Source organism: Budorcas taxicolor, chromosome 8 (genome assembly GCF_023091745.1).
Source record: "Budorcas taxicolor isolate Tak-1 chromosome 8, Takin1.1, whole genome shotgun sequence".
NCBI classification, from domain to species: domain Eukaryota; kingdom Metazoa; phylum Chordata; class Mammalia; order Artiodactyla; family Bovidae; genus Budorcas; species Budorcas taxicolor.
The window spans coordinates 78,463,274-78,743,759 of NC_068917.1; the positions used below are offsets into that span (position 1 = coordinate 78,463,274).

General features: G+C 50.4%; 12 protein-coding genes across 26 annotated transcripts in view; 3 read left to right on the top strand and 9 right to left on the bottom strand.

Annotated features, from left to right (window-relative positions):
* Positions 1-934: 934 nt before the first annotated feature.
* Positions 935-8,740, bottom strand: MYORG (myogenesis regulating glycosidase (putative)). Its single transcript, XM_052644652.1, has 2 exons — positions 8,626-8,740; positions 935-5,063 (listed from the first exon to the last, which is right to left on the bottom strand). The coding sequence occupies exon 2, from the start codon at positions 4,994-4,996 to the stop codon at positions 2,852-2,854; it is 2,145 nt and encodes a 714-aa protein (XP_052500612.1). The 5' UTR covers positions 4,997-5,063; positions 8,626-8,740; the 3' UTR covers positions 935-2,851.
* Positions 8,741-10,352: 1,612 nt separating this feature from the next.
* On the bottom strand, positions 10,353-24,729 carry C8H9orf24 (chromosome 8 C9orf24 homolog). Its single transcript, XM_052645349.1, has 7 exons — positions 24,502-24,729; positions 16,218-16,362; positions 14,003-14,130; positions 12,939-13,014; positions 12,494-12,728; positions 11,257-11,343; positions 10,353-10,458 (listed from the first exon to the last, which is right to left on the bottom strand). The coding sequence occupies exons 1-7, from the start codon at positions 24,634-24,636 to the stop codon at positions 10,353-10,355; spliced, it is 912 nt and encodes a 303-aa protein (XP_052501309.1). The 5' UTR covers positions 24,637-24,729.
* A 376-nt stretch (positions 24,730-25,105) lies between these two features.
* Positions 25,106-85,708, bottom strand: FAM219A (family with sequence similarity 219 member A). 4 transcript variants are annotated; one of them, XM_052644890.1, is made up of 6 exons: positions 85,376-85,708; positions 34,451-34,499; positions 31,226-31,328; positions 30,885-30,965; positions 30,211-30,265; positions 25,106-28,005 (listed from the first exon to the last, which is right to left on the bottom strand). In XM_052644890.1, exons 1-6 carry the CDS (start codon positions 85,433-85,435, stop codon positions 27,850-27,852), a joined length of 504 nt encoding a protein of 167 aa, XP_052500850.1. In that variant the 5' UTR covers positions 85,436-85,708; the 3' UTR covers positions 25,106-27,849. The 4 variants fall into 4 exon arrangements, with proteins under 4 accessions (XP_052500850.1, XP_052500849.1, XP_052500848.1 ...); XM_052644889.1 differs by having other exon boundaries at positions 25,106-28,008; XM_052644888.1 differs by having other exon boundaries at positions 34,400-34,499.
* Positions 85,709-86,166: 458 nt separating this feature from the next.
* DNAI1 (dynein axonemal intermediate chain 1) lies at positions 86,167-154,929 on the top strand. Its single transcript, XM_052645228.1, has 21 exons — positions 86,167-86,220; positions 108,482-108,514; positions 110,267-110,365; positions 110,528-110,608; positions 116,105-116,231; positions 116,481-116,590; positions 116,974-117,093; positions 118,828-118,887; positions 120,170-120,304; positions 125,149-125,233; positions 128,501-128,618; positions 128,897-128,940; positions 138,751-138,998; positions 144,523-144,612; positions 144,740-144,827; positions 145,358-145,437; positions 145,706-145,841; positions 147,362-147,510; positions 147,593-147,715; positions 151,427-151,612; positions 154,685-154,929. Exons 1-21 carry the CDS (start codon positions 86,167-86,169, stop codon positions 154,781-154,783), a joined length of 2,265 nt encoding a protein of 754 aa, XP_052501188.1. The 3' UTR covers positions 154,784-154,929.
* A 143-nt stretch (positions 154,930-155,072) lies between these two features.
* On the bottom strand, positions 155,073-156,950 carry ENHO (energy homeostasis associated). Its single transcript, XM_052645276.1, has 2 exons — positions 156,768-156,950; positions 155,073-155,839 (listed from the first exon to the last, which is right to left on the bottom strand). Exon 2 carries the CDS (start codon positions 155,707-155,709, stop codon positions 155,479-155,481), a length of 231 nt encoding a protein of 76 aa, XP_052501236.1. The 5' UTR covers positions 155,710-155,839; positions 156,768-156,950; the 3' UTR covers positions 155,073-155,478.
* A 24,046-nt stretch (positions 156,951-180,996) lies between these two features.
* Positions 180,997-218,830, bottom strand: CNTFR (ciliary neurotrophic factor receptor). Of its 7 annotated transcripts, none has more exons than XM_052644637.1 (11): positions 218,695-218,830; positions 210,720-210,833; positions 198,940-199,024; positions 194,081-194,314; positions 187,744-187,902; positions 187,272-187,389; positions 186,939-187,105; positions 185,734-185,897; positions 182,187-182,367; positions 181,664-181,832; positions 180,997-181,569 (listed from the first exon to the last, which is right to left on the bottom strand). In XM_052644637.1, coding segments are annotated over exons 3-11 (1,278 nt in total). In that variant the 5' UTR covers positions 210,720-210,833; positions 218,695-218,830; the 3' UTR covers positions 180,997-181,568. The 7 variants fall into 7 exon arrangements, with proteins under 7 accessions (XP_052500597.1, XP_052500598.1, XP_052500600.1 ...); XM_052644638.1 differs by having other exon boundaries at positions 210,720-210,793; positions 218,695-218,763; XM_052644640.1 differs by having other exon boundaries at positions 198,940-199,027; positions 210,720-210,793; positions 218,695-218,763.
* Positions 218,831-237,956: 19,126 nt separating this feature from the next.
* On the bottom strand, positions 237,957-239,657 carry RPP25L (ribonuclease P/MRP subunit p25 like). Of its 2 annotated transcripts, none has more exons than XM_052644984.1 (2): positions 239,568-239,657; positions 237,957-238,863 (listed from the first exon to the last, which is right to left on the bottom strand). In XM_052644984.1, the coding sequence occupies exon 2, from the start codon at positions 238,828-238,830 to the stop codon at positions 238,339-238,341; it is 492 nt and encodes a 163-aa protein (XP_052500944.1). In that variant the 5' UTR covers positions 238,831-238,863; positions 239,568-239,657; the 3' UTR covers positions 237,957-238,338. The 2 variants fall into 2 exon arrangements, with proteins under 2 accessions (XP_052500944.1, XP_052500945.1); XM_052644985.1 differs by having other exon boundaries at positions 237,957-238,860; positions 239,568-239,636.
* Positions 239,658-241,101: 1,444 nt separating this feature from the next.
* Positions 241,102-248,942, bottom strand: DCTN3 (dynactin subunit 3). Its single transcript, XM_052644978.1, has 7 exons — positions 248,834-248,942; positions 245,858-245,942; positions 244,940-245,026; positions 243,265-243,348; positions 242,258-242,316; positions 241,609-241,668; positions 241,102-241,422 (listed from the first exon to the last, which is right to left on the bottom strand). The coding sequence occupies exons 1-7, from the start codon at positions 248,927-248,929 to the stop codon at positions 241,333-241,335; spliced, it is 561 nt and encodes a 186-aa protein (XP_052500938.1). The 5' UTR covers positions 248,930-248,942; the 3' UTR covers positions 241,102-241,332.
* Positions 248,943-250,546: 1,604 nt separating this feature from the next.
* ARID3C (AT-rich interaction domain 3C) lies at positions 250,547-257,231 on the bottom strand. The gene is made up of 7 exons (XM_052645406.1): positions 256,908-257,231; positions 254,993-255,065; positions 252,756-252,939; positions 252,323-252,606; positions 251,422-251,604; positions 251,104-251,193; positions 250,547-250,647 (listed from the first exon to the last, which is right to left on the bottom strand). The coding sequence occupies exons 1-7, from the start codon at positions 257,229-257,231 to the stop codon at positions 250,547-250,549; spliced, it is 1,239 nt and encodes a 412-aa protein (XP_052501366.1).
* A 7,111-nt stretch (positions 257,232-264,342) lies between these two features.
* Positions 264,343-267,097, bottom strand: SIGMAR1 (sigma non-opioid intracellular receptor 1). The gene is made up of 4 exons (XM_052645031.1): positions 266,858-267,097; positions 266,525-266,725; positions 266,299-266,391; positions 264,343-265,369 (listed from the first exon to the last, which is right to left on the bottom strand). The coding sequence occupies exons 1-4, from the start codon at positions 267,006-267,008 to the stop codon at positions 265,143-265,145; spliced, it is 672 nt and encodes a 223-aa protein (XP_052500991.1). The 5' UTR covers positions 267,009-267,097; the 3' UTR covers positions 264,343-265,142.
* Positions 267,098-274,027: 6,930 nt separating this feature from the next.
* GALT (galactose-1-phosphate uridylyltransferase) lies at positions 274,028-277,330 on the top strand. Of its 4 annotated transcripts, none has more exons than XM_052645037.1 (11): positions 274,028-274,286; positions 274,437-274,606; positions 274,879-274,954; positions 275,045-275,093; positions 275,218-275,347; positions 275,499-275,555; positions 275,714-275,836; positions 276,117-276,249; positions 276,352-276,435; positions 276,748-276,902; positions 277,183-277,330. In XM_052645037.1, exons 2-11 carry the CDS (start codon positions 274,499-274,501, stop codon positions 277,261-277,263), a joined length of 996 nt encoding a protein of 331 aa, XP_052500997.1. In that variant the 5' UTR covers positions 274,028-274,286; positions 274,437-274,498; the 3' UTR covers positions 277,264-277,330. The 4 variants fall into 4 exon arrangements, with proteins under 4 accessions (XP_052500997.1, XP_052500996.1, XP_052500994.1 ...); XM_052645036.1 differs by having other exon boundaries at positions 274,028-274,239; XM_052645034.1 differs by having other exon boundaries at positions 274,028-274,157.
* Positions 277,331-279,332: 2,002 nt separating this feature from the next.
* The window catches only part of IL11RA (interleukin 11 receptor subunit alpha), a 9,775-nt gene continuing 8,621 nt past the window's right edge, over positions 279,333-280,486 (top strand). Inside the window, exon 1 of one of the 2 annotated variants that reach the window (XM_052644850.1) lies at positions 279,333-279,424. The gene's annotated coding sequence lies outside the window, so the exon portion shown is untranslated. Of the gene's footprint in view, positions 279,425-280,473 lie in introns of those variants that run through there. The other variant, XM_052644851.1, reaches the window with a different exon arrangement.

Here is a 280,486-nt window from a genome sequence, read left to right on the forward strand (position 1 = left end):
CTCCTCCAGGCCAGATGACTTAGGCCCTCCAGATTACTTTACCTACCCCCACCCTCCCATGCCATCTCAGCACACACTTGCTTGGTCCTGGGCTATAGAACTTTATGCTACATGTTCTGTAATCTGAACTGTCCAACATGTGAGCCACTAGTCACACATGGCTTTTGAACACTTGAAATGTGGCTAGCATGCCTGAAGAACTGGATTTTTAATTACATTTATTTAAAAATTAAATTTAAGAAGTGATATGTGACTAGAGGCTACCCAGTAGGATATAGCACAAGTTTTAGGCAGTTTTTCTTCAGTCTTTGTTTACAATCAAGAGTTAACAGGAGTTACCATTTACTAAACACTTACTTCTTGCCAATTTTTGCATAAGTACTTTACAGACACATCTCAATGAGTCCTAGAAATTTTATATTAAAGATAAAGAGGCTGATGCTTGAAAGGTTAGGTCAACTGCTTCAGACTGCATAGTCTGAAGTGGAGGGCCATTTAAATGTGAGTCATGCTCTCCAGCCATTCAGGGAACTTCCCAGGACCCAGCTTAGGTGTCTTCCTTCTACAGTCACTCCACACATATCCCACCGCTGTGCACCAGGACCTAGGAAGGCTCATCACTGAATACTGACTGGTAAATGCTCTTGACCAAAAAGAGAGGGAAGCTAATTCCATGTACTCCCCATCTCCTGCGGACTCCTGGCTCCTGACATTCCACTTCAGATGTCTCTTTTCCTGCCTTTCTCCTGAACCACAGTGTCCCCCAGGTCACAAACTCAGAGCTCAACTGAGTGCTGTGTGTAGAGGTTTGGGAAGAGGGTATCACATGCAGGCTCAGAGCAAGCCAGCTGGGCTGGGACCTGGAGCCTGGAAAAAGTCCATATTGTTTTTAAGCAAGAAAACAAAAAACAAAAAACTATTATAATAGCTTTTATTGAGCACCTACTTGTGCCAGGCACTTTACATACATCTGTGCTTATAATTCCCACAACAACCTGGGAGGTAGGCATTATTATCACCATTTTATAGATGAAGAAACTGAGGCTCAGAGAGGTTAAGCAGCTTACTCAAGGCCACACAGTTTGTAGATGAGTGGTAGAATCAGGGGTGAGTGCTCCTAAAGTTTCACTAGCATTCTTCACAAAGAAAATCGAGGGGGTGGAGGAGTGGGCAAAGAGACGCATTCTCTAGGGGGTGAGGGGCTGATTCTGCTGTCAGAGCTGTTAAGGGAAGCCGGTGCTGCTGCTGCTGCTGCTAAGTCGCTTCAGTGGTGTCTGACTCTGTGCGACCCCATAGAGGGCAGCCCACCAGGCTCCCCGTCCCTGCTGAACTCTGCCCTATTTCCCACCTCCCCACTGCTGGCAAGCCACTCCTTCCCCAGACTCAGCTGCAAAGGCAGAAAAAACTCTCTGGCTGCTCTTCTTAGCAAAGAAAAGTAACTAAAATGAAAAATCTTACCCTGTGTGTATATTTGTGGGTGTCGTTGTGTGCGGTAGTTTGTGTGCTGAAGCACACCACTACCAAAATAAAAACATCCTTTCCCCACTTCCCTGTTTTTTTTTTTGGTCTTTTTTCCCCCCTATTTTCCCACCCAGCTTGTGGGATTCCTGGCCTGGGGATCAAACCTGCGCCCACTGTGGTAGAAGCATGCAGTCCTAACCAATGGACCACCAGGGAATTCCCTAACGTGCCTCCCTTTTAAGCCACACCTCTGCCATGTGTATAGGGAGTGAGGCAGCTGAGAAATCTAGACAGGGCTGTTTATTTTCTACTAGAGTCCCAGGGACATCACCTAGGAAGGGACCAGGTTGAAAGTCAAAACCTCAAGTTTGCTCCCTGCCCCCTCCCTCCAGGCTTATGCAGCCTCAGAGGTATTGTGTTAATTCCATAGATCCAGGGAACCGTGGTGCCTCTCCCTCTCTCTCACACACACACACACACATACACACAGAACACACACACACAGGTTCTTGAGTTAAGGCACCAAGTCTGGCCTGCATGGCCTTGTGAGTCTTTGCCCATCAGGCAGTGGCCCTGGCCCAGGGCTGAACCATGTGTGTACACAGATGTCTAAGGAGTCTCTTCACAAATGAGGGACGATGACGATGGCTCTGTCCTCCCAGCCTTTGGGAGGGGACCACTTGCCTCCTTGTCAGTTGGGTAAGTACCTCCATCCCTTGTCACCAGCTGGGTGGGACCAGGTCAGCCACAGTTCAGGCGAGTGCTGAGAACTCAGGGCCTGGCACTTTCCAACACCAAGAATGTGCCCTTTCTAAGTGTGGCAGGAGGCTATTTTGGGACCTTCAAGAGGACCAAGCCACCACTTCAGAAAGACAAAGATGGAAGGTAAGGCTTCTTTCTGTGCTTTTCTGTTTTTGTTTTGGCCATGCCACTGTGGTATGCAGGATCTTAATTCCCCTACTAGGGATTGAACTCCAGCCCCCTGCAGTGGAAGGATGGAGTCCTAACCACCTGACCACCACGGGAAGTCCCCCTCTCTGTGCATTTAAAACCCAACTGTGTTTTACAGGAAAAGGGCTGATTTTTTTCCTCTGAGCTCTCTTGCCCCCATCCAAGGGAAGGAGTTTCTGTAGACTGGAGTGCCTGTGGAGAGGAGGGATCTAACAATTGTGCGGTTGGGTTGGGGGGGTGCCGGGTGTTGCTCCAGTGTCTTCTCCCCCCGCCCCTACAGGAGCCGGTTTCAGCACATTTAGGTCAATTACCCACTTAGTGGGTGGTATAAAGTTGGGGACTTCCGGGGGGGATAGACGGTACGGTTGTGATTTTGAGGGTTAAAGGCCTACATGAAGACTAGGGTTAGGGATGCCAGGCTTCTGGGCCCTGGGCTGGGTCAGGATACCCAGATGAAATAAGCGATCTCGTCCAGGTCAACGGGGTAATCCGTGAGCAGCACTGGTGTCTTGTCAAAAAGCTCACCTTTATAGCTGCGCCACTTGCCTGCGGGCAGGTAGACGTCCCGCTCCTGCTTGCCCGGCTCCAGTACGGGTGCCACGAGCAGCGTGTCTCCGATAAGAAACTGTGAGTCGATGCGGTGCGCCGTCTCATCGCCCGGCGCGATCCACCAGAGGGGGCGCACGATGGGGTCGCCCGTGTCAGTGACCTCACCCGCCAGCTCCAACAACAGTGGCGCCACGAGCGAGGCCCTCAGCGCCGTGAACTTGTGCGCGATGGCCACCACTTCAGCGTCGTACCGCCAGGGTGGAACAGAGAACTGCATAGCTGGCATGAAGGCGGCCACTTCCAGCCAGCGCACGTACAGCTCGCGCTCGGGCACATCGCCGCCGCTGGTTGAGCGCTCAGATACAGCGTTGCCACCCACCATATCGGGCAGGATGAAGGGGTAGCCCAGCATGCTGACAGTGAGCACCGCGGGGATGAGCGAGCGCAGCCCCAGATCGTAGCCCCACACCGAGTCGCGGTCCACCAGGCGGAAAAAGCACGATATGTTCTGGGACTGGTAGCCCACGCGGACCTCGGCCAGCGAGAAGAAGGGCAGCGCCATCTCCGTGTAGCGCCGGCTCCAGATGTTGGGATCAGACAGCGGCCTGTAGGTACTGAAGTCCCGGGGCAAATAGCTGACTTCGCCAGCGTCAAACTTGAAGGAGGCCACGGAGTAGCGCGAGCGCAGTCGCCTTAGGTGTCCTTGGAACCAGTCGCGGGCCTCGGGGCGGGTGAAGTCGAGCACTGCGCCTATGCCATTCCACCAGCGCACGAGAGCCGGCAGCCGGCCGGTGGGTTCGCGCACAAACAGCTCCCGCTCCACGCCCTCGCCAAAGCGGGAAGAGTTGTAGTTGACAAACGGGTGCACCCAAAGCGTGACGCGAAAGCCGGCGTCGCGCAGGCGGCGGAACATGTCACTGGCGTTGGGAAACTTGGCCTCGTCGAAGTCGAAGTCGCCGTAGGCAGGAGTGTACATGTCGTCGATTTCCAGGTGGCTGCTGTTGAAGCGGTGCTGACGGATCTGTTGGGCGAAACGCTGCACCTTGTCCTGGTCCACCGCGCGCCCGTACAGCACCCATGTGGACCAGATGGGGTCCCGGAAGGCTTCGGGTGCTGGGACCCTCGACGGCTTGTTGAAATAGCGCCGCACCATGTACTTGTGGATGGAGGTGACATCCGAGCCGACGCACACGCGGTAACTGAGCTCGGGTGCAGCGGCTCGGCCGGCTGGCGGCTTGTAGGGCGTGTCATGGTAGCGCGCCTGCAGTCGCAGGGAGCGCTCCGTGCTGTTCCAGCCCAGGTGGAAGGGCACCGAGTCATTGACCTTGATGGCGGCCGCACGCGACGACAGCCAGTAGCGCTCGAGGATGCCGCCAAAGGCGGCATCGGAGGAGTAGACGTCGCTGGTGACGAAGGGCTGCGGCTCCTGCTGGCCGTCCAGGCGGATGGGCCAGTGCTGGGTCTTCATCTCGGCGCCGCCGTACCAGTGCGCCCCAGCATCGCCCAGGAACATGGCGTGCTCCACCGCGCGCGCCGGAGCCGCCTCCTCCCAGCGCACGCGGTAGCACATGACTGTGTCCTTGGGTCGCACGGTCTGGATGAAGAAGTGCAGCGGGCGCCCATCCGCTGTGCGAGAGCAGCCAAGCAGGGCGCCGTCGCGGCTGCAGGAATCCAGGTCCAGGACGCCCGAGCGGAAGGCCAGGCGGAACACCTGCTCGCCCTTCTGGTTGCGAATCGAGAAGCCACCGCGGTTGAGGTCCAGCAGCTCCGCGCGCAGGCGTTCCGCCTTTCGTAGAGAGGCGCTGTAGTAGCACCAGGCCACCACTGCGGCCAACACCAGCAGCAGCCCCAGCACCGCGGAGCCCAGCAGCGGCTTCAGCTCTTTGGACGGCTTGGGCTTGGTAGGGGAAAAGTTGTCAGGCAAGAAGGTGTACATGGTTGCGGCTGCGACGGTCTCAGGAGTCTTACGATCTGTGTGGCTCCCAGAGCGGCGGCGGGGGTAGGCCTGGGAATTCTCCTGAGAATTCTGGGGCATCAGCCCCCGCTTAAGGAAGGAGCGGGCAGGGGGGCCACCCGACAAAGCCAATCTGAACCTGGCCGGCCTGATTCAGGAAGGGGAAGAGAGAGGTGAAACTGAGCCTTCTCATTCCATAGTATTTACATTTGCTTCTGTAAGACAAGTGTGTATTTTGGGCAGTTGTATACTGGGACGTCAGGACTTTACTCTTACCAGGATGTTCTGTCTGCACCTTACCTTTCTCATGGGCACCCTGCTTGCCAAAATTAGTCAGGACTCTGAAAGGGGAGGTAGCTCAGAAGGTGAAGAATCTGCCTGCAGTGCAGGAGACTGGGGCTTGATCCCTGGGTTGGGAAAGTCCCCTGGAGAAGGGAATGGCAACCCACTCCAGTATTCTTGCCTGGAAAATTCCACGGACAGAAGAGCCTGGCCAGCTACAGTCCATGGGGTCTCAAAGAGTAGGACATGACTGACTGACTAACACTTTCAGTTTCTGAAAGGGGTGGGGCAGATGACATGCATCTCCATTTTCCTGGTGGAGGAACAAATCCAGACAGAGTCAGGGAGCTGTCCAGGATCACAGAATTAATCAGGCCTCCCTGGATCACACATGGGGGCGGTTCAGGATGATGAGAAGGGGAAGGATCTGGAGAAGGCCTAGTTTCCCAGAGTGGTGGCCTGATGTGAGAAGGGAGATAAGCCTGTGAGCTTCTTGAGACCTCTAACACAGTGGTAGGCTGGTTTTCCTATGCAGGAGGGGAAGAGGAGAAAGGAAGGGGAACAGCTCAGACATGGAATTTAATCTTGAGTCATAAGCCATATTAAATCTGGAGATTAGACAAGATACTTGAAGCCAGACTCAGTCCTAGGGCCTGGTTTGGGGCGGGGGGTGGGGCAGGGTGAGTTTTGGACATTAGGAAAGGTTCAGGAGCCTAGTATGAGGGCTTGGTGGCTTCTCACATCTCCCTCTCTTTGCTCTCAAACTCCCCTCTGCTCTCAGCCATCAGGACCACTGAGTCCCTGTCCCTGCCTGCCTTCCTGCTCTGCTCCCAGCACCCACATCTGTGGGCCGGTTACCTCCTGGCTTTGTCTCCAGCACTCTCCCACTGACCTGTTTGCTCCTCTCCTAGAGAGAGCACTGTTATTTCTCTCCTGTACCACTGCAACACTTCCTCAATAGGCCTCCCTGACTTCAACTTCTTTTCCCCCCAAGGCCTTCTGCTCCCAGATACTAACCTGATCTTTCTAAAGCAGTTATCAGATTACATCTCTCCCTAGTTCAGAGAGCTGCTCAAGACCCCCATGATGTTCAGAAGACTAAGCTTTGCAAATTGAGGCTCAGGGCATACATGGTCTCACTGTCCTTCTGATTCCATTTCCACCCAGGCCTATCCTGTGACTACCAACCTCATTCCTCCCTTAACCTAAATCCTTCAGGCCACCTGCTTTAGGAAACTTCACCCACCCATCTTGGGTCAATTTCTTTTCCCCACCCCCAACTCTCTGGCAGTCAGACACCCACTACTACACACATACACTTATGCATACTGTATGCTAAAGACTCAGATATGACTGCAGAGAAACACAAACTTGGGTGGAGGTGTGTCCCAACCTGCTGTTCAAGCCTACTGACCCTTTCTGTCCCAGCCCTCAGGGCAGAGTCCAACAAAGAAATAGCACCAACCAGGTGCATACACAGATATATATACACTGCCAGCCCGCCAGCTGCCCACCTGCTCCAGCTGGAGGTTGAGGGGGTGGTGGGGAGGAAAGAGGAGACTGACAAACAGTAATTAGACTCCTCCCAGATGCCAGTGTCTGTTTCCAAGTCCCCAGAGACTTCCAAGGACTTTCCAGAACTGCTCAGGGTTCTCACCTCCCCCCACCCCCCAAAGACATTATCAAGAATGCCAGATGCAGATCAAAAGTTTGATCCCAGATGTCAATATACAGCTCCCAACAATATCCTCCCCCACCCCCAGTGAGGTTCAATCTTGGGGCCTTATTCTCTGAGCTCCTTCCCCTAACTCTCGAAATTGGTTAGTTCCAGCTGGTCTAGAACAGCCTTTTACTCCCTTCCTCTCATCCTATACGATTTAGCCTTCAAAATTCCCCCACCCCACTATGGACTCCCTTCCTGTAGGCATAGGTTAGAAAAGTCCTGGAAAGTGTAGGTAGTAGCCTTTAGCTGATGCCCTTAAGCTAGTGTTAGTCACTCAGTCATGTCTGACTCTGTAATCCCATGGACTGAAGCCCACCAGGCTCCTCTGTCCATGGAATTCTCCAGGCAAGAATACTGGAGTGGGTTGCCATGCCCATCTCCAGGGGATCTTTCTAACCCAGGGATCGAACCCTGGGTTCATTGCAGGCAGATTCTTTACCATCTGAGCCACCATGGACACCCTTAAGCCCTTAAGCTAAGCAAGACCCAAAGCAGGCTTTGGCGGACCAGGCTGCCAAAATTCATTCAAGATAACCAAGGTCCCTTCTGGTCACCTAGGGAGAAAGGGTCTGTATCTAATATAAGAAGGACAGCTCATCCTCAAAACATTCATATTATGCCGACCCATCTACTGACCCCTGGAGGCATGGAGAGGCCACCAAGGTGTCCACAAAAGCCTTTTGAAACACTTAGGTTCTAAGAATCTTTACTTACTACAGTTCTCAGGTTCTTTGGTGAAGGACAGAAACCCACAGGCCCTGTGCTGGTCTCCTTAATGCCACCATGGCATCCAACCCTAACAATAATGCTGAACAGGGGCACAGCAGCAGTGCCACTTTACAGATGAGGAAATAGTGGCCCAAAGAGAAAAAGGAGCTTGTTTGAAGTCACTCAGGTAGCAAGCTTTCTTGAGTCCAAAATCCCAGTTTAACCCCCACAGGGTAAGTTTTAGTAATGGGAAATAATGATTGGCTATCTGAATGCAGTAGAGCAAAGGATTTTTGTGGCCAAAGGGGTGGGACAGGCTTCCATTGGGTGGATGTGGGCAGGGTGAGGCCTGTCCTCCCAAGGGCTGGTGCTGCTGCTGGCTCCAGAAAGGCTTCTTGGGGTTGGGAAGTGGCAATTTTAACGGCATCTGGTACAGGGACTGTGGTTCCGGTGTTAACGGTGGCCCTGGAGACCCCTGTAATGTGCCGCCTCCGCCATATGGCCAACCACAGGCTACGGCTGGTAGGTGGAGGTTTGCCCTAGCCAAGCCTCTCCCCACTTGATGGTCAACCTCAGTCTTGGCTTCCAGCCTCTAGCTGGTTCTAACCGGGAGGGTCAGGCCCAACACAACTGAGGGGAGGCCATTCCACGTTGAGTTGCTTGTCCAACACAATTCCCAGGGGTAGGGTGGGGGTGGAAATGTCAAAGGCAACTCGATCCGGGCCCCTCTTCCCGTCCTGCGCAGCGAAGGGATCCGGGGATATCGAGTGACTGAGCCTACAGCCTGGAATACCCTACACCCCCTGCCAATGCTGCAGCTATAATGTCCGAAGGGACAGACTGAGGTCAAGGGGCCGGTCGCCAGCTGGTGACCGCGGCCCAAAAAGGAGCTCAGGTGTCCAGGTTCACCCCACCTACTCGTCTGTAGGAGAGAAAGTGCAGGAAATACTTTCCCCCAGCACCCTCCACCCAAGGTTTTCCCGCGGGGCTCACTCACGGCAGTGACCCCAGAAGTGGGGGTGAAGGGAAGCTACCGCAGATCCCCTCCAAGCTCGCAGAAGTTGAGCTGCTACGGTGCGACCCCGGGCGCTGCCTCGCTGGGGACTGCCGTGGCCGTCCTCAGGCCCCGCCCCCTGGCTGCTCGGCCACGCCCCGGTCATTCGGACTCGCCTAGTCTTGAAGTCCAGCTCCGCAGCTGGCGTCGGACCATCCTCCCACATTGTCACGCGGACTAGAGGCCACGCCTCTTAGACCCTACCTTCCCCCACCTCTGCTCTTTGCCCAGCTCGGGGCAGCTCAGGCCAGCCGCCTGCCTGGTGCTCCCCGGCTCACCCTCCGCTTCACCGCCTCCCCTCAGTCCCCGCCCCACTCGCCGGCAGGCCCGCCCCTGGTGGACTGTTGCTCACCCACACGCGGGCGGGGCTCTGCCCCAGGCCTGCTGGGAAGTGTAGTTCTGGAGGAAAGTGCAGCTGCCGAACGTTATGGCACCCCACTCCAGTACTCTCGCCTGGAAAATCCCATGGATGGAGGAGCCTGGTGGGGTGCCGTCTATGGGGTCGCACAGAGTCGGACACGACTGAAGCGACTTAGCAGAAACAGCTGCAGCAGCAAGGCTAAATTTGGGATGTGTATGAGAAGGCGCGAGCCTCAGGGTAATGGGGCAGAGCTGGCTCTCAGGATTCCTTTTCCTCCAGGTTTGGGCAGGTTGAGGCCGTCTTGGTATAACGCTCTCATCAGCTCTTTTCCCATGTGTGAAAAGGGAAGGGGAATTCTGGGAAGATCCCAGCGGTTCAATGCAGGTTGGATCCAATCAAGGACCCCACGGAGTGTAGCTTTGTTCCATCATCCGGGAGGCCCGATCTGTCAGTTCCCACAGGATCAGACCAGCAGTGTCTGAGGTTAGGGACTGGGAAGACCAGATTCTGCTCGGTATTTTGCAAAGTCTTCCCCCACCCACTTCCCTTGGTGACAGCCCTTATAAGTGCCTGTGCTGTGAGGAGGTGGGTGTGCCCCAGCATACACCTGCACCCAGGAGGAATGGGGTGAAAAAATACCAAAGACCCTAGAGACTCCAGAACACCCCAAACCTTGCTTCTTGAGGGACAGAGAAACAGGGCTTTGTTGTGTGACTTGAAATGAAAGACTTTTTGGTCATGAAATCTTCCAAAATTGTTCTGGAACCCACCCCTTGGACTTGGGTCGGGGAGGGCAGTAAGGGGTTCTGTATAGACTTTAGGGTGGCTGTGACAGAGACTCTGGGGACAGAGATCAAGAGATTGGGTAAGGGGCATGGCTTTGACTGCAGGATGGAGGATTCTGGTCCACTGAGATATGGGGGTGATGGGACATCTAGGTTGGAGGATATTGGGGAAATGTCAGTTGTGCCCTCCTGGGATGGGAGGTGAATGGGACCTCCTGAGTGGCTAGGTGGGCCCGTTGGTTTGGGCTCTGGAATGGAAAGGAGGAGGACATGCCCCTCATAGAGCTACTGTTATGTGTCAGGGGGGCACTCAGTGCCACCCATGGGAAATACTGAGATGATGGGGTGGGGAGGGCTCAGTGCAGGATGACTTTGAGAAACTGCATCTCCGCTGACGAGGCGTGGCAGAGGCCTGAGTGACTGACTCCTCATGCCAGCCCTGCTGGGTGAGGACACTGCAGGCAGCCTTTAGGGTGAAGAATTAATTTATTGTTCAGCCCCCTTGGCCCGGCCAGCCCGGGCTTCTACCAGCAGTGGTAGTCAGGATAGGTCTCGGACACAAACTCAGGGTGGACAACATAGTTGTTTCTCTGCGAGCCACCAGTCTTCTTGAAGTGACTTGTGTCCCATCTGTGGGGAGAGATGGGTCAGCCCTTTTGGACCCTCATACATCTGACTCCAATTCTCAATGACCTCAGGTACTACTGTTAAATTTTTGATTCCCAATACCGACTCCCTAACATTGATTTCCTACCCTTTAATTCAAAAGCATCAATTGATGCTTTTGAACTGTGGTGTTGGAGAAGACTCTTGAGAGTCCCTTGACTGCAAGGAGATCAAACCAGTCAATCCTAAAGGAAATCAGTCCTGAAAATTCACTGGAAGGACTGATGCTGAAGCTGAAACCCTAATACTTTGGCCACCTGATGGGAAGAACTGACTCATTGGAAAAGACCCTGAGGCCGGGCGAGATTAAAAGCAGAAGGGGATGACAGAGGATAAGATGGTTGGCTGGCATCACCAGATTGATGGACATGAGTTTTGAGCAAACTCTGGGAGTTGGTGATGGACAGGGAAGCCTGATATGCAGCAGTCCATGGTGTCGCAGAGTCAGACACAACTGAGCGACTGAACTGAACCCTTTAAGTCAAGCCCTGAACCTAACACCCTGATCTCTTGACTCTAAGCCCCACTGAAGCCCCACTGCCAACCTGTAACTCTTCAATGCCAATCTCCATGCCGTCTCCTGGGGCTCTCATTTAGTTGCCCATTTGACTTCCCCATGGCACTAGCGCCCCCTTGTGTCATCTTCCCATCGGTGCATTACAGCGAACAGTTCTCACTCCAGCTAGTTCCTGGGTCCCCCGCCACTCAAGGTTACAGCTTCTTTTGTGGGTGCGATTTTGCATGTGTGTGCGCCAGACTTACCTAAGGTTCGGACAGGGGTAGTACGACGGCTGGGGAGTTATAACAGCACATTGCATTCCGGGTCGGTGCTCGCAGGGAGACACACTCCTGAAGGAAGAAACGGTGGGCAGGAAGGAGTTGGGCCTTTTGATTTCTCTCCACACCCCAGCCCAGACCAAGACCCTGAGCAGCGTGTCTTGGTCTGTTCAGGTATCTGTCCTACGGCTCGGAGATCCTCCCCTCCAGCCTCCTGACCCTTCAAGATCTCCTCGAAGTATTGCCTCCGGGAAGACACCTGAAAGTCCCTCTCCCCACAAGGCCTGGTTTCTGCTGCCCAGGCTGGCCACGGAGAACGCTGTACTCTGGGGAGGGTTGGGGGTCCAGTCATTGAGGATCCTGGACCCTCGCTTATGGACGAGGCGATTTTCTGAGGCTTAAGCACTTTCTCCCTTCTCCATACCCTTGTGAATGATAAGACCCAGTTTCGCTCAATACATCAGGCTCTCTCAGCCTGGGGAGGGACGGGGTGTCCCCACAGGGTTAGGGACAATGTTCAGGACCCCCTCCCCCTTTCGCAGTTCTCTAGGCAGACGGGGATGTTGGAGTTCTCGCAGGCTCAGCCCGCCTTGTCTAACGCCAGGTGCAGGGAGATAGATGGCAATCTGAGCTTCTGCTGAGCGCCCGAGCCTCAGTTTCCTCCACAATAACACGCGAGGCTGTCTATCTCCAGAGGTGGTACGGGGCTCCGAGGAGGCCAGGACCCTTCTGTTACCCACGCGGTCACCATTTCCTTGCCCTCTCAGAACCCAACGATAACCCTGCCGATGTACCAACCACGAGGCCCAGGAATAGGGGACACTATTCTGAGGACACATGGCGCTCCGCAAGCCTGCGTCTCCAGGGCCTGGTGGCCAGGTTGGGGGCAGGGCCGGCGAGAGAGGGAACGGGATGAAATTGGTACGCGGAATTTGTTCCTCCAAGAAGCTCTCCAGCAGAGCCTCCAGAAGACAAACAAGAGCCAGGTGGACCTTGAGCCTAGCTGGTTCAGGTCTCTAGCCTCAGCACTCTGCTCAGGCCATGAGGCCCGAGGAAGGGACAGGGAGGCGCCCAGTAAGGGGACCGCGCGGGCTGGAGGCGGAGTGGGGTCTGGCACAGAGGCCGGGCAGAGCTAGAAGTGGCGCGGGATGCCAAGCCCGCAGGGGAGGCGGGGCGGGGCTTGTTTGGGGGCGGGGCCCGGCGACAGCGCGGCCCTGCGAACCTTACAGTAGGCAGCTCTGTGCATAAAGGCCGCAGGCGGCGTTCCGTGCAGGGTGGCCCGGAGACGGAGTAGTCCATCCCACGCAGACAATAGTGGCGGCCCGAGCAAGCGCTCTCATATCCCTGAAAGGGCAGGCGGCCCGGCAGCGGGTCCACACACCCGCAGCGGGGCGTGATCTGCGGCAGCGGCTGGTTTCGTGACAGCGAGTTCAGCATGTTCACCACTACCTCGCGCTCTGAGCCCGCGAGCCCCGAGCCCAGAAGACGCAGACACAAAGTCATAGGAACGGCCAGAGAGGAGGTCAGAGACAGGAAGAGATGGAGACACAAACCGAAACAGGGTTACAACCTCTTCAAGGCCCTCAACATTTGTTCTATACCTCGAGGCTCCATCCCTCCGGCCTTCTGGTCTACCCATTTCCCACCGCTTTCCCTCCATCTGTTACCGTAGGCATTGAGTCGCTCCGGCTTAGGAGGATACACCAAGGGCATTCCTCGAACCACTGTCTCCATCCCGGCCTCCTGGAAGTGGCACAAACGCTACCTCAAGTTCTGACCCGGAAGAATTCCTCCCTTGGTGGGTTCTCCCAGAACACCCAGACTAATCCCAGGCCGCGCCTTCTACTCTTCTGCGCTCTGAGTGTTTGGGGTTGTCTCCGGGCAACGCAGTTTATTCCGCCTCCCTTGGGGGGTGGGCATGGGGGTGGGGGAAGTGGAGCTGTAGGTGGACCCGGTCTGGACCTGGGTCCCTGCCATCCCTGTCTCCGCGTTTGCCTTTGATTTGATCCCTCCTTATCTAGCCGACTCTGTGTCACCGTGTCTCTCTAAAAGGAGTTTTAAAATATTGCATTGTTGCCTGTCCATCAGAATCATTTAAGGATCTTGTGAAAAATTCTGATTCTTGAGTAAGTTCTAATTCAGAAGGGTTCAGTTACCTGAGGTCAGCCATCAACCTACAGCTAAGAGCCCCTATTCTAGCCTGCAATCCTCTCATATTCCTTCTTTCTTGATGCCTGAGGTCATGTCCGGACTCTTTCCTATGTCCTTGGAAGGCTGTCCTGAATCTCTCTGCTCTGCTGGATGGCCTTGTTCTGCCTCCTTTTGTCCTTGTTATGATCACAAAGGAGGGAAGAGAGGAGCAGGTAGACTCAGCTTATCACTGACTCCTTGGCCAGACCACTAGAGAGGGGCCAGGTGGCAAGCTTCAGGAAGGTAGCATGTCAAGGAGTTTGCACCAGCCTCTGTCTCCACACAGCCTAGCCAGAGACTGGGACCCTGGAGACCCAGTTCCTAGAGATTGGGACGCAAGGGCCCAGCACAGCTTCACTCCTGAGCTCCCTTGTTTCCTAGGAAATATAAACCCTAGTGTCACAAGTGGGAAAAGGCCTTGGAACCTTGGTGGGAAAGGGATGAGAAACTAATGGTGAAATGTCAGACCCTGTGATTTGGGAGGCAGATGATGGGGGTGCCATCCCAGGCCCCAGGCATCTTTGCTGGGCACAGTAGGTACCTTAGGCAGCCGGGGAAGGTATGTGGTACATTTGTTCCAGCAGTTGTAAGGTCCCATCCTCCATGTGTTATACCGGTTACTGCACAGGTAGTTTGGGTTGCCACACAGGTAGTTTGGGTTGCATTTGTCTGTTTGATCACAGGGGTGGAGATATATAAGACAGGATTACTCCTTTTTTTTTTTTTCTAGGATTACTTCTTATTCTATCCCAGGATCTGGGGAACCCCTAAATGTCTCTCCTCTGATCCCTACCACAAAGCTGGACTTCCACTAATCTCCCTTAGACCAGAAAAGCCCATCCTGGCCCCACATTTGTCTTAGATACTGAGATGCAGCCTGAATCCCACCTAAAGCAAGCTTCTGAGTGCGGTCTGTGTCCTTTGAGCTGGTTACTTATCATCCTAGCACCACCCTCTCTGAATCAGCCAACGTGGAAACCCTGGAAATGGGCCTCCTTCCAAATCTTCCCTTCATCTTCCACATGCAGGCTCAAAGTCTGCTTATTCTGCCTCCTTAAAATCACTTGAGTCTATTCCTTCCTCCAATCCCCCATGATCTTACTCCTGTATTTCCGCAGTGCCTAAGCCGGGAGACAATCATGTCATGGTTAATAGAATGGACTCTGCAGACAGACTCCTGTGGTTCTAATTTCAGCTCTGCCAGATATTAACTGTTTGTGACCTTGATCTAGTCAATTTCATCTTGTCTCTGTTTCCTTACTTTTGATATGGGGCTAATAATACTATCTACCCCATAGGGTTGTTGTGAGATTTAAATAAGTTATCATATGTAAAACACTGAGAACAATGCCTGGCACACAGAAGACTATCATCATCATTATTATTGTGATTATTATTGCTATTAGTCTAATGGTCTTCCTACCTCATTTTGAAATCCTACAATCGAATCTCTACATAGAAACTTTGGCACTTATCATGAATGAAAATCCCCATGTAAAAACCTCCAAAGCTGCACCCACCCAGTCACCTAAGTCTGTCCTGTAAGTTCCTCTGTGATCCACTCCACTAACAGTGTGAAGGAACACACCTCAGAGATTAGGAAAGCAGGTCTAGGGGCCACAGAGAAAGAGCAGGTGTGTGTACATGTGGGGTAGTGTGTTGGGAGTGAGGGGTCCAGGTTGGACGGTTGGACATACTGAGTTTGAAGTGTTTGGGGCCAGTTAGGTAAATCTGATCATTATCAGCTAAAGGAGAGTGGAATTCTGGTGAGAGGTCAAGGCTAGAAATAAAGACTTGGATTTGTCAGTAATTAAAGTTGTGGGTTAAATTAAATGGTCTCAGGAAAGAAATGAGGGAAGAAGGCTCAGATCAGCACCCCGAGAAACCCTATGTTTCCAGAATGATTAGACAAGAGACCCAGGAAATTGAGGCATCAGAGAAGCTCGTGGGGTTTCACATCTTTCATAAAGTAGAGAGTTGTCAGAGTGAAATGCACAAGGTAGGTCTCATAAGGAAAAGACTGAAGAGTCCCATGGATGAGGTAACTAGTACCATACAAGACCAATTTTAATAACATTAAGTATAAGTGTAGGAGATGCAGATTCCCAATTTCAATTGAACATTAATCAATTCATTCAACAAATACTTAGGAAGCCTGATGCTATTCTGGATGGAAGGGGCCCAGTTCTAAATAAAACAAGACTTTCTTCTCTTTTGGAATGTATAGGGAGACAAATAATAAACACCTAACCAAATAAGAAAAATGATTTCTCATAAGGCATAAGGAGTGACTCTTATTTTCAAGAATTTTGGCTGTTAGGGGGAGGAGCAAGAGATAATTTTTAGGCAGAGGAAAATTAGAAAAGTCTTCCAGGTTGAGGAGAGAGAGGTGTGGTGGGGCAGGGCCACCCAGAAGATGGGAGAAGATGGCACCCAGAATACACATGATGGAATTTGTTCGGAGGAGGCTAATGCTCCCTCCCTTACTCTAGGGATAAGACCAAGGCCTCTTCCAGTTCTTTGGCACAGACTGGGAGCTCCCAAAAGGTAGAGCCTGGATCTCCTTCTCCAGGGTCAGGGGTCAGGGTCAGGGTCAGGCCAGATGGTTGGGACTCAAGTTAGAATGGGGGAGATAAGAATAGAAGGCCAGGTTGTGGTTGGGGATAAGGACCAGGGTGGAGGTCAGGATTCAAGTTGGGTTCCCAGGTGTAGGGTCTTTGTTGGGGTCACTGAATGGGTGAGCAGTAAGGCCCTACCTTCCTCTGGACAGAGCCAATATTTCTCAGGGAAGTAGGGGTGGCTTGCTATGGAACCCTTGCAGCTGTAGTCCTGCACAGCACACTTGAGCATCTTCTGCAGGGCGTCAGGATCCACATGGCGCTGTGCAGTCTGAGTCAGGCCCTGGGCAAGGGGAGAGGGGAAGAGATGGCTAGGTGCATGGAGACCCCAGCCTTGGTATCCTGCTGGACCTAGATTTAGCTCTTGAGGTCAGCCCAGGTGGGTGTTCCACCCCTCCCTCTAAGCTGGAGGGATATCCAAGCCAGCTTTGCTTGAGTCACCCTTTCTTCCATCTAAGGACTCGGAACCTGATGTTTGCCCTCAGTCAGAATGACTTCCTGATGTTCTCATTCCTGTCCTTTCCCTGACTAGGACTTCTAAGGGCAGAGCTAGGTGTCTTGTCTTCTTTCTTCCAGACTGTGTGCTGCCTGGGCTCAGGGTCTGGGTCTCCCCCGACAGATCAGTAGACCTGTGGTGGAACCTGGAGCCTCAGGACAGGCTGGCTGCCCTGGGAGCTGGCTGCCTTAGGCAGGTGTTTAGGACAGGGAGGACTCTCGAAGAATCTGGCACCCTAAAGGAGATGAAGAATGGGGCCAGAGGGGCACCTACTTTAAAAATCGAATTCTCTGACTCCAGCCTGAGCTGAATTCTGCTGTGGCTCTCATCTTGACACCAGTATTACACTTGACCCTGACATTCACGTTGTGCTATTTTTCATCCTAGCCTGGCTTTTCCCCTGATCTTGGTTCAGACTCTAGGTCCTTCTGCTTCTTGGGGTTCACCTCATCTTATCCTATCACCCCAAATTCCAGATCAAGGTCTCCCTTTGGAGGCTCCCTTCTCTTCAGCTAAATGTAGATTGCCAGGTTAGTTGTGGGCCCATGTCTCTGTAGGCATCCAGGATGAAAGGCAGCTGGGTTACAGAGGTGGGCCACCCAGCAAAGTCAAATACCAGAAAGGACTTCCTCATCATGGTGGGCAGCAAGGTGCTGGGCTGGTGACATTGCTACCACACTTCCCTCATGTGATCTAAAAAGCAGAGGCTTCTCTTGGCCAGGGGTGAGACCTTGCTGCTCCTAATGCTCCTGCTGCTGCTGCTGCTGCTGCTAAGTCACTTCAGGCCTGTCTGACTCTGTGCGACCCCATAGACGGCAGCCCACCAGGCTCTGCCATCCCTGGGATTCTCCAGGCAAGAACGCTGGAGTGGGTTTCTGTTTCCTTCTCCAATGCGTGAAAGTGAAAAGTGAAAGTGAAGTCACTCAATTATGTCCGACTCTTCGCGACCCCATGGACTGTAGCCTACCAGGCTCCTCCGTCCATGGGATTTTCCAGGCAAGAGTACTGGAGTGGGTTGCCATTGCCTTCTCCCCTAGGGAGAGAAGGCAGGGGCTCCTAGGCCCCTGAAAATCCCTTAGCTGAGGGGCTTCTTGGGTCCTGCATGCCAGCTGAGGTTTTGTTCTGTGGGCAGATCCTGCACAGTCATACTCCATATGGGTGAAGGGGCCCCAAGACTTAGTACTTTCCTAAGTTTTACACACACAAACACATGCAAGTCCAGACACATAGATCTGTGCACCCAGATACAGTCATAGCACACGTACAGATGTACATCTATGCAAACACAGTCAGACATGCTCACAAACCCACAGACGTGTGTGCTTGTGTGTACGTGTGCGCTCGTGCGTGCGCGCGCGCATACACATGTAGTCATTTAAAAGAACCCACAGATATCTTCAGTGTTTCCCTTTAGGGCTTTCCTCAGATATTTATTATCTTTGTTTGTCTATTCATGAATAGGAGACTATAAAGACTAACTGAAGGCTTCGAGCTGTGGGTGGGCATCATTGTAGGCTGATCTGGCTAGACTATTTGTTGCAAACTCTGTTAGTATTTGTCTTTTCTCTTGGGTTGATCAGATCTCTCCGAAGAGACTCTTTCAATCTTTGGCTTGAGAGTTGTACCTGGCTGCCAGTGTTTTGAGAACCTAGTGGAGAATAGGGCTGGTGGGGGGTTTTAGCATTCAGCATATGGAGGTTCACCTGTTTTCAATATGGTACCCTGACCTTAGCTGGGCCTGGAATTCCCAGTCCTGAGATCCTTGCCAGAAAATAAGCCTTCTGACTTTTGTACAAAATGAGCAAGTAGTCACCCTATGGCATGGAGTAGAGGAGGGAGTTAGTGGTTTTAATTGTTTCTTTTTATTTTGTTAAAGCCAAGCATTATGCAGGATCCTAGTTCCCAAATTCCACCAGCCAGGGATCAAACCTGTACACTCTGCATTGGCAGCATGGAGTCTTAACCACTGGACCACCAGAGGAGCCCCTTTAATTGCTTTTTAACAGCGTTCAAATCATTGTTTCAGCCTTGGTCCTGTCCCGTCTTAGTTTCGAAGAAGCCTAATATTACTAATTTCTGAACCTTTTGAAAATTCCATAGTTTTAACCTGAATTATGCCTTGTGTTTCCCACTATTCGCTTTGGATTCAGCTTTCTCAGAACTGTGGACAGTTGCTTAACTATCACACTTTCCAGCTTCTGAAATTTTGTTGTCATTGTCCCACTTTTCACTATTTTTGTGAACTGATGTCTTAAATGTCCACTTATTGTAGTTTTAGAGGAGTTTTAGGAAGGCGTCAAAACATGTGCTCAATCTTAACCCAGAGAATCCTTTATACATTCTACATATTCTTTTGTCAGTTACATGTTGCAAATATCATCTCTCAGTTTATGGGTTATATCTTCATTTTCTTTTGGTGACTTTTGATGAACATAAGTACTTAATTTTAATATAACTGAATTTATTAATCTCTTAGGTAGTGCTTTTGTGACTTAGGAAATCTACCCATAATCTAAAATAATGGAGATAATATATAATTTCTTCTAAAAGCGATACAGTTTTACTTGCTATATTTAAGTCTTAATTTGTCAGGAATTGGATCTTGTGCTTGGGGTGAATTAGGGATCAATTTTATTTTTAATCTACATGGGTAATCAGTTGTCTCATTGAGTAATCTACCTTCTCCCACAAATTTTTAAAAGTATTTATTTACTTGGCTGTGTTGCGTTTTAGTTGTGGCACATGGGATCTTTTGTTGTGGGGTGGGGGCTTCTCTAGTTGCAGCATGTAGGCGCCAATGAGGGCACCAGCTGGGTAGTTGCAATGTGCAGGCTTATTTGCCCTGCAGCACGCGGGATCTTAGTTCCTCAACCAGGGATCAAACCTGCATTCCCTGCATTGGAAGGTAGATTCTTAACCACTGGACCAGCAGGGAAGTCCCTCCCACATATTTGCAAAGCTACCTCATCCTGATACATCTTTTCCCATAGCTTTACTTTCTTTAAAAAAAAATTTTTTTTAATGTATGTACAATTTTTAATATTTATATTTATTTATTTATTTGGCTGTGCTGGTCTTAGTTGTGACATGTGGGATCTTTAGTTGCAGCATGTGGGATCTAGTTTCCTGACCAGGGATCAAACCCAGACCTCCTGTATTGGGAGCACAGAGTCTTAGCCACTGGACCACCAGGTAAGTCCCTCCATAGCTTTACTTTCAATCATCTCTGTTGCATATTGTTTCTATTTATGTGTGGCTCCATTTCTGGTCTATTTTATTCCATTAATCAGTTTGTATATCCCTTCAGTAATACTATGCTTTATGAATTTCTGTAGATTGGTAATAAATATTATTATCTGATAGAGCAAGTCCTCATTTTCTTCAGGTGTGTTTTAGCTAGTCTTGGGCCTTGGCTCTTCTCTATAAATTTCAGAAACAGATTGATAAATTCTTTGAAGAATCTTATTCAGATTTTAATCAGAATTGTATTGAATCTCTATGTTAGTGACTTTTCCTCTCCAAGAGCATGCTATGCCTCTTCATTTAAGTATTTTCTTAAAGTATTCAAAGTTTTATAATATTACCCATACAGTTTTGCATAGACTGTTATTTATTTCTACTAAGCTTTACTCTTTGATGCTCAATTGATATATACTTTAAGATTATGCTTCCTAAACACTTGTTTTTGATGTAAAGAAATGTGGTTGACTTATCTGATATTCATCTGACTTTCTAAATTCTCTTATTTGAATAATTTTCAGATTCTATATGTACAACTGTATCATCTGTGAATAATTGAATAATGACAGTTTTTATAAAAATTCCTTTCCTATCCTTGTATCTTACATGATATTTTTTTCCAATATACAATTTACACGGTATTGTTTTCCAATATTTTGGTTCTTTCTTTAAATTTTACAAGCTAAAATCATTATAATGATTTTCTGTAGACAATTTTGCTTAAATTTATCTTATTTACCAATTTCTTAGCTCATCCTTCCTTCTTGTATCTCAAATTTTCCTTTTGTGATTAGTTCCCTTTCCTCAAAGTATATCCTTTAGAAATTCTTTTATAGTAGGTCTTATGGTAGTAAATGTTTTAATTTTTATTTGCCTGTAAGTGTCATCTTATTTATTTATTGGTGTTGAAAGGAAGATGCATTGAAAATAATTTCTCTCTGCATGTTTCTAAGGTCATCTCTTATGCTGGTGTTGTGCAGCTTTGAATGAGTTACCTAAGAATCCGTGGATTCATTTCTCGTTAGTTGTGGAAAATTCAGAGCCTTTTCCTCTTCGGATAATTCTCCTTTCTGCTCTTTTATCCTAGGACTCTGAGTAGTTGTGTGAGATCTTCCCCTTCTTTCATGTTGCTTAATGTTTCTTCCATATTTTCTGTCTGTCTCTCTGTGCTGCATTCTGGAAAATTTATTTCATTCTTTCACTTTGCTGACACTCAATTTTTTCTTTTTTTAAATTTTGGCTGTGCCTGGTCTTTGTTGTGGCATGTGGACTCGTCATTGTGGCACATGGGCTCCTCTCTAGCTGCTGTGTGCAGACTTAGCTGCTCCACTGGCATGTGAGATCTTAGTTCCCTGACCAGGGATTGAACCTGAGTCCCCTGCATTGGAAGGCAGAGTCTTAACCACTGGACCACCAGGGAAGACCCTCACTGACACTCTTAAGCTGTGTCTAATTAGCTCTTTAACTCACCCATTGAGTTTTTGGTTTTAACATATATATCTTTTATTTCTAAAATTTCTATTCATTTAAAAATTTGTCTGTCCTTTTAAGAACATAACCTCTTATTTCTTGCTCTTTTTGATGATTTCACACTTCATTTTTAAAGACTCATAATTATTTTGTATTCTTTGTTAATTCCAATATCTTATGTCCTTGGAGGTTTAAGGCTGTTGCTTATTGTTTTTACTGCCTCTGTCATATGGTGGTTTGTTTCCTTTTATCTCTTATTATGAGCTCAGATTTGAATGACTGTACTTTGAAGGGTACCTAGAGACCTACATTGAAGATATTTTCCAACACAGAATATATATACATGTGTGTGGGGGTGGGGTGGGGGCAGGGAGCCAGGGATCATTGGATTTTCTGGTTCAGTTTGAGAATTACAGGTTTAGGTTGCTCCATTAAGGCTTAAACTCCTGCTTGTAGTACTGATAGTGGCATTTGTTCTCAGGGCAATCCTGTCATCTTAGTATACTATACTTATCACACATCTCCACTGACAGTCCAAAACAAAATAAAAATTAATTTTTATGCAAGACCTAGTTGTTTCGAACCAGGAGTGTCCTTCAGTTTTAGACCACCATACTGTCAGAAGCAGAAGCCTTTTCTTTCATTATTAATCCTACTGTTATCTAACTTTCATTCCTTTCCACTCAACGAAGCTGTATAGTCAGGCGGCTAAGGGTTACTACAGCCAAGAGATCCCTTTCTGTGCTGACAACATTTGATACTGAGCTTTGTCTAATAATACTGTCTTTGTTGGTTTCTCTTGGATTTTTCCTCCTATCACTCTGTCTCCTTTCATGGCTCTTCTTCCTTTACCTACCCCCTGAATATTGATGTTCTCCACAGTTCTCCCCATTTTCTTACTCTTTTTCGGCAATCTGAATTACTCCTATGATTTAGGCTACCACCTATGTGTTAATTTCAAAATCTATGTCTGTAGCCCGGACCTCTTTTCTTTGCTTCGGATAAGTATATCCAGCTACCTATCAGCCATCTTTACCTGGAAGTCCTTGAATATTTTTGCCCCCAGAAGAACCCCAAACCTCTCTCTAATGTGCATTCCAAATCTCAGTTGGTAGCACTGCCATTCTTCTAGTTTTCCAGAGCCCTAAACCCAGGAGTCATCCTAATCTCTCTCATCTTCATATCCAGATGGTGACCAAGATGTGTTGACCTACTTCCTAAAAATTCTCTCCTAATGAGTTTGGAAAAGCAGGCAGGCATTTTCATATCTTGCTGGTGGGCATGTTGATTATTATGACCTCATCACAGCAATCTGAAGAATATATCCAAAGTTTCTTAGATGTGGCCTTTCTCCCAACAGTTTCATATCTATGAATTTATCCTAAGAGAACAGTTGATGTACACGAAGAATGTACAAGAATGACTATACTAGCAAACTTTTATAAGCAATCTAAGTTTCCAGTAGTATAAAATTCCTGAACTATATTTTGGTACATTCATAAAGTAACACACCATACAGTTATTAAAATTACATTATTGAATATTTTTGACACAGGAAACTGTACTTGATAGATGGTTTTGCAGAAAAAGCAAGATTCAAAACATGGTATACAACATGACACCAACTTCATAAAATTTTTTTGCTTCCTGAAAGGGCACAGGGTAATAAATTACCAGTGGTTATTCTAGGTAGTGAGAATTATAGGACTTTTCCTTTGTGCTTCTCTTAGTTGTCCCCATTTTCTGCAATGAGCATATATTTATTTTGTAATTACAAAAATAATTTTTAAAATGTCCTCCTATTCAACAAATTCCCCTTTTCACTGCTACAGACTCTCCTTATCTCCCACCTACATCCTCTCCCCTTATCCTTCACCATCTCATGGGGCTTCCTGCCCTCAGTCCCAGTGCCTTCAATCTCCTGCCTCTGTGGCCAGAGTTGCTTACAATCCAAGCATGACACTCCCAGGATCAAAAACCTGGAGCATTATGACCACATTTCGCAACACAACCTGTGGCTCTTCATGGTTTGCAGGCTCCTCTCTTACCGTAGGGCTGGTTTCTCTCTCTGCTCTAGTCCTTAGTACCTGGTGGGTCCCCGCCCCGGTGTGGCCCTTTTTTATATCTCTTCTGCTCGAAGCGTCCTCCTCCTGGCTCTCTTTTTTTAAATCAATTAATTTATTTTTTTGACTGCGCTGTGTCTTTGTTGCTATGCACAAGCTTTCTCTCGTTGCAGGCTTAGTAGTTGTGGAGCACAAGCTTAATTTCTCCGTAGCATGTGGAATCTTCCTGGACCAGGGATTTAAACTGTGTCTCCTGCACTGGCAGGTTCGTACTTAATGACTAGCCCACCAGGGAAGTCCCTCCTGGATCTCTCAGTAGACCTGCCCTTCAGGTCCCTGGAGTGAGCTCTTCTTTCTGATTCTTCTACCAGCACAAGCCTCTGCTGTTGCACGTTTCACACTGGGCACTTTGTTCCTTTCTTGCTGAGAGCTCCTCAGAGGCAGGGCCTGGCCCTTCATGGTTGTAACTATACCATACCTGGCACACGTAAGTACTCAGCAAAGTTGTGTTGGATGGTACACACAGATTATCTTCCGTGGGCAGAGTCACAATTAGACTCACACATCTCCTCTCCATTTTGTGAAGCTGCACACCTCCACTTGGCCGCCTGTCTTCCACCACAGGAGACTGTGACATGCATGCATAAAAACATGCCTGTAGGCACAGCCCACAGGCAGCCTCAGGGCCTTTGCACTTTCTGATCACTCTGCCTGGAATCCTGTTCTTTCAGTTCCTCACATAGCTCAAAGGTGAGCTAGTTGTTGCTCACTTTTCCAGTCTCAACTTAATGTCACCTTGAAAGAGAGAGAGACCTCTTCCATCACTCTCAATATAAGTAGCTCTCTCTTACTTTTCATTTCCAGTACCATGTTTATTTCCTTTACAGAATTTTGGACAATCTTGTTTATTTCTTATCATCTGTCTCTCTCCATTCCCTATCCTGGTGGAGTAGCAAGGTACCATGAGGGCAGGATCTTGTACTACTTTATATATATTAGAAGTTCTATGCCTAAGCAAATGAATCATATACACACAAAACTACAAATAATTACAAACACACAATGACAGCCACACCATCAGTCATCCAGACACCTACAGCCATACATTCTGGACTGCACTCCCCCAAACCTCCCACACCAGCTTCCCACTTACCCGGGTCACAAACTTGTTGGCTTCCCAGGCCCACAGAGGTGGGTCCTTGTAGACCTCCTTGATGGAGGTAGGGGCCCTGTAGGAGTCACTGTAGGTGCTGATGGGGGTCTTGGTCTTTCGGGAAAAGAGGAACATAGTGGGGTCTGGGGGACGCCGTCGTGGGTTTTACCTACCAAGGGCTCCTGCAAGACATCAGTGACCACCCCTTCTTTCCCAGACAGCCCGGCAGGTACCCCTAGCTGCTGTGACCCCCTCCTGTGGAGGGTCTCTCAGCTTCCCTCCCTCACAGCCTTCTTGCTCCTACCCCACCCTGATTCCCTCTCTACGATGGGCACTGCCCATTATGATATCATCTGGCTCAGCCCCATCTCCGGGGAGGTGAAGATTGACTCCCCACCCCAGTCTCTTCCTGCCTTCAGCCTCTCAAAAGGGCCCAGTTTCCAAGAGTTCACAAGGTCCCCGGAGACCTTCTAGGCCAAGCTTCTCACTGTGGTGAAGAGGAATGGAGATTCCGAGGGGTCAAGTTCAGAGGGTCAGTTCTCTGCCCTCCCCGGCCCATCTGCCCCTGGCCCCGACCCCAGGTAGGGAGCTGAGGCTAGCTTGTTTGATGCTTTTAATATCATTATTTGTGTTACACGATACACAACCAAGGATGATGGTCAATACTGCGATGGAAATGTTAAAAAAAATATTATACACGGCTCATGTCTTCCACACACCTTCCTGGAAATAAATTAGTGAGCACGGAGAAACCTGGCTGGGTGGCAGCCAGTGCTGAGGGCAGGGAGTGTTAAGGCAGTATCTACAAGGGGGAGGGCGGCAGGGGCAAGCCAAGGCTTCCGTTCTCCCCTCCAACCTCCTGGGTAGGAAGGTGGGAACTGCGCACTCTCCCTACACCCAGAGGGTGCTAGCCACCAGCTTCCTACTTCTCTCCACCACATGGCCTCAGCGAGAAGCCCCTGTCTGCCAGAGGATTAGGTATATCTTGTGGGGAGGGAGCCTTTCCCTTGTTCCTCAGGGCCAGAGAGGTTGAGCAGTGGGCCAGATTCACACGGCATGTCAGCAGCAAAGGCAGCAGTCTAAGTGAGCCCTGGTGGGGGCCCTCCCTGGAAAAGAGGAGGTACCCGTGTTCTTGAAGGGTGAGTCAAGGAGCCCGGGGTGGTGGTAGTAGGAAGCACGGCTCTGGTGCCCAGATGACAGGGGGTGGGTCTGCTGAGCCTGGTGGGAGCAATGGGCTCAGATGGGGGCCAGTCTGGGCCATATGAGTCCTGTAGCTGACTTCTCTGTCCTTTGCCTCCACTTGGCATTTCCTCATCATCTAACCAGGGTCCCTGAACTAAGAGGAGGTGGGGTTGGGTTGGAGAAGTTGAGGGGAGCTGGCAGCCCCTGGGTGTGGTGCAGGGAGAGGTGATACCCTCCTAAGCCAGCAGCCTTGCTCTCTCTTCTCTCTTTCCAGCCTCCCAGGACGGCAGCCAGGGACTGGGCTGTGGGTTTGGCCTGCGCACACTTGCAGCATGTGAGTGGTATGTATTAGGGTGGACTGGCCAGCATGTGTGGGATGGGGTCAGCCTGAGGAATGGCCCTGGGATATGGGGTTCAAGGAGCAGAGACCTGAGCGGGTGTAGGCCATCTGTGCTTTCATTTTTCTTCACTTGGGGGCAGGTCTGCATTGCCCAGGCCCAGGAGAGGGCCTTGGTCCCCTCCTCCCTCTTGATTTTCCTATCCTCAGCTTTTGTGGCCACCATCCCTGCCCCTCCACCAGTCAGTAACAGTGGCAGAAGCAGCAGTAGACACATACATTCTGACTCTCACACACCCCATAGATACAGCTATACACTGTATGCAGCTACACACATAAGTACAGTTACACACACAGGTACAGCTACACACACAATAGATATCCACATATACATATACATTCACAGACACACACTCACATCCCCCCAAAGACCCACATGTATTCAGACATACACAGGTCCCATAGGAACTTCCCCCTCTTTTCTCCACACAGACATGCAGCTCAGGAAGACCCCAGGTATACTTGAAGACTCCCAGAGACCTCCCTATTCACCTCCAAGGAAATTCCTATGAAGAAATTTCTTCAGGTTTGAAATAACCTTCCAAATAATTTCAGATGCTGCTCACTATGCCGTGGAGGAAACAGAAGGCCAGAGAATGTAACTGACTTGTTGGAGGTAAGAGGAAGCGTGCCTGAGCGAGGACCAGAACTCAGACTTCTGACCCCCAGCCCAGGGCTGTCAGTCCACTGAACTGCTGAGCAGCCTCTCACGCTGTTAACAGGTCACACAGTCATTTCCCCACCATGGTCACCACAGTCATCTAGAGAGACAGGCCCAACCCAGAGATGCAGACACACACTCTGACAGCTCCAGGTGCGCACACACTCTGCCAAGCCATCCCTACCATACACCTGCTGCCACTGTATTCTCCCAGGCTTGCTTTCTTGAAGATTGTTCCTGGGAAGCAGCCTCTAGGACCTTGTGCTAGAGTAAGACCACAATGGGGCTTTTGAGGCCAGTCTTACCTCCTGCTTCCAGCCCAGGACAGATGAACAGAACAGAAATGTTGGGGGGCAGGGGAAGGGGTGCAGAGAGATAGATGTTAGTTAGGGGCAGCTGAGGACGGATCATACCACCAAAACTCTGGCTGTCTCTAAGGCCCACCTCACCCGCCACGCAATCCAGACAGCAAGGAAGGAGGTGAATGGGGCAAAGAGGAGGAAGATGGCAGTGATCCGATGGATGGGGGACAATATCCCACTGGGCAGCTTTGCCAGACTTCCCATCTGGAGATGAGGGGAGAAACGCAAATGGTATATGGGCCAGCAAGGGAGCATGTGGAGGCGGCTCTGTGGGGCTGGGCCCTGACCCTGTTGGCCTGGACCTTTCTCCCTCCCAGCCCCTTTCCTTGGCTGGTGCTGGGGGTTCCTGGCTTCACTGGGGTGGAGCCAAACCCTGGCTTTGTGATCCTGCCCCTTACTCATTACTGTTAGCCTCCACGAAGTCCAGTCACCCCTTTCCTCCACCAGACAGGCTTCGGGGAGGGGGCAGGATGCTGGGCAAGGTCCCCCAGGTAACTGAACAAACAGCCCTCCCCTCCTCAGCCCCCCTGGGTGGAGAGAGACCCGGTTTTGGTTTCTCCGGCTCCATGAACACACAGAGGTACACGTCCTACCATAGGAGGAAGCAATGACTGTTACGAGGTTGGCGGCTGTAGGGGGCACAGGGCCCCGGGGGGCAGGTGGACGAGCAGGGGAGGGGTTGGCCCCTGCCCGGTCCAAGCTGGCCCCTGGCGGCCCCACCCCGGCGGCCGCAGCGGCCCCGCCCGCTACTGGATGTGGCAGGCGGTGGAGGACGTGGCCTGGCAGCACATGCAGGTGGGGTTCACGGACTTGGGGGGGATGAGGTCCAGGTCCTCATCGTCGGGGATCTCATCTAACCGGTAGCCATCCTTCAGCAGCTGGATGTTCAAATCTTGGTTGATCTGCTGCAGACAAAGGGGAGGGAGGTCAGGCTCGGGGCCATCCGGAGGCACCAGCCGTCCACATCCAGCCCTGTCCCATCCCTGGCTCTCCAGAAATCCCAGGCTTTGCACCTCCTTTAGGCCCCAGCCTCAGTTCTGGCCTCCCTTACAGGCACATCCTCTTGGGGCTCCACCTGGCTCTGCTACTCACCCCACCCCTTTCTAAGGGCAACTTCCCACCTCGGGTCCTGGTTCTGTTCGCCCCGTCCCTATTTCAGGCCCTCGCCCATAAGGTGTCGCCCCTGTCACATCCCGTTGTAGTTCAGGGCCCTGTTCCAACCTGGGTCAGAACCCCGCTCCTAACCCTGTGCTCCCAGCACTGTAGGCGGAATCAGATCTTAGCCCCATCCAGCACCGGCTCCACCTCAGTTCAGTCGCTCAGTCCTGTCTGACTCTTTATGACCCATGGACTGCAACACACCGGGCTTCTCTGTCCATCACCAACTCCTGGAGCTTGCTCAAACTCATGTCCATCGAGTTGGTGATGTCATCCAACCATCTCATCCTCTGTCATCCCCTTCTCCTGCCTTCAATCTTGCCCAGCATCAGGGTCTTTTCCAATGAGTCAGTTCTTTGCATCAGGTAGCCAAAGTATAGGAGTTTCAGCTTCAGCTTCAATCCTTACAATGAACATTCAGGACTGATTTCCTTCAGGATTGACTGGTTTAATCTCCTTGCAGTCAAGGGACTCTCAAGAGTCTTCTCCAACACCACAGTTCAAAAGCATCAATTCTTTGGTGTTCAGCCTTCTTTATGGTCCAGTTCTCACATCCATACATGACTACTGGAAAAACCATAGCTTTGACTAGACAGACCTTTGTTGGCAAAGTAACGTCTCTGCATTTTAATATGCTGTCGAGGTTAGTCATTGCTTTTCTTCCAAGGAGTAAGTGTCTTTTAATTTCATGGCTGCGATCACCATCTGCAGTGATTTTGGAGCCTCAAAAATTAAAGTCTGTCACTATTTCCATTGTTTCCCCATCTATTTGCCATGAAGTGATGGGACTGGATACCGTGATCTTAGTTTTCTGAATGTTGAGCTTTTAGCCAACTTTTTCACTCCCCTCTTTCACTTTCATCAAGAGGCTCTTTGGTTCTTCTTCACTTTCTGCCATAAGGGTGATGTCATCTGCATATCTGAGGTTATTGATATTTCTCCCGGCCATCTTCATTCCAGCTTGTGTTTCTTCCAGTCCAGTGTTTCTCATGATGTACTCTGCATATAAGTTAAATAAGCAGGGTGACAATATACATACTCCTTTCCTGATGGGTACCAGTCTGTTGTTCCATGCCCAGTTCTAACTGTTGCTTTTCGACTTGCATACAGATTTCTCAGGAGGCAGGAAAGGTGGTCTGGTATTCCTATCTCTTGAAGAATTTTCCACAGTTTATTGTGATCCACACAGTCAAAGGCTTTGGCATAGTCAATAAAGCAGAAGTAGATGTTTTTCTGGAACTCTCTTGCTTTTTCTATGATCCAGCAGTTGTTGGCAATTTGATCTCTGGTTCCTCTGCCTTTTCTAAATCCAGCTTGAACATCTGGAAGTTCATGGTTCATGTACTGTTGAAGCCTGCCTTGGAGAATTTTTACTTTACTAGTGTGTGAGATGAGTGCAATTGTGCAGTAGTTTGAACATTCTTTGGCATTGCCTTTCTTTGGGATTGGAATGAACACTGACCTTTTCCAGTCCTGTGGGAACTGCTGAGTCTTCCAAATTTGCTGGCATATTGAGTGAAGCCCTTTCGCAACATCATCTTTTAGGATTTGAAATAGCTCAACTGGAATTCCATCACCTCCACTAGCTTTGTGCATAGTGATGCTTCCTAAGGCCCGCTTGACTTTGCATTCTAGCACTCTAGGTGAGTGATCACATCATCGTGGTTATCTGGATCATAAAGATCTTTTTTGTATAGTTCTTCTGTGTATTCTTGCCACTGCTTCTTAATATCTTCTGCTTCTGTTAGGTCCATACCATTTTTGTCTTTTATTGTGTCCATCTTTGCATGAAATGTTCCCTTGGTATCTCTAATTTTCTTGAAGAGATCTCTAGTCTTTCCCATTCTATTGCCCACTGCTCTGCTCAGGGTGTTTTGGTTTTAGCCCCACCCTTTCCCCTAGAGTGGTCCTACTAAGGTGCTTTAGGGTAGGAAGCAGTGGGGCCTCACCTCAGCAGAGGAGTAGCCAGAGGAGGAGTATCTGGACATGTCAAAGTCATCATCACTGGCCGCAGAGGAGAGAAGGCAGAGAGGAAGTGATTTCCAGACATTAAATAGAAAACTCTCTTTACCCTCCCCCACATCAGTCAGTACCTCGCCCTCCCCCCACACTTCTAAATAAACAGCACAATCTTAGCAGAAACCATGCTTGCTGTGGGAATGCAGTTTCAAGACAGGTTCCTTAGCTCCACCCTTCCAAATACATGACTACCTTTAACCTCCTTCTAAATCAAGCTGCTACTACCCCACAGCCTTGCCCCTCTTTTTCCTAGGCTCAAATCACCTGGGTTTGTTGGGTTTTCCCAAAGTCTAGGTCTAGCCAGGTCTGTGCCCCGCAGTAGGGCTCCCCCCTCAGGGTGGGCAGGGCACTACAGCATCAGGGCCCATTCTAGGGGCAGCTGCCGGGTCAGCTGTCCCGGGACAGCAGCAGATTGCACTGATCCCCTTTCCTGTCTCTGCTCCCCCTATTTCCATTCTTTGGGGTAATCACCCTCAGAGAGCTCCTGGCTGAGGGACACCCTCATTCTGACAGTAGAGCAGGTGTGGCCTGTTCAGCCCACTTGTTTATTCCCACTCCCACGCAGCTCTGGCTTGCCTGGCTGCCCCGATGTCTCCATACACACCTGTCCGTGTCAAGGGCTACCAGTGGCTTCTCATCCGGGCTCTGGTCAAGCGAGGAGTAGCCTTTATTTGGGACGACCAGCCTGGGTGGAGAATTTGGGGGACTGGATTGGTGATTGAAGCACACCAACCTGGCAAGGAACTGGGCTGGGCCACACCCCACAATCTCCCTCCCCGCCCCCACCCCACCCTACCCCATCCCACCCCGCCACCTTGATCCAATGAGACTCTCTCCTCTCAGAGAGGAGCTGGGCCTGAGGAGGGAGGGAAGAGGGGAGGCTCAGAGCCAGCAGAGACAGGACCCGGCTGGCAGGGTCCTGGTGGGGGTGGGGCGGGGCCCTACCTTGTCCGGGCCATGACATTGTTCTTCTTGGGTTGCTGGTTAACAGGGCTACCCATGCTGCCATTCTTCAGGGAGCCCTTCCGGGCCAGCTCCCGCTGCTTCTCTGCAGGGGAACATGGGAAAGAAGCTGTGTCTTGCCTCCAGGGCCACCCTGCCTTACCACTCAGGACAGCCTGGGCTGGCCTCCATGGTGAAACTCCTTGCTTCTCTAAGAACTGAGGCAAGGATCCAACTCTAGGCCCTGCTGCTTGAAAGAGACAGTGCTTTCCTCTGCCCAACCTGAGTCAGATAGTGAAGGGCAACAGGAGGAGGCTGACCCCCATCTTCCAGGAACTGTACTCCCAAGTGGGGCAGCTAGCATGTGCTCGATCCAGAGAAAGGCTGGAGAGGGAGAGATGGAATAGAAGGATGGCAGGGCTTCCTGCAGGTGACACCTTGAGGTGGAGTGTGAAAATGTTAGTCGCTCAGTTGTGTCTAACTCTGTGATTCCATAGACTGTAGCCCACCAGGCTCCTTTGTCCACTAGGTTCTGCTAGGCAAGAACACTGGAGTGAGTGGCCATTCCTTTCTCCAGGGGGTCTTCCCGACCTAGGGATTGAACCCGGGTCTCCTGCACTGCAGGCAGATGGTCTACCTTCTGAACCACCAGGGAAGCCCACTTGAGGTAGAGAGGAGGGCATTTGAGGAAGGAAGGGTAGTATATAGAAAAGTGCATTTAGAAGTGAGTGTAATAAGTGTGGATCTGGACGGGATGGAGGGATGAAGATGGAGGAAGGTCGGGTTAGAAAAGTTAGATACATTTATTCAGTCATTTATTTATTCAGCAAACATCTGTGTCACCAGTCATGTATCAGGTCCTGTGCACCAGGGACTGGGGGCCCCCTCTGATTACAGACTTGGAGCATGAAGGCCTGAATGCCAAGCAGAAGAGTCTGGGCTTAATGGAAAAGGAAAGAAGCCACTGAAGGTTATGGAGCAGGAGGGGCAGCATGGGGCAGGCAGGGTAAAGGCAGCAGGCTGGAGGACCCCTCTGCCGAGACTACTTCTGACTCCTTGGTTAGCATATGGATTCTCCGAGGCTCTAGAACCTACCAGATTCATGGGACTGGTAACCAAGGGACCCATTGCCTGGTGTGTGGCTCTCCCAGGAGTCAGTTTCTGCCTGGGCCCTACAGGAGGCCTGTCTACCCATTCCTCCTCCTCACAGCAGCTCTGATACTGGCAAAAGGACTACCAGGGGAAAGCTCTCACAAAACAACAAGTTCCAGAGAGTAAGGATGGGATGCGCATTTATAGATACTGTGACTCTGGAATTTTCTTGACCTCCATGTCTCTCATCTCCCATTCTATCCCTCATTCTTTGCCACTGCTCATCTATCTCACGCCCACAAACCCACCTCCACCTCCTTTCCTGCAAGGCAGCAGCTGCCATTACCACCCCAAGCCTCTAGGGGGTGCAATTTGCCTTATAAGTTCCCGGTGGGGATTCTCCTCAGTGCACCTGGAATAAGGCTGTGAATTTTTCTAGAGGAGCTGTGGTGGTAATACAATGGTCAGGGGGGAAGGTATTGTTTTTAAAAGCATGTTGGAACTGTTGGAAACAGTGAAAAAATGCTAATAAACTGCAAAAGCAAAACGCAGACTACTGTGCAACCATTAAAAGAAGTCATTCTCTATATACTGATATTAGAAGGGGCTCTAAGACATTAATCAGAAAACAAAAAACAAAAAAATTTCAGAAAATGTGGACAGTATGATACCACTTGTGTTTAAATACAATATAAAACTAGAAAAAACTAAAAACCAAAACCAAAATGCTTGGAATGATTATCTCTGGGGAGGAGAAAATGATGGGGAAGAGTAAAGAAGTTATACTTGTTAAATACTTATGTTGTTAAATTAAACAATAATAAGAAAATAAAACTGGCTGCAGTTTGAGTCTGGTGTCCTGTCCTGGGAAGATGAACAAATTCCACTGAGAAGACTGTTCTCTTGTTTAGAAAAACAGCCTGAGGGGCTCCCTGGATTTGGTCTGGAAGGAGAAAAGCAAGTTAAAAGGAAAAAAGAAAAGCTGAATAATATAACAGGACTCTGAAAAGGTGTCCTGGCAGCTGCTGAGCATGGTTTTGAAACAGATTTCTCAGGACTAAGGAGAGGGCCCAGTATTTGATGGGCAGTTGGAGCCTGGGTAGAAAGATGAGCAAGAGGGCAGCCGGGATGGCAGAGAAGCTCTGAAGGATGATCATGGCCTGCATTTAATTGTTAACTGTTTTCTGGATGCACTGTGTTAGCTATATTTTCACTTGTGAAAACAAATTTTTTATTTATTTATTGATGGCTGCACCTCATGGCCTGTGGGATCTTAGTTCCCTGACCAGGGATTGGACCTAGGCCCTCGGCAGTGGAAATGAAGTGTACTAACTACTGGACTGCCAGGGAATTCCTGAAACCATTTTTTAAAATTAGAAGTCTGTTATGTATGGCAGCCTTGGGTGAGTGAGATGGTCCCTGAGGGAGAGAGGTGGTGTTGGCGGGAGGTGAAGCGAGCGCAGCAGCTGCAGGAGCTCTGGGCAGTGACTGGGAGAGAGGCGGCTCAAAGGAGTGAGCGGCAGCATAAACTGACTTTGGAGTGGACGTGAGATAAACCCCCAAGGGCAGGGTGACCCTGGGAAGCCAGGAGAGGTTTGGGTTTATTAAGAAACTAAGGGAAAGTTTCTCCGAACAGGAGCCAACAAGATCTGGAGATATCCAGACAGGCTGACTAGGAAGGGGGAGAGGGGCTCAGCTTCTAGGGGAGAGGAGCCAGGTTCCAGGCTTTGGGAGCCTCACTCCTTTCTGCCCTCAGACACAGGAACTGATGCCTACATCTAAGGCAGCTAGCTTCCTCTCAACCTGGTCCAGTGTTTGATGGGGCTTCCGACCCTCTCTCTGGGGTTCCTGCAGCTATGCCCCAGAACACTTGGAGCCTTCTGGACCCCAGAGATGCCTCTAGAGCTCTGGGCGCCTGTAGAGAATTATCACCTCCCTCTTGGCCTTGCAGGAGAGACGGTACCTGTGATTTGGTGGCTAGAGTCTTGGAATTGTCTAGCCTGAGCTGTACCTCTTTGCAGACCCAGCCCAGCGCACCTTGCCTGTCCACGCCCAACATCTCCCTCACCCCCCAGACACACTCACCCAGCTTCACTTGGAGCGGGGATGGTTTGTAATTCATGGCTACTGACTCACCCTCCCGGGCGTCACAGTCTCCGTCTGAGATGGAGGCGGCGGCTGGGTCCTGGAGGAGAAAGCAGGGGGACAGGGAGCTGTTAGGTGGTAAACACAGGGGGCTGTTCTCACCTGTCCTCTGTGGGTATTTCTCCCTGGCAGCGGATGGGGTTCAGGAAGGGAGGGATAGACCCGTCTACCACGGAAGGAAGATCGGGAGTTGGGTGGAAGAGCCCAGGATCTCGGCTCTATTTACACCCATCTGGGTGTCTGTCCTTTAAGTCCTGTGTCATCTGCCACCCCCAGGAAGTCTACTGTGATTCTTTAAACCCACAGGACCACCTTCTCTTGCCTCCCATACTTGTCGCCATGCTCCTTAGGGCCCTGCCTTGTTTAGAAAGATCTTTCTAGGTTCCTGTGAGTTTAAGTCTGGAATAAGGTCTGAGCAGGTGCTCCCTGAGACGGTCCTTCGCCGTTTCCCCAGCTCTGGCTGATCCCTTCCGAGGATCCAGAGAACTGACTGGCTGAGCCAGGCTAGACTTTCAGGCTGTAGCCACGCAGTTCTAGTGAGAACTTCTCCATTTCACAGATGGATCCTAAAGAGTGTCTCCCAAGAGAACCTGAATGGTTGGCTTGGAATGGCAGGTGAGAAGACAAACAATGGCAAGTCAGCCGGTGGCCAGCTCGTCCTGTGTTGCCCAGACAGGGCTGGACACTACAGATAACAAGACAGCATGCATTCTGTGCATTGTCCAGGGTCTGGAACCATTTTGGTCTCTCTCACTGCCCTCTTTACCAACTTCTTCCCATTGCTATGGGTGTTATGCTGTCCCAAGTCCTACTTTAGCTTCACTATTCTCTCCAGAACACCCCCAAATCTCTGCTACAAGATCCAGGGCCTTATCCTACTCTGCCTCAGTCAGTTGGAAGGCGCTGGCGTCATTCACCCTCTCCCTGAGAAATTGATAACCAGCCATGGACGAAGGATGAGGCCATCCTACCATCCACCTAGGGTCATAGACTGGTAAGCCTAAGGTCAGAGGATCGCAGAGGCTCCAGGGCTGTGCCTATTCTGCCTCTGGGGACATGGAGAGCAGACAGAGAGGCAGGGAGAATGCTGGAGGATGGGCCCTGTGGGGCCAGGCCCAGGGATCTGAGTGGCTTCTGGTGACCATTAAAGGAAGGCTATGCAGCCATTATGGTGGTTTAGTTTCCCTTTAGAATGAAGCAGGGGGGATGAAAACATGCTTGCCACTAAAGGAAAAGGGAAAAGTCTAGAATGTTTTGGAGGGAAATCCTGGCCTTGTCTGTGTTTCTTTAGGCCATCCAGAGTGCAAGGCCTGGGTGGGCTGTGTTGCCACAGTGGTTTGTGAGTTCCTGAGGGCAGAACCCAGGCCTGTGTCCTCTTCTCTGATTCCCAGCCTTAGCTGTCACTGAGGGCAATGGGACAGAAGGGTAGAACAGGTGGGGGGTACTGGGGGCTCAGTGCATGCATCCCAGGCAATCTCCCAAGCCACTGGTCTTTGCAAGTCCTTCATCCTCTGCCTCCCTGGATTGGCTCCTCCTTGGGAGGCTGATCTCTGGCAGCACCTGTCCCCTGCTGCCCTGGAGAAGGAGGCCTCTAGTGACCCATCCATGTCTCTCTGGTCAAAACAGTGCTGCCTGCAGGGGACATGGAGACCAGCCGGTGAGCACTAGGCTGCAGGGACGCTCACTGCCAAGGCTGCCTGAGCGAGGGCTTCTCAAAGGCAGAACCCACAAATGTGCCCGTGGGGCCCTCCCAGGGAAGCACTGGCAGATTTCCAATTTCCCTTCCTCTCTCTGTGGTGTTTGTCACATGTCACACACACCATGTCCATTTGGAAAGGGTTTCTCCCCTGGATTCCAGGACACCGTGCCTCCTGGCTCATCTTGCCTCTTTGACCATCACCTCTGCCTTCTCCCACAGTTAACTTCAAGAACTCAAGTCCTTGGGCATTTGTGGCTAACTTTTCCCTCCTTGATGCAGATGAGTCCATCAGAGTGTCTTCTCTCAGGCTGGAGGTCCTGGGTGGCAACACTGGAGGGGGCCAGTGCAGGAAGGTTGGGGCCTGAGTGGGAAGCTGTTGAGTGACTCTGGTCACAGGACCCACATGTATTCCTTAAGGCCACTGGGATTCCTGAGTGACACTGCCAGTCCCTTTAGGTCAAGAGCCAGCATGTAAAGCCCTAGACTGTGAGGCCCCATTCAGCATCTCCCCATCACTGTCCTTGATGGAAGGCCATCTTTGAGGCAGGAACAAAGATTCTGGCACTGTGCCTGCAAACTCAAGCCTTCACTGTGGGCTTCCTGTATGTCTTTCCTGGGAAGTGCAGCCAATGCCCCATGACCACCACATGGAAATGTAATCAGGGAGATTAGATGTGAAATATTCACGAATACAAGTATCAGAGAGGAATCCAGGCAGAAGGAAGCATCTGGCTCAAAGAAATCAGGGAAAATTTAAAATGCCCCCCAAGGACATCTGACAGGAGTTAGCTAGATCCAGAAACTAGAGTGGTGATTAGCAAGGTTATTAATAAACACTCAGCAGAGACAGACATTGAAATGCATCTCTAACAGCAGCCCATGTTTCTACAACCCTGCACGCAAATTCTCCAAAGACTATGGAGATGATTAATAGCTCAATCTCACTGTTTCTGGGATGGAATAAATCAGCTAATGACCAGAGCAAAACCAATATAACTAGAGGAAGGCAGAAGTACCAGAAGAATCTTAAGAGTTAGTCTGTCCAGTGATTTTCATTCAACCGTGTTTCCTTAACCCTGTGCCTTGGGCAGGGCTGAGTGCGAGAGGAGAGCAACAAGAGGGAGTCTGGCTTCTCTGAAACCAGAATAGATCTGATTTTATGTATTTATTTGGCTGTGTCAGGTCTTAGCTGTGGCACATGGGATTTCCACTGTGTCATGTGGGATCTTGCGATGCGGTGTGTGTGCTCTCTGGTTGTGGTGCGTAGGCACGTTGCGGCACACGGGGCTTAGCTACTCTGCAACATAAGGGATCCTAATTCCCAGACCAGGTATCAAACCCACGTCCCCTGCATTCCAAGGTGGATTCCCAACTACTGGACCACCAGGGAAATCCCCAGAATAGATCCATTTTGATTTCACTTACATAGGAGCCTTTCTGCAAGATTTTGGTTGAAGAAAGGGTTTTATTGCTTTAAAAGAAAGGTGAGGGAGGGAGTTTAAAACACATTGATTTAGCCCAATCTTTTAAAAATGCTTTACTATAGAACTTGTTAAATTTACATGAAAACAGAGAAAACAGTATAGTGAGATCCTGGGTACCTACCAAACAAATTACTAGCTTCAACAAATTACCACTTAGACTATTCTTTAAAAAAAAAATCTTGGATCCTTCATTTATAACACTAGCTATGTGATCTGGGCTTTAGTTTCTACATCTGTAAAGTGGGGCTTACACTAATACCTATGTCAAAGGTTTCTGTGAGGATAAAGTGAGACTATGTAATCTGGTGCTTAATATGCAAGCATTTAGAGTAGTATTGAGTATATATACTACATCCAGCACACTCTATGTGTGGTATAGCTATGAGGCTTTTATTAGCACAGGCTCTGTGGGACACACAGCCATGAACAGTGTACCCTGGCAGTGACCAATCCACAGCACCAGCCCTGTCACCACCCGGGTTGGGGCCTGGCTTATGTGGGGAGATATCTGTGGAAGAGATGCTCGCTCAACAGGGTGAGGAGGGGCCTGATCAGGGAGCATTCTGTCTCCTCTCTCTCCTCACTTCCTTACACTGCATTTCCCTCACTTAGTTATCAGTGGTCAGCCTGGGGCTCATCAAGATATATAGAAATAGACCCATCCTTAAGGAGCTCCCAGTAATTATTAGTAAATGTAACAAGAGCCATAAAAGTAGAGGGAAAGGGACAAAGGGAGGGTGGTCAGAGAAAATGTCCCAGAAGAAGACTCTTGAAAAGATCTCCAAACATCAGTTTCCCAGTTATCTTAAGAGGAAGGATGTTCAGGGAACATCTGCAGAGGCTCAGAAGCCTGAAACTAGCATTGCATATTCAAGAAACAGTCAATATTTTGCTACAGTTGAAACCTAGAAGGTATGATGATGAAGAGTGACAGGAAATAGAGTTGCGGGGCCAGCAGGGCTCAGTGGAAGATGGGCCTTGATTTTGTTCTTTGCTCAGAAGATGATGTCAGAGGAGCCAGTGAAGCCTTGAGTAGGGGAGTAACATGATCAGATTCGAGATGGAGAAGGACACTCTAAAAGTCATGTAGAAGATTGGTGGGAAGGAAATGAGACTGGGATTTAGGGAACTGTTGCAACAGTGCCAGCAAGAGATGACAGAGGCCTGAACTAAGCAGAAGATAAAAAGTCATAAAGGAGGATGTTAAAGAGAGTAAAGTGGCAGACCTTAGGGATAAAATGTAGAAGGAGTCCAGACACTCCTAGTTTTCTGTGTGGGGTTACTGGGAAAGGGATGTTTGAAGTAATTATTAAAACAGACAGTGCAGGAGAAGGCATAACTATGGTCAGGGAAAACCAGAGGAGCTCAGTTTGGGACAGGTTGAGCTCTGAAGTGTCTTTCGGACACTAAATGACATCATTAGTAGGAACTGAGGTTCAGGATCTCAAGAAAGAGCTGTGGACTGATAGTAATTGAAGCCCACAGAGGAGAATAAACCTTTCAGGGAGAACAAGCACAGTGAAACAGACAGGAACCAAAAGTAGTGTCCTGGAGAGCATCCAACCTTAGGAAATGAGTGGAAGAAGAAGGCTGAGTAGGAGCAGAAAGGCAAGATGTAGAAAAAGATCCAGGAAGATATCAAGCAGTTTCCAGGTGAAACAAATCAATAATGTCAAACTAATACATGAGTCCATAAGATAAAGATAATATTTAGAAATGAGGAAGTCGTAGGTGACCTCAGCAAACAGAGGTTTGGTTGAATGGTAAGGACAGAGCCCAGATTACAAGGGATGTAGGAGGGGATAGGAGATGAGGAAGTAGAAACAGTGAACACAGGCTGTTCTCTCAAGGAGCTACGCTGAGAAGAGAGAGAGAGAATGAATGACAGTCAGAGGGAGTTTTGGAGTTGAAGGATTCTTTGGAGGGAGGGAACACATGACCACTGTTTCACACGGAGGGGAAGAAAATTGAGTAGAAAGGGAGATGTTCGATGGACTATGGTCTTTGAGGAGTCAAGAGAAGATAGAACCAGAATCAGATGAGAGGAGGAATGCTCCTTACTGAGATGGAAGGGAGGTGAAGATGGGTGGAGGATGCAGATAACATAGACAGGAAGGTGGGTGGAAAGTTAAGGGAGTTCATTCCTAAAAGTCTAGTTAAGTAAAAGAAGGGGGCAGATGCTAAGGGGGTGAGGAAAAGAGGGACTCTTGGTGGCTGGACAGGAGTGGAAGGAGATCAGACTGGCAGGGGTTTCAGCTACAAATTCTCAACTTTCACCCGCTCTTGATCTTGCCTTCAGGATGAAAGGCACTCTCCGTGGTGCTGAACAATTTTGCCTTTGTCTTATGGACTATACACGGATGATTCAAGGTAACAACATGATTCAATTTTCGCTTTCCCACAGGAAAGGTAACCTCTGTCCTCACCTTCAAGCGCTAATTTTCAGGAAGATGGAAAATGAAATGGATTTAGAATGAGGTATGAAGAGGCAAAGTGCTTGTATCAACATTATCTAACCTCTCTTTGCCTAACACACATGAATTTCCCTCTAGTTTTAGGAGGGAGCTGGTGGAAGCAGTTCTGAGTTATGAAATGCTGAAAGGCTACCTCTGGAATAGTCATGTCTGTACCCTGTTCAGTTCCCCTGGGAGAAAGCAGAACAGACTTAGAGCAGGAACAGGAACAGGGCCAGGAGGACAGGTAGTACTGAGAAGGAAAGGAAAACGGGGTGATCTGGAGCTCAGGCCACTCTCTGATGGGCAGAGAGACAGCAAGATAGGGTATCAAAGAACAACTCTGTTTCTGTCACAAGTGGTTCAGCTCAGAAACTTCCTGAGGCTGTGGCTCCCTGAAGAGTTATGCTACTCCCCCAAAACATCCCTTGGGGGTGGGTGGTAATAAGCATGTTTAGATGTCAATATTTTAGAGGGAGATCCAAAAGAATGCAATTCTATGCCTTTCTGTCCAATGCCCATGGTTTGGCAGAAACCTAACGTCCAGTCCAAGAATATTCAGTAGCAGTTTAGGCACTGGTTAGACCTCTTGGCTTCCTTGCAGATGGCTGTCCATTCAGCCTCTAAGGCATTCCCATCCCTCTCTGGCTCAACATGAGAATCATTTGGCCAGTGACAGTTCCTACTCCAGAGAAGGATCTGAGGTCCTGTGAGTACCATGGTTGGGGAGCTCCCACTTTATCCCCTTTCTCCCTCTTTGCTAGCATTTCTGCCAGGCAACTGGCCAGGACTTATATCCTTTCAGGACATATTAAGACCCTTAGGGGCCCCACTTATAGGGAAGGACAAAGACCTCTGTTAGGTGTAAGGTCTTTTGGGGGATATCTGGAAGGCGAGGTGGTGAAGAACAGAAAAGCGAGGGAAGTCTATGAAGCCTGAATTCGGGAAAGGGGTCAGAGGACCCTGCCTAGTTCAGGGAGGCCTCTCTTATCAGTCTAAATCTCTTCACTCTTTAGGTTTTTCTCTATGGGAAGACTCAGTTCAAAAAAAGTCAATACTGAGTGGCACTCCTTTCCAGCTCTGGACTGGGTGCTGGTAGTAGGGAAGAAAACACACCTTCTCCACACACACCACAATTCTTCAGAGCATTATGGGATGAAGCAAAGCTCCCTAGAAGGAGGCAGAAAGGATTCTCGTGGCTGGGCTAGAGTTCAAGCACTCAAGGGGGTCTTGTGTATAGCTGAAGACTTTCTGTTTCCTTAAACAGCTCCTAGGATGGAATTCATCCCCCAAAAGAAGCACCACCCACCAAGCTTTAGTAGCTTTGTGGTGACTGTCATTGGGGAATCAAAATGCAGAAACCCATGGCTAGAAACAACTTTAGCCATGGCGAGTTTAATAGATTTTTCTATTATAAAGTGATACATGCTAAAATTAAAAAAATCACATTTAGTTTTACCACTTTGAGGCGATCTTTGTTAATGTTCTAGTGTATCTGAGTCTTTTATGTATACTACAGTAGCAACACTAGGGGCTTTCCCTCTCTGGAAGCTGGTGTTTCGCCTGTCCTCATGGTCACAGGCGTGGGCCTCTACGTAGGTACATTGGTGGGTCTATGTGGTCCCGTCCTTGCTTAGACCAGGTGGAGCCCATCAGAGCATCCCCCAGAATTGGAAAGTGGGGCTTCTACGAGGAAACGTGAAGTGGTAGCAGAGAAGGTCACTGGCAGAGAGACAAGAATAAAGCTGATGTTCAGAAAGAAGAAACACAAGAGCTAGAAAGTCTTCCCTAGGTTTCAGGTTCTGGTTCTAGAACTTGTCCTGTCCCTCTAAGGTTTGCTTACATGTCTGTCCTCTTGTATTGGACTTCCCTGGTGGCTCAGACGGTAAAACATCTGCCTACAATGCGGGAGACCCAGGTTCAATCCCTGGGTCGGGAAGATCTCCTGGAGAAGGAAATGGCAACCCACTCCGGTATTCTTGCCTGGAAAATCCCATGGACAGAGAAGCCTGGTAGGGCTACAGTCCATGGGGTCACAAAGAGTCGGACATGACTGAGTGACTTCACTTTTCCTTTCCTCTTGTATTAGGAGAAAATCTAGTGTCCTTACAGTCTAGTCACCTTTTTAGCTTAAACTAGCTTGAGTTGGATTTTGTTACTATAACCAGAAAGTATCTGCTAATAATTATTCACAGAACAACATTTAAAGAAAAACATACTGTATCTTATATTCTATATTTAAAAAGTTAGTATTAGGGCATATTCAATTCTCCATATTTTTACATAGTTTTCTTAACCATCAGCTTAATGGCTACATGATATCCATAAAGGGGACATACAATAACTTTTTAACCCTTCACTTATTTTGGACATTTAGGTGGTTTGCAATATTACACTATTATAAATCAAAAAGTGCGAACGCTTTTAAGATTCTTGATACATACCGCCAAACTGCTTTCCCAGAAGATTCTTCCAATTTACAGTGCCTCTAGTCACAACCAATAGCTATAGCTGTTTTTTTAGTATTTTATTTTTTACTGTGTACCAGGGTATTTTAGGTCATCACATCTATCTACTGGTTTCCAAGAGAGCTCTTCTCCAGTCCTATTTGCTTGGTTCCCCCTGGGGAATCTTCTTTCAAAGAATAGAATTTCCTCTGGGCATCATCTGCCAGACAAAATATTCCTGACTTGAAGCCACTGATTAAGAACAAAAGGCAAGAAGACTGTTGCACTGCAGCTTGGGCAAGGCTCTGGTAGCGCATGGAGCACTAGCACTGTCAGGTAGCGGGCTGCCATGCTCCAGCTGGCCCCTGGCCTGTGCACATCAGCTGCAAGCACTGGGACTGAAGCTGCAGATCCAGGAGGCAAACCTCACCGAAGAGGTCTCCCTTGCTTTCAGATTTAGGGTGAGACAATGAACCAAAATGGCTCTGGAGTTATTCCAGAAAGACAGGCAGCTCCCACTCCCTTACCTATTATTTAGTTTTCAAAAATAGCTGCTAAGAAACAGGGAGAGAAAAGGATGGTGAAACATACGAAGCTAGCACTGGGATGGCAAAGAACTGGATTCATTTAAAAAGAAAATTGCATTTATTTATCTTTGGCAAGGCTGGGTCTTGATTGCTGCGGAGGCTTTTCTCTAGCTATGGTGAGCAAGGGCTGCTCTCTGGCTGCAGTGCACAGGCTTCCTATTACAATGACTTCTCTTGTTGCTGAGCACATGGTTCCCTGGTATTTGGGCCTCGGTAGTCACAGCAAGAGGGCTCAGTAGCTGTGGTTCGCAGGCTCTACAGTATGGCCTCGGTAGTTGTGGTGCATGGGCTTAGTTGCTCTGAGGCATGTGGGATCTCCCTGGACCAGGGATTAAACTGTGTCTCCTGCATTGGCAGGTGGGTTCTTTACTACTGAGCCACCAGGGAAGCCCCAGATTCATCTGGGGGAGACAAGGGATGTGTGAATTTTTAAAATGATTTAGAATCCTGCTTTGCCTTCTCTGTGGTTAGGGCTGCTTATCCTACATTGATGTTCTGTCATTCCTATTCACCTGGAAATCCTATGAACAAAAAGCCTTTGTTTGGGAGATAGGGCAAATGCCTAACTCAGGGACAACTAGATAGCAATAGTGGCTTGGGGGAAGCCTCTGCGAAAAGGTCTAGGGGATGAGCCTCCTGACCCAGGAGACAGGGGCAGGGCCAGAAATTGAGAAACCTTGGTTCCTCCGGGAGGCTTGACTTGGCCTAGTCCTTGGACTTCATCCCTATCCCCAAGCTCATCCTCTGAGCCAGATGTTAAGCAGCCTCCTGTCTTACCTTGGACCGGGCAGAGACACAGGTCTTAGCCTCTACAGTCTGGTGAACCAAAATGTTTTTGAGTCCCACATCCTGCTCCTCCGTCACCTGCTCCTATTTCAACCTCTTTAGGGAGAGGCCATCTCACTTAATGGAGAAAGGAGTAAAGGTGTAAAATTCTTTTAAAAAGTAGATCAACAATGGTTGAAGTGATAAATTTTACGTTATATTTATTTTACCAAATGTGAAAAAATGGGGGGAAAAAGAGATTAACTGGTAGGGCCTGAGGCAGAAGAAGATGGTATGAGGGTGGACAGTGGAGAGGAGGTAGTCCCTTCTCTTATTTAATTCAGTTTTGGCCAACACAGACTTTGGAGACGAGACTTTGCATAGAAATGATTCCAAAATCAAGGGAGTTAAAGGGGACAAGGGATCTGCAGTTCTAAGGGCCTTCTACTTGGACAGGGTCGAAAGGAGGCAAAGAAAGGGGTTGGATACTCAGGGATAATGGAGCTTTAAGGAGTGTGGTCCAGAGGACCCTTTGGTTTCTTTCCAGGATATGGATCCTAGTTCCCCAGTGTAAAGAAGGTGGCACAGAACACCAAGCAGAGATGCTGCCAAAGAACTGAAAGACGGTGTTTGCTTGGGAGAGTCCTTGAGACTGGTCCCTTATCCCTGCACATGGTAGGGAGCCGAAGCAAGAGAAATGTCAACAAACATTGACATTTGGCCTACGCCAGACTACTTGTGGATGGATCTTCATCTGGATCTTGGCTCCAAATCTCACTTGAGGATGTTTGATAAGCTTCAGTTACTCAGAGACTTACCCAAGCCTGCACTGCCTCATGACTCTTCTGGACTCCTGGATTTCCCAAGAAGGCAGTTATCTGAAAGTCTATGGGATGTCTTCCCAGGGCTGCCATCTCTGACCCCTTTTCTCTGGCCTTGGAAGAGTAAAGAGCTGCTTGTCTGTGGTGGACAATGGACTTGGAGGGCTGGTATGAAGTAGCTTCTCCCCTCTGTGGCATTTCCTGCCTCTGCCTTTCCTCTCCCTTACAGACTCATCTAACTCACCAGTCTCCATTTTGCCTGGCAAGCACCACTTTTCGCCCATAAAGACAACTGGCATTTCTCTGGCCAGAGCAGTCCCCTGTTCTTTCCTTTTTTTGGTCATCCCAATAGTTAAGCATTGGTGAGCTTGAGAGTGAAGTGTTAGTCACTCTGTAATGTCCAGCTCTTTGAGACTCCATGGACTGTAGCCCACCAGGCTCTTCTGTCCCTGGGATTCTCTAGGCAAGAGTACTGGAGTGGGTCGCCATTTCCTTCTCCAGGGGCTCTTGCAGACCTAGGGATCGAATTTACATTGTAGGCAGATTCTTTACTGTCTGAGCCACCAGGGAAGCTTAATGCTTGCAACTTGTTTAAAAACAAAAACAAAAACAAAAAACTTGACGTTCACTGAACAACAACAAGGCGGCAGGCAGGACAAAATGCATTTTGAGGAGGGAAAAAGACCCAGACCTTGTTCTTGCCAAGAAGTGAAAGTGAAGTGAAGTGAAGTGAAGTTGCTCAGTGGTGTCCGACTCTTTGCGACCCCATGGACTGTAGCCTACCAAGCTCCTCAGTGCACGGAATTTTCCGGGCAAGAGTACTGGAGTGGGTTGCCATTTCCTTCTCCAGGGGATCTTCCCAACCCAGGGGTCGAACCCGGGTCTCCCGCATTGCAGACAGACGCTTTACGGTCTGAGCCACCAGGGAAGCCAAGAAGACTTTAGTCTAAAGATGGGGAATTGACAGGCACACAAATTAGCCTGTTCAAGGCAGAGAGAGGAACATGAGAGGCAGGAATGCATGAAGAGTGGGGGGAGCACAGAGAAGGTGATGGCAGTGGAGGTTGTTTATCCTCCCAGACAAAGAGGGTCAGGCTTTTCTTTGATCAGAGGGCTTCCCTTGTGACTCAGCTGGTAAAGAATCTGTCTGAAATGGAGGAGACCTGGGTTCGATCCCTAGGTTGGGAAGATCCCCTGGGGAAGGGAAAGGCTACCCACTCCAGTAGTCTGGCCTAGAGCATTCCATGGACTATATAGTCCACGGGGTGGCAAAGAGTCAGACACGACTGAGCAATGTGTGCTTTTACTTTGATCAAAGCAGAGGATCAGCTCTTAGGTCAATGGGTACTTTGGCAAGAAGACTCAAAGCAATGATTGGTGAGGTTTAGCCCTAGGGCTAGGACTTTATTCTCACTACTTTTTAGTGCTGCTGCTACTACAACCCCTACTCTGTCACGGGGCACCCAGTCCACCCTGTTTCTGTGGGTCAAGTACAGAGATAGAAGGGGCTCAGTACATCAGGGTCCTTTCCTTTACCACGAGATACACAGACAACTCTCCCATAAGGAAGGGTCAAGAGGCTGTAGGTGGGTGGCAGGAAAGTGTTTCCTTTGGGAAGGCAAATATGAATTCACAGTCCTAAGATAGGGATACAGTAGCTCTGGTGAAACAAACCCTTACTGGCCCCAGCAGTCACTCTCACCAGGCCTGTTTTGTGCCGCAGGGAGGTCGATGTTAAGGTCACTTGGGGGCTCAGGGCCCAGCCCAGGAGAGGAGGAGGTCAGAGAAGGGAGGGAGAGACTCGTGAACCCTATCTGAGTTTCCCTAGGGAAGTCAGATGGTGGTGGAAGAGTAGGGGGAGGGGAGGTTCTACACTAGCCCAAGCTCAAGGCAAGATCTCAGCTGTGAAGACAGCCATTTGCTGGTTATGCGTCTCTAGAGGGAAACAATACTCCTCCGCAAAGCTAGATGATCATGGAGTCCCTGCTGGAAGGGCTTCCCGGGCCGTCCTGTCACTCCCTGGCTGGTGCAGTAATGCTGAATGGATAACTCAAGGCTACCACCTCAATCCTGAGGCATCCACAGGTAGGGAGCCTGAAACAACAAATAATCAACACTTACTTAAGGAACTCCCTAGAGCTCTGCAGCCCATCTCTCTGAGGAATGTCTTCTTTGCTCTGATTACATCTGAGCAGGCTTCATCTCCTCTAGACCATTCTGACACACCTCTACAGCTTATATCCTTCCACACCACTGAGCATATCTATGTACCTTTAGGGTGGTACTTTTTAAACAGTAATGGGCATACAAATCACCTGGGAATATTGTTTAAATGTAGATTCTGATTCAATAGGTCTGGAAAGAGAAAGTGTCAGAGTCTCAGTTGTGTCCAACACTTTGCAATCCTATGGACTGTGGCCTGCCAGGCTCCTCTGTCCATGGGATTCTCCAGGCTAGAATACTAGAGTGGGTTGCTCTGCCCTCTTCCAAGGGATCTTCCCAACCCAGGGACCAAACCCAGGTCTCCAGCATTGCAGGTGGATTCTTTACCATTTGAGCTACTAAGGGGGGTCTCAGTAGGTTGGGAGTGGAACATGATTATGAATATCCACATTTCACAGAAGCTCCAAGGTGATATCAGTGTTCTCAGTTCAGGGACCACACTTTGAAGAGCAGGGCTCTAGGCCAGCCCCTCTACACTGACACCATGCCAGGGCAGCCCCTCAGAGTGCTCTCTGCCCCAGGCTTAATCTGGTTAATTCTTAGTGTGAAGAGAGGATGATGATTTGGTGCGGGAGGGGATTAGGGACTTATAGCAGCAGAGCTGCTGCTGTTGGAGGCAGCTCTGATAAGACCTCTGGCTGGGACCAGGCAGGGAGCTGCTCAGAACAGCTTAGCCCAGGTGTGGTTCTTCTGGAATTTATCAAATTTTTTAGCTACTACCTCTTGAACATCTGCTGTATGAATAGTTATGGTGCTAGGTGCTTTATGTATGTTGTCTCATTTAATCCTCCTAAAAGACCAAGTAAAGTAAATATTCCCATTTTAGAAATGAAGAGCCAGGTTGTATGAAGCAATATGTTCAAATTCACACTTAGAAGGTGGAAGCACTAGGATTGGAATCTAATTTGCTCATTTTAAAATATCCCAGCCCCTCCTCAGAGACATCAGATGAAGTCATGAGATTAACAATACATTAGAACTTAGCTGAGGGACGGTTGTCTTGTAAAGCAGGCACTTCAAAGGCTGGCACTAGTTTAATCACATCTCTAGTGCTCTGCACACTTTCAGAGCTCCTCTTGAGAAAATCACGCATGCTTTCTGATCATTGGCCTCCTGCTCAATGAGTTCTCCATAGGAAGAAAGTATTAGAGCCAGGAAGCTGTCAATAACTCAAGATGGAGAGAGAAACAGAGACTGGCAGGAAGCAGCAAGCAGGAAAAATCCCTGGGAGCTGAGAGTGCTAAGCCCATGAGAGGAACGCAGAGGGCAGTACAAGAAAGGGAGACAAAAAGGTCTCAGTCGCGCATTCAGTTCAGGTCCCGCACTTTATATTACATTCTAGGCACTGTGCTGGGTGCTGCTGATACAAAGACGATATGGCTTTTGCCCATGAAGAGCTCATAGGCCAGTAAGCGAGGTAAATGAATACGCAGATAATTTTAATATTAATAATATGAGAAGGGCTAGAACCAAAAGAAGTTTGTGTTGAGTGTTTTAGGGACATAAGACAGAAGCATCTATCCCACTCTTGGGAATTAGGGAAGACTTCTTCAAAGAAAGCTGAGGCATGAAGGATGAGTAGGAGGTAGATGCGAACCAGATGAAGAAAGGAACAGGAGAGGAGGGGAGTGGGATGAATTAGGAGATTGGGATTGACACACATACACTACTATGTACAAATCACTAATAGATCACTAATGAGAACAGGAAACTCTACTCAGTGCTCTGCGGTGACCTAAATGGGAAGGAAATCCAAAAAGAGGGGATATATGGACACACATGATTGATCTGCTTTGCTGTATAGCAGAAACTAATACAATATTGTAAAGCAACTATATTCCAATAAAAATTAATTTAAAAAGGAAAGGAATAGACAACAAAAAAAAAGGAGTGGGAAGAAGACACGCATGACTATATGGCAGGCAGAAGGAACGGCTCAATCTTGCTGGGATATTACATGTAGGGGTGAAGTGGGAGATGATGGGACTAGAATGGGACGAATGCTTAAAATCACGAAGGGCTTTGTATGTCCTGTTCAGGGCTTTGGACTTTAACTGGAAATAATGGGGAGCAATTGAAGGATTTTAAGCCCATTGTCAGATTTATAGAAATAGATCACTCTGGGAGTGGTGTGGGAGAATAGAAAGGAATGAGCAAACTAGAGGCAGGGCACCAGATAACAGGCATTGCAAGAGGTGATAAAAGCTGGCAAAAGGCAGTCAGTGGGGTTGGAGCAAAGGGGATGCAGAAGAAAAACACATCGTGGTCAAACTGTCAGGACTCAGTGGCTGATTGCATCTGAGTTTGAGGGAAAGACCTTGGCTAGGATGACTCCCAAGCTTTATCCTGACTCAGGTGCCTGAGTGAATTGTGATACCACCAAATAACAGAGAAATAGAAATAAGAGTAAGTTTAATGATTTTGTTTTGTGCAGGGGTGTGTGTATGTGTGACTGTAAATATGAAGGTGGGAAGAAAGAACTTGGCCAACACCAAAGCTGAAGGGGGTGGAGTAGAAGAAGACTGACAGCTGTGGTCAGACAGACAGGGGGCCAAGGGGAGGCTGATGTCATGGACGTCAGGGAAGGACAAGGTCTTGAGAAGGACAATGAGACTAAGGGATGGTTAAGACTGAGGGAAAGAGCCAACAGAGAAGGGTGAGCTATTCAAAGACATCCAGAAAAAGAGCTTAAGACATAGTGTTTGTTCTCTGGTTTGCTGACACTTTGGCAAAAACTTAACTTTGTTCTCAACAGTTATGGGTCTGATCTTTGGGAAGCTTGAGGCTCCCCACAGAGAGAAAACCTTCAGTAGAGAAGTGCAGCCATGGTCCGGAGATCAAGGCAGATGTGCTGTTTCTTGGAAGTGTAGGCGAGAGTGGGCTGAAGGCAAGGTGTTCTAACTGGGGTCTGACCAACCTCAAAATAACAGCAAGCAGAGGGGTGTGTAGTCACCCCAAGCCCTGGGATGCCCCCCATGAGACGGCAAAAACAGCCAGGATCCTTGGGTTTCTAGTCCTTTGGCAGGAAGCCTGCACAGACCTCAGCCTAGGAATCTGGGGCAGAGGGATTCAAGGGGGACAGCTTGCATTGAGATTTTTCTAGAACCTGAATACCCGCTCCATCAACTATGAACATCCAGTGGAAGCTCAGTCTCAGAACCTATACTCTGAGTGACTGGGATTATTTAGTGATCAGGATTTCATACCCTGAATACCTTCAATAATACGTTTTGGCAAAAGTAAGGTAAAACTAAAGAACTGCTTGACTTTATTTTCTTAATAGTTTTATTTCTAACATCCTATGCTGCTGCTGCTGCTGCTAAGTCGCTTCAATCGTGTCCGACTCTGTGCGAACCCATAGACGGCAGGCTCCTCTGTCCATGGGATTTTCCAGGCAAGAACACTGGAGTGGGGTGGCATTGCCTTCTCTGCTAACATACTATAGCTTCTTTTTATTTCTTAAAAAAAAAAAAATTCTTTTTTTTTTTTTTGCCACACTAAGTGGCTTGCAGGATTTTAGCTCCCCAACAAGGGATGGAATCCGGGTCATGGCAGTGAAAGCATCCAGTCCCAACCACTGGAACACCAGGGAACTCCTTGACTTATTAATAATTGCTAATCAGACACCCTTCTTATGCAGATAACATCACCCTTATGGCAGAAAGCAAAGAAGAGCTAAAGAGCCTCTTGATGAAACTGAAAGAGGAGAGTGAAAAAGTTGGCTTAAAGCTCAACATTCAGAAAACTAAGAAAATGGCATCCAGTCCCATCACTTCATGACAAACAGATGGGGAAACAATGGAAACAGTGACAGACTTTATTTTCTTGAGCTCCAGAATCACTCCAGATGGTGACTGCAGCCACAAAATTAAAAGACGCTTGCTCCTTGGAAGAAAATCTATGACAAACCTAGACAGTATATTAAAAAGCAGAAACATTACTTTGCCTACAAAGTTCCATCTAATCACAGTTATGATTTTTCCAGTAGTCATGTATAGATGTGAGTTGGACCATAAAGAAGGCTGAACACTGAAGAATTGATGCTTTTGAACTGTGGTGTTGGAGAAGACTCTTGAGAGTCCCTTGACTGCAAGGAGATCAAATCAGTCAATCCAAAAGGAAATCAATCCGGAATATTTATTAGAAGGATGGAGCTGAAACCGAAGCTCCAATACTTTGACTACCTGATACAAACAGCCGACCCTAGCAAAGACCCTGATGCTGGAAAAGATTGAAGGCAGAAGGAGAAAGGGATGACAGAGGATGAGATGGTTGGATGGCATCACTGACTCAATGGACAAGAGTTTGAGCAAGCTCCGGGAGATGGTGAAGGACAGGGAAGCTGGGTGTGCTGCAGTCCATGGGGTTGCAAAGAGTTGGACACGACTGAGCGACTGAACTGAACTGAACTGTGAAAAAAGTTAGCGAATAGTACAGAGTGGATGTAATAGACCCTAGTTTCTGTGTCTCCTGCAACTAAACACCAGAATCTGTGAGTGAGTGCCCAGGGCACTGAAGTACAGGAGAGCCATGCTTGTGCTAGGGCAGAGGACTGGCAAATCCAATGAGGTTGGTCTGACTTCTCCCTGAACCTTGACTTTGGGGGCCTACTGTATTTTGAAAAAAAAAAAAGAAAAGTTTGGAAAATGAAGAGACTGTGTTTGGTTATTTACAAAAATAGACCTGTGAATGCTGCTAGAGTTGGAGGAATGTTTTATGCTATTTGATACATTTGAAACAACCCAACAAGCTAAAAATTTTTTGCTGTGAAAGGAATGTTTTTTCTGTAGGGTTAAATTTTGCTTACAATAAGAAAGGAAGCTCCAAATGTTCTTATATTCCCTGTCAGGGGAATAATGCTTTTTTCTTCACTCTACAACCTTATAGCAGTCAGAAAGTTAGTTACAAAGTTAGTCTCATCTGGCTTGTAAGCAGCCCAGAATAACCATTTTTCAGGAGTATTTTGGCTTCCATGTGTGCTGAGTTGTTTCAGTCTCCCCGGACTATTTGCAACCCCATGAGTGTAGCCCACCAGGCTCCTGTGTCCATGGGATTATCCAGGCAGAATACTGGAGGGGTTGCCATGCTCTCCTCCAGGGGATATTCCTGACCCAGGGATAGAACCCTTATCTCTTACATCTCCTGGCAGGCAGGTTCTTTACCACTAGTGCCACCTGGGAAGCCTTTTGGCTTCTATGGTGGTGGTGGTTTAGTCACTAAGTCATGTCCCCATGGACTGTAGCCTGCCAGGCTCCTCTGTCCATAGGATTTCCCAGGCAAGAATACTGGAGTGGGTTGTCATTTCCTTCTCCAGGGAATCTTCCCGACAGAGGGATCAAACCTGGGTCTCCTGCATTGCAGGCCTATTCTTTACCAACTGAGCTACCAGAGCTTCTATATGGACACATAATTTCACAGGCAGTAGGAATCTGCCTTGTCATATTACGGCCTCTACTCTTTCCCTTACTCCCTTCTATCTTTTACTCCATTGAAAACCAAAGCATTGGCTCCCTGGTGATTTTATCCTATTGCGATGTTTAAGAGAGTAATTCTCCACTCCTTGTTACATGTAGCTGGGACTAGGACAAGTTCTTTCTGTATAGGTAGGAAAACTGATGGTCTGTGGGAAGAATTGGAAACTCCTGGGTTGCAGAGCACAGTTGACCCTGGGCTGCTCTGGATTCTGAGATAATTGTGCCACCCACCCCCTTCTGGCCCAGTTCCAGCCAGCTGCAAATTGTCTGGATTGAGCTGCTTCGACTCACTGATGTTATCGGCCTCACAGTGCCTGGAGCACACAGATAGGAACAGGCAATGGCGCCGTCTCACCGGACGTAGTAATGTAATTTAGTTTCTGAAATCCAAGTATAAAATCTTGGGAGATGACTTTTTTGAAAATCTCCGTCCTCAAGAGGGGGGTGATGGTGTGGAATTCCCAGCAGAACCATCTAAATAGGGAAATGGCTTCTGTCATATAGTAATAAATAGTTCAAAGCCGTGCAGAAACACACAGAGAGGATTTGTAGGGAATGTAGGTGTCGAGTCTTTCTTGTTTCCTCTCTCCCACCTTCTCTGGGCTGTGAGGATCACTCTATTCGTGTGAACCCCAGGCGAGAGCCTCTCCTGAGTGTTCTTGTGAGTGCGCCCTGAGCTAGGGAGATGGAACCAGCCTCTCGTGGGGGAATGCCATAGCAGTTTGAGTGGATCTCAACTACCCTTCCCACCTTTTTTGGAAAGGAGTTATTCAGACCAGGATGAAGGCAAAGAAGCAGTTACTTGCCTTCCCTTCTGTTTCCCCAACCTCATCTCAGGCACTTTTCCCCAGGCTTACTACACTTGGCATCACAGGTCTTCTTTATTTCTAACGGAGCTCCAAGATCCCCACCCCCACCCCACCCCATCCTGCTCCTGCCCCCCTTCTGGCTAGATCTTGTCCTTCATGGCTCAGCTGACACATCACCCTTTAAAAGTAGCTCCCTGGGACTTCCTTGGTGGTCCAGTGGTTAAGAATCTCCCTGCCAATGCAGGGGACACAGGTTTGATCCCTGGTCTGGGAAGATCCCACAAGCTGTGGAGCAATTAAGCCTGTGCGCAACAACTATCGAGGCTGTGCTCTAAAGCCTGGGACCTGCAGTTACTGAAGGCTGAATGCCCTAGAGCCTGCCTCCACAACAAGAGAAGCCACTGCAGTGAGAAGCCCAGGTACCCCAACTAGAGAGTAGCCCCCACTTGCTGCAACTAGAGAAAGCTCATGCATAGCAAGGAAAACCCAGTGCAACTAAAAATTATTTTTTTTAAAGTAGCTTCCCATGAACACCAGGTTCCCTGGTGTTCCCTACATTAGGTCCCTCTACAACATACTCTCTTAGTCCCTCCCCCATACATTTCCTTCGTGCAGTTGTCAAATTTTACTCTAATGATTATTTGTATAATTTATTTGCTTAACAAATCTTTAGGAAAGCAGGGACCGTGCCAGCCTCCACCATATCCTCCCAGTGCCTAGCATGCAGAAGGAACAGACATAATCTGATAGCAGACAAACAGGTTGCTTCTATTTGGTTTGAAGCTGCAGCAAGGATATTTCTGTAACAGAAAGGTGGCAAAGGGCTGGTGGCCTGCCAGGTGGTGCCAGGGCCTTGTCTAATAGTGCCTCAGACAGAGGTGGCATTCTGTGCTTTTTGTAGGACCACTTCATCTATGTAGGTGAAAGACCCCCCTTCAGGAAGTTATTTTGGAGAATAGCCAAAGTAGGAATCCCCCAAACCTTCACTCACTTGCTCACTTGAAGGCTTGACCTTGTTAAAAACTCACTTAAGGTTCATGGTTGAAGCAGCAGCTCAACTCTCAGTCACCTTCTCATGGAGACTAATCACTCCCAGCTGAGCAGACACAGCTTTCTACATGACTCAAGGGCCAGGCTCAGATTCTACTTGCAGATAAGCACACCTGTCACCATATGAGTAAGGCCCAACTCTTACTGTCAAGTGTCAGAGGAGTGGGAGGGAACCTGCCTGGCATCCGAACCATCAGAAAGCCCTTTGGAGGGAGGTGGCGGGGGGCGCTGCTCTGCTCCTCCGTCTGTTCAGAGTGCTTTCTGACAACCTGGGGCTTACAGTCATGTGTACCAGGCATGAACCACCCAAGGCAGGGGAGCTCTTGGGAGTCAGACATCAGGGCAAGGAGATGGCAAAGAAAAACATGAGAAATCTCCCTGAACACAAACACAGCCTCTGGCTGCAGAGTAGGGCCTGTGGATTGCACTGACTTTGAGAGTCTAGACAGGTCTGTTTTTATTCAGGCCCTGAGATTCTAGGAAGAGCCTCCAGGGCAGAGAGTAAATGAGCTGTCCCAGGTCGATGCCAGATGGCAGCCCTGGGATCAGAATTCATGAGCCCTTCTTTCCAGCCAGCTGCTCCCTCCCCTGAGTCCTGAACTATTTCTTCTTCTGAATACTCAGGATTGTATTCAATTTAGTAAGGTTTGTGGTCACATAATCACTGCTCCTAAGGAAAACAATGACTACAGAGCATCAAATGTAAGGAAGGCAAACATGGGGCGCCTTTGCCCCTGAGAGAACAGCCAAAAGCAAGCCCTGGCTGAGGTTAGACCTGTTCTACTTGAACAAAACCCAACACAAACAACTCTCTTGGGATCTGGCAGAGTCCTCATCTGCTCTCATTTCTTCTCCAGGCTTCCTTGTGTGTCAAAGGCCGGTGTTTAGCTCCATAGTAAGGGTCTCTCCTGGAAGCAGAATACACGGTTTCCAGGCAGAAGAGAGGGGCCAGGCTGGGGGACAGTCTGGATCCAGATCCTCTTTTTATCCATAAATCAGTTGCTTCATTGTTAATGCTCCCATCTCCAGGAGGACTAGCCCTGGTCCTTCCAGCCCAAACTCTGCCAGGTCCACCCAGGCCTCAGCGAACACTGGATGTTCCTTCCCCGTCCCGGCCTCTCCCTGGTCCATTATGACTATCTGGTGCTAAGAGAGGGAGCCTGCAGCTCCCTAGTTCTCAGTAAGGTTTCACTACTGCTATAGCACCTGCTTCCGTGACCAGCAAGTTCTCTGAGGATAAGGCATGTAATGGCCTTGGGGCTCAGACACTGCCTTCAGTCAGGGACCCGGGAGCCTATGAGATATAGAGGGAGCAATGGAGGAGAGCCTTGCACAAGGCCCAGAGCAGGGCTGGTGGTAGGGTTTGGATCCCGAGTGTTTTCACTGAGGCTCAGTGCAGGCAGACTGACTTTCCCTCCTGACCTGCCCAGGCAATTAAAGCGCACAGTTACCTCATTTGCCAGTATCTGATTCATTTACCCATAGAAGAGGCCTGGAGGTGGAGGAGGAATTTCAACTAGAAAGTCCAGCCCCTAGTAGATGATTATGATTTCTCTGCCCTTCCAGACACCTCACACACATCCCTCCTTTAAATGACTTGAGGCATAAGGGAGGAGACCTCCCTATAGGGCTGATTTAACTCTCCTCTACCTAGAGGCCATGTGCATGTCTTGAGTTGGGGTGACAGGCTGTTTTGTTTCTGCTTCTACTTGCTACAGCTGCCCCCTCCACCTATGTCAATGCCCTTCCCCTAAAAAGAGATGTCTTTAAATCCAGTGTCTTCCCACTGCCAGGGTGAAGATGCAGTGCCCACTGCCAGGGTGAAGATGCAGTGAGAGCTCATGAAAGGTTCCAGCTTCAGACCTTGAAATCTATTCAGTGCTTCCCCTGTTTCCCCTGCCTCATACCCTCTACTGTCAGACTGAAGAGGGGAGCACAGGACTATTAGAGACAAAAGCTCTTTTAACATTTCTTGTTCTATTAGACTGTTACCACTCCCACACCCCCACTCACTCAGTGTCATACAGCCCAGAGGTAACAGGGTAATATATCCTGATCAAGGACAGCTCAGGATATGACATGCTTGTTTTGAAGGCTTATGTCACTTTCATGGTGATGGAGACCTCAACAGAGAGCTCAGTCTGGCTAGATGTGTATGAGGGTGATGTGGGGTGGGGCAGGGGCTGGAGGAATTAAGGGGGAGTCCCTGGATCCATAGGACTAATATTGGAAAGAGAAGAGGCCAGACTCCTTTCACAGCTAGAGACATGTGCAGGAAAGCTGCTCAGCATCAAATAAGTAAGTGCCTGAAGGACTCAGGCACCTAGACTTTTCAGACCTGGCAGGGACCAGGCTCTTTTAGGAGCTGTCCATGGTCCTGAACTGCCTTCACCTGAAGACCTTGGTGACTTTGAACAAGAGCCCTGCCTGTCAGTTAATGCAAACCTTAAATGCTTCTGGCTGCTCTCTGCTTATCCCTGATACCAACTGCCTGCTTGGACCCATGGCCCACACAGCCTGAAGTAGTTCCAGCATGACTCTAATCAGTCTCTATGGCTGCAGACTGGGCTTCACGCCAGCAGCCTGACTCCCTGGCCAGCTTTGCAACAAGGGGTGAGTTTGAGGATACTGGTGTGTGTGTGAGAAAATATCTCCCAGTCCCTGTGGAAGCTCAGGACCAAATGAGCCTGGCTCAGGGACAAGGTGGCCAGAGGGAAGGGAGAAAGTTCTCCATGTGACACATCCCTAGACAGCTTGGCGGCTCCTCCCTCTGCCTCAGTGGCTGCTGCACACACATGCTGACATACACACGCATATACACAAATCCCAGATTCTCTGTACTGTCACTGCAGAGCCTGTATGCTGCAGCAAAAGTAGTCTCCGTTGTCTGCGCTTGAGCAGAGTGCACCTGCTTTGTTCCCATCCTGGACATTACAGAAATTTGGCAAAAAACATCAAAAGTTAAATAAATAAAGTCCTTCTTTCTTTTCCTGAATTCAAGAGGAATTTGTAGTCATTGTACAAAGTCCAGATAAGCAGAAAAGAAAAAGAAAAAAATCATCACCCTTAATCCAATCATCTGGCGCTATATCCAATGTAAACCTCCTGGCACACAGCCTGGATCCTTGTGTGTGTGTGTGTGCATGTATGTGTGCACACCCATGTGAGTGTCAGTAAGAGGCAGTAGAGTGCAGTGGTTAAAAGCATGAGTAATAGCTCTGCCATTTACTTATCTGTGTGGTCTTAATCAAATTTCTTATATCTCTGGGTCTGTTTTTCATCTTCAACATGGGGAAAGTAATAGTACCCATCTCACAGGGTTGTTGGAAGAATTAAATGGGATAAAGTGCTTAGCACAGGCCCTGACATATGGTAAGCAGTCAATAAAGGATAGCTCTTATCATACATACATACAGCCTCATAGAAATCATTCTGTAATACTATTTAATGCCCAGTTTTAAAACATAGATTCTTTTCCATCTCAGATAAAAGCTGAAGAGAAGATGAGTAAGTTCAGTTTTCTTCATTTCCTGTCTGGCCCAACTTTCTAGGCTCCTGTAGGAATAAGCTGGGTCCTGGGAAAGAGAATGGCCTTCAAGTTCAGGGAGGTAAATAGCAGTCCTTGATCCAGGGCATCTAGCTTTCAGCCTGAGTCCTGCAGCCAGGAGACAGCAGGGGCTTCCTGCCATCAGAGGTCAAGATCCTCTCCTCTTATTGAGCTTTAGGCCTCAGCCCGCTGGCCCACTTGCTCTGGCCAGCACTTTCTACCCCTCTGCCCTGGAGTGTCCCACTCTCCTCTAGGGGCTCCTTCCTCTTGGCACCTACACAAGACTATTTGCCCGGTTGAGCCTGCTCCCTTGATGCCTGAGTCCTGGCTGAGTTCCCCCCACCTCTCCTGTTCTGATACTGACTTCCCAGTTAAAATCCAATCATCTTTTCTCAGGTGATCTTGGGCAGTGCTGACCAGATCTTTCTAGACATTCTGTTTTCTCTTGGCTTGTATAAAAACATTCTATCCCTATTTGTTTTGACCATCCTCCCCATGGCTCCTCCTCTCATGCTCCAGATATATATGACTTTCTCAGTAAGGCCGCTGTCTTTCTTTCCACATGGCCTCTCCTGGCATGTGGAAATACAATAGTAACATAAACTTATTATTTCAAGCAATCTCTCTATGGGTTTTATTCTCAAATTTATATCTCTGACTGCTCTCTTAAGCTCCAGACCCACATTTCCAACTGCCTACTAGATTCACTGATGTCATACCCCTCTCCCTAGGCTAGTTCTTCCTTTTAACTACCCTTATTTTGTTAATACACAACCACTTTCCCAGTTAAATAAGCTCAAAAAATCTTTTAGCTTTGAAATCATTTTGTTTACAGAAAGTTATGAAGACAGTGCCGAGAAAGTCCATATACCTTTCACCCAGGTTTTCCTAATGTTATCGTCTTGTGGAACCATGGCACATTGATTAAATCAATACTGTTCACTAAACTGCAGACTCTGTGCGATCTCTCCAGTTTTTCCATTGATATCCCCTTTTCTGTCCCAGGATCCATGTTGCAATTCATTGACATGTTTCCATGGTCACCTGAGTTTCTCAGTCATTGCTTGACTTTCAGAAGTAGAAATGACTGAAAAGGTCAGGCATTTTCTAGAATGTTCCCTCAATTTCTATTTATCTGTCATTCTCTCATGATTAGACTGAGGCTATGGGGTTTCTTGGAAGAATACTATATAGGTGATGTGTCTTTCTCACCACAGGTTATCAGGGGAACATGACTTCATGCTGGTGATGTTAACTAATCAGTTAGGGTAGTGTTTGCCAGATTTCTCCCCTATCAAGTTATAATTTTTCTCTTATTCTGACTATATTCTATTAGTTAAAAACAAGTCACTAACTTCAGGCCACACTCAAGGGCAGGGGAATTAAGTTTTACTTCTTAGAGGGAGGAGGATCAAAGAATTTATGGACATAAAACTACCATAGTAAACAATACAAATTTTGGGAGAGATTCTGATAGACTACGCAAATATCTTGCTTCTCCTTAAAGTTTCACCCACTAGTTTTTAGCAATCAGTGGATCTTGCCAGCAGCAATATGTATTATGATGTTCTAATGGCTATTTTAAAATTTCCCTCATTCTTTCTATAAATAAATGTAAACTTTAAATTTTAATAAGCTTTTTTTTACATAAAAATTGGAATTCTTAGGAAAGACTTGTCCCTTCTTCTAAGTTTACTTGTTTATATATTAAGTCATTTTTTTTCAGTATGGATTTATGTATATTAATATCCCTGGGGTCGGTTATAATCCAATGCAATTGTTATTTATTTTGTTGCTCAAATTATTCCAGTTTTGGCCACTGGGAGCTCTTTCAAGTAGGCTCCTATCTTTTTGACCTGTCTATGGGATCATTTTGACCCACTTCTTTTTCCTTTATCTTTCTGGCAAGTTAATCATGAACCTATGGTAGCACTTTCTTCAAAATATCTAACACTTATCTTTTTTTAATAAAAGCATTCTCTCAGCCAACATCTTGCTTCAGGTCCTTATCATCTTATTCCAGGCCCACTACACTGGTGACCCACTCATCACCCCAATGTGTCTCTTCTTCTTCCAACTTACCCCGTGCATTGCTCTTAAATTACTCTTCTGGGAATTAAACACTGCTCTGATTACAGCATTTCCTTGTGCAAGACCCTTCAGTGGCTCCCACCACTTAAAAACTCCTTGACCTGACATTCAATAGTTGTAACAACATTTTACCAATCTGGCTGCTTCTCCAATTGCTCATCTTTCCAAATCCTCTGTTCTCTTTGTTCCAGCTGTCAGCCCTATATGCAGATGACTTCCTATTTCTGCCTCTGGTCCTAACTAGTGTATCATTTTAAGCCATTAAAAAAAAACTTTATTGGTTTCTTTAACTTACAAAAGTAATACATGTTGATGGGGGAAATTAAAACAATACAGAAGAGGTTAAGATAGAAAATGAGTCTCTACTCTCCTCTGCCCTCCCCCTTCCTCAGGGTGGTTAAGAATAAAGTGACCTTTTGAGATTGTTCAGTATCTCTCCTACATCTCCCTATCACACTTCTTTTTCCTTTATCTTTCTATCACAGCAAACAGATTTAGAGACATGCTTATGACTTCAGAGTTTATAATACAAATCAGAAAAGGTTAAATTCAGAAAAAAACACATATTTTCATATGTATATTGCACTTATGCTTTCAAAGCCTTTCCATTTAATATTATCTCACTTAATCTCTGATAGTCCTAAGAGATAGAAACAGCATCTTTATATTGTTATTATTAATATTAATTTTTTTAGGTTCACAGTAAAATTGAGGGAAAGGCACAGAGATTTTCTATATACCCCCTCCTTCCACATATACATAGCCTCCCCCATTGTCAATACTCCCACCAGTGTGATACAGGTTTACCACTTTTATTGTGCTTCACAGATACTGCATTTTTTACAAATTGAAGGTTTGTGGTGAACCTGCATCAAGCAAGACTATTGGAACCATTTTTCCAACAGCATTTGCTAACTTCATGTCTCTGGGTCACATTTTAGTAGTTCTTGCAGTATTTCAAACATTTTCATTATTATTATATTTATTATGGTGATCTGTGATCAGTGATCTTTGATCACTGATTGTTTGGGGGCACCAAAAACTATATGCATGTAAGATGATGAACTTAATAAATGTAGTGTGTACTCTGACTGCTCCACCAACTGGCCATTCCCCTGTCTCTCTCTCTTTCCTTGGGCCTCCCTACTCTCTGAGACACAATATTGAAATTAGGCCAATTAATAGCCCTACAACAGCCTCTAAGTGTTCAAGTAGAAGAAAGGATCAGATCTCTCTCAGTTTCAGTGAAAAGCTGGAAAAGGTTAAGCTTAGTGAAGAAGGCTGTCAAAAGCTGAGATAGGCTGGAAACAGCCTCTTGCCCCAAACAGTTAGGCAAGTGAATGCAAAGACAAAGTTCTTGAAGGAAATCAAAAGTACTAGTGAACACAGGAATGATAAGAAAATGAAACAGCCTTATTGATAATATAGAGAACGCTTTAGTGGTATGGATAGAAGATTAAACCAACCACAATATTCCCTTAAGCCAAATCCTAGGCCAGAGCAAGGCTCTAACTCTTTAATTCTGTGAAGTTTGAGAAAGGTAAGGAAACTGCAGAAGAAATATTTGAAGCTAGCAGAGTTTTTGGTTCATGAAGTTTAAGAGAAGCTGTCTCCAGAACATAGAAGTACAAGCTGAAGCAGCAAGTGCTAACATAGAAGCTGCAGCAAGTCACCCAGAAGATATAGCTAAGATAATGAATGAAGGTGGCTACACTAAAGAACAGATGTTCAATGGAGTAGATGTAACAGTCTTATACTGGAAGAAGATGCCATCTAGGACTGTCATAGCTAAAGAGGAAAAGTCAATGCTTGGCTTCGAAACTTGATAGAGGACAGGCTGACTCTCTTGTTAAGAGGTAATGCATCCAGTGACTTTAAGTTGAAGCCAGTGATCACTTACCATTCTAAAAATCCTAGGGTCCTGAAGAATTATGCTAAATCTACTCTGCTTGTGCTCTATAAATGGAACAACAAAGCCTGGGTGACAGCACAACTGTTACAGCCCACTGTTGAGACCTACTACTTAGGAAAAAAGATTCCTTTCAAAATATTCATGTTCATTGACATTGTACCTAGTCACCCAAGAGCTCTGATGGAGATGTACAATGAGGTTAATGTTGTTTTCATGCCTGCTAACACAACATCCATTCTGCAGTCTATGGATCAAGGAGTAATTCTGACTTTCAAGTTTTACTACTTAAATATATTTTGTAAGGCTATTGCTGACATAGAGAGTGATTCCACTGATGAATCTGGACACAGTTAGTTGAAAATCTTTTAGAAAGGATTTTCATTCTAGATACCATTAAGAACATTTGTGATTCATGGGGAAAATATCAATATTAACAGGAATTTGGAAGAAGCTGATTCCAGCTCTCACAGATGACTTTCAGGGGTTCAAGATTTCAGTGAAGAATAACTGCAGATGTGGAAGAAATAATAAGAGAAATAAAATTAGAAGTGGGACTTGAAGATGGGACTGAATTGCTGCAATCTCATCATAAAGCTTTAATGGATGAGGAGTTGCGTCTTATGGATGAACAAAGAAAAGTGGTTTCTTGAGATGAAATCTACTCCTGGTGAAGATGCTGTGAAGATTGTTGACATGATAACAAAGGACTTAGAATATTGCATAAATTTAGTTGATAAAGCAGTGGCAGGACTTGAGAAGCCTGACTCCAGTTTTCAAAGAGGCTTTACTGTGGGTAAAATGTTATCAAATAACATCGAATGCTACAGAAAAATTGTTCACGAAAGGAAGAGCCAAACAACGCGGCAAATTCTTTCTTGTCTTATTTTGAGAAACTTCTACAACCACCCCCCTCAATGCACACATTTTTAAATTAAGGTATATATATTGACTTCCCTGGTCGCTCAGATGGTAAAGTGTCTGGCTACAATGCAGGAGACCCGGGTTCAATCCCTGGGTCAGGAAGATCTCCTGGAGAAGGAAATGGCAACCCACTCCAGTATTCTTGCCTGGAAAATCCCATGGACGGAAGAGCCTGGTAGGCTACAGTCCATGGGGTCGCAAAGAGTTGGACACGACTGAGCGACTTTCTTTCTTTTCTTTTCTTATTGTCTTTTTAGACATAATGCTATTGCACACTTGATAGAGCAGATGCATGTGCTCAGTTGCTCAAATCCACAGTTCACAATAGGGCTTGTTCTTGGTGTTGTACACTCTGTGGGTTTGAACAAATGTAAAATGACATGTATCCATCACTATGGTATCAAACACAGTATTTTCACTGCCCTAAAAATTCAGCATCTATTGTTCATTCCAATTTGATAGAGAAAAAAGCTGACACTCTGTAAAGCTAAGCAGCTTCCCTGAAGTCCTCTAGCTAGGGCTTGGTCCTAAGTCTCCTGACCCTTTCCTACTTTACCACATAAAAGGACCACACTGAGAACCACAACACGATGAGCAGCGGCACTAAGGGGAGAAAGGCCAGGAGCCAAAGAGAACCACTCAGAAAACTGACACATCAGTGATCATATCTTTACCTTGGGGAATGTGAGAATAATTTTGTCTCCATGTTTTTCTTTTATGGTGAAGTGAGAATGCACATATCTAAACAGGAGATAAGAGGAATGTATCTGATCAATATGGATGGCTTTCCATTCTCAGAGAAATGCTCTGCCTCTTGAAATCTTCAGGGTTCTACAAAATTTGAGAAGGAAGTAAGAAGAATTGGGTCAAATGTAGCCAAAAGAAAGCTGGAAGTGCCCAGCAGGGGCTAGATTGGCCAGACAAGTGGCATATAAGTATCTGGCAGCATCTCCATAGTCAATTCATCTCACTGATTTGTTGCATGTCTGCTTGGAAAATGTGGGAATTATGAGGCAAGAGCTAATCTCTGGGTAGGCAATGACACAGTAGAAAGAAAATTATTTTCGCCACTTGTTTCCTAAAATGGGGAAAAATGATTTAGAGAAAACCTAACACTGATTTTCCATCAATTGGTTACAACAAATTCAAATACATAGAAGAATGTGAAAGTTCCCTTGTAAGTCAGAACTGTTAACAGTTTGTTACATATTTTTAGACTTTTAAAATGTATATATAAATTTAAACATAGATTAATCAGATCATCCATATTCCAAATGTATGGGAGAATGTTAACTATTATGTTATATGTATTTTACCAAAATAAGAAATATATATCTTGAACATCTTCCCATGCTAATCTGGATTAGATCTTCAGTTCAGTCACTCAGTTGTGTCCAACTCTTTGTGACCCCATGAACTGCAGCACACCAGGCCTCCCTGTCCATTACCAACTCCTGGAGCTTACCCAAACTCATGTCCATCGAGTCAGTGATGCCATCCAACCATCTCATCCTCTGTCGTCCCCTTCTCCTGCCCTCAATCTTTCCCAACATCAGGGTCCTTTCAAATGAGTCAGCTCTTCACATCAGGTGCCCAAAATATTGGAGTTTCAGCTTCAACATCAGTCCTTCCAATGAACACCCAGGACTGACTTCCTTTAGGATGTACTGATTGGATCTCCTTGCAGTCCAAGGGACTCTCAAGAGTCTTCTCCAACACCACAGTTCAAAAGCATCAATTATTCGGTGCTCAGCTTTCTTTATGGCAACCCACTCCAGCGTTCTTGCCTGGAGAATCCCAGGGACGGGGGAGCCTGGTGGGCTGCCGTCTCTGGGGTCGCACAGAGTCGGACAAGACTGAAGCGACTTAGCAGCAGCTTTCTTTATAGTCCAACTCTCACATCCATACATGACTACTGGAAAAACCATAGCCTTGACTAGACGGACCTTTGTTGACAAAGTAATGTCTCTGTTTTTTAATATGCTGTCTAGGTTGGTCATAACTTTCCTTCCAAGGAATAAGCGTCTTTTAATTTCACAGCTGTAATCACCATCTGCAGTGATTTTGGACCCCCCAAACTAAAGTCAGCCACTGTTTTCACTGTTTCCCCATCTATTTCCCATGAAGTGATGGGACTGGATGCCATGATCTTCGTTTTCTGAATGTTGAGCTTTAAGCCAACTTTTTCACTCTTCTCTTTCACTTTCATCAAGAGGCTCTTTAGTTCTTCTTCACTTTCTGCCCTAAGGGTGTTGTCATCTGCATATCTGAGGTTATTGATGTTTCTCCCAGCAAACTTGAGTCCAGCTTGGGCTTCCTCCAGCCCAGCGTTTCTCATGATGTACTCTGCATATAAGTTAAATAAGCAGGGTGACAATATATAGCCTCGACGTACTCCTTTCTCAATTTGGAACCAGTCTGTTGTTCCATGCCCAATTTTAACTGTTGCTTCCTGGCCTGCATACAGGTTTCTCAAGAGGCAGGTCAGGTGGTCTGGTATTCCCATCTCTTTCAGAATTTTCCACAGTTTATTGTGATCCACACAGTCAAAGGCTTCGGCATAGTCAATAAAGCAGAAATAGATGTTTTTCTGGAACTCTCTTGCTTTTCTGATGATCCAGTGGATGTTGGCAATATAATCTCTGGTTCCTCTGCCTTTTCTAAACCAGCTTGAACATCAGGGAGTTCACGGTTCACATATTGCTGAAGCCTGGCTTGGAGAATTTTGAGCATTACTTTACTAGCGTGTGAGATGAATGCAATTGTGTGGTAGTTTGAGCATTCTTTGGCATTGCCTTTCTTTGGGATTGGAATGAAAACTGATCTTTTCCAGTCCTGTGGCCACTGCTGAGTTTTCCAAATTTGCTGACATATTGAGTGCAGTACTTTCACAGCATCATCTTTTAGGATTTGAAATAACTCAACTGGAATTCCATCACCTCCACTAGCTTTGTTCGTAGAGATGCTTCCTAAGGCCCACTTGACTTCACATTCCAGGATGTCTGGCTCTAGGTGAGTGATCACACCATTGTGATTATCTGGGTTGTGAAGATCTTTTTTGTATAGTTCTGTGTACTCTTGCCACCTCTTCTTAATATCTCCTGCTTCTGTTAGGTCCATACCATTTCTGTCCTTTATTGAGCCCATCTTTGCATGAAATGTTCCCTTGGTATCTCTAATTTTCTTGAAGGGATCTCTAGTCTTCCCCATTCTGTTGTTTTCCTCTATTTCTTTGCATTGGTCACTGAGGAAGGCTTTCTTACCTCTCCTTGCTATTCTTTGGAACCCTGCATTCACATGGGTTAGATCTTCCTTGCTTGTAAAAGGCTGGCCTGCATGTATGCTGTGGGATGCTGTACCATGATTTATTTAATCAACCCCCACTGATGGAGATTTATGTTGTTTGCTTTCTTTTCTTTCCCCCTTCATTATTATAATGTTGCAGCTATTTATAACTACTATACTTTTATAATATTACATATTAGATATATATTTATTGATAACTATTATAATATCTTTATACACTTGTCTATTTCTTCAGTTTAATACATTCTTAGAAGTAGGACTGCTGAGGGGGTCAGTGGGCGTGCACACATTGTATTGCCAGTTTCTTTCCACAGAGGCTGTGATAATGTATGTCCTCATCAAAAGGGGTTTGGGGGGATACTCAGGTTTTGAAATCAGAAGATGTGGATTATATGGGTCTAAGGCCAGCTGGTTGTATGAACTTTGGCAAATTATCTTTCTTAATATCCCTTTAGTTTCCAAGGCCAGTGTTAGAATTAAATGAAATAATGTATATAAAGCGCTTTGCAGCATGCCTGACACCTATAGCAAATGGTAGCCCTTTGTTGCTCTGTCTTCATTTACTTTGTTTCCATCTGGTCTAAAGGATTCATCAGTCCCAATTTCCTTGGCCATAGAAAGGAGCTTGGGATATTAAGTAACTTGAGTTTTTCTAATCAACAGCAAGAGATATTGCCCTCTCACTGAGTCTGAATTTCCCAGGAAAGCTTTGCAGCCATTTTGCAGAGCTCTATCTTTAGTGACTAAATCACAAAAAGACAAACTCTCCGCCTCTCAGTGATCTTTCCTAGGATCTTAATCAGGCCATGCTTGCTCCCTAGGACACTGTGATCAGACCATTTCCACGGCTGACCCCTCAGCTCTTCAAAACAGGTCACTACATTAAGCCCTGGAGGCTACAAAGGGCTCATGGAAAACAGGTAAGAGACAGACCTTAAGACACATGTTCTCCGGGACACTGGGGAGTCCAGCTTGAATCCCCTTCCCTGTGCCCGTCCAGAGTCTGACCCCAAAGCACCAGGTCTGGAACTGGACTTCAGTTTCTTGGGGTTTTTAAGTTCCAAAAGTATGGGTTTAGGGTTGAAATTAACTAGTTACCCTGTGACAGAAGGTGCTCAGTGACAACACTCCAAACTCCCAAAAGGGGGCAGTGTCGTGCTATGGTTAGGAGCATGGGCTTTGACTACACACCTGGGCTTGAAACAGGGCTTTGCCACTCATTACTGTGTGACCTGGTCTCATTTGCCTCCTCTGAAGAGTAAGGGTGTACCTTCTTCACACTGTTGAAAGGATGAAATTAAACTTCTCTCTGGTGGCAGACACACAGTAGTCATAGAAAGCAGGACACACATCTGTAGGGAGTATGGTTGAATATGATAGTCAGATAGGACATGGGGTTACCAAGTAGAGGAGACAAGAAGATTGAATCCATTCAGTTTATTTATTCATTCGTTTGTTCATTCATTCATTCAACAGGTATATAGTGAGTGTTTACTATGTAAGAAAATTGTGAGGCACAGGAGACAAAATGGGAAATAAAAACAGATATGGTCTCTGCCTTCACATAACCTGGTTTTCAGAAGAATCCATGAGAATACAATAATCATACAAATATATGTAAAATTACAAATGTAAAAAGTGAAAAAGTACTTCCTTCATGGTACAGTGGTTAAGAATATGCCTGCCAATGCAAGGGACATGGGTCTGATCCCTGGTCCGGAAGATTCCACATGTCGTGGGGCAACTAAGTCCATGTGCCGCAACTAGTGAAGCCTGTGCACTCTAGAGCCTGTGTTCTGCAAGAAGAGAAGTCACCACAGTGAGAAGCCCCTGTACCGCAACTAGAGAGCAGCCTCCGCTCCTCGCAACCAGAGAAAGCGTGCACGCAGCAATGAAGACCCAGGGCAGCCAAAACTTTAAAAATAAATAAAATTTTTAAAATGAAGCAACGAGAAGGTGACTGACCAAGTCTAGAAGTTCAAGAGGAGCTCCCTGTGATGAAATCATAGCCGAGCTGAGATCTGAAGGCTGTGTCAGAGTAACCAAAACCAGGTAGAAGGTGCACGGAAGGCATTTCAGGCAGAAGGAACAACAGGAACAAAGGCCCGACAGCAGAAGGGAGCCTCGGACGCCAGGGAAATGGAGGAAAAGCCAGTGAGGCTGGGTGTGGTGATGGGGTGAATGTGGTATCAGATTAGCTGGAGACTCTCATGGTCTGTGTGCGGTTTGGAAAAGAATTTCCAGACACGAGGCAGAATGAGAAGAGAATAAAGTTTATTAGAATGGGAGACGCTGTTAGAACAGCAGGCCAGCTCAAGGGAGAACTGGTGTTGAACAGGGGTCCTTAGTTCACTTTTATACTCAGGGTACAAGGAGCAGGATAGGGGTCTTGTGGGTCATTTGCTGATTGGATGAGGCACGTATACTGGGCGAGGGAAGCAAATACCTTCTCCCTGTATGGAGTAGGAGGGGAGAGAGGTTACACCGCTCAGGAGGACCTGAAATCCATCAGTAGTTACAACATGGGGTAGGGAAGGATGATAAGGGTCTGGTTTTCCCGTTCCTGCATTTCAAGACCCTCCTTGGTTTTATCTGCTCTTTTGTCCTTGGGTCTCCACAGAGACCAGACCCCCTAAGGGCCTGTAGGCCACGTTAAGGGTTTGAGTATTTATAGCAAGCACAAGGGGGAAGCCATTGAGCTGTAAGGTGCTGTACTGGGCATCCTTGCTACCTGGCAATGCTTTCCTCTGATATCTCCTTTCATTGGGATGGAAAGGATAGTGCTCCCCACAATTCTTGCTGCAGCTGTCTCTGTCAAGAGAGTGACTGCACCTAGATCCTCACTGCCCAGGGAAGAACTAGACATAGGAAGAATGTGAATAGGGGCATCCAAGGCTGTGAGGCTCATTAGAAATTCTGTACTTGGTAGATGAGCTGTCACTACAAAGCTAATGTTTTCTGGCTACTGTGTAGCCAGCCTCCACTTCTCAGCTTTCCTGCACTATTGGATGTTCCTTTCTTTGTTTGTTTTTAATTTTTTTTTTTTTTTCTTTTGGCTGCACCGTGTGGCATGTGGGATCTTAGTTCCCAGACCAGGGATCCAACCCGGGCCCCATGCATTGGAAGTGAAGAGTCTTAACCACTGGACCACCAGGGAAGTCCCTATCAGATGTTCCTTTGCATTGGACAAAACGACTAAGGGACTAGTAGCTGTTAGGCTTGGGTGGTGGAAGTGCAGCAGCACTCCTGTGGGTGGGAGCAGGGCCCCGGGTGGGTTCAGTTTGCAGGAAGTGGCTCTCAAGCTCTGTGTGCCCTCCTGGTTAGCCGGCTCGCAGTACCCGTGGTGCTTTCACTGCTTGTTTGGGGTGCATGCACACTTGGAAGTGTGTATCTTTACAGTCTCTCCTCTGTGAAGATGGGCACCGGAGAGTGAAGATCCTGGGCCGTGCAGGAACGCTAAAATCCCAGAAGGTGGGGGCTATGTTCTGGCCCTCAGAGGCTTTTGAAGTTGGTTGGAAAGAGAAAGGGGCCTGCCTATCCATCCCCTCCTCCTGTCTCTCCCGGACTCTCTGGGCCCACAGTCCAGCTAAACAGGAAACCAGGCTTGGGTCCCTGCCAGGGCCCAGGCTGGGGCAGGAAGCTCAGGAAACCACTGAGAAAGACCCTCTTTAGCATAAAAGAAGGCTGCTCAGAAATGCTTGGGAAGGTAAAATAAACCCAGCCCCTGCTGATCAGTCTCCCAGAGGAGGAGGGGACTGGAGCTGCTGCTACTCACCAGCACAGTCGAGTGTGGCCCTCACAGGATTCACAGAGGGCACACCTAGGGGCTTCGTGAGGAGAGACAGTGCTCTCTCAGTGAGGACAGACTCCAAGGAAGGGCCCTCCCTCAGAACCCAGGTCCACAATGAAGCGGGCTAGGCACATGTGGTCTAAAGACATCCTGGGGCCATCTTGGGTTGATAAGGAAGGAAATGATGGTATAGGATAAGGGCAGTGGTAGAAAAAGGACCTAAAGAAGAAAGGGCTAGGGAGAGCTGTGATATGTCTGGGGACAAAGGCAGAGAATTGACAGGGGTTCTCTGTTGTTCAAATGTGAAGAAAGCACCTGATGAAATAATGGACTGAGTCACACACAGACAACAGACGTGTGGTGGCCAAGGTGGGGGAAGGGTGGGTGAGGGATGGATTGGGAGTTCAGGACTAGCAGATGCAAACTATGACATATAGGATGGATAAACAACAAGGTCCTACTGCACAGCACAGGAAACTACATTCGTTATCCTGTGATAAACCATAATGGAAAGGAATACGAAAAAGAATGTGTGTGTGTGTATATATATATATGACTGAATCACTTTGCTGTGCAGCAGACCTTAACACAACATTGTAAATCAACCATATGTGCTTAGCTGCTTATTCGTGTCTGACTCTTTGAGACCCTGTGGACTGTAGCTCTCTGTCCATGGGATTCTCCAAGCAAGAATACTGGAGTGGGTTGCCATGTCCTTCTCCAGGGGAATCTTCCCAACCCAGGGATCAAACTGGGGTCCTCTGCATTGCAGGTGGATTCTTTACCATCTGAGGCACAGGAGAAATCAACTATTCTTGAATTAAAATAAATTTTTTTTAAAAAAAGGAAAGAATGGACTGAGGTGATAGCCATCAATGGCTGCTAAAAACATTAGGTGCAAGGCTAAAGAGGAACCTTCGTGATGGAGATATCAGGCTAACTACACCACTAATCAATTCAAACAACACAAAACGTGGGACAGCCATGTGTCCAGTGCCTCCTGATATGATGCAATGGGAAATATGGAGCACCACCTTGGAAGTATCCTTCACAAAAAAGTTGAATTAGAATCTGATCGGACCTTGAGGTTTAGTTACCACTCTGCAGAAATACCGGAGACAGAGGACTACAGATGAAACAATTATTGAAGGTAATCTAGTGGGTGGGTACAGATGAAACAAGACTAGCCCTAGGTTGGTAATGATTTAACTCGAGTGGTTCACTTTACCTTTTTCTCCACTTTATGTTTGAAATTTTCCATGACAAAATGTTTCAACATTTTTGAGAACGTCTGCAGACTAGAAACTGCCTCCTTCTCCAGCCCACTGACCTGTGAGGAGAGTAGTTGCAACGGGGATTTTTTCAAATGTTTCCTGAACCCTGAGAGTTGGCCTTTGAGAACTGAAATGAAAGCAGGATGTCATCCACTAGTGTCAGTAGTGGGGTTCTCCAGGAAGGCCCCCTCCACCAACAGGATTATGCAACAGCCAGGGCTCGGAAGGCCAGGGGCAGAGCCTCCTCCAGCCCAAGCCCACTCAAAAGAACCTGCTCTGGGAACCAATGGGAGCACAGAGCACTTCGATCTCTCAGTTCAGTTCAGTTCAGTCCCTCAGTCGCGTCCGACTCTTTGCGACCCCATGGACTGCAGCACGCCAGGCTTCCCTGTCCATCACCAACTCCCGAAGCTTACTCAAACTTATGTCCATCGAATCTTCCATCTCTAGCCTGGCCTAATCAGGGCCCTACCAAGGAGGCCAAGGACTCTCCTCATTTGGTGGTAAGAATAATAAACCATCTCCTCACCCTCTCCTATAAAAATTCTCTTGGGAAGCACTGGCAAAAAAATGGAAATCACCAGCCTTTTAATCACCATCAACCTTTAGATCAGAAATGATGCAGTAATTTGCAGTTCATTTTCATATACATGATCTTATGTTTATTTTATAAATAGTTTAAAAGATTAGGAGCTTGGCCAAAGGTCATAACAAAAGGGCTAGAGCTGGAATATGCCCAGCCAACTACCTACCAGGGCTGTGCACAGCTCCTGCCCTGAGGCCCATGCCTCTCACTAGCTCTCCCTGATCTCTGTGCACAGCTCCTGTCCTGAGGCCCATGCCCCTCATTGCTGACGGGTTCTTTTTGGTGCCAATGTTTTCTATCTTGAATGTCATCCCCCAGCCTGGTCTCCCTCCCTGACTCCATGTAATAATGTTCGCTCCTCTTCCCAAAACTACTTACCAGCCACCACCACCTTCCTACATCATGATCCCCATTTTCCTCTAAGTTTATGACCTCCTCTGAGCCACGGCTGGAAGCAGCAGACCTGCTGAGATCAGAGAGGACTTTCTGGAAGCTGAAATCCTCAGGGAACCCCTTTGGGATTTTCAGTAGGCCCAGTGCAGGTCCTTCTCACCAGCTGCTGCAATTAACATGTCAATGTGACTGCTGGCTTTCTCACCAGAGGCACACCTGCCCCTGGGCAGAACAGTTTGTAGCATTTGGTTTTTGTGCTAAGGAGAATGTGAACCCCATGCCTGACAGACAAAGAACTGGACAACAAGGTTGACACTCTTCCCTTCCTCTAAGAGCTCATCACCCTCTGATATATACTCCTGATATATACTTTTTCATCTCCAAGAGGATGCATGCAAGTCATCCAATGGTGGAAGACCCAGGTAGGAGTTCTTCATCAGCAGAACTAAGTTTTTTTGCTCACTAAATATTACACATCACAACTCTATTCATAGCTTTTCCAGCCTCACAACAAAGTGGGCAGCACAATCATCAGCTGTGCCACCAACAGGGAAGTGGGTAGCGTGATCATCAGCTGTGCCACCAACAGGGAAGTGGGCAGCGCGATCATCAGCTGTGCCATCAACAGGGGAGCGGCTGGATTGACTCCTCCATGTTTCACTTTTTTTTCAAATAAGTGCCCTTTAAATCTTTTTTTTTTTTTTTTAAGATTTAATTAATTTGTCTTTGGCTGTGCTGGGTCTCTGTTGCTGTGTGGGCATTTTTTCTCTAGTTGTGGAGAGCAGGGGCTACCCTCCAGTTGCAATGCTCGGGCTTCTCATTGTGGGGGCTTCTGTTGTTGCACAGCATGGGCTCCAGGTGCTCCAGGTTCAGTAGCTATGGCTCACGGGTTCTAGAGCATGCACTCAATAGTTGTGGTACATGGGCTAGTTGCTCCAGTGCGTGTGAGATCTTCTCGGACCAGGGATCTTCCCATGTCTCCTTCACTGGTAGGCAGATTCTTTACCACTGAGTCACCAAGGAAGCCCCTAAATCTTTTTTTTTTTTTTAAATTCACTTATTTGGCTGTGGTGGGTCTTAGTCGTGGCATGTGGGCTTCTCTCTAGCTGTGAAGCTGCATGGGCTCAAACGGGCTCAACAGGATGAGCAGCACAGCCCCGTGGCACGTGGGATCTTAAGTTTCTGGACCACGAATCAAACCTGCGGCTCCTGTATTGCAAGGCAGTTTCTTAACCACTGGACCACCAGGGAAGTCCTAGAAGTCACCCTTTGTCAGAGCACTCAAGCTCCTTCTCATCCTGTGGTCTGAGCTCAAACATCACTTTCTCACGGGAGCCTCTCCTGACACCCCCAGTCAAAGGTGGGAAGCTTTATTTTTCTCTCATGCTACCTTGTTCCTATCTGTTCTCTCTCTTGTCATAATTTGTCACTGTAATTTTGTTTGTGCATCTTATTTTGTTTGACATCTCTCTTTCCCACTGGATTGCCAGTTCATAAAGGCAGGGCCCATGATTGCTTTATTTACCATATCATTCCTTGGGTCTGGTATAGTGTTTTGAGGTGCTCAAAAGCTATTTTTTGAATCACAAATGAGTGTCTCAATTCATGTATCCCCCTGAATCTCTCATAATTCCCTACATGTTCCATATACTCTGCTAATGAAGTCCCACCTAGTTATCCCCCTCTGGGTCTCTCCTGCTCCCTTCTTTAGAATCACCTCACAACCTCCTCACTTTTACTCATTTTTAAAGGATGCAGCTATAGTCTTCTATAGTTTTGTTTCATGAGAGCAAGTTTCTTCTTTGCCAAAGTGTGAGCTTTGGGAGGAGAAGCTATCCGTCCAGGAGTTAAAAATGGGCGGCAGGGGCAGGGGGTGGGGGGGGGAGTTGGGTGATGAGACTCACAATGCGTCATAAGTGGACACTGCAAATCAGGATGTTATATGTATCAAGTTACATGGTAGAGGTTAGAAGCTTAGGGGATTGGTTGAGAACTCAGTATAACAGTCAGAGAAGGCTTCCTGGAGAAGAAGAGTTTATATGGATTTCTGAAGCATGGAAAAAAATGGAATAGGCTTAGAAGAAGAGGAGAGAGAATATTTAATAGGAGAGGAGGCCTTAAGATGCCAATAGATGAGAGGAGGTGAAGGGAGGGCCTTGCTGGACCTACTGGGAAGAAAGTTGGCATGAATGGTAGAAAGTATGGCCAGCTGGAAGGAAAAAGATTATAGATGCCTTAAAAACCAGCAGAGAAATTTAAGTTGATACAGAAGAACTTAAGCTCAGATTGTGAGGGAAATAACATGGGCCTGAGAGTCAGGATGCCTGAATTCTATTCTCAGCCATGCCAACCTCTAGCTGGGCAATAGCCAAGTCTGTTTATCTTTGTGGAATTCTGCTGGCATATCTGTAACGTAGGCACAAATTATTTTCCCAATCTATTGTACAAGGTGGGGTTCAGGTGTTTTGGAAACATCTTTGCATCTACCTTAATAAGGAATCCAAGATAAGGATAAGACATTTGTACCCATAATCTTCACACAAAGACAATGGATTAAGGCCACAGGATAGGTAGAATGGAGAATTCATATCTTATTGAAGGAGAAGAAAGAATACATGGAAAACATGGCATTTTTGATTGACCTTGAAAGATAGGAAAGATGAAAAACACTTAATAACAGACAACTAGGAAAGTGCTGCTCATACTAAGCTCCACAGTGAATTTTGGGGGGCATGTTTATATCACACACACTTAATAGAGTCATGTTTAATGCTGGAATGTTGGTCCTAGCTCCTGCTCTACAGAGAGTGTGGCATTTTGCAAAGAGCAATGTGTCTTCTAGGTGCCTGGCTTCTGGCCCCATTTAGGCACTGCTGCCACAGGAAACACGAGGCAATGGAATCCCGAGGCAGAAGCATGTCCATGCTGCCACCCAAAGGCCCTGGTTCCTCCCTGTGAAGCCACAGGTAATATGAAGTCTATCCATCTTTCCTTCCTTAACTCTAGTCCTTTAGGCATTTGAAAACCTTAAAATGCTTTAATGCTTTTTCTGAGACTGTTGTTTTTTCTGCTGTGTTTTTACCGGCTGAACAGCCTCAGTTCTTCCAACTATTCCCACAGGACACGGTTTTGACTCCTTTCATTTCCAGTCCTTTCTTCTTTTGAAGGAGAACATCAGCTGCAGATGCAGCATTTAGACGGCGCTGACCAGGGCAGAGTAGGACTCTCGCCTCCCAGGACCTAAACTCCACAATTCTATAAACACAGCCTAATAGCACACTAGCTTGTCTGGTGGCTGTGTCACACAGTGGACTTCCATTAAGCATCTGTCCACATAGCACTAGCTCTCTTTGAAGGTCTACCCTAGTCTACCCACTCACACACCCTCACCTAGGTTCCTATTTAAATTCCACATGTAAATTCCACGGCGCTGAATTCAACCAGCTCCATCTCTGAGCATGAGTCATGTTACACACAGGCAGCATAGTTTCTACTAAACCACTACCTCACTAGCCCCTGTGGACTTTTATCTATATTAGCAGCAGCCTGGCCTAAGATTTCATTGCAGGTTCTTGCCTTGGTTCTACATTACTAGGCAAAGGGCTACCCTATTTCAGATGTGTCCTAAGCTCAATATAACAATAGGTACAGGGACTTCCCTGGCAGCCCAGTGGTTAAGATACTGCACTTCCACTGCAAGGGGCCCAGGTTTGATCCCTGGTCAGGGAAATAAGATCCCGCATGTCATGTGGTGGGGCCAAAACAAAAAAACAGGTACAGCCGTTAAATATGATCATAAAACTTCCACTGACAATAAAGAGAAGTACAGTACCAGTGTTATGAATGGTGGCAGCCCCACAGTTATCTATACTTGGTCAGATCACATGAAGAGGTCTGTGTCTATGGCCAGGAGTGGGAAACTCAAAAGCGCCCACTGGAGCAGCTAGGATGACTAGAGATTTGGAAACCAGAGTCCAGGAAAATGGTAGAAGGAAGAAACAAAGCCTGTTTAGCTTGGGTAACAGAATGCTAAGGCTGTATAGCCCACAGTAGAGCCTCTCCCCTCCCATAACTGCTGGCTTAAGGATTTCCTCTTGGAGCCTACTTCTTCTTCTTGCTCCTTTGGCTGTGGGCTTATAGTTTCATCTTTAGTGTGGCCAACCGCTTATGAGATATTTATGAGATCTCTCTCTGTATCTGCCTCTCTTCCCCTCTTCTCTGCTCAGCAGAGTCAAGGTTATTCCATCTTACATGGCCTATTTATTTCCAAAGGATTGTTACCTTTATTATCAAGTCAATACTTCAAAAACCCATGCTGAAGATCAGGGTAGGAAAGATCAGTTTTTTCCATTCATCTCTTAAGGAGCCATATCCTAAGACTCCAGCCCTCAGTGAAACAGATTGCTAAGCCTGCTACCATCTCCAGGAGAATTCCTTTCCTGCATTGCTTGCCTAGGATGGCTATGACGATGCAAGGTTATGGCAAGCAGAACACTAGAACTGGCATCCCCTCACTGAAGACTATGGCAGACATGAGAGCTCAACCAGGTCGCTGTTTCTCTTTGAACCAGGACTTAGTCTCAGAATTCACCTTAACACATCCTCCAGGCAGCCGGGACTAATCAGTGGGCACTGGAATAACGGGTGAACAGAACTGAGGCATGCAGCAGCCACACCACAATTAAAAGTAAAATACTAAATGGGTAAAGTGTACAGTACAGGAATTATATCTCAGTGAAGCTGTCAAAAAAAGAAAAGTTAATGGTGAAAATTTGCTGGTTTCACCAAAGCAGCATTTAGTAGAGGGACTTGAAGGAAAGTAACCCCCACCCCCCGCCTTAGCATTAGCTAGAGAAAAAACTAGGCATTTGATATTTGCTTCCAGACCTGACCAAAGTTCACTAAGAACTTCCTACCGATTGCAACCAGTTCCGATCCTCACATAAAGCAGCAACATCCTATTAGAAACTAGCGGGAGGCAGAATGGTATGGCTTATAAAACAGGCTCAGAAGAGCTTGGAAGAATAGAAACCTAGACTCGATCAGAACAGAAACTAATTTCTTTAAAAAAAAAATTATTTATTTGTTCTATGCCAGGTCTTAGCTGTGGTATGTGGGATCTAGTTCCCTGCAGGGATTGAACCTGGGTCCCCTGCATTGAGAGCACAGAGTCTTAGCACAGTCACTTAGCACAGTGACTGCCAGGGAAGTCACAAGACTAATTTCTAAGTCAGAGTTTCCTAAGAGTATTCCACAAAACACAACGGTTCTGTAAGATGTTAATAGATATAACAAGGAAAAAGTTGCAAAGTTACATAAGCTTGAGAAACACTGGGTTAAACAAAGCTGGAAAGATTTCTTTATTGCAGGGCTTCGCAGAGTCTTTAAAATGCTAGCAAACATTGTGATAGGATAGAGTGTATAGGTTCCCAAAGGAATTTGTCTATAGACTCTTTTATCCCCCCATAAAGTATCTCAAAGGACCAATATTCCTAAGAATGTACTATAGGAAATGCTGATCTGAGCCAGGCTTGCCTGAGAGCTTCATTAATTCCTTTGTAAGGATAAAACTGGAAATTAATATGGGAACTATAAATCATTTATAGTTTACACATAATTATGTTTAAGTTAACTACATTGTAAAATATATATGGTTCTCACACCACAGTTTGGTGCAATTAATTCAATCAATCCTCGTTAAAGTACCCCTTCAGGTACTGCTCCAAATAGATAGATGGGGTGGACTCTGGTTATGACAGCCAAGAGTCTGGTGATGAAAACAGGAAAAACCAGGCCAGGAACCACAGTAGCTGGGCTCATTTGAGCCTGGGTGTAGACTCTTGTCATACTTAACACTTCTTAGGGCTAGAAAGGTCATTCAGAGAACACTATAGCCACTGATGTGTGTGTGCTTAGTCACTCAGTCGTGTCTGACTCTTTGTGACCCCAGGGACTGTAGCCCACCAGACTCCTCTGTCCATGGAATTTTCCAGGCAAGAATGCTGGAGTGGGTTGCCATTTCCTCCTCTAGGGGATCTTCCTGACCCAGGGCTGGAACCCATATCTCCTTCATTGGCAAGAGGATTCTTTAACACTGAACCACCTGGGAAGCCCCCTTTATAGCCATTAGTCCCCTCTTACTTGTATACACACTCACATACATTATTATCATTATAGAAACTTAAAATTCACCCTCAAGAGACACAGCCATCTGATCCTTAATTTGACATCTCTGAATAACAACAACAAACACAAGTATATATTTGCTTGAACTGGTTCCTAATAATGTAAAGTGTAGAGGGATCTTCTATGGCCCCCACCTACCCATTCCTCAGGCCAGACCTTCTGGGCCTTCTTCCCAGACAACTTCCCCACTCCAGAGTCCCTCCCTAAAAGCAGGAGCTCACTCTGCTGCTCCAGGGTGAGGCCTCTGGGTCATGTGCCAGTTTCTGAACTGCAGAACCAAGCCAGATCCAGAGCTGCTCCCAGCTCTGCTTCCTTCCTTCCTTCCCTTCTCCCGCCCAGACAGCCAGATTCCCACCAGAGTTTCCTTAGGAAACAATGACTTGAGAGTCTGCTGAGCCACGCCTCTTGCTTCCTTCAACTAGCCTCTCTGGGTATTAGCCCTAAGCCTGATTCTCTGCTTCCTGCCTCCTCTGGGGCTTCCTGCACCAGTTCTTCTGGGTTCTGCTTGAAGACAGGAAGCAGCTAAGCCAAGATGCTGAGTCTCAGGACTTCCCTGGTGGTCCAGTGGCTGAGGCTCTGTGCTCCCAATGCAGGGATTCCGGGTTCTACCCTTGGTCAGGGATCTAGATCCCACATACCACAACTAAGAGTTCACACGCCATAACTAAAGATCCCATGTGCCACATCTAAGACCCAGCACAGCCTAAATAAATGCATATTTTTAAAAAGAAGAAGCAGCTGAATCTCCCATGTCCGCTTTCCAGACAAAGGGCTCCATCTGCCCTCTCAAAGAGGGCGGAGAGTCCCTGAAGCTGATCAGGTTCAAGTGAGGCTCTGCTCACTCTGAGCCATAGTCAGTCGAGGGCAGCAGGCAGCTGGGGGTTGGAGATGACTCAGCTTGTCTCCCAGCCACCATGGAGCCAGGTAACCTCCTGGTACCACATGTCCATCTGCAGAGGCTACACTAGGGTGTTTTGAGAAGCCAGCTCACCCTGGAGCGATCTGAACCCAGAAGCCTGCTACCCTGCCTGGAAGACGGCAGCCTGGGTGCTGCTCCTACACCAGGCGCAGCTTTCCAGGCTGGTCTCAGAGAAGAAAGGTTATGACAGCCAAGGAACATCTGTATATATGTTCCTTTCCATTTTGACTCTTGCAAGTGAAGCAATAACTCATACAACTATTCTAGAAGAAATCAGTGAACCAATCAGTAAGAAAACCAGAGGTTTGACCAGAATGATAGTAGAAGGCAAGGCCAGGCCAGAAACTGCAACATCAAACACTCTCACAACCAACAGAGAATTTTATTTTTCCTATATCAAAGTGCTGCTGGGAAGAAAAAAATCGACCATGGCTCCTCACTGCCACCAATTCACTTGCATCCATCAAAGCAGGTTACAGAGGAAGAGCGTTCACTGGCAGGTGAGTGCATTTCTCCATATCATTTTGAGGCTGTGGGGCCAGTGTCACTCTGCTCTTCAGGTTTTCGGGACTCCTGGGTCCCCCATCACCCCAAGATTGCAGCTTCAGCAGCAAAGCAGAGGAAAAAACAAAGCAGTCTTCCCCCATACAAGTGTTCCTGATGCCAAGAGGTACACAGACCCTTCAAATTTCCCTGGGCAGTGATGGTACCTCTTTGCCATCCAGATATCCATGCCAGAAAGCTGGGAGTCATCCTTGACTCCCCACCTCTCCACTCTACCTCCAAATAGGTACTGTATCTGTATATATGTTCCTTCTTCTCCTGCTTTTCTTGCCTAGATTATTATTGTGTGTGTTAGTCACTCAGTTGTATCTGACTCTTTGCAACCCCATGGACTGCAGCCCACCAGGCTCCTCTGTCCATGGACTTATCCAGGTAAGAATACTGGAGTGGGTAGCCATTCCCTTCTCTAGGGGATCTTCCCAATCCAGGGATTGAACCTCGATCTCCTGCATTGCAGGTAGATTTTTTACTGTCTGAGCCACCAGGAAAGCCCAGATTATTATTGTACCCACCTTCATATTAGTTTCCCAACCTCCAATCTCACCTTTTCCAGTCTCTCAACCACTGCTGGAGTGACAGTCCTAAATTCAAATTTGGTCATGTTATTTCCTTAACTATAAGGCTTCAATTATTCTAATGCATCCTTTTGATCCTTCCTTTATGCTCTTTACCTGGAAGTCTTGTCCTCATCTCCTCACATTGACAAATATGCCAATATTGACAATATTGCCAAGTTTCTGGTCCTCTTCTAAGAGCCCATTCGGCAATGTCTCCTCTGTAAAGCCTTCTTTGACCACTAGATGAGAGGCCTTGGTGGACCTGGTTCTTACTTCTTACAGGGCTCATTACCCCGAGTGCCTCGATCTGTCTTGACTGTGTATATCCATCTCTGGAGCAAGAGGGTGTGCTACTGAGCCCAGCACAACATTTAGCAGAAAGCAGGTTGTTAGTGTTTGTTGCGGAGAAGTCAATGGCAACCCACTCCAGTACTCTTGCCTGGAGAATCCCAGGGACGGAGGAGCCTGGTAGGCTTCTGTCTATGGGGTCGCACAGAGTGGGACACGACTGAAGCGACTTAGCAGCAGCAGCAGCAGCAGCAGCAGTGTTTGTTGACTGAGGAGATGAGCAATAAGGGAGGAGCTGGAGGTCTGAGCAAACCTGATCCTCACTTTGCAATATAGGAAGAGAGAGAAGGGTGTTCCTCTTTCAGAGCCTGAGAAATGCTACTGGGTCATGAACTACGTGGACCACTAGGAGAATCCACTCTTAAACTGAAGAGTCATCTTCCTATGGATATAAGGAGGTGACCTAAGGTGCCCCAACCACAGAATATATGTAGGTCGATTTGCATAGCAGCTTCTTGCTAGCTTTACAATGTTCCCTCTGCCACTTTCAGGAGCTGCTGTGACCCACCCATTAAATTAATGTCCTGACCATCCCCACCCCAGAGTGCCAGGAGTCAGGAGGAGTCTGAAACTCTTTTCCAATCTCACGTGGTCAAAGGGTCAGAACCTCAGCATTCCCCCTGGGAGGTATCCCTCTTTACCAGGAATGCCCTCCATTGATCTCCACCCTTTCCTAACAAGTATCTAAAACCTTCCTGTAGCCATTTGAGCCCAGCCTTCTCCTGGCCACCCCCTAGAGAGATCTCACTTGTCTTTATCTGTAAAGTACCTGGAACTGAGCATATGCTCATGAACTAAACAAATGTGTTCATGGATAACCTGGGTTTCAGTGAGACTAGGCTAGTATTTCTCTCAAGTGCACAGAGACCCCATCTGGTGCCATATGCCACCCTCACCCCACTTTTTTTGCACCAAATCTCTTCCTCTCCAATTACAGTCAAAGAGAAGACATAAACTGTGAGGCTGTACCAACCAGCCCAGCAGACAGACAATAGGGCCGGAGAGCCTATCCCTGCTGCTAATACAAACAATAGCCAAAATTCAACCCACCTGCTCAACAGTGAACTATGGACAGCTGGGAGCCTCTCTAGATCACTGCAGTGTGTGGCTTGGCCACAGAACTGACATACAACGTGTGCCTGTCCCTGGCAGTTTCTCGGGGAAAATCTGTGCTCAGAAACACTCAGGAGTGTCTAGGAGATAGACATAGCAGGAGAGGAACCCAGGGACTAGGTCTCCAAGAGGAGCTCTCATTCCTTTCATAAAGAGACAGAGCTTGCGGAGCTCTCAGGGCTGGGCCCAGGCCTGGTTCAGCTGCAGAGACGCAGCCATACCAGTTTGGTGTGATGAGGAAAGGAGGGAGGGGACTCCCTTCAGGCAAATTCCCACCCGGGACAGGAGGCTCCTGCAGCTGTGGCAACAGCAGCACCAACAACAGAACAGGGACCTCTTCCTCTTCCTCCCACAGGGAACTAAAGCTTAAATTAGCACCTTGGAAACACCCAGATCTGCGGGCTGCGCTTTTTCTCCCAGCTCCTGCCACTCCCCTAGGCCTCCTATTCAAGTGAAATTTTCTCTTTCAAGTAAAATAAAAAAGATGTTTTCCATCTAGAGTTCATCTTTCCAAGTAAGGAATAGCCCCTGGATTCTTCCAGCCACTCCAGGGTGGGATAGGGTTATTTGCTGATCAACCCTATGTGACAGGCTACTGTCAGTAAGTACAGCTTGGTCCTGAAGGGGCAATGATACTGACACCAGTATTGCCCTGTTTCCCTCAGGATTTAAGGAAACAGCCCCCACTCTGCCTTCAGAGGGCCTCATCCTGAGGGGGGTGAGCATGAACAGTAACTTCTGTGGAAATGTGAACTCCAGAAGTCAGGGCTATATCTGTATTGCTAACCACTGTGTCCCTAGTACCTAGCGCAGTACCTGGAATAGAGCTGGTGCTCACCAAGTATTTGGTGAACGAATTTGCTGGAACAATGACATCAGGATGCTATGATATTTGGAAGAGCAAGGAAGTATTATTCAAAGAAACAGTTTGTCTTCACTTCATAAATAGGAAAACTGAGTTCAGAGAAGAGAGATTTCCTAGAGGTCTCAATAAATAATGGCAAAATATGAACTAGGTCACAGCTGAGTCTTAGACCCTGGTTTTCACGGTCTACCCAAACACCCCTAAAGAGCTACTCTGCCCTGCTCTTCTGCAGTATGCCACCTTGATTCCTTATGCCCCAAAATGAAGACTCTTGGGGAAACTCCACACAAGATTTTATTGGTCTCAATAGCACAAAGAGCACTTAAGGAGTTCTCTGAGTGTGTGCACGCGTGCTAAGTTGCTTCAGTTGTGTCCGACTCTTTGCAACCCCATGGACTGTAGCCCATCAGGTTCCTCTGTTCATGGGGGTTCTCCAGGCAAGAACACTGAAGTAGGTTGCCATGCCCTTCTCCAGGGATCAAACCCACGTCTCATGTCTTCTGGATTAGCAGGCAGGTTCTATACCCCTAGCGCCACCTGGGAAGCTCAAGGAGTTCTAGAAATCCTCAACTTTGACGTTGGAACAGAGATGGGGAGGTAGAGACATGCAGGGCAATGGCTATGACCCCTGAATGGGGGATGACTGTATTGCTGTTTCCGTAAGATTCAGCCTCAACAAAGTATCCTCTTGCGGAGAAGTGCTCCTTTAGCCTTAAAGAAAAGAGTCTAAAGTCAGTCAGAGCTTTTCTGATAACTGTCTCCTTGCCAGAAGCACTTCTACTCTGGAGCCACACAGACCAGAAATAGTTCAGAAGTCTTTTGAGGACACTACTCACTCAAACAAACCATTGTTGATAACTTCATTCAATAACAGAGGCATCAGGGATGACTGGGGAGCCTGGTGACCCTCTCCTTCTCCCCGCTCCCTGGAAAACAGCTATTGCCTCCCATCTTAGTAACCCCAGATAGGAGGCAAGAACCAACTCGTGCTCTCTTCTGATGCCTTGGATCTCTTCCTCTGCTCCTTCATCTGCTCTCCTTTTGATTCTTGCTTAGATAAGAACTGGAAGGGCAGTCTAGCTTGATAAGCCAGGTTGGCTGGAAGGATAATCCAGAAAGAAACATTCTCTTAGCCCAGCCTGAAGTTCTTCAGGTTCATGGGACAGACTTCTTACCAGGATTTTCTGGCCCTCAAACAATCTAATAATGGCATCAGGCTAGGAAAAAAGTCCATCAGCATCTCTTTCTCCTGTTTAATACTGTACACTTCTGTAGAACTTCTCTGGGCTCCTAGAACTAAGTCATCAGGAAAGGAGGAAAAAACGACACGTCTCCTGCCAGGTGGCCTCTAATGATTCCCTCTACCATCTCCAAAAGGTGTGGCTTAGAGTAGGTCATGGGTCCCTGTCAAGGTCTGTCTTGGCTGCTGTAATGGACACATTACTTGCTCAGAATGCCACAAAGCACATCTGTCAGCCAGAGCCGGGGTGGGGTTGGGGGGCAAAGGTAGAATCTGTTCCTCACGTTCACTTAACACAGAGGGGAGAAGGTTAGGAACCCCAGAGCTTCAAGACTTGGAGAGCTCTGTTCAGCTCCAGCTGAGCTCAGAGAATACCGCACCCACACCTTCAGATTCTCGGGCTGCCTTGCCTCCTTCCAGCTCCCACCCGGACTCCAAGTGGGAAAGAAGGAAAAGCAAAGCGAACAGAGCCGAGGCACTCCCCGCCTTCTCCCTCTCCCTATATCAGTGGAAGAGACGCCGCCGCTAGGCCTCAGCGTGTCTCCCCGGGCAAACGTACAAGCCAGTCAGGTATACACGGGGAGCCGACCCCAGTGGGAATGGTCTCTCCCAGGCGAGCCTCCGTGCACGGCCCTCCCCCTTCCATCCCCTCCGCGCCGGCAGCGATGACATCATTCTTCCCTGACTCCCGGACCGCGGGCAGGATCGGAGCCCAGCAAGGACTCCCAGCACGCAGGCCTAGGATGCTCTGGGCTCTTCCGAACCGGTGGGCACAGGCGGCTCCTGTGCGGCCCCGCCCCCTCTCCAGCCGGTTCCGAGCTCTCTCATCTGATCCCTGGATTCTCCATCTCGCCGCCGTGCTCTCCTCTTCCCGGCTCCTGCATCCCCAGCCTAGATTGCGTGCACTCTCCTCCGCAGAAGAACCGAATCCCCGGGTCCTGCATGGACACCGTCCCCCTACCGGTCCTCGGCCCGGGCCCCGCGTTCCCACCTATTGCCAGTGAACTGTCGGGCAGGCCCCTCCTCCTCTACAAACCTATTTGCGTCCGTCAGACTGACTGCTCCTGGCCCCCTCCCCCGCTCTGAGCATCATAGGCCTCTAGGTCTAAACGCCTCCCTACCTCCCATCCTCGCCCCCTGGGCCTGCCTCCGGCGGTGCCCCATGACAGTTCCCTTCCTTTCCCCGCTATGGGCCTCCACAAACGTTGTGCACCACTGTGCCCCCGCTCGGTTCCATCCGACGGCGCTCCCCGTAGCTCCCTCGGCCTGCCTCCGCTGACAGTGCTCTCCGCCCTTACAGGCCTCTTTGCTGTCATCCCACATTTTCTCCCACGGTTTTCTCGTCCTACAAGTACCCCTCCCCCGGCGATGCGTTTTCTTGGCTCTCTACCCCATCCGAGGCGTCCGCACAGTCCCCAAGGCTTGACTCCCTCCCTCCCCCTCCGGCAGCGCCCCCTCCCGGCCCTGGCCTGCCCGCCGCCCGCCCCCTCACCAGCGGCTGCATCTCCGAGTGCGCGGTGGGCACCTGGAACCGGTCGATCTCCTCCATCATGGTGCCGGCGGGCGAGCGGGCCGGGGGCCGGGCGCGGCCGGGGACGCCGACGGGGACCGCGCCGGGCGGCGGCCCCAGGTGCCGGGTGGGTGGTGCAGACTAGGCCGCCCCGGACCAGTCGGGCAGATGGAGGGTTGGGCGCGGGGCAGGAGATCTGCAGGCGGGCTGAGGCCGGCGTGGCTCCGTCGGCTTGCCTAGCGCTACAGCGTCAGTGGCCGGGCAAAGCCGCAGGTCTTGCCTCGCCTCCTCCTCCGCCGCCGCCTCCTGTCAGCAGCTCAGCCACTGCGGTGACTCGGCAACTCCACTTCCGGGTCCGGGACACCGCCTGAATCCTGCATTATTCATGAGGAGGCGGTGTCTGGAGACCGAGTCCCTCCCGCATGCAGGAGTTCTAGTGGCGCGGCCGCCGGTCGTCTTGCCTGAGGGGGCGGGGCCTAGTGGAGCCGGTGGTTCCCCGCGCGCCTAGCCCCGCCTTCCCCTCGAGCCGGGAGGGGCATCAGAGGCGCCTGCGCCTTGGCTGCTGGTTAGTTGCTGGGTAACCGCGTCGAGGGAGGAGACGATTCCCTTCTGCAAGGGCGCGGAGGACCCACAACGTCGGCTGTCCCCAAAGAACCTCTGAGACTGGGAATTGAAGTGGAAGAGAATCTGGATTTTCTGTGCATTATTGAGGGGACGGACAAACATCTTGTCCTCAGGCAGAAGAGCATTTTGTAGGCGCTCCAAGTGTTGAGATGCTTCCTGCCTCTTCAAAGATGCCCCACAAACAACCGCCTCCTCGTAAGCAGGTAACACACCTCGACCTGCTCTGTCTTGATGACCTCTGGCCTTCGCTGCCAGTGACCACCGATCATACCTCTGCTACTGACGCTTCATCTTCCTTTCCCTGTTGACTTTCTCCCTGTGACTCCTGGCCTGTGTTCCCAGTGACCTCTGACCGGGTCCTGCTCTCTCCCACTAATCCTAGCCTCCTCTCCCACACTGCCCCAAACTGCTGTTTCCTACCACTCTTTCACTTGTCCTCCTCTCACCATTCCATTCCCTCACTCCATGGCCCACCCTGACCAGCCCATCCTCCTTAAGCCCCCACCCCCTCTCTTACCAATATGTTCCTCATTGCCGTCACAGTCTTGTCCCAAAGAATTTATTTTTCCCGTCTTTTTCTGAGTGCCCAGTGCTGGGCTAGGTGGAGACACAGGCCTTTGGGAGCTCACAGAAGAAGTGCAGGAGAACTGCACAGAGACACAGATTATATGGGGTTGTATGCTTCAGGTCTTCTGTTTTGGGAGACTTGTGAGGAGAGAGCACTCAGACAAAGAGGAAAGAAGCTCTTTTCCCATCTCCTTTCACACACTGGACACTCGAAACTGGCCCATCCAGACTGCCCTTGTTGCCACCTGGACAGATGTCATCTCTTCTCACAGGAAACCTAAGTGTCACCCTTCTTAACCCACCCAGCTCACCCTGGGAGGAGAAGCAAGGCCCAGCTTCTTGAGGAGCTCTCTGTGACAAGGCCACTCAGTTCTTCAAGGATCACTTTTTCCAAACTCTTTACAAATTATTGGGCTTCCCTGATAGCTCAGTCAGTAAAGAATCCACCTGCAATGTGGGAGACCTGGGTTCGATCCCTAGGTTGGGAAGATCCCCTGGAGAAGGGAAAGGCTACCCACTCCAGTATTCTGGCCTGGAGAATTTTATGGACTCTATATATAGTCCATGGAGTTGCAAAGAGTCAGACAGGACTGAGTGACTTTCACTTCACTTTCACTTTATGAATTATCATCTTACAATTAATATGCAGTTTCTTGCTTTGTAAAGCAGGGCTCCTATTTATTTATTCTTAAATAAATAATATCTCAGGCCTAGGTATTTTGAGATTTGGAGACCGTATCTGTGTGCCTGCTGTTTATGACTTTACATATTTGGGTCTGGCTTCCTCTATATTGGGTTTCCCAGGTGGCACAGTGGTAAAGAATCTGCCTGCAAATGCAGGAGATGCAGGAAACTCAGGTTTGATCGCTGGGTCGGGAATATCCCCTGGAGTAGGAAGTGGCAACCTGTTCCAGTATTCTTGCCCAGATAATTCCATGGATGGAGGAACCTGGCAGGCTACAGTCCATGGAGTGGCGTCTAAGCGGCTAAGCACGCACCCCTCCATATTGCTTGCCCGGTCTCCTTTGCTTCTTTCACCTGGCCTTCCATAGCAGGTGCGCCCACCATTCTTAGATCTCTGCAACCATGGAAAGGCTGCTTTTCCCGTATGGCCTTGCCCTAGTTTTATGTCAGGGTTGAACTGTGTTTTGAAACTCGTACTGTCCTTGGGGCTGCTGACTCATAATATACATGCAGTTTATTTTAAATTTGGCATTGCTGAGGACTGGTTCACATACAACAAAATGGACCATTTTAGTTGTATATGTTGACAGATTTTACAAAGTTATACAGTTGTGAACCACTACCACAATAAAGATATAACACACTTCCTCTACTCCCCAGTTTCCTTGTACCTCATCCCAGTCCATTCTCCCCAACTTCCTAGCCCCAAGTAATTACTAGTCTGCTTCTGTCAACTACAGATTGGAGTTTTCTAGGGGTTTGAACAAGCTTGGGAATCAGTTTCTCCAGTCCATTAGGGGAGACATTAGCGGTTTTAGGTAAACTGAGAGTGGAGAGAGGTGACAGCAAACAGAAGATAGAAACGTGGGTCAACTGGCCTTGCATACACCAATGCTGCTGCTTTGGAAGGAAGGGTTGTTTTAGAACAGGGTAAATATACTTGTGTGGGATGTGAGCAGAAGCTGGGTTGTGCTAGGTTATATTCATCACTCTTTTGTCTCCATGAGGCCTATAACCTGGGTCAGTTATGAACTGGGTGTGGGACAACCTAGAGAACCTTGAGAAGTCCCTGTCCTCTGGAAACTCAGGCCTGTGGGGGAGACAGAACAGGGGCATATAAAGATAAGGGAGGATGCAATCCCTGGGGTTAAAAGGGAGAGAGGTATGTAGGTTGGAGCAGCAGAGAAGCTTCAGAAGGAGGCAGCTATGACTTGGAAGCCTGCAGTGGAGAGGGAATGTCAGGATTGAATTTGTCAGGGGACGGAAAAGAATTTAAACTCCATTGTTTGTATCAGTGATCAAGTCTTCTATTGGCTCCCTCTTACTCTCAGAATAAAGTCCCAAAAGTCCAATCAATGTCTTTGTATGGCCTAGAAGGCCTTGGCAGGTCTAACCTTTGCTACCCACCTGATTTCAGATCTCATCATTGCTCTGTGAAGATTCCTCAGTTCCACCACACTGGAACTGCCCTCACTTCCTGGAAAATGACATCCATGCTGTTGTTCTCCTCTGAGCCTTTGACACTGCTATTTCCTCTGACTTCTTGGTATAGTCTTTTTGTCTGCTGCCACCTGCCCCATCCCAACCTGCCCCAAATCTCTCCTTAATCTCCTGTTCATACATCACATCTCAGTTTGCCCAGCATATTCTCCTATCAAGGGTTAAGGTCCCTTTCTGGAGGCAGGATGTAGTGATATCCCCACTAGACTGTAAATGTCAAGACTCTGATGTAAAGGATCATGTCTGTCTCATTCATTGTTGATTCCCCTGAACCTAGCACAATGCCTGGAATATATTAAATCCTGAAAATGGGTGGAATATGAATTCTGAATGCTTCCAATTGTTGTTTGGAAATTTTGATCTGGGTGAGTTTGAAGGATAGAAAAGGGTGAGCCTTGGATGAGGAGACTGGTGGGGAGTGATAACAAGGAATTGTAACTGTAGAAGCACACTTTTCTGGGTTTATATTTATATCTGCTTTGGTAGTAAGGCTGCGAATGGTTCAGATTTGAAATATATGTACCCATGCTTCAAGAGCTGGGCGTTGGAAATTGAGGACAAAAATGCTGATGATATAAATATTCTCATTCAACAATTATTTATTGAGCACCTACTATATGCCAGGTATTGCTCTAGGTATTGATGATATTTGTTGTTGTTGTTTAGTCACTAAATTGTGTTGGATTATTTTGGAACCCCATGGACTATAGTCTATCAGGCTTCTCTGTGCATGGATTTCCCAGCCAAGAATACTGGAATGGGTTGCCATTTCAGGGGGTTCCTTCTTCAGGGGATCTTCACGACCCAGGGATTGAACCTGTGTCTCCTGCATTGGCAAGCAGGTTCTTTACCACTGAGCCACCAGGGAAGCCCATTGGTGATATAGCAACAAATAAAACAAACACAAGACGCTGCTCTCAGGGAGCTGATCTTTTAGTTGGAGATAAATTGTCAATAAACAAATAAGTAAAATATATTGTTTGTCAGATGATGATGGGTGTCCTAAAGAAAAATAAGGCAGGGAAAGGAATAGGAAGTTCAGGGAACCAGAATATTATGGTTTCAACATAGTGGTTTGGCAGGGGAGACGGTGGTGGGGGGCGGGGGGAAGCAGTGGCTCATAGAGGTGACATTTGAGAAAGACCTGAAGGCAGTGAAGGAATTAACTGTGTGATATTCTGGGGGGAAGGCATTCCTGACAGAGGGCATAGTAAGTGTAAAGTTCCTGAGATGGAGCTTGCTCACACATGTTCTGGATCAGCGAGGAAGGGAGGAGGAAAGTGGCAGGAAATATGGTCAGAGACATGTTCCCCTCTATTCCAGAGGGTTAATCAAATAACCATGGCATATTAAATTGATCATGATGAAGCTCCATGAATCATAATTTGTAATTAAAATTCATGAACCTCAGGCACCATAAACCAGGACCAGCTCAAAACATCACTGGTAATACCCCAATAACAGAGTGTCCTTCCTGAAAATTTCGAGAATTCCAACTGGCTGCATGTGTGTATGCAAGAGGAATTTTGCATCGTTGCCAAACATTGCCTGGCAGCCAGACTCCTCAGCAGAGAACTGAATTAGAGTCTTCTGTGAACTCCAGTTAAAGGCTAATTTTAGTTTATGACTAACAAGTTTTAGTACTCTTTTATAACTCAGTTACCATAAAAAAAAAAAATCAAAAGTCTGGAATTTTGCATCATTTGCCTGTAGGAACCAAAGAAAAGTCTTGCCTTTTTGCATCACTTCGTGTGATCTCTTCAAAAGCCCCTCTGGGACAATACTTTTAGAAATACTGATCTTGATGAGGTGTAATGAGGGTAGGGGTAAGTGGGCAAGAGTTGCAAGGCCAGAAGACAGTCTTAGATGATTCAGAGATTTTGAGTCTGATGACTAGGCCTGGGACCCACAGAAGAAAGGACAGGAGGAGGTGAGCAGAATCGAAGACAAGTTGATACACTTCTCTTTGTCCTAAGTTAGATCCTCCCTCTTGTGACCCTTCTCAGTGTCATCCTTGCTTCCTCACATCCTCACACTCTCATCCTCATCTCTTCTTCAAGCCCTCGATCTGAGACTTTGCCCCTTTACTTCCTAAATCTCTTGAATCAGATCACTTTGTTCCTATTCTCTATACCATACCAAGGGATCAACTGTCAATCTGATTATGCCACCCCCCACTCAAAACCCTTCAGTGACTTCCTACTTCTTTTAGGAGAGGAACCAGTTGTTTATCTTATTTATTATTATTATTATTATTTATTTGGCTGCCCTGGGTCTTAGTTGCAGCATGTGGGATCTAGTTCCTTGACCAGGGATTGAACCCTGGCCCCCTGCATTGGGAGCTTGGAGTCTTAGCCACTGGACCATGAGGGAAGTCCCAAAGAGGGACCAATTTTTAAAAAAAACCCTCAGGTAAAACAAACAAAAAAAAACCCTCAGGTGCCCATATGGGCTGAGGTCTGCTTGGATGTCTAAGCCTTCACTTGTACCACTGTTCCCCAGTCATTGCTATACTTCGGTTCTTTGTTGTCCCTTCTTTGTGGAACATTCTCCATGCCCTCTCTCCCTCACCGCTGCACTCACTTACAAGGCTCTGGTCCAAACAGCAGCCCCCACAACCACCTTAATGGCCTGTGTCTTGTTAATGAAGAGAGTGAAGTTTTTTCTATATTTATAGTTTCATTGTCCGTGATCTTCTCTTCTAAAGCATGCATCGCAGGGTGTAATTATTCACTTGTTTGTGTAATTATTTTATTAGTGTATGTCTCTCCCATTAGACTGTGAGGCCTTGAGAGCAGGGCCTGTGGATGTTTTTCCTGTATTCTCAGCTCCTAGCACAGTGGCCATTGCTCTTGATGAATGATTGTTACAAGAACTATGGGAAGCAGCTGAGGAAGTAGCATTGGCACAGTGGAAGCCTGTGGTTGGTGATCCTAACACTGATTCTGAGGGAATCAGGGAAGATTTCTAGAAGGAACACCATGATTCAAGGTTTGGACAAAAGTCCAACATGTAGGATAAGAACTGACCAGAGAGATTAGAAGACTAAGGAAGAATAATGTTCTTCTGGGGAGCAGAGTGCTTATTGGTTATGTGGTCAGTCATGATGCATCTGCTAATGAAGAGAAGAACTAGACACAGCATTGGATTTGATAATTAGGAAGTCATTGAAGATCTTGGAAACAATTTTAGAGATAAAAAGCAGACTGAATTGAGCTAAGAAGGCATAAAGACCATGTAGACAGGATTTCTTTTTTTTTTCAGATGAAATTAAGGCTTGAATATGTTAAATGCTAAGGTGAGGCATTTGCCTGGCAGAAACAGAGAGAAGTTGAAGATGAAAGAGAGAAAATGAAGACTAGAACCAAGTGTCTGAGGATGTGGAAGTGGGTCAGTTGTGGCCAAGGGGTGGAACACTTTATAACAGAAAAGGAGAAAGGAGGAAGGGATGGATGTAGATGAGGATAATTCAGAGGCTTAGTGACAGGAAGTTGAAAGAATTTTCTCTTCTCTTTCCCTAGTAGTGTTACAGAATTCCTTCTGGAAGTGATAACTAGAAAATAAATTTTGCCAGTGGTTGTTCCATTTTGTTATGATTAAAGTCATGCTATTTTCGGAGTTATGGTCTGAGGTTTTTCATGCACAATTATCAGATTACAAAACAGCTGGGAGCATTTGAAGCCAGAGCTTGGTCTCCACCCCCATCCTCTACCCCTCACCTCGTTTACCGCACATTGCTAGTATTCAGTACTTGCCAGGTAGTCGAATAATAATAGTAGAGGTGTCTTGTGCTTATCCCTGGGCTTTGCAGCCTGCAAGCAGATGCTGAAGAATAATTTTGGTTCTCTGGCTCCAGCTGTGAACAAGCCATATGAAATTGTTTTCTGCCAGCTAGAAGCTGGTATGGAGTGTTCAATTTTCCCAATTGCTGAGACTGAGTGGTATGGAAGAAGTGATCAAAGAACACGGCTGTTGACCAAACTGGTTTCCCTGCTTTGTGTCTCACAATACTTTGTCCTGTTCAAAGAGTCTCTGGATTCTGGTAGTGTGTTTATGTCTTCCGTTTAGCTCATTTCCTAGATTTGAGAACCCTTGGAGTGGGACCAACTCAACTTTTATTCTTCTTTAGCTGCCATCCTAGCATCTGGTACATAGTAGATGCTTAATAAATACTGGATGAATCCATAATGACTGAATGAATTACTGGGTGAGTAAATAATGGCTGATGGAAAGGTGTGTGCATACATGCTAAGTTGCTTCAGTCATGTCCGACTCTTTGTGACCGTATGGACTGTAGCCTGCCAGGTTTCTCTGTGGGATTCTCCAGGCAAGAATACTGGAGTGGGTTGCCAAGCCCTCTTCCAGGGGATCTTCCTAACCCAGGGATTGAACCCGCATCTCTTACCTCTCCTGCATTGGCAGGGAGGTTCTTTATCACTAGCGCCACCCTGGAAGTATGATGGAAAGGTATGTACTGCAATACCCTGAACGCTAACTTTTCCTTGTAGGCCTGCAGAAGAAGCAACTCATGCCTCCTTTGTTTTAGTCAAAGCACCCAATTCTGTTAATTTTTTTAGGGACCCCACTCCTGATATTAACCTTCTTTTCCTATTTCTATTCCTATCAGACATCCATTTTCTCAGTTACTTATTTTTTCCATGTGTCATACATTCAGCCTCAAATCTTGCTTTGGAACAAATTGGAATACAAATGGATAAGACAAATCTGCTAATCCCTGGACAGACACTTGGATCCAGGTCCCTGCATCTTTGTTAATGATTCTGTTCCCTCTGCCTGGAATGCCTGAGCCTATCCAACTTCTGCCCTTTATGAGCCTGGAAAACTGTAAGGCACAATATATGTGCCTTTAGCTAAGCTCTGTAAGTGGTGAAGAATAGAGGCTCACTTATGTTACTTCAAATACAAGGTGGGATGGTGAAGAGAAAGGTGTATATTTTAGGGGTTTGTGGGTAGATATTATAAATACATAAATAGCCTAGAATTAGACTCAGAAACCTCTTTGTTCTGAAACAGATGTTGGTACTAATTTCTTTCCCCATGTCTCTCATAGCTTCTCTACTTTTCTTCTTCTTCTTAATATTTATTTATTTGCCTGCACTGGGTCTTAGCTGAGGCACGTGGAATCCTCGTTGTATCATTCAGGATCTTTTGTTGTCACTCAAGGTCTCAGTAGTTGTGGCACATGGGCTTTAGTTGCTCCGTAACATGTGGGATCTTAGTTCCCTGCCCAGGGATTGAACCCACATCCCCTGCATTGCAAGGCAGGTTCTTAACCACTGGACCACCAGGGAAGTCCCCCTCTACTTTTCTTAGCAACTATATTTCATTCCCTATTTTCATTTCTCAAGCAGTCAACTTTTCTATGCTTTCAGCTCCCTCATTACTTACTGTGTTTTCAGCTCATCATGGCTATTCTGGCCTCTCCTGTCTCATAAAACGTCTCCATCAGTATCCACATCCCTCCACCAGTTCTCTCTGTGGTCCCAATTCAAACCCTTGGAGAAAAAAATCTGATTGTCTCCAGCTTACCTGTTCACGCTAGGCTGTATCAAGGAGGGATAAGGTCCTATGACTCTCTAAAGAGTCAAAGCTGTGAAGCAGGGCAATTTCCCTTAGAAGGAGGTATGGTCTTTCCTTGGCTCCTCCTGTGCAGCATATAACCTGCTTTATTGAGAGTAACTTCTACATTGCTTCTGATAAGTCTTTCTCATACATTGTTCGGAAAGGGCCTCAGATATTTTCCAACGTTGCTTCCATTCAGGGCTGATATTTACATTACAAAAGGTTCTGTCCTTTACAAAAGCCTTTTACTTTAAGAGTTTTTTTTTTTTTAATAGCGCATTTCTACAATGAATTTTTAAATGCATCACACTCTATGCATAACTTTTAAAGACCTTGACATAGGAAATATATTGTGGCCATGATGGAGCATTTCATACTGGACTCACTATCTCACTATGAACAGCCCGTGATCCTGGACACAATATGTGAAGCAGCTGGTTTCGGTACTCGCCCAATCCTAAGGGAAGGAGAACACCCAAACATGAGTTACATGTTTATCTTTGCTTTCTGCATTGGGTCAGTTTCTTCTCTTTTTAAACTCTTTTTTCAAATGTATAATTAATTAACTAATACTTATTCATTTTTTTGGCTGCCCTGGGTCTTAGTTGTGGCATATGCCCTCTTTTAGTTGTGGCATGCAGGATCTCTAGTTGTGGCACATGAACTCTGAGTTGCATTGTGCCTGACCAGGGACTGAACCTGGGCCACCTGCACTGGGAACATGGAGCCTTAGCCACTGGATTACCAGGGAAGTTCTTGGGTCAATTTCTTGATCATGGCTCAGGGAGAGAGATCCAAAGGAGAGCACTGTGATACCAGTGATATCCAATGTTGGAATTAGTAGGCAATGGCTTGAAAGCAGTTGTTAAAATACATTTATGGACTAAAAAAAGTATTCACTTAAAGGATGGGGAATCTAAGCCTCCAAAATGGAAACAATAGAAAAATAAATATCAGAAATGAAAAATTTATTGGCTAGTCCTAATAGTAAATGTGAAGATGGACCACTGAAATTATCCAATCTGAAAAACAGAGAAAAACAAGATTAGAAACAATAAAGAGCCTTAGTGACCTGTGGGAATATGTCGTATTTGTATCTGTAACTTGGAAGTAGCTGGAATCCCAGAAGGAAGAAGAGGCGAGGGAAAGTAGTTAAAAAAAAATAATTGTCAAAAATCTCTTAAATTTGGTGGAAAACATATCAGCAGAAGTTCAATGAGCCCAAAGCAGGATAAATCAAGGAAAACCAAAGGTAGGTTGCTCACAATCAAAAAACTGAATGCCAAGGATAAAAATAAAATCTTGAAAGTAACCAGAGAAAAATGACACAATACACAGAATGGAATAATAGGGTCATGACTGACTTCCCACTGTAAACAAAAGCAGTCAGAAGACAATGGAATGTCATAGTTAATGTACTAAAAGAAAATTACCATCAAGCCAGAATTCTGTGTCCAACAAAAATATCCCTCAAAGGAAGACTTTTCTATAAATACATTTTCAGATAAACTATAACTGACAAAATTTGCCATCAGCAGACCTTCACTACAAGAAGTACAGAAAGCAGGACTTCCCTGGTGGTCCAGAGGTTAAGAATTTGAAGGGACATGGGTCTGATCTCTGGTTGGGGAAGAATCCCCTCTTCTCCCACCTCTGCCTGGAAACAACTAAGACCTGACACAACCAAATTAATCTTAAAGAAAAAAAAAAGAAGTATGGAAAGAAGTTCTTTAAGCAGAGGGAAAATGACACCTGATGGAAGCGCTGTCTGTGGGAAGGCCCCAAAAGTCCTAGTAATAGTAATGGGCCGAAAGATAAAATACTAGATATTTGGCTTCTATTAATTTTCTTAAGAGGCATATGACTGTTTAAAACAAAAATAACACCACTGTAAGCTAAAGCTTATAATGTATATAGAAATAAAATATGTGACAACAACCTCAAAGATGAGGTTGTGGTGGTAAATAGAATTAAGGTGTGATGGACTTGGAAGAAACACAAGCTGGAATCAAGATTGCCGGGAGAAATATCAATAACCTCAGATATGCAGATGACACCCCCTTAGGACAGAAAGTGAAGAGAAACTAAAAAGCCTCTTATTGAAAGTGAAAGAGGAGAGTGAAAAAGTTGGCTTAAAGCTCAACATTCAGAAAGTGAAGATCATGGCATCCGGTCCCATCACTTCATGGCAAATAGATGGGGAAACAGTGGAAACAGTGTCAGACTTTATTTTTTTGGGCTCCAAAATCACTGCAGATGGTGACTGCAGCCATGAAATTAAAAGACGCTTCCTCCTTGGAAGAAAAGTTATGACCAACCTAGATAGCATATTCAAAAGCAGAGATATTACTTTGCCGACTAAGGTCCGTCTAGTCAAGGCTATGGTTTCTCCAGTAGTTGTGTATGGATGTGAGAGTTGGACTGTGGAGAAAGCTGAGCGCCGAAGAATTGATGCTTTTGAAGTGTGGTGTTGGAGAAGACTCTTGAGAGTCCCTTGGACTGCAAGGAGATCCAACCAGTCCATTCTGAAGAAGATCAACCCTGGGATTTCTTTGGAAGGAAAAATGCTAAAGCTGAAACTCCAGTGCTTTGGCCACCTCATGCGAAGAGTTGACTCATTGGAAAAGACTCTGATGCTGGGAGGGATTGGGGGCAGGAGGAGAAGGGGACGACAGAGGATGAGACGGCTGGATGGCATCACTGACTCGATGGACGTGAGTCTGAGTGAACTCCGGGAGTTGGTGATGGACAGGGAGGCCTGGCATGCTGCGATTCATGAGGTCGCAAAGAGTCGGACATGACTGAGCGACTGAACTGAACTGAACTGAAGGTTATTAGTTTGTGAAATATGAAGTGGTGTGTTATTTATTCTTAATAGACTATGATTGGTTTAAGGTACATACTATAAACCTTAGAGCAACCACTAGAAAGTAATACAAAAGGGCACAGCTAAAAATCCAACAGAGAAAATAAAATGAAATACTAAAAACCTCAACTAACATAAAAGAAGGGAGAAGATGAACAGAGGAAAAAGTAGATGAAAAATAGAAAACAAAGGGGAGTATGGTAAAGACAACCACACCAATACTTTCAATTGAAAGGCAGAGATTATCAAGCTAGGGGGGGAAATAAGCAAGACCCAACTTTATGCTGCTTGTAGGAAGTATAGTTTAAGTGTAAAGACATAGAAAGTTTGAAAAATAGAAGTGTGGTGAAACATACCATGCAAGTAGCAAGCATAAGAAAGCTGTATGACTATAGTATTATCAGAGCTAAGTAGGCTTCAAGACAAAGAGTATTTCCAAAGAAAAATATGGACATTTCATAATGATAAAAGATCAATTCGAGAGGTGATATGAAATCTCGAATGTGTATGTACCTACTAATAGCACTTCAAAATACATCAACCAAAAATTGACCAGAGCTAAACAGAGAAATATAAAAGGATACAATGATAGCTGGAGATTTTAACACTTTTCGCTCAGTTGAAATGTGTAGATCTGTTAACCAGCGTGACTTAATTAACATTTATAGAACCCAACAATGGCAGAATGTTAAAAAAAAATAGACCATACACTGGGACGTACAGTGAGTCTCAGTATATTTCAAAATATTAATACCTTACAGGTTTTCATTCAATTAAAAATCTACATCAATCCATGACAGAAAGAATCTCAGGATACTAGGAATAGTTTGACCAAAATGAAATTAATCATAAGTAGCAAATCCCCAAATATTTAGGAATTGACAAATGCACTTCTAAATGTAAAAAAAAAAAAAAAAAGGAAATTAAAAAACGCTTTTAATTGGATGGGCTTCCCAGATGGCTCACTGGTAAAGAATCCACCTGCCAATGCAGTAGATGTGGGTTCGATCCTTGGGTTGGGAAGATCCCCTGGAGAAGGAAATGACAACCCACTCCATTTCCCATCTTGCCTGGGAAATCCCATGGACAGAGGAGCATGGCAGGCTACAGTCCATGGTATTGCAAAGAGTCAGACATGACTGAAGCCACTTAGCACACACTGGGCATTTATCTGCACTTAGACTTGGGGCTTCTCAGGTGGCACTAGTGCAAAAGAGTTGGACACGACACAGCGACTAAATAACAACAATGAAAATAAAACATCACACACTGTGGGGTCATGCTGAAGTTGGACTTAATAAAAATGTGTAGTTTTAAATACCTATTTCATAAAAGAAAACAGATTTAAAATCAATATTCTAAGTTTCTACCTTAAGAAAATAGAAAAAGATGAGCAAATTAAATCCAGAATAACAGAAGCAAAATCTATTTCATTGATTCCCTTTCTTTTATTAATTTATTCATTTATCTTATTGTTTCATAGAAACACTGAGAAAAACAATAGAGAAAATTAACAAAGTCAGAAGTTGGTTCATTGAAAAGATTGATAAAATTGATAAAACTTAGCAAGCTTGGCTCATCAAGAAAAAAAGAAAACACAATAGCCAATAACAGGAATGAAAAATGTGATATCACTACAGATTGTACAGACATTAAAAAGGGGAATAAATGGATATTATCCACAACTTTATGGCAATAAATTCAACAGTGTAAATGGAATGGACAAATTTATTGAAAAAAAGTTTGCCTTAACACACAAAAAAATGGAAAATATGAAGACCATATCTACTTAAAGAAATTGAATTCATGATTTAAAATGTTCCCACAAAGAAACTCTAGGCTAAATGGGTTCACTGATGAATAGATATGTCAGGAATAAATATAACACCAATCTTATACAAAGTCTTAGAGGAAACAGAGAAGGGTATAAGTTCCAACTGATTTGATGTGAGTATAATTCTGATATCAAAATCAAAACTATTATAAGAAAAGAGGATAGGCCAACATCCTTCATGAATATAAATGCAAAAAAATCTGACAAAATATTAGCAAATCTGTTCCAGCAATATGTTAAAAAAATAATAGACCAAATGAGGTTTATTTCAATAATACAAAGTTAGCTCAACATTAAAAACCCAATCAATATATTTCTTCACATTAACAGAAAAAAGGGGGGGGGCAACCATATGACAACATCATAATAGATTCAGAAAAGAAATTGACAAGATTCAACTCTTCTCTTTGTTGGTCAGTCATGTCCAACTCTGCGGCCCCATGGACTGCAGCACACGAGGACTCCCTGTCCATCACCAAGCCCTGGAGTTCACTCAAACTCATGGCCATTGAGTAGGTGATGCCATCCAACCATCTCATCCTCTGTTGTCCCCTTCTCCTCCTGCCTTCAATCTTTCCCAGCATCAGGGTCTTTTCTAATGAGTCAACTCTTCGCATGAGGTGGCCAAAGTATTGGAGTTTCAGCTTCAACATCAGTCCTTCCAATGAACATTCAGGACTGATTTCCTTTAGGATGGACTGGTTAGATCTTCTTGCAGTCCAAGGGACTCTCAAGAGTCTTCCCCAACACCACAGTTCACAAGCATCAATTCTTTGGTGCTCAGCTTTCTTTATAGTCCAACTCTCACATCCATACATGACTACTCGAAAAACCAGAGCCTTGACTAGATGGACTTTTGCTGGGAAAGTAATGTCTCTTCTTTTTAATATGCTGTCTAGGTTGGTCATAACTTTACTTCTAGGGAGTAGGTGTCTTTTAATTTCATGGCTGTAGTCACCATCTGCAGTGATTGTGGAGCCCCCCAAAATAAAATCTGTCACTGTTTTCACTGTTTCCCCATCTATTTGCCATGAAGTGATGGGACCAGATGCCATGATCTTCACTTTCTCAATGTTGAGCTTTAAGCCAACTTTTTCACTCTCCTCTTTCACTTTCATCAAGAGGCTCTTTGGCTCCTCTTCACTTTCTGCCCTAAGGGTGGTGTCATCTGCATATCTGAGGTTATTGAGATTTCTCCTGGCAGTCTTGACTCTAGCTTGTGCTTCTTCCAGCCCAGCGTTTCTCATGATGTACTCTGCATATAAGTTAAATAAGCAGGGTGACAATATATAGCCTTGATGTACTCCTTTTCCTATTTGGAACCAGTCTGTTGTTCCATGTCCAGTTCTAACTGTTGCTTCCTGACCTGCATACAGGTTTCTCAGGAGGCAGGTCAGGTGGTCTGATATTCCCATCTCTTTCAGAATTTTCCACAGTTTATTGTGATCCACACAGTCTAAGGCTTTGACATAGTCAATAAAGCAGAAGTAGATGTTTTTCTGGAACTCTCTTGCTTTTCTATGATCCAGCGGATGTTGGCAATATAATCTCTGGTTCCTCTGCCTTTTCTAAAACCAGTTTGAACATCTGGAAGTTCACGGTTCACATATTGTTGAAGCCCAGCTTGGAGAATTTTGAGCATTACTTTACTAGCATGTGAGATAAGTGCAATTGTGCGGTAGTTTGAGCATTCTTTGGCATTGCCTTTCTTTGGGATTGGAATGAACACTGACCTTTTCCAGTCCTGTGGCTACTGCTGAGTTTTCCAAATTTGCTGACATATTGAGTGCAGTACTTTCACAGCATCATCTTTCAGGATTTGAAATAGCTCAGCTGGAATTCCATCACCTCCACTAGCTTTGTTCGTAGTGATGCTTTCTAAGGCCCACTTGACTTCACATTCCAGGATGTCTGGCTCTAGGTGAGTGATCACACCATCGTGATTATCTGGGTCATGAGGACCTTTTCTGTACAGTTCTTTGGTATATTCTTGCCACCTCTTAGTATCTTCTGCTTCTGTTAGGTGCATACCATTTCTGCCCTTAATTGCGCCCATCTTTGCATGAAATGTTCCCTTGGTATCTCTAATTTTCTTGACAAGATTCAACATCCACCCACAAAAGATGAGAATAAGGGCCAAATGAGATGATGCACTCCAAAGTGTTCAGTAAATGGAAAGATGCTGTATAAACGGACAGTTTTTTTAGTTTCATCCCTCTGCTGTACACCCTGAGATTTATAGCTTCCTTTCTGACAAGGATTTCATGGGACCTGGACAACACACTTTTCAACTATTCAGTAAATGCCCTCAGAATGAGAGTCAATCGGCATGCACAGCAGAGCATGGTAGAATAATAAAGTAATAACACTGCCTCTGGTACTCGAGGGCTTACTGAGTGCTGGGCTCTGAGTAAGGTTCTCATCATGTATTGTATTTTATCCTCACAGCAAATCTAAGGAAAGTACTAATGTTTTTCTCTGCCTTATAAGTGAGAGAATGAGGATTAGGACATAAATACCTTGCTCAAGGTTGCACATGTAGTTGGTGACAGAATCAGGAATCCAGCCAGGCTTATACTAGAGCTTCAGGTTTTAAACCCTACCCTGCCTTGCTGTCTCTAGCCTAATTTGGGAAGAGGCCCATAGCTTTGGCTTCTTCCCTCTTGGCCTTCCAGGGAAGTGTGAGTTTGGTCTCATGTTCCTTTTTCTGCATTCTGAGCATTATGCTAACACTGCATTAATCGGAAAAAAAAAAAAAAACGCTACCGTCTTTAACTGTATTAACTTTAAAAATTCTTAATTAGCATTTTAAATTATAAAAGTAATGCACATTTACATTTAAAATATTAAAACCATGAGAATGAGTATAAGGTAAACCACATTTTTTCCCTTCCTTACTACTCCCCAGTCACATTCCCTGGACCAAACCACTCTCAATGGAATCTACATTATTCTTCCAGAAATTTCGTGTGTGCACACATTCTTAAAGTAAGATGATGGGTCATCTGTATATGTAACTTGCTTGTTTAACAATAATAAAAGCTTGGAGGCTTTACATAACAATACATAAAAGTTACCTCATTCTTTTAAAAATATACATAATATCCCATTGAATGGCTATACCTTAATGTATTTCACTAGGCCCCTATGGATGAATATTTAGTTTTTTCCCCCCATTTTTGAAATATTACCAAAAGGCTGCTGTGAGCAATTTTGTACATACATCTTATGCATATGTATTATATTATGCATAAGTATACATATGCATATAGTATGCATATATACACAGTATATATATAAATACTATCGTATTTATATAGGAAAAATTCAAAAAAGCAGAGTTGCTGAGTTGAGAGGTATATGCATTTGAAATTTTGGCAGGTATTGCCAATTAACCCTGCATGAGTTGGCATGCCCACAACAGTGTATGATAGTACCTGTTAGCCTTTATCTTTGTTGTTGTTTAGTCGCTAAGTCATGTCGTATTCTTTGTGACCCCAGTGGAAGCACACCAGGCTTCCCTGTCCTTCACCATCTCCTGGAGTTTGCTCAAACTTGCCCATTGAGTCGGTGATGCCATCCAACCATCTCATCTTCTGTTGCCTCCTTCTCCTCCTGCCCTCCATCTTTCCCAGCATCAGGCTCTTTTTCCAGTGGGTCGGCTTTCTGCATCAGGTGGTCAAAGTATTGGAGCTTCAGCATCAGGATTTCCAATGAATAATTCAGGGTTGATTTCTTTTAGGATTGACTGATTTGATCTCCTTGCTATCCAAGGAACTCTCACCTAGTGTTTCAAAATTTTGAAATCACCTTCAACCATACTTATTGAGCACCTTCTGGGTACTTTAGACACTGCGCTAGGCTCAGGGATTTGAAATGCAGTCAGTGAAGCTGGAGGAAGATTTGTTGGTAAATTACTGTTCCTTTGGGACTAAGAGCTTTTACCCTTTTAGAAACGGAAACTGCAAGCTGGTGAGGTATTTAGTTTCAATTTAGCTTAATGGAAACCTGTTAGGGAGTTTTAAAATAAGGACCAAGACAACTGAAATGGTGAACAAAATCTCCTGGGGCCCCAGGAAGGAGGATGCAGTAGTGTCTGTGGGTTTGCACGCTTCAAACAGCTGCTCTTTCCAGAAAAGAACACATTTCACCAAGGAACTCTTGGGTGGGCATGTGAGCTGCTGAAGACTTGTAGTCATCCCTGGGGCAAGTGCTTCCTAGTAAGCAAAGGGACAGACAGATCCTGCATGGCTAGGCAGAGCAGGATGTATAAGTGGGAATAATAATACTACCAACAGTCCTTTATTGGGCACAGACTCTGGCCAGGCACTGCAATTTGCATTTTATGTCCATTGACTCATTGAATCCTTATAACTATGGGCTATGGTTGCCTTCAGAGGGCATTGGTATGATGCCCATTTAAGAGATAAGGATACTGAGAAGACAAGTAACTTGCCTAGCAGATGGCAGAGAAGGGACTCGAACCAGGTATGGTTGACTTCAAAGGCCATATTTGGGCCCCATGGATATATCTGATCACATGCTTGTTTTTAAAATAATATCTTCATAATAGGGAGCAGTTTAAGAAGTTTTGATCTCCTGACTTACCCCTAAAATATATTCAGGGACAGCTGGATTGCTTACACTGTGCAGTATGTCGTGTATCAAAACAAGTCTGCATGCATGCTAACTTGCTTCAGTCATATGCAATTCTTTGTGATCCTATGCTCCTCTGTCCATAGGATTCTCCAGGCAAGAATACTGGAGTGGGTTGCCATGCCCTCCTCCAGGGGATCTTCCTGACCCAGAGCTAGAATGCCTCTTATGTCTCCTGCATTGGCAGGGGGGTTCTTTACCACTAGTGCCACCTGAGAAGCCCCAAAACAAGTCTAAGTGCAAATAAATGCCCAGTGTGTGCTAAGTGGCTTCAGTCATGTCTGACTCTTTGCAATACCATCGACTGTAGCCTGCCAGGCTCCTCTGTCCATGGGATTCTCCAGGCAAGAATACTGGAGTGGGTTGCCATGCCCTCCTCCAGGAGATCTTCCCTACCCAGGAGAAGAACCCGTGTCTCTTACATCTCCTGCATTGGCAGGCTAGTTACCACTAGCGCCACCTGGGAAGCCCCAAGTGCCCAGTAGGTGGCAATAATAATCATCTGTTACACTGAATTTTCTTTTTCAAAGCACGCTTCCATGGCTGTGGCAGGAAAAGAGTTGGAGATGTGGTGGATGCCATGTTAGGGATTTGGGGATTCCACTCGTGGGTGATGGGGAGCCCATAGAGGCTTTAAAGTAGAAGAGTGATCAAGTTTACATTTTAAGAAGATTACTTATAGTGATTAAGAGTTTGGGAACATGTTCATGTTCAGCTCTGGGTCAGTTGCTTCATCTTGCTACGCCTCAGGGTCCTCATCTGTAAAACTCCTGTTTTACAGATTTTAATGATGTTATAATCCTTCCCCATAGGATGGTTATGAAGATTAAACGAGATCATGTACATAAATTGCTTAGTAAATGGTTGGCTCAGGGTCAGTGCTCAATAGCTGAAAATGGTGATAGATATAATTATGAGAGTGGAGAGAAAGTGGAGTTAGGGTAATCAAATGCAGTTTGGCTAGAGGGAGTAAGGATTTGAATTAAAGGGGGATATGAATGGAGAGGATAATTATAAAAGATATTAAAGTGATAGAATTGTTAGACTTAGAAATAAGATGCCAGTAAAAGGATGAGGGAAAGACAGGTAACTGATGGCTCCCAGTTTCCAACCTGGGTGCTTGAATGGTCGTACACTTGAGTGAGATAGGAAATACTAAAGGAGATGGAAGTTTGGAGTGGAAAAAAAAGATGATGGTTAGGGTGTAAAAAGAACACAATGAGGTTGATTTTTAAGATAATGACTATGAGTACTCTGTCACAAATTTAAAAATCTAAGCTTTGTCATTTGAGCTTCAAGACAAAGAAGAAGATGAATCCGTGGGTGGGCATAAGAGCACCCAGGAGAATGTGTAGAAACAGAAGACTAGGGGGTCAAGCAGCCATTCCCGGAGGGGTCAAGGATATTGTGAAAGAACTATTGGGGGTGGAGAAGTTTCTAGATGGAGCGAGGGAGCCCTCAGCAATGTCAGGTCCTGTAAGAGAACTGAGAACTAGGCAGTGGAGTCATTACCAGTTCCTGCCCTCAGGATGCTCACACTAATATCTCTTAACAGTGAAAATAGAAAAGTGCTTTACTATGAAGGAATTCGCTAGGACATCTGTTATCCCATTGATCATCAGGGTTACTCTGATCGCCCTGGTGGCCTGCGGGGGCACCACTCCCTCATGGGCTCCTCCCTTGACTGCACAGAATGACTGAAATGCCGCATCCAAGAGTAGAGGGTCTTCTTTGGGCAGTGTTTTAGAATGGGGGATCTCCCTTGCTGGAATCTCCTAGCTGCCTCTGGTGTGCACTGCACTATTATGCTTCTTTTCATAATTCTGTCCCCTTTTGCAGAACAAAACCTGGAGACAACAGAGTATCTATTTGAAGTTACATTTCGTCCTTCATCTCTCCACAGCCAACGCTAATGGTGGTGATGTGAGGCAGGGCAGATCCTTGCCCAGAGTGCAGACAGAAAGAATAGAGGGAGGTAGGAGAAAGGTCCAGATTAGATGATGGAACTGGCAGAGGCTAGCTGGGTAGGGTTTTGTTAGGCCAAGATAGTGGGAGCCGAGATAGGGCTTTCTGGGTGGTGCGAGTGGTAAAGAACCCGCCTGTCGATGCCGGAGATGTAACAGACGCAGGTTTGATTCCTGGGTTGGGAAGATCCCCTGAAGAAGGAAATGGCAACCCATTCCAGTATTCTTGCCTGGGAAATCCTGTGGACAAAGGAGCCTAGCAGGCTACAGTCCATGGGGTCGCAGAGTCGGTCACGGTCACGACTTAGCATGCATGCACAGAGCGGGAACAGGGAGGGAGAAGGAGAAGGTGGGATTCTTGGCAGGAGGAATGGTAAAAGCAAAGGTGCAGAAGTGGGAAAGCAGAGGCCAAGCTCAGGAAGTGTGAGTACCTTGCTGGCGTGCATCTCAGAGTGGTGGGAGAGCAGGCTGGACCAGAGATGCACGGTTGCATGATAGAGTTCCGAGGGCCAAACGAGGGACTTTGGGCTGTCTTCTTCTGTGGTTTGACAGCTTCTGGGAGGATCCCTCAAGAACCTTTCAGGAATTCAGGCTTGTCTGCCTCAGACTTCTCCTTCTGGAAGACCAACAGCCCAAGGTGGCGGCCTGACATTCAATCTCCTTTGTCATGGTTGGGAAGTCAGGGCTGTAGCTGATTTCATTGGCCTGTTTTGCATTTATTATAGTGTGGCTTTTACAGTGTGTTAATTGAAATATTTCCAACTGCCAAAAACAATTACACTCAAATTGCCTTGTCAGTTCTTTTATTGCCAGATAAATGTTTTACAGACATATTTACGGGGGGCAATGGTAACTGGATCTCGTTTCCTATTTAGGGCTGGCAGCCTGGGGTGGGGTTGGCTCTCCAGTGCTCTGTTGTGGGCCAGAAAACTGTTGGACATTGTGGCGCTTCCATCTCATTACCTTAGGGATCAGAGGATCTTCAAAGGAAAGCCGCTTTCTGGCTCATGTGGCTTAGCCTCAGAGGAGGGTTCCCATCCCTGGAAACCTAGACGACCTGGCAGAAATCTGAATCCTGCTGCTGCCATCCTAGCAACAATCCCTGCCTAAGCCAGGACATGCCCTTCTCACCCTCTGGAATCCCCTCCCCATCCACCATCAAAGCCTCTCCACAGCCCCTGCCATGGAAGAGTTGCGAGAGTCCTTCCGGTCTAACCCACTCACTTTGCATTAGGGAAACTAGGACCCAGAGACCTCCTGTAAGATCACTCAGGTGGTCAGCGAGAGCTGGGAGCCGAGGTCTCTGCCTGGTCTCTGCCTTCACCAACATGTGCCCTTTGGTTTCTTGACTGCCTTGCCCCCTCCTTCAAGGCCTAGACCTGCTTCTTCCAAGCTTAACACTCCCCAACACACACATCTCCAGTCTCCACCGATCTCCTTTCTTGCTCCATCACCTGAAACAACTATTTGTTCAGTGTCTATACTGCAGGGTTTTGTTTTATTTCTTTGGTGGAGCATTTTATAGTTTCTGTTATTGTTCTGCTCTTGCCATTTCACATGCTGTTTTCCTCTTCTGGACAGCCTTTCTGAAAAACATTTTCTCCACTTGGATAACCCATACTTGTCTTTTGATATTGAGCTGAGATATAGCCACCTCAGTGAGGCTTTCTTGTGCACCCAGGCTGGGTAGGTGTTTCCATGCATGAGCACCCTGGGCATGTGTCTCTACTGCTGGCACAGAGCAGACTTTCAAGAGAACATGCTGAGTGAATGAGTGAGTAGATAATGAGCACTGATCACATGCTTCTGTCCTCCATGGACCCTGAGAAACAGGGATAGGGACCTCATCTCTCTTCATCTTTGTCTCACTGCCTAGGTTAGTCCTTGACACATGAGTAGGTGCTCAACAAATGTTTATCTAGTTGAATCCAGCATGCCACTCTTGGGGCTTCCCTGGTAGTCCAGTGGTTAAGAATCCGCCTGCCAGTGCGGAGGACACAAATTCGATTCCTGGTCTGGGAAGATCCCACATGCCACACGGCAACTAAACCCATGTGCCCCGATTACTGAACCTGTGTGCCACAACTACTGAAGCCTGTGTGCACCAAATCACATGCTCTCCAACTAGAAAAAGCCCACATGCAGCAACGAAGACCCAGCATAGCCAAAAATAAAAAAATAAATAAATAGATAATTTGTTTAAGGAGCATGCTACTCTTGGGAACATAAAATTTTAGCATGCTAGAACTGGAAGGTCATCATATCCAATCTTATGCATCTTACGGTAGATGAGAAAACAGGCTTCAAGAGGAGAAACATTTTCCCGGGGTCATGATTACTAAGGGATTTGATGGCATTTCATTCATATATTCAATACGTGTTTTGAACACCTGCTATATTCTGAGACAGCAGTGTACGAAGCAGAGTACCCAAACCTTCATCATAAACAACTGTTTATAAATATATTCTGCCCTCAGAATCCCCTTAATGCCTGGCACAGAGATGAGCACTTAGTATATGCTTTTAAAAAATGTTTGTTGAGCTAACTGCAGGTAAGAAATACCAGGCAGTAAGTTACCCAGTTGCTCTTCAGGGATCAGTCTCACTGATGCTGGAATCAGGTTGCCTCAGATATAGGGCCTCCTTGGCTGGGCACCTGTTGTCAATGAGAAGACTGTCTGTGAGATTTGAGGAAGCTCAATGTCACTTGTCTTTGAGGTCCTTGGGCAGAAGCCGCCCTGTAATTCTCTTTCTGATATTCCTATGGAGAGTCACTTATGACTTATCTTCTGTTTCTGTTCTTTTTTCAGAGCATCACCATGGGCAGAGGAGCCAGAAAGAGAGTAAGTGCTGAGACCACGCAGCTTCTCAGCAAAAAGCTAATAGCATTTCTTCTGTTGAAATATTAGTTATATCTTTTTAAATAAAAGCAAAAAGAACGTTAAAATCATCCTTAAACCTATCACTCCGGGAAACCTCTAGTTAACATGTAATGCTATATCTTCCCAGATATTTCTATGCACATATAAAAATTACATGTATTTATTTTTAACTGGAGTCAAACTGTATGTTCTTTTACAACCTGGTTTTTACATACTATTTAGAGTAATTTCCATTGTCAATAAATATACTTTCATAGAATCACTTTAAATTAATGCACACTATTTTACCTTATGTTCATTAAGGCCATTCCATAATTTTGTTCAACCATGCCCCATTGTTGGACATTTAAATATTTCCTCTTTTTCACTATTATGAACAACCCTCCAACAAACATTCATGCATTTAAATCTTTAGGCCTATCCTTATTTTTTTCTTAATATAAATTCCTATAACATAGAAATTTGAGTCAAAGAGTACAAATAATATGTTGGCCAAAAAGATAGTTCAAGTTTTTCCTTAACATCTTATGGAAAAGCCCAAACAAACATTTTGGCCAACTCAATACTTATTAGGCTTTTGAAAAATATTTCCAAATTGCTTTTTAGAAAGGTTGTACTAATTTACAAGTGCCCATTTTCCCACAGCCTCGCCAACATTAGATATTGATTTTGTCTGTTTGGCTTTCTTTGGTTTTGGTTTTAGACAGTTTTTTTGGTTTCATTTTGTTTTGTTTGCTTGCTTGCTTGTTTTTTGTGTTCAAAATGTACTGGTTAGGATGGTTTCCCATCCGTCTGGATTTAGGGTGCTTTTAGTGCTGTCTTTGTCTGAGGGCGCATCCTTCTGTAAGCTTTGCAGTTCCTCCTGTAGGCTGGCTGAAGACAGTAGAGCAACACACGAAACTATTGTTTGTGCGTGTTGGCTAAAGACAGAGGTGATTTTGTAGATTCCTGGGCATTTCACGTCCATGAAGTAGGAATTGGGGCTCTACACCAGGCGCTTCTTCTTGTGTCTCCTCTTCTGGACAGGGGTGAAGGAGATCCTCTGTGTGTTCTCATGGGGAAGCGGTCACCGCCCTTCACCAATTTAATAATGAAAAAAATTGCATTGCTTTATTTTGCATGTCTTTGATTGCTAGTGAGGGTGAATATTTTTTAATATGTCATGGGCCACTGTGGCAAGATATTAAACTGTCTATCAGGGAAGGGGAAAACTTCTAGTTATTGATTTTTTCTGCTTCAAGGCTTTGATAAGGACTATGAGGCTTCAAGTTACAAAGTACTGGGAGTACTACTGTAAGAATAACCTTAAGGTGGCAAACTAGAAGGTAAAATGTGAATGAGAGTTGAAATAGCTTAAAGAATGGCTGGGGGCCTTTTCACAGCTCGTCCTGGCTATTAGCTTCCAGGATGCATGGGAAGCGGTAAGAAGGAGCTGGTTCTGGTCTCGCTCCTGGGGCCAAGGACCCAGCACAGTATTCCAGCTAAGCCCAGACCCTCAGGCCTGAGGTGGCCATGATCTTCCAAGCAATGCGAACTCCGGTCTAAGCAGTTCCTCTGGATCCTTGCATGAGTGCTGTCTTGTATCCTTTATGTTCTGTGTCTTGGGGCAGAGCTTGGCTTCTGGGAGGATGGTGAATGAAAGGGCTTCCTACAGTGCTGCTTGCTTGTCTAAGCAGATAAGGCTCTTGTTTCTCATGGGAGGTTTTTGTCCAGGATGAAGACTCAGGGACTGAAGTAGGGGAAGGGACAGATGAATGGGTGCAGTCCAAAGCCACAGTTAAACCCCCTGACCAACTGGACTTGACTGATGCGGTAAGTGAGCAGCATCTTACTCCCACCCCTTCCACCACCTCCAGCCTTGGAGATGGACTCTGCGCAGAACCTAGGTTGCCAGATGTCTGCTTACATCCCAGGGTACCTTCAGAGGGGGTTAGGGCCTCTACATTTGACCCTCTTGGTGTTTCTCTCCCTCAGGAGCTGAAGGAGGAGTTCACCCGGATTCTGACGGCCAACAACCCACATGCACCCCAGAACATTGTAAGGTACAGCTTCAAAGTAAGTCATCCTCTCTGGGGTAGAGGCCTCTGGTGCTCCTTGGCTTGGTGACTTGCTATGTTGCAAAAGCCTCTCAGCTCTTTTTTAAAAAGTTATTTTTGGCTGTGCCGGGTCTTTGTTGCTACCTGCAGGCTTTCTCTAGTTGCAGCAAGGGAGAACTACTCTCGAGTTGCGGTGTGCGGGCTTCTCATTGCAGTGGCTTCTCTTGTTGCAGAGCACGGGATCTAGGGCAAAGGCTTCAGTAATTATGGCGCATGTGCTCAGTAGTTGTGGCTCACTGGCTTAGTTACTCCACAGCATGTGGGATCTTCCTGGACAAGGGATCAAACCCATGTCCCCCTGCATTGGCAGGCACGTTCTTAATCACTGGACCACCAGGGAAGTCCTGCCTCTCAGTTCTTGCAGAGATCACCTTTAAAGTAAATTCGCTGGCTGAAACTCTGAGATTTTACGTGGAGTTTTCTAGAGATTTTTGAAATTTTTTTATGAATCTTTCTTCGGTCTTACTAATTACATTGTCTTAATTGCCCTGCAGAGCCACTCTTTTCAAGAATCCTGAAGTGAATAATTTGGTAGGAAAAGTACTTTTCCAATGTATGTAATGTGTTAGTCACTAACATCAATCATTGGGTCTCCAGAAGCCAGTGTGGCAGTGTCAGGCCCTATATTAGAACTTTTACATAGGATATCTCATTAATCCTGAGGTTTTTTGCTATAGGAACAATTTTTAACTTCATTTTATGGAAACCAAGAGTAAACAGATAAATTATAAAAGTCACATAGCCAGGATTCAAAGCAAAATTTGAACTAGTTTGATTGACTCTAAAGGAGAAGGCAATGGCACCCCACTCCAGTACTCTGGCCTGCAAAATCCCATGGATGGAGTAGCCTGGTAGGCTGCAGTCCATGGAGTTGTGAAGAGTCCGACACGACTGAGTGACTTCTCTTTCACTTTTCACTTTCATGCATTGGAGAAGGAAATGGCAACCCACTCCAGTGTTCTTGCCTGGAGAATCCCAGGGATGGGGGAGCCTGGTGGGCTGCTGACTATGGGGTCGCACAGAGTTGGACACAACTGAAGTAAGTGACTTAGCAGCAGCAGCAGCAGCAAAGCAACATTACACCGCTTCTTTAAAAAAAATGGTATATATACATACACACGTACAGATACAGAGTTTTGACTATATAAAAGAAATCTAGAAACCCATGGTACTAGCTTCAAAAGATTTTTTTGTTGTTGCTTTTTGCTTCAAAAGATTTGAAAGAGCAATGAATATACAATGGAAACTAAACCTCCTTCTCCTGTCCTTTTCCTTGACGGCACACTATGAGCAGTTTCTTTCTCTTTTTTAAAAACAATTTTATTGAGATATAATATTTACATACTATAGAATAACCCCATTTAAAAGTGTACAATTCAATGGCTTTTTGTATACTTACAGATTATGCAACTATCACCACAAGCAACTCTAGAACGTTTTCATTTTCCCCCAAAGAAACCCCATACCTCTTAGTTGCCGCTCCCTAGTTTCCCATTTCTTCCAGCCTTAGGCAACCACTAATCCCTTTTTCAGCTTTAGAGATTTGCCTCTTCTGGACATTTCATACAAGAGAAATCAAATAATATGTCATCTTTTGCGACTGACTTCTTTCATTTAGCGTACTGTTTTCAGGGTTCCTTCATGCTGTAATATGTCCCGGTGCTTTATTTCTTTTTATTGACAAATAATATTCAGTCGTATGACTATATCATATTTCATTTACTCAATTGAATGTCCATCAATTGATGGACTTTTGGATTGTTTCTGCTTCTTGGCTATTATGAACAATGCTGTTATGAACATTCATGTACCAGTTTTTGTGAATTTTTTTGTGAACACACTGCTTTTTATTCAAGATTGAGTAGGCACCCCCTCCACAAAGAGGTGGGACAAATTCAGGTGTATTTCTTGAGAGGTCCCACTCATGAGTTGTGCTCATGGTGTCCCTCAGGCAGCCCGTTAAGAGGCAGGGGGTAGGTGGCAGAGAGAAGCTGCCTCACGTCCCTGAGCTTATGACGGAGTGCAGCGTGCTCTATGAGCTCTTGTTCTTTGGACCTCTGAAAGAGGATCTCTTTGGGACTCAGTGGGAGGCATGCTACAGGCAGAGGGTTGGTGTCAATGTACCTCTCTTGCCCTCTTGGAAGCCCAGTTATTAGAAGAGATTCCTGTGAGTCAGCTGCCAGCTGGGTAGCCGTGGGCTCCCAAGCAGGCTCACCTCCTCCAACTTTCTAACAGCCTCCCAGGCCTGCCTGGCATTCCTCCCACAGAGGTGGCCTCCAAGTCCTTCCCTGAGATCTAAGAGCTTTAGGTCTCCAAAGCTATTACTTTCCCTTGAAGTGCTGGCCGGGGGAGGCAGAGTGTTCAGATCTAAGCATGCCTCTCCTCCTTGCACAGAAGCAATGGAATCTGAATTCCATCCCTAAATTGAAGAGGAAGGTCCTAGTCACTACTGGGGACAGGATGAGGTGACATCTTAAATGACAACTATATGGATAATTTATTCCCATGGACATCTCCATTGTCAAAATAATAGCTAATATTTTTAATGAGCACTTATTATGTGTCAGACACTCTGTTTTGAGTGCCTGATAGAGTGCTTTCATTATTTTCAATACTTAACTATCCTGCAAACTACTCATTCTCATTTTGCAGATGAAGAAATTAAGGCTTAGAGTGGCTAAGCCTAAGATCATGCAGGTAATAGGGAGCAAAATCAAGATTTGGATCCAATTCTGCCCACATCCACAGACCATGCTCTTGAGCACTGCACTGTCCCATCTCCCCATCCATCTGTGTTACTGAGAGAGGAAGAGCTTTATGGTGACTTTTAAAGGCAGAATGTCCCATTCTGTGTGCAGAAATAGTGATTCTTTCTGTTCTCCAGGGATAGGTGGGCCTGGTACCAGCCCATGGGTTGGTTTCCTCTGTGGTGAGTTTCTCTCAGTGTGCCATACAAAGGTAATACTTTTCTGTATGACTTGGAAAGGGCTGGGGACTTCCCTTGTAGGTCCAGTGGTTAAGAATCTGCCTGCCAATGCAAGAGACACGAATTCAGTTCCGGGAGGATCGCATGTACCTCAGAGCAACTAAGCCCGTGTGACATAAGTACTGAGCCCATGCTCTAGAGCCCACGAGCCACAACTGCTAAAGCCCATGATCCCACAGCCCGTGCTCCACAGTAAGAGAAGACATCCACACACCACACGAGAAACCCATGAACCACCACTGGAGAACGCCCCCACGCAGGAATGAAGACCCAGCACAGCCAAAAATCAGTAAGATAAGATACAAAAAGGAATGAACCCCTGCTCTCAAACTTTAGGGCTAGGATGCTGACCACTAGGGAGGTAGCCTAGAGGATCCAGACTATAAGCTTTATAAAAGCAGGGACCATATCTGCTTTTGCTAAGCAGATCTATCTCTAGATCTATTTCTAGGTTCTATCTCTAGAACCTAGAAAATACTTGGCACATTGTGTCTATTCAAAAATTATTTGTTGACAAATGAATGAACAAGGTTGCCTGTGCTTTAATAGTAGCCATGTTTCTCATTTGCCATGTGACTTGACAGGTGCCAAGCAAGCCCCAATCTTTTCTACATTTTTGTGATCCTCTTAAGGGATGGGGGACATGGTGTCTCTGAGGATCTATCCAGCCCTGGCATCCACTAAATAGAGTGGAGAAAAGGCCAGGTCAGGTGTGTTTGTTGACTATGTGTGACCTCTCTGAGTTCTGGTAAGGAAGGCAAGATAGAATCTCTTGACAGGGATGAAGGAATCAGTGACAGGTCAATTCAGAGTTACTCAGAGTTGGAAGAATGTATTTAAAAATATGTCTTTGACAGCACATGTGAAATAATGAAATTAGACCATTCTTGAATACCATGTACAAAAATAAACGTAAAAAGGATTAAACACTTAAATGTAAGACTGGAAACTATAAAACTAGAGGAAAGCATGGGCAGAGCACTCTGACATAAACTGTAGCAACATGTTTTGGATCTGTTTCTTAAAGCAAAGGAAATAAAAGCGAAAAGAAACAAATGGGACCTAATTAAACGGTTACCTAATTAAATGGTTACCTTTGCACAGCAAAGATATCGGTTGATAAAACAAAAAGACAACCTACTAAATGGGAGAAAATACTTGCAAATGATATGACTGATAAGGAGTTAACTTCCAAAATATACAAACAGTTCATATAACTCAACATAAAAAACAAAAACAACAACAACAAACAACCTGATGGGCAGAAGACCTGATTAGACATCTTTCCAAAGAGGACATGCAGATGGCCAGCATGCACATGAAAGGATACTCACCATCACTCAACATCAGGGCAATGCAAATCTAAACCACAATGAGATATCACCTCACACCTGTCAGAAAGGCTATCATCAAAAGACCACAAATAACAAATGTTGGTGAGGATGCATACACTGTTGATGGGAATGTAAACTGATGCAGACACTATGGAAAACAACATAAAGGTTTCTGAAAAAAACTAGAAATAGAACTACTACGTGACCCAGGAGTTCCACTCTGGGTATATATCTGAGAAAAACAGAAACATTACTTCAGAAAGATACATGCGCCCCAGTGTTCATAGCAGCACTGTTTATAATTACCAAGATAGGTAAGTAATCTATGTGTCCATCAACAGATGAATGGATAAAGATGTGGTACATATATATATAATGGAAAACTACTCATAAAAATAAAAATTTGCCATTAGCAGCAACATGGATGGACTTGGAGGGTATTATACTAAATGAAATAACTCAGATAAAGACAAGTACTGTATATCACTTATATGTGGAACCTAAAAAACACAATGAACTAACGAATTAACGAAAAGAAGCAAACTCACAGATACAGGGAACAAACCTAGTAGTTTCTAGTGGGGAGAGGGAAGGTGAGGGGGTAGTATAGGAGCAGGGGTGTAAGAGGTACAAACTATTAGGTACTAAATATAAAATAAGCTACAAGGATATACTGTACAACACAGGAATATAGCCAATATTTTACAATAACTATTATTGGACAACAACAAAAATTGGAATAGAACCTTTAAAATTGTGAATCATTATATTGCACACCTGGAACTTACATAATATTGTATTGGGTTGGCCAAAAGTTTATTGGGATTTTTCTGTGAGGTGTTATGAAAAAATCCAAACAAACTTTTTGGCCAACTCAATACAACAGCTATACTTTAATAAAATTTTAAAAGGAAAGCAAAAAAAGTCTTAACGAGAACTTAAAAACAACCACAACTTCATTTGTTTTCTCTTCTTGAAACTGGAATGCAGTGAAAACTTCAGGTTAACTGAGGATTTAGTAAGTGATAATTCTGTTAACAGGTGGACCATCTCAGGCCTTTCGAGTGAAGGCAGACTGTATTTTGATGCCAGCCCTTTGGGGACCCCTGGTCTGATACAGCCCCTTTCTTCCCAGGAAGGCACATACAAGCTCATTGGCTTTGTGGACCAGCTGGCAGTTCACTTCACCCAGGTCGGGAACCTGATCCCCAAAGACTCGGATGAAGGGCGGCGGCAGCACTACCGTGATGAGTTAGCAGCCGGTAAGCCCCTGGGTCAACCTGAGGCTGCAGCCCAGAGCCCGGTCCCCTTTCTCTGGTCACTGTAGGGAGGAGGTGGCTAAGCCAGAACACTGCAGAGCCTCTTCCTTTCTAACAGCTGGCTCTCCTGGGGAGGTCTGGGAGAACCCTGGGGCAGGTGAGGTCTGAAAGACAGAAACCAAGAAGGCCTTGCCCTGCCAAGGGATAGGGGAGTGTGTGGGACTTTGGGCTCAACAGTAATATCCCACCAAGGTTCTCAGGAGTCCACCAAGGTGGTGATTTCAGAAACAGAAATCCTGGAAGAAGAAGAAGAGCCCAAGGAAGCTGAAGCTGGGAGTCAAACAGATGTGCCTATAGTTGAGGTTCAGTATAACATTGCTGTCCATCCCACCCCTTCCCTGGAGGAGGAAATGGCAACCTACTCTAGTATTCTTGCCTGGAAAATCCCATGGACAGAGGAGCCTGGCAGGCTTCAGTCCATGGGATCACAAAGAGTCAGACACAACTGAGCATGCACTTGCCCACCCCTTACAGCTCCAGCTTTGTCTGGAGCCTTTAAGGACACTCGGGGGGTGGGGACTGAAGGTGAGAAGTGAAGAGGCCACAGGTGCCAAGACCTCTGGCATCATCCTTCCCTCACACTCCCATCCTACCCCCAGACACAACTTCTCCCCACTCCCCACCCCACACCACCTTGTTCTCACAGCTCAGTCCTGGTCCTATGGGCCTTTTCTTTTCCTCTCAGGCATCTGAGAAAGTGGCTGAAGAAGAATTGATGACTCCTAAGCAGCCTAAGGAGCGAAAGCTCACCAACAAGTTCAACTTCAGTGAGAGGGCCTCACAGACCTTCAATAACCCTCTCCGGGTAAAGCAACCCTCCACCCAGCCCCTTTGCCTCGAAGCTCCACACTGTCCATAGTGGGGAAGAAGCAGGCCTGACCCCAACCCCTGCAGCCCTCAGCCTGGCAGGTGACAGGGCAGATGGAACCGTTTCGCTCTCCAAGGAGAGCTGGGAGCATGTGTTCATGTCCCTATGAGTCATCCAGGCAGGAGTTCAGAGGGAGTAACAAGGAAGCTGGATTCCTCTATCAAGAGACTGAAACCTGAATTGGGCCTCAAAGCTGAGGTCAGAGTTTGGGAAAGGTAGAGGAGATGAGAGTGTGCCGGGGAGATAAGACTAGGAGCCAGTTTGACCGAAGCTGATGGTCTCTTTGATACACTGGCTGGTATTTCCCTGGCTCATAAATATGGAGGAACCTGCTGCTACTGCTGCTAAGTCGCTTCAGTCGTGTCCGACTCTGTGTGACCCCATGGGCTGCAGCCTACCAGGCTCCTCCGTCCATGGGATTTTCCAGGCGAGAGTGCTGGAGTGGGTTTCCATTGCCTTCTCCTATAACTGCATAGTGATACACCAATTCAACTTACTGCTATGGGGGAAAAACACCATTTAATGAGACATGAGGACAAAGCACAAACCCGACTAAGGGCACACACTCTGTGGACCACAGCACGGCTATGACCAGAGCGAGTGGGGGGAGGGGGGAGGGGAAATGGATGGGTAAACTACAGCCTCGGGGGCAGAGGAACTTGAGTACGGGCTGAAGGCACCTGTTAGGGTTTCAGGTGATAGACTCACATGTGTAAGGCAGTGTTCTACACAAGTCAGTCTGGGAGGAGGGCAGATATTTACAAAGGAAATAAAACCAAAAAGAAACAAATGGGACCTAGGTAAACTTAAAAGTTTTTGGACAGCAAAGAAAACCACTGATGAAATGAAAAGACAACCTATTGGATGGGAGAAAATATTTGCAGGGTGGGTTTTTGGCAGTTCCTAACCACCCTCTGTAGTAGACAAGTTTATTGGCATTAAGTATATTCACCTTGTTATTCAACCTTCACCACCATCTATTTCTAGAACCTTTTCATTTTCCCAAACTGAAACTGTACTGTTAAAGACTAACTCCTCAACAATCTACCTTCCCCCAACCCCCATCCTCTGGGGCTACTCCCATTCTACTTTCTGTCTGTATTCATGGGGTCGCAAAGAGTCAGACACGACTGAGCGACTGAACTGAACTGAACTGAACTGAACCACCCTCTGTAGTCCCTGTGCTGACACTGAATAATCTGGATGAGACATGATGAGGGGCGGGGGGCAGGGAGGTGCACTCGCCTGGTGAAGCTAGAGACCCCAGCATATGGGAGAAATCATCTTGAGGTGAGGAACCGTGGCCCAATGGCTTGCCAGAGGTTGACTGGAGCATCCGGAGGCTGGCCAGAGGTTGACTGGAGCATCCGGAGGCTGGCCAAGGCCCGACTTCTTGTACATCTGTCCATCCCCTACTTGGAGTTCTTCTTGATTGAAACTGTCACAGTCGGGCTTCAGTGGCCCTACTTTCTAGTTTAGGCTTCTTCTGAAGGAGGCTTGCATGAAAAATCTAGGCTTTCACTGCATCAGTTTGTCCTTTGCCCAGGCCACTCTTTACTTCCCCAGTGCTGTGTCCCACCCCTCCCTCAGTCCAAGCAAAATGCTTCTCATGTGGCTATACCACTGGGGAAAGAGGCTTTCTGTGGGTCACCTGTTGTCATTGTTCTCTAGGACCGAGAATGTCAGATGGAGCCTCCTCCTAGGACAAACTTTTCAGCCACAGCCAACCAGGTGAGGCCCTGAGCCAGTCTAAAAGCCATCACTCCCCACCCCACCCCCATCCCATGTCCTTGTTTTGCTCCTCAACAACAAGGGAGACTGGTGTGGTTATAGATTCCTCTGGAAGTCTGCTCTCCTCATCCACCTACTTGCTGGCTCCTTGTCCAATCTCTGAACTCCAGGCACATGAGACAGTAGGTCTCTACTCAGAGGGCTCAGAAACAGCCCAGGATAAGACTGTCCAATGGGGACACGGGTATGGTTTCTAGAAGTTCCTCCAAGACTGGGGAAAATGTACATTTCCCAGGAGTCTCTGCAGCCTGTGGCATCTCACAGCTGACTCTGCAATGTTAGCACTCTGACCCTGCCCTTCCAGCAGCCTTCAATGTTCCTGCAGACCCTCCTTCCCCCTCAAGTCCCATGAGATAACCACGCTGATTTGGGCAGGATATGGTGCTAGATAACCTGAGCTCAGTCCCCAACTCTGCTGTTCACACTGTAAGATCCTAAACAAACCATGTCACTCTTCATGCCTCAGTTTCTTTATTTATCAAGTGAGGATGACAAACAGCTTCACAGGGTTGCTGGAGGGCTCTGAGTGAGATAACGGAAGTACGGTGCCGTGTGCAGGACCGGCCCCTGGGGAGATTACTAAAGAGAGGATGTGCCTCTCTGGCCTGCAGGTGGCAGTGACTACTCAGCTCTGGGGAGCACACAGAGCTACCTGGGGCATTTGCCCAGCCCCTGATCCACGCGGCTTCCTCTGCTACTATCCTTGGGCTTCTCTTGCTGTCAGATCCAGTTAGCAGGAATTCCCTTACTTTTGTTTATCTCTTAATGCTGAGAAAGTATGATCAGGGCTGTAGACAACAGGCCTGAGCCAATATGTTTATCCCATCTCTATAGTAGGGGGTCATTTTTTAAATTTCCTAGTTCAGAGTCTCATAAATCACCAAGAAAAAGGTGATCTAGCTGATCACTGCCCATTTGTTCTGCCTGGCGGAAGCGGTAGGCTGGAACGATACTGATCTCCAGCTGATAACCAAGCCCCTGGGTTGCAGGGTGAAAAGCCCAGCTTTCAGGGGTGCCCTGAGAGTCCCTTCTTTCCTGTCCTAGAGCTGACCATTAGCAGTGAGTGTCACTGAATGCATAATAGCAGTGGGCCAAGTAGAGGATGCTATGAAAGCATGTGACTGGGTTTAGGATCAACTCCTCAAGCCGTAAAGGCTGAAGAGGAGCTGGCCAGGTGAAGATTTTGCCCTGAGATGATCCTTCTCACCTTGTCTTTGCCTAGTGGGAGATCTATGATGCCTACATGGAAGAGCTCGAGAAGCAGGAAAAGACTAAAGAGAAGGAGAAGACAAAGACCCCAGTGGCTAAAAAGATGGGGAAAATGGCCATGAGGAAGATGACATCTATGGAGTCCCAGGTTTGGTGAGGGCTCCCATGGCTCTGTCACAGAGAATGACTGAGTGGGCTCTTGGCTCCTGGGTAGAAAGAAGCCTGGGTGTCTGGTAGGACTTCACAGGCACTTAAGGGCAGGGGGCATGCTAGTGATACTTATGAACAGCCCTTTCCTTGTAGAAAAGTGTGAGGAGAGCTATAACTGCCTCTGGCATTCCACACATTCCTCCCCCTCCCCCACCCCTCACAATTTCTTATAGGTCTGGAGGCTGGCAGGAATTCAGAATTGTTGGGCTAGGGAACAGCGGGAGACATGGATGTTATTAAAAGCTTGATATGCACCTTGGGAGAGCTGAGGAGGCTTCCCAGGGCAGAGTGGCATGTGAGGATAAGGCTCCACCTCCTTGGGCAAAAGCTCATGAGGTTTGGGAGGGAGATTTGCTTTTTGGGCTTCAGTCCTTGGGTTTACTTGCACTCAAGTCTTCAGGTCCAGGAGGCAAGTCAGAGCTAATCACAGGTACCGGAGAGTCCAGGCCAATGAGTGGCCACCCTGGGCTGGATTTGCAATGAAGAGCTATGCAGGAGTCATAGTAGAGGTCATGGTTGGGAGCTCGCTGTGGAAGTAGCCAGTGTAGGTTGGGGTTCATCATGGAAGTTACAGTGAAAAGTCACTGCAGGGATGGTCACCACAGGGAGATGCTGAGGGGCCATGTGTGTCCCTTCAATAGAGAGAGAGCTGGGTCAGGAGCCAGGGTCCTAATATGGAGATCAGGATGAGTCTGACCTGCAATGGGGCAGGAAGGACAAGGACCACAGAAAGCTAAGGTCACGTTCAGCACCTTGGAGAGCTCCCACCAGCTCTCAGGGAAGTAGTTCTGCTCCACCCTGGAATCGAAACCAGAGCACACTCTCCCTTTCTCTGAAGTATGCCCACTTCCACTCAATTCCATGCCCAGGATAAAGTTACATTTTAGGGGAGGTTTGAGGGTTCCAGGCCCTGACTTAATAGGAGCTGTCCAGTTGAGTTTCATGTAATCAGAGCAAGTACTTGGTGATCATGACTGTGCTGGTATTGGAACCCTGAGGTGAAAGATAAGTCCTGGCCCTGCATTTGCCTTGTCTGGATCCTTAACCTCTCCTGCACCATTCCCTAGAGTTTAGGGGTTTCAGGGGTCAAGATTCACTTGAAGATCCATCAGGGTTTGGCTATGAGCTCTGTACTGGGAGCATGGTTAAAGAAACCTTAACTGCAGTCACCAGGACCCATGAAGTATAAGAAAGATCCCTTTGACTAAGGCTGAAAATTGTCCTTAGGTCTCAACCCAACCAGAATTGGTGTCTAACACCCTCAGAGAGGCAGGACCACACCAGGTTCTTCCAGCTTGGCTAACATGAAAAGGTGTGATGTAGGCAGATTCCAGCCCTCTGGACCAAGAAATGCAGTGAAGCAGGATACTGGGGGTATAACATAGCCAGTTAATACTTTAGTATTCTAGGTTGTCGCAGAGCACCGGTTTGAGTTTCCTGAGTCATACAGCAAATTCCCCCTGGGTATCTATTTTATATATGGTAGTGTATATGCTTCCATGAGTGGGAGGGAGGTTCAAGGAGGGGACATATATATACCTATCAGTTCAGTTGCTCAGTCGTGTCTGACTCTCTGCAACGCCATGAACTGCAACATGCCAGACCTCCTTGTCCATCACCAACTCCCAGAGTTCACTCAAACTCATGTCCATTAAGTCGGTGATGCCATCCAGCCATCTCATCCTCTGTCGTCCCCTTCTCCTCCTGCCCCCAATCCCTCCCAGCATCAGAGTCTTTTCCAATGAGTCAACTCTTCACATGAGGTGGCCAAAGTACTGGAGTTTCAGCTTTAGCATCATTCCTTCCAAAGAACACCCAGGGCTGATCTCCTTTAGGATGGACTGGTTGGATCTCCTTGCAGTCCAAGGGACTCTCAAGAGTCTTCTCCAACACCACAGTTCAAAAGTATCAATTCTTCGGCGCTCAGCTTTCTTCACAGTCCAACTCTCACATCCATACATGACCACTGGAAAAACCATAGCCTTGACTAGACGGACCTTTGTTGGCAAAGTAATGTCTCTGCTTTTGAATATGCTATCTAGGTTGGTCATAACTTTCCTTCCAAGCTGATTCATGTTGATGTATGGCAGAAACTGACACATTATTATAAAGCAATTATCCTTCAAATAAAAATAAATAAATTAAAAACAATACTTTAGTAATCTGTTCGGCCTTCCCCCAAGGGAACTGATCTCTAACCGTGGATCCCAAGTACTAGGACAGGCTGTCTATAGACCAGAGTGGAGGTAAGAGTTGCCTTCACCTTTGCTGAGGCTCAGCATGTGAACAAAGTGATACCCCTTTACAGACCTGGATCTGATTAGGTTGGTATAAAGCTCAAAAGTATGGGAGAGGAGAAAGCAGAATAACTTCATGATACCCTGAGGAAGGTCTGCAGTGTTAGATCTCAGGTTTCTGTCTCATTAATGATTTGGGTGAATGTACAGAAATGAATGCAAGCTTTTCTGATCTGAACAATTAGGACAGGAATGGGGGAAAGGGCTCAGAGGCCACAAGTTCAGTCAGAACCAATAAAGAGCCACGTCTGCTCCAGTAGCATAGTTTCCCGAACCACACTGTCTCCTCAGAGCACACCTGGAGCCCTGAGTCTCCCAGGACCAGGCTGGTCATCTGGGGAGGGATGGCTCTCTGTGTGGGGTTCAGAGCATGGGCCCTGGAGTCCATAGGTTTGAGTTTACATCCTGACTTTGTCACCGAGCTGAAAATTTTAAAAACTTGTTCTCTCATCTGTGGTGGTGGTTTAGTTGCTAAGTCATGTCTGACTCTTTGCAACTCCATGGATTGTAGCCCACCAGGCTCCTCTGTCCATGGAATTTTTCAGGCAAGAGTACTGGAGAGGGTTGTAATTTCCTTCTCCAGGGCATCTTCTTGACTCAGGGGTCAAACCTGTGTCTCCTACATTGGCAGGTGGATTCTTTACCAACTAAGCCACCAGGGAAGCCCAAGGAAACAGCCTAATGATACCTGATTTGCAAGCTTGTCTTGAGAACCCAAGATGATGTATGCACAGCCCCCAAGATAGTCCTTGCTTGATCCTAGGTGTTGACTGTTAAGAGGCCACCAAGGCTGATGGAGCTGGGCGGGGCCACCTGAGGGAGTACTGACTTGAGCTCCCACATCAGAGGAGCTGTCCCCCGACACACACACCTTTCTGTGCCTGGAGGACAGAGTTAGGACCATGGGGATAAGACTCAGGGAAGTAGGTTTCAGTTAACAGGCTGTCTGACCACACAAAATACCACCTGGCATGGGGAGAAACACTTGCCAGGAAGCTGCTGAGGGGGACAGATTCTTGCTTTGGGTCGGGGGTAGGGGGAGTAGCTGGTTCCAGGTGAGCTCTGAGGCTTATGATTATAAGACTCCAATGAATGTCCTTGGTGAGTTTTCTGGAGGCAGTTTTGAAAACTGATGAAAGAGTCTGAAAGGGCAGCCCCCAAGTGTGACTTTGTCAGTCCCCACTACACCAGGCTGCATGTTCCCTCTGACACCACCATCACTGTTACCACTGGGCACTGGGTGAATAACACCACGCTGATTATTACACGTCCTACCTGTATTAGGGTCCTACAATGACCCTATGTTGCAGAAGGCATCATCCATCCCTGCTGTAGCGGGAGTACTCTAAATCATGGAGACCTTCACATACCTAAGGTTGCCATTGGGCTTCTAATCTGTGGGAAGGGATGGGAATGCAGACCTGTGTGGCCCCAGAACCCATTCTGTTAACCTCTGCACAACGCTGGCAGTCCTGGGAAAGCAGGTCCCAGAGAGCTGTGGCCCTTTGGGGCCCCCTTGGAGGCTGTCCACTCCACTGGTTCATTCCTGCCACCCGCCCTAGACATGCTGGACCTGTCTTGCCAGCCCCAAACTCTTCGCTCCTCTTTCAACCTGCTGTAGTGGTGTTCCATTGAGGACGTATGGAGTTTCACATGATAATGAATTTGTTTTTTGTTCAGATCGAGTTGTTTTCCCTGATATGAAGCTTCCTGCTTTGCCTTTGGCCATGCGCAGGGCCTTCAGTTAGAAGCCAGTTCTGTCTCCTACTCCCTATAGTAAAGGCATGTCTCTTTCCCTTCCCTGGACCTTCCCCTCAACTTTTTTTAAAATTTGTTTTTAATTGAAGGATAATTGCTTTACAATATTGATTCCTGCCATACATCAACATGAATTAGCCAAAGGTGTATATATGCCCCCTCCCTCTTGAACTTTCCACCCACTTCCCACCCTTTCCTACCGCTCTAGATTGTTACAGAGCCCCAGTTCGAATTCCCTGGATCATACAGCAAATTTCCACTGGCTATCTATTTTACATACCCCTCAACTTTTGACTGAATAAGTTGGACCACAAGATTTCTGGGACCTTTAATGGGAGTCCTTGTTTTTGCTCAGGCTGCTGAAACCTCTGTCCCCACCAGAGAAGCCTCCTCCCGGCCCTATCTGCTCTCCCCTCCAGTACCCCTTCTGGGCTCTCCTCAGGGCCCTGTCTTGTGCTTAGAGATGAGCCATCTCCAGAATAAACTCAGGATGAAAGAGCAGGAGGCAAGCTCTACCTAGGGGCCAACTATGGCAGTGCAGACTCCTTGTGCCACTTGTCAGCTGGGCATTCCTGGAAGAGGGTGGTGAGGAAAACCTTTACAGAGCTATCTGGGGTGGGTGGCGTCAGAGAGGCTTTGCTAAACCAAGCAAGTCAGGGCTGTAGCTCAGGGAGAGACCTGCCAGAATGGTGGCTTATGAGGACTGGTGGCCCCTGTATCTCCACAGAGTGATGACATCACCAAAGTGACCCAAGCAGCTAAAATTGTGGAGCGGATGGTCAACCAAAACACATATGATGATGTTGCTCAGGGTAAGATTTAAAGTGCCAGCAACTGCTATTATTACTTTATTAAAAATCGCTCATACCAAGTGAGTATTTGAGTGTCCCATGCTGGGTCCTACAGGGGCAAGAGGAGAAAAATAACCCCTCCCTCCTCTGGACGTCACTAGGGAAACAAGACTTACACAATTCAAACAGGAACCATGGCATAAGAAAAAATGGGTGTCGTGATGTGACCTGACAATGGTGCATAAAGACACCTGCACGCTAGTTATTTAATGTCATCTTCCCCGCAATCGTGGGAGGCAGTGGAGCAGAGATTTTATCCCTTCTTCACACATGAGGAAGCCAAGGCCAAGGGCACCCAAACCTGGGTCTTAAGCCTCCTAGTTCCGTGTCCTGTTCTCTGCTCTGCCCAGTTTAGGGACAGTCTAAGTGCTAGACTGCAGACACAGACTGCTCTGGTCTCCTCGAGAACGGAGGAGGAGGAAGTGAGGCACGGCCATGGTCATGGAAGGCTTCAGGGAGGGCTGAGCTGGATGCCAAGGGATAAGTGGTGTCTGAGTGGGAGATTAGCGGAGGGCAGACGTTCGGGCAGGGGACAGCACGAGCAGTGACTCACTCAGTAGTGAAAATGAATGGAAAGGACTCTGGAGACAAGGGACAGCAGGCTCATTGTCCCTGACAGGGGCTCTCTTGGAAAGTGGGGAGAGTTCAGGCTGGAGAGATGGTTGGAGCCAGTTAAAAAAGGGCCTTGGATATCGCGCAGGGAATCTGAGCTTTCTCTGCAGAGTTCAAAGCTTCCTCTGTGTAGGAACAGAGCCTGAGGACAGCAGGGCTGAGGAGGGGGAGGGTATGACGAGGCAGAAGATGGGGCAGAGGCGAGGATGAGGTTCTGCTGTGGGTCCAGTGGGCCTCCCTGCACCTTACTCAGAATATATCTTCAGCAATGGAGAAAAAGGAGCAGTTATAATAGTGAAAAACAAGCACCAGCCCTCCCTGGGAACGGCCTCTGTACCAGGTGTTGTACTGTGCCATTTACACGTATTATTTTATTTCATCCTGACAGCCACCCTGTCAGGTGAATACCACTATGACCTCCATTTTATGGATGAGACATTCAGGCTGGAAGGTTGCCACTTGTTCCAAACCGCAGCTAGCCTGAGGTGTCAGGGACACAGTCGGGACTCGAAGACAGGTCCCCCGGATCCAGAGCCTAAGCACTTCAGCACAAGACCACAGAGTCACTGATCTGGAAGAGATATTTCAAATAAACACTCAATAGGTCTATGCGAGTGATTAATTAGTGATGTGGTGAAGCAAGAGATTGATTCAGAAATGCTTAAATCCTGGGGGCCTGGGAAATTCTGGCGTCTTTGACAGAGCCAGGGAAACGGAATCCTTCCCATGGCATGAACAGCACATTCCCAAGTGGCTTGTATTTCCCTGAGAGGTTGTGCATTTATTTGGAGCGGCTGCCTCCCTGGAGTTGGCAGTTCCCCACTGCTGGCTGATCTCCTCTGCTGACAGCCCAGGGCTCTTCTCCGTGACTTGATGCTCATTGCTCACCCATGGGACAGAGAAACCAGGGCTGCCAAGACCAGCCGCCTAAACAAGCCCCCTTGTTATCATTCAGGCTGGAAAACGACCTTGAGTGCTTTTCAGAGCTGTCAAAAGTACACGGCAGCTGTGAATGAATTTGTCACTCACACAGCTTGGCTTCCTGAAACCCAGTCTCTGCAAGCAGCCCACTGAAGGGCTGCAAACATGATTAATATCCATGGAGAAATTGGCCTTGGTGAACCTTTTTCATTTATAAGAACACAGACACATAAAAATGCATTGAACTTTGATTTTTTTTTTAATTGCATACACTTTTCCCTTTGGGAAAGTGTATTTGTGAAGGAGAAGTGAAAACAGAAGTGTTACCAATTAATCTCTCCGAAATGAAGTCTTTTCAAAGACAGCCCAAGCTCAGGGATTTCTGACGTGATCAAGGCTCATGCCTCTGACCACTCTAATCTTTTTTTGTTCTGAGCCATTTTTGAGGATTTGATGTAAGTCCCCAAACATCAAAGTGTGGGACATTGGGAGAGAGGCTGGGGCTGTACCTGGGCCTATCCTTGACCATGGTGGGTGAGAGGATCATTTTCTACTGGGGCACCCTTGGTTGGAAAGAAGACTGAGAACGATTTCCCTTTTGTTGATATATTTTGTTGCCTTCTTTGAACAATCACCGGGTGCCCGCTCTGCGGCCGGCCCTGTGCTAGGCACTGTGCTTCCTGTTCCCCGAGAGCTGTGGGCTGGGGGAGACAGGCGAAAGGACACCGAGAGGCAGCGCTGTGTGGCCCGCGTTTCAGCAGACCAGAGGCAGGGGTGGGGCGGAGGAGGAGGTGAACTCTGTCTGCTCAGCAACAAAGTGAAGGCCTCGTAGAGGAGGAGGAGCTTGATCTGGATCTAGAGTGAGTGGGAGTTTCCAGGAGGAGCAGAGCATTTTTGGCACTTTGATGTAGAGAGTACGCGAACAGCTGGCTGGAGGTGACATGGTAGTGGCTTGGAGCCTTGGTCCAATCAGGAAGCGCCTGTGCCAGGGGAGCCACCAAGGGGTTTTTCAGGGCAGTGGGGAGCTGGTTTATTTGATCTCCCTCTCACGGCTCTGCGGAATGTGGACTGGAGGAGGAAAGTCTGGAGGTAGGGAGACCAGCTGGGGGGGTGGTGTCGTGGTCTGGGTGGTGGCTGTTGGGGACTGAACCTAGACTGTGGCTATGGAGCTGGAGAGAAGTGAGTGGATTAAAAAGATAATCAGAAGGAAAATATGAGGAATGATGAAAAGAGGTCAGTGAAGGATTACCAAAATTTCTGGTATAGACAAGTAGAAAGATGGGTGCGGCTTCTGCCTAAGTTAAAGGAAATGAGAGGTAGAGAGAGTTTAGGGCAGGAGATGAATCTGAGTTCAGAGCACCCATGAGGGAGCCAGGGGCTTCACTGTGGTGGGCTTGGCAGTGAATATGAAGATGGGGAAACCTGGAATTTTATCCTCAGGGACATAGCCACTTTAGTGTCATTTACCTCCAAAAACAACGATAACAGTAACAACAACATTACAGAGAGCTTACTCTGTGCCAGGTATTTTTCTAAGTACTTTACATGTATTAGCAATGAATCCTCACAGTAGTCCCTTGAGGTAGGTATTTTTATGATTCCCACTCGGACACACAAAGAGGTTAATTGTTTTGGCCAAAGAGGTACAGACAGAAAACGGTAGTCCAGGGCTGACTCAGTTTGTGTGTATTTAAGATTTTAAGTACTATGAGGATGCGGCTGACGAGTATCGGGACCAGGAGGGTACCCTGCTGCCTCTCTGGAAGTTCCAAAATGACAAAGCGAAGCGCCTGGCCGTCACCGCCCTCTGCTGGTGAGTAGAAGCATTGCAGAAAACCTGGAGTGCCTGAGCACCTGCTGGGTACCAAGCCACAAGCAAGCAGCTCCTACCCAAGCTCAACCACCTCGAAGGTGACACATAGCATTATGGGAAAAAGTGAGACTGGGATTCTTATGGAACCACCCTAGGTCTCTAAGGTCAACAGTGTCTGTCTGCAGTGAAGTTAAGGCACCAGTGTACATGGGAGGGCTTGTATCCATGGGCAAACCATGTCCATTTCCTAGGCTGATGGGTTCTTATTTCTTTTGCAGGAATCCAAAGTACAACGATCTGTTTGCAGTGGGGCATGGCTCCTGTAAGTCATCCGGCTATTTGTTCATCTGCTTACTCAACCAACAAACACTAAGTACCTACTCAGTGCAGAACTCTTTGCCAGGTGTGAAAGGTACAGAGATGACTAAGGTCTAGTCACACTGCTCACAGTCTAGGGGAGAAGCCCCACCGTCACACTGGCAATTAGTGCTGCGTGAAGGAATATGCCAAAATGAGCCTCGAAGGAGTTATTACGGTGAAGAAAGAGGGGCAGAGGACTTCCGTCTGAGGCAGCAGCAAAGGTCGGGAGGCAGGAGAGATATGGGAGGAAATGAGGCTGTAGAGGGGGCGAGGCAGCCCCAAAGGGCTTGGTAAGCCGTCCCAAGAAGCTTAGACCTTCTGTCAAAGGGAAACCACTGAAGGAATTTGAGAAGGCCAGGGACACCACCACTACAGGGAGGAACTGCAGGCAGGAAACTGGAGGCAGAGACAGTTGGGAGGGAAGGCATCCCAAAGAGAGAGGGCAGGCTCTGAACCACCAGCGCGTAGTGAAGCTGGAGAAGTGGGCTTGAGAAGCATGAGAAGGTGGACTGGGCCAGACCTGGGAGGGCCTGGATGGTGGGATCTGCAGGAAGAGAGTTTCCAGAGCAGCCCCTGGAGCAGGTGGAGGACAAGGGTTTGATGTTCATCACTGGCCCCTGCCCCCTCGGAGACCACTGCCTTATGGGATGTTCTCTCCCCGGCAGCTTCCCTCACCCCTCAGTGGGAGGCAGCACTGTGGGAACTGTGTGGCTTTCCTTCGTGTTTCCTGGGCCCTGCAGAAGCCCCTGCCTCCCCTCTGGCCTGGACATTCCCCCTTCCTAACAGGAGAGGGCCCCAGACTTCGCGCAAGCCACAGCTCCCCCGGCTGACAGCGCGCTTTCTGGCTGAGAGAATGAGCTTCTGCAAACAGAAAAACCTTCCCATTCTCCAAGCTGCTGCTGGCTGGCAGGCGTACAAGCTCCCGGTCTCTGCCCCTCAGACTGCCTGCCCGCCCAGCCCATTCTTTGCCCGGGGTGGGGGAGGAAGGCGAGGGCCAAGAGGAGTGGGTGTTTGTCATTCCTCTCAGGGAGGAAACCCTTGGAGCTGCTCCCAGTCTCATGGTCTGGGCCGCCTCTGAGGATGCCCTAAATGCCCGCTTTGTGTCCCCACTCCCGAGGGTGGGCTGCTGCCAAGCAGGAGGCACCCACCCCCTCTGGCAGGGAGCTAGCACATTCCTCCCCCTGCTGCAGCTACTGGGCCTGGACGTGGGCCAGGTGCTGAGCGGGCCTCCTAGGAGTGGGTGTGGACCCCTCTCTGGGGCTGCTCTCAGCCCAGGCTCTTTGCCCAGGACTGAGGTGGGGAGAGTGGGGAGGCTCCCCAGCAGGTGGGAGGAGAAACTGCTTCAGCTCTCCCGTCTCCTCCTTTCACCGAGGGCCAGAGTGGAGTGTCAGCTGGCTGGGGTCATATAGAGGTTGTCCTTGGGGCAGTGTTAGCCAGAGGCAGTGGCGCAGAGTGACACCCCCACCAGGAATTGATGGCCCCAATTCCAATGGGCCCAGTGGGCTCTTTTGAGCAGGTGTGCGCCCTGGAAGGGTCTCTTTGTCCTTTGTCGGCCACACCCACATGTCTGGGTAGCACTACTATCAGCTGCAGACCTTCTGGCTGGAGGGTCACTTCCCAGTGATGTGACCTGGAGCTGAAAGCTGCTCTGAGCCTTGGTTTTTCCTCTGGTGACCTGGAGAGGCTGACGCCTGGTACCCTCCGTCATGTTATGAGACACACGTGGAAGAAAAGCAGCAAATGTGCCCCTTGAGCTGTAGGAACCATCTGCACAGAAAGGACGAATGTTGCTGATTTGTCTGTCTGTCCGCTTCCTAGCTTTCTGGCAGGGCTGCAGAGAGAGGGGCTTGTTGGGGACAGGGAGGAGTCAGACGAGGCCCCACCTCTTCTCTTAGACAGCTGGGCCCAGTAGAGGCGGTAGTATTATTCTCCCTGGCACGGGAGCTGTTGACCAGCTTTCCACTGGGCATCTATTCCTCACAGCCTTGCACATCTCAGTACCACCCTGCAGAGGCCTAAGCAGAGCCAGGCTGGGCTGGGACTCAAAGGGCTCCTGCACTCACTCCTGAGGTTGCCCCAGGGAGCCCCATGCTGCAAATACCCGGGTGTCCCCTTGGAAGAAAGTGAGCAAAGCCAAGCCCGGAAAAAAGGCACCTTAATGCCCGCATGGGTTGCTGTGAGGAGCAGCTGCTCACCAACCTCAATTACCCTATCTTTGGAAATTCCCAGATGCCTGCCTCCCATCATCAGGCTTTGCCTCATGTGAACAAACTCTGAAGTGAGAGTTTGGGTTTGTTGTTGGGCTTGACCCTGATGAGTTCAGCCCAGGACTCTTTTTGCCTGGGATACCCCAATGTTGACTCTCTAACCTGATCAAATAAGACTCGGGCAGGGGAAGGCAGGTACCTAGGAAGGACTGGGGCCGAGCCCGCATTTGGGCACAAGGCCAGTTGGCTGGAGCCAGGCTGGGAGCAAGCAGGTGGGGAAGAGAGCTTGGGCAATTGCCTGCAACAGCACAGAGCAGTCACACCTGCCTTCCCTCGTGGCTGCTGGGTACCAGGTGGTGGGCATGTCAGGCTGCATAGAGGGCTGAGACTGGGGCTCCCCCTGGGGCCAGGCTTCGTGTCTCAGCTGAGTGGAGAAAGGCTGTCAGCAGGTGAGAGCAGATGGAGGAACACTGGAGGACAGAGGAAGGTAGTCTAGGAAGAGATGGCCCATGGGGCAAAGCTGGGGTGCAGTTGTGTTGGCCTGCTGCGCAGAGTGGGTGCTTCCCAGCTCATTAGGCCATTCACAGCAGGGAAATGGGGACTCCTCGCGATCTGTCAGGCAGGGATGGTGGATCAGACCGTGTGTGTGTCCTGACTGGCTCTCACACAGGAGACAGGGAGGAAACCTTCCAGCGGGTCATGTCTTAGAAGGGTGGATGAGCCAGCTGACCTTCAGCCCAGCCTCGGAGGGACAGCACCCTCAAAAGTGGCCAAAGTCAGGCCCTGAGCCCCAGTATTACACCCATTCCCACTCGGTCCCACCGCCTCCTGGCCGGTCCCTCAGCCTGCCCAGGCCAGGGATCCACTTGTAAGGGATTTAAATCTTCCCTGGTCATTTATTTGTCAGCTTCACTAATTAAGCAGTGTTAATTTCATTTACTGAAAATGGAAATTCATCCACCTCATTTCTCCCCGTTCATCCTCCACACACAAAATCCATCACTCCTCAGCTGCAGGCTGCGTAAAATTTACAGGACTAATTATGTTGTCAGGTCTCTTTGTAAATACAGTCCATAAAGGCCACTGTGCTCGCCGGGTTGTAGTGCAAGGGCATTCCTGTTGTTAGTTTAATTACTGGTTAGTTATTTAGGTTCTCAAATGTTTGCCTCATTTTCCCTAAATCAAATTAAATGTCCCGCTTGATGTATTCTGTCTCCAAGGCCTTGCTCTTATTTCCCACACTATTTAAATGTCCCAACTCCTAATTGGGTGAGAGCTCTAGGAAAAGCCCAGATGCTGGAAGCCTGGATCCAGCCTGGCACCACAGTCTCAGGGTCACACTGGCAGTTTGGAACCCTGTAACACTGATGCCCCTTCTTGGGGGCTGCCCTGGGCTCGTCCCCTGCCTTTGGAGACTGAAAATCCTAACCCAAGGGACAGTCTGTGCTTGGAGTCCAAGAAGGCAGGGCTGGGATGTGGGAAACTGAAGGAGGGTTTCCTTATTGCCATCAGGAGAGCTGGGGGTCATTAGCTTCCATCCCCCTGATTTCTAGAGGGACTGCTTCCAAATCACCCTAGCAAATGTATCATCTATGGCCTGTTGGGCTGCCCCCCACCACAGACCTGCTAGCCCCACATCGCCCCACTGTGAGACCAGAGAAGGAGAAAGTGATTGAGAAACCCACAACTTAAACGTAACTGGATAGGGAGTGTTGTAAGTCAGAAGCAAAAGGTCCCTACCACATGTGTCAGGCCGCAGACAGGACATGGCAAAAACCTTCACTGCTGGGGGAGGAGGAGCCTACCATTTATAGGGGAATTGACATCAGGTTGGCTCCTCAGTCGCCAGGGAAACCAGCAGCTGGGTGGGGGGCAAGCACTTAGGTAGCTGTTGAGTAAGCCCTGTGATTAAGAGGATTGGAAAGTCATGTGAGCAGGTGGAGGTGAAGCAGGGGCTGGTTGACTGAGGGATGTGCAGGGAGCAAGAGAACAACCATGTTGAGTGACCTCTCCCTCTGATTCCTGAAAGTAGAGTTTGGGTCACACTTCCCCGTGAGCTAGTTAGTTTCCTATATCTGCAGTAGCAAATTACCGCGAACATAAGGGCTTTGTTGTTGTTCAGTCCCTACGTCATGCCCAACTCTTTGTGACCCCGTGGACTGCAGCACACCAGGCTTCCCTGTCCTCACTATCTCCCAGAGTTTGCTCAGACTCATGTCCATTGAGCCAGTGATGCCATCCAACCATCTCATCATCTGTCATCTCCTTCTCCTTCTGTCATCAATCTTTCCCTGCATCAGGGTCTGTTCCTATGAGTCAGCTCTTTGCATCAGGTGACCAAAGTATTGGCCTTCCATAGAAGGCCATTCAGTGGCCTTCCAATGACTATTCAGGGTTAATTCCTTCAGGATTGACTGATTTGAACATAACAGCTCAAAACAACACAAATCTATTGTCTTACAGTTCTGGAGGTCAGCGTATAAAATGGGTTTTGCTGAGCAAAAATCAGGTGACAGCAGGGCTTTGTTCCTTTTGGAGGTTTGGAGGGCCATCCATTTCCTTGTCTCTCTTAGCTTCAAGGCTGCCTGTATTCCATGGCTTGTGGCCTCTTTCCAGCTAGCAAGTGCCTCATTCTGACGTCGGCTTCTGGTGTCAGTGCTCTGACCTGCCTGCCTCCCTCCTTCCCTTATAAGGACCCCTGTGATTACACTGGCTCTACCCAGATAATCCAGGATAATCTCCCCATCTCAAGGCCTTAACTTAATCACATCTACAAAATCCCTTTTGCTGTGCAAAGTAACATATTTATGGGCTCTGGGGATTAGGACACGGACATGGGGGGAGGGCATTATTCTGCCCACCACAGCCCCTCTGAGAGCCTCTTACATGACTTAATAAGGGAATCATCAAACAGCTGCTGCCTTGGGCTCAAGCCCTGGGCCGGATTCACCAGGGAGCTGCAGGAAGAGAGGAGGAGGCCTGCTGGCTGTCACTGGCTTGGCACCCTTGTTTCTGCAGCTTGGCACCTACTTCTCTCTGACCACTGGCCTGGCTTAAGCCGGATGCCCCAACATGCCCTCTGCCTGCTCTGCACTCCCCAAATCCTGAGCAGAATCCCAGGCTTCTCCTGACCGCCAGGACTCTCCAGAGCGGCCCCCTACCATCTAGAGCTCTAGGCAGGGGTGGTGTAGTGGCGCTGCCTGGGCCCCAGGAGAGGGTGCTGAGGGGAGTGAGAGCTTCAGTCGATTGTGGAATGAAGCCATCCTTCCCCTGAGACAATGGCTTTCTGAGAATGGCCAGATCACGCTCTATTAGGGAGTTGACTCTCCTCGCCCAAATCTCCTGAATCATTGAAGGCCAGAGTCAGAGAGGTGGTAGAGATTATCCAGCAAAGCAGGATTAGCAGGAGGCAGCTCTCCCTCTGGGACAGGAAGTCTTCTGGGCCGTGCCAGGCCACGCTCCATCCTTTGGTGGCAGGCTAAGGAAAAATCTGCTTGTAATAGTAATACACCTGTCATAACAGAGTATGGGTAGAGGAATTCCAGGGGGTAGGTGGGCACTCATAGTGGAGAAGCCGAATGGTCTAGAAGGCTTCTTGGAGAAGGCAAAATTACAAAGTGAAGCTAAGGCCAGACCAGTGGCCCTCCCTCTCCCCCTGTCTTGGAGTCACAGGCCAGATGGTTTATCACCTCTCCCTTCTCCCTTCCTCGCTCTCTCCCTTTCCCCCTTCCTCTGTTCCTCTTTCCCTGCCACCCAGCCAACATAGATTCACTGAAATCCCATGGCCCAGAGGAACCTGAAATTCCTTCACTGGCCGCAGACATCAGGGCTCCTGCCTCTTTAAATAATGGAGTGTGGAATTGGGGGCTTCTATCTGTGTCGCTGGACCTTCCAGTCCTGCGCTGGGGAGCCAGGTAGTTTGTGGGATTCAGGATCAAGTACCCCAGAGTCCAGGGCTCTGTGAGCCTTGAACGTGATGGGATTCTACCATTCACTGGGAACTGAGGCACTGGGAGTGACCTTGATGTCAATGTCTTACTGGGACTTCTGGTGACCTGGTTGGTGGCATCATACTGGGAATGATGGCAGGCTGGGCAGTGATGTCACCAGGACTGCTGGTAGCCTCAGCGATGATGTCACATGGAGACCACTGGTGGTCTGAGTGGTGATGTCACGTTAGGACTTTTGGAAGACAGGATGATGCTCTCCTGTAGCACTGTTGCAAGTTGGGGCCCTGACATCACCCTGGGTACACTTATAGGATAGAATAGTGAGGGTTCATAGGGGTCCAGAGTCAGGGACAAGAACATCATAGAATAAGATGGAGAGGAAGCCCTAGCTGAATGAGAGTTTTTCTGTTTTCCTGGTGTGGTTTGGCAGACAAAGCCCTGAATTGGAATTCAGGAAACACATGGTCTAACCATGATTAGAAGCTGTGATCTTTATGTCAGGACGGCTTGTTTGGTTGAAAGTAACAGAGACCACTTGAGCCAGGTTAAGAACGAGAGGCTTACTGTCAGGATGTGTGTGGCCTGGGAGCGCTGGCAGGATCTAAGGCTTTAGTGTGGCCGGTTGCTTGCTCTCTGTGTCCCTGTCTTATGAAATCCATGCTTCTCTCTGCCAGAACTTTCCTCTCGTCACAAGTGGCTGCCCTGGCCTTTACACATCTCCTTGTCCAGATTCTGGAGGGATTATTTGCTTTGCCAGGTACCTCATTGCTCCCAAAAGTCCAGTGCCCCTTTGCTCTCCTTTCTCTACCTTCATGTAAAATTTGGATTCGTGCTGTTACCATGAGCAGGGTAACTAAACAGGATATTGGGTGTGACAAGCATCAAGTGATAGGCCTAATGTACTCGGGCACATCGTTTCTACCCCCTGGGCCTCAGTTTGAAGTGAAAGTGTTAGTCGCTCAGTCGTGTCTGACTCTGCAACCCCATGGACTGTAGCCTGCCAGGCTCCTCTGTCCATGGGATTTCCCAGGCAAGAATACTGGAGTGGGAAGCCATTCCCAGGGGATCTTCCTGACCCAGGGATGGAACCCAGGTCTCCTGCATTGTAGGCAGATTCTTCTTTACTCTCTGAGCCACCAGGGCTTCAGTTTATCCACCTATATAGTCTGGGGGCCATAGTTCAGCACCTGGTGGTTCTGGGAGCAGGTCAGAGATGTTCACACTGCAGAATTACTGAGCCAACCTAGGGTTTCCAACCCTCCTTTCCTGGTCCCACTGGTTGTGAAGGTTCTGTGCACATTTGTGGCAGGGCAGGGGCTGCTGGAAGTGTGTCTAGAAAAAGCGAGTCATCGCTGCTGTCCCTCAAGGGACCAGATCCCTGGGGCATAGTGAGAGCCAGTGTGGGGATCACGCCCGCCTTTGACCCTTGGGGCAGCAAGGAGAGCATCCAAATCCTTAGCCTGAGCATCTGTCACCCAACTGCCCACCTTTTCATTCACCCTCCTGCCTGCCCACTCCTCCCATCAGTCTTGCTTGGCATCCAGGCTACAGGGCATACAGGGCGTCGACAGCTCACCTCTGGCATGGCAGTTCAGAGTCTGATTACCTGGCAAGGGCTTGCCCATTCAGCCTCAGGGGTCTGGCTCCCTGTCACCACACCAGGAGCCGCCGAGGGCAGGCCCATGTCTCCAGAGGGCTGTGTCTGTCCCTGCCAGGCTCAGCCCAGAGGGAGGCCCCAGTCAGGATTTGGGTAATGAACAAAAGGAGCTACGAGGGACTGTTCCACTGCCTAGTTCAGTTCCCTTCATGGTCTGATTGGGAAAGACACTCCCCTCAGCCAGCTGTAGAACTCTCCCCGAATTGAACAGTCAGCTCTCGGGGCTTACCCTGGACCCTGTGAGGTGAGGTACTGCCAGCTGCCATGCCTACCTCGAGGCCAGTCCCCTGCTGGCTCGGCGACATGCCAGGCGCAGGGTGACCAGCCTGGCCTCCTCACTTTCCCCAGAACAGAAGCCTTTTCCTTTCTGAACCACAGTGTGCCTCCCTGTGGTTTAGGCTGGTCCCTGGTACCTTCCACTCCAGGGGCAGCCACTCCTTACATAGGGCTGCCTGTGCCCATGCCGCCTGTGCCACAGCAAGGGAAAATGGGCTTCCCTGCAGGCAGCTGCGCTGGTGGGCATGCCAGCTTGCTCACTGCAGGCCACCCTGGCTCCCAGGAGCCGTCAGCTCTGTCTGCAGCAAGCCTGGGCCAAGGGTACCTGGGACGGTGGTAGTTAGCTCATGCCAGAGCCCGGGGAGCCCAGCCCAGTCACTCGCTCCCCCCCAAAAGGGGCAGCCTTAGGAATAAGACAGAATGACTCAGCAAAACTTACCAAGTTGGGACTGCCTCCCTTTCTTTCTCACCCACGGGCTCCACACCTCAGGACTGGCCGTTTTGTCGGGAGGGCCTGATCTGCAGTTGCGGGGGTCAGAGGAGCTAGCCCTGGGGGCCCAGGAGAGAGCCCTTGTGTCAGCTAAAAGGCTGCCTTAGCATAGGGTCCCCAAGACGGGGGCAGGGGGTTGTTCTAGACATCCACCTCGCCAGTTCTGGCTCCTCTGAGCTTGGGAAGGGTCCTGGGCTGGTGGCAGGAGAGCCAGAACTGAGGGCAGGGGCTGTGTTCTGTTCAGTGACTGCATGATCACGATGGGCACTGGGTGAGCAGAGAATGAAAGACTGGCATCACCCCCTGGCCAGGGGTGGGCAGGGAGAAGGATATCTGCTGAGCGGCCCGCTGTCGACCACCAAACACTGTGCCCAGGCCAGAGGGACAGATAACATGGTGGCCTACCAAAGCCCCGCTGGCTGACCTGGGACTCCTCGAATCTGGGAGCAAGCGTAGAGCTGGGCTTCCCGTGTAGCTCAAACGGTAAAGAATCTGCCTGCAATGCAGGAGACCTCGGTCAGGAAGATCCCCTGGAAGAGGGCATGGCAACCCATTCCAGTATTCTTGCCTGGAGAATCCTATGGACAGAGGAGCCTGGTAGGGCTAAAGGCTACAGTCCATAGCGTCACACAGAGTCAGAGACTGAGCAACTGACAATTTCACTTTAGAACTAGGGCTCCGCTGCAACTGGGGGCTGTGGGGCCAGAGGGTATGGGAAGATGCCCACAGGTGGCTAGTGTGGGACCACACAGACAGTTCCATGTTAGTCCAGACGGAACCCCTGTCCTTGGCTGGGGATTACACAGCCACTATCCCAGCACCTAAGCACAACAGATGGGCTGGGCATCTAGGGATACTGCTCCGTCCCAAGCCCACCCACATCCTTCATGTAACAACTCTTTGAGCTGGCAACCCCCTTTCCTGTACCCCCAGGGAGACTAAGGAGAATGACTGTCCATCCCTCAAGTACACCTGGTCACCTGGTGTGTTGCACCCATTGCTGAACCCCAAGGAGGGGGTGGGCCAAGTATCATGGTTCCGTTTTGCAGACGGAGAAGATGAAGACCAGAGAGGACCCCCCAACCTCCCCATACTCTCTGTGGGAGACAGAGGGGGGCAGGGCTTGTCAGCCCTGTAGGGGAGGGGCTGGGACTTGGACCCTCCAACCACCACTGCCTCTTCCCCGGGACAGATGACTTCATGAAGCAGAGCCGTGGCATGCTGCTCGTATACAGTATGAAGAACCCCAGCTTCCCTGAATACATCTTCAGCAGTGAGAGCGGCATCATGTGCCTGGACATGCACGTGGACCACCCCTACCTGGTGGTGGTGGGCCACTATGATGGCAACGTAGCCATTTACAACCTCAAGAAGCCCCACTCCCAGCCCTCCTTCCGCAGCTCAGCCAAGTCTGGCAAGCACACGGACCCTGTGTGGCAGGTCAGCCTCGGAACCGAGTGGGAGGCAGCGGGTGGGCGTGGGAGCCACGGGAGGAAGGGACCTTGGGGAGGAGGAGGGCCGCAGACCAGGAGTTGGGGACAACAGCTACCGGCTTAGAGGCCAAGGAGCTGGGCGTAAGAAGGGCAGAGACGAGTATCAGGAGGCAAGAGGGTCTGCTGTAAGGGTGGTGGTCTCCTGCCCATCCATCTGCTAAGGACCTTGGATCTCAGGAGTGCTGCTCAGTGACTCAGATTCGGTGACTGGATGGCTCCGGGCCTGATGGGCCTCCGCTGAGTATGTTAAGGGCTCCAGGGATCTACGAAAAGTGAAAGTCTTAGTCGCTCAGTTATGTCCGATTCTTTGTGACCCCCATGGACTATAGCCCGCCAGGCTGCTCTGTTCATGGGATTCTCCAGGCAATGGCCATGCCCTTCTCCAGGGGATCTTCCCGACCCAGGGATCAAACCCAATTCTCCCGCATTGCGAGCTGATTCTTTACCGTCTGAGCTACCCAGCAGGCCAGGGGTCTATGGTCTTCCTCAACTGCCCACAGGGACTCTGTTCTGTCCTCTGGGCTAGATTTGAGGGGTCTCCCAGAGAAGGGTAGGTGCTGCTGGTTCTCTGCCTTCCAGGTGGGGCTGTAAGACCTGGCAGGTGGGGCCTGTGAGTACCCAGCTTTTCCAGATAGGCATGGAATGGGACCATTGTAGTTGCTGGGGCTGGATTTCACCCTGACTTTGCGTCTCCCACGTTACTGTGCTGGGAGTGGGTTTCACAGTTTCGTTCTCAGAGCCTCTTAGCTCTGGCTTCACAGCCCTTCCTCACTGTGTTCCAAAGATGTCCCTTCTTCTGAGCCTGGGCACCCTTACCTCGTGGTCTGGCCTGGGAGAATCTAAGCACACATGTCTGTCTCAAGTTGCCAAGGGGGACTCAGACAGTGCTGGGGTCTGTCTTCTCATTGTCCTCTGCCCCCTGCCCTGACAGGCTCTGCCGGCAGGCCCTGCACCCCTGCCTGTCTGGCCCTGAACTTCCTGAGTCACATGGATGCCCAGGCCCTGGCTTTTGGCCCCCAGACAGGCCTGAGCAGAAGGAGGGTTGCCCGGGCACAGGGGAAGTGGGGACCTCTCAGCTTCATCCTTTACCCGGATCTGGGGCACAGGAAGGAGGCACCTCCTCCCATGAAATACCCTCCCCTCAACCAAGGCCAGAGTCAGAATTGCAGCTTCAGGGGTTCTCTCCTCTGGAAAGCCTACCTCCCGAGTCATCACGTCCAGGCACACAGGGCTCCAGACACAGGGAGGATGTCTGCAGAGACATTGAAGTCTATGGAGAGAAAAGACTTGCTTTGATCAAACTAAGCCAGCATCAGACCTGCCCTTGCTTTGCCAGCTCAAACACACAGCCCAGGGCCAAGCGCAGAGCATCTCAGGGTGGCCTGACTCTCCTCAAGCCCAGGAGAGGGCGAGAGGCCAAGGCCAACCAGCCTTCTCCCTCTCTGCTCTGTTCTCAGAATCAAATAGCAAGTTGGAGAGAGAAGTGGGGCTCGCAGGAGACCGTTCCCCCTTGCCTGGATGGGTGCCAGGGAGACTGGATAGGGTGCCCTTCTGTTCTCCCACAGTCCTTTCAGGAGAACAGGGCTGCTGCCTTTGCAAAACCGAAGACTCTGAGTTCTTGGCTGGAATCAGGGCTTGTGACGTGGGAGGGGCCTGCCTGTCTCTGTCTCCTTTAACGACTTCCTGTTCTCTTCCTTTGCTTGCTCTCATTCCCTCCCTGCTTCCTCATTCGTCTCTTCCTTCATCCATTCATTCAGCAACTCCTTCCTCTTCTCTCCTCTGGAGGCTGATGATGCTCAAGGATTTGGTCTCCGGAGTTCCTGGCGGGGACACACAGCAGCCAAGGTTGAGCAGATAGGACATGTGCTAATTGCCAAGGAGGGCTGAGGATTGTCCAAAGTGCTGGGGGATGAGAAGCAGGGACTGGAAGGCCAAGGAAGTCTCCCTAAAGGAAGAAGCACCTGAGCAGAATTGTGAAGCATGAGGAAGCATGCACTGATGAAGAAGGCTGCAGAGGGGTCACATGCACCAGAAAGACACGGGCCCAAGCAGAGGGGCCTGCTGGGAAATGACGCAGCACAGGGAGCACAGTATGCGGGACAGGGAGGAGCAGCGGGACCTGAGAAGACCTAAGTGCCCAGTCCTGAGTGTGCTTCTCCAGCAAGGAGGAAGCTTGGATTCTACATGTCAGTGGTCTCAAATGAAGTGTTAGTGCATGCGTGCTAAGTTGCTTCAATCGTGTCCAACTCTTCGTAACCCCATGGACTGTAAAGCCTGCCATGCCCCTCTGTTCATGGGATTCTCCATGCAAGAATACTAGAGTGGGTTGCCATTTCCCCCTCCAGGGGATCTCCCTGACCCAGGAATCGAACCCACATCCCATACGTCTCCTGCATTGTCAGGCGAGTTCTTTACCACTAATGCCACCTGGGAAGCCTAGTGTTAGTGAAGTACAGAAGCTCAATGTATTAGAAAGATGAGAGTGGGGCTGCTCTGGTAAGATCAGGGTCCTGATTGCTTGAGGGTCCCCTGTCATCACTCCCCACATCCCCTAAGCAACTTTCCCAAGGCTCTAAGAGCTCCTCCCAGCATAATTTGAAAATCACTCTCCAACCATCAGAGGATTTGGGGGCAAAGAAATCCCACAGTCATGCAGTATCCTGGAGATATCTTCCAGCCGCAGTGTGAGAGACCTTAAGACTGAGCCACAACAGGGGCATTGGAGATGAAAATGAAAATGAGAAAATAGGGTTGAGAGCTGTTAAGGAGTAAAATCAAGAGAAGGAAGTGACTGGCTGGCTATGGGGGAAGGGAAAGTTGGTGATGGCACCTGAAACTCTGGTTTGGGACAACCTGTAGGATGCCACAGAATTCTGGACAGAAGTTAATACAAGAAGCCAGAAGAGGCATCCTACAGGCAGTTGGTTGTATATTCGGGAGCTTGAAAAAGAGCTGGGGCTCGTGAAGGAGGTGTCAGAGACATCAAAGTCTTAGGTCCTTCTTCAAGGGAGAAATGTCTTGGGAGAAATCAGACAGATTGTTTTCGATCTCAAAAGCCAGGCTGGGGGCCGAAGGACTTTGTTCTGTTGGTAACAGGGAGCCATGGAAAGTTTTGGAGCCAGGGTCTCCAAAGGGGACAGGGTTCCGGTCCCACGGCACAGGCTGCCTCCCATCTGGGTAGCGTAGCCCTGTTCAGGCCTGGCTGGGAAGCCCCAACCAGCAGCACTCTGCAGAATGTGTGTGTGTGTGTTTGTGTACCCTCTGCTACACTGGGGTAGGAGGCAGGAAGGATATGAGCAGACCCTGGGGTCAAACACACCTGCCCTGATGAGAGAACGCGAAAGAGAAGGAATCAGTGGTGCAGGCCTCTGTCTCCTCCCTACCGCCTGCTTCCTGGGCATTCGTTCATTCTCTCAATCCCACTTCCACCTGCCCTCTCTGTGCCCTCTTTATTCCTACCTTCCCACCTCCACTCCAGGAGCATGTGTGCAACTTGCACACACACACACATACACGCACACCTGCAGATACATGCACCACCCCCGACTGGGCATCAGGCTGCTAAGTGGGGTGTGAAATACAATTTCCATGCGCGCCAGCGGCCACTCATTAAACACTTCCCTTTGCGGCTCCCCTGTGCCTCTTACTCTCTGGCCTTTGACACCCCCATCTGCTCCCCCCTTTAAAGAGACTACCTTTACGCAGAAGAGGGAGCTGTCTCGGTATCAAGACTGCTCTGGCATGTGCCTCACAGGCTGTGCGGTGTTCTAGGCCTCTTGGCAAAAGCACAAAAGAGCAGCCTGCCCAGACAGGCCCAGGCAGGACGAGGTCCGCCCTCCTGCAGCTCTGACAGCCAGGCCTGGAGGGGGGTCCCCTGGAGAAGAAATCCCCTCCATGCTCCCACCCCACGTACACTGCTCAAGAGCCAGGTTACAACTGTGGTTACAGACAGCACCCGTGGGTTCCCGTCCGCCCTCACTGGGCCTCTCCTTGTGACAGGGGAAGGATGGTGGTCCCAGTGCAGGAGGCCTGGAGGCTGGAAAGCTCTGGGCACCCAGCCCCGCCCCAGCCCTCCCGGACACAGCTCTGCCGGGCCTCCACATCTGGCAACAGAAACTTGAGCCTCAAGCGTGTCATCTTCATAAGACAACAGCTCTGTCTCCAAAACACTTTCCCATATGTTTGCTTCCAGCCCGGAGAAGATGGGTGGGGAAGAATTATTAACCCCAATTTGCAGTTGGAGAAATGTAGCTCATATCTGAGATGCTGGGAGCAAGATTTTAGAAGCAGGAGCTAGTGGTGAAGTGAAGGTGGGAACAGAAGAAAGGCAACCTGGAGAAAAACCAAGCCTGGATGGGGAGGGAAGCAAGCAGGAAAAAAAGAACCTTGGCACCTTGATTCCTACGATGGTGGCTATTACTTACTTATTAAACACTTAATATCTGCAGTGTTCTGACCTAAGAGCTTCACATTCATTATTTCATTTATTCCTTACAACAAACTCATGCTATTATGATTTCTGTTTTAGAAATGAGGAAGCTGGTTGATGGGCTCTCGACATAAGGAGGTCGAACGCAGAGCCACTGCTTTCTAACAACTTGTTACAAAAATAGCTTCCTATTCTGTATTGGGGTTTGGGAGCTCCCCATACCCTTCCCCATCCCATTCCCTTACTCCCCTCCACCTCAGATAGTAAAGATTCTGCCTGCAATACAGGAGACCTGGGTTTGATCCCTGCATTGGGAAGATCCCCTGGAGAAGGGAATGGCAACCCACCCCAGTATTCTTGCACGGAGAAGCCACATGGACAGAGGAGCCTGGTGGGCTACAGATCATGGGGCTGAAAAGAGTCAGACACAACTGATCAACCCACACCACATATGCCCCACCCGCCATTCCCAACCAGAAGAAGGGCTTGTTCTACATCCAAAGGGATTCCCAGGAGTTTTTCTCAAGGAGCAAAAAGGGGTCTGCAGATGGAGGTGTCTGAAAGTTAAGGTTACAATGGACACCCTCTTTCCCTTTGTAAACAGTATTTTTATACTTCATCCTAACCATCTCAGGTTTTATACATGGAATCCCACAAATCGGGGTTTTCTGTTCCTCCCCCCATGTGGGTGAGGGTGGGGAAAAGGTACGTATTTAAAGAAAATAAAATTTAACAACAAGTTTCTCTAAACAAACAAACAAAAAACAGGGCTCCTAGCTGCCAACGCAGAGAGGACCCAGGTACCTCCATTGCTGAGCCCGGAGACCGGGGCAGTGCCCCACTGGCACATTGCCTCAGGATGCTTGGGGTGGGGGGGTGGTGAGTGAGGAGGGAGGGCAGGCCCATCATGGGATCCTAGGAAATGGGCTCCCAGAACTGGCTTCTGGGCCTCAGAAGGGTCCTTGAGTGAGCCCTGCTCAGCTCGCAGCCCTAACCCAACACCCTCGCAGGGCCCCAGAGCTCACAGTGTGGAATGTTGCAGGTCAGGTGGCAGAAGGATGACATGGACCATAACCTCAACTTCTTCTCTGTGTCATCCGACGGCAGGATCGTGTCTTGGACGCTCGTGAAGGTGCGTGTTTCCCAGAAAGGGTCATGCAGGGGTGACGATGGGGAGTGGTGGGAGCCAAATGGCAGGGGACTCCAACCCTGCCAGTCCAGCCCCACCGGTGCGCCTCCCCATCCCTGTGTGACCACAGAGCGAGCTGGTTCACACTGACGTCATCAAGCTGAAGGTGGAGGGCAGCACCACGGAAGGTCTCGAGGGCCTGCAGATACACACAGTGGGTAAGAGCCCCTGCACCTCATCTCCGGCCTGGCCACATCCCCCTGGGCCCAGGAGGTCTGGTCCTCCCTCTTTCTGCACACCCCACTTCCCCTCCTGCTGGGTAGGAGGAGGTAAGGAGAAAGCCTGGTCCTGAGCAGTCTGCAGACCCTCCCTGTTTATGCAGATCAGGCCCCTGTTTACCCAGATCCCATCCCTGTTTACTCAATTCCTCCCCTGTTTATGCAGACCATATCCCTGTTTGCAGACCCTTTCCCTGTTTACCCTGACCCCGACCCTGTTTAACTCAATCCCCACCTTGTTTATCCAGGCCCCATTCCTGTCTGCAGAAGCCCTGGCCCGTTTGCAGAGTTCCAACTGCCGGGCTCTAGCGGCAGCCCAGGGACCCAGTTTCCGTTTGCCTGGCTGGCTCCGGCCCTCATAGTACCCAGACTCAGGCTGTCCCAGGGGAGGGCCTACTGGGTAGAGGTGGATGCTGGGGGCTTCCTTCCCTTCCAGAACTGGCCTAAAGCAGTTCCCTCTTCTCCTAAAGGCTGCGGCACTGCCTTTGACTTCCACAGAGAGATTGACTACCTGTTTCTGGTGGGCACAGAGGAGGGAAAAATCTACAAGGTGAGGTAGCGCTGTGCCGATGCCAGCTTCTTACAGGGCCACTAGACCTGGGAGGTTGTCATTCTCAACAGACCATATTCGGATGGATCTCGGGGCTCATCAGTACTAGAAGGCTTTCTGGGGAAAGAGAATGCACTGCTTTCTTTAAAAAAAAAAAAAAAAGTATTTATTTTTAATTGAAGGATAATTACTTTACAGTATTGTGTTGGTTTCTGCCAAACATCAACATGAATCAGCCATAGGTATACATACATATGTCCCCTCCCAGAATGCATTTGTTGACCTGCTTGGGTGTCAGGAAGAGGGACTGACTGCAGGAAAGGAGATGAAGAATCTAGAGGGTGACTTTAGCCCAGCTCAGCATCTTTCCCTCACGTCCTGCTCCCTGCCTGGGGGTGAAGGAGGTAGAGCTGGGCACAGGGGTTGCGGGGCAAGAGGTGGGGCTTGGAACATCCTGAAAAGACTTCCTAGAGGAGATCTGAACTTGAGCTGAGCTTTGAAGGCTGGGTAACAAGAAAACCTATCTCTGAACAATGGGTTCATCCCAGCTGGTGGTGGGATGGAACTTGGTGGCCCGCTTCTGCCAGGTCTCAGAGTTAGTAGGTGAACATCCTTCTGAACCTTCATCCATCCAGAAATAGCTCCGCTGCAAGCTTTTCTTAGGCTCAGAAACTCAGAATGTTAATTACAGGCAGCCTCCCGGGAGCCCCTGAGGCCCAGGCAGAGCCGATCTGAATGCAAAAGATGTCCCCACCCCCCTTCTCCACCCCTGCTTGTGGCTGTGGGAGACAGGAAGAGACCAGTCAGTCACTCAGTCTCCTGGAGGGAGGAAGTGAAGGGCACAGTGGCCAGGGCAGGAAACCAAATGAGAACTCAGGAGACTGGGACTTGTTCCTGGCTCTGCACTTGCTTTTCTGGGAGCAAATGAAAGTGAAAGTGTTAGTCACTCAGTCATGTCTGACTCTTTGCGACCGACCCCATGGATTGTAGCCCACCAGGCTCCTCTATCCATGGGATTCTCCAGACAAGAATACTGGAGTGGGTTGCCATGCCTTTCTCCAGGGGATCTTCCCAATGCAGGGACTGAACCCAGGTCTCCCACATTGCAGGCAGATTCTTTACCATGTGAGACACCAGGGAAGCCCCTACCTGAGAAAGGTGGGATGTTTACCACCGCTGCAAGGATTCTGTCTGTGGACTGCTGGTGGATCCAGGGCTCTGTCTGCCTGTCCACAGGCCTTGGCGTGGACACAAACTAGACCATACCGCCACCAGAACCCCTAGACCTGCTCTGCCTGGGCTCAGGATTGTACTGTGCTTAGTCGTTCAGTCGTGTCTGACTCTTTGTGACCCCCTGGACTGTAGCCCTGCCAGGCTTCTCTGTCCACGGGATTCTCCAGGCAAGAATACTAGAGTAGGTTGCCATGCCTTTCTCCAGGGGATCTTCCCAACTCAGGGATTGAACCCAGGTCTCCCACATTGTAGGCTGATTCTTTACCATGTGAGACACCAGGGAAGCCCCGAAATACTGGAGTGGTTGGCCTATCCCTTCTGTAGTGGATCTTCCTGACCCAGGAATTGAACCAGGGTTTCCTGCATTGCAGGCAGGTTCTTTATCAGCTGAGCTACCAGGGAAGCCTCAGGGAGGAAAGGCCATTTCTGCCTGGCCTGGAATCCTCTGGGCAGGCTTCCTTCACCCTCCAGGAAGGCTCCCCTGCCCACCCAAACCTCAGTCCCTTAAGCCCCTCCTTTCTCTCTGGTTGCTTTGAGGGTGAGATGAACAGCCAAGAGCTTGGCCCCAGCTCAGCTGGGACAGTGAGGCAGGGCGGGGACAGAAGAGGAATCTCAGGGTCTGACCCTCCAGAGCCCCCTGGGGAAGTGGTGGCTGACCGCGCTCACTCATGCTTCCCCACCCCCACCCCAGTGCTCCAAATCCTACTCCAGCCAGTTCCTCGATACCTACGACGCCCACAACATGGCCGTGGATGCTGTGTCCTGGAACCCCTACCATACCAAGGTCTTCATGTCCTGCAGCTCCGACTGGACAGTGAAGATATGGGACCACACCATCAAGTGAGGGGCCTGCCCTCCCTCAGGCTGCACCCTGGGCGGGGACCGGTAGGGTTCTGGCACCATGAGCCCTCTGTTCTCTCAGCTTTCCGCCCTTCCCCACTGCAGGACCCCGATGTTCATCTATGACCTCAATTCAGCTGTGGGAGACGTGGCCTGGGCACCGTACTCGTCCACTGTGTTCGCAGCAGTCACCACCAACGGGAAGGTAAGTGCCCCTTTCCTGACCCTGCTGACCCCCTACTGACCCCCTACTGAAGACAAGATGAGCCATCTCAGCTGTCCCTCCTGGAGGGCCCACCCCAGGCCCAGGGCAGCTGGGGGAAGGTGGAACATAGGACTCTGTGTGTCCTCAAGGGCCAGGCCACTTGGGGCCCTGTCAAAAGAGGGGTCATTCAGGGACTTGCCTGGTGGTCCAGTGGTTAAGAATCCAAAGTGGGGGGATACAGGTTTGATCCCTGGTCCTGGAAGATTCCACATGCATGGGGCAACCAAGTCCATGGGCCACAACTGTTGAACCCACATGCTGCAACTACTGAAGCCCATGTGCCTAGAGCCTGAGAGCCTCAACGAGAGAAGCCACTGCAATGAGAGGCCCAACTAGAGGACACCCACGTGCCGGTAGAGGCCCCGCACAGCCAAAAGTAGATAAATAAAAGAGGGATCTGTCACCCCATGAGGCCTGGAGGAGAGAGTGGAGCTGTTCACCTTGAAGGAGAGAGCAAGATGGGAAATAAGATCCCATGAGGAGGAGCTGTCTTCTCTGAGGGCCATGGGGAGGGAGCTACAGGGTGGGGTGCCAGCTTGATGTAAAGAGAAACTTATACACCAGAGTCAATCTGTGGTCGAAATAGCATCTGAAAGGTAGTGAGTTCCCCATCCCTGGGAGTGTGCAAGCTGAGTCTGAGCGGGCAGGTGGGAGGGGTCTGTGCAACAATAAGAATCGGTGAAAGCTCAAAAACAGCTTGTGGGGAAATTTTTTTGGGGGGAAAGTTTTTATGCAACATAATTTACTTATGGACTTTGATGTAAGCTGAGAGGCACCTGCCAGGAAAGAATAGGGTGTATTAAGGCATCACCCTTAAGTCAGTCATTTATTTGCTGAACAAATGTCTAACCAAGGGCCAACTGTGGCTCCCAACTCCAGGCCAGGGCCTGGTGATTCAGGTGATTCACAGAGCTTATGTTCCAGTGAAGGGAAAGAAATAGAATGCAACAACCAAACCCCCAGTAGAGTTAAGTGCTGGGCAGAGATCAAAAGAGGATGACATGTGTACACCAGTGTTCACAGCCACATTATTCATAACAGCCAAAAAAGTGGAAACAACCCAAATGTCTGTAATTGATGAATGAGTAAACAATAAGTACTCTATCCATAAGAAGTATTACTCAGCACTAACAAGAGATGTACTACTGATACATGCTATATCATGGATGAACACTGAAAGCATGCTTAGTTTAAGAAGCCAGTCTCAGAGACTTCTCTGGCTGTCCGGTGTTTAAGACTTCGCCTTCCAATGCAGCAGGTATAGGTTTGATCCCTGGTTGGGGAGCTGAGATCCCACATGCCTCTTGGCCAAAAAAACAAAACAGAAAACAGAAGGAATATTGTAACATCTTCAATAAAAACTTTAAACATAGTCCACATCAAAAAAATCTTTTAAAAAATTAAGAAGCCAGTCACAAAAGACCAAACATTTTCTGATTCCATTTATGCAGGTCTAGAATAGACAAGGAGAAGGCAGTGGCACCCCACTCCAGTACTCTTGCCTGGAAAATCCCATGGATGGAGGAACCTGGTGGGCTGCAGTCCATGGAGTCGCTGAGAGTCAGACACAACTGAGCGACTTCACTGTCACTTTTCACTTTCATGCTTTGGAGATGGAAATGGCAACCCACTCCAGTGTTCTTGCCTGGAGAATCCCAGGGACGGGGGAGCCTGGTGGGCTGCCATCCATGGGGTCGCACAGAGTCGTACACGACTGAAGCAACTTAGTAGCAGCAGCAGCAGAATAGGCAAATTTACAGAAATAAAGTAGATTTGTGGTTACCTAGGGAAAGAGGGGAGAAGGCAGTGGCACCCCACTCCAGTACTCATGCCTGGAGAATCCCATGGGCGGAGGAGCCTGGTAGGCTGCAGTCCATGGGGTCACTAAGAGTCAGACATGACTGAGCAACTTCACTTTCTCTTTTCACCTTCACGCATTGGAGAAGGAAATGGCAACCCACTCCAGTTTTCTTGCCTGGAGAATCCCAGGGACGGGGGAGCCTGGTGGGCTGCTGTCTATGGGGTCGCACAGAGTCGGACACGACTGAAGCGACTTAGCAGCAGCAGCAGCAGGGAAAGAGGGGTTGGGAGAAAGTGGGTATGACTGGTAATAGGCATAAGGGTTCTTTTGGGGTGATGAAAATGTTCTATACTTGGTTGTGGTGATAGTTATATAACTGTGAATATACTAAAAAACGGGAATTGTATACTTTAAATGGGTAAATTTTATAGTATATTAATTATATCTCCAGAAAGCTGTTATGGGGCTTCCCTGATAGCTCAGATGGTAAAGAATCCACCTGCAATGCAGGAGACCTGGTTTACATCCCTGGGTCAGAAAGATCCCCTGGAGAGGGGAATGGCTACCCATTTGTGCCAGGAAAATCCCATAGACAGACAGTCTGGCGGGCTACAGTCCATGGGGTTGCAAAGAGTCAGACATGACTGAGTGACTAACACTTTCCTTTTCAAAGCTGTTATATCTTTAAAAATAGAGTGATGCACAAGGAAAGGACTGGGTGGTCTCTTAGATAAAGTGGTCAGGGAAATCTTTAAAGAGGTGACATTCAAGTAGAGAGCTGGGTCACACAAAAGGGTCAGGTGAAGATGAGTGAGGCCTTCCAGACAAAGGAACTGCTAGTGCAAATGCCCTGAGGGAAGAACAAGCTGGAAAGGTTTAAGGAACAGGAAGTTAGGGTGGCCAGGATCTAGTAGGCAAAGGGCTGAGAGCCTGAGATGAGAGCAAATGGTGCAGAATCGAGAGAAAGAATCAGAATTTTTATGTAGCATGCCCAGGGAGACTATTGGAGGATTCCAGATTTTTAAAAGGTAAGCTACACAGAGGATGGATAAGAGAAGGGTGGGGGGAGATGAAGCAGGAAGACCAGTTAGGATGCTGCATAGTCTAGGCAAAACTTGCTAATGGTTTGGACTTACAATGCAGTAAAAATAAGATCCAACATTTGTTCAGCACCTATATGGCAAGCACTGTCCAAGCACCTGACATATATTCATTTGGTAGAAACCCTGGCTCTGCCACTTACTGGCAAGTTAGGCTTAAGAGCCTCCATCTCCTCATTTATAAAATGTGGAAAATAACAGAACCTACCTGATAGAGTGGCTGTGACTGCAGTAATTAGATGAGGCAACCAGGTAACATGCTTGCCCAGAGTCTAGTACATCATACTGTAGAAGTTTCTCAGTTGTGTCCGACGCTTTGCAACCCCATGGACTGTAGAGCACCAGGCTCCTCCGTCCATGGAATTCTGCAGGCAAGAATACTGGAGTGGGTTGCCATTCCCTTCTCCAGGGGATCTTTCCAACCTAGGGATTGAACCCAGGTCTCCTGCACTGCAGGCAGATTCTTTACCATCTGAGCCACCAGGAAAGCTGTAAGTGCTCCATAAATGGCAACTGCTATTACTGTTAATTCTGTAGAGACTTAAATTTTCTCCTAAACATTTTATTGTCATTCCCTCAACCACAGGAAAAACAAACAGAGACACAAATCGCCTCTCCTACTACCTCCAGCTCCAGTGTGCTAGGCTTCTGTCTATTTCCCAAGAAAGTCCAGGGGCAGTTCCTCTGGTTGTGGGGAGCGGGGACAGGGACCCCATTTCCCTGATTGTGCTGACACCTACCTCTTCACAGACCCACGTGTTTGACTTGTCCATCAACAAGTACGAGGCCATCTGCAACCAGCCCGTGGTGGCCAAAAAGAAGAACAAGCTCACCCACGTGCAGTTCAACCCCATCCACCCCATCATCATTGTGGGCGATGACCGAGGGCATGTCACCTGCCTCAAGCTCTCACCCAACTTGCGCAAGATGCCGAAGGTGCAGTCTTGGGGAATTTGGGCTGCCAAGAAAGTCTCCAGGATGGCGGGATGGTGGGGAGGGGAGTGGTTGGTGAGAGAAAGAGGAGGAGCCAGGCGATAGCCCCAGGTTTCTGGCTTTGGAGGCCCAGGGTAAGGGTGATGTCATTGTCCAAGTGAGAAGCATAGAAGTAGGTTTGTAGGGGGACAGATGGGTTCTGACACGCTGAATCTGAGCCCCAGGTGGAAACAACAGGTAAGCAGGTGACTAGAGTCCAAAGTCTGGGGGCAGTACATGGGCATCATTGGCTTGCTTGGTGTTATCCAGGCAGGGGCTCAAGGCTTAGTTTCCAGTCATTTGCTGGGCTTGCACAGAGCTTCAACTCCAATGGTCCCTGAACTGGGAGCTGTGGGTCCACACAGGAAGCAGGAAATGAGCCGTGAGGAGGGTAACTAGGTCAGTAGCTAGGCAGTCCTCCTTTTGAGCTCTGGTTCCTTTCTGGGATCTAGAATGATCCAGAGATCCTGACCAGAGCCCAGGGGCTCTGAATACAGGCCACAGAGCCCAGAGCCATGACCGCAAAGTCTAGATCTCAGAGTCCCGATTCAGACTTAAGAACCCAGACTTTAGAATCCAGAGCCCAAGGTCCAAATTAAAAATCCCAAACCCTAGATCCCAGTCCTGTCCATTTGGGTGCTAGGAGAGAATTTGCTCCCTGCTAGGTTCTGGACCAAGGTCAGAGCTGAGCTGGGGCTGAGCCACGTTGCCCTGATGACTGTACCCCCTGGGTTGCCATTTGATGCCTTTACTTGCAGTTTGAGGAAACAGCAGGGCCCTCTTTCAACTGCTGACACCTGCCCCCATGTGCCACCACCAAGGCAGGCACCACTGCACTAACCCTCTCATGCCAGCCTGGCCTATTCCCCACCATGGCCAGGGAGGCAAGGGCTAGGATTTTGGCTGGGCCTGTAATTGTAGCCAGCTGGGGGAGGGGGTGGACTTGGCTATAAATACTCAGAAGGCTGCTGAGTGCCTGCAGCTGTGGCCCAGAGGCTGTGGGGTGGGCGTGGTCTGAAACTCTGCTAAGCCCTGCTAGTTGGCCTCCAGGAGCTGGAGGAAGGCAGTACAATTTGTGGAACAGATAAAATCTGTTCTTGATTTAGTGAGGAGCGTGACCCAGGCTTAGGCTGGTAGAGTTGGATAGCCCTGTGGGAGGGATGGTGGTGACCCCTCGGGGCTGGGGGACAGCCATCACATGTTGAAGGGAGTAGATGTGGCGGGAGGCCTGCCTTGCCCACTCTGACCCAGGGAGGCAAGGATCTCCCAGTCTCAACTCCTCAGAGCAAGGGTCAGCATCAGTATCTCTGAGGACCTGAGGACATGGGTACCTGGGAGTCAGAGAACCTGAGCAGGTGACAGCTGGGGGCTAGTTCTTGCATGGACTGGCAGTTCCTCTGAAACTGTCACCTGACTCTATCAGCAGCCAAGTGACTCGGGCCAGAGGAAGTCCTGTGGGCATTCCTCCTGCCCCCCTCTGCAGGCTGCAGTCTCCCTAATCTCCCCAAGAGGGCTGGGCCACAGAGGCCTGACTGCCCAGCCCAAGGAGCGTCCCGTGACTGGTGTCAGAGCCCACCAAAGGTCAAGGCCTACTTTCTCCAGCTACTGTCTAGATGGCAACTGTAGCTCAGAAAGGCAAGGAACTTGCCCAGAGTCACATAGGGAGTTAACAACTAAAAGCCGGGCTTCCTGACTCCCAGGAGATGAGGTGAGGGTGAGAAGAGAACATGAGGTTAATCTGGGAGACCGAGAGGGAAGGGAGAAAGAGACATCTTTGTCCTCTGCCTCACGAGTGTCGGGGTGAGCGGGGCAGGGGCAAAGGCGCTGAGCCTCGAGGGGAGGGGGAGACAGATTTGGGAACAGATGCAGGAGTCATGCCAGGAGGAAATCTGAGCTCCACCGGGTGTTGGCAGCCAAGATGGGCCAGAAAAGGGCCTGCGGGCCCCACCTCTCCCCCCACCTCACAGCCATGGCCAGATCCGGGCTGGGTCCCCAGCAGGCAAGGCTGGGGCGGGTGCCAGTGAGCCCTGGGCACAGGTGGCTGAGAGGGCAGGGGGCTTGGGTACAGAGGGAAGGCGAGAAATGGCAGCTCCCCCAGCCCAGCCCACATCACATTGCCTGGACAGAAGGGAGGATGGCACTGGTGCTGGTCTGCTAAGGAGCTCGCAGGCCTGTCACACACACCCAGTGACCCAACACTCTGTGTGTGTGTGTGTGTGTGTGTGTGTGTGTGTGTGTGTGTGTGTGGTGTCTCTTTTGTGACCCACGGACAAGGATGGGATTTGCCATTTCCTACTCCAGTGGATCTTCCCGACCCAGGGGTCGAACCCATGTCCCTTGCATCTTCTACATCTTCAGGCATTCTTTACCACTGCACTACATGCAAAACCCCGTGGCCAGGGGTGGGGGGTGGGGTCATTAATTCAAGACCCGCTGTTCTTGGAGACAGTCCCAGCTGAGGACATCTGGAACCACATGGGACATGCCATCTGCCTTCCTGACACCCTCCCTCACCTGGGGATAACTGACACAGCAGGCCTGGCCCCAAGTGGTACCCCACTCCCTGCCTGAGCTGGAAGTACTGGGTCAGAGTACTAGGTGAGGGCACCTGTGGCTTTGTCCACACTTTCCCTCCACAAACACACACCTCTTAGCTCCTTGTTAGGACTCAGCCAGAGACTTTCCTGTAGGAACGGTGGTCCTGACTGGTAGAGGTCTGGGACTACAGCTCTTCCTGGCTTGCCCCACCCCAGCCCCCCACCCCCACCGCCCCCACCATCAGGATACTATGTCCATCTGAGGTTCAGAAACAAGAGCTAGATGTTTCTTCCAGGCCTTAGCTGGGCCCTGGTCATCGAACCTGAGATGGGGAAGGATCCTGCAGAGGTGGGGGGAGGCAGGGGTCCAGAAGCTAACTGGGCAGGAGAGGGCATGGCAGTGCTGGGGTAAGCTGGGCTGAGGAGGTGATGCTGGGAGGCAGCAAGAGATGGCCCTCCCTCACCAGTCCTCCCTGGTATATACTTCTCTTCTCCCCAGGAGAAGAAGGGCCAGGAAGTACAGAAGGGGCCAGCTGTGGAGATCGCAAAATTGGACAAACTGCTGAACCTGGTGAGGGAAGTGAAAACCAAGACCTGAGGGCCTGGCCTCTGAACCTGGCCCATGTCTTGAACCTAGTACTTGTAGCCCCTGACCCTGATACCCCAGTCCAGCCTTAGTACCCAGTATGTGTCTGACACTACCCCTGATCAGGTCCCAGTGCCCTGCTCTGGCCCTGGTCCCATCACCTCACCCCAGGACTTGGTCCTCAACCCCTGTTACCCTCTCCTACTTTGCACAAATAAACCTGTGTCTGGAAGTCTACCCGCATCTTTAATTTTGCTACAGCAGGGCACCCAGGAAGAGGAGAGAATCTCAGGGTAGAGTCTTAGATCCATTTATTATCCAGCAAACAGTAGGAGGACCAGAGGAGGGGCCCAGCCTGGACACCCTCCCATTATTGCCATGGATTCTAGTTTGCTTCCCCAACCTTGAGGGCCGAGAGGCGCTTGGCCTAGGGGGAGGGTGGACCCCACCCCAGACCGCTGGGATGGAGCAGAGTCCAGATGGCCCTGGCCCTAGCACCAACTCATGAACCCCTGCCCCAGGCCTGTCTACCTAGGGGCAGGGCCCCTCTTGGAGCCAGGCCAACCAGACACTGGGCAGCTAGGTCCAGTTCCACACAGGCTGGACTCTGAGTTCTGGACCCCAGGCCAGCTGGACCCTGGGATCCCGATTCCAGATGCCAGGTGGGGTGGACTTAAGCCCCAGACTCCGGGCTAGGCCAGGGGCCTTCAGGGCTGCAGCAGGTAGCTGCCTTCATGGCTGGGCTTCTGGGGCGGGGGCGCCTTCTCAGGACAGGGGCCAGGGCTGGAGTTGGGACTGGATTCGGAGAGGGAGTCTATGTTGGCAGAGCGCGAGTGGCAGGCCCAGCAGAGGATGACCCAGAGCAGCAGCAGCAAGAAGCCGACGAGGCCGTTGCAGATGATGGCGATGAGGGCCCCCTGGGAGAGGGCTGCCCCCATGACGGGCGCACCCTCAGACGAGCACAGGCTGAGAAGCTGCCTCAATGGCAGGACCCATGCCGAAGCGGGGTGCTGGGACAGCCGGCCTTCCACGCACTCAGCGATCCCTGGGCAGTGGAGATGTCTGAGCCTGTGGGGGGGGTACAGAGCAGAGGCAAAGCATGGTGAGGAGGAAAGGGGAGGGTGAGGCCGAGGAGGAGAGGGTGGAGAAGAGAGCCCCCTCCCATACCTCCAGCCTCCCAACAGGTCTAAACACCTCACAGAGCCAGGACCTGGCTCTGGGCACCTGGATGGGGGTGTGGCTACAGTGGGGAAGCCGGAGTGGGCATGGCCTGGACCTGCCCACTGAACGTCCAGCCCTCAGAAAAACTGTAAGAGTGGGTGGGATTGAGGAAGCCCAAGGCCTTGAAGGATGGGCACTGTGACCAGCTTTGGTGTGGCCTGGGCACCTCCCTGCTCTCAGGACTTCAGCCAACCAGCCCAGAAGACCTCCAGAGGTGCCAGCTCACACAGAGGGAACTTTGTGGAGGCCTGGCAGGCGTGTGTGGGTCTGTGTATCCAAAACTGTGTACCTAGGTGCGCCTCTCAGAGAGACTGTTTCACCAGGTCAGGTGCGTGTGTCTCTGTGTCTGGCTCTTACTCTGTCCCTTGGTTCTTGCCTGGATGTGCACCTCAGCCTCTGTATACCCACCTCCGGTGTGTACCCATCTGTAGCTCTCTTTATATCTGTCTCTCTTATGTGTCCCCATCTCTGAGTCCTGAGTGTCTCTCTTGTGTCTCCTTTCTCTCCTAGTCTATTTCTTTGTGTATCTCTGGATCAGTCTCTGCATGCCTAGGTCTCTTGTGTCTCTCGTCTCTTTCTTCCCCGCTGTGTGTCCATCTGTCCCCGTGGACGTGTCTCACTCCCCTCTCTGTGAGGTCTCTGTAGTTCTGTGCGTCTCTCGCGTGTCTTTGTGTCTGACTCTCTTTCTCCCCGGCTGTGTCTCTGAGTCTTAAGCCTTTTTATCTCCGTCTCTGGTTCTCAACCCCCATGCCCGTGGTGGGTGGGCCCCTCTTACCTGAGTTAAGCCCGGTGCGCGCCCGCGGGAGGATCCGGGGTAGCGGGATGCTGGGCGCCGAATGATGCTCGGGAACCTGCGGGCGGGGGGCAGCGGGAGGCGGGCAGGGGTGACTTCCCCTCCCCAGACCCTCCCCCTCGGCAGCGCAGCCTCCGCCGGCCGCTCCCGCCGCGGCGCGACCGGGGCGGCCTCTGCCGCGGGCGGTCTGCGGCGAGCGGCCACCTCCTCCCCCTGGGGCGGCGCCTCCTCCGCGGCCGCGGCCGCTCGCCTGCTCGCACGGCGGCGCTCGGGCGGCGGCGGCGGTCTGGGCGCGGAGTTCGGCTAGGCTCGGCTGCGTTCGGCTACGTTCGGCTAGGCTCGACTGGTCTCTCGGCTAGGCTCGGCCAGGCTCCGCCGGCCGCAAAAACAGCGAAGGAGCCCCGCCTCCTGGGAGGCTGCGGCCGGCGGCTTGCAGGAGGAGGAGCCATCCCTCGCCGCTGCCGCTATTTAATTGGCTCCCCGTGCCAGGCTCCCTTGCCATTGGTTGTGCCCTGGGGAGAAGACTGTCCCGCCCCTTGTGCGGGCGGGGGCGGGGGTGGGAAGAGGGCTGAAGGGCCTATTCAGTCTGGATCCCTCCCCCGGGGAAAGGGACAGGAGCCGGACCCGCCTACCTGCGGCGATTTCTTGCACCTACCTCACCAGGAAGATCTGCACACCCAAAAGCTGAGAAAGGCCAAAGCCTCTGTATCCCTCTACTTGAGGGGACCACCCCTTCATATCTGCGAGAGGTCTCTGTCCCCTTCATCTGCAGGAAGGCACTGGGATACCACATCCGGGAGGAGACCGAACCTCTCTTGGTGTTGAAGTCCCCTATACCCCCGCACGTCCACTCTCATCTGAATGTAAACCCTGCATCCCCACTTCAGAGGGTCTGTGGTTGGTTCCACATTCCCTCGCCTCAGGAGGTGTGAGCAGCTCTGACAACGTAAGTTGTTTTGACACATGTTGAGTTCCCACCCAGTATCGATCAGGGCTTCGTACTCTGACCTTCTACGGGGGAGCCTAGGACAGAGGGGAATGGGGTATTTTGAGGGATGGGTTAGTCCCGGCTAGAATAGAATCAGGTACGACTGTCCATCCTAGAAGCTCCTGACTCCTCCATCTAGAAGCTCTCCTAAGAGAAAGGTCTGCTTGGGCAGGAGCCATCAGGTAGGGCTTCTTATCCGACTTCATATGCCAGTGATTCCTCAGTGTTCTGAATGGACCCTTTTCTCATTCCACTAGATGTATTCTCCCATGGGTAAGCACAACTCTGAAGCTATACTGTGAAGTCTTCTCAGTGCTCCCAAATCCAATGTTAACTTATCTCTGGACTTCTAGATGCAAATCCAAGTGCCAGCCAGAATCAGAGTGGTGTTGATTTCTGGTTCTGCCACTTAACTAACTTTGTGATCTTGGGCAAGTTACTCAACCTCTTTTAGCCTTGGCTTCCTCATGTGTTAAATAGTTTAGCCTCAGTTTCCTCATCTGTAATAGCTACCTCTGAGGATGGTGTTTATACCAGACACATCTCAGCCAATGCCGCATCTCAACAAATGCCAAGTGACACAACCCCAGGGACCACGTGGGTAAGGGACCCCCTTCCCTCAGTGACATTTCTATAAATCCAAGTGCTGTCTTGAAAATGAGACAAGGAAGGGTAAAACAACCTGAAAGGCTGAGTCATCCAAACCTACTGAGTTACTTAGACCTGTCTAAAATAAAATTTCAGACCCGACTGAATTTACCAGAGAGGATTAATTTTAGTTTCCCCTGCTCCTGTTACCCAGCAGGGTGGGGGCACTGTGAACAAGATCAAATCAGTTCTAGCAAAGAGAGAAGACTAATAATATTGCACATCTGAGTGTAATATGAGTGAATTTGTGACCCAGCTGCAGGAGTTTAGATTTTATCCAGAAGACAGTGGGGAGCCACTGAAGAAATTTTGAACAGAGGAGTAAATGTGATCATATTCAGAAATTAGAAGGATGATTTGGGCTGCTGGGTAGAAGGAGGGATTGAAGGCATTTGAGAGTGTGGGTGAGGGATTGAAATGACGTAGGGAAATAGGAATGGGGAGATCAAGAAAGCATTGAGAATATAATTCTCTAAGTTACAATTGTCAGGACTTAGAGCCCTAGACCTATAGGCTATGGGGAGTAAGAGGGAGGAAAAGTCTGGGATAACCCCCTGGCTGGTGATAGGGATGCATGTGTGCGTGTTCAGATGCTTCAGTTGTGTCTGACTCTTTGTGACCTATGGACTGAAGTCCCCCAGGCTCATCAGTCCATGGGATTCTCTAGGCAAGAGTACTGGAGTGGGTTGCCATGCTCTCCTCCAGGGGATCTTCCCCACCCTGGGATGGAACCTGGGTTTCCTGCATTACAGACATATGCTTTACTGCTGAGCTGCCAGGGAAACCCGACGATGGTGGTACTGTGATGCTATTTGCTAAGAGAACACAGGAAAAGGAGTAAGTTTCAGCAGGGGTTTGAGGTGGGGAGGTGATGAGTTCTGTTTTGGGTATGTTGAATTTCAGGTACCAATTGGACATCCAAGTTGAGATGTTCACTAGATGGTTGGATGAACAGGTCTGAGGTGCAGGAGAGAGGTCCAGGTTGAAGATAACATTTTGTGAGTTTTAGCATAGGAGCAGTAGTCAAACCAGGAGAGTGAAAGAATTCATCCAGGAAAAATAGGAACTGGTTTAAACAAAAAGATACATTTATAATCAGATACCTGAAACCTAAAGACAAGGATGCCTCAAGAACTGAAACTAATAGGAACAAAAGCCATTAACTTCTCTCTCCTCTTTTCATCTCTCTTACTTTCTGCCTGTCTCCTTCATTTCCATCCTCTGCCTTGCCTCAACATTGTCATCCCCACCCCAAGACTGGCTTCCAGTGCTCTTCTGGTCCATGTGCTGAAAAACAAAACTTCATACAACCCCAAAGCTTAAAATCGTACTGTCTAGGCATCCAAAAAGACACTGGCTTGGTTTTCTTGGCTGCAGTTTGCATGTTACTCAGGAAGCACTTTGATTGGCTCAGCTTAGTTAGAGGCTTGGACCAATTAACTGGGTCCAAGGAATGGACGAGGATCAGGTTGCTTAACATGACCCTACTGTCATAACTGCATGGACTTTGGGATGAGTAGAACAGAAGAAGAGAGATTCTGGAAAAGCTGAATGGCATTTGTTCACTATAGTTCATTGTTTGCATAGCACAAACACATTGTTTCCCTATATGTATGATTCCAAAAATGCCCTCACCTATATAATCCAACCATCCCACTATATATATGCCAATAAATTAACTTCCTTTTCAGTGGAGGACAGCTCAATGACACATCCAGCTGCTGCTTCTGGAGGGTAAATCACAAGACCAATATTCTTATCCTTTAAACCATTCCTCCCCACCTGCCCACAAAAAAGCCTCCTGATATTTAGAGATGGAAGAAATAGAGAGTAAAATGGAGTAGAAAGAAAGCATTGTATAGTGACCACTAATTATATAGTGGCCATTATATAGTGGCCATAATAGAATGTATTTTGGCCATGAGTAACAGTGAAAATGATGGGACTAGAAAATCTCTTGGCAGCTATTGGTTGACTCACTTCTTTGACTACAGAGTTCTCCATCAGCCAATCTGGCTGCCCCAGGTTTTGCCCACAAAAATGAGATTCCTTATCCAGTGCTGTGAGAGCACCACTGTGGGAGGGTTTCTCTATGGGACACTGAACTGATTAGCACTCCACTTTCGGGTGGTGTCTTAGGGATTTTTCTGGAATTGAGCAGTCACACATCTCTGCATTTATAAGGATTGGATATGGTTTTATTTTTCCTCCCAGATGACACTATTCTTTTACAACTATTCTTTGAAAATCAGCCATCTGTCAATTTCATCTGGGGTGGGGGTGGGGAGAATTCCGTTGGCTAATATCATATTTCATTGATCTTGAGGCCCATTTTTTTTCCTAATGTAAACAACTCTAAAATCAGAATATATCTTACCATTAATGGCATGTAACAGCCTCTATTTTTTAATTTCAAGCCTCTATTTTTTTTAGTGATTCATATTATTCATTTAGTAATTCAAATAACTTGCCTCTTATAATTGATGGAGCATGCGATTTACTAAATATAGCAATTTTATCAGTCAGAGTTCTTGATCACAAATAATGGAATCCACTCTGAATAGTTGAAGCATGAAAGGGATTTGTTCAAAGATATTGTGTAGCTCAGTGTTGTTAGGAGGGTTAGGGGAACGGGTCTGAGGCTGTTTCTAGGAGTAACACCCAAACCACACCGTGCAACCTGATGAGGAAGTGGCAGTCATCACCGCTCCAGACACTAAGCCCTATGGCACTTAAGTGGCAAGAACTCAGTGGTTTTTTTTTTTTTAATTAGAGGATAATTACAATATTGTGATGGTTTCTGCTGTACGTCAACGTGCATCAAGAACTCAGTATTGTAACCACAAGGAAGCCACTGCTGTTGCGACTACCACTCCCAAAAGCTAGACACTTGTGCTATAGGAAATTGAAGTCCTTTGTCTAACCTGCCTCCTTTCAATATCAGTCAGAATCCGTTAAATAACACAGTAGTTAGAAACAAACCCCAGATCTTACTGGCTTAAAATAGCAAAGATGTATTTCTTGTTCAGCTATGGTTCCAGTATGGGTGAAAGGGAGAGGAAGAATCTTCTCACTGTGGTCACTGAGGGATCTAAGCTATTGGAAGCTCTACCAGCTTATGATGCCACCTTCTTCTTTTTTAAATAATTTTTTAAAGTATTTATTTGGTTGCACTGGATCTTAATTGAGGCACACAGGGTCTTTAGTAGTGGCATGTGACCTCTTCGTTGCAGCATGTGGAATCAAGTTCTCTGACCAGGGACTGAACCTGGGCCCTCTGCATTGGGAGTACAGAGTCTTAGCCACTGGACCACCAGGAAAGTCCTGATGCTACCTTCTTGATATGAACCTTCAGAGTTGGCTGTGGCAGAAGAGAGTGAGGTTGGAAAGCGTATACTGGCTTCTGCTCACACTGCATTGATCAAAACAAATCTCATGACCACAAGCACAGTCCTCCTGGTGCTTAGCAGGAGAGGAGAACCAGAAATACTGCTGAACTTCAGTGATATTTACCTCGCTCAGATTGCTCACTTCCAATCAAAGATTCACGTGGGGGAAGTAGCATGCCTGTAGACAAAATGCAAGGAGTGCCTGGAATTTTAGTTCTGACTTCTGTATTGAGGAGGCTAGGTTTTTAAATGAGAATTTTGCCCAGATAGAAACACTATTTAAAAGTTGAAAACATCCATGAATACCACAAGACTTCCACTTCCATAATCAATGCTAGAATTTTGTAGAACCACACTCTCTGAATCTTCAGGTTTGCCAAGAAGATGCAAGGTTTGTGCCAGCTCTTGGAGCAGTTTCTCCTTTTTAGCACTATGTCTGGAAGCACTTTTAGTCCCTCTGACTGTGGTTTCTGGCTTCCTGGGACATCACAGGCTGGAGTGACAAGGCTGGAAACCTTTCTTCAACCTGTCCTTGAATGATGCCCTTGCCTTTCCTGCATCCTATTCAAGTCACTTTATGGTGAGAGGCATCATCACGTTTGCCTGGCAGGGTGGTAGTGGTGGTGTTGTTTAGTTGTTAAGTTGTGTCCGACTCTGCAGCTCCATAAACTGTAGCCCTCCAAGGCTCCTCCTGGGGTTTTCCAGGCAAGAACACTGGAGTGGGTTTCCATTTCTTTCTCCAGGGGATCTTCCTGATCTAGGGATTGAACCCGGCTCTCCTGCATTGATAGGTGGATTTTTTTTGTTTAAACTGCTAAGTCACCAGGGGAGCCACACCTGGCAGGGTAGAGATATCCCAAATGGCGGTCTGAAAGCAGTTAGAGGACTACAGAACAAGTTTTAACTTATTTAACTCACATATGGAACTGTTTCAGTCTTGACCTCAGACTGCTAGGAGCTAGATCATTTATGCACCTTGCTGAACTGCAGAAGCTTAAGTTATCAGCTGTTCTCTGATATTGATGCCCCGGACCTGAGAGGCCCAGGTCCCAGCAATCAAGATGGAGGTACATTGCAAGAGCCAGATGAACTGAACAAGCCCTGCTTGTCGTCCCCACCCTGCCTTCTCCCTCTCCTTTCTTCTCTCCAGACAAGCATCTTGCACTTCCTCAGTCACCACAATAATAATAACAAACCCAACTTCTGATAATGCTCAAGTTGATAGTTTAAATCCAGGTACCTAACAAAATGTTGGTTCATCTCTTTCAGTTTCAGTTCAGGTTTATGCTTCTCAGTTCCAGCTCCAAAATTTCTAAGGACTTGCTCTCATCAGCCTGGCTTTGGTCAGGTGCCATTCCTTGCACCAGTTATGGAGCCCTATACCAAGGTCACAGATGTGGAGCCCTGCACCAAGGTCATCCGTGAAACTGACTGAACCCCATAGCAACCATTGCCATGAGCCCCCCTGATCTAAACCAGCCAGCCCTCTGACTCCGTATTAAATAAAAATACCCACCCTGTTACCCACCCTATAACACCCTATTGATATTGTTGTTCAGTCACTAAGTCATGTCCAAATCTGCAACCTCATAGACTGCAGCACTCCGGGCTCCTCTGTCCTCCACTATCTCCTGGAGTTTGCTCAAATTCATGTCTTTGAGTTCGTGATTCTATCTAACCATCTCAGCCTCTGCTGCCCTCTTCTCCTTTTGCTTTCAGTCTTTTTCCACATCAGGATCTTTTCCAATGAGCTGGCTCTTCACATCAAGTGGCCAAGTTATTGGAGCTTCAGCTTCAGTATCAGTCCTTTCGATGAATATTTAAGGTTGATTTCCTTTTGGATTGACTGGTTTGATCTCCTTGCAGTCCAAGGGCATCTCAAGAGTCTTCTGCAGCACCTCAATTTGAAAGCATCAATTCTTCAGCGCTCAGCCTTCTTTATGGTCCAACTCTCACATCCATGTATAACTACTGGAAAAACCATAACTTCAACTATATGGACCTTTGTTAACAAAGTGATGTCTCTGCTTTTTAATACATTGTCTAGATTTGTCATAGCACCCTAACCAATCACCTAATGCCACCCTTCCAGCAGGAATTTTCTTTGTCTTGAGGCTATAAAAAGTGGCTACTAGCCCATGAAAGGTGTTGGTTCTCCCTGGTCTGTCAGGGGATGAACCCGCTGTTCTAACTGCATCTTCTGCTCTCATAAACTCTATTCTCCATTCATTCTGCCTCATGTCTGGAAATTGTCTTCCAACCTACGCTTGGACCACACCACCAATGACCTGTGGAGAGGGAAGGGAGGTGGGGTCATAGGATGTGACTCCCATGAAACCATATGAGTGAAAGGCTGTTCTCACCAGAAGGGAAAAGAAACGTGAAGGAGGATACCATACTGATGTTCATGGATACAGGGGAAAAGATACATGTTCCAAGTAAGTAAGGAAGAAGCTCTCAAAGAGGTAGAACATAGTTTTGTGTTCTACTATATTTACAGAAGGGAACATAGTTTTAAGGAAGCCAAGAAAGGACAGAGGTTCAAGAAGGAGGGAGAGATCAGCAATCCAAAATGCCAAAGAGAGGGCCAGGTAGTTCATAGGAAGGGACCACTGGACGTCAGAACAAGGAGGTTATTATCTTGGCAAAAAGCAGCTCACTCTATATTTGCAGTGGGCAGTGGAGATGGGGTATAGTGGTTTCAGGAGTAAGTTCAGTTCAGTTCAGTTGCTCAGTCATGTCCAACTCTTTGCGACCCCATGGACTGCAGCATGCCAGGCATCCCTGTCCCTCGCCAACTCCCGGAGTTTACTCAAGCTCATGTCCATTGAGTCGGTGATGCCATCCAACCATCTCATCCTCTGTCATCCCCTTCTCCTCCTGCCTCAATCTTCCCCAGCATCAGGGTCTTTTTAAATGAGCCAGTTCTTCGCATCAGGTGGCCAAGGTATTGGAGTTTCAGCTTCAACACCAGTCCTTCCAATGAATATTCAGGACTGATTTCCTTTACGATGGACTGGTTGGATCTCCTTGCAGTCCAAGGGACTCTCAAGAGTCTTCTCCAACACCACACTTCAAAATCATCAATCTTCGGCACTCAGCTTTCTTTATAGTCCAACTCTCACATCCATACATGACTACTGGAAAAACCGTAGCTTTGACTAGACAGACATTTGTTGAGAAAGTAATGTCTCTGCTTTTTAATATGCAATCTAGGTTGGTCATAACTTTTCTTCCAAGGAGCAAGTGTCTTTTAATTTCATGGCTGCAGTCACCATCTGCAATGATTTTGGAGCCCAATAAAATAAAGTCTGTCATTGTTTCCATTGTTTCCTCATCTATTTCCTATTAAGTGATGGGGAGGCTCTTTAGTTCTTCTTTGCTTTCTGCCATAAGGGTAGTGTCATCTGCATATCTGAGGTTATTGATATTTCTCCCGGCAATCTTGATTCCAGCTTGTGCTTCCTCCAGCCCAGCGTTTCTCATGATGTACTCTGCATATAAGTTAAATAAGCAAGGTGACAATATACAGCCTTGAAGTACTCCTTTCCCTATTTGGAACCAGTCTGTTCCATGCCCAGTTCTGACTGTTGCTTCCTGACCTGCATACAGATTTCTTAAGAGGCAGGTCAGGTGGTCTGGTATTCCCATCTATTTAAGAATTTTCAAGAGTTTGTTGTGATCCACACAGTCAAAGGCTTTGGCATAGTCAATAAAGCAGAAGTAGATATTTTTCTGGAACTCTCTTGCTTTTTCTTACTTCTGGAACTCTCTTTCCTTTTCTGGAACTCTCTTGCTTTTTCTTACTTCAGGAATAAGAAGTGCATGCAATATAGATTACTGACTGGAAAAATTGGGTGGAAGGAGAATAGATACAGAAGGATGTGGAATTAGAGGAGTTTTTTTCTGAAATGTTTTTGGATTCCCCTGGTGATCCAGTGGTGAAGACTCCGCACTCCCAATGCAAGAGATCTGGGTTCAATCACTGGTCAAGCATACTGTGCTCAGTTGCTTCTATCGTGTCCAGCTCTGTGCGACCCTGTGGACTGCAACCTACCAGGTTCCTCTGTCCATGGGATTCTCCAGGCAAGAATACTGGAGTGGGTTGCCGTGCCCTCCTCCAGAGGATCTTCCCGACCCCGGGATCGAACCCAAGACTCTTATGTCTTTCTATCTGCATTGGCAGGTGGGTTTTTTACCACTAGTGCCATCTGGGAAGCCCCAATCCCTGGTCAGGGAACTAGATCCCACATGCCGCAACTGAGACCAGCACAGCCAAATAAACAAATAATAAAAACAAATTTAAAAAAAGAACCCTGAATTCCAACTCAGGCAAGATGATTCTTTAAATAAATAGAAATAAAATAAAAATATCTTCTGTGTTTCTAACACAGAATTGTTTAAATACTGGTGCGAAGGAACCAGGACAAAGGATATAATTGATAGCTATTTTTATTATTACTCTCTTGTCTCCCCCGGGCTGCACAGATCCAGGCATGAATGGAGAGGAACGGAAGCCAAGGCCCTGGCAGAAGGTGTGAACCAGTTTGACTTTTCCTCAGCCACATAAGAAATTAGGGTGGAGAGAGGAGGTGCCTGGCCTTGACGCTGGGTGACCCAGGTTGGGTCCCAGAGCACCCTGGGATCGTAACATGGTCTGTGCCCAGACAGAGAGGCTTTGTGTAGACAACAGAGTCCCAGGCCTGGAGCCAGCACCTCAGGTGGTGGCAGGGTTGATACAAAGCAGTCATACTCTAGGATGGGCAAATGTGCCATGTGTTCTGGTTCCCCATCTCAGAACCATACCTGTCGCTGCCCACTCCCCATTTGATCATCTTCCCTCCTCCCTGCCAAGCAGTCACCTGCTTGCTCAGCTCCACTCCCTACCTCCCATCACTCCTCAGCCACTGCCCCCACCTTCTGTGCTCAGCATCCCTCAAGCTGGCTCACCAAGGTCATTTTCATCTCCTTGTCACAGCTAATGAATACACTTCTGCCTTTATCTTTGTTGACTTCTTGGCTAGTGAGGCCGTTGATCCCTTCTTAAAACACTACCATTCTTTGTCTTCCACGAAGCCACTGTCTCTGGGAACATTTATTCCTCCTCCTAAAACAACAACTGTTGTTTATGAAGCACCCAGAGCTGTACAGGCATCACAAATTTCCTTCACCTGCACACAGACCAGGTCAATGGAGCAGATGAAGGGATGGGGGATCAAGGCAATTGGGGGGCTTTTCTAAAGCCCCATAGCAGCAGTGACATTCTGGATTAAAACCCAAATTTGAAGGACTTCCCTGGTGGCCCAGTGGTTAAGAATCTGCCTGCCAATGCAGGGGACACGAGTTTAATCCCTGGCCTGGGAACTAAGATCCCACATGCCACAGGGAAACTAAGCCTGCACGTCACAGCTACTGAGCCTGTGCTCTTGAGCCTGGGAGCTGCAACTACTTACTGAAGCCCACGTGCCCTAGAGCCAGTGCTTTGCAACAAGAGAAGCCACTGCAATGAGATGCCTGAGCATCACAACTGGAGAGTTGCCTCTGCTCGCTGCAACTAGAGAAAGCCCGCATGCAGTGACAAAGGGCCAGCACAGCCAAAAATAAGCGAGTTAATTAATTTTTCTAAAAAATGAATTTGCTGCCTTACCCTCAACTCCACCATGCTGTGTGGCTGTCTTGCTTCTCTGGCCCCTCTGCAGCCTCCGAGGTGGGTTATCCTCTCTGCACCCACCCTCCTTTCCTCTTCTCCTCTCCAGTGAGCTCCTCCCTGGCATCATGAGTTCAGCACACACTGTTGTGCCAACAGCGCTTTAACACCAACCCAGACCTTCACTCCCAAGTCCCAGACTAGTATTTGTTGCTGCTGCGGTTATTAGAAGCTAAGATTTATGGAGTGTTTACAACATAGTAGGCACTGTACTAACTTCTTTATATACGTCATCTCATTAAATCCTTACAACCCTAATGAGATAAGTGTTGTCTTCCCATTTTCCACTTAAGGAAACTGAGCCTTAGAGAGATTAATCACCTTGTCCCAGGTCAACAGGAGCCCAGGTTACCTGACCCCCCAGCACATTCTAGTAACTACTGACTGGATGCTTCCATACTTATACTTGACGTGTCTGCATCTGAGCCTGGCTGCCTCTTACATGCTACGTAACCACAGGCAAGTGACTGAATGTCTGAGCCACAATTATTATCAACTTCCCTACAGCCTATCCTCTTCCTACACTCACTAGTTCAAGAAACAGCCCTACAGTCTTCCAGTCAACAGGGCTTGCTCAGGTCTCTTTCTCGTCCCTTCCTCCCTACGCTCAAGACGTGGTGGTTCTGTGCTCTTTTTAAAAGCACAGTTCTCCAAACTGATTTTTACCAGTGGGGACAGGGAAGCATGGAGGGGCAACACAGGGGTAGGGGAGTAAGAGGTACAAAGTACTGCATATAAAATAAGCTACAAGAACGTACTGTACAACACAGGGATATAGCCAATATTTTATAAAAATTATAAATGGAGCATAACCTTTGCAAATTGTGAGTCACTCTATTGTACACCTGGAATTTGTATAATATTGTACAGCTATTGTACTTCAGTTTTTTAAAAAAAAATTTTTTTAAGGCCAAAAAAGAAAAGACACGTTTCCCATTGCCCCGGCCCTAGTGCTCACACACCGTTCTCTCAAAGCACCTCACGCAGCCCTGCTTCCACTCTCACCACCATGGGTTCTGAAGTCACTTCCTCCTTGCCTCCTCTGCATGGCCCCAGCGCAGTCTCTCCCAACACAACCTCCCCAGCTCCCAGGGCCCCCTGACTCTCAGCAGAAGCTCCTGAACCTCAGCCTGGGTTTCAGAGCCCAGCCTGCCCACGTCCACCTTCTCTGCTGCTCCAACTCTGCACCCAGTCGCTCCTCCCCAGAGGAGGAGCCTCATGTTCCCACCTTCCCCTCCAGGGTGGCATTCTCTGCCTCTCCACAGTCTCTCCTACAACTGGTATGTGCTTGCTTTTCTGGTAACACTGAGTCCAGAGATTGGGTGTGCTCAGGCTGGCAAAACGGGTAATGTTTCTCTATTTTATAAACCAAATACTTATATAAATGAAATGTATTTTATATAAATTATATTGTTGTTGTTGAGTCCTAAGTTGTGTCTGACTCTGAGATCCCGTGCAGTGCAGTAAGCCAGACTCCTGTGTCCTTCACTATCACCCAGGGTTTTCTCAAACTCATGTCCATTGAGTTGGACTTGCTGTCTAACCAACTTGTCATCTGTCTTCCCCTTCTCCTTTTGCCTTTAGTCTTTCCCAGCATCAGGGTCTTTTCCAGTCCTTCAGTGAATATTCAGGGTTGATTTCCTTTAGGATTGACTGCTTTAATCTCCTTGCTGTCCAAGGGACTCCCGAGAGTCTTCTCTAGCACCACTATTCAAAAGCATCAATTCTTTAGCACTCAGCCTTCTTTATGGTGCAATGCTCACATCCATATGTGACTATTGGAAAAACCATAGCTTTGGTTATATGGACCTTTGTTGGCAAAGTAATGTCTCTGCTTTTTAATATGCTGCCTAGGTTTGTCATAGCTTTCCTTCCAAGAAGCAAGTGTTTTTTAATTTCATGGTTGCAGTCATCATCCACAGTGATTTTGGAGCTCAAGAAAAGAAAATCTGTCACTTCCTCTACTTTTTCTCCTTCTATTTCCTATGAAATGATGGGACTGGATGCCATGATCTTAATTTTTTGAATATTGACTCTTCTCTTTCACCTTTATCAAGAAGCTAAATGACAACCTACTCCAGTATTCTTGCCTGGAGAATCCCACGGACAAAGGAGCCTGGTGGGCTACAGTCCATGGGGTCACAAAGAGTAGAACACGACTGAACGACTAACACACACACACACACACACACACACACACACAATGTTCTGCCATTAGGGTGGTATCATTTGCATATCTGAGGTTGTTGATATTTCTCTCAGTAATCTTGATTCCAGCTTATGATTCATCCAGCCTGGCATTTCACATGATGTACTTTGCAGAGAGGTTAAGTAAGCAGGGTGACAATATACAGCTTTGTTGAACTCCTTTTCCATGTTCCAAGTCCGGTTCTAATTGTTGCTTCTTGACTCACATACAGATTTCTCAGAGTAAAGGTAGGATAGTCTGGTATTCCTGTCACTTTAAGAATTTTCCACAGTTTGTTTTGATCCACACAGTCTTCCCTGGTGGCTCAGATGGTAAAGAATCTGCCTGCAATGCAGGAGACCCATGTCCGATACCTGGATCGAAAAGATCCCTTGGCGAAAGGAATGGCAACCCACTCCAATATTCTTGCCTGGAGAATTCCATGGACAGAGGAGCCTGGTGGGCTTCAGTCTATGGAGTCACAAAGAGTCAGACACAACTGAGTGACTAACAGTTTCACTCTCACACAGTCAAAAGTTTTCATGTAGTCAGTGAAGCACAAGTAGCTGTTTTATATACAAATACATACATTATATATATTTACATAAATACATAAGCCAGATATAGAACAATTATTAATTAATTATTTACTTTTTGGTTGTGCTGGGTCTTTGTTGCTGCCCAGGGTTTTCTCTAGCCATAGCAAGCGGGGGCTACTCTCTAGTTGTGGTATGCAGGCTTCTCATTGCGGTGGCTTCTACTGTTGCAAAGCATGGGCTCAAGGTGCATGGGCTTCAGTAGCTGCAGCATGCAGGCTCAGTAGTTGCCGTTCGTGGGCTGTAGAGCACAGGCTCAATTGTTTCAGAACACAGGCTTAGTTGCTCCGCAGCATGTGGGATCTTCCCAGATCAGGCTTGGAACCCATGTCTCCTGCATTGCCAGACAGATTCTTTACCACTGGGCCACCAGGGGAGCCCTATATAACAATATTATATGAATTAAATATATAGTTGCACAGCGGTGTGAATACACTCAAAAGCACAGAACTATGCTCCCCTGGTGGCTCAAATGGTAAAGAATCTGTCTGCGATTCAGGAGACCTGGGTTTGATCCCTGGGTTGGGAAGATCCCCTGGAGAAGGGAATGGCTACCCACTCCAGTATTCTTGCCTGGCAAATCCCATGGACAGAGAAGCCTGGTGGGCTACAGTCCATGGGGTCACAAAGAGTCAAACACGACTGAGTGATAACACTTCTACACTTTATGCACTAAAATGGTTCAAGTGGTAAAACGAAACCAAATTAAATGTAACTCCTCTCCAAGGTCCCAAGCAGTAGGAAGGTCATGGGGAGGGGGTGGGCACCACCCCACTGCATCCTCTTTAACTGTGCAGAGACACTGGATATTTGATGCTGTGGTGTACACAGTCTCTACTGAGATTCCTAGGTTGGAGCTCAATGTCCAGGATCCTTTCTTCCCAAGCCTGCCCTGACCCCTCTCCTAGGTCATAATTAGGGAGTATTTGTGGGTCTCACTTACCCATGTAAAGGCAGACCCCCGCTCTTCATTTGGAGGGATTTTCTGGGTGACTTTGCCTCTCTTCTTAGCAAAATCACTTCAAGAAGCTTAGGCCTCCAGAAGGCCAGAGTCAGGAAGATGTCTGTGGCTGGCTCAACCTTGAACCTGAGATTGTCATCCCAGGAGAAAAGGAGGAAAAAGGCCCAGTCCTGAGACAGGAAAGGGAAGACAGCAACCCTATAGGCTAAGCTGGCACACCAATGTCTGCCTCAGGTGTCCAGATCGCTTGGGAGCAGAAATCAAATGGTGTCTCTCCCTGCATGTACAGACACACACTAACACAGACACATAACCCACAATCAGAGACACACAGCACACAAGCAAAGGCACATGTGTGCAGAAACAACAAGCTTACCCATAGGTACAGGCATGCGCATGAAAACACACATTCATACAGTACACATATGTCTAACGCTCACTGCACATGTCCTGCATATCCAGGAAAATACACTTAAAGGGGTTCACGGGTCTCCATAACACACACATACAAGTGCATACCCAAAGGTAAACCTATCCATAGACTCAACAGGAATCAGCAAATGTGTTTTGGACCAATGACCAAGGAAAAGAATTCAGAGATAAACACACAGATCAGTTTTCTAGAGACTGGAAGCATGCGAGTAATGAGGAGGAGAGGCTGCTGGGAGAGAGCCAGGTGGAAATCGGGAAGGGAGAGGTCCTGACACCAAGCAATGAGAGTAATGATTATTTACATGGCACCAACTGCTCACCTTGCCCTCACCTACCCATCTGTTCATTTATCAGTTACTGAGCTGCGTCTTCTGCTGGGCTTGGGAAGCAGGGAGCCTGGTCTCCAGCCCTGACCTCACATGCACAGCCTGGGAGCGAGAGACACCTATCCATGTGCAGCTCTAACAGAGAGTGGTGAGTGTTGTGAAGAAGGATACACAACCCCCTCTGGGTGATTGGAAACTTGAACATTGAACACGTAGGAGTTGGGAGGATGAGACAGATGGCTATGGAGGTCAACTTGGACCAAAGGAACAGCACATAGGAATGTCTGGTGTTAGTTTCCTGTTGCTGTTTTAATAAATTACCACAAACTTAATGGCTTCCAACAACAGATTATTCTCTTACAGTCTCAAGGTCAGAGGACAGAAATCAGTTTCACCGGGCTGATGTCAAGGTGTGGACCTGGGAGGGGAATCAATTTTCCTGCCATTTCAGCTTCTAGCAGCTGCCTGTGTTCCCTAGCTTGTGGGCCCTTCCTACATCTTCCAGGCTCTGCTTCCATCATCCCATCACCTTCTCCTCTGACGACTCCCTCATCTTTTCTATTAGGATAGCTGTGATTGCATCCACACCACCTGTTAATCCAGGATAATCTTCCCATTTTAAGACCCTTAATTCAATCACAGCCGTAAAATCCTTTTACCATGTAAATGAACATTCAAAGTTTCTGGGAATTAGGATGCAGACTAATTTGGGGGCCATTATTCAGCCTACCACAAGATGGGTGGTGGATTATCTCACAATCTTCATAACATCTTCTAATGTAAATCTTGTTATCCCCAGATTGAAGAGGAATCTTAGGTTCAAGATTAGGTGATTTATCTTAAACCAAAAGGGAGAGAGAAAGAGAAAGATAATAGTTTTTTTTAAAACAGAAAAAAGATGCAAATTTATTTTTAAAATTATTTTTAAGTCATATAAAAGAATACAAAGAAAAATTCAACTGGTCATTCAAAGATCTCACCAGACAGAAATGGTCAGTATTATTTGTATGCATAAAGCATTAAGGGAGATTGAGAGATGGAGAGAGAGGTAAAAATAGAGCCAGACACAAAAATGAATGAGACACACTATAGAAGTTTTTTTAAAAAAAACCAAAGGGCAAAGTGCATTGTTGTATTTAAGAGGGGAAAGAAACTAAAGTGAAAATGAAGAAATAAACTTCAACTAAATATTTCCTCACCTCAAAAAGCTATTCATTCTTAAAAGCACCCTCTCAAGTTAAGAAAAACAATTTCACTTAAGAGATTAGAGTAGGATTTTTACAATTATGTTTTGGTTTTATCTGCATATTAGTTGCTCTGAACTATGAAAGAAAATGTGATTTTCTGCACTCCCTCCAGCCCCTTTCCTCCATTCAAGACTGTGTTGCCAATGTTGTTTTTATTTTATCAAGATTTATAATATTTACTGGAGAAGGCAATGGCACCCCACTCCAGTACTCTTGCCTGGAAAATCCCATGGACGGAGGAGCCTGGTGGGCTGCAGTCCCTGCGGTCGCTAAGAGTCGGACACGACTGAGCGACTTCACTTTCACTTTTCACTTTCAGGCATTGGAGAAGGAAATGGCAATCCACTCCAGTGTTCTTGCCTGGAGAATCCCAGGGACAGAGGAGCCTCGTGGGCTGCCATCTATGGGGTCGCACAGAGTCGGACACGACTGAAGCGACTTAGCAGCAGCATAATATTTACATTCCGTTCTGCAACTAAAATTCCTAACAGTTAAATCTTAATCTAAAGGAATTAATCTTCACCACCAGTCCTCTTGGGGCTTCCCAGGTGGTTCAGTAGTGAAGAACCCAACTGCCGATGCAGGAGACGCAGGAGACATGGATGCGATCCTTGGGTTGGGAAGATCCGCTGGAGGAAGACACGGTGACCAGAGGAGCCTGGCGGGATGCAAAGAGGAGCCTGGCGGGATGCAGAGAGGAGCCTGGCGGGATGCAGAGAGGAGCCTGGAGGGATGCAGAGAGGAGCATGGCGGGATGCAAAGAGGAGCATGGGGTCACAAAGCAGACACAACTGAGTGCCTGAGCACGCTCCAGTCCTTTTACCATGAACTTCCCCTTCTCAGCTCCTTATTTTGGTTCATCTCTTGGCTGGTTGGATTCTGTCCTTGCCTAGTTTTTCCAGAAGGACTCCTGAGTTCTGTATCCCTAAATTCATGATTGAGATCAACCCCTTGGTTCATTATGTTTTGGGGGATGACATTTTTTTACCCTCAGAATTTTGTAGATTTTGTTTCATTATCTTCGTTTGATGAATGTTACCTTGGAGAGATCTGAGTTCAGACTGAATTTCCCCTCCACTGACATGACTTGCTTTTTCTGCCTAGATTTCTCAAGTATTCTTATTTTATCCTCTAAGTTTGGTTACTAAATCAGTGTGTCTTAATGTCAATGCTATTCCGTATCAATTCTTCTAGCATATGGTGTGCACTTTCAATCTGAATATTCAGTTCTTGTTTCATTTCAGGGGAAGCCTTCCTGTGTTTCATACCTTAATAACTCTTGCTGTTCCATTTTTGGAACCTCAGCTTTAGGGCTGCTAATTATGCTATGGTAGCTTGTCTTTGTCCTTCACTCTAATTGCTTGAATGTCTTTACCTTTCCAATCACATTTACTCTTGGTATTTCAAGTCTTTCCTACACATTACTTTGCTGTCCAGTCATATCCATTCTGTGCTTTGCTGTTTCTGGTTTATTTGTTACATCTGTAATGGTACTGTTTGGGTCCTTTATTATTTTTCCTTACTTCTGTGATCTCTCTTTCATCTCATTGTTGTTTTATCATCCTGTCTTTGGGTTCCTGTTTTATTGATTTCATACTATTATTACAGCCTTCCATAACAGGAAGAACTTGCCAGAAATCTGCTTTTATTCCTTTGGTTGTGTTTTCTTCTAGATTGGGCTGTTTATCTTGTTTTTGCCTTCTGTCCTCCTGTTCCTTTCTTTCCCTGCCTCCTTCCCTTCCTTCCCACCTATGTCATGGCTATGATCCATGCGCCTAGAGGCCATGCTCTTTCCTTTCCTCTTACATCTGCCACGATCACATTTAGCAGACCTCTCCTTGCTCTGGAGTCAAATGCCTGCTCATCTTGTCTGGACCATTTTATCTTCCCCTGGGAGCTATGGTTTAAAAGCTGGCTATTGCTTTCAAGTCCACCCACCCCATCTCTGTGGCCTGAGGGTGGCTTGGGTGGGGCTGCCTGCTGACCTTCATGGGGCCTGAGCGTTGCCTCTCTGAGGCCTTGTTAGAGATCCTGCTGCAGCTAGTGGGTGGTGCACTGTAGCTTTGGAGCCCCCAGCCTCAGACCAGTACTCTGGAAGATACCAAGCCATAGCACCTCTTCCTGCCTCTCCTGAGGTCTCATGGACGAATACAGCAGGAAGATCCCCTGGAGGAGGGCAGAGGAACCCACTCCAGTATTTTTGCCTGGAAAATCCCATGGACAAAGGAGCCTGACAGGTCCATAGGGTTGCAGACTGACTGAAGCAACCTAGCACGCATGCACATTTACAAAGCATTTTTTTCTCCCCACCCCTCTCCAGATTTTCCCTGAGGCTACCTACTCACTCAACAGTCCACTTCTCTCAGATTACAGTGTATTAGTGAGAATTCTTGGTGTTCTGTTGACTCGCCTTTTCTCAGTGCTACTTTTGGCCATGGGGTTAGGAGACATACCACTCACGCACTGCTTCAGAATCTTCTGTTCCTTTCCTTGGCTATCGCATTTGAAGGTTTATAAAAAGAACTTCCTTGTTTGGTTGGACTTGAGCTTGTAACAGCATTTTTGTTTTGGTTTGTTTTGGCTTTTGTTCAGTTTGTTAGTGGGGGGTAGGACCAAGTGGAGTGATTCTGTGATGGTGACGTCTCTTTGCTGTTCTAACTCGGAGATTCCCAGCCTTGTTTGGTCCATGCCTCTCCCCTGACGGACCCCCCCCCCGCCACCGCCCCCAACTCTGGACAAGATCCTACCAGCCCCATCCCCATGACTCTTAGGTCCCAGTGGTGAGACCGGGGTCCACAGCACTAGGCCTCTGCACAGAGTGGGTACCCAGCCCACTGTGAAGAGGGATGAGCAGGGAGTGTTTCACAGAGGCAGCATCAGAAGAGATATTGGGTAGGGAACAGCAGGAACCGAGACATGGAGATAGGAGCACTAGAACCAGTGATGGAGGAACGGGGTGCAGTGGGGTGGGTGTGGGGTGTTCAGCTGGAGCAGCACCAGCTGAAGGTAGCAGGAGGGGAGACACTGGAGAGGAGGGCAGGCAGGGCCAAGGCATGCAGACTAGCCTGGGGACTGCCCCTGTGCGTGACCAAAGCACTCAGTGTCTGCACTCTCAAGGATCCTCTGGTGTGCAGGCGCGGGCACAGATGGGGAGGCCTGGGTCCACCTCTCCTCCCCATCTCAGCTCCTCCCAGGGAAACTTCTCTGATGGCCCACCCACAGCCTCCCTGTCCAGGTGCCCCAAGAGACTCCTGCTCCATCCCTTATAGCCACGCAAAAGGCCTCAGCTGCAGCCGCACTGGGCACATGCTGCCACATCACAGACGTGCCCCTGCTCACCCAGCCACACCAAAACATGACTGCACAGCATCACACAGACATGTCCGCGATGTTGCGGGCACCCTTCACACAGCCCCACACTGTCTGGCTCCCTCTGGAGCCTTTGGCTCTGATTCTCTTGAGAGCTTGCCCTGCCCCCTGGTGGCCACTCCCCAAGCCATTGCCCTTTGGAAGGACCCAAACCGTCCACTCCCTTCAGGGCCTTTGTCGTTGGTCAGTCGCTCAGTCGTGTCCAACTCTTTGCGACCCCATGGACTGCAGCACGCCAGGCTTTCCTGTCCATCAACATCTCCCAGAGCTTGCTCAAACTCATGTCCATTGAGTCGGTGATACCATCCAACCATCTCTTTCTCTGTCGTCCCCTTCTCCTGCTCAAAGAAGCTTCTAGCCTTGAGCAACCTCTCCCCTCAGACCTCAGGCACTGTCAGACCAGGCTCCCTTGGATCGCTTGCTCATAGACAGGCCTCGCCTCTCCCATCAGACCAGTGCTGTTGGCCAAGACTTTCTCAAATAGAGTGACCAACTATTCTATTTTCCTGGGAATGAGGGGGTGTTCAGTGCTAAACCTGGGAAAGTCCCAGGCAAACTAGGGCTAGTTGGTCCTGTTCTCAGACCCTTGTGTCTTCAGAGTAGACCCTCCTCAGACTGGTCCCTTTGGAGATCTCTGGATCGGCCTAGGCCCTCACATTGGTCCTTCGAAACAAGATCTCTTCAGCAGCAAGTGTCCCAGGCCAGCCTCCCTCAGACCAGTCCTGTCACACAGGCCCTCTCAGACCCACTCACCTCCAGATTAGCCTTCCCCATCAGAGTGACTGTCAGCCTCCCTTCCAGCCTCCCTCCTCAGACGAGCTCCATCAGACTTCTCCCCTCAGACCTCCCTCCTCCCTGCCCTCCTCTGAGAAAAGGGGTGAGGATTGAACTCCAGTCATTCCAGGCTTTAGCCCTACATCCCCAGGTAGGTGCTACCTCTTGAAGGTTCTGTCTCTACCTGTCCATGTTCAGTAGCTCTGGGCATAGTGAACACATGGATCTCAAGACACAGACACAAAGGTGCCGGTCCCAGGGCTGGTTTTGGAGCCAGCATCCACATGAACCTCAAGACACAAAGACACACAGATGCTGGCCCCAGGGCTGGCTTTGGAGCCAGTATCCTATTCTTTACATGTGAAGATAAGCTTTCTCAGAGCCCCAGCCTAGGGAGTTAGTGAGCTTTAGGGAGTTCTCAATGCCAGGGGTTGCATGGAGGTATTCCTGCCTGCAGTCCCCTGACCACCTCCCTCTCCTGGCCGGCTGCCGAGAGGCAGGCGTGGGATGCCTGCACTGATCACTGACTGCCCAGGAGGATGAAGGGTGGGCAGGCAGCCGAGAGGGGGCAGCAGAAGCCAGGACAGCCCCTGGCTCAGGCCAGGGAGGCATGGCAGCCAGGGGCTGGGGTCTGGACCAGGACAGGAACACGGAGAGAGAGGCAGAGAGAGGGAATGGATGCCAGAGTCTGGAAGGAGGAAGAGAGACACACAGCTGGGGCTGGAGATATATATACACAGAGACAGACACACAGGGAGAGACACGGAGACTGAGCAATGGGGACAGACCCACAGGGACAGAGGGGGGGAAGCAGGAAAAGACAAGACTGAGAGAGGAGAGAGAAGGGACAGAGGCAAAGACAGGGATGGAGAGAGAGAAAGAGATGGCTAGAAAGACAAGGAGGGCAGCAGACACAGGAGACATACAGAGAGAAACACAAGGATAGAGACCAGAACAAAGGTTCAGAGACAGGCATGGGACGGAGACATAGGCATGGAATGGGTTCAGAGAGAAGATGATGGGCAGACAAGGTAGTGCTACAGGAATGGCACAAAGGAAGGTTCCCGTGCCCCTTGAGAGAGCAAGAACTAGTGAGCTGAAAGGCTGGGCTGCTTGCTCTGTGGGGTGGGATCCAAATCTCCCCCAACAGTGCCCCACCCCCACCCCCACCAGCAGGGTTTTAATTCTCCAGGTTCTGACTGAGCTCCAAAAACTGATGCCAAGGCTGTCCTCAGCTCCCCAGAACCACGACGAGATATAACGGATGCGGAAGAGCCAGCCTAAGGAGGCAGCCACAGACAGCAGCCAAGACCCTCCCCAGGCGAGCAGCCTCTGCAAGGTGGGTCATCAGGACCCCCAAAGAGGGATGACCACCACTGGGCCTGGGTCCAGTCTGCTCAGATGTGGGGACACTGTCCCTGAAGCCCCCTAAGGGCTTGGGATGGGGCTGGGGCTCTCCGTTGGGAATGGAGTCAGGGAGACGCCTTGATCCTCCTCTCCATCGGCCTCTGAGGTTCCTGCAAGCCCCCTCCCTTCCTTCTCCTCCCCAGGCCCCACATAATTGCTTTCCCATGTTGCTAATGGAGGCCAGATTGATGATGCCCAAGCCTTGGGTGGGCGGTGGGTGGGTCAGGGCTGACCAGGGCTCTCAAGGCAGGAAGAGCATGCGCCTGAGACCCCCTACTATAGCCCTCCTACCACAGGACAGGGAAGAGGGAGGCTTGGACCAACCTTGAGAATACAATGTCCTTCTCAAGAGTTGGTGACCCCCCTATGCCCTCCACCCCTGCTGGGCCTGGAATGCAGGTTTCAGGCCCAAGCTTCACCTCACAGAGACCAGACAGACACTGGGGATCCAGGACACAGAGATGGGTCCACAGTCGCTTCTCAGGAGGTTCTTCCTGAGAGCCCCTTCCTGTCGATGAGGAGCAGCATGCTCATACAGCTGGGGCTATCTGGCTTGAAAAACCACAGGTGTTTCTAGCCTGACACCGGCCTCTGCCTTCCACAGCATCTCCAGCCTGGAACGCCCCCTTGTCCTCCAGTGCCCAGGCTAGAGTAGGGCTGGGCCCATTTGTTCTCAGGCCTTCACCTACCCAGAGTCCTGTCCAGGCCTGACTCATCAGTGCTCCTGGAACCATGAATCCATCCTCCCAGGACATCATCCCAGGTGGGCATGGAGACCAGCAATGGAATGCCCATTTCCTGACCCTGGCTTGAGGAGGAGGGCTTGAACCCAGGCTGCACGTGTGCCCCGGGGGTCAGCGGCTCAGTGGTGGTATGGCTTGGTGCATGCTGGGGGGTGGGGGTGGTGGAAGTGTGCGCCAGCCTGCACGTGTGCCCCGGGGGTCAGCGGCTCAGTGGTGGTCTGGCTTGGTGCATGATGGGGGGTGGGGGTGGGGGAACTGTGTGCCGGCCTGCACGCTCATGGCTTTGACTCCACTTCTCTCCTTGCTCCAGCTGCCCAGAGCACGGCCAGGCTTGGCTCTCTGGCTGGGGCTCTGGCCTAACCCTGTGCCCCTACCCCTAGGCCAAAGGTGCCTTCCAACTTGGCCCCAGCCTTGGGCCTTCTCAGCCAAGGAGCTGCAGGGGGGTGGCTCTGACAAGAGCGGGACTGGACCTGAGCAGGCCTGGGGCAGCCAGAGGCTCCCCCTCTGAGGAGCAATCAAAGGGAACCTGGAGTCCCATCCTGGGCACTGGAAGGGTGTGGGTGTGAGCAGGGCATGGGGCTGCACCAAAGACTGAGCACCCTGTGAAGCCAAAGCCCGCTCCTCTCCCACTCACACCGAATCCTCGCTGTAACCTAACCCCGGGGTAGATCACGCAGTCCACACTCCCTGTCCCGAGTCAAGTCCCGGGTCACATGCCAGGTGGCCTCCTCCGGGCAACCTCCCTGCCCGCCCAGGCTCAGGCCCCTCTGCACACTGAGCCCCGAGTTCAGGCTGAACCTTGGCCTGTGTCTCCTGGCTGGCAGGGATGACAAGCCCTCCATTCAGAGGATGGAGCCTGATCTCCTCCCCTTCATGCCCCTCTGCCCTGTGGGTAAAGCCAGGCCTGGGCACTTGTGGATGCAGAAGCTCCGAAGACAGCCCTTAACAGGCCACGGCCCTGCCAGGACTTAGCAGCCTGCAGGGCTGACTAGAACCCACTCCAGTATTCTTGCCTGGGGAATCCCATGGATAGAGGAGCCTGGTGGGTTGCAGTCCATGGGGTTGCAGAGAGTCGGACACGACTGAGGAACTAAACAAGCAAGCAAGCAAGGGCTGTCAGGACATTCCCAGGTGAGAGCTGCCTCGCCAGCTGGGACCTTTCATTCCCTACAACTCCGCCCGTGACCTCCCGGGAGTGCTCCCTCCCCACCAGAAGCAGAAAGCCCCGACCCCAGACACCTCCTCCTGGGAGCTGACCTGCCCCTCCCCACCTCTTCCCTCTTCCAGGCCTGGAAGGGGAGGGGTCCTGGGGTGAGGGTTACCTTCCCAAAGCGGGTCTGTTCCAAGGACTCATGAAATGGTGACATTTAATGAGAACCCCCCCACCCCCACCCCTGTATATACATCTATAAAAAATTCAAATACAGCAAGTTACCATTGAGTCAGACTAGAAGGGACTGACAGGGCATTAAATACTGTGGGGTAGGAGCAAGAAAGGTGGAGGGTCGTACAAAAACAGGGGCAGGCAGAGGTGGGGGACTGAAAAGTGTGGGCGCTGGGGGGAAGGGGATGGCTGGGCCCCCCCAGCGTCAGGAGCTTATAATCTGATGGTGGCAACAGAGACCCTGGGACAGACAGGAGGGGGGGACAGGAGGAGAGACTGGATGTGAGGGGCTCCCCTCAGGCCCCCCCAAGGGCTCCTGGGAGTCGCTGGCGTTGGAGGGTCCAGCCCCAGGGGGGCAGGATAGGGGCGAGTGGTGGGGTCTTTGGTGGGTGGGTTAGCTGCATGGCCCCCTCCCGTGAGGGAGGGAGGTGGGCCGGCATGGGGTGGCGGGGCCAGGGGAGGGACGGCAGGCCCGGGCCTGCCGGGGTCTCTACAAATTGTGTCTGAAGAGAATGCAGAAGGCTCTCCTGCCCGTGTGCAAAATAGAAACCGGGGTCTTCGGGCTCAGCTCCGGCCTCCTGCTCCTCTGCAGGTGCGCTGGCGTGTCCTCACAGGATGCCGGGCTCTGGGGGGCGAACAGGGCAGGAGGCCATAAGGGAAGCGGCTGGCCCGGGGGTCCCCTCAGGCTCCTCTCTGCCGCCCAGCCTCACTCCACTCACCAGATCAGGAGACTGCTGGCAGTGGTGGCAGCGGCAGCCAGGGCCAGAATAACAGGGACACTGACGAAGGAGGGCGCCGAGGCTGCCCCGCCGCTGCCCAGCTCCCCGGGGTCACAGATCTTCGTGGTGGGTGGGGGTGCCAGTGAGCTGGTGGTGCTGGTCGTGGTCTCTGGGGAACATGGAGGAAACTCAGGGAAGGGCTCGGCCAGGGCTGGGGTTCCCCCCGGATCTGGGGGTCCAGGAGACATGGCTCCTGCCTCCTGTGTCAGACCAGTGCTGCCTCCCCCGTGAGACAGCCCCAGCCTCACCCATCAGGCAGGTCCTTGTTGCTTCCCCCAGGCACACAGATGACCCCTCCATCCAGTGGCCCCTGCTGAGAATGTCCAAACAGCAAGGACAAGGAGCAGCAGGGGTTGGATAGACCAAGGGGAGTGTGGCAGCCACACAGGGTTCAGAGAGCCCTAGGGCAGACGCTCCAAGTCCCAGGAGGACAGGAGGCAGCACGAGGTGAGGGGAGGCTCACCGGGGGCCTGGGCCTCAGTGGTCAGGTGTCGTGGCTCCTCCGTCCAGGGCGTGGCGTGGGCAGCCACGCTCCAGTCGCTCCACGTCCCAATCTCGTTGTCCTTGGCCGCCACCTGGATGATGTATTCCTTGCCAGCGTAGGCATCTGTGATGGTGTGTGCTGTGCCGTCTGACAGCTCCACCTGCAGCCAGACCACCACGGAGAGGGGCGGGGAGAGGGACGGTGGACCCTGGAGGTCAGGAGAGTGAGGCACCCCCGGGAGACAGGAGGATGCTTTGGGGAGGGGAGAGGAGTGAACATACCCCTGAAGGGCACGGGGACTTCCCTGGGGGAGGGAGGGGCTACTGAGAACACCCCTAGGGGAAAGGAAAGATACCTCAGGAGGAGACCCTCCACCAGGGAGCGAAGACAGTCCTGAGGGAGATCTTTAAGGAGACAGAAAGCACCCGCACCCTGAGGGGAGAGTCAGCAGGACTGTGCTCACGTCTCCAGCTCTCTCACAAGCCCCTGACCTCGGTCCCAGCAGGAGGCAACACGAGGTTGGGGTGAGAAAGGGTTAGTGCGGTGCTGCCCTCTTCCTCCCCCATGAAGAAGCTGTTTAGCGGGAAAGCCACAGGCACAGACTTGGAGCTGGGCTGTCCGAGCCCAGATTTCAGCTCCATCCATCCCCTCCTCGCTAGGTGACTTACTTAACTTCCACTTGCCTTGCAGTCCTCATCTGTAAAATGGCGTTAACGATCTCCCTCACAGGGTTGTAATAAGGACGCAGGCACAGGGCGAGGGCCAAGCAGACTTCAGCCAGCTCTGTCATTATCACGGGTTCCAACTCGGAGCCCGGGTTCCCAGATGCCTAGCGCACCCACCAGCCTGGCCCCAGCTGGGTCTCTCCCTCAGGGAGGCCTCCAGCCTGAGGCGGAAAAGGGGTGGGGGGCGGTTCCGGGGCAGAGGGACAGCTGCTCCATTTCCTCCTGGAGGCATCGCTACCCCGCCCCCGCCTGGCCAGCCCCATCATGCTGGTCTCCCCCACCCTCCAGGCTGGCCTGCCTGTCCGGCGCCCCTCCCAGGCCCAGGCTGGGCTCTGGTTCATCTCAACGGCACCCGCTGCCTCATTAAGCCGCCTCGTAAACAGGGGCAGCCGGCAGGGGCGGAGGAGGGGCTGCTCTGGGCCACGTCTGGCTTCAGGGCTTTTTTGGTCCCCATTCCAGTCTTCTCCCAGCAAGCCAGGGTCTGGGCTACCTGACCTGACAGCCTGTGAGTACAAGAGTGTGTGTGTGTGTGTGTGTGTGTGTGTGTGTGTGTGTGTGTAGCTGGGTCCAAGCTGGAGGGAAGGCTGAGAGCCTGTGAGTACAAGTGTGTGTGTGTGTGTGTATGTAGCTGGGTCCAAGTTGGGGGGGGAAGGCTGAGAGCCTGTGAGTACAAGTGTGTGTGTGTATGTGTGTGTAGCTGGGTCGAAGTGAGGTGGGAAGGCCTCCCAACCCCTCCAGGGTCCGTGGGCCTCAGGTAGGAGGTGTGGGTAGAACCAGAGTCAGTATGGAAGACATTTTGGACCCAGACCTGGGCTCAGTGAGTCCTACTCTAGCCCTCGACCAGTTCCACCTCTGGTCCCCTCTGGCTCTGCAAAGACTCCCCCTGCTAAGTAGACCCAGCTCATTCAGCTCCTTCTCCCCCTCGCCAGGATTCCACCCTCAGGCCCCCTGCTTTGATTCTGTCCCCCAGATCTTTCCCCAAATGGAGAGGACCATGGGGAGCAGTTCAAATGACCACCTCACTGGCAGGCCTAGGGTGGGCAACCCACCACACCTCTAGTGATGTGCCTATAAGCCCATGGCTCTCCAGGAAGCCACGTCTCCTAGGCGTGGGCCCTTCTAGTCAGGTTGTCACTGATCCCTTAATCCACCACCTTCAGAGAATGGCTCCACAAGTGGCAGGAATTCCCGAGTTGCTGGCATCTGCCTTGACTAGGAGGCCTCCCTCCAGTCTGTGGCCACATGCCCTCCGGCCTTCCTGCTGAGTGGGGCCCAGGGCCTAAAGATGCAGGGAACCCACGCTCGCCTCCCCGGTCCATTTTGAGAGCCCCTGCCAGACCTCAGGGCACCCATTCTTGTGTGATTCCTGGCCTGTATCTCTCACTTCCTCCTGAAAAGCCAAGTGATGTTTTTCTCTGCTTGCCCCTCCCCATCATACACCTGCCTCTCCCCAAGACTAAGGACTGGGGACAGTCAATGCTGTTCATAGCAAAACTCAAGTTCAAAAGAACCATACATCTAGCCAAGCACCATGCTGACGTGACATGGAACAGGGCTAATGTGGGCCACAGGCCACACGTGTCCTTGCCATGTAATCCACATACCCTGCTCTGCACATGTCAGCGTGGGGGTCAGTTCTGCCCAAGGTGCAGGCCAGTGCGTGGCCTTGGCACATTAGTCACATGCATGGTGGGAGCATGGTTCCTGCTGGGACCACGTGTGTGTGTGCATGTTCCCATGTGTGTGTGGTGGGCAGTGTGCCAGGTCCACGGCAAGGCGTGTGTGCTGCGACGCGCAGGGCTGCTGCCTGTAGCTCGTTAGCAGGGGTGGGGGGCTTGTGAAACTAGACCCTGGTTATTAGCAATGCATTAGTCGCGGGCAGCTGGCCAGGCAGGAGGGACTCCGGACTCTGTCAGAGAACATATGAGCATATGAGCAGCCTTGTGGGGGCCAGGCCTGCAACGAGGACAGGCGCCCTGGAATTGAATTACAAACTTTAAAGGCCAGCTGGGATGGGGGCATGAGGAGATGGGGCTGGAACCAGGTAGACGTGGTGGGGGTACAGGGTGACCCTGAGTGCCAGCCTGGGTTGCCCTGGGAAGCATCCTCCCAGCCCCAGTCCTTGCCTTCAGACTTCCAGCCCTCAGACAGCACCCGCAACCCCAGGCTCTCAAGGAGAGAGAAACTCCAGTCTGCCCTGAACCCTTGGCAGATCCCCAGAGCTCTCTCTCATAGCTTGATCAGCATCCCAGACAACAGCCTGACCCCGTGCTGCCCCTGTCCACGGCTTGCTTCCTGGCCCAAATCACCTTCTGATCCATAACTTAAGGCTGACACCTAACCGAGGCTTTACTTTGGAGCCGTGACACTAGTCATGGCCTGAGCTCACACCTTGGGTTGAGCTTGACTCTATTGCCTGATTCTGACCCCTGGAGCCCATCTGTGAGGACAGGGACCATCCTGTCCCTTGGGTCCAGGCCCAGAGCCTGGTCCAGAGTGTAGAAGAGAGAAGTCTGATCAGGGCTGAAGCCAGAGACAGGAAAAGGGAAACACTGCCACCATCTGCCCCCAGCATCTCTCTCCACTATCCCGGGGAGTCACATAGACAGGCGTGTTTGACTGTCCTAATGGCGGTCAATCAGGATGCCTCCCCTCAGCTCCATCCATCCTTCCAGGCCCACCCTCCACCCCAGAAAGCCTCTCTGACTGCTCTCAGGCTTCCCACTGGAACAGCCAGCAGCAAGGACTCCCATGCCATGTGGCTCTGATTCCGGCTCTCAGGATCCGGGCAGGGCACTCACATGCTGCCACTGGTCCAGGATGAGGGGTCGATAGCGCAGAAAGAACTTGAGAGGAAAGGACTCGGGGTCGGGCCAGGTCGACGGGGTCTGCCACGTCACCTCTAGCCGGCGAGGGTTGCTGGGCACTGGCCGGGCTACCACGTTTTCCGGAGGGTCAGGCTTCACTGTTTAGGAAACACAGCTTTGGTGCCACACTGATCTCTTGGAACAACCCCAGCCACCATGACAACCAGTGCACATCGATAATCATTGGTCTCCTCTGTTGTCAGCTTTGGCAACTACTGTTAACAACCATTTCATTCCTCCCACCTTTCACATCCCTGTCATCACCAATGACTGTCACCAGTCACTGTCACCAGCTCATGATATCAACATCATAAATTTCATCCCAACCCCATCCTCATGATGACCAGCATGCCAATGACTAAGCCGGTGTCATGCTCTATCATGACCCTCATCATCACCTGGATCACCCACTCCTGTACCAGCATCATATACTCCCCCCAAGCCTGGCTTTCCACCTCAACTTTTCCAGTTCCCAACTGAGACACGGCCTCCCTTGGAAGAGTCTGGGCTTGAAGCTGCTCTGTGGGTCAAGGTTAAAAGACAGTTCACAGGTGTTGCAGATCTGGGTTGGAAGTGGGCTGAGGATCTGATGGAAGCAGCTAAGGGCTGAGGTCATGTAGAGTCTGGCTGAGGACCCAGCCATGGCGGGGGTGTGGGCGGAGGCAGAGGGTCTGGCTGGGATGGGACAGGGGCAGGCAGGGGGTCTGGTTGGGATGGGGGCTGGGAGGAGGGCGGTCTCTGTCCCAGTCCTGTCTCCTATTCTGACACCTCATTCATCACAGGCCGTAAGGAAGCCATTAGCGTGGTTGTGTGTGGGGGGGTGGATTGGAGGCTGCAGCTGCACAAGGGTCTGGCCCAGCCTGCCCCCCTCCCCCTCCTGCATGCTCTGGGAGCCAGAGAGATGAGGAGAAGAGCTGCTGGAGAGGCCTCTCGGCCCCAGCAGGTAAAGTGCATCCACTCAAATGTTCACAGGTGTGTACATGCCACGCGTGGACGTACATGTTATACATTCCACACACACCTGGGCAGACACTCGTGAACATCCCCATGCGTGCTCATACACACTTCTGGCAAACATCCACTTACTCCCACTGCAGGATGCAGCAGGGAGCCCCTCCCTCCCCGCAATCCCCACGCACCAATGGTGAACTCATCAAAGGTGATGGCTGTGGCATTGTGGCCCAGGGCATTGCTGACACTTATCGAGACCTTGTACTTGACGGTGGAGAACAGGTGCATGTAGCGGATGTGGCAACGGTTCTTGACGGCCGGGTCCTTCTCACAGACCATTATTTTGGAGCCGTGCCTGAGGAGGGGTGAAAACCAGGCACCATCACCAACCTCAAGGATCGGGCAGGATGGAGGCTGGGAGAAGGTCGAGCCCAAGGCTGGGCTACAGGGTGTGGATGGAGGGCATGGAGGGGGCCCGGGAGAGGTCAGGGTTGAACTGGGTCCTGGGTGTGTCTACTCACAGCACAGTCACATTGAAGGTGTTGGGGATGTAGGTGGGAGTGGGCAGATGCCAGCTGCAGTAGAAGCCCTTGGGATAAGTGTTGGAGCGGCAGCTGAGCACAGGCTCCCGCGGCGGCACTGGGGGGGAGGGGTGAGGACAGCACGGTCAGGGTGTTCCTGAGCCCCCCAGGCCCTCGTGCAAGTGTGGGGACAGGTGGGCCCCAAAACCCCAGCTCTCCCTCTTCAACCCAACAGCAATGCCAGAGGTGGGGGTGGGAAGTGCTGTCAGCGAGGGTCTGAGGCTTCCCAGGCCACAGAGAGCCAGATGTTTAATTAAAGAAAAACAAGGCCTGTATGGAGAGGGAGCCCCCCTCCACCTGCTCAATGGAGGCGGGAACCATGGGGAGCAGGGGGCTGCGGGCCTCAGCTCATCAATCACGGGACGGAGGTGATGTCTGGGGGAACTGGCCCCAGCCCCACGTCTCCTGCCACCTTGCGTCCATCTCCAGAGGGAGACTGCAACAGAGGTCAAGGGTGGGGGGCTCCACCGGGTCCTCTGGTTGCTGGGGTGATCAGGGTGCACTCCCGGCCGAAGACACATTCCAGGCTTCCCCTCAGGAGAGAAGAAGGGACACAAGACAGCCCTGGGGGCTCCACACAAACGACAGCACTGTTCACACTCATGTATGTGTTACGTGTGTGTGTGACGTGAGTGAGTGACGTGTGATGGAATGTGGGAATGTATGCAGGAGGGTCTGTATATGCAGCTCACACCACATGCCTACACGTGTGACTGTGTGTGTGCTGTTCTGTTGGCATGTACTCACCCCAGCCCCAGTCCCCAGCCTCTCCATCAGACCCGTTAAGAAGCCCGTTATACAGTCAGCAGCTGCCTTACTCTGGGGACCGCAGAGGGCCAGAGAGGGCTGGGGACATGCCTGGGGTCACACAGCAAGCCGGAGCCAGTGCCAAGCAGCAGGATGGGAATACCCACTGGCATGACCACACCTATGTACTTGGGAAGTCCTCCCTGCGTCCTAACCACTCTTTTTGCTGCTGTGAGCACTCAGCCCAGCTGTCCCACCCTCGGGTGTTGGGTAAGGCGTGAGGACAGCCGGCTCAGGTTCCTGGAAGGAGGCAGTTTCTGTGATCTGACCCAGGCAAGGAATGTCCGTCCACAGCTCCGGGGATACTGACACCTCCCTTCTGTGCCCTCCCACCCCGCCCCCTGCCTGACAGGTGGACAGGAAGCGGGAGGGGGCAGCTCAAGAAGCCAGGGATGGTGAAGGGGAGGGCATGTCTACGCCTGCTGAGTGGCTGTGGTGATACACGGCGAACTGTGGGCTCTCATCCAGTGTGCACGTGATTGTGAGTGACTCTGTGTGATTTCATGTTCATGCCCAGTATGTGTGAGGTATGTATGTGCTCAGACCCCCAGGGAGCGATCCAGCTCTGCAGCAGGAGTGATGAGGGCGTCAGACGAGCACGAGGGGAGCTCAGGAGTGATAAGGGGGCCAGAGGGGCGTGAGGGGAGCCCAGGAGTGATGAGGGGGTCAGAAGGACATTAGAGGAGCTCAAGAGCAATGAGGGGTGTCAGAGGGGCATGAGGCCAGCACAGGAGTGATGAGGGGGTCAGATAGGCATGAGAGCAGATCAGGAGTGATGAGGGGGTCAGAGGGGCACGACAGCAGCTCGTGTGTCGCAGGCAGAGTGGGCGACGGTGTGGGCTGAGATGTCTCCAGCCCCAGGCCTGCAGGGAGAGTTGGGGGCCAGTGGAGCCTGCACAACGGGCAACCTGCCTGCTGCCCGCTGCGGTCTGTCTCCCCTGGGAAGCCTTCCTGGCCCTGAGTTCATCTTGTGTCTGTCCTGTGTTCATCCTGTGTGCCTCACATATCCCTTGCCTATCTGCCCAGGGGCATAGAGGCATGGGGGTGGGGTGGGGGGGGCGGCCAAGGACACAGGAAGTGCCTTGTGGGGACCTGTGGGCCAGGCCAGAGCTGGCAGTCACCCCAGGAGGAAAGGACATTCCGAGGTCGGCTGAGAAGCCTCCACTCCCCTCCACACCCCGCCCCACCCTCCCTTAGCCCAGGCTTCAAAGGAGAGGGCGCTCGGGGGGTGAGGACTGAAGCCTGCAGAGTCAGCTCCCTGCCACCTGGGACTCTGGAGGGCAGAGCAGGGACAGAGTTGCCTCCCCATTGACCAGCTCCCTCAGTTCCCCTCTGAACATCCTCCCCCCTCAGACGAGCCTCCTCTCAAACCTCCCCCTCAAACCAGTTCCCCTCTCTGACTGGTTGACTGGGCAGGTCATGGGGGGCGGTGGGGGCGTGCAGGGCTTTGTCTGTCATCTGGCTACTCCTGCCTGGCCCTGGGCCCTGAATAGGGAAGGGCTTGGGTTTCCTGACAGGGACCAGGTTTCTCAGAGGGAAAAGGAGGAAAGAAAAACAGAGAAAAGGAAGAAAAGGAGTGACTCGCTGCAGCTGGAGCCCAGCTGAGGGGCTGGGTGGGTGGAGGTGGGGTGCTGTGAGAGACCAAGTGTGAGGCTGTGGGACAGTGTGCAATTAGGAGGCCTGTTGTGAGTGTGCTGCACATCAGGGGAGAAGCTGTTTGTGAGAGGCTGCAGTTGTGAGGCGGCGTGTGGAACTCTGATGGGCTTCCTGTGTGTGACTGGGAGTCCGGGCAGCTGTGTCACCGCGACTGGACGTGTGTGGCCGGATGACTGTGTTTGTGTGGGACTCGGGGTGAGGCTGTGCGATGTGGGGACTGTTCACATGTCTGAGGCCGCGTGGCCGAGGTCCTCTGTACAGAGGCATGTAAATGCGCTGTTGTGTGTGAGACAGTGACAGAGGACCACGGACCTGCGACGCTGTGTGTGAGACAGACCTGAAGCCTGAAGGTGTTTTTCAAACCGTGGGTGTGGGAAGGTGCCCAGTGTGTTCACACATTTAGCAGAACACACCGTGTGAGAGCATGTGTGTGAGCCGAAGCCCGTGCGCATGCGTGTCATGTCAGCACAGACACACACGCTCCGGGGTGCCCAGACTTCCTGAGTCGCCCCTGTGGGGGCTCCTGAGATGCCCAAACGACAGCATCAGCCTGCAGCAGGGCGTCCTAGCGCCCCACGCGGGGCCACGTGTGCGTGTGCATGCGTGCGTGTACCCTCGCGGGCCCAGGGTTTGTTTGTTTTCCTCCTAATTGGCTTGTTTTTCCATGTCCAGCCCACCAAACCGCATGTTTTTCCTCTCATCTCGCCAGCCCGCCTGGGCTGGAGCCCCCAGCACGCATGAGGCCTGCCCAACGGCTCAGAGAGGAGGAGGGGCAGGCTGCCCACGCCCCTGGCCAGGCCAGATCAGGCCAGGCAGGGCGGGGTGACCCTTCCAGCTCCAGCCCTCCCGGGCCACACCCACACTACTCCTCCTCCTCTTGCCTGGGCATTCAGGGCCCGTGGCCCATCCTAACCTTATCTCGTGACATCTCTTCTGGACTCCCAAATGCCCACCTTCCACCCATCTTTTCTCTCCCCAACTTCTTCAACCATGCGCTGCTCTTTCCTTCCCAGCAAACAGAGCTGAGGAGGAAGCGATGCTGAACCGAGGGGGACTAGAGTTCCTGTCTTGACCAATCAAACACGAATATTTTAAAACTGGACAAGGAACTGTCTATTTAAAATTAGTCAGTCTCTGATTTATTTCAGCCTAAAATCAGAATGACATGGAATTAGCAGTGTCTAGGGAAACAAAAGGATGCTACTAAAAGGAACCTTGTGATCCTGTTTCCTAATGTGTGTGTTGGTGGGGGGGTGTCCTTTCATCACCTTGGGTAGGGGCCTCTTTAGAAGGGGGTGTGATCATCTGCCTGAGGGCAGAAAGGTGGGTCAAGAGGAAGCAGTTCAGGGATCAGCCTGGTTAAGGGGACTTACAACAGAATATTTTTATGATCAGGTTCCCTTGGAAATAGAGACACAAAAATCTTACATGTTTAAGATAAATATTAAATAATTTTTAGTCTGAATGGCCCACAAATCAGGGGTAACTCTGTCCTGTTCTCTGAGAGCTGGTGAGAAGGATAATTTGATACTGAATGTTGCCAAACCTGGTCTCTTGTTACTAATATAAAGTGACTGAAACTATCATGATTAATGTCCCATGTTCCTCTGACCAACCCTAGGAAGAAACAAGGCAATGTGAGATAAGTACCTGATAACTAATGCTACAGCCAATTCACGGCCAGCACCCCTCTGACAGGCAGGGCCTGAAGAGTGGTCAGCGCTATATATAAAAAGTCTGGGCTCTGGTCACAAAGAGCAGCTGTGGGCATGGCCTGTGGGCATGGCTACCGGCATTACTTCTAGACCCAATCTCCCTTCAGTGACCTCTCAAAGAAAATCAAGTAACTGGGAATGAGGGCCGGAGTCACCCAGGCCTGGCCATCACAGCCAGCTTTGTCCATCAGAAGCCTTCTGGGGCTCAAGCTGATAAGCCACGGGTGTGGGTGACTTGTGCCAAGTTGGCCTCATCCTTCTTGCATGCCACTCAGCATGTAGCCTCTTTCCCCACATGAGGGCCCAGGGCTAGGCTGCGGGGTCCACTTCTGGTGCACCCTGTGGTGGGCCAGGGAAGATTCCAGTGGGCAGGAGTCACTCCACCCTGGGCTTGCGACTAAGATGTTTTGTTATGACTGCCGTCTCTCCAGTTTAAACATGTGAAAAGGCTTTTCTGTGGGGAAAGGAACATCCCTACCAAAACATACTTTCCCCTCTCCTCTGGCCCCACTGATGGGTCAGTGTTTTTGTGGAGGATGCTGAGCAACCCTTCAGCCTAACATTTCCCATGGTTGTCCACATCTATCGCCTGACAATGGGGCAAGGACCCGCTCTCAGGCCCCTCAAGCATTTCTTCCCCTCGGTAGATCGGCAGCTCCGAGGGAGTAAGCAGAGTGGGGTATATCACCCAAATGGGATGAGGCTAGAGAAGCCTGAATCCTTGGCTCAAGAAGAAAAGAAATGAAACTATGTTTGGAGTATTTATTCTGTCAGTTGATGCCTCCAGCTGAGCACCAAGGACCTGCCCAGCTGACCCTCAGCAACACTGATAACCTCCTCCTCCCGAGCTTCCTAACACCGCTTCTGAATCACACTCACTTGCTCCCCTTTCTCCCTTCCTGCCAGGCTCCTTCTGATCTCTCATCTCTTTTTGTGGCTCATTTCCTTCGATCAACCTTTTACGGGCGATCGTCTTCAGGGCTCGGTCCTGGGTCATCTTCTCTCTTCATCCCACAGTCTCACCCTTGACCATCTCATCCCCTCCCAAAGAATTAATGCTGACAACCACCCCCTTCTCAATTCCCATCTCCAGCACAGGCCTCTCCCTGAGTCCCAGAACCTCAGATCCATTGGCTACCAGCCATCTACTCCTGGTTGTCCCCCAGGGACCAAAACCCAACATCTACAGCAGATGGTGCCGCAGATCCCTCACCCGTACCCGCTGACCGCCTCTGCAGTTATTTGCCTAAGAGCTTTCTTTGGCCACCAAAACCTGCATTGCCTGCCGGGGCATCAGGCCAAAAGTGCTGGGGAATGAAAGCCTCCCCGCCCCCGCCCCCACTCCTCAGTGTGTAAGCATCCGGGCTCCTCAGCCCTCAGGCAGGAGAACTCCAAGGCACTTGCCCTGCCTTCTCAGCTCCTAGAGCTCCCCCAGCAGCGTGGGCTCCAGCCACCCAGAAGCAATGGCTAAGTAACTCCCTCTGTATTGGCTAACATCACTTCCTTTTCTCTATCATTTCTCCCATGCCCTAATGATGTTTCTGTCACCTGCCAAATAAACTACTTGCCTGTGAGCTGTCATCTTGGGTTCTGATTCCAGGGAAAGCCAAACTGAGACACCACATGAACAGAACACACTGCCTCCTCCTCCAGCTGACCCCTGCACCTTGTCTCCGTTGCAGCAATCAGTCCTACCAGCTGTCTTGACTCTTCCCACTGTCCACTCTCCCACTCTCCCTACCTCTGATCCATCAGCGACTCCTGGAGGCAAAATCATTCTTCTCAGCTTCCCAACCCCATGTTCTAGTCCCAGGTCTTCCTCCACTCTCTTGCATCCCGGCAACAGCCTCCTTCCTGCCCCTTGCTTTGCCCACCCACCTGCCAGCCCTGCAGCATAGTGAGAAAGATCTTTTAACAACATGACCCTGATCATGTCCCTCCCCTCCTTCAGCTCCCTTCTGCCATTTACACCAACCCAAGTGGCCTTCCCAGGCCCTTTCAGCCTCTGAGGACTATGATCACATTCAGCTCTCAGCCAGAAAGAACTTTTTCAATGTATCTTCCAAATTCCCCAAGTCTCCACGTGCCTCCCATTCCAGGAAGCCTTCCTTCTTCCCCGGGGCCTCCTAGACTGTCCACACCTCTCCCAGCATCACCAGATATACCATTTTCTCCCCCAAGGCCCTCACAGCCAGCCCCTGGGAGAGCATGCACTGGAACAAGGCCAACCCAGCTCGGAGCTGTGACCTAGGATTCCTCCCACCAGGCCCCACATGGGCAGTGCCCTGCCAGCCCTCCTGAGCCCATCTTGTCATAGGGGACAGGATTTCTGGGTCTCAAAGACCTCCAGTGGAGGGTGGATACCAGTGCAAAATGCCAGGGGTCTGCACTCAGGGGGCGACACTGGGCTCAGAGGTCGGAACAGTAGGCTTAGACAAGGTCAGAGGACAGGAGTCAGGACCTCCACCACCACCAGGAAGGGGATGTGATCTGGGCCAAGGGTCTGGGCCTCACGGACTCCCCCACTGAGTGAAGTCGGGGGTCACACAAGGGGTTGGGAGTCACACTTACAGCCCACATGGAGAAGCACCTGGTGGCGCAGGTGCCAGGAGTCGCGGTGGAAGCAGGCGTAGAGGCCGCCGTGGCCCAGCTCCAGGCTCCGGAGCACGAGCTGAGAGCCGTTGAGCAGGTCAGGGGCCAGGTCTGTGCCATTCACCCGCCACGTCACCGCCGCGTCCCAGCTGGCGGTCCCACATGGCAGAGTCACGTCTGAGCCCAGGCGCTCATACTGCACGTGGGGAGTCTCTGTAGGGGGTGGGGAGGGCACAAGGCAGAAGTCACAGGTCACAGCCCGGCCCAGCACTTCCAGATGATAGCGTAGCGAGAGCAGGCGCCCTGAGGCTCAGGGCGCGAGTGTCTTGGGGAGACAAGGGATCTGCAAAATTCATTCATGGCGTGCAAGGGCACAAGTAAGTGTCTCCAAACTTGGATGTGTGCGTCCGAGGACTGTGTGTGTGACTGGGCGATGCTGTGTGTGTGTATGAGAGAGAGAGTTTGTGTAGACTGCTGGGACAGAAGACCTAGGTCACCTCCAGTCACCAGGTCCTTTTGAAAGTTTTCCTGACCCCCAAAACCCCAGCCTCCCGCCACCAAGAGGCCCAGCCCCAGTCACTGACATCTGCTAGCCAGGCAAGCTGAGCCCCTCTTGAACTCCTTCCTCTGTCTCTTCCCTTCTCTTCATCCTCCCCATCCTTGTTTTTGTGTCCTGCCTTTCTCCCTCTCCCCGACAACTCTGAACCCCCGACAAGGCCCTGTCCCCCAGCGGTCCAGGGCAGCAGAAGGAGGAAGAGTAAGCACAGGAGCCCTAGGGAGCTCCTGGCAGCTGTCAACATGGTGGTGAGGCAGGAACTGCATGGGGGGCGGGTGCAGGTGGGGAAGCGCAGGGACTGCGGGAGCTCTGACCATGCCTCTCCTGCCCCCAGGAGGGGCCTGTCAGAGCCCACAGCAAAGCCCAGCCCTGGCCTCAGCCGCCCAGGCATGATGGACAGAGCCCAGGAGACTGGAGTGGAAGGGCGGAGGGGGCAACTGTTGAGAGGAGAGCGAGGTGAGGAGGCAGTGAGACAGAGAAAGTCCTGGACACTGACCTCCAGACATGGCCGAGCAGCAGGGCACGGGGAGACACAGGCCTGCCCTCGTCATCCCGCCCCCCAGCCTGGAAGGATAGATGCTTCCCCAGACCTGCAGTTCTGTGTAGTGAGGGTGGGAGGGGCAGAGCAAGGGGGGTGGGGGGCTGTGGGATCCCTCGTTAACACTCCCTCGGTCTCCCCTCCAGAGAGCCACCCCGCTGAGTTGGGGGATTTTCAGAGGCAATTCCTGTTAACGAGCCAATTAAGTTGGGCCAGTGGCCTCTTAATTAGACTTGTTAACACCACCGGGGGCCGCAGGAGGTAGGGATCCCCCTATGCTGCCAGCGGCCCCCTTCCCCTCCCTCACACACCTCTCCCCAGCCCTGCTTTTCTCTGGGCTGAAACATCTGTCCCCAGTTGCTGCCTCTGTGGCCCTCCCCAGGCCAGGATCCCTGTCTGTCTGCCGGGCCCTGTTCTGCCCTTCTCTGAGCCTCTCTGTCCCTGTCAAAGGAGAGGGAAGCAGGAAACCCCGCCAGCCCTGACCACTCGTTCGTGGGGCCTGGGACCAGCCGAACAGAGGATGAACAGGCGGAAGGGTGGCGGCTGGGGGGGGGGACCTTGGAGGCCGCAGCTGTGAGGCTAGAGAAGAGATTGACTGGGGGCCTCCCTCTGACCAGAGGCCCAGGGTCCAGGGCTCAAGCCATAGGGCCGCCCCCAGTCCACCAGCCCTAGCCCCCAGCCCCTCTCCAGCCTCCCTTCCAAAAACCTGGAGCTTCCAGGAAGCAGGCCAAGCCCCTCTCTCTGCACACCGCCCCGCCCCTCAGCAGAGATTCTGCATCCAGCTGCCTGAGGAGGAGGCTGAAAACTGACCGTCGGGGGGTCAGGAAGAGTGGGGGGAGAGGGGCGTGGTCATTAGGGTCCCAAGGGCTCTGCACCGACACTGACCAACAGAGGCTCAGAACTCATGTGGCCCCAGCATGGCTCACTAATATTGGGGCAGGCAGGAACAGCCACAAGAGAAGGACAGCCACCCGACGGCACAACAGATGTGATGGCAGTGGGGTAATACAGAGCAGGGAAACTCTGTCTGCCTCACAAAGGAAACGGAAACACGCCATCTGACAACGACGACAAACCAACCATGGAAGGGCAGGGCAGGAGTAGAAGCATGACAACGCAATGACAGGCGACCACCACAGGCCACAGCGCAGAGGCAGGGGAAAACATGAGGCGGCCGTCACGGCGCCACGACTGCCACAGGGACACCACAGCAGCAACACACACGGCCACGCCACAGCCCCAAAGATGGCAGTGATTCAATCCTTTGTCCCTGGACAGCTCCCCCCACCCCCCGCCCCACGGGTGCCCCTCCTGATGTGCTGTCCATTTCAGAAATTAAATCAAGCCACAGGGGGAGGATGGGGTTCTTGGCCCTGACGCAGTGACAAATGCTCCGAAGGAATCAGCTGTGAAAAGGTTGTTAGAAGCCAGGATAAGAGACAGAGACAGGATGAGGTCATGGACACGGGGAGCGCACAGGGACAGAGCCGACGGCTCCCTCACACCTGTGCACACAGGCTCACATGGGGACCACATGCCGGAAACGGTCCCCCGGCCAGGGTGTCCTAAGCAACTTCACATCACCACACACATAGGATGAGGACCGTCACCGTAAGAAGAGCACGCACACACGGGACAACCGTCCACAGGTCAAGGCCACACTGGGACACTGTCCCATGGCAGGAACGTGATGATGACATACGTGTAGAGGAATGGCACTGTCAGCGAGAGGCACAGTTACACATGGACACATGGTCTCACACACAGAGACACAAACATACAGAGAGCAGACACAAAGAGGAACAGTCAGGCAGGGCGGAAAGTCTCAGCCGCGAGGGCACAGCCGCTCACAGGCCACAGTCTCATACCGGCCACGCCACACACAAGGGTATGACCACACAGAGAAACGCACTCCAACAGGGACACAGCCTCACCCACACAAGAACACAGTCCAGTGCACAAGGACAGCCTCACACCCAAAGATGCAGCCTACGTCCCCACACAGGGCAGGGGCCAGGCCACTGGGAGAGGCCACCGGCAGGCCTGGGCTGGTCGGGTCAATACAGGAGCCCCTGGCACATGCCGACTGCAGGTGGGGCTCGATGGGCTGGCCTGGTGGTGCCTTCAGACCCTACCCACTGGGGAGCAGCCATGAGGTAGGCCAGGATCTCTTTGGGCCTCGGCATTGGGTTCGCAAGGAAGAGGCCACAGGAGCCTTGACCTACTAAACTCTTTGAACTCACAGCCTTGAGGGTCATGGAGCTCAGTCATCCGGGCCTGCTATGTGCCTGGGCCCCACCTTCTCGGCTTCTACCTGGGCCAGCTGAGGTGGGGGCAGGACACAGCCGAGGGGGGAGCTCCCTACACTTGGAGCCTCATTCGAGGAGTTTTGAGGTCAGAACTTGGGCTCATGTGGCCACCTGAAGTGCTGCCTCAGAGGCAGATGGGCTAGGGGTCATGTGGTCACCCTTCCCAGCAGGGGTGCAGCTCCATGCAGTCTCTGCTCTGCGTGTTTGTGTCCCTGTGAGGCAGACACAGCTTGCACTGGACAAGTGGTCGGGGAATCGGGGAGGCTATCAGTGGCCCCGCCTGGGCACCCCCCCCACCCCTCCAGCCATCCCAGCTCACTGGTGGGCCAGCCTTCTCCCACCTGCCCATCCCCTCAGCATGTTCTGGGGCTACCATCCCTGTCCCAGTATACCTTCTAGGATAAGCGAGGGGCTTTCTTATCCACTGTCTCTCCCAGTGCCTCCCACGGCACCCCCCATAAACCTGAAGGGACCCCACTTCACCAGGCCCTGCCCCTGCTGCTGCTGCTGCTGCTAAGTCGCTTCAATCGTGTCCGACTCTGTGCGACACCATAGACAGCAGCCCACCAGGCTCCCCCGTCCCTGGGATTCTCCAGGCAAGAATACTGGAGTGGGTTGCCATTTCCTTCTCCAATGCATGAAAGTAAAAAGTGAAAGTGAAGTTGCTCAGTCGTGTCCGATTCTTAGCGACTCCATGGACTGCAGCCTACCAGGCTCATCTGTCCATGGGATTTTCCAGGCAAGAGTACTGGAGTGGGGTGCCATTGCCTTCTCCGGTCCTCTTCTTTATCAGCCCACAATTAATGTCATTGTAAATGGTAAATAGAAATCTGAAAAAATCCATTTTTGCTCAGGATTTTTCATTATAGAGGCTGATTTTAACTAGATCAATATATGGTAATTACTAGAATTCTGCTATCATGTCATTAACCTGCATTTAAGCATAGAAAAGTTAGCCGCCCACAATGTAGGTCCTCAGTTGTATCCAACTCTTTGTGACCCAGTGAACTGTAGCCCACCAGGCTCCTCTCATCCTTGGAATTCTCCAAGTAAGAATATTGGAATGGGTTTCCATGCCTTTCTCCACGGGCTCTTCCTGACCCGGGGATCAAACCCGGGTCTCCTGGATGGAAGGCAGATTCTTTACCATCTAAGCCACCTGTACCCTGTATCCACACTAGTGGGAAGAGGATCGGACAATCTTCAGCCAGAGATGCCATCAGCATGAAACCACCCAGCAGTGACTGGGGGGTTGTGCTTATGGGACAATGTCAGTGGGTCACCCCGTGTATCAGAGTCACATGACTCATGTTCATGTGTGACAATGCCAGCACACGGCAGTATGTGGCTCTTGGGTGGGTGTGTACAGTTATGCCAGAGAGGGTCCTGCTCAGCTCTGGGAGCGCCCCTCGTCCCCCACCCACCCAGCACTCACCCTGTGGACTGTGTCTCTGGGCGTAGACCACGGCAGCAGCGGCAGCGAGCACGGCACAGCAGGCCCATGGGACAGGAGCAGCCATCTGCTGGGAAAAAAGTGGGCGGCGGGGAAAGGGACAGCATCAGCCCAGGCGGCGGCCGCCTGGGGAGCACCCCCCGCCCCATTCTCAGGGAAGACTGGGAAATCCCAGCCCTAGGGCCAGGGCACCTTGACCCCAAGTGCCCTTCTTAATGGAGCTCAGGACCCTCTTCAAGCAACAGAAAATAACCTTATTGGCATCTGTAGGCAAAGGTTTGCTGAGATGGTAGAAGGCAACCTACAGCGGTTTGTTGTTCGATAAGGAAGCTGGCTGCAGGATGTAGTCAACCGCAGATGAGTTATAGAACACTGGTAATGCTAGGGCCATTTTTCTAGAAAAAAAATAACTTTACTGGTGAGGTTAGCTAATTAGCTATAAACACTGCAAACTGAAAGGGTAATGCTTTAACTTGATTGGAAGTCTATACATCTCCAAACTGCCTTGAACGGAAGGCCCCTGCCATGCTCCTGGGGAGAGACCCTTGGATCTGCCCTACCACGTTACCCCTACCTGCACCCCCTCACCCCCAGGTAAGCCTTGCCCAGCAGGGCTCTGGGATGTTCAGAGCAGCAGGGTATCAGGGCAGTGCTACATTGTGAGCAGGTCAGATGTGGTTTCTGCTTTAGTGGACACCAGTGATCATGAGAAGGATGAAGGCTTTTCAGATATATGTCCCAGTCAGGGACCCCAGCCTATCACCCTTCAGCCCAGGAGCCTGAGAGCCCCAGTTCAGCAGATGTACGTCAGTGTCTGCACACTCCCATGTGGGTACACACTGCACAGTCAGGATGTGTTTCCAGAAGCCAGGATGGACCCAGTGGCCCCTCAATGTGTTGTCCTGCTTCTAGGATGGGTCCAGCTGCCCTCACACTGCTCCACCCCAGCACACACCTATACCTAAGGAGAGGGAAACGGCCAGCTCCTGCCCAAGAGGTTCCAAATCTCTCTCATTCCAGTCCTGAAGAGAGACAAAGTTCTGTCAACAAGACAGAAGCAGAGATCCAGAGACAGACCACTCCCAGACACTCAACCGGGGCCCCTACCAGAGGCACAGTCAGACACACAGCAAAGACTCTGCCCCCAAGAGGAGACAGAGCCCCACAGAAAGAGCCTACACACAGGCTGGAGAGACTGCGTGGGGCACAAGCCAGAGAAACAGGTAGATCAACCAGATAACCAGCCAGAGACACGGCCAGAGAACAGCCAACACGCAGTCAAAGGGCCCACCAGAAACATTGTACCACACTCAGCCAGATGCAGGCAGATGTATCAGAGAAAGAGCAAGAAGCCCAGTCAGAGAAGCAGCCATCAGCGACACAGGCCAGGGACACTGTCAGAAACCCTGCCAGAGAAACTGCCTGACGCACAAGCAGAGAAACACCAGGGAAACTGACAGACGCAAACAGGCATACACCCAGAAAAACAGCCGGAGAGAGGGCCAGAGACGCAGCCAGATGCTCAGTCAGGAAGTCTCCACAGCACTCAGAACACTGCCAGGGACACTCAGACACACAGTCGGACACATTGCCAGAGACACCGTCAGAAACGCTGCCAGAGAAACAGCCAGAGAGGGCTAGAGCAGTGTGGGTGTCAGCCTGGAGCGGGGTGGGGGTGGGGGAGTGCAGAGAATCTGACTTCTGGGGGCTCCTTTGGGGAAGGGCGGCTGCCTGCCCACGGCTGCACTTGCCCCTCTCCAGGCCAGTCTTCCCCGCTGCACCTGGTGCTCCTCCAGCCACAGCGCTGGAGCCCCGGCTGCCCCTCCCTGGGACGGCTCGCCTCTCTAGGCCCCGACTGGCCTCGGCAACCCCTCCCACATCTGCGACTCCTGAGGCCTTTGCTACCACTTGGCCTGGCTCCTGACCCTCAGCCACTCCCCCCTCTCCAGCTACTCCTCAGGCTTAGGAGGTTAAGACAATGGCCAAGGACACAGTCAGCAAGTGGTGGGGCCAAGAAAGGAACCCAGGATGATCCAGCTCTAAATTCAGAGCTGGTGTGAGAAAAACAGATAAGAGGCTGGAAGCCCACCTGGTTCCCCCCAGCCCCCACAGGTTCCCTCCGCCTTCAACCCTTGCAGGGAGCCCTCAGACCCTCCCCTAAAACCTCCACCATCTACTTTTCTCCTCACAGCCAGCAACAGACTCCACCTCAGGGCCAACCTGCTGCCCAGCACATGGGAGAGGACCCAGGGCCTGGGAGGCAGATGGGCAGACAGAGGGGACAGAGGTTAGATGGCAGGATGGGAGTAGAGAGACAGGGTGGTCCTCTTCTTCCAGCTCCTTCCTGGTCCCAGCTGGGAGGGGTGTGGGGGGTGAGAAGGCCTGGCATGAGTGAAATGCATACAAGCAAACACACACACACACATGCGGGTCCCCACAGGGGGAGGGGTGGCTTCTTCATCAAAGTCGCCTCCATCAGCCCGATGAGTTACTGTAAGGGCCGGGCCCTGGGCCAAAGAGGCTGCAGCCATGGGAGCCGGGCGCTGCTGAGAGCGCTGCAGAGACAGGGGGATGGGGTACCAAGCAGATGCTGCACGGCTGGGGGCACCCAGAAAAGGGAGACACCCGGGGAGAGGGGAACGGAGAGGGAAAGCTGTGAGCTGAGACCCTGAGGGACAAGAAAAGACCAACACAGGGAGAAATGGAAGAAGAGACACAGGAAGACACAGGGAGCACAGGATACTAGCAGAGATTCAAGGGCAGCGGGAGAGACACGACCTGGAGAGAGCGACAGAAACGAGACACAAGCAGGGTCTCTGTGCCCACTGACAACATCTCTCGAAGCCCACAGCTCCGGCAGTGTAAGGGGAGGATGCTGTCAGTGCAGCCGTACTGGCGGATCTGAGACAAAAGCAGGGCTTCCAGGGGGCTGCAGGGCTTCTGCCCATAAAGCCAAGAGCCTCGCCCCTAGGGGATAAGAGTAGAGGGAAACCCTACCCCACCTACAGGTCCAGGAAGTCCCAGGCCACTTTGACTTCCCTCTTCCCTCCGAGTCCCACCTGGACCCATTCCCAGGTAGGGAAGCTGAGGCCAGAGACATCCAGGCTACACCTCTGCCCTGCCCTAGCTCACCTCAGGTCACCCATCCCAGGGCAAAGAGCATCTTTCCCAGGAATTTTCCAAGTCCACACCCACGGCTCTGGGATAGATCTAGAGCATAAATCCTGTAAAGCCCCAGATGAGGGCTAGGCGAACTGGCCCAGGCTCCATAGACCCTTCCAGAGGGCCAGCCTGGCCTCCAGCCCCAGACCCAGCAGTGAGGAGAGAGCAGAAGGCACCCCACTAACAAGTGCCCAGCAGCCCAAACCCCTTGTGAGCAGAAGCCCAGTGTCGCCACATGCATACACATAGGTGACTCATCAAGAGGCCATCCTGGCCCCCAACTTACCATCATGTCCCACGACGACACAAGGACACCACTACACGGTAATAACAACATTCACTAAAAATGACACAGGTGTGCAGTCGACAATGCCCACAGGGGTACTGACAGTCACTACAGTGAAAATGATGCACTGAGTCACGGTCACATCCAATGATGCCAACGAACAGGGGGATGACACCTGTTGACACTGACATAGTCACAGTGACAGTAACCTTGGTATCAAAGATGCAATGAGACTGCCAGTTACTCAGGCTGACAATGACGGTGACATCCACAGTGATACAGGGAGGCTGACAGACTCGGTAAGATGGACAGTCACACAGAGTAACACCAGCCTGCAGAAATGTTGACACCATGGAGGCTGACAGTCTCCAGCCATGACACTGATAGAGTGACAGGCTCCGGATCAGGGATCTCAACTACCAAGTTTCTGGCTTAGGATCCAGGGCCCAAGACCCCTCTTGCCAGTGGCAGCAAGTTTCCAGGTACCCTGAGCCCCAACCCTCACCCCCTGCCCAGCCGAAGGCAAAACCTGAGAAAGGGAAGTGTGATTTTGGGAAAGCCCCTATTCATCCTGCAGAAATAGGGCAGGTTAAGTTAATCAACCCAACCCTGAGGAATCCCTGCCACATTCAGGGTGAGGGTGGGAGTTCTGAGCACCACCGCCTGGAGCCCAGCTCTGACTGAGTGTGTGCTGATGTGCAATAGTGTGTTCAGAGGTTTAGCCTTCTGGGTGTTGGTTGGTGTGGGTCAGGTGGGCTCAGTCTGGCCTGGAAAATGAATGAACAGCGAGGGCCTACATGGTGCCTTTGAGAAACTGAGACCCAGTGAAGGTCACTGGCCTGGACCCCACCTCCCTGGCCTGGGGCTGGGGAGAGGTCAGGAGTGTTTCTCTGATGGAGAGCATCTGGCCTACAACGGGGGCCATGGGGATATCTCCATGGCTTCCAGTCCCCTTCAGCAAACCTGGACTCTGGAATCCTCCAGGAAAGGGGAAAGGCACTCTCTCGGGGCCTCATCCCCTTCTCCTTGCCCTGCAGTGGCCCTAGGGGACACATCCTGGGAATGAGGCAAGAACCCGAGACAAAAGGACCCACTGATTCAAAGGCCTGGGAAACTCTACAGGCCTCAGACCTGCAGAGGAATTAGGGTGAAGGGAGGAAGAGAGGCACCTACTCTTGGGGACGGAGAGAGAAAACGAGAGACAGAGCAGGCGCAGAGATAGGGACAAGGGCATGGTGGGCAGGGAGGCTCAGACCCGGCTGGCTGAGGGGGAGCCTGGGAGAGACAGTCTGGGTGGGCGGGAAACTCCAGGAGCGGGAGGAGGGGCTGAGGCCAGAAGGCCCCCAGATCCCACCAGGCCTAGGCAGCCTGGACAGCGTGGGCGGTGAGGGCGGGGGCAGAGGCCGGAGGAGTCCAGAGGCCGGGGGTGGGGGGGAGGCCAAGGAGGGAGGCCTGGCCCCTGGCAGCTGGCCCGGCAGGCCCCCCATGGGGGAGGGGGCGGGCCCAGGTCAGGGGCCAGCTCCAGGGCTGGGGCTGGCTGGCCATGGGGCAGGCTCCCACTCCCCATGGCGTCTCTCTCTGTCTCTGAGTCTCTGGTCTCTTTCTTTCTCTTTGAATCCAGACCCGGCCCTCCTCTCAGCGCCCCCCACCCACCCACCCTAAGGGGCACAGGACCCAGAAGCTGTACCTGGGTTCAAGCCTTATCTCTTCTTCCAATGCCACCCCATCCCCACACACTCCAGGGGCAAGCCCCCTGGGCTTTGGGGGAAGGACACTGCCCAAACATAGAGCCACTCCTCCCTTATAGAAGTGGGGCAGGATGAAGCTGAGCACCAGTGGGAGGGGGGCCAGGAGGGAGGCGGCGGGTGGGGAGCAGTCCCCCAGCTCCAGTCTCTGGCTGAGGTTGTGGAAAAGGAGGCGGCCCAACGTGAGTGAATTGGGGGGGGGGTATCCGCACCTGCTATTGTGACCTCCACAGCCGGAGATGGGGGCCTGGGGGGGGGGGGACAAGATTCCAATGGATTTTGGCAGCGGCTTGGACTCTTGAGTGCTCACACCCCCCACCCCCCAACCTCTTGCACCATGGGGACCCTGAGATCAGCATGTGCGTGCCCTGCTGCACATGTGTGCTGGCGTGTTGCATGCTTCCCACGCCGGGCCTGGCTGGGCCACTGGGAGGTGTCCAACAGAGATACCCATCCGAATCACACCACCCAGGCCCACACGTGGAGCCCCGACTCGAGCCCTGTGTGCTGCCTGTGACCTGGGTGCTGGCTTGTCCATGCTCATGTATGCAGGCCTGGACAAGAGCAGTCCTCTAGAAAGATCCAGGCTTGCTCCCTGAAAAGTCATCTGAACCAACCCTCTGCCTCTCCAATGGGGAGCAGGAAGGGGCAGAGAAGTTCATATCCTCCCCGTGGGCACATGGGCTCTGGACAGCTTCACAGCATCCGAGACACAAGCGCTAACTCCCCTCCCCCTAGCCCCAGTCCAGAGTCCCTCCTGGCTTCTAGGAGAATCAGGAGGATCTCTCCATGCAGAAGAGGGCCACACACCAGTCAGGTTAGGTCTAGGGGGAGCCAGGCGGCTCCTCATGGAGGAACAGACGCTGCAGGAGGTTATAGACAGCTGGAAGGCCTCCATGGAAGGCGGGGGATGGGCAGGTCAACGGGGCTGACCAAGACTTCCCTCAGCTGACAGGGGAGGGGGCTTGCAGCAGACTCACAGCAGATGAGGCAGGAAGGAGGCTGCAGAGCCCTCTGTGGAGACAGAAGGATGGACAGAATTGCTCTCTAGGCCTGGGGGCTGGGACAAAGACTTCTTTGCCTCAGCCTCTCCCACTACCCCCCACGCAGGGCCCCATCACCACGATGGTACAGACACAACCTTGAATACATACACAGAGGTTGACGCTTGCAAGGTTGTTTGTATGTGGGCGCATGCACATGCGCGCGCGCGCGCGCACACACACACACACACACACACACACACACACACACACAGGGAGGGGTGGGCAGTGTGTGTGAAGCGTCGATGTGTAACAAAAAGAACTAAAGATGGTCTTTCAGACAGAGTCTGAGTTGAGCGAGGGGAACAGAAACTTCAACTGTCTTCACGTGTGCTGTTCTCCTCAACCCCCCTCCACGCACGCACACTGCACACACTACTGAGGAAGCTTCTGGTCTGCTGGGCAAAAGCAAGCCATCCTTCCTCCCCCTTTCTCCCCTCCACACAGTGGGGAAGCCAGAGCAATCTGTTCCTGATGGGTAAACACAGACATGAGTATGTGCGCACACATGCTCTCACACACACATGCTCTCACACACACACGCTCTCACACACACACACACAGACACCGGCGATCCAGGGGCACACAACACCCGGCGCTCGCTTCACCCCAAGACACACAGGCACACTCAGGCTCTCACTACCATCGCAGAGCTCCCAAATCCCCCCATCTCCACCATGCACTAGAGCTTCACAGACACACCCAGGCACCCCTCTCGCAGACACTGGCATTGTATTCTCCCATTACCGCCACTCATCACGGCCTCCCACGTGGACACCCACTACCACATCCTTGCACACGCTGGTGTGCACGCACACAAGAATCACAGTCACAGTCACACACACAGACTCTCACACACATGCTCAATCAAAACAGTTCTGGCCTCACATATGGATACCAGCACACACTCAGAACAGTCACCCTTGCACACAGATACTGTAGCACCTCCAGAAACTCAGACTCCACAGCCCCCACCCCCATTACCCTCAGCCCTAACACCTCTACACCCGGCAGTGAGAAACACACACATACACACCCAGAATAGTCACTCCCTGCTGGGACCTTGGGTTGCCAGGCCCGTGCTCAGAGGAAGGGAAGATAAAGCTCAGGGTGGCCTAACACAGAAAGGGAAAGTTTCTAAAAATCAAGGAAACAGAACACTATTCCCTACTTGGCACCTTTCTCTCCTCACCCTGCCTTCACCAGCATTCAGGAATGAGGAGAGATCCTGGGCAGAGTGGAGCGGTGAGGAAGCCCCCAGGTGAAGAGATGGTGGCACTGGTAGCAGCAGGAACCAGCAAGCCCCAGAAGCCAGCCTGCTCCCCAGGGCCCTCCCGCCTCCCCTCCTCACCACTTCTCCAGGAAGAGCAGCAGCAGCTCACAGCCTAGCTGCCTGCTGTGTGAGCCCGGCCTCTCGGAAACCTCTCTGTGCCTACAGCTGTCTACAGGGCACCTGAATGTCAGGCCTGGCTGCAGGGAGTGGGGGAAGGGGAAGGAGATGAGACCTTGACCTCAAGCCCCAGCCCCTGCCAAAGCCCTGTCATCACTGTCCGACCTGAAGAGAAATGGGGACAGCCCTGGACAAGCCAGCGCTGCCTTAACAAACCACCAGGACAAGAATCCTAAAGCGTCCTTGGACCCTGCAACCCCGCCCCCCATCACAAGAGAAGACGCTGTGTCGCTGTCCAGGCAGAAAGGAATCCAGGCTGCGCTGGCCAGGCCCCAACCAGGGAACAATCGTCAGTGCTGTTGACGTCCTCGCCACTTGCTGCTCCAGGTGTAGTGTGAGCCCTGATGCCCCATCCTAAAGAGAGCCTGCCTGGGCTCCACGGACCAGGCCTGGGAGGGAACACCGGGCGGCAGAGCCTAAGGAAACCAAGCAAGGCAAAGCCCAGGAAGCCAGGTGACGGGGACTTAGGGAAAGTGACAAAAGAATTCAGGCAGCCCGGTTAAGGGAAACTAGGTGACAAGGCTCCAAAGAACACAGGCTGTGGGGGCCAATGAGACCTGGCCGCAGGGACCGAAGTTATTTAGCTCAGAGGTGGGGACCAACGGAGCCAAGCAAGAGGCCCACAGGATGTAGGAAAAGAAAGATACTGGGAGCTCATCCCTCTGTCCGGACGGCACCCCCACAACTGGGGCCTCTCTCTCAGTAGCCCCCTTCCCACCCCGGTGGTGGTCCCCTCCCCCAGGCCAGTGGACACGGCCAGACCCCTCCTCTTGCTGGAGGCCTGGTCCGGCTGCAGCCAGTGGGCCCCGGCCCCATCCCTGGGACCTCAGGAAGTCCCAGTCCCTCCCACCGGCTGCAGAGGCAGAGGGGGGCTGCTGGGGGGAGAGAAAAAGAAGAGGAGAGAGAGACAGCTTGGCAGGGGGAGCGCCGAGCAGCCGCGGGGGGCGGGGGCCGAGAAAGGAGCGGGAAGCGCCGGGGCGGGCTGGCGGGCGGCGCGGGCGGGGGTGACAAGTTCTCCGGCCCCGCGGCCGCGCGGCCACTGACCTGGGTCCCCGCGCAGGCGCCCCGTCGGTGCCTCCGGCGCTCCGTGGGTCCGCCCGTCCGCCCGCGGGCATCGGGCCCCCCGGGGTTCGGGGCTGGGGCCCGGACGGCCCGGGGAGCAGGCGTGTCCCCCCCACCCCGGAGCGTCCCGGCGGGCGGGGGACCGAGCCGTTGCGAGCGAGCTGGGCGGCGAGCGGGCCGGGAGGCGGGGAGGAAGGAGCGCGCGGCGGGCGAGCGAGCCGAGCGAGCGGAGGGAGCGAGTGAGGGACGGCAGGCAGTGAGGTCATCCTTTGAATCTAATTGTCTGAGTCAGGAGGAGATGTGGCACTCGAGGCAGGGGGAGGGGACCCTCCCGGCTCCGGCCCACCGCCACCCCCGCCCCTCCTCACCCCTGGGGGCTGCCGCGGCCTCCCCTCCCCCGCCCGGGCCGAATCTTCTCGGGCCAACTGGGACCAACCCCGGCCGGTCTCACTCAGGGCTGACCTCTGCTGCGAAGGGCTCTCCGTCCCACATCACCCCCAGAGAGTCTCGTCTCTAGGGGGGACGGAGAGCCCCCTCCCGGTCCAGTTTGCCTTCCTGCCTGTCTGAGGTCAGGGGAAGCCCCCATTCCACCCCAGGTCTACGTCTGCCCTCTGAGGAGAAAGAGGGAACTTCCACCAGCCTTCCTAGGGACCTTGTGCACTCTAGAAGCTGGAGTCCGCAACTCTACTCCCCGAGTGACCTGCGTTGGAAATTTGGGGGAATCTGGACATTGAACCACAGCTCACCTCCCTCCTTCCTGAGGATGCCAGTTCAATGCCAGCCAGTCCTCCAGTCCTGCACTTTGAGGGGCACGAGGACCCCCAGTGGACCTCAGGGTCCCCCTACTCTGCATGCCCAACCCTTCAGGAGGGGCAGAAGCCAGGCCAGACACCTAAGGTCCCCAGAGGCTGCTCAGGGGAACAGGCCACTCCAATGGTTTGGGGAGGGCAAGATGGCAGTTGGTCCCTGGACTTGTCAGGTGTGTGCACACCCATGCATGCACACAGGAGCACATGCACACGTGTGTATACACACACACACCCACGGAATGGTGGAGGGAGACCAGGAGGCTGGGGATGCTCACACGGACGGCCACACAGCTTTCCCCTCGTCCCCATGGGGGAGGGGTGATAAATATTTAAGGGGCTTTTAGCTCTGAAGGGGCCGAAGCTGGGGGAGGGAGGGGGATCCACGATGCCTGATTAATGGGGTTACGGGCTCGGATCAATCCATCCGCCCGCCGTCTCCCTCCCCCTCCTCCTCCCTCCCTCCGCCTAATGCGCTTTATCAGGAGACGCTTTTCTGACTTGGCAGCGTCGGGTGTTTTAAATAGACCCATTTAGAGCAGGGGTTGGGGGAGAACGGAGGGGGGGAAGGGAGACAGAGATTGAGACAGGCTGGGAGACAGAGACGAATCAGAAGAGAGAGAGACAAGCCCGGAAGAGAGAGACTGGGAGCGGAGAGACAGAAGGAGATGCAGAGACACGGAAATAAGAGGCTGAGGATGACACTCCCGCAGAGGCTGAATGGGGGGGTGAGGGGACGGTGATGGGAGGCCAAGGGGAAGCTGGGGGGCTGAAGAGCAGAAACAAACAAAAAAGAGAGAGAGACAGACGCAGAGAGAGGAAAGGAGCCACCAATAGCAAGGAGACACGGAGAGAGAGGTTCTCTGCAAGGGCTGAGTGCTAGCCTGGGAGACAGCAGATATCCTTTATTTCCAAAAACAGTTTTTCATCCACTTTGTTAAATTAAAAAGCTGTTTTTAAAGCGGTGCTGAAGGTGCTGCTGGGGGAGGGTGGACAGAACTGCCAAGTCCTCCCTCATAGCCTCCTCCTCTGCCCCCACAGAAGCCGCCTCAGCCTTTCACCGGGAGGGGGGGGGGTGTTCTCTAGCTCCCCTGCTCTCTGCACTCCTCAGGGATCCCCAGGGACAGGGTCAGGGCATCTGAGCTACTGTTCATTGGCAGAAAGTCCTTCCTGCTGTCTGGCCTCAGTCCCTCCTGCTCCAGGGAGCCCATTCTCTTGCCTGACTGCTAGCCTGTTCTCCGACCCCAGTTCCGGCTCCCTAAGGTGTCCCCAGTGTGTGGGGGGTGATTAGCACAGCTCAACAGCTCAGTTTCCCAACCGGCCACCAAGCTCCTCCCAGGTATTCCCCTCATTGTTGTGCAAATCTGAACTTCTGATAGACACCCCACTCCAAGTCTTCAGGTCCTCTGGGAACCGGGAGACTAAAGTGTAAGTAACCCTCTCCAGCCTTCTAAAGTCCCTTTTCTACTCTTTAGAACCCCAGCTCCATTTTAGGTCCCTTTTATGGCCATAATGTTGTCAGCCTGAGATACACTTGGCTTGGACCCCACCCTCGACAACACCCCACTGCTAGTTCTGAAGGGTCAGCCCCCCACACTCCCACCCCACTTCCAGGCCAGGAAAATGGCCAGTCTGTTTGGGAGCTGAGATGAAAAGCCCTGCCGGCCTTTGTGGGCCTCTGGCGGGTTTTCGACAATAGGCCCTTCCGTTCCGCTCCAGCGCCTCGATTTCTTGAGCACCCCCACCCTGGGGCTGCCAATCCAGGGGCCTTGCCTGGCCTGAATGAAAGGCGGGGAGAGTCAGGCCCAACCCCCAAGGCTGGCCTCAGAAGATTTTGGACTTTCTGACCCTCCATCCCATCTTCTCCAAGCTCAGCAGCTCCCCACCAATTAAGCCAGAGAGATGCTTTGGGCAGAGAAGCAGCCTGACAATGAGACAGAAACATGCTCCCATATCCGGGATTCAGCCCCAGCAGTGCAGAACTGAGTTTTCTGACCTGGCTTTGCCCTTGCCTGTGTGATGGTGAGTAAGTCTCCTCCCCTTTATAGGCCTGTCATGGGGGCATGAAAAGCCTCAGGAGGAAGGAGGAGGGAAGAACAGGAAGGGATCTCAGACCCTCCTTCACTCACATCCCCAGACCTTCGGCCCCCATGGCACCTGCCAGCTGCCCTGAAACTGACCTGCCTCCCCCGGGCCCCCAGCACATACCTCTTCACCAACCGCTGCACACCGAGCACATCAATGTCCTTCTCTTCCTCCAGACCAGGCTCTTCCGGAGACTTCTGAAACCAAGGGGGCAGGATGATGTGACAAGGCTGGGTTCTAGAAGGGCAAAGGGCACAAATCAGAGGCCACAGAGGAGCCGCAAACCTTAGTCAAACTCAGAGCTCATTTCACACTCACAACCCCACTGTGAGAAGGGGAGACTGAGGCAGGCAGCAGGTCAGTGTCCAGAGGAGAAAAAATTGGGAGTGGTCCAGACTCCCTGAAGTACCCTTTGCAGACATTAGGTCCTGAACTGCAGGGACAAGGAGAGGCCAGAAGCCTGACACCACACATAGATGCAAATCCACAGACCATCTGAAATCCCCACACAACCGGTTCACAGAGACAAGTACCTCCACGTCACACACATCTTCCCATGCACACTCACACAGGGACACATGGCCCCCAGCAGGCAGAAACACACACCATCATGCTGTCTTCTCCTCATCACCACTATGATTTATTGAGCATCTATTATGTGCCAGGAACTGTGTTAGGCACTTTATATACATGATCTCATTTAATCTTCATGACTTCTCCATGAGGTAGGTTCTATTATTATTCCCATTTGACAGCTGAAAAAACAGATTCTGGGAGGTTAACTTGCCCAAGATCACACAGCCGATCAATTCCAGAGCAGAGATTTGAGTGCAAATCTCCTTCTGGAGCCCTTCTACTAATGCAGCTCCCTCTGCAGATCTCTCCCCTGCCAGCACAGTGCCTTTCCCAATAATAATGGAAACAGCTAACACTTGCTCAGGGCCCCTGATGAGCCAAACCCCATGATGAAGACCTAACATACAGTTTTGTACCAGATCACCAAAACAACCTTTGAAGGTAATCTTGTTCCCATTTTGCAGATGAGAAAACTGAGGCTCAGAGAACAAAAGCACTTTACCTTGCCCAACGTCACATGACTGGTGCTGAAGAAAGCTATTCTGAAAGTCATTGTTGCTTCTAGGACTCCAGTTATTTGGACAGAGCCCTTGACTTCTACAAGACCCTGGAAGATTCTCAGGATCCAATTGCTCCATTCCCCACCACAACAGGTCCCAGCTTCGTCTGCCAAAGGCACGATAAGGTGCCTAAACACATACGCATGAGAAAGGAACTCCATGTCATCTAAATCTGCCCGGAGAGGCAGAGGTACCACCAACCAGGGAGAGATGGCCGGAAACTCAAACAAGGTGTTAGGGACAGGCTGACTGGTGGTAAGAGATACAGACACACCGACAGGCCCACAGAGATGGAGTCGTAGAGGAAGACAGACAGACACACGGGGCTGAGGGACGACAGAGGCGGTGGGGAAAGGAGACAACAGAGGGAGAGGAGGATGCAGGCTGACGTGAAAAAACAGACAGATACACACTGACGTACACAGGCAGACTAACAGAGTCATCCAACATTCAGGAAAAGCAAACTGAAAGCAAAACAGGACTCGTGTATAAGTGGATGTGCAGGGGAGTATGCATTCGAGTGTGCCTGTGTTGGGGGCATGCAGAGTCTGTATCACTACACACAGTACACCAGCTGCTTCTAGCAGTTTCATCTGATTAATAATAAATGCTCCATAATTACAGCCGCTCCCCCCAGCCCTTCTTCCTGTTTTTTTTGTCAGCTGCCGCCAGGCCAGCCCCCTATAGACCCCAGGGCCCCCTCCATCCTCACCTGCTGCCTTATAGGGGGCTGAGAGCTGGGGAAGGAGGCCAGACTCCCAATCTGAAGGGGAATACCCATTTCTCTATGTTGGATTAATGCCCCATGCCTCTAAGAAAAAGGTCATGCCATTTAGATCTCACTCAGAACCCGCCCCCAGCTCCTCTGTTCCCCTGGTATAACCTCTGAGCCCTAATATGGCCGAGGGGCCCAGGTCTGGGATGCAGAGAGATGAACTCTTGATCACTCACTGGCTGAAAGAAGTCTCCATTCACCAAGTTACCTCAGTCTCAGAACCCCACAGGCTCAAACAAGGAAGGGACCAGGACAGCGCCCCCCACCCCCCACCTCATCATTCCCACTCCGGCAGCCTCAGAGCCTCTGCCCACTTGTGTACCCCCACGCTCTGGACACCCAGTGGCTCTGCCTCCATTCCTGAGCCCCCTCCTCAAGTCCACCTCCTCCCAGGCCCCCCCCCCAGCTCTCCAACGCAGCTCTATCAGAGTCAGCTGTGGGTTTGTGCTGATCTGTTTCTAATCGCTGGGGCCTGGTTCACGCTTGCCCACCCCCACCCCCCCAATATTGATTCCATTATTTGGAGAGTCATTGACGTCAGGGACCTGGATGGGTGCCAAAACCGCGTTCTCTCAGGGCCTGGGCCAGGGCCCAGCCCCCATCCCGCGATTTCACGGAGGGGCCCAGAAAGGTCAGCTCATGGGCCAAGGTCACATGACATCTATCCTCAGAGGCTGGGCTCATCTTACCTTTCGGGGACCACTGTGAGTCCCTTTCTCCTGAGGGAGAGGGGCTCCACAGAGGCCTGGGGGGTCAGAAGTGAGGTGGGGACTTATAGCACGGGTTGTGGAAGAAACTTACTGGGACTTGGGCTGCAAGGAAGAGCTCTAGGAGAAGGGATAGGGTCAGTGGCTCAGAAAAGGCTACCTGGGGAAGATATTTTCCTTGGTCACACACCATTTTGGAACATCCTGAAGCTGGACTTGAAATGGTTACCACTGACTACTTGATTTTTATGTCTGTTATCAATTGTATCTCCAGGCTCTCTCTGAGAAGGAAATTCTTGGTGGCGCAAGATAACAGATTACCCTAAATGTTGCCATAATGTGACTAACTGGCACCACTCTTTCAGAAACCTTTGTTCCCTACAAAGCAAAGGCTCTTTCTCCTGTTTAACTCCTGGCCCATGCTGCCTGCCTCAGTTTCCCTGTACTCTCTCTGTCTCTTCTGCCTCTGTGCCTATCCCATCAAGATGCAGCCACTGCTACCCCAGCACCTCCGAGGCTTTGGCTGCACAGGGTATTTTTAGGATCTGAACTCTGTGTTCTCAGACAGACATTAATAACCAATACAGACAGTCCATGGTGCCCATAGCAGCTAAACCTCAGAAGTGAAGTGAAAGTCGCTCAGTCGTATTCGACTCTTTGCGACCCCAAGGACTATACAGTCCATGGAATTTTCCAGGCCAGAGTACTTGAGTGGGTAGCCATTCCCTTCTCCAGGGGATTGTCCCAACTCAGGGATCGAACCCAGGTCTCCTGCATTGCAGGCGGATTTTTACCAGCTGAGCCACCAGGGAAGCCCATCCTCAAAGGCTCAGACCTGGGGTCCACTGCTTTAGCTAGAGTCCAAGAAAACGAGATTTAGAGAAAGCAAGGGACATGCTCACGACCGCATGGGGGAAAAAAGCATTTTCCCATCTTCTGAAAAGTCCTGAAGCTGGGGAGAGGACAGAAGTGAGCTCTGATCTCTGCCACAGACCTTTTCAAGGAAGAAGCTGCCCATCCTTTGCACTCCTTCCCTGAATACAGGGAAGTCCTTCCTTTAATCTTGCTTGCAAATCACTTAGGGGTGGTTCAAATCAAAAAACAGGGTTAGGCCACAGAGGCTGTTGAGTCTCAAGCCACAAACCCCGGAGAGTCCCCTCTCCCCACAGTCTGTCCCACTCGGTGTTCATTCCTCAACATTTCTTGAGCACCTAATCCCTGCCGGCCAGGGAATTAGGGACATGGCCCTGCCCACCAACACCACTCAATCTGGTTGCAGAGAAAGATTGTTTACTCAACACTGGCCTCCCACTGCGTATCTTGTCTGTACCAGAGGCAGGGTCGGTGGGAGCTGAGGCTTGTGGACCCCCATCCCTAAGTCCCAGATTTCACAGGCAGTTAGTCACTCTGCAGCCTTGCTGAGCACTGCAAAGAGGAAGAAGAGGCAGTGTACAGTGGGGCATTCTGACCTCCCTCAGGACTAAGGATGCTTCAGTCCATTCCTGAACCCCAGGAGTCACCACTCTAGTCTATTAATAACTTTGGCCCCTTCAGACTTGTGTTCCAGCCCCAGCTTCGAGGAGCTGGTTCCTCACAGCTGTAGGGTCCAACTCTTCCCCACGTCTGCCCAGCTCTTCCTCTCACCTCCTTGGCTTTGGTGACCCCCAACCCAGCATGGCTCTATGTTTTGGGGGCCCTCTTTGCCCTCTGCAGAGGTAAAGAGGGGCGATGACCTCAGTGCCCTCAGCCCACTGGGACCACGGCCTCCCCAGCCCCTCCCCACAGGAAGCTAGGGTCTGGGGTGGGTGTGGTCACCCAGGGCCACTGGAGTTTACACAGCTGAGGTATTCCCCCAACACACCCCCAATCCCTTGGTGGGTCTGGAGGAGGGGTCAGCTCTCTTCTCAGCCTCCCAGTTCTCTGGGAACCCCCTCCCAACCGGGCACACATGGTCCCCCCCACCCACAACCATCTGCATTTCAAAGAAAATACGCTCCATCTGTTTCCGATTCATTTACACTTCAACTCACCATGGGGGGGCAGAGCAGGGCTCCTTGCCTTCAAGCCCTTCACCCCCATAGGGGGGCTGGAGAGCACGTGTCCTGCTCTGGAGCAAGGAGCAGTTTCAGCCTAGCCATCTGAGCCTGAGAGCCAGATCCCTACTTCGTGGGGTGCTGGTGCACTGGCCTCCACAAAAAGAAGGGTGTAAAGCCCCGGGCAGTGTCTTCAAGGCAGGTGGAGTCCTAAGACTGATTGCAACCTGACCCAATTGCCACCCCATCCCACCCCTGCAGAACTACTGCTCTTTTGGGAGGCAGACTGGAGAACCCCAAGCAGATGCTGGAGACAGGATGAGGACTCAGGCATTCCAGGAGACACTGGGAGATATAACAAAACGTTGCCCAACCCCGTTCCAGCCAGGGAAAAGGAGAGAGAAGAGGGTGCGTTCCACTAGTCTTCTCCTCCAGCCACCTTCTCACCACAGATCTGGGGCTACCATCTCCCGCAGAATCAGAGATTCGCCATCTTGGAGAGGTCAAAGAAGCCAGATGTCTATCCCCCTCAAGTCAGCCTTCACGCTGCTCCCATCTGAAGGATGACTGGGATGGGGGAGATGTCTTGGGAAACATTAGTCTTATTTCCCCATACCTGACCCTCTCTATCACAGGAGAGGTACCCAAAACTACTGAACAAAACTGTGCATGTACATGGTTCATAGGGAACCCTAAGGGTACATGTCACCCCTGAACCAAAAAGCCACTCAGCCGTCCTGAGAGTGATTGAGAGCCTAGCCTCCTCTGGAAGAACAGGCAGAAAGGTTTAACTGGGTGTTTCCCACCACTCTCCACCAGCCCACAACCCAAGTAATGGACATGACCAAACACACATCTCTTCCACTTCCCACCTCTGGAGAACACAGATCTTGTAATAGTCTCTGTTACGGTCCCCAGCTGCCCCGAGACATACCATAAACCAGTGAAAGCATGGGTGAGTTGAACTGTGAGTTCTAAGTTCCCCTGGGAGTGTGAACATAATCCTAATGTGGGTTTGAGTGTCCCAGAATGGAAAGCTAACTTAGTGTGATTTTAAGTGTGAATCCCAGGGTTTCCATGTGAATATGAAAGCCTCAGGGTGCAAGTACTAGTCTGAGTGTGAGCCGTGGGGTCCTAGTGTGACTCTGAATCTAAGCCCCAGGATGGAAGCAAGTTTAATGTAACTACCAGGGATGTCAGTCTGAGTGTGAACACCAAGATGGAAGTTTAGGTTTGAGTGTGAATGCTGGTCTCATTGTGCATATGACTATAAGCCCCAGGGCTGAAATGGGAGTCTAACTGTGAGCCCCAGGATTCCCAAACAAGTCAGTACAGGCAAGAGTCCTAGTGTTCATGTGAGCCCCTGGTCTTCGGGGCTTTCTGAGTGTTAGCTAAGGTTCCCCATGTGAGTCTGAGCATGAGCACTGGGGTCCCTTTATAAGTATGGGTCCCTAAGTGATCCCAGGATGGAAGTGAGTATCTTGCATGTCCTAGTGTGAATCTGAGTGTGAACTCCAAGATGTGAGCATGCATGTATGAAACCCAATGTCCTATGTGAGTCCTTGAGCTCAAATGAACCCCTGGTTCCCCAGGTGAGTCTGGGTGTGAGCCCTAGAATGTGTGAATCTGAGAAAGCTCCATGGTGTCAGTGTGAGTCCCAGTGTGAGCCTTAGGACCTCTGGGAGTTCTGAGCTTGGGCTCTAGGTCTCAGTATTAGCCTATGAGCCTCAGGACAGAAATGTGAATCTAAGTGTGAGCCTAGAGTCCCAATGTGAGTCTGAGTGTAAACTCCAGGACTGAAATGTATCACTGGATATGACCAGAATATAAGTGTGAATCTGAGTGGAAGTCCACTGTCCTGTGGTAATTCTGAGTGTGAGTCCATATGAGTTTGTGTCCCAGTATGAAGCTGAGTATAAATTCCAGAGCCTCTAGAAGTCTTGCACGTGAACTTTAAACTCCTACTTTTCACATAAGGCTCAGGGTCCCAGTCGGAGTATCAACCGTGATGGAATGTGAGTGAACCTGGGCTGCATGGCACCAATCCCGACCAGGAGCCCTAAGGACCAGCCCAGAGGATCTGTGTGGATTTTGGCAGTGGAACAGGTATGCAGAATCTATGGAGACACAGTCCCCTCCACCTACCAAGCTCTGGCTAGCCATACAGCCATAGAAACATCTAATTGTTCAAGCTCCATCATCCCCACACATACATTGGTACACAATCATACCCAGAGTTAGACACACAAAAATGCACTCAGTGTTTCAGACCCCCCGACAAACAGCAATTACAGATGCACAAACACACCCAGCATTTCATACACCCACCACCTCCGTGATTACAGCCACAGGAATACCCCCAGTGACACAGACACAATTACATTAAGTACTACAGGCAAAGCAAATAGCGTTACAGACACACTTCTCCAGCAGCATGCACACACACACCCAGTGTTGCAGACACAACACTGCCAGCCACACAGACGCTTCTCAAAAGAGAGAGACTAGACGGAAAGAGAAAGAAAATCCTGAATTTTCAACAAGGCGTGAAATAGTCCTGCCCGCCTGAAGCTACTGACGGGGGGAGGGGGCCAAGGGAGCGGGCGAGCGCGAGATCTAGCGCTGGAAGAGAGGCTCGGGAGAGGAGAGGCTCGGAGCCGAGGAGGAGAGCTGTCCGTCTGGTGACCTCCCCGCGGCCCAGCCCCCACGCACCGGGTGCTACACTACTCCGAGCAGCACAGGGACACCCAGGCTGGCTTCAGCAGAGCCGCACTAGGGGAAGACACACACCGGCAGACTCACAAAGAGGCGGGGATACACCGCAGGCGGACTCACACGGACACACAACACGGGAGCACTTACAAAGAGATTCTGGAGGAGACCCACTAAACGGAGATACATCCAGGCGGACTCACGAGGAAACCACAGGCAGGCTCGCGCCGACACACACACACACACACACACACACACACACAAGCGGATTCTCATGGACACCCATATACTGGCGGACGCGCAACCTTCCGTTCACACCCCTGGGCGCTTTCAAGTCCAGATTTCTGCTGGAGAAGGAAGCCGCCTCTGGGCGCGCGGGGGTCACTACGACCCCCCAGCTCCGGAATTTTCCCAGACCCTGCGCGCGACGTTGAGAGGTGAGGGAGAACCCGGTGCTAGGGCAATCGATCCCTGCCACCTCCCGCCGGCCGACTGTCCGCCCCACCACCACCACGCCCAACCCCCGGCGCGCCCGGACGTGGGGGGCTGCTTCTTCTGCGCCCCCGCCCCCGAGTTTATGGGCAAAGTTTCCCGTGAACTTTCTTGTCCCCCCCACCCCAGTCTCGGGCCCATGCACATCCCCTACCTCTTCCCGCGCGCACGAGGGCCGCGGATCTGTCGGTCAACCTGAGGGTTTGAGGGTCCGGCCGCGCGCGCTCCGCGCGAGGTACTCACCGCGCTCTCGGGCCGCCGGGGCTCCGCGCCTAGCTCTTCGACCGCCTCCGGCAGGGAGAGAGGCAGGGAGCGCGGAGCTAGCACCGCCGCCGGATCCCGCCGCCGAGCCTCGCGCTGCGCCGGCTGGAGCCGCCGCCTCCGCTGCCGCCGCCGCCCGCTCTGCACCGGCTCCTCGGCGCTCGGCGGCTTTAACCCCCCCCATCCTCCTCCCTCCCTCGCGCGCTCCCTCCCTCCTTCCTTCGCCCATGTGACCGCGGGCGCCCGCCCGGCCGCGCGCGCCCTCGCTCCCCTCCCCCTCCCTCCTTGTCTCCCCGCGCCTCTGCGGCCGCGCGCCGCGACCCCCTCCCGACCACGGCCCCCGCGCGCCCCCGCCGAGGCACGCTCCCGCTCCTGGCACACGCGGGCACAGACATCCTGCGCAGGCCTGTGAGCCCCCACTCCCCCTCACTCAGGCTGGCTCCCACCCTCCCCCCGCGGGCACACTCGCCCGCACTGGCACGCGTGGCCCCTTCGCCTTCACCCTCTCTCGGGAACGCCCTCCAGACGGCTGTAGTCCCCGTGCTTCACGCGCAGCCGGGACCGCGGGTCTCAGAAACGCGCGCGCACCCACACCCACACCCACTCCGCCGGATTCCCCAGGGCCGCTGGGAGCGCATCCAATCCCCCAGGGTCGCTCATTCACACTCCCTCGTTCGCTCAGCCTTGGCCAGGTCTCCGCGGCGCACACTCCCGCACGTTCGAGCCCTTAGTGCCTCGCACGGACACCCTGGCACACCCGGGGCCAACTCTCAGGGTCCTCCCGCCAGCATCTCCGTGAGAAGAGCTGGAGCAGGAGCCCCCAGGCCCTACTTTGGGCCGCAGAGGCCAGCCGCCTCCGCCCCTCCCAGATCTCCTACCGCCTCCAGCAACTACGCCCACTCTCCCAGTCTTAGACGCGTACACCCCTCACATCGAAGGAAGGGGGACTGTTTGCTCTCACGACCCGAAGTGGACCAGGCTGAAAACCCAGGCCCTCCCCTCCCATCAAGTTTCCGGTGATACACCACAACTACCCCTTTCCCCTCTCCTTCACCCTCACCTAACTCATCCTCGGACACACAGCCTGGGGATTGACCGCCACTGGGATGCGGGATGTAGGGAGTGCGCCCTTTTTGCCCGGGCCGGCAGTGCCGGAGCGCGAGTGCCAGAGTTGGGCGCTGGAGGTTCACCCCTCGAGCTTCCCTTTCGCAGCCTGGGCCTCTGGCGGGCTGGTGTGCTCACTTCCCGCGCCCCGGGGCCTGGGGTCTGGCTATTACAGGGAGGCATTCAGGTTAGACAACCCGACTACTTCTGAGGCCACAGGAGAGCGCCACAGAAAGGGTGAATGCCAGGGGGCGGAGAACGAGTGGCCCACCCCCATCCCCACCCCTTGGATTTTTCATCTGACCTTTGACCCATAATCCCAGCTGCCTGGCCCCTCCGGGGAGCTGTGCGAGGTTTGCGGGCGGGGAAGAGGGGGAAGGAAGTATCTCGCTACTTCCTCACACCCTTCCCTAGTAGGCTGCCCAGAGCGCCCGGGCCCTTTTCCCAACAAATGCCTCAGGGACTCCCATTGCAGAGGAAAAAACCTTCCCGCTACTGCTCGGGCTTTTCACTTTTACTTCCGTGGCCGCAGGATCCCATCAGCGCAACCAGCAGGGGTCAGCCGGGGCTGGGGCTCAGAGAGGGCCAGCTGGGGCTTAGGGACACACGGAGAAATAGTGACTTCCAGCCGAAATCAGCTCACGCCCACCCATAGTAGGTGTCTTCTATCTGGCCTCTCTGGATCAGGAGCCTTCAAGTACCCACGTCGCGGGCGGAGACAGGGTGGTGGGCACCGGGAAGGAGTGGAAATGGTGCGACAGAATCTGGGGGTGAGGGAGGCGGCGGTGGGGGTGTCAGGAATTGCCTCTCCTTCTGCGCCGAAACTAGGCCTGGGAGAGGTTGGGTGCTGAGGCGGGGGGCGCCCCTCCCTTCGAGGCGCAGTCTGGCGTCGAGATCTGAGGGGCTCTTGGTGGGCTGACTTGACCTGCAGACCTTCCCGTGTCTTGGACTCAGCAGCTTTCTGCCAGGTTGAGATCAGAGGGGAGATCCGCCCCTGACCAACGTGCCCTCCCCACCTGGGGGCGCTGGGGTGCCATAGGTCGTGCCCAAGCCCGCGGGTGCTGGGGCAGGGTCCGGGCGGGGTAACCGGGGTCCGGCAGCCAGGTAAATCGCTGTTTCCGAGGATTAGCGAGGACCAGAGGTGCACGTCGGAACGGATTGCACCGTCGGTCTATCTGCAGCTTCTCGCGACGCAGTACCCAGCGGCCGCGCCCGCTTCCCCAGGGCCGCAGCGACACCTGGCGGGCGGTGCGGGAGGCGCGTTCCCGCTCAAGCCGCAGCTCCGGCAAAGAGGCAGCAGCGTCCTCCTAAACGAGCAACGAGGGTGCGGCCCCTGTCTCCCACCTGCCCCTGCCGCCTGGTCCAGAAGAGATTCTCCTTGCGTCTCGGCTGGGGCAACAGATTACTCGTGCTTTTCTGCTCCTGCTGGCTCCAGTGCCCTGTCTGCAAACGAGCTTCTGAGCTTTCTAAGCCTCCGTGTTGAACCCTCTTTTACCATTTCTCCCTGGCGGCAAAGCCGAGCCTCGTCGGTGGCTCTTCAAATCCCTTGCAGGAGCTGGACCTGTCTCCTCTCCGGCTTTAATAGGCGTCCCTATCCCCGGTAGCCCCAGCTCTACATCATTCCCCTTCTCTTTCATGCCCACTTATCCTTAAGCCACATCCCACTTTGCTGACCCCCTCCCCCAACCCCACGCCATCTTCACCATCTGCCTCTTCTATGGGTCAGCAGGGAATAACGTCCCCAGTTCAGAGCCCTAGTGCTCTGCAAGAGACGGGGATTACAGATTTGAGCATTCTGGAAGGCCTTGGGAAATTGGAGGTGGGGGTTCTCCCTGACTCTGTAAAACTCCTCAGAGTTTTATGGCTACCATGAAAAACTTTTGGCTCCACCCTCCTCCATCCTGACCTACACTTGGACCACCTCCCATCCACCCCCCTTTCCCTGGAGATAGCTGTGCCATGCCAAGCCTTTGGGTGGCAAGGACCCTTTCCGATTCCTTTGTCCTCAAGGAAAGAGAGCCCCCACCCCATCTACATTTTCCAGTGCTCCTTCAGGAAATGGTGCTTATTTCGAACCTGTTAATACCACCAGAAAGGTCCACCTTGGGGCACATACCTGGCTACCCAAAATCACAAATACACACCCAGACTGTCTTACCTCCAAATGCTGGACACACCTTATTTAAAATCACATGTCCGTGCGTGCTAAGTCACTCAGTCGTGACTCTTTTCGTGTCCAACTCTTTGCAACCTCGAGGACTGTAGCCCACTAGGCTCCTCTGTCCATTGGATTCTCCAGACAAGAATACTGGAGTGGGTTGCCATGCCCTTCTGCAGCGGATCTTCCTGACCCAGGGATCGAACCCAGGTCTCTGATGTCTCCGGCATTGGCTGGTAGGTTCTTTACCATTAGCGCCACCTGGAAAGCCCATCATGTTACATACCTAGTCTCAAAGAGTGAAATGTGTATATTGAACCTCACTATGGCACACTGGGAGTCCGGGACCCCTGCCTGGGGCTGGGAGTTAGAGGTCTCAAGGACCGAACTCCTGGAATCACACACTTACACACCGCACCACGCACAGACACGGTCACCCACACAACCAAGTACTCAGTCACACCACGTGGCACACACGCAGTCACACACGCTCTCAATCACACAAAGTCCCACAGTGGGGTTTGGCAGGTCGGGGCGGGCTCCCAGAGGCAGTTACGTAAACGCCCTCGCAGCCCTCCCTTGCTCCCCCTCACCCCCCTCCTGCTTCCTCACACAGTGCCAGCGCCCGGGGCGGCTTGGCCGGGGCCCGGGAACAGCTCGGCCTCGCGGAGGCTCCAGGCGCCGAGAAACCCGATCCGACATAGCCCCAGGCTGAGCCAGGGAGGGGGGCCTGGAGCACCAGCCCCCCCAGCACGCTCAGGGTCCAGCTCAGTCCCCCAGAGATGACTCACTCAACACCCTGGGACACCACCTAGGGCCCATTTACAACACCCCCTGCAGACCACTCCCTTCTGGAATCTGGATCGCCACCTGAGTGTACCCTGACCCCTTTACTCTCTGGCACCGGAAAAGAGCAGATTCCCTAAAGGTAGAGAAGGGGTTAGGGCTGAAGCCATAATGGTGGTACTGAAGTATTCAGCCGAGAATTGCCCCCAGTTCTCTGGAGCCATCTCCTCTTCGTCCTCACTGGGGTTCTCTAAAGCCGCTGTGAGAAAGAGATGCTTTTGCTCTTGCCCCGGGCCCCCTCACGTTCGCTGCCTACGGTTCCCAACATATTCTATCAGAATTCTAAGTTATTCAAATAGATCCAAGGCTCCCCCATCGCCTTTGGTGTCCTTCCTTCCTCCTTAGTTGGAAGTTCTAACTCCAGTCTAACCCCAGTTCCTCCTGTTTTGCTAAGAAGGAAGTTTGAGGGCAACCTGAGACCTTGGGACTGGGGAATGAAATCCCCGAAAGGAGGAAGGATTAAGGCTTTGGAAACTGCTGACAGTTAGGAGTCTAAGAGGAGAGGAGAGACTGTCTGTGTCCCCCCGCCCCCACCCCGCCATCACCACCACCCATTCTGCAGCTCAGACTCAATTTTTCACAATAGCTTTTGAGTATCTGCCTGGGCTGCCCAGGCCCAGGCAGAAAGGGAATTTCCCCCTATGTTCTCTCTTAATGAACAAAACATTTCATGTTGAAATTCCTCCTCTGCCCCCAGCCCAGTGTCTCCAGGACCCCCCAGCCTGACCAAGCAGGGGGACCATTAAGAGGGGAGTAACAGAGTAGGAGGAAGCCCCCTGGGGAAGCGTCATTTACATTGAAGGGGGCATCTTTTTTTGTCAATAATTAGGGTGACTTTTTTTTTCACTTTTGGCTAAAATCACCCACTCCTATGGCAGCTTCCCAGAAAGGGCGGCCAGAGAGCGGCCGGCGCTGTCCCGAGGCCCAGGACATGGCCCCCCTCCCCTGGGCGAGAAGCCTTCCCTGAGTTGTTTTCCTGGTCTCTTCCTCTTGGATGTTTTTTTGATTATTAATCACATTTTCCATCCGCAGGCTCAGTCCAGACCCCCTCCCCCTGGGGTCAGGGCTGGACACAGGGAGGAGGAGCAGTCTCCAGGACAGGATGGGCAGTGACCTGGTCTTGGCTGACCTAAAAGAGGTCAACAGCAGCATGTTACAGATCACACCTCCTACACCCCAGGAGATAGTAGGATGTCAATCAATAGGAGTGGAGTAAACACATGAGCAGGTGTCCAGCTTCCACAACATGCAGCTGGTACTGAAGGCAAAGCCCCCAGGATCCCTCTCTTGATGGCACAGACAGGGAATCAGCTCAGAGAGGGAGAGTCACCTGCCCAGAGTCACACAGCAAGGTAGTACCAGAGCCGGAACAGGACCCCAGTAGTGCTGATGGTTCCTCCATCCATAAGGCAGTCAATAAATATATATTGAACACTTAGTATATGCCAGGCATTGACTTAAGTGACAAGACAGTAGTGAACCAACCAGATGAAAATCTCTTTCCTCTCAAGGCTGTGGAGCAACTAAAACTCCACACGCTGCTGGTGGGTATATAAGTTGGTTCAACCACTTTGGAACAGTGTTTGTCAGGATCTTCTAAGCTAAACATATGTATATCCCATGACCCAGCAATTCCACTCCTAGATGTATAGCCAAAGGAAATTACTGTGCATATTTACCAAGAATGTTCTTAGCAGTTTATTCATTATAGCCTCAAACTGGAAACCACTAAGTGAATGAATAGATTATGATAGAGTTCCAACAATGGAAAAGGACCAACTATAGCTACACACAACAAACATGGATAAAGCTCACAACCAAAACATTGAGCAAGGGGCGGGGGAAACAAGAACCAAACAGAAAAGAGTATGTATTGAATGGTTTCATTTCTATAAAGCTCAAGGCAAAGCTGATTTACAGTGAGAGAAGCCAGAATTGCAGTTACCTTTGCTGGGAGTGGAGGGGGGCTGGGGAGGCAAGGGAGGTTTCCAAGAGCATACATACGTATGTCAGAATTTAAGTTGTGATCTTAAGATGTGTGCGTTTTATTGTTTACTTTTTGCCTTTAAAAAATAAAAATGAAAAAGATGTTTAAAAATCTCCTGCCCTCATGAGAGTCACATTCTAGTCAGGGAAGATGAATACTAAATAAAATAGGTAAGTGTTTAGTCTGCCCATGTAAGAGTGCCGAGTCTGACTCCATAGACCCCTCGGGGAAGGAACGACAGCCTACATGTCACCTAAAAGAAGTCTGGATAAGCCCCTCTGCCCTTGCCTAGAGTGCCACACTCTTTTCCCTTAGAGTAGTGAGCGTGATGTTCCACTACCTAGCTACTTGGATGGCACCTGTGAGCTCCATGAGGGTAGTCCTGTGGCCACCATCTCCTGGCACCTGGAGCCCGGTCTGCCATAGAACAGATGCTCCTACCATGGGAAGCAGAGCTAAATAAGTGTCAAATGAGTGAGTGAACGACTGATGCAAGCAGGAACTGGGGAAGTAGAGTCCCAGGACACAGGGAAGAGAGCCTGCTGGATGGATCACAGTCCCCAGGGATGGGAAACAGATTTTGGTATTCAGTAGGGGGTTGAGCAGAGACCTCGAAGGCAGAATGAGGTTTCCTGAGTGGTTCGGAGACCACATCCTGAAGCACCTCTGGTGCCAAGGCCACACAGGCCTGAAAAGGCATAAAGTAGGTGAGGAACAGACCCAGATTTGCCTTCTAGTGGGAAAGTTGAGCCTGCCAGGAAGAGGATGGTGAGAAAGGCTAAGAATGAAGGCAGGGCAGCCGGGGAGGTGTTAGCAGTGACCAGTGGGAGAGAGACCTCCATCCTGATTAGGGGCAGGGCCATGGGGTGGAAGAGAGAATACAGGGCTTTGGAGGAGGCAGGGAGCATGGGCACTCAGATTCATCTGCTTCATCTGCTCCCATTACCACCGGAGGGAACCCTTCCCACTACCCCTTGCCCTATACACAGAGAGCAGGATCCCCAGACACTCAGTGTCCAGGGTCTCCTCTCCTGAGGTCCCGAGGTCCCAAGGCCCAGGTGATCCCAGGCTCCGGGCTATCTGGAAAGAGAAGTAGATGGTCAGGGATGGAGGAGAGGATCCAGAGCTGGTGGGGTGAGAGGGACAGAAGAGGACAGGGCAACTAGGGGTTAGCCGCTCTGTGTGCTGGAAGGTGGGAGCAAGAGCAACAGGCTTGCACAGTCACAGCTGCAGATTTTCCTCTTGTGTTGCAAAAAATGTGCATGAAACTAATTCCCTGCTCAGAAACACCCACCCCATGCGCCCTGATCCCCCTCCCCTCCCTTCCTTCACAGGGGAGGCACACATCTTTAAGGATTGTCCCCCTGGAGCACCAGCCCAGAGTCTGCCCTCCATCTCTGCTGCTGTAGAGCTGCCTGCAAGACAAGAAAGAGGGCTGGGATTTCCAAACCAGACTAAGGGCCATGTGGCCCCAAGACCAGCTCCCTCCCTTCATCTCCCGAAGCTCCATTCCTGGACAGCCTGTGATTCCCTGGGGCAGAGGGAGAGGGGAGAAAAGAGGCCCCACTTTCCCCCCAGAAACTCAACTGCGGTGATTCAGAAGATAGAACAGGATTAGAGATGTGGAGACTGAATGCCAGAGACACCAAGTCTCAGGGAAACAGACAGAGGCAGCAGGGGAGTTCAAGAGAGAAAACTGAATTAAATGCACCTCAACAGACATTTATTAGTACCTACTGTGTGCCAAGCCCAGAGGGAACATTTGTGTATGGAAGCACAGAGGACTCCCAGGTTTTTGGTATGTGGCTGAGAGACGATGTTTTTTTCCACAGGGCTGGAGAGGGGATCAGGGCTTGATGTGGCCCGTGGAAGGGTCTGTGGGATGGTGGCCAGCAGGGGTGTGGATGGGGAGGGCAGAGAACTTGAGAGAGGGCGGGTTGCTGGCGCGTGCAGTCCCTACCCGCCGCGTGCAGTCCCTGTCCACAGCTGCCCACACTCTCTACGCCAGCACATGTCGGCTGCACCGACATTCATCATCTCAGACTGACCTGAGCACTATGAAGGTGCTGGAAGCAGGCAGGGTAGACCAGGGAGCAGGGAAAGGCAGTGATAAGGGGGAGAGGAGGAGAAAATTGAGGCTGAAACCCTGGGAAGCATGATTAAAAGACAGAGAGAGCAGGGAAGGGGTGGTAGCCCCAGAGGGAGAAGGAGAGCCAGGAGGCAGGGTTGTCACAGGACCAAAAAGGAGCCTGGTGAGGCCAAGAAAGAGCCCTGGCTTTAGCAGCCAGGAGTTGGGAGAGGCCAGCAGGGCCAAGCTGGTGCTCTGGAGCTAGCTGATACAGAGGCTTGTGAGCAGAGGGTGGGCCCCCTTCCCCACCCTCCCCATTGTCTCCAGAGCCCTGCTTGGTCTGGCAGCACCTCTCTCAGCCAGGGCCAGGGGAAGAAGAGGATGAAAAAGCTCCCCCACCTCCAGACTGCCATCCCTGTGCCCCTGGACTTCCCAGGAGGGTCCTGAGCCCGCCTTGAGCTCGGGAGCCCGAAGCAGTCTGGGACCCCTGGGGACCTTGGGGGTAATTAAAACCAGGGCTAAGACATTAGAAACCATAACGCCGACTCCCCGGCTCCCCCAGGCTGGCTCCTGGTTTTCTTCTTGCCAGATCCCCTCTGCTGCTGACAGCTTGGCTCTCTAGGCCCCCACCAGCTGGGCTGATGACCCTCCTCCCCAAACCAGGGGCCTCTAACCAGAAGGCCCCCAAAGCCAGCCTGCAGGGACCTCCTTTCTGTGCTCAGACAACCTCAGTGTATACTAGGCTGACCCCCATATCAAAGCATCCCCCAATTCAAATCTGGGTCCCTTATTGCAGAAGCTATTCTAGGGTGCTGAAGGAAGACCATGGGAAGGGTTTCTCGATAGAGAAAGGAAAGAGAGAGGAAGGGACGCGGGGCGGAAGTGACTCTCAGCTAGCAGGTGATCCACAAGGGCGTGGAAAAGAAAGAATGAGTCTTCCAACCTGGGCCCCACCAAAGCCAGGTGTCTGCTGGGCCAAATCTGAAGCAGGGCGAGGACAGGCTGCACCTCAGGGTGGCAGGAAGGAGGGAGGTCCACTCGGTTCTGTGGAGTTGCCCTTCCCCGTCTCTCCCTGCCCTCGTGTCTCTGACAACAAGGTCAGGAAGCCACATGTTTGCTGGTCTGATGGGAAGGGCCCTCCTCCTACACAGCTGTCTGGTGATTTCAGGATTCCCAAATTCCCTGGGAGTGCTGCCGTGGGAATCTGTCTCCCCCTCAGTCTCTAAGTCTGTCTCGCTCCTTGGCTCTTCAGGGAGACCAAAGGGATCAAACACCTTGTTGTTTTTGTTTTAGTCACTCAGTTGTGTCCAACTCTTTTGCGACCCCATGGACTGATGCCCACCAGGCTCCTCTGTCCATGGGATTCTCCAGGCAAGAATACTGGAGTGGGTAGCCATTTCCTTCCCCATGGGTATCTTTCAACCCAGGGATCGAACCTGTGTCTCCTGCATTGGCCAGCAGGTTCTTTACTGCTGAGCCATCAGGAAAGCCCCATCAAATACCTACTCCATCACTTACTGGCCTTGTGGCCTCAGGCAAGTGACTTACTGTGTTGGTGTCTCAATTACCCAGGGAGTGAAATGGGATCAGAATCACGCCTAACACCTAGGACTGTTGTGAAGATTCAGTGAAATGAGATAATCTAGTCTAGTGATCAGCACCAACCTGGTGGGTACTAGAGCCCCGTCTGGCTTGGGCTTTCTCCCCATCCATGTCTCCTCCTCTGTCTGTTGGTCTTTCTCTCCATCTGGCCATCTATATCACTCTATTTCTCTCAGTCTTTGTCCACCTTTCTCTCGCTTGTCCTCTCCCCATATCCAGCTCTGTCCAGACAGCCCTGGTTGACTCTGTTCCAACCCATGTTGATACAACCAGCCCAGGCCGACGGAGGTGGGGTGTCCGGGGAGGTTTGTAATTCAAACACGGAATTCCCAGCAGCAGGATCACGCCTGGGCCTGAACATGGGTGAATCACAGTTGGTGGGAAGAGCGATTATGTCTGTATCCTTTCTGGAGGGGCAGGACTGGGGGCTCAGTCTGGCAGCCTCTTGGAGGAGAGGGGACTTGCCCTGACTGTGCTGGCCACCCCCACACCTGGGCTCAAGCCAGATCCCCCATATTTAGAGCCTGTGTGGAGGTAAGGCAACCTGCCCAGAGCTCAGGACTGAAAGGGGAAGCCCTCCCCTTCAACGTGGAGGTGGTGTGTGCGTGTTTAGTCTCTAAGTTGTGTCTTGACTCTTTGCAACCCCATGGACTGTAGCCTGCCAGGCTCCTCTGTCCATGAGATTTCTCAGGCGAGAATACTGGAGTGGGTTGCCACTTCCTTCTCCATGGGGTGGTCTGCTGCTGCTGCTAAGTCGCTTCAGTTGTGTCCGGCTCGGTGCAACCCCATAGATGGCAGCCCACCAGGCTCCCCTGTCCCTGGGATTCTCCAGGCAAGAACACTGGAGTGGGTTGCCATTTCCTTCTCCATGGGGTGGTCTACCTGCCCTTAAAACACTCTCGTAGACCCTCACCCCCAAGTCTTGTTCTTAGCTTCCCATACCCCATCCCGAATCCTGTATAGAGGCATGTCTCTGTCTCAACCTTGATCCGTGACTTCTGCACCCCCAAACTGAGGTTACCAAGGATAGGAAACTGTGGGGGTTGAAGAGTCTGGGTTCTTCACTTGGACCAAAGAGTTCCTTCTTGGGAGGGTTGGGGGAGACAAAAAGTCTAGGTGTCACTTTTGATCACTGTGGACCTGTGACGGCAGAAGGCATGTGTAAAATAGGTGCTCTAGAAACATAAACCACATGGAGGAGGGGGATACAAAGGATCCCAAACAGGGAATTGGATGGCTGAGGCTGCAGCAGGCAGAACCATGGGTAGGCTGTGGAAAGGCTGCTGTTTGATTCTGTGGCTCAGCAAGGAATCTTCTCTGGGGGCCAGGATTGGTCTCAACTAGTCCCAGATGCCCCCATATCTGGGTCCCCGCCAGGCCCCTCACGTCAACCCTTGGGAAGAGGGCCAGGGTTGAGGTCAATTCCCTATTCCCAGTGCATCATTGTCTCAAGGTGCCCGCCAGCTTCGTGGAATGGCAGCTGGAGCTACAGATCCAGAGAGGGAGACACACCAGGCAGGGTCACACAGCAGGCAGAGGCTGGGAGCCCTGATGTCCTGGCAGCCAGCCTGGGTCTGTCACGGGGATCCTGTGCCAACACTGTGACAGGGGCCAGACCAAAAACAGGCATTTATGTGGGGAGAGAGCCGAGGAATCCTTGAACGTGTTGGCAGCTGGGCCAGGGCTGGAGCATCCCATCAGGCAAGGACAGATGTGCAGTTTCCTGTCTTTCCCATCAGATGGAGACAAGCACTGGGATAAGGGGTTCCGAGAGGCAGAGCACAAGAGAAGAGAGAGAACCTTGGGAGAGAGACCAAGAAATAGATACAATCAGAGTCAGACACAAAAATAGAGATGTGGAGAAATAAGATGTGAGTCAGAGACACAGAGATAGGGAGATGCAGAAGGAGGGAGAGCTAGGGAATTAAAGACACAGAGACCAAGATCAGGCAAGACACAGAGTCAGAGAGAACTGTCTTTGAGTCTCAGAGGAACCGTGACACAGCGTCAACAATATATAGACATAGACAGACACTCAGAGACTAGGAGATGGAAAAGAAAAACAGGAGGGAGAAGTAGAAATGAAGATGATGGGGAGAGAGACAGAAAGATCCAGAGAGAGGCAGAGCGATGCAGAGAGGGCAAGGCAAATGGGGACAAAGACAGAATGAGGCAGAGAGTGAGGTCAACAGCAGGCATGGGGAGAGAAGGTTACAGAGGAGACTCTCCTGGACCCCCTCATCCCCTTGCTATTCTCTGGTTTCCATAGAAACAGGGAGGGCAGTGCTGAATTTGCATATATATCTACATCTTTTCTATCTGCATAATTCAACAGGTTTCCGTGCATATTCATGAGACCGTGAATGAAGGTGACTCTCCCAGTCCCTGCTCAAAACGTGGCTGTGATGCCTCCTGGCTTGCAGTTCACAGGCATGGCTCCAGGCCCAATCTCACAGGCCATGACTTGTCCCCTCTCACCCAAACATTCCCCCATACTTCCCTACCTCCCAACCTTTCCTCAGGTGAGGCCCCTCTGCTTTCCAGGGACACTGACGTCCTTTTCTCAGCATCAGTCCTGCCGACAGTACATGCATGTAGGCACTTACACACACACTCACTTGCGTGTGCGCACATGAACTCTGGTGGAGGGGGCATGACAGCGAGGGAGCAGTGCTCACCTTGGTTCCCTGCTGGAGGAGACCCTCAGTCACACTCCTGTCTGGAGTCAGAGAAGAGAGTGCACGAAGGGATCACCTTCCAGAGGCTGAGGTCTAAGCAGAGCTGAAGGCCGCAGATACACCAACAAAGAGGGACCGAGGACATTGTGGCCTCCACGTGGAAACTGACAGAGACCTGGGGTTCTGGCAAGAATACTCCAAGGAGCTAGAACAGAGCCCGAAGGAGTCTCCAGAACAGAAGGACTGAGGTGGCTCAGATGGTGGGGGAGAGGCTGCCTAGGGACAAGAACCCTTTCAAAGTGCCAAGCCTTGAAAGCTCTTGCAACCTGGGCAGGGCTTCTCCAGGGCCTTCTCCAGCCATAATTTTGGCTTCACCATCTCCCCTGGATCCCTGCAGCAGCCTCCTCACTGCTTATCCTGGCCGGTGCCCTCAGTCTATTTTCCACCCAGGGGCAGCCAGAGCTCTCTCTGAAACAGCAATCTAATATCCCTCACCACTCCCTCCTCTTCACCTTCAGAAACTCTCCATCACTCTCAAGAAAGCGTGCAAGCTCCTCAGGCAGGCACTCAGGGCTTTCCAGTCTGGCTCCCACCCATCTCTGAGCCTCGTTCCTCATACTCCCTGCTTTGAATTTCACAGTCCAGTGATCATTTCTGTGCTCTTCTCACTTCTATGCCTTAGCTTATTCCTGCCCTTTACACAGAATGTCCTTTCCACTTTTCTTCCAGCTTTTTTGGGGGGCCATGCCACATGCCATATAGGATCTCAGTTCCCCAACCAGGGATCGAACCTGCATCCCGTGCACTGGAAGCATGGAGTCTTAACCACTGGGCTCTCAGGATAGTCATAGCTCTTATTCGAGATCCTACATAGGCACTACCTCCTTCCCTTTGAAGCTTTGCCTGTTCCTAAAGACTGGATGAGGGGCTCTGAACTCCTGAAGTCTAATGAACTTGCTTAATTTCTATACTCATCACACTAATAATGAAATCACTGATATATGTGACTTATAGCCCTCATGGGGCGGGAGCTCCCAAGCCCAGTGACTATATTGGTCACATTATGGGCGATAATTAGCCATTTGTTGAATAACTGAGAAGTCACTAAGCCTGTGCTAGGTCACTTCTGTCGTGTTTGACTTTTTGAGACCCTATGGACTGTAGCCCGCCAGACTCTTCTGGGGATGCCTGTGGGGATTCTCCAGGCAAGAATACTGGAGTGGGTTGCCATGCTCTCCTCCAGGAGATCTTCCTGACCCAGGGGTCAAACCCAAGTTTCTTATGTCTTCTGCATTGGCAAGCGGATTCTTTACCACTAGTGCCGCCTGGGAAGCCCTGAGAGGTCACTAAGCCTATGGAAGGCCAAATGTCAAGCCTTGACTACCCTCTCTGTGTCCTAACTGCACAGATCCTGCCAAGGGAAGGAATGCGCTATTCCTTCGCAAATGATGCCATCTTGTGGACAAACTCAGAAGTGCAGCCAGACATTACCCGGCAGTGGTTCAGTCCAGTTCAGTTGCTCAGTCCTGTCCGACTCTGCCACCCCATGAATCACAGCACGACAGACCTCCCTGTCCATCACCAACTCCCGGAGTTCACTCAAACTCACGTCCATCGAGTCAGTGATGCCATCCAGCCATCTCATCCTCTGTCGTCCCCTTCTCCCCCTGCCCCCAATCTCTCCCAGTATCAGGGTCTTTTCCAATGATTCAACTCTTCGCATGAGGTGGCCAAAGTACTGGAGTTTCAGCTTTAGCATCATTCCTTCCAAAGTACACCTAGGACTGATCTCCTTTAGAATGCACTGGTTGGGGCTGTCAAACCGGGACTGATCCTGGAGTTCCAGGCAAATGGTGGGGAGTGAGGAGCTAGGCTCTGAACAGGGAGTGCTACTGGTGTCTTTGAAAAATCTTGCTGAGCTCTAAGCAGAAAGAATGGCAACATCAAAGGCTCAGAAGCAGAAAAATCTCATGACAAGTGGGAAGAGTAGGGAGTTAGTGTGGCCAGAGCCCCAGGTCGAAGGGGACTGAGTCAAAGACGGACTGTGCCGTGGAAGTAAGAGGAAAAAAGGCAGAGTAAGGGAGATCAGAGGTGCTTGACTGCAGTTTTAAATGGAGTGGTCAAAACAGGCCTCATTGAGGTGACATTTGAGCAAAGCCTTAAGGAGGCAGGGAGATAGCCATGCAGGTATCTGGCAGGGCATTCCAAACAAAGGGAACAGCCAGTTCCCTGGCTGTTGGAGAACTCAGAGGGGAGTGAAGCAGGGAGACCAACAAGGAGACTGTTGTAAGACAACGATGGGCACGAATCACCAGAGTCTGTGGGAATGGAGAGACCTAGCAAGCAATATTGCCAGGACTTGGCGCCTGCTTGCATTTGGGAGGTGTATAGCTCCTCCGGTCATATTGTTCTGAAGTCCCCACTTCAAGGGTACTCACTGTGCATGCCATCTCTAAGGCAGGTAGTGAGAATGCTCAGCACATTCTATCCTGGATGCTCCTGCTTCCTCAACATACCCATGATCGCCCTCCCCAGCCTCTTAAATTCCTCAACCTCACCTTCAGTAACTTTCCCTCTAGACCACCAGGTATCTACTCTCATGCCCACTATCAAGTCCTGCCAGTTCCTAAAACTCTCAAACTCACTGATTTAATTTCATCCTTTGGCTACTATGAAGTGTTGAATTGCATCCCTCCATAAATATGTTGGAGTCCTAACCCTCAGTACCTCGCAATGTGACCTTATTTGAAAATAGGATCTTTACAGAGGTAAGTTAAAATGAGGCCACTGGGATGAGCCCTAGTCAAATATGACTGGTGTCCTTATAAAACGGAGAAATTTGGAGACAGAAACAGACACAAAGGAAGACGGATGTGAAGACGAATGACTGGAGTAAAGCAGCCAAAAGCCAAGACCAAAGACTGCTGGCACACCGGAAGCTAAGAAGCATTAAGGAAGGATTCCCAGGCAGGTTTCAGAGGAAATGGCTCTGACACCTTGATTTGGGGCTTCTAGTCTCCAAAACTGTGAGACAGAACAGTTCTGTTGTTCTAAGCCATCCAGTTGGTGGTCCTTTGTTATGGGTGCCCTAGAAACTGGTACCACTATGATGAAACTGAAAGTAAAAGTGAAGTCGCTCAGTTGTGTCCAACTCTTCTCAACCCTGTGGTCTGTAGTCTACCAGGCTCCTCCGTCCATGGGGATTCTCCAGGCAAGAATACTGGAGTGGGTTGCCATTTCCTTCTCCAGGGATCTTCCTGACCCAGGTATCGAGCCTGGGTCTCCTGCATTGCAGGCAGATGCTTTACCCTCTGAGCCACCAGGGAAGCATACAATACTCTGTCCCACTTCTCTCACGTACTCTACCTCACTCCACCCCATTTTTATAAGGACCTCTAGGCCACTGACCCCTGCCCCTTTCTAGCTTCACTTCTTTCCCGACCTAGGTTGGATTCCTTGGACCTTCTTCACCTACACTCTCTTGCCAGTCTCACTATTCCTGCTTCCCCTGGGTCTTACTTGACCTGTGGGTGCTGCTGGAGTGCACTCTGACTGATGATATTGTAAGTTCATGGTCACCAACCTCATCTGGGCTTCTAGCTCTGCCTGGTCATCCTCCTATACCTCACTAGCTGTCTTCCCCAGCTGAAACAACTCTCTACCAGCCTCCTTACTCCACTCTCAGCAGCAGAGCTGGACTTCTGCTTTGAGATTAGAAGCCTCTGAACTCTGAATTCCGTGTCTCACCTTCACCTCTATACCCACCTGCATGCATAGCCATCCTCAACTCTGTCCCTCCTGCTACAGGCAGACATCTCTCCTCTGCCTTTTGCGAGGCCCGTGCCTCCCCGCTCTAAGACCCACTCCCTTTCATCGCCCCCAGGAGTGTCATTCTGAGTTAGCCACAATCTCCTGGATCTCCATGCCTTTCCCTACTGGCTTCCCCCATCAGCCTATAAACTAGTCTCTGCTAATTTATTAAAAATAAACAAAACTCTCTGTATCCCAGAATCATCTCTCTCCTCCTATCACAATAGTTTGTTGAAAAAGCTGTCTCCACTTCCCTACTTTTTGTGCCAAGGTATTACCTTTTCTAAGAGATTATGGAGGGAGACGCTCGGAGCTGGTGATGGACAGGGAGGCCTAGCATGCTGCAATTCATGGGGTCGCAAAGAGTCGGACACAACTGAGTGACTGAACTGAAGGAGAAAGTGAGAAGCAATTATATTGGCAAATGTACATAGTACTTATGCTCCCTCCCTCCTAAGCTTGGTCAGGCTTTCTGATTCTGAACGCCTCACTCTAGCTCCCTCCCTGACATTCCTCTGGTAGGACTCCTTTGGGCCCCCGAAGTGGCCAAGGAGGGAAAAGGCCCCAGATTCACTAGCCTTTGCTCTCCCGGCCTGTGTCCTTTCTCCTGATTCTCTGAGTAGTGGCAGATCCTATTCTTCTCAAGGGATTTTGACTGCAGCTCTTTCCCTCCACATTCCCCCTGCCATCATCAAGACCCCAGGTGGTGCCTTAATGAGGAGCTGCCCAGTGGGGAGTCCCAGAGCCTGTGATGCTGCCTAACTGAATCACTCCCTCAACACAGTCACCACGCTTAGTTCACATGCTCTTTCCACCCTGGCCGCCACACACTGGATCAAGATGGGATGCTGAGCCAAAGTTCAATAGTCTGCAAGAAGCCTGGTCCCAAATCTCTGGGGACCAATGATACACAGGGGGCTGTTGATGGTAAAGGACATGCAAATAAAGATATTCAGAGAAATGTCAATATGCAGAAGCTGAGCAGGAGCAAAAAACATGAATTAGACACGGAGAGTAAGTCAGGCAGTTGCTGGTAGCCAGACGCTGAGTCAGGACCACAGCCACTAGGACGGTATTAGATGCTTCATGACCTTCTGCAGTTGAAAGGTCCAGCTGGGAAGCAGCAGAGGGTTTTTCTGTCTTACCTAGCATGCCCTGAATCTCCAACCCCTCCACTCCGGGCAAGAAAAAGATGCCGCGTTCCAAGTTTTGACCATAGCCTGCTGGTCCTGTGGTCCCCTCATGCCTGTTCTAAGCCCTTATTGAGGCCTCCGGTCCCCCAACTCCATCTCTCCCAATATTTCAACCCCACCTGCCTGGATTCTCAGCCAGACATCACTTCAACACCCTCCAACTGCTGTGCCCACCCTGCTACATGGTCCCAGAAGAGTCCGCACTTTGTGCTTTCCTAGTGATTGGACACCCAAGCTGTGGACACAATGGAGAACATAAAGTCCAGTGGAAGATCCAATTTGCTCACCTCTTCACTGAGTCCACTACTGCCCACGATCCTGCTCTGGTTCCTGTAGCCTCCTGGCTACCACTGCAGTCTTCACCTTTCCTTATGCTCCTGACCTGTCCATGGTGAACCTGAACCTACAGCCAAGGTGAGACAGAAGAGGAACTGCTAGGGGTAAAAAGGGTGAGAACTGAAGGGGGAAGGTAGAATTGAGCTTATGTTTTTAAGGAAAAAGCATGTTTGTAAGCTGACTCCTTCATGAGGGCAATGAACATTTACAGTCATCCCTCGGTATCCTCAGGGAACTGGCTCTAGGAGCCCCCGTGAATTTTTTTTTACCAAAATACTCAAGTCCCTTAAATAAAAAGGTGGAGTACAATCAGCTGTTTGTATCCACGAGTTCTACATCCACAGATATGGAGAGCTGAGGGTATACAGGCTCAGGTGATATCTAAGAATCATATGTATATTTCTACATTTAATCCTCATAACAATCCTTGAAGGCAAGCACTACATCTTGTTCGATGGATGATGAGAACACTAAAGCACAGAGCAGTAACTTCCTAATAAGTGGCAGACCCAGGATTCAAATCCAGACAGCTTGATGACCAAGGCCATGATCTCAACCACTATATTGTAATACAGGCATACTTCAGAGACATTTGGGTGCAGTTCCAGACCACCTCAATAAAAGGAAGATCTCTATAGTGCAAGTCACAGAAGTTTATTGGTTCCCCAGTGCTTAAAAAAGTTATGTTCACTCTAAGAAGTGAAGTGAAGTCACTCAGTCGTGTCTCTTTGCGACCCCGTGGACTGTAGCCTACCAGACTTCTCCGTCCATGGGATTCTGCAGGCAAGAATACTGGAGTGGGTTACCATTTCCTTCTCTAGGGGATCTTCCCAACCCAGGGATCGAACCCGGGTTTCCCACATTGGAGGCAGAGGTTTTAACCTCTGAGCCACCAGGGAAGCCCTATACTGGAGTCTATTATGAATGTGACAGAATTATAGCTAAAAAACAATCTACATACATACCTTAATTTTAAAATATTTTATTGCTAAAAAATGCTAACCTTCATTTGAGTTTTCACTAAGTTACAGTAGTAACATCATAGATCACTATAACAAATATAATAATTAAAGTTTGAGATATTTTGAGAATTACCAAAATGTGACAGAGACACGAAATGAACACTGTTGGAAAAATGGTGTTGCCAGACTTGTTCAGTGCAGGTTTGCCACAGAACTTCACTTCTTCTGTAAGAAATGTAGTATCTGCGTGCAACAAAATGAGGTATGTCTCTATGCTGCAGGTGGAGAAAAATGCAGTCCTTCAACCAGCCCCAAACAGGAAGCAGATAGCTACCCAGGGATCTAGACAGTCAGGTTACTGCTTGAGGCTGCATCTTCAGTCCAGATCCTCCCAGCACCCATCTGAACCTACTTTTCCTGTCTCCAGACTGGGAGCTCCTGGGGGTCAAGGGCAGGGACTCCCACTCCCTTAATCCTACTTCCACACAGCAGGCCAAGCAGAGGTTCATCAGACAAATAGAGCCTTTATTTCCTAACTCACTCCTTGGATCTCTGTCAGAAGACAGATGAGAGGCACTGTATGTAGAAGGCAGAGTAACCCTTCTTCTTTCTCTACATAATATTTTATTTTATTTATGCTGTGGCAAGTTGACCTACACACTGACTTAGGATGTTGCTTTTTAAGCAATCTAGAACCTGGCAGAGATTCCACACCTGTCACTCTTCACAAAAGTCCCTTTCCAGGAGCCAGAGGGAAGGGGAAGCAGGACAGGGAGGCCCACTTTCGTAAACTCAAGTCTTGTTGGAGACCTTGAGCAGTTAGAGGCTTCTCAAAGGTACAGCCACCCTAGACAGTCTAGACAACAGCTTGCCCACAGGTCCTCAGAACCGAGTATCTCGAGCCCTTCTTCTAGGCTGAGGGCCACAGCTGGAGGCAGGTGTGGGCCCGAGGTCAGGGGGTGCCCCAGGGGGCTGGTAGCCATACTCATTGGGGTCCAGGGGGTCTCGACTCAGCAGCACCCACACTGCAGGCACATGGCTGCGGACCGTGAGGGGATCCAGACCGGTGTCAGGTGAGGTAGGCACCCAGCTGTCCTCCGTCTGCAGGAAGCGCAGCTTGGTAAGCTGGTACAAGCCTGGTACCCGCCGTTTGACAATCTCAGCACAGCTGACAGCCTTGCCTGCAGCGCGGCCAGAGCCTGAGAATACCACGTGGCGAGCGCTGCCGCCCTCCAGCCGCTCCAGCGCCAAGCCCAAGAGGTTGCGGATCTTGCTGCCAGCTCGGACCCGCATCTCCAGGGTATCAGGAGGCAGCTGGGGCATCGGGGAAGGTGCGGGGAGTTCCACAGAGCCAGCTTTCCGGTAGTGCTCCATCCAGCCTGCTGTCGTGTCCGCCTTGCTGCCCTGCTGCAGGGAAGTCAAAGGATGGTGGGCACTGTGTCCCAGGCGACCCCCACCCTAGGGTGCTGCTCCGCCCAGATTTCCCAGAAATGGGACCTTAAACCCCTCATCCCCAGGACAAGGAGTCATGCCTGCCTCCCCCTAGGGGGGCATGTACCCCAGTCCTCTGGACAGGGTCATAACCCTCCACCGACCCTGAACACCGGCCAAGCCTCTCCATCTCTAACTCCCTGGCACTGGGAATGAACCTTTCTCATCTGGGGCTCCTGGGGACTGGATCCAGGCCCTCACCCGAGACTCCCTAAGCACAAGGCTGAGTGCTCCTCACCCTGGGCTCTCCACGGGGCGCCAGGGCAAAGGCGCCTCACTTCGTGCTCCCAGAGGTCAGGGCCAAGCTCCCCCTTCCCCACACCCCGTGCTCCATCAAACGGAGCCATGAGCCCTCATCCAAAAGCTCCTCAAAGACAGAAACGATCCCCTCCCCAACTCCTGGACCCCGAGGACAGGGTCGGGCACCCCTCTCTCATCCAGATTCCAGGGTCGATCCCCTCAACCGAGGGTCCCTCAGACACTGGGAAGCAGAGGCTTGATGCCAACGACTGCTCGGGCCACCCCTGGCGTCGGGGCCACGAGAGGCCGGGCTCCGTGGTCCCCACCGCCACGGGCCACCGTAGAGGCCCAGCACCCGGCCTTCCCTCTCCTCCTCGCACCTCCAGGCGCCCCTGCCCCGCAGGGCTCCGGCTCTCACCGCCGCGGCCGCGCACTCCCTACGCTCGATCTGAAGCCAAGATGGCGCGGGCCGAGAGCGCGCCGAGGTCGCGGGGCCGCGCACGCCGGACGGGGCGGGGCCTGAGGGGCCGGGTTCGCAAACTGAGAGGTTCCGGACGCCGGGGAGTGAGCTGGCCCCGGACGCGAGGATTCGCTGCACGCAGGGTGTCTTTGCTGTTCTGCCCCAGGCAAGGAGTATTCCTTTGCGAGCGGAGAGAGCGCTGCGGGGGAGAGGAGCGGCCAGCAGAGGAGTCCCGCGTCCGAAGTCCGCGTCGGAAGGATGCGGAGGATTTGGCCCTTAGAAGATTGAGGGCAGGCGTTACCCGCTGAGCACACCGCAGTAGCAGAGGCAGAGTGGCGGGTTTCTCTTTGGACCGGAGCTAGAGGTGCCGGGTGATGTAGCCGCTGCGGGGGCGAGAGCCTAGATCACCGAGTTCTGAACTTCAGCCTCACCCTGTGGGCACTGGAGAACCACAGGGGGCTTTCATCAAGGCGCAAGTCAGACTTGTTCGTGTGGGCAGCTCTCGGGCCTCCCTCTGGTGACTCCTGGCCGCACGTCCCAGGGGCATGTCCGCGGTGCTTCGTAAGTTGCCCTGCCTATAAGTGCTCGAATATTTGTTAAAGCATTTGTTGAAAGAATGAGCCAGAGAAACAACACTGGGAATGGGGGAAAGTAAATTAAGTTGGAAGATACTACGAGGTGGGTTTGGCGACTCTTCGGATGGAGGGAAGAGCCTAGGATGGCTCAGTTTCAGACTTGTTGGATTTGAGATGCCAATGAGACCGCGCCGGTACGGTGGCGGTCAGGTCGACGTAAAGGGGCCTGGAGCCGCAGCAGTCCTGGAGACCACAAGGGGACAGCAAACACTTGGTGGAGTGAGGTGCCATCGGTTTCTTTGCTAATATGCCAACTCTCCCTCCTTTCCAGCCACAGCACCGCCCCGCCCCGCCCTCGCCCAAAAGCCCTCTGCATCCTCTTTTAGGCTCCCCTTCTCTTATAGCATCAGGAGAGCAACATAGAGGCGCCCCCCTCCTTTGCACATGCTGCTCCCTTGGTTCTCAAAGACCCTGCATATCACTCTCCAGAGCTACCTGCCACATCCTTTTCTTCTGTGCCTCCAAAGGACCCTTGTGCCACATGGTTCCCTCCCCTTTTCCATGACTGTTTCCCCTGTTATCCTGTTCAGGGCACGGATCAGGTGGACCCTACCTGTGACCTCCCCACCTGGTATGGCATCTGACATTTACAGTGTACTTGGTAAATGTGGGATAGATAGATATAAAACCAAATGTTCCACTCACATCAAGCAAATGAGAGCATTCATCCTGAGAGCTCTATATCTCCCAGAAAGCTAGACTAGGATAAGTATAGCTGGTGGTCCAACTCCTAGGAAGATGGACAACTCTGGCCTCCACCACCCTCATCCCCACCACCATACCCATCCAAGACCAGGAAGCCAACACACTCCTGCAGTGATCTCTACAGTTTTATTGTCACTGGAACAGGACACTGATGAGGGGAGGAGGTGCAAAGAGCAAATCTCAAGTAACCAGACCTCTGACCTCAGAGCCCCACCTGAGTGCAGCCAGGTAGGTCTTGAATCCAATAAATACAGAGCCACCTCTTTTCTGCTCTGTTACAAGGGCAGGCTGGCACAGGTCCTGGAGCCTGGCTGCCCCAGCCCACCCTGGGATGGGAAGCGCCATTCACTCTTCCACAGGCTTCACTTGCTTGGCAGCTTCTAGCTGGCAGAGAAGTTCATCCCACTGCACAAACTGCTTGGAGAGAAGCATTGTCTGGTCACAAGTCAAGGTGAGAATGAGAATCAGAGAGGGAGAAGAAAGATGTTTGCCTCTGCCTAAAGGCAGGGGGAGCTGGGAAACAGACTGGTTGGGATGGGTTGAGAGACAGAACTAGGAATGGAATAAAAGGCCAGGCTCCATACAGCACTCCTCAGGGGCCCAGCTGAGCGGAAAGGATACAGTCTTGTTGTATTCCTCCAGGAGCGCCTTGGACTCCTCAGTGATCTCCACACACTGGTCCTGTGGGGCCAAGGTGGGGCAAAGAAAGGCATTAGACAGAGCCCACACTCCCCACTGCCTGCCTCATCAGGGACCCTTGCTCCTCAGAAAAGGTAATGTTTAACCTCAGAGCTAAAAGGAGCAAATTTCTAAAGAGGCACTTTCAGGCTCCGCTATGGGTAGCCTAACTGCAGTCCTGAGGCTGATGGAAGAGGGAGCGAACCAGACATTTAAAGACCTATTCCTACCGGTATATCCCTCCTTCTCCCCTGTACCCTATATCTGAACCCTCTCTGAACTTCACACTAGAGCCTGGCAATAGTGAAAAAACAGCTCCTCTACCTATGGTCAAGGATACATAGGAATTCTTGGGCACCTCCCAACATCAATCCTCTGGTGTCTCAGGACAGCCCTAATCTGGAGGCAGGAGGCCTAGATTTTACCCTAGGCAAGTCTCTTTCCCTCTGGAAGGTGCATGCAAGACAAAGGAGAAACCCTAACTTTCCCCTGAAGCTGACATCAGCTCCTGAGGCTACTTCCCCAGGAGACAGGGGTGGGGACAAGGAGCCTCGCCACCTCTACTTTCCTACCTGGTCTCTCCCCTCCATACCTGCTGCTGGATGTGGATCTGGGCCAAGCGCTGCAGGCGGGCGGCATGCTCAGGAACGGCTGTAAAACGCAACGCACACTGCCCAGTGATGCTTGTGCCTTCCCCCGGGACTGCTCAATAGTCTATTAGGTCTTCGGCAGGATTAGAGTATTGAGTGGAGAAGCTAAACAAACGCCAGCTTCATCGACCACTGCAGCCGGAGGTGGTGGTGGTGGGGCTCCCTGCCCACCCCAGTCCTACTCCAGGACCCAAAGGGGAGGGGAAATACAGGCCCCTAGAAGACAAAACCTTGGGGTTTCCAGAAGTGCCCCATATACCCACCCCAGTGTTGTGAGCAGGGCAGGTAAAGAAAGCTTTGATTATTATAGGATCTGTTCCTTTGCTCTCAGCCCAGCGGGACCAGAGCTCCCTGGCCCAGGGAACAGGGAGCCTGCAGGTGGGCTGAGGACAAATGCAAGGTCCCTAAGCTGGTCACTTGGAACCCAACACCCAGAGCCTCAGCCACTATGCAGGGCCCACAGCTTAACGCTGTCAGATGCTCAGCAGGAAACTGATCAGGGGTAGGGAGGGGGAGCTGGGATAAATACCTCCAGAGACAGACAAGATGGATATCTGGATTCAATTAAAGTCACTGCTTGTCAAAATCCTGGCCCAGGGCAGTGCAGCAGGAAGAATTCACACACATTCACACACACACCCCCTGCAGGGACTCTTACAGTAAAACCTGGCCTCTGCAACACCCTGAAGGACAGATGCTGAGGGGTGGGGTAGAAAACAGAAGCAATCCTAGAGTGGGAGGCCACTGGGCTTACCTGAGTGTCCTTAGGGCCAAACTGCCTGAGTTCTGAAGCTGAGCTCTATGCCCTGGCAATTTTAATCCCAGTGCAGGTGGCCAGTACCCCCCAGGTGAGGGTAAAAACAAGGAGCATAGCCAGTCTGATCCCAGGGAAGTCCTGCCCATCCTACCTCCCCACGTAGAGCAGAGGAGATGCAACCCCAGAAGGTACCTTTGATGTGAGTGCTGTCCAGCATGGGCACCAGAGCCTCCACCTGCTCCAGAAGTGCAACCTGCGAGAGAATGAACTGCTCCTCTGCGGCATGAACAGACAGAGAGTAGCAGTGAGGCGGGCCCAGGCACAGCCACTCCTGGGTGAGGAGCTGGGGACCAGGCCAGGGAGAGGACTGAGTCCTGGAGCCAGGGGCAGCCACTCTGCCCACTGCCCCCTTCTTTCTGTGCACACTCCCCCAGTCTGCCTCCACCTCTCCTGGATGCCACTGGTCTGACCTATCTTGAGCCCTATCTCTAAGTGCCTCCAAATCCAACCTTTCTCCAGGTTTTAACTCTGAGGACTCTCCCCCTAGCCTCCTATCCACAAATTCAGAGAGCCCCTCCTAGGCCACAGGAGACAAAGTACTTCAGACCTGAAGTACCCAAGGGCTCCTGGGAAAGTCTGATAGAGGGGACTTGTGGAAGATACCTGGCAGGTAGTGCTCAGTGGATCAGAGAGGCACGATTACAAGCTCCTGGAGAACTGGGACAGTAACAGGAGAGTCCAGTGACAAGCGCAGCAGGACTGGGATGGCCCTGTGCATAGGGGGTTTTAATGACTGCAGAGTGGGAAGGGGATTCAAGAAGGGAGGACTGTTATGTCAATCATCTGATGGCAAGAATGCATGTCAATCAGTAAAGGAAAAAGAATTCAATTGGCTGAATTGGAGCAAGGAGAGCACAGGAAACAGCTAGATGGGAGGAGATATCTGGCAGTCTATACGGAGCTTTGAATGGTAGGCTAAGGAATTAGGAATTCATCCTAGTAGGAAGAGGAAGATATAGACACGCTGAGGTTCCAAAGTAAACACTGTGGCATGCTGGAAATGTGTTTTGGGAAGATGATAGTGAGCCACATGCAAGAAGTGGGAAACTAGGGTCAAGAAGAGGACTTAGGAATAAGCAAAGGGAAAAAAAAAGAAAGAAAATAAATAAATAAAAAAGAAGAGGACTTAGGAAACTGTTCAAGTGCCAGGGGATGAACACCAAGATAGTGCTACACGGAGGGGTGGAGAGGCTGGACTCAATCAGTGCAGAAGAAGACCTCCTGAACTTGGTGTCTGAGCCACAGCAGTGGTTCAGGGATGTTCTGGTTCACTGCTGTATACCTCACACCTAGGATGTCCGGATCTCAGCAGATGAGCACTTGAATGCATGAACAAACACAGGTGATGGCAAACCATACCTAGTGGAGTAGCTAACTGATAAGCAAACATTGCTAAGACAATAGTTACTGCCTAGAACTCTGAAATCCCAGCACTTTCCCACCTGCAAGATGCTGAAACCCATGCTTATATCCTCATCTCTCCCATGGCAATGCTCTCTGCTCCCACCCTTTCCTAGAAGCTCTATGTCTACTGAGCAGAAGTAAGGAAGGTTCTGAAGGAAAATTCTAGAGGCATGCCATAGATAGAACACCGGAGTCGCTTCCACAGTGGCTGACACTCTGGTCTGCAGCTGGCTCCAGGGTCTACTGTACCCAGTGTCTACAAGAGGACCACAAGTCCACCTCCAGCCTCAGTCCAGATTCCAGAGAGCAGCTTCCCAGGCTGCATCCAGGAGAGGACTGAGAGGGAGGCCATCTCTGTGCCCAGCGTCCCCCAGATGCATGTGCACATCCTATCCAGCACAACCTGCCAAGATGAACTGCAGCTTGGAGGCATCAGGTAAGGCAATGCGGTCAATGTACTCAGGATCCAGGTATTTGATCAAGTCTTCAACTAGAAAAGTAACAAAATGGAAAATGGAATAAGGTTGAGGAGTGGGGATCAGTCTTGTGAAGGAAGGATAGCAGGGCAAGGGTCAGCCTTGGGGAGAGCCTTGAGTGAGGAACTGATACCCATAGGGTCCACCAGGCCCCCATCCCCACTTCCCTGTCTCTTCCCTCTGATCACCTGCTATTCAGTCACTAAGTCATGTCCGACTCTTTGGACCCTGTGAACAGCAACATGCCAGGCTTCCCTGTCCCTCACTATCTCTGGGAGTTTGCTCAGATTCATGTCCATTGAGTCAGTGATGCTATCTAACCATCTTGCTGGCCAGAGTCAAATTTTACAGCTGGGAACACAATTGCCTCCAATACCTTGGGGCCCTCAGCATTTTCACTGATCTGTCTTCAAGGGTAGAAGGTACCTTGCCCCTCTATGCCACCAAGACATGCCAGAACTTTATCTGATTTCTAGTTACTGAACAGGTTGCTAGCTCTGACATAATCAAAAAGGCCTGGCTGAGCCAAGGCTGGGGCTCTCAAGGTGCCTGCTTTCTTTCCTGCCCCTGAACCTTGCCTATGGAAATTCCATACTCCTCCTCTCTCCTTCCCCAGTGGACTTTCAGGCAAAGCTCTTATCTCATAACTTAGGACATTGCCATGGGCTTGGGGTTTAACCACAAAGTAGAAAGCATACCCCAATTCACCATTTCATCAGGAAAATGTCTTCACCTGCTATACCCAAAGGGAAACTCCAGTGACCTATTGGGCTTAAGGGCCTGGGCAGGGAACCAGGAAGCATAGGCTTGAGGAGGGCAGGCAGGCACCTCATGGAAACACTTACTTTTTTTGTACAGAACCTTCACCCTCTCCCTCTTGCTGGCGATGTTCCCCAAAGCCACCTGCACCTTGACCAGGCCATCAGCCACCTGTAAGGGGAGTGGAAGTTAATTCCAAGATTTACCACTTGGCCCAAGGCTTGGAAGAGATAAAGAATCTTCATTTCCTCAGACTCCAAACTTCCTTGTCCCTACAATCACCCCCTTCTCTTGTATTAAGAGATCCAACTCAACTTTCTGGGAATCCTCAGTATGAAGCGGTAGCTAATCATGTACTCCTCAGGGAGTTTCATGTGTGATTGGGGAAGTAATAAACTACTTTAGGGTTTATGGGGCACTAGCACATACTATCAGAGAAGGCAATGGCATCCCACTCCAGTACTCTTGCCTGGAAAATCCCATGGACAGAAGAGCCTGCAGTTCATGGGGTCACTAAGAGTCGGACATGACTGAATGACTTCACTTCAACCATTATTTAATACCATCCATTTTTATCACTCCAAAAGATGCACCATAGTCATTAACCATCACTGCCCATTCCCCCTCATCCTAGCCCATTGTAAACATTAATCTATTTTCTGTCTCTGTGGATTTGCCTTTTCTGGACATTCATATGAATGGAATGATACAATATGTGGTTTTTTGTATCTGGCTTCTTTCACTTAGTATAATGCTTTCAAGATTCACCCACCTTGTAGCAGGGTATCAGTACTTCATTTCTTTTTATGGGTGAATAATATTTCTTTCTACAGGTATGCCACAGTTAATTAATCCACTCATCGTATAGCCTCTCTTCCTCTGGGCTACACGTCTCTACCATGTGCTTTTACAGCCCCCACCCAGTGTTTCCCAACCCCATCATAGGTCACTTAATATAGTAAATGCAGGCCTACATGCCAGTCTGCATGCCCTCTTCTAGTATGAAGTAGTGTTAGTTGCTCTGGAGAAGGCGATGGCACCCCACTCCAGTACTCTTGCCTTGAAAATTCCATGGACAGAGGAGCCTGGTGGGCTGCAGTTCATGGGGTTGCGAAGAGTCGAACACGACTGGGCGACTTCCCTTTCACTTTTCACTTTCATGCATTGGAGAAGGAAATGGCAACCTGCTCCAGTGTTCCTGCCTGGAGAATCCCAGGGACGGGGGAGCCTGGTGGGCTGCCGTCTATGGGGTCGCAGAGTCAGACACGACTGAAATGACTTAGCAGCAGCAGCATATACTATACATTCGCTGATCCCTTCCTCTTGGCTAAACTGATCTAGGCTTTAAGGGTAGAGGGTGAGGAATTCCAGTATTAAAGGGTTGAATAGCGGGAGAGACTATGAAAGTGAATGATCTCACACAGGTTTTAGGTTAGAGGGTAAGGAATGCTGATATTCAAGGATCAAATATATGAGGAGGTAAATCAGTTCAGTTGCTCAGTTGTGTCCAACTCTTTGCGACCCCATGAACTGCAGCACTCCAGGCCTCCCTGTCCATCACAAACTCCCAGAGTCCACCCAAACCCATGTCCATTGAGTTGGTGACGCCATCCAACTATCTCATCCTCTGTCGTCTCCTTCTCCTCCTGCCCTCAATCTTTCCCAGCATCAGGGTCTTTTCCAATGAGTCAGCTCTTCGCATCAGATGGCCAAAGTATTGGAGTTTCAGCTTCAACATCAGTCCTTCCAATGAACATCCAGGACTGATCTCCTTTAGGATGGACTGATTGGATCTCATTACAGTCCAAGGGACTCTCAAGAGTCTTCTCCAAATCCACAGTTCAAAAGCATCAATTCTTTGGTGCTCAGCATTTTTTATAGTCCAACTCTCACATCCATACATGACTACTGGAAAAACCATAGCCTTGACTAGATGGACCTTTGTTGGCAAAGTAATGTCTCTGCTTTTTAATATGCTGTCTAGGTTGGTCATAACTTTCTTTCCAAGGAGTAAGCGTCTTTTAATTTCACGGCTGCAATCACAATCTGCAGTGATTTTGGAGCCCAGAAAAATAAAGTCAGCCACTGTTTCCACTGTTTCCCCATCTATTTACCATGAAGTGATGGGACCGGATGCCATGATCTTAGTTTTCTGAATGTTGAGCTTTAAGCCAACTTTTTCACTCTCCTCTTTCACTTTCATCAAGAGGCTCTTTAGTTTCTCTTCACTTTCTGCCATAAGGGTGGTGTCATCTGCATATCTGAGGTTATTGATATTTCTCCCTGCAATCTTACTGAGTAAAAGCAGCCAGAGAGACAGGAGGCAAATCAGGAGGATGTGCATTATAGATGTCAAAGGGAAAAAATGTTTTGAGAAGTCAGTTCTCAAATGGAACACAATCTGGTGACAACTAATACCACAAGCAGTGTACGCATGTACCTCATTACCTCTGATGCACTCAACTCCAGGGTATGCCCGATACAGCCACATTCAGTGAAAGGTCTTTCCATAATTAAAATCGGGGATGGACGGGAAGTGAGCTCTCAAAATTCAGTCACTAGAGGGAAGGACTGTCAGTCCATATCTGAACACTCAGTATTCAATCCTTTCCCCTCCTAATCCCGGCCCTCTCAGACCTCATCCCTAACTCCCTGGAGCCTTCCTTATCCATCTCTGGTCTGCCTCTTTTGGGGTCCCATGGACCTCTCCTTGCACAATTCACTTAGCAATTAGGCAAGGCTCCACAACGTCCCTTTCACTGTGACTTAAGCTCTTACTTAAAGCTCTTACTCATTAGTTTCTCGAGTGTGTCAGGTCTCCCCAACTATCCCGCGAGGGTAAAGACGGAATCTCCTCTTTGAGCCCACTTCAAGCCCACAGTTCCCTCCATGGGAATGGATCCCGAGGGTCCGATATGCTCTGGGAGGTCTCGGACCTTTGCTATTTCAATGGCCTAGTTGCGAGCAACGGGGCTGGAGCTGCAGCATCCATCTCCAGGACCAGGCCAATAGGCCACTCCTCTTTGCCCCAGAGAGGGACCACTGGACCCAAGATCGCTCACCTTCCGCGAGCCGCGAGACCCGCCTGGTCCGTATACCCAGCGCTCCAGCTCCTCCACCCGGGCCTGTAGCCGCTGAACATCGGTCACAGCCGCCATGGCTCCCGCTGTCCCGCCTCAACCGGGAATAGCCAGAGGGCAGGACATCCGTCCAAATAGAGAAGGCGGGCCAATCCGAGTGGACGGGAGTCCTTGCATACAGGAAGTGACGCAACGATTCAGCCCTTCGATGCGGAAGTGGCAGGCAGGCTGCCTGGTAACCTAGGCAACGGCTACCTGTCAGGCGCTAATTTCCAGCCCCTGCTTGTCAAGACGAACTTTGCCTCTCTTCTTCCAATTCCAGGGTACCAGACAGATTTCCCCTGCCCTTTCCCCGAGGTTGCACATATAAATATACCCATAGAATAGTAGGAAGTTCCGTGACATACTTTTGGAATCTTCTAAGATACTTTATTTTTTTAGGCTCCAAAATCACTGCAGATGGTGACTGCAGCCATGAAATTAAAAGACGCTTACTCCTTGGAAGGAAAGTTATGACTAACCCAGATAGCATATTCAAAAGCAGAGACATTACTTTGCCAACAAAGGTCCATCTAGTCAAGGCTATGATTTTTCCAGTAGTCATGTATGGATGTGAGAGTCGGACTGTGAAGAAGGCTGAGCGCTGAAGAATTGATGCTTTTGAACTGTGAAGTTGGAGAAGACTCTTGAGAGTCCCTTGGACTGCAAGGAGATCCAACCAGTCCATTCTAAAGAAGATCAATCCTGGGTGTTCTTTGGAAGGACTGATGCTAACGCTGAAACTCCAGTACTTTGGCTGCCTCATGAGAAGAGTTGACTCATTGGAAAAGACTCTGATGCTGGGAGGGATTGGGGGCAGGAGGAGAAGGGGACAACAGAAGATGAGATGGCTGGATGGCATCGCCGACTTGATGGACATGAGTTTGAGTGAACTCCGGCAGTTGGTGATGAACAGGGAGGCCTGGTGTGCTGCGATTCATGGGGTCGCCAAGAGTCGAACACAACTGAGCGACTGAACTGAACTGAAATGAAGGTTCACGCAATTAAGCATCTTGCCCAAGAACACTCAACACTGTACCGATGTGGCAGGATTGGGATTTGAACTCAGGTAGTCTGATTCGTGAGACTGAGTTCTCCTATTCATGGCCTTTGCTATTCTGTCTTCCTCCCTGAAAACCCCTGGCCCAACACCGCCTGTGTATACCAGATAATTCCTCTTCCTCCCCAACCCATAGATTCAAACAAGAAGGAGAGGAGGCACTGGAGAGGGAGGGATTGCAGCTTTATTATCCAGATATGAACTGAGGGACATCTCCTTTACAACAACCCAACCCATCCCTTCACCTGGCTCCTGAAGAGAAGCAGGTCTGACTTGAAGAGGTGGCATTCTAAAGATGACATTGGCACAGGGGAGCACATGAGGAGATGATGGTAAGAACTCTTATTATTATCGGGGGAAGAACTCTTTGGTAGATGCTGCTGGAGTTGGCCAGGGAGGAAGTCCCCTCCTTTTGGCAATGAGGTAGATGTAACATCAAAAGAAATCTCTTTGGCTTCAAGTCCATATGGCAGTGGGGGGTGGGGGTGGGTAGTGGTCACCTCCCTGGGCTGGGTCCTAGAATGGGCACACTGGAAGAATGGGTCTCCTTCCCCCTCAGCAATGGGGTCGGGACTCTCAATTTCAAGTAAGAGTTCTCAGGGTGAGGTGCTGGAAGGGGGCCCTGTCGGGAGTGGGGGTGCAGGGTTGGTTGGGCCCTGGGAAGCTGGTACAGGCTGGCGACGGGCAAAGAGGACACCTAGCAAAGAGATGAGGAATTGGTAGAGGGCAAAGACAAGCAGGAAAAGGTAAGGCAAAGAAATAGAAGAGGGAAACAAAAGTCAGTGTCCTGATTGCTAGAATATCACACACAGAGCCTTGTCACAACCAACGAGGACAAGTCCCTTGAGTCAGTTAAAGACTCTTGTGCCAATATAGATACCCTCCAACATGTAAACAAGAAACATTTACACTGATACACAGCCCATGATAAGACATCCCATGGTATTCATGCCAGAGAGGTCATGCCTTGGACCCCATGCCATGTAGACACCCCCTTTAATCCAGGTCAGTGTAGCAATCCCCTGAACCCCATGTTACCCATGCAGGTTTGGATATCCCTGAACCTCATGCTAGTAGAGAAAGTCTAAAACCTCCATGCCGGCATAAATACTCCTGACCTCATGCGAACAGAAACAGCCTACAGGACCCATACCAGTGTAGACCACCCCGTTGATCTCTAGGGCCATGTTGATACTGCTGATACCAGTGCCTGCCAGACTGAGAGGCCCATCCAGCCGCTCTTCTGTCCCGGAGGGAGCAGGGAAGTCACATTTTGGGGAATTAGATTTCAGCTATAAGCTCCCCCCTCCATCCCTGTAGACAGCCCCCATCCCACTTCAGCCCCACACCTGTAATCATAGAAGTGTCTACTGAGGGATCTATCTGCCCCACCTCCAATGCCTATTGGGTGATGAGTCTGTCCTCCCTCATTGCACAGGCTAAGCCCTCTCAGCAACAAGTCCCTCCTCACCCCTAAGGGGAACCTTGCCACGGGGCAGGAAACTGGGGGGTGTGCTGTGTCGAGGTAGGTCCATGGGCCCCATCAGCACAGCCCTCTTCTCTGGGGGTTCCTCTGGTGCCACCTTCTCACGTGCAGGTCCAAAGGCCAGGCCCACAGGCAGTGCCAGTCGAGGGGTGGGAATTCTGCTCTCCTCTGGAAAAAAACCCAGATCATTTAGCTCCCCTGGCCCAAACAACTCTGTCCCTGCATCTAGTTCTCCCCATAGGCCTGGGACCAAGGGAGGTTACCCAAGTTCAAGCACCAAATTCAATCTCCCCTCCCATCCAGTCTCAGCGTAGAGGCTCTGAAGCTGGAGAGCTCAAAAAGGCCAATATACCTGACTAGGTTGGTCCAATCTGGGGGAATTCCCTTGCTTTTCTAAAATTTATTTTTTAATATAAATTTATTTATTTTAATTGGAGGCTAATTACTTTACAATATTGTATTGGTTTTGCCATACATTGCCATGAATCCGCCACGGGTGTACATGTGTTCCCCATCCTGAACTCCCCTCCCTTGCTTTTGATTGTTAAATAATCCAGGGAAAATAGCAGGCAGAAACCACATGCAGATAGAAGCCATCAGTGAACAGGTGTGGAATGAAGCTGCTCTGGATAAAGGACCTTTTCCTGAGCTTCAGCCCCACACCGCGCGGTAACCCATACCCCGGAGCTCCCAACGTTTCACTGATTCCAAACATCACGACACCTAAACCTTAGCATACACCAAACCTTAGTGCCCATCAGTCCTTATTGTCCCCATACTTCGATGCCTCCCAGACCTCAGTGTTCCCATATTTTAATGTTCCCTTTATCTCAGCACCCTTCTAGGTCTCAGAGACCCTCAAAATTCAGCCGCTCTACCCTCACACCTTTCTTAATGGGGCTCGGACTTAGCTGCGCGCAGGCGTGGGCCGGCAGGCCGGAGGCGGGGCCATGAGCAGAGCGTGGGCCGGGGGTGGGCGGGGCGGGCCCGGGCTCGGGGGCGGGGCCAAGAGTGCCCCGGGGTGGCTGCCCAGCCAGGCCGAAGAGCGGGGCTGCGGTGTAAGCCTGACGACGGCCCTCGCGCCGGTTGCTGTCGATGGCAGCCTGGAGCTCCCCAGGGGAGCTGAGCGCCCGCGTCTCGCATTCGTACGGATACAGATACTTCATGTACCTAGGAGCGGACGGGGTGGGGTGGGGTGGGAGGCTGGGCCCAGCTGATCAAGCCACACACCCGGACAAGAACCCTCGGGGGGCCCTCCCAAGCCCCCGGCCCCCAGCTCCCGCGCCTCGCTCCCACCGCTCGCGCGCGCCTGGCCTCACTGGGTGCGTAGAGTGAAGGCGGCCGACGTGATGGTGGTGGGCAGGCTGAGGCCGCGCGTGACCTCCCGCCACACCTTGCGATTGATGACTTCCACCAGACCGCCCTTGGCCGTCACCAGGCGGAACAGCGCGTACAGGTCCAGCACCTGCTTCGCCATGATGGGCACACGGTTCACGGGTGTCCCTGATGAGGGGTGAGCAGAGAGTCAGGACACTAAGACCCTGTCTGCCGGCATCCTCAGAGAGTGGAGGAATTGGCTGCCTGGACCAGTCTCGGCGAGGCCCTGGCAATGGGGAGGTGGGATTGCAGGCGGAGCCCACAGCCTCCAGAGCCTCCACTGTAGCAGGAAGGATGGGAGGCTAGCCTAGGGGGTGGCAAACTTCTGTAAAGGGCCAAACAAATGGTAAATGTTTTAGGTTTTCCAGGCCAGTCTCTTAGAGCTACTCCACTCTGCCATTGCAGGCTGAGAGGATAGTTAAAGGAATAGAATATAGAGGATATTTAAAGGAATGAACGCGGCTCTAGTCCAATAAAACTTTATTATTTACACACTCTTAAATTCAAATTTTGGAGAAGGCAATGGCACCCCACTCCAGTACTCCTGCCTTGAAAATCCCATGGACAGAGGAGCCTGGTGGGCTGCAGTCCATGGGGTCGCTAAGAGTCGGACAGGACTGAGCGACTTCACTTTCACTTTTCACTTTCATGCATTGGAGAAGGAAATGGCAACCCACTCCAATGTTCTTGCCTGGAGAATCCCAGGGACGGGGGAGCCTGGTGGGCTGCCGTCTATGGGGTCGCACAGAGTCGGACACGACTGAAGTGACTTAGCAGCAGCAGCAGCAAATTCAAATTTCACACGTCCAGAAAGGTTATTCGTCTTTCAAATTTTTCCCTTATTTAAAAATGTGAAACCCCCTTCTTTTCTCGTGGGCGATTAGCTTTGGCCTCCTGGCTTTAGTTTGCCGCCCCCGGGGGTAGACCATAGGAAGGACTTCCTGATAGTGCTGAAGAGCCAGACTCCTCTAAGTAGCGGCCCCTGGGTGGCTGCAGAGGCCGGGGGATGGTGAATGGAAGAAGCAGCCCCCGCCGCGGCTCGCCGACTCCGCAGTCCCCGCCGCCCCCGCCGGCCGGTCCTGACAAAGGGGCCTGTCTGCGCTGAGCGATGGGCCCCAGTTAATTCCTTACCGATCTCGGCCCCTTCCGCTGCCGCCTTTGGACCCGAACAATTAGCTGCGGTCTGATTAATGGGGGGAAATTATCGGCCCCGCGGGACACCCTCCCCCGCACAGGGAGCACAGTAAGGCAGGGACCTGAGGGAGGCAGAGCTGGGGGGAAGAGGGGGCTGGGATCTGCTCAGAGCACACTATCCCACCCAGTGGAGGGGATACCAGGAGGAAGGGGCAGGGAGGAGACATTGGGATCAGAATGACCCAGCCTTCCTGGGGAGCAAAAGGCCCTGGAGCCCCACTGAGGGTCCCTGGTTGGGAAGGGACCTGCGCGGGGTGCTGGCCTGGCCCTGGGGTGGGGGCCTGAGGGACTTTGGCCGCCAGCTGCACTAAGGGGGTGGGGGTGGGGGCCAGTGCAGCCAGTTAATTAGCGGCTTATCAGGCCGCTCTAGGAGTGAGTTAATTAGCTTTGTAGAGAGAGATAATGAGTCAGTCTTCTGGACCCATGAATCTGGGGAGAAGCTGAAGTGATGAACTGCCGCCCACCCTGATCCCTTCATGGACCCTTGTTGCATTCACTTCTGGCTCTGAGATTTCTGGAAAGGAATTCCTTCTCTTCCACAGCACCCCCTACCCCTCAAGAAGTCCTTCCTTGGGTCTAATTCCAGTCCTTCCTGCTGCAAAACACATTGGATGTTTCCTGCCTGAAGCAAGGGGAAACTGAGGAGAGACAAGGCTGGAGGAAGGGCCAGGGAAGAGAACCAAGGCATTTCCAGTACCCCAATTCTGGAAACCCCCACACCCCAGGCCAGCCCCTACCACTTCACCCTCCCACCCTCCCAATTGATCCCACACTCATTAACCTGCCAGCGGGCTGCCCACTAATTAATCCCTGGGTGGAGAAGGGGGGCAGGGTCAGAGGTTAAAGATGCTATTGAGGACCCAAAGGATAGGTGCTGCCAAGCCCAGATCTCTGCAAAGAGGACCCAAACTGAGGATTAAACCCTGGGGTTTCCCTTCCTTGAACCTGGTACGTGAGCGTCCCTCCCTTACATCAACCCACTCACCCCTCTTCTGCATGAAGCTAAACAGGTCATCCAGAAATTCTTTCCTCTTGGGGTCTGCATCGAGCTCGTACAGCTGGGGAAAAACAGGTCATTTCCCAGCTCTGTATCCACCCCCCACACACACACTGGGACCCCCTTCAACTCCAACCCCTGGATAAAGGACCCCAGCTGAAGGGGCAAGGAGGTTCTGAAACATAGACTTCCTGAGAAAGCATTGAGCTCTTTGCCCTGGGGGCAGGTAGGGACATTCTCCCCCCCCCCCCGCCCGCCCCCATATATACAGACACCCTCTACTGGCTAGTAGTGCTGTGCCCTGGGCAGTTAACACCACCCACCTGGGGAGTAAGGGAAGAGAAAGCTGCAGATGTTCTGCCTGCCTTCCAGAGCCCCAGGGAGGAAGTCAGGCTGGTGCTGTGTTCTACATTGAGGAAATTGACAGATATGGCTGAGTCACTCATTCACTGATTCATTTGTGCTAGGGTTTCTGGCTGCTCACACATCGGTGTGCCAGGACTGGGGTTGAGGGGCACAGATGCCTCTAACCTATCCCTCTGGCAGGGTGGATGCTCAGGAAAGCTGGATTGAAACCTAGGGCCTCTCAGCCCACATTCTGGTCTGATCTCCTTCCAAGAACAGTTTCCTCTACTTCAGAAGCTGCCACAAAGCCAATGGCTCTGGACCACCCAAGACCTGTAGGGTGAGAACTTGAAAGGCCAAGGATCCTCCCACCCCTTCTCAGTCACCTACTTCCAGTATCAGCTCTCAAATACCCCAAGGAGGGACAATCCCTAAGTTAACAGTGTCTTTTACCCAAGTAACAATCCCTGAGAAACACCGACAGGTAACACTCCATCCCCTAATAGGAACTCTCAGAGTAAAAAAATACCCATGAGTAACAAACCCCAGAGATGCACCTTTAGATCTACACTCCCACAAGAACTGAGCCCTAAGTCTTAGATGGATACCTGCAAATAACACGCGTGCTTTCCAAGTAATAAGCCTCTGAATTACACCTAGGAGAAATAGTCACTAGAGCCACATCTCCAGAGTAACAGAGCCCTGAGAAACAGTCCAAGTTTTACACAAAAGCCACAGAATCTAACCACAGATTAACACTTCGGGAAAATACCCCAAACCAACACCCTATGAGTAACACCACCAGAATAGCACACCTAGAATCAGTGCCCTGCATAACACCTTCTAATGACAGCCTAGAGTAGTGCCTTAGAATAACATCCAGATGGGTTCTAAGGGGATGAAGAGCCTCAAATTAAGGCCCTGTGAGTAAGGTCCTGTCATTCCCAGCTGCCCAGGGGCCCTTCAGTCCCACTGTGACTGTAGTGGTCATCATGGGCTGGCAACTGTCACCCCATAGGACTCAGGCCAGGAAGAGGATTTGGATGGGGAGAAGGCAACAAGAAAGAGATGAGGTGGATATCAGCTTGCCAATGGAGTGGCGACCTCCACTCCACTTTTAAAGCCAGAGGAAGGCATCCCAGGACACCTCGAATGGTCCCTGGACTCTGACCTTGTGACTTGATGTGGAGAAGGTGGCATAGTGCTGGCACTGGAATCCCCAGTTCCCAGATCCCCCTTCCTCAGAATTCTTGAAGATTCCTACACCCCTCCCACTTGCCCTTCCAGCCTCAACAACAAGTGCCTTCAGTCTGTCGGCCTCCATTTTTCTGGGTGTCTCCTGCACCTCGCGGTTTGTGCCTTCTTTCCGTCTCTCGGGCGTGTCTGTCTCTCCCTCCCTGTCACTGTCTCTTCCTGTCTCCCCACTGTCTCTCTCCAGGTCTCTATCTCTGTCCTTCCATCCTGCAGAGCGCAGTGGGGGTGGGGGTGCTATTAATCCCCTTGCTCTGTTTTGCCCAAAGAGTAGGAAGGGGAGGGCCTGACATTGAGAGGGTCCTACCTGCTTGAACTGCTCCTCGTAGGTCCACTCGTGGGGATGAGGTCCAGGGGGCTGGCTGGAAGGTGAGCTGCTGCCCCGGGTCCCTGGCCGGCTCTCCTCGGCTGCCTCATCCTCTGCTCCAGCTTCTTCTTCCTCCTCATCTTGGCCATCCTCTTCTTCCTCAGCTCCAACCTCCCCCAACCCCCTCTCAGGGGCCTCCAGGGTGCGGGATCCAGGAAAGGAAGGCCCTGGTGGTGCTGGTGGTGGTGGTGGTGGGTGTGGAGGGGCCAATGGCCCCACCCCCTGGGCCAGCCTGGCTGCCTGCTGCCTCTGCAGGGCTTCCATGACAGCTTCCAGGCGCAGTCCCCCCACGGGTGGAGGGGCTGGCACCAGGCGGGGCCCTGAGGAAAGGGCTGCCTGTGCGGGAGGGAATGATGGGTGTTGGATCCAACCAAGGGGAGTTGGTCATGGATTCAGGGAAGCACCAGTGGGGGCATGAGGAAAAAGTCAGAAAGATCGCTGTCTCAGAAATCCACCGAGGGGTAAAAAGAGCAGGACAGGGACTGGGCCCAGAGAGACAGACACGGACATTGACAGAGTACAGGTAGACACTGAGCAGATCAAAGAGGGTGACAAGGACCAAGAAACAGAGAGAAATGGAGGGGAGAGAGAGAATGACAGGGAGATGTGAGGACAGAAATGGAGATGGGCCGGAGAGATGGGGAGAGATGAGAGACTGAGAGGGACCAAGGTGGAGAGAGGCAGACACAGAGACGGGGAGAGATGAGATTAACAGAGACATCAGGGAGAGACTGGGCAGATAGGAGCTGGAGGAGCAAGAGATAAACATCAAAGGCCTGAGTGACAGGCTGTCCAGGGAGAGTCACAGAGAGACAGAGGCAGACAAATAGTAAGACCAGGGGAGAGAGGGGCCGGAGAGGACCGCAGCAGGAGGCAGAGACGGAAGAAAGAGATTAGACAGAGACAGGGCAAAACAGTTAACAGACAGCGGGGCAGAGACAGGGACGGGGGAAGGACGGAGCCGAGGCAGAGAGGCTGAGGACTAGACCCGAGGAGGAGCGGGAACAGAGGACCCCCGGGACAGACCCCGGGACGGGGCCAGGGACGCCGGGGTCTCGCTCCCAGCTGCCACACTCACCAGCCTGGCGCGGCCCGCTGCCCCCGTAGTCTCCACGGCGCTCCCTCCGTTCAGGCCGCCTCGCGGGCGGCCCCTGTCGCGGCTCGGTTCCCTGCGCAGAGTCCCCTGCCGTGCGCTCCAGCCGCCGCGCGCCCCTCCGGCCTCCGTGCGCTCACTCGCTGCTCTGCTGGCGGCGGCCGCGAGGGCGGGACCCGAGCGGGGCAGGGCGGGCGGGGAGGCAGGGGGAGGCCCCGGGAGCGGGGGGGGGCTCTGCGGCTTCCCCAACAGGTGTCTCCCACCCTCCACACAGCCAGATTCGGGGAGGATAGGGCGCTGGAGAGCTTCTTGGGATCGAGCAAAGGAGAGTGAGGCGTCTCCCATCACTGAACTCCGGTCCGGGGTCCTTCCCCGGCCGCACACGTCCGGGGTAGGGGCCCCACACCAGTCCTCCGTGCCCGGCATCCTAACAACAACATTCGTGTTCACACACCAACACACTCTGTCCCGAGTTCAAGGCACAGCGCCGCCGTGTCTCACACACTTGCCTACAGGAATGCTGTGGCGCCAATGCCTAGACTGGCTGTGATCAGAAGGAGAATCACTGCAGGGTTCTGGGGTGAACGTGCAGGGCCTGGACAGAGCAAAAACTTCCCCTTGCCCTGCTTAGGTGCTGGCCCCAGCTGCAGGCACGCTACAGCTTGCACCATACTCACATATGGTGAACTCACTTCTGCACTCACACACTCAGAGGTCTCTGAGCTGATTGCACACCAACATCAGGGCACACATACCACCTGCAGGTACAAAGCTACACTGCGTTTAGCTCTTTTGACGTTCTATTATGGAAAATGTCAACATATTCCCAAGAAGAGTGACTAGAATAATGAGTCTCTGGCACTCCTCATGAATTTCAACAGTGATCAGATTTTGCCCATTTTTCCAGACACCCTCTACCCATGTTTGCGTAACTATTTCCAACTGCTCCAGGCTCACCCCGCCCCCAGTTATCCTCCAGATGAGGAGATGCCATTCCTTAGCAGCCTGGACCCCACTCTTAAGCACCCTCATACATTCCACAGTTTCTTCCTATGCCCAAGGAAATTGACCTACTAAAAGCACCGAGGGTCACCCAGAGGTGATGCCAAGTGCGTGAGTGAACATCAGGCCTCTGTAGGAGTGATAGCTGGCATGGTTGTGAAACTCTGCTGTGTCAAACACAGCACTTGGCACCTGATGTCATTCATACTCACTGAGATAAACTGTGCCAGGGCCAAGATTCCTCTAGGAGGCAGAAATTCAGGGGTGAGTTTTACCGCCTTCTTCCTCATCCACCCTCTCCCAATCAGTCTGTTCCTCTCAGACACAGGTTGCCCTGGCCTGGACCACCAACTCTTCTTACCAGGATCCTGTGGTGGTAACACCCCTGTGCTCTCCCTGGCTCTAGCTTCCATCCTGTCCCCAGCTCATTTCCTGCTATGGCAGGAAGCCCTTGTTCTCTTTTAGCCCACCCCTGGTCACAGTGAGACTCAGTCCTGCTCATACCCTTGGATCACTCCAGTGCCCACCTGCTCAGATTTCAGATCGGACAGCCAGTCAGACACCACCTCCACCAAGAAGCCTTGGTGATCCCACCACTTTCAAATCCGAAGCCCCCTGCCCCCACGGCTTTGTGTGGTGTAAGTTCTCCTGGGGCAGAGTCAAGCCCCTCTGCTGCCCCACCTCCGAGGTAACTCCTGTGCTCAGCTTGCCTGCCTCCCTCCCCACCCTCCAACTTCTCAGGCTGTTCAGAGGAGAGGAGGTACCCGGAGAGGGAAAAAGGTAAGGTTCCTTCACTTTCACTTTTCACTTTCACGCATTGGAGAGGGAAATGGCAACCCATTCCAGTGTTCTTGCCTGGAGAATCCCAGGGACGGGGGAGCCTGGTGGGCTGCTGTCTATGGGGTCGCACAGAGTCGGACACGACTGAAGTGACTTAGCAGCTATTGCAAAGGTAGGAACTGGCTTGAGGGAATTCCAGTTCTGAGGGTTTGGAGATTGCTTTGGAGGGGATGGAGAGGGATAAGGGGCTTGGACGCTACTCGCCAAGGAAAAGAATCAAGTGGGGCTTCAAGAACAGTGGGGCTTCCCTTGTTGCTCAGTGGTAAAGAATCTGTCTGCTGTTGCAGGAGACATGGTTTGATCACTGATCCGGGAAGATCCCACATGCCACACCACAACTATTGAGCCTGTGCTCTAGAGCCTGGGAGTCACAATTCATGAGCCCACGTGCCACAAGAACTGAAGCCCGAGTGCCCAAAGCTTGTGCTATGCAACAAGAGAAGCCACTGCAATAAGAAGCCCTCGAACCACAACTAGAGAGTAATCCCAGCCCACCACTAGAGAAAAGCCTGCGCAGAAACAAAGACCATGCACAGCCAAAAATAAATAAAATTATGTTTTTTAAAAAGAAGTATAGTATATTCACGTTTGGGTCTAGGCTGCTGCTGCTGCGTCGCTTCAGACTCTGTGCGACCCCATAGACGGCAGCCCACCAGGCTCCCCCGTCCCTGGGATTCTCCAGGCAAGAATACTGGAGTGGGCTCCCATTTCCCTCTCCAATGCGTGAAAGTGAAAAGTGAAAGTGAAGTCGCTCAGTCATGTCCGACCCTTAGCGACCCCATGGACTGCAGCCTACCAGGCTCCTCCATCCATGGGAGTTTCCAGGCGAGAGTACTGGAGTGGGTTGCCATTGCCTTCTCTGGTTGGGTCTAGGCTAGGAAGGCACAACGGGGAAGAGCAGAGGAGAAGGAATAAGCTGACTGGAAACTGGTTTCTCTTTCTCTCTCTCCATCTGCGAAGAAAGGCATCTTATACCCGTATATAGCCCCGCTCTGAGCCTGTACCTCACAGGTAGATAGATCTAAACCTCCATTCATCCAACACATACTTATGGAGCACCTACGTTATGCAAGGCACTGTTGGACACAGGAGTAAATATAGCGAAGTCCCTATTATAGTGGCATAATTCCAGTGGGAGAAATATATAGTGTGTATAATAAGCAAAATGGAGAAAAATAAATCTGGGTTGAGGGAATAGAAAGGGAATAGTGTATTAGTTACCTATTACTGTGCAACAAATTACATTCAAACTTAGCAGCTTGAAACAGCATTTATTTTTTCACTATTTTGTGAATCAGGAATTCGAGAGTGGCTTAGCTGAGGGGTGCTGACTGTTTTTCATGAGGTTGTAGTCAAGATGTTGGCTGCAGTGATTTGAAGGTTTGGCTGGGACTGGAGGATCCACTTTGCTCGCATGGCTGTTGGCAGGAGGCTGTTCTCCCCAGCTGGGCTGCTCCATAAGAGAGGACCTCATGTCCGAGTGTCCTCCCAACCTGGCAGCTAGTTTCCCCCAGAAAGAGTGACTAAAGAGGGAAGAGAGCTTTTTATAGCCTAGTTTTAGAAGTCACACACTGTCACTTATGCCATATATTGTTTGTTAAAAGTACATAACTAAGTCCAGCCTACACTTAAAGGGAAGAGAATTAGGCTTCACTTCTTAAAAGGAAGAGTATCAAAAATTTACTATTTGAAAACCAACACAGAAGGGCTGATATTACCCAATGTTAAGGGAAGGACTCACTGAGCAGGAATTGAAGGAGGGGAGGAAAGGCCATCCAGATACTTAGGGAAGAGCCTTGCAGTCAGAACAGCAGGTGCAAATATCCTGAGGTGGAAGTTTGATGTATTGGAAGAAAAGCAAGGCCACTGGTCTAGAACACAGTGGCCAAGGTGACCAGTTGGATGTTTGGTCAGAGGTAACATGGACCTTGGAATAAGTTCTTGGAGGCAGTGAAGGACTGGATGAGATGGGAAGCCATTGAAAATGGCTGAGCAAAGAGTGAAAGTCTGACTCTGGTTGTAGAGTCTGACTCTGACCTTCCACGATGGATGTAAGCATGAGGCTCAGTTAGGAGGCCATTGCGGTAATCCAGGCAAGAGATGATGATGGCTTGTACCAGGGTGGTAACAGTGGAGGTGGCAAGGAGTAGTAAGATGCTAAATATGTTTTGAAGATAAATCTGACAGGATCTGTTGATGTCTTGAATGTAGAATGTGAGAGAATGAAAGGTATCCAAGATGACTCCAAGGTGTTTGGCCAAAGCACCTGGGTAAGTGGAGGTGCTCTTAACTGAGGCCATAAAGACCGCAGGCGGTGCAGGATTGGGAGAGAAATCAGTTTGTGCTGAACATTTTGAGATGCCAATTAGATGACCAAATGAAGGGGTCAAGTGAAAATAAAAGTAATCAGCTATCTGAATCTGGAGCTCAGAGACCAAAAATGACTCAAGACACATAGAGTCCTCAAGTTCCAACCACTGTTGCAAATGGCAGGGTTTCCTTCTTTTTCATGGCTGAATAATATTCCTTGTAGATATATACCACATTTTCTTTATCAATTCATTTTTGAGAGTATTATGTGAAATGACATAATGAGATAAAGACAAATGTTATACATTCTCACTTAAATGCAGACTCTAAAAAAACAAAAAACTGAACTCATAGAAACAGAGAACAGATTGGTGGTTGCCAGAGGTTAGGGGTAATGTGGAGGCAGGGGAGAAATGAGAGTTGTCAAAAGGTAAACTTCCAGTTATAAGATAAGTAAGTCCTGGGGATGTAATGTACAACATACTGACTATAGTCAACAATATTATATGGCATATTTGAAAGGTGCTTAGAGAGTAGATCCTGAAACCTCTCATTAAAAGAAAAAAATTATGACTGTGTGGTGATGAATGTCAACTTGTGGTAATCATTTCATAATATAGACATTTATCAAATTATTACATTGTATACCTTAAAATTAATAAAACCTTGCATATCAATTGTATCTCAGTATAGCTGGTTTATAGGCATATAGGTGGTACTTCTTTATTTATGGTTGTCCCATGTGGCTTGTGGGATCTTAGTTTCCTGACCTAGGATTGAACCCAGACCCCAGCAGTGGAAGCCTCAAGTCCTAACCACTGGATTGCTAGGGGATTCCTTAGATGATATTTAAAGTCATGAAATGGTTGCAATCACCTCAGAGCAGTATAGACCTGGGAAGTCAGGGGTTGAGGAAATAAGCAAGATCTAGCAAAGGAGGCAAAGAAGGAAGAGTAGTGTCCTCTGAGCGACACGAGCGTTTTAAGATTGTGTCAAGTTAAAGTGAGAAGAAATAACCACTGGACGTAGCAGCAGAGATGAGGAGGCGCCTCGGAGCTCAGTCCTATGTGAAAGAAAGAAATGACACAGGGAGCTGGGGCGTCCCTAATAGGTGTGGGCTCTAAGCCTAGAGGCAAAGGCGGGTTTCCTGGTGAGAGAAATTCTGAGGCTTGACTTTGCAACCTGTGATCAAACGGAGAGGCTGCAGCCAGGGCCTGTCATGGCTGACATGGTGGTGGTGGACTCTCAGGAGGCATTCTTGCCTGGGCCTCACATTCATTCTGTGTGACCAATTTAGACTTTTGATGTTCTCAGTGGTTATATATGTAGTCTTTTGTATTTTTGTTCATTAGAATGTCAAATTTTTAGAATAAGACATTTTTTATAACCATGTTTCTTCCATTTTAAATATATTAGAGTGTGAAGAAGTGAGGCCTGAGCCTTGCTCAACCTCAGAGCAAGGTAGGAGGGTGAGGCAAGTGCAGGGCCCGTGGGAATGTGCACTTCAGGCACCTCTCTGATCTCATCCTAGTCCCAGCCCTCACTACCTCAGACATCACCAAATAGTGTGCCTGCTGCCCACTCCTGGGAGCCTCCACCGAAGTAAGGGATCCTGGAAAAAGCAGACTGGAGAGGAGGAACTCTTGCTCTGGGTGGAGGTGAACATGCTACCCTGGAAACCTGGTACAAAGCAGGTGGAGAATGACGCTGCCTTACAGCTCAAAAGTGGCTGCACACTGCCACCCGGTGATCATTCAGGGTAGGAATCCCAGGACTGTTCCCAGAACAGCACTAGCAGAGCTAAGACCAAGACACCAAGAGGAAGACACACACCTCAGTTAGCCTTGAATTTCTTAAACTGTGGCATTCAAACTTGGTGGACAGAAACTTATTAAACATGCTGATCTCAAGGCCTCAACCCAGAACTGATCTCTGGGGATTGGGCACAATAATCCATAGAGTCAATGAGCCTGCGGGTGATTCCTGGGAACACTTAAGTATTGAGTAAAAAGCCGCTGTCATATAAACTGAATCACACAGTGAGGGAGAGACCTTCTTGAGGCCTCCAGGAGTTAGAGGTTTTCCTGCTGCTCAGACACAAAAAGAAATGAAACTGTTCAACAGGTCTTTATTAACAGAGATAGACAGATGGACAAAGAATGCAGCAAGGGCAGTGTCCAGAAGCTGTGATGGGTGTGTGCGCAGAAAAGGCTATCTCTAGGCCAGCAACAGCCCCTTGGACCTGGGCCCACCTGTCCAGGTACTCGTCCCAGCAGTGGGCCCTGGGCTGAGGCCAGCTTCCCCATCATACCCTGGAGGGAGGTGTGACCTCAGCATTTTCCATTCTCCTGGTTCTCCAAAGGGTAGGGGACAGACCATGAGGGTACTTGCATAGCAGGGGAACAAAAAGGGGTAAGGCATATGGTGAGGATGGGAGATGAAGGGGAAGGGAATCATAGCTGCAGGTGAAGGGAGCCTCCAAAGGCAGCCCCTCTCCTCCCTTATCCCCCCTAAGCAATGGCTGCTGGGCTGCAGGTTCAGACCCAGGCAGTTTGAAATAGCCACCCCCATCCCTAACTCCAGAGCTCTGACTAGGGGCAGAGAGGTTCTGGAGAGGCCTGAGTTAGTGAGTCGAGCTTGTGGGATGTGTGTTGGAACATGCCTGGCTCCCTTGGTACACGTGGGGCTCCCTCTCTGGATGGGTGTGAATGCTGCCATACACACAGGATTCAGTATCTGAATGTGTGTCTCATGTATTCCCATGACTCTCTATGTTTGGTTGTATAAGCATGTATGTCCCTGCTCATACATCAGGAACTCAGTATCTGCGTGTGGTATGTTCCTGTCTGTTCACATGGGCTCCAGCAAGTGGATGTGTGCGGGCCCGCCCGCTCCTGTCCATCCACAGGTCCTCCTTCAGGCCTGGCTGGTCAGGCGTCCTGGCCGAAGAGGTAGGTGGTGAGTTCCAGCCGGAGGCCCCGGGCATAGGCTCGAAGAGTGTAGAAGAGGGTGAGGAAGTCCTGGGTGCTGAAGACAGTGTCAGCCAGTGCGAAGCCCAGGGTAGAGGGGATGACACCCCGGCCATACTCCACCATCCATGTGTTTGGCCCCCACTCCACAGCCGTTGCCTCACCAGGCCCGTGCACCACTGTCTCCCCTGGGGGGACAGGGAGCAACCACCTGAGGATCCGGGCCCTGCCCTCCCCTTCCATGGCCACCCCCACCCCTGGCCTATAGGCTCTCTAGGGATAGGGAATGGATAGGCAACTTCAGGAAAGGAAAAGCTTTACCTCACTGGTTTGGTTGGGTAAGGGGCTAAGGTGGCCACTCCTGAACTTTCCGTTGTGGTATCACCTGGCTCATGTCCTCTCGTGGGGGAAGTCTCACTTGGCCCCGCACCACTGTCTGGGAGCCATGGAAGTCTGCATTCCCAAGCCTCACTCATGTCAAGCAGAAGTTTAGCTAAACTTCGGCTGGGCCTATTAGATAGGGTGAGATGAATATGAAACTTGCTAGGCTTTCTGAGAAATGTAGCTGTTCAATTACAATACCTGCCACACTTGGTGTTTTTTTTTTTTTTTTTTTTTTTTTTGCTGTGCTGTGCAGTATGCAGGATCTTAGTTCCCTGACAAGGGATCTGACCCATGCCCCCTGCACTGGGAGTGCAGTTGTAACCACTGGACTGTCAGGGAAATCTCATGCCTGCCATGCTTGTAACATTCAACACCAAAGTTACTCAGCAGTCCAAATGCTTCATTATACAAAAAAGGGGAGACAACTGTCTGCCTTGTCTTGGGGCATGACAGCATTTCTGATTACCCAACTGACTCCAGTAACTGCTGGGAATACTGGATGATTAAAAATCAGACATGGTTAACAGGAGGTTATGTTTCCACCTGGACAGGGGAAAAGTCACAGAAACCCTCAACACTGCCTCACCAACCACCTGTGGCTTACCTGGAGGGCAAAGGAACTAGGTGGAGGGCCCCTCAGTGCACCCCCTTTTCCATGGCATCGCTCCTTCCCCCAACTACAGGTACCCAAGAATGAAAAGACCCACCTCTCTGACAAAGTCACCCTACCCACCTGGGTAGAAGACCTCACTTTTAGTAGTACCCTCTCTCCACTGGTGGAAGGTGCCAGAGATGATGGTATCCGAGATCTCAGCCCAGTAGCGCCCTGAGGAACAATCAAATGGACACTGAGTACCAGGGTATCCGTAGCATCCTACGGCTTGGCCAAACGGCAGAAAGGAGGGCATGGGCCTTTGTATAGCCCCAGCCTCCCAGTCCGGCCCGCTGCCAGCACTGACCCGAGTGGCCGCTAGAGCCCAGAGCGGTGCCGAAGAGCAGCACGTACTCGGACAGGGAGGCGTGCAGAAGGCACATGGCGCCCATCCAGCCTCCCGCGTTCACGAACACCCACTGCAGGTCCTCGTCGGGCAGCACGTGGCCCGGGTGCAGCCGCCGCAGCTCCACGATCAGCCGAGAGAAGGCCAGCTCGTGGTCCAGCCCTGGCGGGGGTAGAGGAACAAGAGTCAGGGCCAGCACCGGTCCGGAACTGGGAAACGGTGCTCCCGGAACCTCCAGCTCGGCCCGGCCCGCCCCAACCCCGTGGTCCTCCACCCGTTCACCCGCCGGCTCACCCGCGTACTGCCGAGCCAGCTGCGCTATCTCTTCGTGCTGGAAGACGAAGCTCTGAGTGCCCAGCCAGAGCCGGACCACCTGGGCCAGCACAGCCGCGACCGCCAGGAGCAGCGTGGCCCACGCCCACCGCCGGCCCACGGCCCAACACATCCCGGTGGGTGGCCTGGCACAGTGCAGCGCTAGGGGGTGCCGAGGCGGGAGGCTGTGACTCTCACTGCCTCCGAGTCTGCGGCGCGCGGTCCACTACCCGTTCCCCCGCCACCGCCGTGGTACGGCTCGCCCTGGCCAATCGGAACTGCCAGGGCGCCGGGGCACCGCCTCTCGGGTTGAACCATTATCTCTCCGGGAGCGGGGAGCCGGGAGCTCCGAGGGGGCGGGGAGCCGCCGCACGCGTCAGGCGAGGGGGCGGGGCCAAGCCCTCCGAGCTGCCGGCCTTCGGGCCTCTAGGCGGGGTCTCTCCTACTGCCGTCCTACTTGCGGTAGGAGAGGATGGCAGTGAAACGCAGAAGGGACTGGCCCTTCTGGGCTCACTGACTGGTGAAGCAGGTGAACCCGGAAGCAGAGCCTTCCGGGACTTGTGATGGTAAATGCCCGCCTTTGTTAGCACAGATGGTGAGAAGGAGGCTCTTCAACTTGGGAACGTATGCAAGGCTTTTGGAGGCGGTGACACTTGAGCAGTGTCTTTAAGAGAGATGGGAAGGGCATTGCAGTGAGCCGGTGAGACCTTCTCCAAGAGCAAAGGCATGGAGGAGAGACACAGCGTGGGGTTTTCCGGGGGCCGACAATTCTTTATTCAGAAGCACAAAATGTGACAGGGCCTTGTAAACCAACTGAAGGTTATCAGCCGCGGGGGAGTGATAAAGAAAGAGAAGCAGAAGAAGCAGAAAAAAGGCAGCATAGTGCGGTGATAAGAAAGACTGACTGGATTAAAAACCTGGCCTCTGCCACCTACTAGTTGTGTGATCTTGGACAAGTTGTTTAAACTCTTTGTAACTCAATTTTCTCATCTGTAAAATGGGATGAATAAAAGTACATCGTTTATTGTGATGAAGACTAAACCAGTTAATATTTACAAAGCAGTTAGAGTCTGGCATGTGGTGTCATGCGCTCAGTTCAGTTCAGTTCAGTTCAGTCGCTCAGTCGTGTCTTTTTGCGACCCCATGAATCGCAGCATGCCAGGCCTCCCTATCCATCACTATCTCCCAGAGTTCACTCAGACTCACGTCTATCGAGTCAGCGATGCCATCCGGCCATCTCATCCTCTGTCGTCCCCTTCTCCTCCTGCCCCCAATCCCTCCCAGCATCAGAGTCTTTTCCAATGAGTCAACTCTGCATGAGGCGGCCAAAGTACTGGAGTTTCAGCTTCAGCATCATTCCTTCCAAAGAAATCCCAGGGCTGATCTCCTTCAGAATGGACTGGTTGGATCTCCTTGCAGTCCAAGGAACTCAAGAGTCTTCTCCAACACCACAGTTCAAAAGCATCAATTCTTCGGCGCTCAGCCTTCTTCACAGTCCAACTCTCACATCCATACATGACCACAGGAAAAACCATAGCCTTGGCTAGATGGACTTTAGTCGGCAAAGTAATGTCTCTGCTTTTGAATATACTATCTAGGTTGGTCATAACTTTTCTTCCAAGGAGTAAGCGTCTTTTAATTTCATGGCTGCAGTCACTATCTGCAGTGATTTTGGAGCCCCCCAAAATAAAGTCTGACACTGTTTCTACTGTTGGCCCATCTATTTCCCATGAAGTGATGGGACCAGATGCCATGATCTTCGTTTTCTGAATGTTGAGCTTTAAGCCAACTTTTTCGCTCTCCTCTTTCACTTTCATCAAGAGGCTTTTTAGTTCCTCTTCACTTTCTGCCATAAGGGTGGTGTCATCTGCATATCTGAGGTTATTGATATTTCTCCTGGCAATCTTGATTCCAGCTTGTGTTTCTTCCAGCTCAGCGTTTCTCATGATGTACTCTGCATATAAGTTAAATAAGCAGGGTGACAAGACACAGCCCTGATGTACGCCTTTTCCTATTTGGAACCAGTCTGTTGTTCCATGTCCAGTTCTAACTGTTACTTCCTGACCTGCATACAGATTTCTCAAGAGGCAGGTTAGGTGGTCTGGTATTCCCATCTCTTTCAGAATTTTCCACAGTTTATTGTGATCCACACAGTCAAAGGCTTTGGCATAGTCAATAAAGCAGAAATAGATGTTTTTCTGGAACTCTCTTGCTTTTTCTATGGTCCAGCGGATGTTGGCAATTTGAACTCTGGTTCCTCTGCCTTTTCTAAAACCAGCTTGAACATCTGGAAGTTCACAGTTCACATATTGCTGAAGCCTGGCTTGGAGAATTTTGAGCATTACTTTACTAGCATGTGAGATGAGTGCAATTGTGCGGTAGTTTGAGCCTTCTTTGGCATTGCCTTTCTTTGGGATTGGAATGAAAACTGACCTTTTCCAGTCCTGTAGCCACTGCTGAGTTTTCCAAATTTGCTGGCATACTGAGTGCAGCACTTTCACAGCATCGTCTTTCAGGATTTGAAACAGCTCAACTGGAATTCCATCACCTCCACTAGCTTTGTTCATACTGATGCTTTCTAAGGCCCACTTGACTTCACATTCCAAGATGTCTGGCTCTAGATTAGTGATCACATCATCATGGTTATCTGGGTCATGAAGATCTTTTTTGTACAGTTCTTCCGTGTATTCTTGCCACCTCTTCTTAATATCTTCTGCTTCTGTTAGGTCCATACCATTTCTGTCCTTTATCAAGCCCATCTTTGCATGAAATGTTCCCTTGGTATCTCTAACTTTCTTGAAGAGATCTCTAGTATTTCCCATTCTGTTGTTTTCCTCGATTTCTTTGCATTGATCGCTGAAGAAGGCTTTCTTATCTCTTCTTGCTATTCTTTGGAACTCTGCATTCAGATGCTTATATCTTTCCTTTTCTCCTTTGCTTTTCGCCTCTCTTCTTTTCACAGCTATTTGTAAAGCCTCCCCAGACAGCCATTTTGCTTTTTTGCATTTCTTTTCCATGGGGATGGTCTTGATCCCTGTCTCCTGTACAATGTCACGAACCTCATTCCACAGTTCATCAGGCACTCTATCTATCAGATCTAGGCCCTTAAATCTATTTCTCACTTCCACTGTATAATCATAAGGGATTTGATTTAGGTCATACCTGAATGGTCTAGTGGTTTTCCCTACTTTCTTCAATTTGTCATGTGCTAGTTATAGAAATAAAACATAAAGGAGAAGAGAATTGGAAAACTGTAGCCTCACCCATGAGAATGATGGAATGAGAGGTCAACACAGTCAAATATAATTGAGTGGTCCTATTAAATGATGGGAAATGGTCACTCAGTTTCTCAGGAGGGACATGTAGCGGAGAGGTTGCTATACATTCACATATCCATTCCTTTTGCTCTTGGACGGCCAGATTATATTCCAGTCTACTCAGTAGTTAGGTGAGAAGTATAGGCAGAAATGATGCCAGTGAAGCATAGGCAGAAATGATGTATGCCATTTCAAAGTCTGGCTCCTAAAATCTGTAAAATTATTGACACATTCTCTCTTGCCTTATCTATTATCATAGTTACATATAGTTAAGCAGTTAGTAGAGAATTCTGAATGTTGCATGGGACAGAGCGCTTCCTCTCTCCCTCAGTGGACTATGGTGCTAAGCCACTGAGTTTGCGAGTTGTTTGTTACAGCAACTAAGATTATTTATCCTGATTACTAAAGGGCAAAAGACTTGTTACAGTGTACCGTGCAGATAAGAGTAGAGGCTGGGAAGATGGACTTTTTTTTTTTGAGATACTTTTAACTAAGAAGGGAAAGATTTAGAAAGGGATTATTGCAAGACTGAGGGAACATGTTTTTGTATTGGCTCTGTCTTCTGTGACACTCCTGAATTGACCCTTCTTCAGTATCCTGAGTAGCAGGGACTAGCCGAAAACTCTGGTCTCTGCCATGCTGTTTTAGGAAGAGTCCTCTGGGACTGTCTAGGTCTGCAGCTCCCCTACCTGGTCTTTCAGAAATCTTCTCCAGCACACACTGTTTTAGAAAAAGAGAGAGGCTAATTATTACAGAGATGCAAATCAAAACCACACTAAAGTATGATCTCACACGGGTCAGAATGGCCATGATCAAATTGTCTATAAATAAATTCAGGACAGGATGTGGAGAAAAGGGAACCTTCCTATCCTGTTGGTGGGAATGTAAACTGGTACAGCCACTATGGGGAACAGTATGGAGATTGCCTAAAAAATAAAAATAGAGCTACCACATGATCCAGCAATCCCACTCCTTGGCATATATCCAGATAAAATCATAATTCAAAAAGATGCTTGCTGTCTTCTCTGGTGGCGTACTGGATAAGAATCTGCCTGCTAATACAGGGGACATGGGTTCGACCTCTGGTGCAGGAAGATTCTACATGTGGCAGAGCAGCTAAGCCTGTGCGCCATAACTACTGAGCCCACCTGCTGCAACTATGGAAGCCTGAGAGCCTAGAGCCTATGCCCTGCAACAAGAGAAGCCACCACAATGAGAAGCCCATGCACCAGAACAAAGAGTATCCCCTGCTAACTTCAACTAGAGAAAGCCCAGACAACAAAAAGTAGTGAAGACCCAACACAGCCAAAAACAAATATAAAATTATATTAAAAAGAGAAAAGATGCAAGTATCCTAATGTTCATTGCAACACTCTTTATAATAGCCAAGACATGGAGTCAACCTAAATGTCCATTGACATGGATAAAGAAGATGTGGTACATATACACAATGTAATATCGCTGCTGCTGCTGCTAAGTCATTCAGTCGTGTCCGACTCTGTGTGACCCCATAGACGGCAGCCTACCGGGCTCTGCCATCCCTGGGATTCTCCAGGCAAGAACACTGGAGTGGGTTGTCATTTCCTTCTCCAATGCATCAAAGTGAAAAGTGAAAGAAGTCGCTCAGTCGTGTCCAACTCTTAGCGACCCCATGGATTGCAGCCTACCAGGCTCCTCCGTCCATGGGATTTTCCAGGCAAGAGTACTGGAGTGGGGTGCCATTGCCTTCTCCAACACAATGTAATATTACTCAGCCATAAAAAAAGGATGAAATAATGGCAACACAGATGGACCTAGAGATTATCATGCTAAGTGAAGTAAGTCAGACAGAAACCAGTAACCAAAGCACATATTGCTGGGACTTCCCTGGCAGTCCATTGGTTAAGACTTCATGCTTCCAATGCAGGGAATGCAGGTTGGATCTGTGGCCCTGGAACTAAGATCTCACATGCTATGGCAAAAAAAAAAAAAAAAAAAAAAAGGCTGAATATTTGGAAACTGCCTGGTAGTCCAGTGGTCTGTGCCTCCACTGCAGGGGGAATGGGTTTGATCCCTGGGCAGAGGATTAAGATCCCGTATGCCATGTGGTGTGACCAAAAATAAATAATATAAATAGTTTTTTTTTTTTTTTAAAGCACATAACCCTTCCTGTTTTTCTTCATCCTGAACTCCCCTCTGGGCACACCACTGTGGGGTCAGCTACAGCGGCTGCTGCAGTGGCAATATTTATTGTTAGCAGACAACATGCCCTTTCCACAAAAAGCAGATTTTTTAATCCCTTTCCTTCCCTATTTCACTTTCATGCATTGGAGAAGGAAATGGCAACCCACTCCAGTATTCTTGCCTGGAGAATCCCAGGGACAGGGGAGCCTGGCGGGCTGCCATCTATGGGGTCGCACAGAGTCAGACACGACTGAAGCGCAGCAGCTCCCTATTTCATGGGCAGCCAATGGGATATATGAAGCTCTGGTTTCTCAGCTCCCTGCCCTCTAGTGGTGGGCTTTAGATTTCAGTCTGAGGCCCCTGGGGCAGAGATAAGGTAAATGACCTAAGACCCAGTTTTTACATCTGAGCTCAGCAAAACACCTGGCTTGACCTGGTGTGGCTTGGGGGAAGGGGCCTTCCTGCTATTGCCCAGCTCCTAGCTCACTAGGTTTCTATCTTAAGGTTCACTGAGGGAGTTCCCTGGTGGCCCAGTGTTTAGGATTCTGGGCTCTCACTGCCATGACTCAGGTTCAATCGCTGGTTAGGGAGCTGACCATCCTGTGCATGGTGTGCCAAAAAAAAAAAAAAAAAAAAAAAGGAAGAAAGAAAGGCAAGCTCACTGAAGTCTCAGAGACATTTCAAAGCATCAGGAAGAGCTTGTAAATTTGGGTCCACATCTCAGTTTGGCCACTTATCCTCTGGATGAACTTGAGGTGTCTGTTCTCCACTGTGAAATGGGGAGGAGGTTCAGGCAATATTTAGATGACTCTATAAAGTGCCAGGGGAGGAATTAATTTGATATTTATTCTAGTTTTAGCCAACTGGTTTGATCCAAGGAAAAGTTGGAGAAGTGACAGGATTGTGCAAAGGAAACACCCCTGACCTCACCCAGATGGTCGTTGGAGCTACTGATAGTCCTGTCCTCCCCACAATTTCAGATTTCTTCTAGCCTTCTTACCCTGACCACTTCCTGTGCTTTGTGTGTGTCTGTATATATGACACACAGAGAGAATATGGTTAGTTAGCCCCCTTTCCCCAAGCCTGTTTCTGCTGCCTGGTGGGGCTAGCATATGGTTACAGTGAGGTACCCACTACTCTAAGTAGTTCCTGAAGCCAGGGTTTAGGTGGAGCAGATCAAACGCCACAGCCCCATACCCCATCCCCTTGCTCTTCCTCCACCAGAGTCCCTGAACAGGTAAGTGAGGTGATTGTGGATCCAGGGTTATACCCTTACCTATCCTAGAATGTCAGCTCTGGGAGGGCTGAGACTATGGCTTGTGCACACAGGGACATCCTTTTGCGCCACATGGAGCCTAGGTTCCTGGCACGCGGTAGATGCTCAGTAGGTAAATATTTGCTGAATGAATGACCAAATGACTTAATGCAGCAAAGAAGTCTTTTAAGCATCCTGGAGCTGAGGGATCTGTAGTAAGCAGTTTCACAGAGGCTGTTTCAGGGTAGTTAGTGGCTTTGGCCCTAGAGTGGGATCATCAGAGTCGCCCCCTGTAGGGGTAGTCAGTCCTGAGCCCCGCCCCCAGGTGGTAGGGCGGACCCTCGGGCTGTCACGTGCCGGCGGCTGTTCAATCATCGAGGCCGGGGCGGGGCCAGACAGACGGGGCGATGGGGGCGAAGTGAGCAAGCTCCAAGTTCCAGACGATACCTCCCCTTCGGTGGCCTCCAGTCGCGCCGCGGAGCGTGTCCTGAGCAGCGCCGGCAGGCGTTAGAGGCGGACGCCATGGCCACAACCTTCCGGGCAAGCGGTAACTGCCGGGCGGCCGGGACTCGCTGGGACGCGAAACTGAACCCTCCTCTTCCTTAGGAAGTTGTCGTCCCTGCCCGCAGGTCGGCGCGCCCACCGGTCCAGGCACGCGCGGCGAAGGGATACGCAGGTGTTGGGGCTGCAGGCTAATTGGCGCAGCTCCGGCCTTTAGCTCTTGAGCAGGGTGGGGCCAAGAGGGTGCATCCGAGCTTGGGCCTTCTGCGGGCGAGAAGGGGGCGGAGAGCTTTGTGACTGACTGATCTGGACTCTCTGCCGCCAGAGCATCAGCATATCCGCTACAACCCGCTACAAGATGAGTGGGTGCTGGTGTCAGCGCACCGCATGAAGCGTCCCTGGCAGGGGCAGGTAGAGCCCCCGCTTCCGACGACAGTACCCCGCCATGACCCCCGCAACCCTCTCTGTCCGGGGGCCACACGGGCCAATGGAGAGGTCAGTCTTTAGATCCTACATCTGCAGGCTTGGCGGGGAGTGGGAGTAGGGGGAGTAGCTCCATCTCCTTTCCCTTACAGCTCCCCTTCACCCCACAAACGAATGGACCCTAACCCTTCATCTCACAGGGGGAGTGGACCTCCTTCCGGGTCATATCCCACCAAGTCTTTTTGACCTCAGAGTGGCCTTCCCCACCTACTTATAACCTTGAGACCCACCAGATGACTGGTGGTATAGGCCAGCAAAGGCTTCTAGCCCATCCTTGTCTGTAGGTGAATCCTGACTATGAAGGCACCTTCCTGTTTGACAACGACTTCCCAGCTCTGCAGCCTGATGCCCCTAGTCCAGGTAACCTGGTTCTAGGTGCTGTTGGGGAGCAAAGAGGTTGTACCTTGTTGGGGGACTTCTGCTGCATAGAGTGATACCCCTTTATCTTAGGACCCAGTGATCACCCCCTTTTCCAAGCAGAGGCTGCTCGAGGAGTTTGGTAACAATGAATTTCTACTCTTACACCCTTCAACCTGGGGCCTGGACTGAATACTAGGATTGGGCCCTACCCCCAACACAGCAAGCCCTATACCTATGTCATCTCTCCTTCCTTCACCACCTAGTAAGGTCATGTGCTTCCACCCCTGGTCGGATGTGACACTGCCACTCATGTCGGTCCCCGAAATCCGAGCTGTCGTTGATGCTTGGGCCTCAGTCACAGAGGAACTGGGTGCCCAGTACCCTTGGGTGCAGGTCTGTGAAGTTGCCCCCTCTACTAGATGGTCAGGGAAGGGGTGGTACAATTTGGTTCTGGGAATTGGCACTTTTATTTCCATGGGCTGTGGTCGCGAGGGGTTGACTTGGTGTCTTTTTGGCTATAAAGCTCCCTACTCCTACCTCGTAGATCTTTGAAAACAAAGGAGCCATGATGGGCTGTTCTAACCCCCATCCCCACTGCCAGGTAAGAGTGTGAGGGGCTTCCATAGATATCTGGGCTGAGTCCAACCCAGCACTGTGGGGTGGGGAACTGGAGTAAGGGAAGGGCCAGAGGAAGTATGCTACTGATGTGGAGGCTCAGGGGGTGAAGGATCTGCCTGCTCTTCTACTGCCCCTTGACAGGTGTGGGCCAGCAGCTTCCTGCCAGATGTTGCCCAGCGTGAGGAGCGATGTCAGCGGGCCTATCAGAGTCAGCATGGAGAGCCCCTGCTCGTGGAGTACGGCCGCCAGGAGCTGCTCAGGAAGGTGGGAGAAAGCCAAATCTTGTGTCCCTAAGAAGCCCCTAGCCTCACCCCAAAAGGAGAGGTGTGTGAAGGAGAAGGGTAGAAGGGAAGTAGCAGAGAGACTTGCTAGGAGGATACAGCAATAAGCTAAAAGAAAGATAATGAAGGCTTAGACTAGGGTGATAGTGATAGAGGTGGTGAAAAGCCATCAGTTTCTTCATAGGTTTTTTGGTCTTCCCTTACCTATTTGCTGGCCTCCTCACACCCACCTTGATGACATCATTTCCATTGGGTTGGCCTAGGAACGTCTGGTCCTAACTAGTGAGCACTGGTTAGTGCTGGTCCCCTTCTGGGCAGTGTGGCCCTTCCAGACACTACTGCTGCCCCGTCGGCATGTGCAGCGGCTGCCTGAGCTGACTCCCGCTGAGCGTGACGGTGAGTCTCCCAGCTGGGCCCCTGGGGCCAGGTTTTGGCTGGGGATGGCTCTGGTGGGGACAGCATCTGCACCCCAGACTGAGAGTCAGGCTCTGATTCCAGATCTATCCTCCATCATGAAGAAGCTCTTGACCAAGTATGACAACCTATTTGAGACATCCTTCCCCTACTCCATGGGCTGGCACGGTGAGGCTTCCAGAGCACCCATATCTATCCCCAACGCCATTTCTGGGCTCCTGGGTCCCAGCTTAGTGGACTGAAACTCCCAGCAGGCCTTGGAACACTTGCTGGGGAAGCATTCAGAGCAGATAAGCCGGAACTGAGGGTGGAGACGCGAACTTAGTGAAACTGTGTCTCCCAGTGCACTTTCCGGTGCCTTGTCTCTCTGGCAGAGAATGCTGGAAGATGTAGTTTTCAGGTACCTGCTACGGTTTGGGGAGCTAGGCTGAAGAACTAAGAAAGGACCTTTCCTAACCATCTCTGCCTTCTTTCTGTCAGGGGCTCCCACAGGATCAGAGGCTGGAGCCAACTGGGACCACTGGCAGCTACATGCTCATTATTACCCTCCACTCTTGCGCTCTGCTACAGTTCGGAAGTTCATGGTTGGCTATGAAATGCTTGCCCAGGCCCAGAGGGACCTCACCCCGGAGCAGGTCAGGATTCGGAACACCCTGGATCCTTGGGTTCCCTTTTCTCTCCTGTTTCCTCAAGGGATCGCAACAATCATGACCCTAAAACCCCCATATCTTGGGTATTCCTGGGGACTCCAGAGCTGCTCAACTGCTTCATCTCTGGCTATTCCAGCAGTCCTTCTCACCAACCTCCCTGTCCCACACACCCTCCCCAGTGTCTAGTGTCTTCTCGCACTCAGAACTCCATACCCCATTCTGGGCAAACATTACCCTCCCTAATTATCCCCTTTCCCCCTTCCAGGCTGCAGAGAGACTAAGGGCACTTCCTGAGGTTCATTACCGCCTGGGGCAGAAGGACAGGGAGACAGCAGCCATCGCCTGACCACACTGACCACAGGGCCTTCTGCCTGAGGAACCAGGGCTTAGAATTTGGGCAGATGTGGGATCAATAAAACTATGCTTCTCAAACTTTAATCGCATATTCTAATGCCAGAGGAGTGTGAACTCTGATCCCTGGGGGTCTGGGGTTAAAGGCTGAAGGCATAGCTCCAGCCACAACTTTCTTCGTCAACTTTTTTGCTTACTCAGTCGCTCAGTTGTGTCCGACTCTTTGCGACCCTTTGGACTGTAACCCGCCAGTTTCCTCTGTCCATGGCATTTTCCAAGCAGGAATACTGGAGTGAGTTGCCATTTCCTCCTCCAAGTGGATCTTCCCGACCCAGGGATTGAACCTGTGACTCCAAGAGATGTGCAAAAATTTAAGAGTGCGACCTCCCCACCTCTCCTTTGCCCCAAATCTCTGAACAAAATTAATACTCAATGTCATATGTGGCTTATAGAGTCTTTTACTCCTAGGGTAACAAGGCAGCCCAGTTTAAAATTGTTTTAGAATCCTTTGTTCTTATCTTTGGCTGAGGCTTTGGGAAAACCAGAGCCTCCCTTGCACCATCCCTAGGGTGTCAACTCACCACGCCTGGGACTGAGGGTTTGGTGGGCATCAGGCGAGGAGGATCCTAGTCCCAGTGGTCAGTGGCCAGGCACTGGGCCGCTGGCCAGAACCCTGGCTTTGTGAGTGGCTGCATCTTGGCTCTGCTCCAGCCCACAGAGGCTGAATGGGCGGGCAGGGAACGTGTACGTGGCTTTTTGTCCTTGGCCTTTCCAGACTCCCACATGCAGCATGTATGCATAGTGTCTGCACACCTCTGTTGCCCCTGTGCCCCAGTCATTGCAGAGGACAGAAGATAGCCCTGGCAGGGCGGGGCTGCCAGAGTTAGGAGCCCTGAGGCCTGGAAGGAGGGCATGATATGCAGAGTGACCCTCCGTCCAGCCACGCTTCTCCGGACCTGTTTCCCTGGCAAGACTGTAACTGCGGGAATAACAAGTCATACAACCCAGGAGATGTGATGCACCTAGGGTCTTCCAAACATTTAGGTGAAGTCAGGAGCTTGTGAGTGATACAGGAATGGCCAGAACACTTTTTGTCTCCTTTCTTTCCAAGGGAATTAAGACTCTGGGAGGGGGAATCACATCCGGCAGGACCGTAATACCCTGACCCAGGATAACGTTTGCTGCCTTCCAGCCCCGGGTCCTGTCTTCCTAGAGACCCTGGAGGGGAAGGGTCAACTTGGAGTGTTGCCCTGTTTTGAAGAAGCTCAGCGACTTCACTTTCACTTTTCACTTTCATGCACTGGAGAAGGACATGGCAGACCACTCCAGTGTTCTTGCCTGGAGAATCCCAGGGACGGGGGAACCTGGTGGGCTGCCGTCTATGGGGTCGCACAGTCGGACACGACTGAAGCGACTTAGTAGCAGCAGCAGCAGCAGCAGACAAATGTGGCACACATTTTCCTTGAGCCCCCATTGATTCGGGAATGGAACCCTAGATGGGTGGCTAGTTTCTTAAGACATACATTCCTACTACACACACACACACACACACACACACACAGACACACACACACATTTGATCCTACACCTTTGAATGGCCTGCATTTTGGAGTCATCCTAGGAGTTTTAAACGGTACTGATTTAATTGGAGTGTGGCTTGGCGGTTATAAAACCACGATGTCCAGTGACGTTTGAGACCCACCGCCTTAACAGCAGTCCACCTCCTTGTCTTATCTGGAGTCAGGGGCACCTTCAGCTTCCCCGGTCACCTGCCCAGTAGCTCCTAAGCCACAAAACCTGAGGCTTTGTTTGCGGACAGCTGGGAGGGGGGAGGGGCCTGGGAGCTTCAGGTCCCGCGGTCCCAGGAGGAGGGGCTTTCGGGGCCCGGACCCAGGAACCCAGCTCCACGCTCTGTCCCCCGGCGGCAGCCTCCTCAGTCCCGGACGGGACAGGAAGTGTCCGGCCGAGGTGGGGGTGGAGGTGATTGGCAGTTGGAGGCTCCAATGGGCCGAGACCCCCCCTATTTCACCCTGCTCCTTCCATTGGCGCCTGGGCGGAGCCGCCCCCACGGCGGGGCCCCAGGCCGGGAGGGAGTCGAGGCCGGGGCAGAGGGCGAGGGCGAGGGCGGAGGGCGCTGGCGGCGGCGGCCGCGGAAGGTGAGGCCTGATGGGGCCGCGGGTGAACTGGCGGGAACCTCGCCAGGAGAGGGCGGGGCAGGGGGGTGTGGGATTGAGCGACTGACGGACTGTCAGTGTGCCTGTGTGTGTGTGTGTGTGTGTGTGTGTGTGTGTGTGCTGACGGACTGTCAGTGTGCCTGTGTGTGTGTGTGTGTGTGTGTGTGTGCGCGCGCGCGCGCGCCTGTGAGACTGCCAAGGCTGTGTGTGACGCTGTCTGTGCGAGACTTCACAACAGTGTCGCTTGGTGCAACTGTCGGCAAGTATGCCTGCGGGTGTCGCTGTGCTTGCGGCTGAGTCTGCATGTGGCTGTGCGGGTGTGCGATTCCGTGTGCGTGTGTCTGTCAATGTGCAGTGTAGGGGCAGAGACTGGGTCAAACGTTTGTGCGGGTGAGACTGTCCGTGAGCACAGCGGGGCAACTGTGTTTTGGGAAGGTCTCTGCGGGATCTGAGATCGTGTCTGCCAGCGTGAGAGTGCGTGGCTGGGTTTGTGTGTGCTCAGGTGTGACTTCAGCCGTGGCAGAGTAAGAATGAGACTTGCATTCCACGTGTGTGCTGTGTCCTGACTGTTAGACTGCGTGGAGCTGGGTTTGCATCTTGAGGACCCACTTCGGTAGGTAGCCGATGACACTGACCTTTCTACTCAGTGGCCTGCATGGACGGACCCATCTCAACACACTTGGCTTCCCCTTCTTTTAGTGCTCCTGTCACTGGCCCTTTGATCCTTATTTTCTGTTTCCTTGGCTGACTCAGTTTTCTATATATCTTTTTCTCTCCCTATTACTTTCTTCCTAGCTGATGACACTGACCTTTCTACTCAGTGGCCTGCATGGATGGACCCATCTCAACACACTTGGCTTCCCCTTCTTTTAGTGCTCCTGTCACTGGCCCCTTGACCCTTATTTTCTGTTTCCCTGGCTGACTCAGTTTTCTATATGTCTTTTTCTCTCCCTAATCCTTTTTTTTCTAGAGCTCATACTCTGTGTCTCTTCACAGTTTCATCTCTCCAGGGATCTCTGCTAAGAGCCCCTTGGAAGAAGAAGC

Excerpts from the sequence above, each read along its gene's own strand:
- MYORG (XM_052644652.1), bottom strand. The coding sequence starts at position 4,996 with ATGCCCCAGAATTCTCAGGAGAATTCCCAGGCCTACCCCCGCCGCCGC.
- C8H9orf24 (XM_052645349.1), bottom strand. The coding sequence starts at position 24,636 with ATGTTCCTCTTTTCCCGAAAGACCAAGACCCCCATCAGCACCTACAGT. Across the intron at positions 16,363-24,501 it reads CCAACAAGTTTGTGACCCGG|GGCCTGACTCAGACTGCACA; the intron begins GTAAGTGGGAAG and ends CCCCTTGCCCAG. Across the intron at positions 14,131-16,217 it reads TTGGCTCTGTCCAGAGGAAG|ACAAATGCAACCCAAACTAC; the intron begins GTAGGGCCTTAC and ends GTGATCAAACAG.
- FAM219A (XM_052644887.1), bottom strand. The coding sequence starts at position 85,435 with ATGATGGAGGAGATCGACCGGTTCCAGGTGCCCACCGCGCACTCGGAG. Across the intron at positions 34,500-85,375 it reads ACTCGGAGATGCAGCCGCTG|GACCCAGCCGCCGCCTCCAT; the intron begins GTGAGGGGGCGG and ends TTTCTCCTCCAG. Across the intron at positions 30,966-31,225 it reads AATGTCATGGCCCGGACAAG|GCTGGTCGTCCCAAATAAAG; the intron begins GTAGGGCCCCGC and ends TTCTCCACCCAG.
- DNAI1 (XM_052645228.1), top strand. The coding sequence starts at position 86,167 with ATGCTTCCTGCCTCTTCAAAGATGCCCCACAAACAACCGCCTCCTCGT. Across the intron at positions 120,305-125,148 it reads TGACATCTATGGAGTCCCAG|AGTGATGACATCACCAAAGT; the intron begins GTTTGGTGAGGG and ends GTATCTCCACAG. Across the intron at positions 147,511-147,592 it reads ATATGGGACCACACCATCAA|CTTTCCGCCCTTCCCCACTG; the intron begins GTGAGGGGCCTG and ends CTGTTCTCTCAG.
- ENHO (XM_052645276.1), bottom strand. The coding sequence starts at position 155,709 with ATGGGGGCAGCCCTCTCCCAGGGGGCCCTCATCGCCATCATCTGCAAC.
- CNTFR (XM_052644637.1), bottom strand. The coding sequence starts at position 199,024 with ATGGCTGCTCCTGTCCCATGGGCCTGCTGTGCCGTGCTCGCTGCCGCT. Across the intron at positions 187,106-187,271 it reads ACCTTCAATGTGACTGTGCT|GCACGGCTCCAAAATAATGG; the intron begins GTGAGTAGACAC and ends ACCCCTCCTCAG. Across the intron at positions 182,368-185,733 it reads TCCTGGACCAGTGGCAGCAT|GTGGAGCTGTCAGACGGCAC; the intron begins GTGAGTGCCCTG and ends GTCTGGCTGCAG.
- RPP25L (XM_052644984.1), bottom strand. The coding sequence starts at position 238,830 with ATGGAGCACTACCGGAAAGCTGGCTCTGTGGAACTCCCCGCACCTTCC.
- DCTN3 (XM_052644978.1), bottom strand. The coding sequence starts at position 248,929 with ATGGCGGCTGTGACCGATGTTCAGCGGCTACAGGCCCGGGTGGAGGAG. Across the intron at positions 245,943-248,833 it reads GGTCTCGCGGCTCGCGGAAG|GTGGCTGATGGCCTGGTCAA; the intron begins GTGAGCGATCTT and ends CTCCCCTTACAG. Across the intron at positions 241,423-241,608 it reads TGGAGGAATACAACAAGACT|ACAATGCTTCTCTCCAAGCA; the intron begins GTATCCTTTCCG and ends ACTTGTGACCAG.
- ARID3C (XM_052645406.1), bottom strand. The coding sequence starts at position 257,231 with ATGGAAGCCCTGCAGAGGCAGCAGGCAGCCAGGCTGGCCCAGGGGGTG. Across the intron at positions 251,194-251,421 it reads TGGCAAGGTTCCCCTTAGGG|AAGAGCGGCTGGATGGGCCT; the intron begins GTGAGGAGGGAC and ends CCTCCGGGACAG. Across the intron at positions 250,648-251,103 it reads CAACGGGGTGGTCTACACTG|GTGTCCTCTTTGCCCGTCGC; the intron begins GTATGGGTCCTG and ends TCTCTTTGCTAG.
- SIGMAR1 (XM_052645031.1), bottom strand. The coding sequence starts at position 267,008 with ATGTGTTGGGCCGTGGGCCGGCGGTGGGCGTGGGCCACGCTGCTCCTG. Across the intron at positions 266,726-266,857 it reads GCTGGCTCGGCAGTACGCGG|GGCTGGACCACGAGCTGGCC; the intron begins GTGAGCCGGCGG and ends TACCCCCGCCAG. Across the intron at positions 266,392-266,524 it reads GGGCTCTAGCGGCCACTCGG|GGCGCTACTGGGCTGAGATC; the intron begins GTCAGTGCTGGC and ends ATTGTTCCTCAG.
- GALT (XM_052645034.1), top strand. The coding sequence starts at position 274,133 with ATGGCCACAACCTTCCGGGCAAGCG. Across the intron at positions 274,607-274,878 it reads CCACACGGGCCAATGGAGAG|GTGAATCCTGACTATGAAGG; the intron begins GTCAGTCTTTAG and ends CCTTGTCTGTAG. Across the intron at positions 275,837-276,116 it reads GCCAGGAGCTGCTCAGGAAG|GAACGTCTGGTCCTAACTAG; the intron begins GTGGGAGAAAGC and ends GGGTTGGCCTAG.